Below are 279604 nucleotides of genomic sequence, written 5' to 3' on the forward strand. Positions count from 1 at the left end.
TCATAGTTAATCCCAACTCGACGCCACGCTACAATTGGTGATCCCAAAGTTTGGGACACGCGACAGATGTATGGAATAGTAAGGTTATTAACACAATCCAAGGTTGACAAACACCCCTTACGGCTGACTGTGAATGTTAATATACGTGTGTTTACCAAAACAGATGATTTGATATATAAGAACTTTCGTCTAAATTTGAACGATTAGTTTCACAGTATTTGGGCGCCGAGTTAATATGAGTCATTAAAGAGGAAGAATGTATTTGTAAAATCTCAGCGAAAGAATTTGAAGTCAATCCAACGTTTTGCCTAGTAATCTGGTCCAAGCTTTTTCAAGGAAAATATAATCAAACAACAAAATTATCGATTTGATATAACAGAAAAGGAAGCCTATCGTAGATTCTATGAGGATGTTTCTAAGATCCTCACTTGAGGAAAAATGAGGTCATTCAGTTGCGAGATTTCGCAGCATCTCACTGACGTAACACATCAAGTAGAGATCCTCAAGTTTCTCAAAGTGGTTAGGGAACAACCAAACCCAATTCTTCTTAAACTCATTAAAACTAAAGCTAACAATCGTCTAAAGTCTAATTTTGCGTTCTAAAGAAAGCAATTACCAGAATTTATTCTGGATGGTATAAATTTTCATTTGATTATCTTTCTTTAACTTTTTTTACCATTTGTTTACATAATCCTCTTACTCTTTTTACACAAATGACTTTTGAAACTAAGTGAAATTAACTCCTTTTATTCTTATTTTCAGCTGTGTTATTATGTAAAATCTTAAACTAATAAATTTTGTTGTTGTCCTGATTTGTGAATCCAAGATGTTATTCATGCATTGTGTTTTTTTATTTGATTTAACTTACTTGGTTTATTTTCGCAGTTCAAATCAAGAGTAGATCAAAGTTAGATCAGCAATGAAAACTTTGAAGGACTGTACAAACCTTTTGTTCTAATACAGGACTCCTGAACAGTGGGCGTGCCACGACCTCACATGCGGGACTCTGAGTGGGGACCCGGTCACACTCGTGAACGTTAGACTTTAGACCACTGAGCAGGCATCCAATGTTATCCACCTTGGTGTTTGGGAATTCATGCTACTTTAGGTGTGATTCTTAGACTGTGTTTTATTCATTAGTCTAACGGAGGAAAATAACTAAATTATACAACTAAACTTAAAGAGTCATGATTCAATAAACTGTTAGCATAATACAAAACCTGTTTTGATTTAATTCTTAGATGTTCTCATTGTTTAGGAAAAGTCTAATACCACTGACAACTATGTTTTTCCATAGTTTTTTGACAACTTCGTCTCCACTAACGACTTTCTTCAGTCATAAATATTTGAATCATTCGGTGGGTCATACGATTGACAGTAAATTGAAGTTGGAAAATTAACATGTTCGTAGTAGTGTGCGACTTATCAGGATTGCTAAATTCATACACCATTAGTCACAAACGGATCAGTATTTAATTCAGAGAGAAAGCAATGGGTATACTTAAAAGTGTAATGTTTCGTATCTAGCCACAAGATACTTTGTGTACCAGGACAACGTGGAAAGAAGAGTGAGAGAGGAGAGCCGTGAAAGAGAAAAACTAAAGAAAAGATGAGCCAACAACCCAGCAAGCACACAAAATTCATTTATATTTAATAAAAGAAGCAACAGACAGCAATAAACGATAAAACAAACCTTAGATTAAGAAAATCTATGAATCGAAACTGGATGCAGATAGCTTGAAGCTTTTAACCCGCTACTAAGGCATTGTACCAATCGAAAATTTAGCTATAATAGTAGATAAAACAATATATTTGTGTTGATTACTCGGATAGACTTCAATACCTAAGCTAGAATTCTGTTTTCCGTTATATGGGACGTGGATCATGAATGTGTCAATCACCCAGAGCAAGATATAGACGAAACAATTTTTATTTTTTGCGAGCACTATCGATTTTGTCGTAGCTTAATCGTCTTAATTACCAAATAGTTGGTTATTTTTGTGGTATAGCGAAGACAACATATGTCTGACTCTATAAAGTAACCCGTAATAAAAGGACCTCAACATCATGACAAAATGTGTTTTAATAAAATCATTGGTTGTGAATGACTCAAGAAAGCCGAATTCCCATATGGACAAGAGCTAAATGAATCGATTAAATCGGATTTGCCTTGACTTGTTGCACCAAATATTTGGGTCTTTGTCATTATGAACAGTACGAAATCGGTAGCAGGATAATATCTTATTAGTCACAAGTCAAATTTTTTAGTCACGTTAGATTGCACGCAGACTGCAAGGTTTTCCATCTACGATGTGTAATATAAAGGTCAGAGTGGTACTTATATGTTAAAGTATGATCCAAAGGAAATGCTTCAAAGCCCCAGCTATTTCGATAAACTCAGTGTTTAAAGGCTGAAAGCCACCCCAGTCGAAACGAGCTGAGATGGAACGAAACTATCAAGTAATAAAAAAATCGAAAAGTACAATTTTAGAGCTCACACTGAACAGTTGGAATACATATATATACAATTAAAGTAGACTCATTGGTAACGAAGGTCGTAATTTGATGTTAACAGAATAGGTTATTAATCACTTGTAGAAAACTTCATTAGCACGTTTCATCTCACATGATGATTTTAGTCTCATTACTTCTTAAGACGACAAAAGTAGAAAAGGAAGGAGTATATTCTATTTCGCAGGTGTATTGGGAAAAATCGCTGACCAAACTGGTTGAACGTTAGCAAACAACTGATAAGATTATCTAAGGGCTTGAAACCCATACCTCGAGCAATTCCAGGATATCTATATCTCTCAGTGTTTTAGTGACTCCTCGAATTTCAGTATACCGAAAAGACGATTACGATCAATAATTTCCCGGTAATAACGTGATAAAAGTTGCATAAGCGTATGAGATGGGTACTTCCAGAAAAAACATGTGTGAGAACTTGACTAAATGTAGATAATCAACAGGCACAAATATCATTTGCTATCCAAATCCGTAAGTTCCACAACTACAATAAAAATTATTCATAAAGATAAAAGTAGGTCAATTCAGTGTCCTCAGAAGGTAAACAACACCCATGAAATAAGAATTGCAAAATAAAAGTAAGAACTATATAACTATTGGCCTGTTATCAACAGCAAATGTCCGTAAACACAGAGGACTTCTTCCAGTCTAACTGGCATAGAAAAAACAACCGAAGTGCAGTAGTCCAATATTCTCATAATGGATTGCCTTACAAAGGAAATATTAAATGGAATGGCGATAGAACGATCACTACGAAACTCAGCGACATCAATGTTTGTTGACTTGGTAGTCTGTAGAGACTGTAATAACTTGATAATTTCAGATGTTTGAAAACATATGAACATAATGTACAGATATACGAAGGGCAATATAAAAGCCTTACATATGAACGAGAACTTAGAAATCGCGGTATATGAGACATAAGTATGGGCGTTTTCACAACTTATGAACACATACATACGACAAAACTCTTACAATGAGTTTTTTGTGGTGAACTTCTAATAACTCTCACAGGAGCTCAGTCTGAGTTCTAAACAGGCGACTTGATATTGTTTTTTGATGTTGTACACTTTACCCAGTTATTTATTCGCTTATAGCTATGAGCACTCCTTAACATGAGTGCACGATGATGTGTATGTGTCTACCTACCTGCTTAAATCTTCACACGGCTTAAAGAAATTAAGTCTCTTTGACTTAACGTATTATCATACTCCTACGCTTTAAACACGTCCTGCAGCTCATACAATCTGTCTGCCAGTTATTATTTGCATGCATTAAGTATACGTATTTGAAATCCTCTTATTTGACTCGTATATATGAGTTATGTTACCGTGATCATTCAGCAACAAATAAATAAGGCTAGATAGGATCCATATTTTACTAACATAATTCCTTACAGTCGTCCATCATATTACGACAAAATATTAACATTCAAACCTCATGTATATTAATTGTCGATTCCTTGTCGTCCCACTTTTACCATCATAAAACATTTATCTAAAGTTCGTTTGAAGTTCATTATCGAAAACATTGATTTTGTGGTTACAATTTAAGTGTCTCACAGATAATGCTCTGTGAAATTTGCTTTTTATGATGCAGGAATTGTCAATTGACGACGACAGCCCATTGAGTCTGACACTGGATAGTGTGGAAACTTCAAGCTCAATCTCTGGTGCTGTCAACTCAAGCCTTACTGCTGACCAAAAGTTTCAGACGTCGACTGTCAACACGCTCGAGGAGGAGAGACCCATTTTTCAGACTACTGTCACATGTAATCGTCATACGTCTTGCACGGGGTAGTTAAAGGAACTATTACCCACCAGAATCCCGTCTAATTTAATTACTAATTGCTACAGCAGAACCGAAAATATTTGACCGACCAAGAAATGTTGTAATATTATGAGGTTCACTGTATTATAGATGAGTTTGTTTCACTCAACTGTTGAACTTGTTTGTTTGCATTTTTGGCGTCGGTCATCTGGGTTTCACTTTGTTCTTTGGTATTTCAAAGGGTTTGCTACGAAAACATTGAAATTAAAAGTTTATTTCATAATTTTTATTATTATTAGAACGAAATTAGGGTTATTACTTGTAATTTGCGAATAAACATCGTCACCTGAATTGGAATTTGCTTCTGTTGTTATTTGGGTCCGTATTATGCAAGCAGATCAGTTAACTGTGCTTAAATGACGGACGTCACTGAAATTCGGATACAACACTAATGATGAGACGAATGCAACAGTTCGACATGCGGGGAGTAAAACCCTCATACAAGAAAAACCGGATCGTACAAATCAATGGATTAGTCCAAAAGTACTGACAGTTAAATAGAAGCTCCCTGCAGTTAATAGGAAGGGAACGATAATAGCGTACTTAAAAGTCATGAATACGACGTTGAAAGAGGTAAAATTCGTCCCAAATATATCTGTTTGGAATGTAGATTAGCTGAAATACAGTGACCCCGTTAAACAGCATGGACCGGGTCAGTAGCTGGTGGAATTTGTCATCAAAAACGTACTGAAATATGTGGCTTACCGGATACAAATTACCAGGTCAATAAGAGTCGGTTGGTTGCTTGGGGGCTGGATCCAACTGAATCTTGAAGTAAGTGCCTGAAAGTAATGGGAGGTGAAGCGTGATACTAAATAACGCATACCAAATCGTTAGTTCAACTTTTCGTGTCCGCCTAGATTGGTCCTCCGAGGATCAAGCTAAGTGAAAGAACATTCCTACTAAGCCAGAGACTGGAAAATAGAATAGCGAAACAAATATTAGGGTTTTGAGACGATGATGAACATTGAGGGCTCAAATGAAGACTCAAGTATGGCAATAGCCGACCCACACAGATGAAATTATCACAGTAACAACAAATTAAGAGCTCGTCAAGCCAACTGCATAAAAGTTTTTTTCTGGTGGCGAGAACACTTACGACGTGGAAAAATGAAAAAGCCTAGTGACTGTCCTTCAAGAGAGCGACCACATACTCATATTAATCAAGACATATTAACACAACAGATTGTAGCGGTAAATAAATCCCCAAAATAAATAGCACTAAGTTTTCGACATTGGATGCTGACCATATGTTTTAGTGGACTCATCTAGCTGAAGGCGCTCGGTCAGGCATCTGCACCAGATCACGTGTGGTAACGCCGTGCTCAACATCAACCGCAATCGCTAGCCAGATTAGATCAGAGAATTCCGATATATTGGTCATCGCCAAATATACTCTTCCGATCTCCTCGACTCTGTCTTTTGATTTCTCTTGGTGGGAACGAAATATATTAGAAGGTGTTACTGGTAGAAGCGTTGTCAAACACTGAATACCTGTGACATCAACATTGGTGAACCCAACGTGATCTGGTACACCTAATTGTAACTGTGAGTCTGTTCCTTTTTGGGATTTTTTATATATCATTGCCTTATTTTTTATTTTTTTTTTGAACATTGTGATTTTTTTTCGTGTTTTTTCTTGGATATATATATATTTTCCCCTCGTTCATTATCGTACTTCATACTTCATCATGACTGAACAGACACCTAAAGTACTCAAGTTTAAGACTTTGTCCCCACCTTCGTTTCAACTGATGCCTTTCTGGCCCGACAACATCGAAGCCTGGTTTTGCTACGCAGAAGCCGACTTCTCCGAGCACGGCGTGATCGACACACGTGCACAATTCCTCGCAGTAGTCAAGGCACTACCGCGCGAATTCAACAGGTACGTAACACCTAGTATGTTTACTAGTGATGTTTCCGATGCTTACGAAATCTTAAAACGCTCGATTCTTAAACGAGGAGATCTAACCGATCGACAAAGGTTAGATCAACTCTTCAATAACATCGACCTGCAACACGGTTCTGCGACGGACATGTTGCAACGGATGAGAGAGGTAATAGGCCTAAGAACTTTCGACGAAGGTCTATTCAAACAACTCTTCTTGTCAAAACTTCCCCAACAGGTGCAAGCAGTTCTGGTCTCGTTCCAGAACAACGGCTTAGACGAGCTAGCTGCATCTGCCGACCGCATTCTAGAAATTACGAAGTCTTCTACTACCGAGGTATTTTCAGTCAAAGAAAAGCCTCACACGACTCAGAATGATATAACCGACTTATGTCACACACTCACGCGTTATCTTAGTCTTCGTACCGACCGTAAGAGATCACGCACACCACGTAGAAGCATTTCTCGTAAGCGATCTGTCTCTAGACCACGAGAGACAGATAACCCCGACTGGTGCTGGTATCATAACCAGTATGGAAAGCTTTCCAGAAATTGCAGAAAACCCTGCAATTTTCCCAACACGAAACCGACTGATTCGAAAAACAATTCGGGAAACTTCCAAGCCGGCACGCGTTAACGGCAACCGTAGCCGGCGAACAAAGCCGTCTGTTATTCGTCACAGATGTGACAACGAGAGTTCGCTACCTCGTCGACACTGGCGCAGAAGTTAGCGTTCTCCCAGCAAATCCTAACGACCGACTACACGAATCGACCCTAAACTTACAGGCGGCAAACGGAAAACCGATCGCTACATATGGCAAAAGGTACGTTTACCTTAACGTGGGTTTACGCAAACCCATACACTGGATTTTCGTTGTTGCAGATGTTTCTATACCAATCATTGGTATGGACCTTCTACAACACCACAATCTGATCATCGATACGCGCAAACGGAGGCTAGTAGACGGGAACACTAATTTGTCCGTTTGCGTAACTTCTTTTACTGGTTGTAGAGTATCCCCAGTCACAGTTAAACATATGATAGACCCACTCTATCAACCACTACTCGATAAGTACCCTGGGATACAACAAACTCAACCGAAACTACCGTGTGTAACCAGCAACGTTACACATCACATCACGACTACAGGACCACCTGTATTCTCTAAAGCACGACGACTAGCTCCTGAAAAGCTAAGGTTAGCGAAAAACGAATTCGATCACATGATGGACTTAGGAATCATACGACCGTCAAGTAGCCCATATGCATCTCCGTTGCACATGGTCCCTAAAAAGGACAGCAACGATTGGCGTCCAACTGGTGACTATCGGCGATTGAACGCGAAAACCATTCCCGATCGTTACCCGTTGCCTCACATTCACGATTTGACAGCTACCTTGAAAGGTACAACTGTCTTTTCGAAAATCGACTTGGTTAAAGCGTATAACCAAATCCCTATGGCTACTGACGACATACCGAAAACAGCTATCATAACTCCTTTCGGACTCTATGAATTTTTGCGAATGCCTTTCGGTCTAAGGAATGCTGCTCAAACATTCCAAAGATTCATAGACGACGTTTTTCGAGGTCTCAACTTCGTACACGCGTATGTTGATGACTGTCTAATCGCAAGTCCGGACAGAGAAACACATCTCAAGCATCTGGATCTTGTTTTCGAACGACTTCAAAAACATGGCATTACTGTAAACGTTCAGAAATGCCAATTCGGAACCGACTCGTTAGACTTTCTGGGACACACTATCGATGCTCAAGGTATCCGACCCCTTAGAACCAAAGTGGCGGCCATTCTGGATTACCCAGAACCGACCACCGTCAAGCAATTACGCACGTTCAACGGCCTGGTAAGTTTCTATAGACGTTTCATACCCAAATGCGCATTACTTATGAAACCTCTGACCGACCAACTTCGTGGAAATGCGAAATCCATTAATTTGGACGACACCGCACGAAAAGCATTCTCCACAGTTAAGGAACTGATTGCTAAAGCAACAATGCTCGCACATCAGGACACCCGAGCACCCATTAGCATCGCAGTAGACGCATCCGACTCAGCAATCGGAGGAGTCTTACAACAATGGGTTAACAACTCCTGGCAACCCTTGGCATTTTTCTCTAGAAGGTTGCTAGACACCGAATCGAGGTACAGCACATTCGGTAGGGAACTCCTAGCTATGTATTGTGCTGTACGGCATTTCCAACACTACATCGAAGGTCGTGAATTCACTCTTTTCACGGACCATAAACCGCTCACTTTCTCGTTAAGCTCTCCTTCTGACAAGTACTCTCCCCGTGAGTCTCGACAACTGGACTACATTTCGCAGTTTACTTCAGATATTCAACACATCTCTGGAGCAAACAATGTAGTTGCAGACGCTTTATCTCGTATAACTTCCTTGAACAGTTTCCAAGGAATCGACCTTCTTAAACTCGCCGATCTTCAAAAAGAAGACAGTGATCTTCAGCACGAGTTATCGTCCACAACCCTTAAACTACGCATCAAACAGATGGGAACAGGTAAAGAAACCTTACTTTGTGACACATCTACAGGTAGGGATCGCCCAATCGTGCCGAAACATTATCGACGCAATGTCTTCAACACATTGCACAAACTTTCGCATCCAGGTGTTCGTGCAACCATCAAGCTTATAGCAGAAAGGTTTTGCTGGCCTGGAATGAATAAAGACGTGAGGGAGTGGGCACGCTCCTGTGTAAGCTGCCAAAAATCTAAGGTTATCAGACACAATAAATGTCCCTTAGGCTCGTTTAAAACTCCCGATGCCCGTTTCGACCATGTTCATCTGGATTTGGTAGGACCTTTACCAGATTCAAATGGATACTCTTATCTCTTAACCTGCGTTGACCGTTTCACTCGATGGCCAGAAGCAGTACCTATCAAGGACATCACTGCTGAAACAGTGGCCCGCACATTCGTCGAACGATGGGTAGCAAACTTCGGTTGCCCTTCAACCATCACTACAGACCGCGGACGTCAGTTTGAATCTGATCTTTTCCGTCGTCTGACCACACTTTTAGGAATCACTCGCTTCCGAACGACCGCCTACCATCCACAAGCAAACGGGTTGGTAGAACGTTTTCACCGACAACTGAAAGCTTCGCTATCAGCAGCAAACGTTTCACAGTGGACCGACGCTCTTCCACTCGTCTTACTAGGTATTCGCAATGCAGTGAAAGCTGACATTGGATACACTGCGGCTCAACTCGTTTATGGAACGACACTTCGACTTCCAGGAGAATTCGTGGATCCTTCATCCTCTTCAATGAACATGGATCTAACCTCCTACACGAACAGGCTTACAAACGCAATGCGTTCAGTTAAACCTGCTTTCACTCGACCTCAATCAACTGATGTTTTCGTTCAACCTGACTTACGATATAGTACACACGTTTTCATTCGTCGAGACTCGCATCGACGACCATTCGAATCAGCATACGAAGGACCCTTCAAAGTTCTTCAACGTGAATCTAAGTACTATATAGTCGATAAGAACGGAACAAACGATAGCATCAGCATCGATCGCTTAAAAGCAGCGTATTTAGAAGGAAATCCTATCCACGTCGATTTTCCTTCGGTACAATCGAACGACACGACTCCGACACTTACAATACCTCATCCGACAACCAACACACACGATGATACTTCGACAGTATCCGAAAATAAACTTAAAACGACGCGTTCTGGAAGAAGGGTGAGATTTCCAGAACATTTAAACGACTATTGCACGTAAGGCACTTCTCGACATTTTATATTATTTTTAAAAAAAAACAATTTTAATATGCTTATATATTTTTATTTCTATTTAAAAAAAACAAAACAAAAAAAAACAATTTTTTAATGCTATTACGTGTTCATGAGTTTATTTTCCATTTTTTCCGCCGACATTGTGTTTTTACGCACATACGAGTGTATTTCGACATGCACTTACATTTTCTTTTTCTTTTCCAGGACGGCTGGAAAAGAACGATGACGTTTATGAGGATCCGAAATTTTCATTGTACATTTTCTTTTTTTACTATGTTGTACCTCCGTCCCATATAGTAAGGAAAGACGACCAGACGCTGCTAAATTTAGTAAGCTATCAGAAGAGTGTTTACCAACGACAAACTCGTTGGGTTTAAACTTCTGGCTGGCCACGTCTTAGGGTCGTCACTGCCCCACTAGGGGGAGTGATCTGTAGCGGTAAATAAATCCCCAAAATAAATAGCACTAAGTTTTCGACATTGGATGCTGACCATATGTTTTAGTGGACTCATCTAGCTGAAGGCGCTCGGTCAGGCATCCGCACCAGATCACGTGTGGTAACGCCGTGCTCAACATCAACCGCAATCGCTAGCCAGATTAGATCAGAGAATTCCGATATATTGGTCATCGCCAAATATACTCTTCCGATCTCCTCGACTCTGTCTTTTGATTTCTCTTGGTGGGAACGAAATATATTAGAAGGTGTTACTGGTAGAAGCGTTGTCAAACACTGAATACCTGTGACATCAACAAGATCAACAGAAACTAAACCGAACATAGAAACCAAAAAGCAGACCGTCTCACCATTAATATAATGTATATCAGAAATTACAAGGAGATTAGTGAAGATGTGTTACGCACAAACCAGAAAAACCACCGTTACTAATACCAGGCAAACCAAAGAACGAAATGAAGAAAGTAGTAAATCTGAACTTTGACAACCTAAGTTCCAGTATTTGGTCTGAACGTAGGATAAGTGAACTGCGTTCTTTTCTACGGCATAGAAAGCGTTTTTGACTGATTCGTATCTAATTATGTCTAAACAAAAGTTCTTTGCTCACTATAGATGAGCTTAATTTAAAAAATAAACAGAATATTTCAAAAGTAGAAAAGATCTCAAACGGTATGGCCTGTATTGTACACTTTAGCACAAAATAATGTGATAAACAGCAAGCGGAATGCTTAATTTGCAGATGTTTTGTATATGAGAATCAATAAGAGCAGTCCCAACAAGGTGGGATTATAGTGGCATTGGGCCATAACTACACAATCCTCAAAGCTGAACACGAGACATTTGGGGAAATAGATATTCAACATTTAACGTGGAGAAAAACCTAACGATGAAGAAGGCGGGAACAATGAACTGAATTAATTGGATTTGATCTGATGGCATGGCTTGGCCTCGCAGGCATGGTCCCTGTTGAATGTTACCTTATACCTTGTGGAGATAGGTCTGACAAGCTTATTTTGTAAATAGTTTTTAATATTATTTGTATTTATTTTGTCAATTTCTCACTGCATGTACATTTGTCATTAAATGATTGTACCTGTTGTTTAAGTAAATGACCTTGAAGACTTTTTCCGTTGTGATACTAACATAGCGTGACACACTTTTGGTTGTTCGCAAATACACTATTACACACACACGCTCCTTGTTCTATTCACACGCGTTATCGAGCTAATCGCATTCTAAATCGAGTATTATCCACATTTTAGACTGCTGTGCCATTTCTATTACACCCTACGTCAAAGAAACTTACTGGAGTCATATTTACCTCATTGGAATTATTACTCATTTATAATTGTGGATTTTTTGGGACCAAAACTCAACGGAATACGCAACAACTAGCCGATTTAAGTAACGTCCCTGAACTTTTAATTTGTGTTACTAATTTATAAATTGTTATTGTTACATTAACTTTTGGACGTAATAACTTTATCGCTAATTTTTGGTTATTATACTTTTTGGTCCACCACAATCTTTTACTCATAATAAATACACTATTCTATCTCCAGCCTGAATGTGTTCTCCATCATATGTTGAGTCAGTGTAGACAATGATGTGACTTCCACGTAAGATCTCATAGATGAAGCAGTTACATCATGACAAATATGCAATTTTAGGATTAAACCTACTGTTAAAGCAGTACTAATATCATGTAGGCCATAATTATACAGGATCATATATTTATCTGCGATTATTCGAGCATCCGTTCTCAGAAGAAAGTTGAAGGTCAATAATCAGCAACTGAACCACGCCGTAACCTTGATTTTAGTCAAACACTACCTTATTGTCGATGGTAAAACAACACACAACATTATAATTAGGTAATAAAGGTAAATCTTTAGACAAAATCAAAATATTAATGTCCAGATAGAAATCCAAAAAAATAAAACACGGTGATGATAGACCTGAGTAACAGTTGGAGTTTGAAACAGGGAAAAAACAACGAAATAACAATACTGTTCAGTAGAACACTATGGAAAACTTTTCGGTGTAATATTTCCGTAAATGAACATCATCTAAAAAATAAAACACCCCAAATGAGAAAAATTGCAAATAGGGCAGAGTGGATGCCTCTTTCATCTTCACCTGCATAAACATCGTTTAGTCGCCCAAAGCCGAGATATATCTTCCCTATTATCAATGCATGTGGAAAACTGTAGACACACATCCGGCCGAGAACGTTTTGAAATGTTCGATAAGGGGAATAGTGAAAATACCAGAGCAGCCCTAAGAGTTTGTGACCCAGGTCAATTAAAAATAAAAAAGCGCACCAAAATCGATCAGATCTATAAACCAGTTGAAAATGTCATGACAAAATATGGAACCAAGAGTCGGGTCAAAGGGTGGTAAGAACAAGTGTAGGGCCAGTGCATGTGACTAAGGCCACTGTTCTACATTTCTTTATCAGCCTTCAGTCTAGTAAGTCACCGGTTCCTGATGTTGTTAGATTGATAACGACACCGACATAAATGCACTTATCCTTGCTACTAGAATAACAGACCCAACCTCAAACCGTAGGTTGTTAAGACTCTCATGAAGTGAGCACCCAATCTATAAAATTTAACGTGGAAGTCACACTATTGTATACACTGACTGGTCCTATCGTGAAATCAAACAATAGTCTGTTTCGAACTTTCGGGGATCATAATTGGCTGGGGATAGAGTAGCATATTTAATATAAAAAGCAGGAGATTATATAAGAGTGACCGCAGCTGCACGGCCGAGTCATGACATATTGATTAGGTTTTCCTGAGTTAACCATCTCTGACTTTTTATAAGTGTTAGATGCTGAGTGCAGATCTCACTTATCGTACGTCTAGCTTCAATAAGCGTGTGGTTGAGAACCTACACCACTATATCTACGATTTCTATTATGCTATGAGGCAATCATTTCAGAACAACTCGATATACTACTCAACACTTCCCTTTTCCGAGACTCAAATCCCTAGAAATTGAAAGGATGCTCTTGTTAGAGCTATATTTAATGCGGGAAACGACAAACCGTGTCTCACTATCGAACCATCAATCTAAACAGCACAGTAGTTTGGGTACCAGAGAAAATAATTCGAGCTAACTTACGCACATAGAATAATGAAATCTATCAGCTCATGAGTCGAGCAGGTTTCCGATCCATCATTCGTGCATAATTTATTTGTTGAAAGAGGGGGTTGAACAGCAGTCCATGGTAGCGGTTTGTCTGTCGATATGGTCTTCATAGGTTTCATCAAAGCACTTCATAAGGTATCTCACTTCGTGCTTATGCAGAAGTTCACACGCTTCAACACAGCAGCCTCTGAAGGATTTCGAGTGTTATGACTACTTCATCGAACATTAGAATGCTGAAGGGAAGGTATGCCTTGGGTTTTATGCTCCAATTATATGAGAGCTAACTTAGATTACTGGGTTCAGGTAGCCAGTTCATACCTTCTTATTAAGTTATTGCTCTCGAGCGTGTTCAGCATGTGGAAACTAAGTTATTAGTGAGTCATTTGAGACTTTGCCCTTGAAACGCCTGTACCTTTTCCTCTTTTCCTTTTTAGGAGTGAGGTAATCTCATGTTGGGTTCCTGTATATTAGATATTAATTTGTTTGCTGAGGTGTCTTATCTTTTTGCTCTCTTCAGCACTAAATATCTTCGAGACAACAGCAAGAAGGTTCGAATATCGCGATCAAATAAACTTAGGGTGGAACTTTGATTTGTTGTTGATTGCTAACGTAGATGATATGTGTTGAATGATTGGAGGTTCACTGGAGTTGAACGGGAATGGTATGACTAACCAGCTGATATCGGAGTTACATCTCACGGTTAATACCTTACGTGTATTCTCCTTTCTTCGCATTCAGGTACTATAGGTACTTTGGTGACCATACAACCCATACAGCGTTATTGCACAAATATATTAGTATGAGTAGGTAAAAGGGACAAAATAAGACCACTGTTGTTCGGGTCAGTCCATAGCGTTCATTGCTCATTGACTTGACTGATGAATGGTTTGGTAAGGACCGTGTCATTTCTCTGACCCCGAGGTACTCCCGTATCAGTTTAGCGGGCGTTTGAATCGGTACCAAACGGATTAGAGGTAGCTGCGTGTCGGAGAAGCGTGTAGTAAAAAAACCCAGGGATGCTGGATTTGATGATGTGCTTAAAAGTAACTTACAGGGTGGGTCAGTGTCAATCAATTAACAATGACAATAATAAAAAACAATATAACTTTTCAAAGTCCTATCAAGTGTTGCAACGGATTGCGTCGACAAGTGATTGAGTTCATCAAATAAGCAACATTCAGTTTGCTGCATGGGTAATGACACTATAGTGGTGGTAGAGTAGTTTTAACGGAAAGGAAACGTTGAAAATCCCTCTGCAGTTTTCTTGTTGGACAATACTGTCATTTATTTGTTTCTTCTCCCTGTCGTGTATGTTAACCTTTGTTCAGATCTCGTTCAACCACACCTTTTGTTCTTCAGTCGTCCTTGTCTGAGCTTTTATTGTGTTTTGTTACCTAATTTCCTATTGCATGTCGCCGGACTATTACAGTAAGGTCGTGTTTGACTAAGCTCAAGGTCACGGCGTGATTCAGTGTGTGACTGTTGCCCTTTTGACTGTCTGCTTGGGAGGATTGCTGAAATCCCTGCAGATAGATATTTAATTCCATCTTGTTGGGAACATTTTCATTGGTTCTGAGGTATCGAACCCTTTGGTATTACCTGTTTCTTTTATTGTTTAGCGCGCAACTATGCGTTAGAGAAACTTCCAACTGTATGGTACAAGCTGTATCGTCTGAGGTATTTTGTATTTTTGATATAATTTGTTCTATTTTCTAAATTAGAACCGTTCAAATTGAGCAGAGAGTTTGTGTTTTGGTATCTCAAAAACGCTTGGTAAGGTATACAGAAGAGCGTAGTCTGGCCTATTCGAATACATTTTGGATTGCCAGTCCTGCCTTCAAATCGAATACTGGCATTTCGGTCGTTACAGTAGCAGCGTGTTACCAATCAGTATCGATAGTCGTACTGTGATTGACCTAAAGTAGAGAGTCAATCAGTGTCACTGACAGGTTTCTGTTCGTAAGTGCTGAAATCTAGTTAGACATGTATACTGCAGATTAACTTAAAGTACGGAAGTACAACCGTGGATAAACGAAACCATGATATCGTTGTATGAAGTTACAAACCACCTTGTAGTCAAAGTTTGGAAAACTTACGAATACTGTTACAGTCTGCAAGAGTCGTAGATCACAGACCGAGAGTGGCAGTGGCACAGGGAGGTTGTCTCTACAGGATGATACGCGGCCATTGCTTTGTATAAGTTCAATAACGGAACCAAAGAATATTGAGAAAAGCATAAGAATCCAACAGCGTCACTATGAACTCACGTTAATGATATTGGTGCGAAACTGTCAGTAATAAGGTAGAGGGGACAATGTCTTTTTCAGTTTGCGGGAGTTTCTCTTGGTTGCGTAAACTGATGATTTGGGCAAATGATTGTCTCCAGGTCACCAATTAAATTGATCAGGATGTAAGTTGTCAAGCATTTGAACGGCCGGTATATGTATTAGAATAATCTGTTAGATAACAGCCACAAACTTCATATAATTAATAATTGTATGGGCCGGTTAGTCGGTGAAGTTTGTTTGAAAGTTATATCGATTGTATCAATAAAATTCCGCGATTGTTAGGTATCAACAATAACATATGATAGTGCCGAATAATCGTTATGTATTAGGTTATATAATATTGATGAGTACATAGTGACCTACTTTTATGAAAAGATCGCGATTGGTATGATGCCAAAAATTACTATAATCAATTGTAACAGTGATTGTTTTACTGTACCTGTTTGTTTAACCGTTCTAAAACGATACATTCTTTCGTTAAATGTGACCTCGCACGCTTTCGTTTACGCTACGTAGTCCCGCTCGTACTATTTGGCACGATCTCAGTATTATTTAGATACCACGAGATCGCCAACTAATATATTCTATTACGACAGTCAATTACCTTTTGTTTTTTGGTCTACGAAGGGATCAAACCTAATAACTGGTACGTAATCTTCTTGTAGTGGTGATCGTGGTCAATCGCGACTCGACACCTACTACAAGCAGTAGCGCGTTGAAAACAATCAGTGTTGCCTCATATTTCTGAAACGATTTGCATCTTTGCATTTATCCACGTCATGCGGTTTAAAAGTTCAGAATTTCTTCAGATTTAATACTGTCTCGTGAAATGATGCTCTAGTTGAGCAAACCACAACACTAGGTCACTAAGATCAAATTCTAGGGGTCGGAATTTCGTAGTCACAATTGAGTTTTTTTTACTGTCGTCAAATTACAGTTATCCTCCAGCCTTTCGGTTTGGATTGAGTCTGACATGTGATGTATGACCAATATATCATTACAAAAGGAAGGGGCGGAATAATGACAGCATCACGAATACTTTGCAACAACGAATGCCAATATGTATAAATATATACATACGAAGTTCTCTTTAACATGATCAGAGGGTTTGCTTTTGCGACTAAGCAGAAAAATAATATCAGAAGGGGTTTGTGGAGATTTTTTAGAAATTTTCACAGATTGAAATCATGAGTCAATTGAAGCTAGACCACCATTGAAAACTTGGAAGCACTGGACGGCCGTTTCGTCCTAGTACGGGACTCCTCAGCAGTGCACATCCACGATCCCGCATCCCGCAACATTCGAATCCAGGACCTATCAGTCTCGCGCCAAGCGCTTAACCAACTAGACCACTGAGCCGGCATCCAACGGTGGCAATGTCTATTATAATGTCCAATCCACGAAGTTTCGCTACCGTACACCATTGTCTTCAGTGAGCTGATATCTCACAACAGACCTGGGCGCGGGATCGTGGATGCGCACTGCTGAGGAGTCCCATACTAGGACGAAACGGCCGTCCAGTACTTCCAGGTTTTCAATGGTGGTCAAGCTTCAACTGACTCGTGATTTCAATCTGAGAAAAATAATAAGCGAGACAGAAATTAAATAGAGCCCACCATTCTCGTGCCGTGAGTACCCCTCACGTACCTATAGAAGAAACCGGACTTGTAGTGGACAGGTCCTTATTTTGAAATGTTGAAGGATGCAATGGAGCATAAAGTTATTTTTCTTAAAACACACAAAGCTTTTAACAATCAGTATAAAATAATAGTAAATATAATCCCAAAACAAAACAAGGAAGTAAATGAATACTTGAGCCTTGAGGTCAACTCTTAACCAGTCAACCCAAGTTGTTACAGTATCCAGTTAAGAACTAGATTGAGTTTGTTTGTGTGCGTGAAATACGATGTTTCATAGTGGCGACGTACAAGGCATATTTATGTGCCATCCTGACCACAACTTAGAGGGATTGATGGAATATATGACTGATGTATGCAGAAGTAACTACCAAATGTTATTAAACATATTAACCACGAAACTCTCCTGGGTTACTTTCGTCTTTGCGTGCTGAATATGTTAAGCGGATATTGGTTCGATACAATATAAATATAAGGGATTGTAGATCAGATACCAGGTATTATTGATTTAATTCTTGAATTAGCACAGCATTGTAGATCGAATTAGTATTGGTCCAAAGATGATTCAAGCCAGATACGTGCCATTGAATGAACGAGCAATCCAAGCGAAATATGTGATTTCATGGAATTCATAGTCCAAACACACCTTAAATTTCTGGCATTCATATTTTCTGTTTGACTCTACCTTCCAGTAGTCGATGACTGAAACACCCTGACTGAACAAGTGACATTAATATACACTGTCAGGGATTAGCCGAATCTTCACTGGAAATTAAGCTCCAAGGATTTATTCAGGTCGAATGACGGGCTGTAGTAACAACTGAGGACTGAATAAGACCAAGTGCGGTAATTTCAAGTGTCTGTGTTACATGAGTAAGATAATAGGTTTTAAGAAATTACAGGGATTTGTAGGTAATAGGTCACTCTTTATGTGTAAAAAGCGGTCGAAATTGTTGTGCTCAATACTCTTAATTGTAAATTCTGATAGACAGTGAAATAAACATATGACTGTACAGATGGTTTCATCGGGTAATATTCATATTTCGACAAAAAACGCACTCGAATAACTGCAGTTGCATTATTCGTTTTTTGAATCGATTTTTAGTTGCAAAAGGTTCACTCATAATGTGAAACCATGGGAGGCTATTGAAAATTTCAATAATTTTCATTCAAGTCGAATTAGTTTGTGTTTGTAATATTGAATCTAAAAGCACCAAGATAACGAATTAAAAAAATATTACATTGACATTAGTTATTGTTTTCGAGAGGGGCGCAACTGGCGGTGCGCTTCGGGAAACTTGGGTTGATGAATGATTTTTTTTTAGTTCTCTAGAGAATTTAAGGTTTGTTAAACGCTGATATTTCACTGCTATAAGTTTTGTAGAGGTTTAATTTCACCTAAAAAACGATGTCAACAAGGATTACTTGTATGTGCCGTGTTAGATATCTTTCTTAACTGTATAAATCAGTTTTCGCTGGCTTGGAATTTGAATGTACTTACTTACGCCTGTTACTCCCAATGGAGCATAAGCCGCCGACCAGCATTCTCCAACCCACTCTGTCCTGGGCCTTCTTTTCTAGTTCCATCCAATTCTTGTTCATTTTTCTCATGTCTATTTCCATCTCTCGGCGTAATGTGTTCTTTGGTCTTCCTCTTTTCCTTTGGCCTTGAGGATTCCATGTGAGGGCTTGCCTTGTGACGCAGTTGGGTGCTTTCCTCAATGTGTGTCCTATCCACTTCCAGCGCTTCTTCCTGATTTCTTCCTCCGCTGGGATCTGGTTTGTTCTCCCACAGTTGATTGTTGCTAATAGTGTCCGGCCAATGGATCTGAAGTATTTTGTGTAGACAACTGTTAATAAACACTTGTATCTTCTGGATGATGGCTTTCGTAGTTCTCCAGGTTTCCGATCCATACAGTAGAACTGCCTTGACAATTGTATTGAAAATCCTGACCTTGGTGTTGGTTGATAGTTGTTTTGAGTTCCAGATGTTCCTCAGTTGTAGATATGCTGCTCTTGCTTTGCCGATCCGCGTCTTCACATCTGTATCGGATCCACCCTGTTCATCAATGATACTGCCAAGATATCTAAAGGTTTTTACATCTTCCAAATGTTCTCCGTCAATTGTGATTGGATTGGTGCATTCTGTGTTGTATCGGAGAATCCTGCTTTTCCCTTTGTGTATATTGAGACCTACTGCTGCTGAGGCTGCTGCCACTGTTCGTCTTCTCCTGCATTTGTTGTTGCGTTTGGGATAGAAGGGCCAGATCGTCTGCGAAGTCTAGATCATCCAACTGCATCTTAGATGTCCATTGTATCCCGTGCTTCCCTTCAGATGTTGACGTTTTTATGATCCAGTCGATCACCAGGAGAAAGAGAAAGGGTGAGAGTAAGCAACCTTGCCTAACACCGGTCTTCACTTCGAACGACTTTGTCAACTGTCCTCCATGCACGATTTTGCAGTGTAATCCATCATATGAATTCTGTATTATATTGACTATCTTCTGAGGCACGCCGTAGTGTCGAAGAAGCTTCCTTAGTGTTGTTCTGTCCACGCTATCAAATGCCTTTTCGTAGTAAATGAATGTACCTAATGGATATTTACACTGGTAACTTGCTGCTAGAGCTTTTTTATGAACATGTCTATCTTATTAGCTAAAACATCAGTGCTGTAGAAAATCTTTGGTAGAGATCAGGTTGCTGCTTCAGAGTTCCTCGCGCTTCCTTAGACTAAGTGACTATGTAGAAATATCCTACTAATGGGTCATGATATACCTCGCTATATCGCGTTAGTATAACAATGAATTCTAAAAGCATCGAGTAAAATGTATTAAACTACCGACGTAGTTGATCTACGTATGCTTGCAACCCGGACTTATCACGAATATAAAGTTTTTAATGCTCTCGCAGTCCACAAACTCGAGAGCTTACTTACGCCTGTTACCCCTCGTGGGGGAGCATAGGCCTCCCACTAGCACTCCCCATCCAACCCTGTACTGGGAAATCCTTTCAAGCTGCTATCCATCCTTTTCATGTCTGCTTCCGACTCCCGATGTAGTGTGTTCTTCGGCCTTCCGCTTTTCCGCTTCCCTTCAGGATTCCAAGTTAGGGCTTACTTCATGATGCAGTTTGATGATATCCTTAATGTGTATCCTATCCACTTCCATCTTCTTTTCCTAATTTCCTCTATAGCTGGAGCCCGGTTTGTTCTCTCCCACAATCAGCTGTTGCTAGTGGTTTCTGGCCAACGGATATTCAGTATCTTGCGTAGACAACTGTTTATAAATACTTGTACCTTTTTGAAACTCGAAAGCTGGTGTAATCTATTGATACTAAGGTATTTGTTAGAAAGATAGTATATATGTTCAGTTTGTTCAGGTGGTATTCTAATCTTGACTATTTCAGTGTTGGTAGTACTAACATTATTTGAGTTTGAATTCCAATTAGACAATTTCGTGGCATGTGGACGTGACTTTGAAAGTTTCTAAATTAGTAACTTGGGCCTTTATCAGATATCGCTGGTAATGCTCAAAAATATTCATACAGGCAAAGCAGTAAGTCAAGGGTAGTTAAACACTCCGTATTTGGAAATGTGCAAGTAAAATGTAGACCCTAATATGACGTTATCTAGGTAGTCAAGTTTCAGTAAGAACGTGTTAATTTTCAACGACAAATGGCTGACTTATCTAAAATTTTCATCTCTGAAATGACAAACTGTCATTATTTGATATAAGGCTTTTTTTCAACCACTTAAACATTCTATCTATAAAACGTCGAGAAAACTTGTGTAAATTTCAAGTATTTGGTTCTTAGATTTTGCTTACGTTTCTGAATTCATAGGATATCTTTTGTCAAAATTGATAATTTTTACGTATTTTCTTTAATCTATACCTAGGGTCACTTCTAAATCGACTCAATGGAAGCTGACCCAGCAATAGTTCTGGAATGGTTGGACTCCGTAAACGACGAACTTAGGGAGTTACAACTTACTGCATTGGAACAACTGTGCAATGAAGTTCTTTTCTCGGACAATGTTGATGTTTTCTTTGAGCGCTATCCACCTCGCCTCTTCATACCTGCCTTATGTAAAATATTTTTGGATGAATTAGCTCCAGACTCTGTTTTGGAGGCAAATGCTCGGGCCCTCACTTACTATTTGGATGTTAGTTTGGACTGTGCCCCACGGATTGCACGGTCGCCAAATGTGTTGACAGCCATGACTTCTAGATTAGATGCAGTTGATATGACATCTGCGAAGAGTAATGAGCTTGGGCAGCAGATTATTAAAGTAAATATTTCTTTTGAATCTTTCGCGAGTTAATGTTACTTAAAATGTACAACATGATTTAGTCATAATGACATTGTTATCCACTTCCAGGATCTAGTGTACATAGAAGTCTGAATAAAATTGTTAGACTGTGCTTATCCTGTTGGTTTTTACCTATTTGGATTGAACCTGTAATCAGGCTGCTTCGCGTTGTGTATCATGTTAATCTGAGAATATTTTCGTCACATCGTGCATTTCTTTCGCGTAGTCGTTGTTTACGTAACGAGGACCTACAACACTAAGGATTATTGTTGTGCAGACAATCAATCATAATAGAGACTCATTCAAACAAAGTTGTTTCAGATCGCTTATTTTCCTCTTAGCTAATCGGTCGAATTTTGATCGCTTTTGTTGAAAACTGATTGTTGATGTTTTATTTAGCAACGAGGTTAGATTAAATTTCCAACTACTATGTCAATCTACTCAAATATCGATCAAAGTTTCTTTATTTTAAATATATTGTGATCAACAGTTTCATTCATTGGAACTTTTTGATAGCAGTTTATTCAGTATTCTAAGTGAGTAAATAAGATATAAACCAAGATTTAAAACATTTGAAACTGTGTAAATGTCTTTTAGATTGCTTTCTCTATTTGAACTTAAAGTTAGATTATTTTTTCATTTGAAATGTGACTATTAGTATTTTTTATCAAATTATCTTCATTTTGTTAATCATCGTGTATAAACTTTCAAGATGTTGCAGCTTATTTGTACACGAGAGCCTGGTGCCGTGTATATGGCCGGGGGACTGACTCCCGTTTTACGTTATATACGTCTTTATCCACATCTGCTTCATGCTGATGTTCTGCAGGCTGGGATGGATATTATAAGACGTTTGTTTAGCAGAGCAGACCCAACAGACAAGAATGTAACCAGTTGGATTGATGCGTTGAGTTCACTCTTAGACCGTCGAGAAACAGGTGTTGCTGATCAAGCATTACGTGCATTTGCTAATTTGGTGGCTCGATTTACTCGAACGGGTACTGATCCAAGTCCACTTGCTGATTCTCATATTATTGATTGTCTTCTTCAACGTCTTCGTGTTGCTGGTGGTGTGGAAACTGATAATGAATTGACAGATTCATCTGGCCCCAGTAAATAAACTTGTTTTGATTTATGCTTACATGTTTTCTAGTTATTTAATAATTTTAGTTTTAACCATTTAAATATAAAAAAATGAATGGAAAGAGTTAGCGGCGTCCAAATCAAAACGTGACATCAGTCCTTAAAGTCACTAACTTCTGGTCTGACCTGTGTTGGTAGATGCAGACTACTTGGTTGGGGTCTGCGCGACTATCGTAACCAACGGTTGGAGACTCAGAATGAATGACTCAGAATCAATCCCAATGGTGTGGTTGTATACACTCTTTGTATTCCCTTGAACTGTAAGATTAAAATTGCTTTATATTTCTTTCTACAAACTAATTCTTCCTTCCTGTACCACATCCTTATACACAATCTTTCTTTTATATATTACTACCATTGAAGTGACTACTATGAATTCAATGTTCATGTTGTGTTGAGGTGTGGTAACTTGAACCGATGCATGTATGTGCCTGGTCTTACGTTGTAGCTGAATAACTGATCAAAAGTAAATGAAGTGGTGCACTGTGAAACAAGTTGCACAAAATCATTATTCTGTAGGACATCAATTTAGTAGCTCTTGACCAAGAAGTTGTTGATTGAAGTTAGACATTAACACCGTTGGATGCCGGCTCAGTGGCTTAGAGGTTAATCGTTCGCGCGTGAGGCCAAAGGTTTTGGGTTCGATTCTCGCGTACGGGGTCGTTGATGCGCACTGAGTCCTATACTAGAACGAAATAGCCATCTAATGCTTCTATTTATTCATTGTTGGTGTAACATTGATCGATTCAGTAAAACTGAATAATCTCCACAACTGTACATTGAAAGTAGTAAGTTGTTACAAACTCGCCTGATCTAATTTGATTTAAGCAGCCGGGTAATAACACTAGTTTTCACATAAAAGTATGTCTGAAATCTGAAATCTTAGATACGTACTAAGTGAATGAACCACATTAATTAATTCATAATTGTGTGTCCATTAATCACTCTTTGGGATGAATCTTCCAATTTATTTATTATTTATTTGAACGCATAAATACTGGTGCAAGGGGGCACCAGATAAATATGCGCCACACAAATCTCATTTGATTTGTGTGAGGGCTGTGATACTGCCTGGGTGCCCAAACTGAAGCAGGTGGTTTTCTTGGGGAACCACACCCGGAGCCTTCGACCTATAGGTCTGACCCACAAGGCAATGGAGCATCGTAAGGAGATGCAGTCCCATGGTAGCCGGTGACCAACGAATGGTTCATACACCATTTGTTCCCTCGGAGTACTGGAGCCCATGTGCACCATTGGTTTGGAATCAGGGTTTTTCAACTCCTGTAGGTGAACTCTCCGTGTCCATCAACCCGGTTAAAGCGCCGGACGTTCACTTTTCGTCCTCTCAATTCTGTAAACAACATCCCCGCCACTAGAAGACAGTGAGTAGGACTTCCCTGGCAGAGGCTATATACACGTGGCCGTGTGAGAGCATTTCGAGAGAGAGAGAGAGTGAACTCTTCCCACTCTCGGCCGTAATAGGGCATTCGGGGGCATGAATCTTCTAAGGTTCTGAACCATAGGAACTGTTTAATTTGAAGACATTATCCACTATGAAGTGAAATGTTAACACTATCATTTGAAACCACTTATGAGCGTGGACTGTTGAATTATTTATTTTTCAAATACAAAACATTCTTTCCAGCATAAACGTTGCACTTTGCTTTTTGATATGTGACTTTTGCATTGCAGATTTGCCAACAGACACATCAGGGAGTGGTCGTGATGGCTTTTCTTCAGTCACATCGGAAAGTAATCCAGTCGCAGTTCATGCAGTCACTAATATTCTAACTTCACTTTGCTGTAATTCTGTGAGTATAACACATAAACTTCTAACTAGTGATGGCCAGTTTGCTATGACATTGGCAATGGTTGTTCAACGTAGCACGGATGAATTAGTTGTTCTTAGTGTACTGCGACTAATTGAAATTCTCTTGGTACTACTATATCAAACTCAAAATGTTCAATTGAAATCACGTGAATCATCGCAAATAAAAGAACAAGTTTGTAAAGCTACTTTACCAGACGCTGTGAAAGATGATACTTCAAAACAAAGTCAAATGCAAAGCCAGTTGTTTAAATCAAATCAATTTCAAACTTCTATATCAATTATCGAACATGCGGAAAATTCACAGAATACTTCACAATCTGAACATACTATTGAACCTCCTCTAGAGTCCCAGCATTCTTGGGAAGGCGATGCTATACACCGTCATTTTATTGAGGCTATAAAACGACAGGATTTGGGTATAGTATTTCAATTTTTATCGAAATTCATGAGGGTTTTTTTATATTTTACTTCATATGTTTTAATGTTTCATAAAATGAATGTTTTCTAATTTATTATGATGGTTGTCGCTGCAGTTGGAGAAACATTTACTCAGTAGAATATACTTTTAGCGACTTGATTGACTTTATCCAAATAATGTATAGCATACCATAAGTTGTTCGCTCGAAAGTTAATCAGTCTTGTTTCACCGACTGTAGTTTGAAAACAGTATCAAGATTTCACGAGTAAATTACTAACGACTGTAGTCTTCATAACGAACTGTGCTTAGTTGGATAACAGTGAAGTTGGGAAGCACCTGAGGACTTTTCTCCAAGTATTTAGGTTTTTTCGGCAATGAGCATCCTCGGCTCAACTGGGGATCGAACTCTGGGTCTCCACTTCTCTCTTGGAGTGCTTAACCTTTAAACCAGTGGTTCGCATTTCTATTTTCTATCAATTCATTGTGTTGGACAACTATCTTCCAGTGTCATCGATGGATAACCGCCTCACATCCAATATATTGGAACACCTCTGATCACAGTGGGACTGTCTACTGCTTTCTGATTTTCATCAGTTGTCTAACTAAGGTCATTCTTGATGTGAAATTCAACGATCTTTACAAGCCTCTAATACTAATAACTAACAGTATGACCGGTACTTGGGAATTTCAAGGTATGCGGTTATATTGCAAGGTGGTCTTCATTATACTGTTGTCAACTGGGCGACCATTGAAAGTCAGGGACTACTTAACAAGTCTTTTTTCGATAGTGTAATAAGAAGACGAAGATTGTCAAACTGTGTAATATAATAATAAGCTAATATTGCCAGGGTAATATTAGTTTATTATCCAGAGTGATAGGGTTTCAAACTGTTTTCACATTATTTTTTAATTATCCTTGTTTCCTCTTACCCTCCATTTTTAGTCTAGTTAACCTTTTATTTTTATATATAAATGTTCTTAACAAGTATATGTGCGATCAGATTGTTCGAAATGTATTGCACTAATATATCACATAGTTCTGATAATCTTCGTCTTCTTATTACACTATCGAAATTTATCAAAGTGACTAACTGCTTTAAATTCTTTTTTTGCTTATCGACTCTTCATCCACAGCTTAGTAGTATAAGATTGAAATTAGAACCCTAGTATCTCACAGCAAACACCATTACAATGCAGACAACTTCAGTCGTCGTGTAATATGAGACAGTTTTCTTGTAATGTCATCAATGAATTACTAGCTCACTCCACTGGTTATGTATTTTCTATGGAACTTTGCGAAACCCATCTTTGTAGTTAATTCAGTCGTGAGTACAATTAGTTTTAAAAGTTTCGGAAGAAATATTTTCAATTACCTCACTAAAGATAAAAAATATTAACTCAATATTTTCGTCAATCTAATCACGCTGAAATTCTGTCAAATTCTTTTAGATTTTATGAAACGCAGTTTAAAGTCGGGCAAAATTGATGTCAATTACATGGATCATTTAGGACAAACTTTGCTAAATTGGGCTGCATCATTCGGTTCTCCGGTTATGGTTGAACTTTTATGTACACATGGTGCGAATGTGAACTTAGGTGTTCGTACACCTTTAGATTATGCAGCTTCATTTGGGCGTGTTGAAATATGCAAAACTTTACTTAATTGGGGCGCTGATATTAACAAACAAGATGTACAAGGTAGAAAACCCATAGATATGGCTCGAGAACATCCTGATTTTCCTGGTTCACAACAAGTAATCGATTTATTGGAATCCGAGTCAAAAAGTGAGTGAATTTTTCAGTGATACTGATTTTATTTGCTCTGTTTCCATGTAAACATTTTCATAGTTGAATGTGTGATCAATCTTTTTTTTATTAATGATGTTTGTGAATAAGAGTATATTTTCTAAAAGAGGATCACAATATACTTTGGTTCTGTACAAAATATAGTTAGTTTGTTTGATATTGTCACTTTTGAACACATATAGCTATACAAATTTGAAAAAACAAAGTAATTAGTGACACAATTAAGGGTTTTGGATCAACTTTGTCTTATTCACTCAACATAGAAGCCAGTCGTTTACTTATGATCGTAAAAGATTTCAGACATATACGGATATTTCGATTGCACTAACTGGAGAAAATAATTTCAACCGAAGATTGTTTCATTTATATTAAAACTTGGCACGTATTTGCCGTAATCCAAGTTACTAGATCACGACAACACAAAGATATGAAGTTATCAAGCTGAATACTAGTGTGGTAGATCTATTAGCAGTATCAGTGATAGTGAAGAAATATTTCTCATAGACAATATAATTCAAGGAGAATAAGTGAATTTCCAGAGTAAAAGGTGTGAAATAATTTTGAAACTCAGGATTCAAGAGTAGAAGGTAAAAAAATATGTGCATCTGGGTCATTACAACTGATTCTGAACCATGTCAACCCAACTACCGGTCACAATATTCACGTGGACACCAACCAGGTCATCTAAACTTACCCCCATGTCTCAGTATAGCGGTTGATTGATTGATGTCACATTTGATTTTACTCCAAACTAACTTTCTTGTAAACTATTCCCACTCCAACCAACTTTGCAAACCAGGGCAGGCAGTGGTTAGACATGAGTAATACATCTCACTACTCCGTCGACCGACTTGCTATCCTTACTTGATACCTGACCTGCTACACTGTATTTCATGTCCCGGATAACAATACCACCTTAGGTCATACTCAATTCCTCAAAAGGTGTATATTTGTTTAGATATATTGGGGAAAATTATTGAGTTAGTAAGCACACAATTCCTATTTATTTATTTAAGTGATTTTGTGTAGCATGAAGTTGATTGTCTTCATAAACTAGGTATATTCTTTATTAGAAGTTATATTCTTAATACACCGTTATTTATAATGTACTGCAAATATATATATATATATATATATATATATATATATATATATCGCTTTTTAGGAGCTGGTTTCAAGGGTTTATCATCCAAGTTAAATAAATCTGATAAACAACTAACACCTGGTTCATCATCTACTCAACATAAGCCTGATGAGATTCAATCTAATGATTCTGCCGAAGCTCAACGTTTATTTATTGATCAACTTCTTCCATTGCTAGTTGGATTGTTTAAGGAAAGCACATCTTCTGTAAGGTAGTTTATACAAAATTTTTCTTGTAAAGTAAGAATGCTCCATTTCACTTAGTGAACCTGTTGAATCGATTTATTGATAAAATTGTATTATTCAATTATCATTACGAATATTATTCGCTGTTTTTTACATTTCAACTCATGTTAATTTAGATCCTTTATTACTGTCAAGTAGAGATTTGTGTTCACGATTTCAAGCCATATTTTTGTATAAAATTAACGATACTATCCTTTCGCCTAAACCAAACGGATCTGATGAAGTCAGGATTTAAAATTTACAGTATAATAATTGCAACTTGAAAAATTCAGTCATTAAGCCATCTTTCTTTTATGTTTTCAGTGTACAGGTTCTATGTTATTTTCTTCTAAAGTTTACAAAATTGTGTCATTTAGCGATCAGTGAAAAGAAGATAGTGATATTTACTGTTGCATACAATCGGATAGATAAAGGAGTGAGCGGTTTAATATTTGACGTGTTTGACTTTCAGTCATTTAGTTACAGGTTCGCGTCTCGCTCCACTTTATCTTAGGAAACCGGGTAGTGTCAGTTGCCCTCACACTTAAGGTGTGGCTCGAAGTTATGTGTGCTTGGTATTGATTTAATAATAAAAATAATAAATGACTTAAAACAGTTCAAATAAATATGTAATACCAGTATATTGAAGAGTGTTATACTAGTTGATCATATAAATAACCGCTGTTGCCTATTGGTTAGGGTAGGCAATTGTATGAATGTCTGCTTGTCGGCGAAAAATTTATCTTATGCTATAATTGTACTTTATATATGTTTGTTTCACAATTTATCTTATTACGTACTAGTTGATTCAAGCCCCGATATATTAGGATTGAAATATATATTGTATATTACTATGATACAATCTTATAAACGGTGTTTGAGACTATGCTTCCACTAGACCGGATACTCGATCGATCGGCTATGTATAAACTGGTTCACGTTTTACCAGACGAAATTCATGACCAATAATGGAGATACAGAGTACATGTTAGACAAATGTTTATCCGAATCAATTACAAGCAGACACACTCAGTGATCTGGAGTAGAAATCAAAAATACGAAAGGAAGTTACGAATCTAATAGTTAATAAACTGAGTGTCTATTTTGTACACATATATTAGCCAATCACACCTTCAGTGGCCACATATCAAAACCATATAACTTTTATTACGGAGTTATACAGTTTGTTGTAAGGTTCCAAGTGGTGTGGAGATGGTTTGAACAAATTTATAGTCGCATAAGTTGCGTACTGTCGAGTTTCAAATTTCTGTTGCTAATCGGACTAGCTGGTGACTTATGACCAGTAAACTGAGGAATATAATATATTTCCTCTACTACATATGATCATTTTGTATGTAAATTCAAACTGTGTTTCATAAGAAGTAGCGATCTTACTTATGACTACGTAGGATTTAATATTGGTTAGACTGTTTAAGTGTGATCATTTGAGTTATATTTAATTTTAGGTGGTAGTTCTAGTCATATCTAAAGTGCTATGTTAATATTCGACTAAGTATTACATTTCAAACGAGTTTGAATTTTACATTTTCCCTTTATTAAATAAATTACATATGTAAAGTAAACTTTATACTCCAATATTTTCATTCTTTTTATTATCATTTGTTCACAGGCACCAGTGTACACTTTTAGTTTGGCGTATGATTCAGTATATGCGACCTGATCACTTAGAAAAAATTAGTTTGATGGATAATCAATCAGTTCCATTCGCATTTTCATTAACACAAATGATTTATACGATATTAATCGAAGTAGGTTGTTTGATTTGTCTTTTTACCCACTTTTTTTTCGACTTTTGTCAGTACAAACGTTGCAGTTGGTCGTTTTTTGTTGTTATTTTACTAATAGCACTATAAACTGATATGATCCACTGTTATTTCTCTTTATATACTGGGATTTTGACCATTTAGGTCACACGTTCGAATCCACTTCTATCGGGCTAACTCAGATCAAATTACGTAGTATCACCGAACCTTCATACAAACAGCTTAGCGGAGAACCGAGTATATAAATCTGTACTAGAACCATAGAATTCAATTGTTATGTAATTTGGACTTTAATAGGTATAGAAGGTCAGATTCTTTAAGAACTATGAAATGTAGTGGGTTGGTAGAAAGTCTAGAGTAACCAAATGAGGACAAGATATCAGTCCATAAAGTCATTAATTGTTGATTAAACTTGTGTTTCCATAGTTGCAGACTTTCGGGTTATGATCTGCGCAATTCTCGTAATCTATGGTTTGATGATGTTAACTGACATGGTTCCAAATCGAAGTGGAGCAAGTGTATTCAGCTTTTATTTTTTTTCTTGCAAATTTTCAGCTGTGTCACCGATACATAATTTTTGCCAAGTTTTATGTTATTTAGACATAACTGAGTTTAGTATCTCTTTACTCAGTGAATAATCATATAACTGTTTACATAAAATAACTATTTCTTCTTTTGTTTTATTCATTTTCGCCATATTTTTCCAGGAACGAGAAGAATTAATTTCACGTGCATTAGAATTAAGTCTCCGTTTATTGAATAAAACACCACATATTTACATTTTGGTATTCTATCGCTTGGGCTTAATTCCATTGATACAAATTATCATTGATATATTACAGCATTTGTTAATAACGGAAAATAAATCTGGCGTCACCGTGACCACCGTCGCTACGCCCACTACTAATACTGGACAGCAGTTATCCGTGCCATCATCATCAGACGAAAATGAGGGAAAAGATGTGTGCACAGCTTCTGTGACAAAGATAACCATTGATACAACAAGTACTACTACCGTAATGACTTCCACAATTCCTACTACTGTCCCAGCATCAATAAAACTAACTATTTCTCCCTCGATTACTACTACTACTACTACTACAAGTACAAAAACAAAGGAAGTAATAGAAGAATTGTCATTAAAGAATACGTTAGTAACTGACAAAGAAAACAAATCGAAATCAGTTAAAAATATTGAGAAACAAAGAGTTCATGATGAGTTGAATGTCAATTTGAATGAAAGCAAAAATTACATGCCTGAAATTTTGTCTACACCAGCAAATGAAGATGAAGAACAACAGCACCAACCAGTTTTACCGTCTACTTCTGTAAGTTTTATTCACTTGAAGTTTGTTAAATTCAAAATAAACAGGTTAAATAAGTATAACTTAAGAAATCAATTTGATATTTATCTTTCTGCTGCTTTCTCACTTTCTTTCATAGTTCTGTAATATACAATAACATGATGCTCATTAGGTAGTGGTGAATAAATATGAATTATTGTTTAACTTAGTATTCTGTTAAAGAATTGTGAAATTATTAAGTTAGTTAGTCGTTATCACGGTACAAACAAGAATGAGTTTCTATTGTTTATTACTATAATAAAAGAAATATCTATATAATTAAAATAATCCATAGAATTCAGCTGAATTCTCCTTTTCTTATTAAATACCTATATGTATAAAAGCGTTTAATATCGGGAATATTACATCGTGTCAATTTGTTTAGTTTCAGTATGCAACTATTTAAATATTGTCTACTAAAAAAATTTATCACGACTGATCAGAAATGCGTGATGGATGCATAAACATCATGTTATTTTCCAATGTAACAGTCAAGCCTGTCACATGACCACGGAAACGTTTTTCATATTGTATTTAACTATAGGAAAATTCATTGGAAAATATTCAAGTATTGATTAGTTAATAATCAACCTGTATTCATTATAAAAAATAAAAATGTATGGGTGTACTTTTTTCTGTTTCCTTTTGGTAGTATTTTCATCGTTTTATGGTCAGTATTTTTGTGTCGTGTGGTTGTTGTGTAGCTGCACCCTTAATGATTATGCTTAGTTTTCACATTTACAAGTAATCGCATCAATAAGCTAGAGCATAGTGTTTTTTGCTCTGCCCTATGTGTGTGTGACCTTTTGAATAGTATGATCAGCACTGAATTATTCGATTGTTGTCACACTGGATACATATATACTAACAAAGACTGATCAAAACTCAGCCCTAGATATCAACAACGGGGTAATTCAAAACTTATTAATAAGAATTTAAATATCATAGGTATTAAACAAGTTAGTGGTTATCTACACTCAGTTGTTTAGTGAATAGCGCATCGGCTGTTGAAACACAAGTTGCGACCAGTCTTTTTGAAGTGTTTTCCACTTCTGTGTTAGGGAAAGCTGATCGACTACTTACGAACGCTACTTACTGTCTGATTAATTACGATTTGGTCAAGCTGTATATGTCATTTCACTTTATTCAATGTGTAGAAGCTCTTTCTCAGTTAAGACATTTGAACAATCTTCTGGGGAATCCTATGTACATCATTAATTTAGGATATGGGTTATCCGTTTCAAGTAGATAGAGGCTATTTGTTCATTGATGTGTTTATTTTATGCACCAAAAGTCTTATTTTATTCTTTGTCAATTTTTATCTCGGTTAAAATCTTGTTTAGCTTTTATTATGCAGGTGTTATCTAAACAGTAATTGTTCTTAAAAATCATAAATAACCTGCTAGTTGACGATTTAGTGTTAGAAATCATTTTTGTCAGGTATCAGTCAAAGAACAGTGAAATATGTTTCATTTTTATGTACTATTAACAGATTATTTCCACTTCAATATAAAATCATATGATCTGAACGCTGTCTAATTATGCATAGTTATTTGTTTGATAAAACTGTTTAACTCTTCCTTCATTGAACTAAAAAAAGAAAATTTAAGCGGAGAAATCAAAACAAACTTAGTTGGTTAAAGCAAACAAACAACTATTGATCTTTCAAATAGAAATTGTTTATACACTGCAATGAAATACATCATGTTCTATATCACCATTATATGTTATTTAGTAGTTTACATGTAATGTTAAATCCTATTAAGGTCAAAACCCAATGGTAATATATATATATATATCACATGTTAGGGCATTTCCAGTTCCTCATTGTACCCAGATGTTTATGTGTTATAGATAAAAGAACATGTGCTAAGTGTTTTATCTGGAGTAATAATGAGCATTTTTTAAAATAATTAATGTAATTAATACATATTTGCACACTTGGATTTATGTGATAGTTTTTATGTCCCAGTTCTGGTTGATGTTACTGTTCAATTGTTGAGACCTCAACTTAATCTAAACAGGGCATGAATCTGCAACCTAAAAGTTGATAGCTATTTACTTTATTTATCCAGCCTGTTGAATTGAATTATTTTGGCATTTGGCTATTCTTACTAGCTGTTATGCATACTATAGATCTCTTCTGAGTCAAATAGACAGACCTGTACTCAGTTGTCGAGTTTTATTAATTCTCAGTGTTGTGGATTGTTGACAATCCCCATAATACTGATATACCTAATGAGTATGACATCGAATGACTGAAAAAATTGAATTGGTGATACATTTATGGACTAAACCAGTTATTTAGAAATTGAACTTCAATATAATGAGAAGATTGGTTCTATCTTCGTCTTCTCTACCAGATAACTGGAGTGAGAAGCTCAAGTTTATCTAGGAACGTTTCTTGATGGACACCAAAATAATTAAATCACTGTCAAGTTAATTCATTTATATATAAGAACTAATTCAATGGTTATTAAGTGCAAAATTTTATCAAACTGAGTGATTCCCTATACAAAACCAAAATGAATTTATGGATACTATGAAGATACCTCAAAATCGATTAACTAACTTCATGCTGAATGACTTGATACAGTTGGAAATCCACTGAAAGCCGATTAACGAAATTCACTCTGAACAATTTTATACGATGAAAATTCTTTGATAGTTAACTGAACTAAAATCTCTTGATATCGGTGCACGAATTTTAACATTTATTTTCTCCCTCATACGCCGTATTTGAGGATTTCACACTCCCAACAACTAAATGGGAAGTAAATCCATTACACTATCACTATATGATTTCATTTCAAGGTTTTAGAGCAAAAATGTTTTAAGTAGCATGTCGTTTGCCGATAGTAAAAAGATAATCTCACGGAGTTATTGTTACCCATTGATTGTATTGCGAATAATTAGACTCACTATCATAAGATACTTGAGTTTAGAGTCAGGACTAAAATCTGAACTTTAGGGTTAGGATGTAGGGTTAAAAATCATGGGTTAGAGTTGTAATTGGGACTAAGGTGTTGAGTTAAAGATTAGGGTTTAGCATTAGGACGTAGTTTTTAATTAGGGTTAGATTAATATATTAAGGTTGGGATTTAAGGTGGATACAGACTAATCTTAATATCTGATGTGAATTCGTAAATGCTAACTATTATTCACAAGCTCTCCATCCTACTCCTAAACCTAAATTCTAGTCATAAATCATTCATCTATATTTACTGTATTTTGATTGGTTGAATATGTTAAGAGTTTGTCAAGTTCCCTTAAAAGTCCGCTTCAACCGGTTCGGTTTGTTATTATTATTATTTTTTTTTTTCTCAGATATCTGAACGTGTCCATTTAGATGCACAACTTTACAATTGGAATGGATGGTATTTTTTCTGTATGGGTCAATTATTATCAATTTTCAATGGATTCGCTTTTATTACAATACAATTACAACCAGAAGATGGTGGTTTACGTGTACTATGTATTCATAATTCTACACATAGAAACAGTCCAGTACCAATTCAGTTACATCCCGGTGAAAATCCATTTTCACGTCCTAGTAAGTCTAATTAGTGCACTAAACAATACTTTCAACGAATGTGATGTAAATTAAGCACTGACTACTTAAAGAGCGCTTTCGAAATATGTATGAGGATGTGTCTTATGATAATGCATAATTAATACCTTCTACTAACCATGTTCAATGGTGATATAACCGAATGATAGCTAAAATGGAAGTTTTTCATCTCTTAATTGAATTAGCATTTCACTACTAAAAATAACAATAAGATATTCGATTTTTTTCCTTTGACCCTTTAACTTCTGTTACTGTTTATTATTATTATTATTATTATTATTATTATTATTCATGGTTTTACTCATTATTATTTACTTCCCAATTTAGGGGAAAGATTTCGGAAGTATTTTCCAGTATATTCGTTCGTGTAACACTTGACGAATATATATCACCTTTAATCATCCCGATTATGAATGTAGAAATTCACCGTGAAAATTGAGATTTTTGGAAACATTAAAAAATTGTCTACTAAAGTAGTTTTGTTAAGAGTTCGTATAGTTTTTGTTGAAAATTGTCCATAATTTTTCTAAAAGATCTTTAGAAATGTTCAGGGAAATCTTAAAAGAATACTTCGACCATTCAACCTTTTTTTGGAAGCTTCCGAGAAAGTCCCAGAAGGCAACTCACTTTACTTTTCCTAAATTTGATTGAATAATTCTCAAAGTTATTACCGATTTCAGCATCTTTTCTCGATTGCCGTAGAACTACAAGACCGCCTGTAATTCTGTAAATATCTTTATTTTCTTTACATCAACTAACCTCCGAGTTACAATTCTTTCATATTTGACACATATTATTATCACAAGTGAAGATTATTTTAAAAAAAGAAAATTTTTGTTGCCTAAATGTTTAGAAAATAAATCTAAATATTTATTAAGCATCCGATATATCTAATGTCCTCAGTATACGTTATCTGTTCTAATTTACAAGGAGTAGGATAGTTAATTCATATTATAATGCTAAGCTACATTTTATCCAGTAAATATTGATGTAGATTTTTCACCCTGATTACTACTGCGTTGCAGTATAGGGAATCATATTTATTTGTAAAATATTTAGATCTACTGTACGACTTCTTGATTCTCAAAAACGTGTCCAGTTGGTATTTAGCTAAATTTATGTTGGTCTTCGATTCATTTATTCTTTATGAATGACACTAATGTATAAGTTTAGTTACTGGATTTTCCAACCATTTCATCTTGGATTTCAACAGTTTTTTCCTATTTGAGTTTTTGTAACTAGTCAGTGTATTTAATAAGTCTTTATTCTATTAGTTTGATCTGAAGATTTTAATTTTAAGAGTTTGTATTTTCCGGTTGCTGATGTTATAGACCACAATTAATCAGTCTCGGTTGGTATATATTTATCCTCATCGGAGTGCTTTGATAATTCTGTCCGGTCACAAGTTGTTATTAAATTATGATAGTGGCTAACGGCGAAGTCCGAGACGTGCGTTTCACCCTGTTCTGGACTCATCTCTGTGTTGATGTTCTCTTAGAGACTCGAGATCCGCTACATTTCATCCTAAACGCTGAGTTATCAAATGAACAACTGAGTTTAGATGGCCGGTGGCTTGTGCATCATGTACAAATGTGATTTGTGATGGCAAGCACAATCATTTGACGAGTTGTAAGTAGAACAAAACTCACATCCTTGATTCCACTACCAGTCATTATCCCAATTTAATAAAAGCTTCTAGGTTTGTTCGATACATATTTAATACTAATTCTTTTTATTCCAAAAACAACCAATATGTTAATAGTTTAGCCTATTCAGTGTGGTAGAAATTCATATTGTATAGATAAAATTCATACAAGATTTCCTTGAATTCATTTTAACGTGTCTCTTTTTGAATACCGTAATTGTTTCTAAAATTTCTAGGTTTGAAATCACGAATGCTTCGCATGCATCAACATTTAATGGAGCTTATTGATAGTAACATCACTATTACACCATTGTTTAAAGATGTTGATACTGAAACTGCACAAACTACAGAGAATGATGAAGGTAGAGAACAAATAAATCAACTGGATTCTGTGAAAAAACAAACACAATTAAATATACTAACTCATTCTAGTTTATCTAATTTAGAAGCTTCACATAATAATGCACGACGTTTTCGTAGACGCCTAGGTCTGCGTCATGATCCTATTTCTATCAATTTAGCAGCTACAACAATGGGAGGTCATACATCTAAGCTTCAACGCCAAGCTTCATCACCAGCTCGTGTTTGCCTTACTTCGAGATTTTCAACAAGAATTCCAATTCAGTCTAATCCCACTGGGAGTATTGGTCTTTTAACTTCAACTACTTCGGTGTCTTTTGGTTCAATAATTTGTAGCTTGTTGAAACGAAAAGATGGAACATATGTTTCTGTAAAACCACGCGCACCTACAGTCTGTAATTCAAAATCCTTTTTCAATGAAGCGTTGTTGTTTTCTGAGAATTCTTGTAGTGGTTTCAAACGTGTACGTATTGCTTCGATTAGTCAAGAAAAACCAGTTTCATCTGTCAATACAAATACAGAGTCTAACAATGCAGAATCAAAAACACAAACTAATCCAAATGTATTGTTAAATTCAACCAAACGACATTCACGAAGTTTCATAAGTATGTTTTCACAACTTGACCTACCACCGACTATGTCTTATACACCTTTTATTACTAGTGCTACTACTTCTTCCACTGCTACTATTAATCGTAGTAATAGTAGTAGTGTCAATGCCAATATTACCACTCCTACTGTATGTAGCACTTCTATTTATTCTCAGAGTATACCGGAAATCTTCGATTTTGACTCTTTGATCAATTCAGATACACTGAATATAGGTATGGATTATTTAAATTTATGTGATACAACATCATTTGAAACACCTACTGAAAATAATAATACAACTGATTTTATCGATGATGAAAACGATAATGATGGCGATCATAAATTTAGTAAAACTGATCAATTGCTTACAACTGCTACTAATATGGAATTGTCAAGAATTGATAAATTATTTTTTCCTAATGAAATTATCCATGAAACATATAATAGTGGGCAATTGGTTGTTTTGTTGCGTACAGAAGAGTAAGTGGATTTTACAACTGCGTTCTAATTTCATTATGTATGAGGATAACAATCCTTTTTCAATGTTTTATATAAGTGCAATATCTACCATTTTGAACGTTTTTCCCTTTAGTAAGTGGATGAGTGTTTCATTGAGAAAATATCGTTTTCACTAGAGATTGCATTTTAACCATTTGAAGTTATCTACATATGTTTGCTATCAATAAGCGATTGTAGCTCATCCAAACTTGTTGAATGAGAAAACCAAATGAAATAAACAGAACACTTGAAGACTAGACGAGAAGACAGTTCAGATCTCAGAACACACCGAAAGATGGAAATGAATGATTGAAGGCTATGTTTATGCATTATGTTAATTCTTTGTAACTTCTCTCAAAAATATAGATTCCCTTCTACTTATTGCCTTCTTTTACAGTAGGAGGGCAGAGAGCGTGTGATTTGGACTTTGTCACATCAGCCAACTTAATGAGTTAGGTGTGAATCAGGTTATATGTGAAAACAAACCATATGTAAAATAACAGACGTTTACAGACGAAGCATGTACATACGTCTATATAGTAAACTTACACCCCACTAGTTATATGAGAAATAGTACAACCTAGTATTATAGGTTTGTAAATGACCTACTAATCAGGTTTGAACAAACGAAATGAGTTGTACGTAAATTTGGTAGTATCAGGTACAATTTTTTTCGGTTCAAGTTTATCTTACTCTATTAAAGTGTTTGGTTGTTTTTTTTATTGCTCAGGATGTTCAAATCACTGCCATTTATTTTAATGTTATGCTTTTTAAAACAAATGATTAGTTTTAGGCTCTAAGACCTCTGTGGGTTTGGTGAATATCTGAAGTTTTTGTGGACTATCGAGATGTGTTAGATCATAGAACGTAGTTATTACTAATGATTTTTTGGTGTTTAACTGTCATCTTTGCTTGTTTTAAAAGTTGCTGATATGTCCTGCAACTTAACAAAGCCGTGAACATAAAGTTTACAAGCTGTATTGAAGGTATATCTTGGTTACATGTGCCAATCCGCAAAAAATCTAGGTCCACAGTTTCCTATGGACTAACCTCAGCTACCTAACATCAAAACATTGTAAATATTATGTCGAGTCACTTAGACTATTTGTCACATTATAACTTTATTGATAGAGTCTGATCAGCACTAAATGACAGCAAATATGATATTAGTCGTTACTTCGTGACCAATCAATGTATATTTGTCAGCTAAGAATAACTGCTAGGTTGGAGATATTATTTATCTCTCATTAATCATTTGTTTATGTTAAATATGTCAATTTATAGCTTCAAAACTATGAAAGTTAATCAGCATTAATATTATTGTGCACCAACAAACTTGTTTGTATTATCATAAATTTCAGTAGGGATTTAATTGTTAAGGGATTTGGTTTTTCACAATATGAGGTCTCAGCTTCAGACGATACTCCACCTATTTCGATTTGAGAATGTTAAATAATGTTATTAACCGTCATCCAAAAAGTGTGTATTTGAGGCATGTACTTAGAAACATGTATTATATTAATGTTGTAATACAGATGATGTCTAACCATCTGAACAGTTCAGTTATGAAGTCTGTATTAGTAATAATGGTCGAAATTGATTAGAGTCGTTAAAAATTCTCTTTTATTCTTTCTGTAATTTTATAGTCTATAGTTTATAAAAACTATAAAAAGTTTCAAAAATTTATTCCTTGTCTTCTTCATTTTACATCCTTTTTCTCTTTCTATTTTACTTATGTAATAGTGATGATTCACGATCTGAATTAACCACTGAACGTCTTATTCTCATAAGAAAACATATGTTAACTTTAGCTAATCAATTATTAGAGAGATTACAAATTGATTCATATTTATCTTCAACTAATTATACATCATTATCAATAACATCGTCATCATCATCATTACCATCACCATCATCATTGTCAGGGATTATTGATAAAATTGGACCAATTAATGCATTAAATAGAATTAAACTAATAGTTATGCAAATATGGGATATATTTAAAACAGATAAAGATTATTCATTCAATGAAACATTGAATAAATTATTTATTGTTTTTAAAAATTTATCCAATCTATTAAATGAAGGTGAACAAACAATTACAGCTTATGAATTAACTACAAGTGGTTTAATACAAGTTTTATTATTATGCTTGTCTGTTGCACATGCCGGTCGTTGGTATTGTCATGTAAGTTTATCATTGTTTATCTTTTTGTTTGTATGCACATTATTAAGAACTCAAATGAGTTAATATGTACAAATATATGTATTTAGCTTCAAATTGTACTTTAAGTATAAGAGCTAATGATACTACGTGGCTATCTAAACTGAAATAGGTAAAAGAAGGGTTTGAACATGCAACTTAGTGGTTGGAAGTAGAATGCCTTAGTCATGAGACGGTCAATCCATCTATTTATATATATGGAATTACATCTTTTTTGAATGATTTGATTTTCGAGATCAACTTAATTATTGTTCGAAGAAAATATTTTAAGTTTTTAAGAGAATTCTTTTTTATGTTTTGTGGAAAATCGCATAGTTTAAGAGTTATTATTTATCACATAAAGTAATATAATCTGGAAAGCTATTGAAAACTATGGAGACTTGAACAACTATTTTGTTATAATCAAAGTTTACTCAGTAATACACATCCAAAACATTACGTAATATCCAACTTGAAGATTTGTAAATATTGCAAGGAGTAAAATAATTTTAGGCTATTGGGTCAGAATATTTTTCTCGATCGTATTGTATTTCTCTTGTTCATTAATGTATTTTGGTTTTCATCCATATATTATCTGGTGTATTTCGTTATTTTATCTACATATAGATATTTTCTATGGAATTGGATAATACAACAGCTTTATTGTGGTATCTTCAAGAGAGGAGAAGAGTATTTATACTAAATATGTTATCATATTCCAAGTCAAAAAGTATATCACTTCTTGTTAGACGTTTAGTACAAGCTTTTGAATTAACAGAACATCTTCCATTACGATTATTTTCTGCAGCTCATCTCTTACGATCATCATTTACAAATACTCCATCAGATCATCATGACACATCAAATCACAAACTAGACAGGAATAATATAAATGATGATAATAAAACAGTTAAAAACACAAACAAAAATTATATTCGTCCCACCAATTTAATAAATAAAATCGGTTATTCTGCATCTTTGCCAATTAATTTTATTAATTTCTCATTTAATCGTTGGCATTCAGGCATTTATACAGATCATGGTGATCCAGTTTCTATCACTGTTAAACAACCATTTCAAGATAGTATGGATGCTAAAGAATTAGCTGCTCTGCTACGTTTTTGTCCTATTCTCTTGGATTATCCAGAATTTGATTCATGTTTTATGCCTAGTCTGCATCAAATTGCTAAACGTCTACCTTTATATTTGGATAAATTATCAAACCTACCATCGGCTGCCAAGTTGAAGAGTAATAATAGCGATAGTACTACTACAGAGAATAAACTACATCATAATAAATCGAAACGATTATATAATTGGCGTGGTAAATTGCTTTTTGTAAGCCCTTTAGCGACTGTTGGCCAATTAGAACGTTTCCTTAATCGTATGTCAACAAAACAATGGTAAGCTAATTGATTTATGTATTTACATATATTTTTGGTAGAATTATGTAGTTGTGATGTAGATTTTATTTAAATGATGGTGACAAACTATACACACAGTTACTTACTAGATTAGAACTTGTGTGTGTATATTATGAAGGATAACGATACTCAATATCTTGCTACTGAGAATTTACTGGGTGGTGTGTAACCGTCCTGATTTAAACTTCGCTACATTTTGTTGACCGTAGCCGTTATCGTGATGACCAAACCGAGCTATATTGTCTGGAACAGTCGTTCCTGTAAGTCTTACCATACCATACAAGTCAGTTGAAGAGCCGTAAGATTAAAAGTATTAAACGTTTTGTTCGAGGTCAATGTTGTACTGTTAACTGTACAGGAATATGGAGGCAGTTTGGTGTTTTCTTCAAACTAACAGTACTTGCCACAATCCTGCCTTTGCGGTTGCTACAGTACCTGACTGCTAGAACTAAAGTAGTAGGTTGAATGGCTTTGTAATCTGTTTTGTGAATGTTCAAAAGTTGGGTGCTTTATCTACATTCAGTTCTCCTACTGTTTACTTTATTCTCTATGCTCTAAATTTATAATCTGTCAGATCGCACTTTTAAAGTGAAGTTTCGTTTTTGAAGTATTATTTACTATTTTATTGCTCATTATTATTATTATTATTATTATTATTATTATTATTACCAGGACTGCAAATCACACTGTGTATTGGGTTAAGAATATTGTGTAGTAATGATAATAACAATTTCATATTCTTTTGTTCTCTATCTTTAGTACGATAAACAATAGTTAATAGCCATTGATAACACTGTGGCCTATACATCAATAGAGCTCTTTGATATTTTATCCAAAATACTCTACTGTTTACGAATGATATTGATTAGTAAAGTACACTGGGTATAATCTGTTATTGACTTTCATATTGTTTAGTATAATGTTTCAGATCAGTAGTAGTGATATTGTAACAAATATATTAGGCATTTTCGTTTATTTGCCATTGCAGAATGGTAACAAGAGAATACTGGAATATATTAATTTAAGCAATTCTTTTTACGAATAGTTTTTTTTCACGAAAATACTTTGTAGTTTATTGCTGTTCAATATTAATGTCGTGTGATAGCGATCATTTGATTTGTTGTAAAAAACGTTCGTGACACATCGATTTCCGAGTAATTTTCTAAACTGATTTTAAAAAAATCTGTATTGGATATTTAAATCTTTCTATTGATGTTTAAGACTGCGATTGATCAGCCACTTTTTTTACTGTTTGAGTTGCAAGGTCAACATCAACTCTGGAATGCAGGTACAACCAGCTGACGAGTCCCAAATAAGATAAAACGCGCATCCTGGATTCCACTGCTAGTCACCATCCATCTATATTTTCTTTTAATATATATTTTTCGTATTTCAGAAGTCTAATATAGGTTTTTTAATTATTTACCTGTTTGTTAGGTATGAATGTTCTCGCCTTGATCTTAGTTTATGGAGTCAAATTCATTTAGCAAACAGTTTTAATTCTACCGCCGGGTTGTACTTTCCTGCACCTCCACCTGGAAATAGTTCAGCTGATTATCTTGGTGGTATAATCGACTGGCTTGCAACTAATGGTAATCGTCGTCCTTTAGAAGATTGGATTAATCCAGCTATTGTTGGATTGGTTAGTATAGCTGCATCAACAAGTAGTCCTGTTAAAGGTAGAGCAGTTTCAATATTAGGACCTCAAGCAGGAGCTCTAGTTGGTGGTTATACAATCAGAGGTAGTGGAATAGGAGTGGTAGTTAAACCGAAACGTATGAATTGTTCTAATGGATCTAGTCAAAATGAAAGTCGAGGCAAAAAATCGATGTCAGATCAGAAATCAAGTTATACTTCATTTTCTACGGTTAATATCATGGAGAATGAAACGCATGCTTGGATAGCAATTGATTTAGGTTTACAATTAATACCGACTGCATATACTTTAGCTTATTTAAGACGAGCTGATGCTTCAGAACACTCACTAGCACCTAGGAATTGGAAATTAGAGGTTAGTTGTGTTTCTGTTAATCGAGTAAAGTAATCTGGTCCCAACTTAAAACCGAGTATACCAATTTTTTTTAAAAATTCGATTAAAGTATTTATGTTGGTAGACTTTAATTAGTGAATAAATTTGATGAGCTCATGATCGTTTTACTCACAGTGAATTAACATAGGCCTCATCTTTTTGATCTTTCTTTAGGGGTAATGACTTACTAGTTAAATACTTCAACAACTATTTACTTTGCCATTGATTGTAAAACGATAGTTAAAGTATTTAATTATGGAGGTGTTGAGTCGGCTTTCCGAGAACTGCAACGAAGAGTCCTAGCCAATCAGAGCATGATGGAGCTCCCTAGAATATCAACGTGGCGTGCTACTATTTGTCAGTAGCATAATATGTCTTTTAGCGGATTGGTCGAAATATGATGTTGGTTTAATAAATGTTAACATCTATAAATTCCCGTGTTTTTCTGTACAAAAATGAACCTTTGGAGTAAAGTGTTTTTCGCTTATTTTGCGCTTTTCTCTTGAGTTCAGGTCGCTGCGTAGTTTTAGCTTTCGGGTTATCAGAATAGCTTAGGAACCGAATAAAGCGTTCAAATTAACAAGACTTATCAGGAGGTACATAATAAATAAACAAACGAATACCCTATTGAAATCACAAACTGATTTAAGTTAGATAGCCATTAAAGCGTAGAAGCGTTGGACGGTCGTTATCCTAATATGGGACTTCTCTGACCCAGTTCTAGCGAGAAGCTGTGATCAGTCAAGTTCAAACGTGTCGGGTGTGTGAAAGTTACTCGCTGAAGACAATGGAAGATGACTCTGGAGTATCGTGGACCGATTGAAGTTGGACTTGTGCACCACTAGATCATAGCTCATTCGTTCGAAGGTTAAGCGTTCGCGCGGCACCGGAGGTCATAAGTTCAATTCCTATTTCCGGGGTCGTGGATGGGCACTGCTTAGGAGTGCCATACTTCGACAAAACATCTGTCTGATTTAACAGATGTCTAGTGGTCTATTAAAGAAAAATGACTACATTATAAAGTGTTCAGCGACTCAATTTTCACAAGGAGGTTTTGTAATGATCTAAACATTGAATACAAATTGTAAGATCAGAATAATTTATTGATAAGAAATCCGAAAGATAATTGTCTACTTGATATATTTATAAAAAAAATAAAAACAGTGAAGTAATATTAACTGAACCGTAAACATAAAAATTTCAAGGAAGCTAATAATAACTGATCATCAAATAAAAATTGTCCAAAAGGGATGGTGCTATAATGAGAGATTTCGCATACACTAGTTTTGCACATACAATGTTCAGGCTTGAACCGCTGAATTACTAAAGCCTGTGGGATGCATGGGGTTCTTTATTTAAATTTGTTTTTAAAGTGGTAATTTACCATCTAATTTTCTTTGCATTAAACTACTAGGCTTCCAATGACGCTATAACTTGGATTGTTTTACGTGAACATAACAATGATTCAAGTATTCAATCAGTTTCAGGTAGTCGTGCCACATGGAGTATAAATTCTTATCATAATAATTATAATTGTGATAAAACTGAAACAATTTCTTCAACACTGAACACAGCATGTACTAAAAAATCTATAAAAGGTTGGCGCTTTTTTAAAATTCAAACAACTGGAACAAATGCAGATGGTGGCAAACAATTAGCTCTTGGTGGTTTAGAATTTTATGGTAATGTTTATTCTGTATATCATTCGGTAAGTTTGATCTCAATACTTTTTAACTGTTAGAACTTAATAAGTAAACTACTTCTAGGACTTTCCGGACTTCACTCGAGATATATTATTCTTGATAAGGAAAATATTCCTCCTGTGTATTAAAGTTTTTACGTTGCTTACTGCCACTGAGTAATTAGAGTTATGTGTGAATTGTGTTTATGCAAAAGAATTTCCTTCATCATTCTGATCTACAGTTTAAAAAGTGCTTAAAAAGCCCCATGTTTGTCATATGAAAGCTTTGGAAAAGGTTACTACTTAAAATTTTATGCTTTCGTTTCATGATTCTTTCCATCCAAGTTAAACTCTTCTTTATGAGATGCTATACAGAATCAACTTTTTTACTTAAAGAAAACTGAAGAGCCCGTGAATCTGACTCCTATTTTAGAGCGTACGAATGTTTGTTGTCTCCTATTCTCGTATATCCTCGTCGACTTAATCGCGTTAGCCAATAACGGAATTAAATAAGTCGAATAACGAGAATTGATTTGTGAATACATATATTTTGTACATGAAGCGAATGAAGCACAGCAAAGCAAAAATCACACGTATGGAAGATGGCTGGGAAGCCAACTCCATTTTAATCAAGCGTTACTCAGTATTTATAGGTAGACAAAATAAACTACAGACATGTGATGAATCATGGGATATGGAGTGTACACACATATACGCTCATATGAAAACAGTCAAGGCTAATAAGCGAATAATTGACAAGGTCAAAATATGCTCAAGTAAAATGAATAAAATAGGATGTCCGGAAGTTAGAATAAGGTATATGGTCTTGCCATAATAACTGACACTACAAAACTATTTCATCAACGCACACTCTGTTTTCATTAATTGAGAATTCTTCTTTGCATTGATTACATTACTCATTGATCTTGGCTAGACAGCTATTGAACAAACAGTTGGGTCGTGAATTGACACTACTAAAGACTTCCTTACTAGAGCGAATTACTTGTCTGGTTCTTCTTGGTTTTCCGTCGCCATTTATCCGAGATCGATGAGTGTTGTAATTCATGAAAATCTCCACAAATCACTTATAGTAATTCTAATTTGGTTACTTTTGAGTGAATATTTTGTGGGAATAATTTACTCCAGCATATCATTGACTTGTATCGCTCCGACGTTTCAATGGTTTATCTTCACTAACTGCTTTCTTGTTAATTATGTATTACTAAAATTATGTACGTTTCACAATCAATAATAAATATATACTCCTTTTTCACCGGTCGTTTAACTATTAAAACAGTCAGCTTGTGAGTAGTAGGTGTTTGGTAGGTTATGACAAACTCCACCGTCTTCTATGTAGCCGATTGTGTAGTATTAGTATCTCACGCTGATAATTGGGTTCAGCTGATTACATAGACGTTTACTTGGTAAATAAGTTCTAACATTTTTTTGATTTTTTATTCGTGAAAGATTAATGTTTAACACTTATCAATGATCCCCATATTTGTTCTTTTGTATTAACAATAAATGTATATAGTATTCTGTCGTATTAAATAAAGACAATCTCTTATGAGATAAATATATTATTCTGTGCCTTCTTCTCTCTGTACGCTTTTCAGATTACATTTTCATTAGGATGACGTTGTGGTTAACGTTCTTAAATTTCAACTATTAGGTTAGATGTTTGATTCTCCTCCGTAACAACCATGGCTTTAAAAGACGATTAAAGCCATCAACTTTCATGGGATGTTTTTGTTAGAACCCAACTTGATTTAACTGATCCCTCGAAGTTGGTAACAAATAACCCTATTCCTATCATTTTTCATTCACATACTACTACAGTTTATGGAGCAGTGGTTCATGAATTGTGGGCTTCAACTTTAACTACTAAGTCACAGGTTGAAACCATACTTCACATATTTCAGTGTAGCCCGAAATCAAGTGCATGAATCTGTGTCTGGTAAATGAGTTGATCTCTGTTGAGGTTCAATAAATGTGATTATTATTGAAAATAGTGATTTTGCCAAGTAAACTACAATAATGATACATAAATATTTTCTATTTCGTCTAGGTATTGACTCCTAGTATTTTAGCACAGAGGATCTATTCAATTTCATCTGAAAGAAAAGATATTTCTCCTCCTCCTCAAACGATAACAACATCAATCTCATCATCATCATGGTTAACAGTAAATGTGAACCTGTCAACAAATAATCAAAACGGTCAGATTAATCAAAATGAAGTGAATGATGATGCTAATGATATTAACAATCGTACGGTTATCAAAAGTGATCCTGAAGAAATAACTGATGAAAACTCTTCATCAAAATCATCTAATTTAAATATCACGCTTAAACAAATAGACAATAATAGGCGAGATCCAAAGTCGTCCAGTGATGAAATAGTTCATTGTCATCATATTACTTCAATAATACCATCGTCATCATCATCACAAAAAAAGAATCCCATAGATGATAATTATGAAGGAGAGGAAGGAAAAGTGGAAGCAGAAGAAAAAGAACATGATAATCATGTAAATGTTGATGATAATGATGATGACGATGATGATGACAATGAAGATGATGATGATGATGATGACGACGACGACGATGATGGTGACGATGATGATGGTAATGGTATTGGTAAAAATATTACCGAAAACCTTCTTAATCATAAATCAAGTGATACTTTAATGAATATCTTATTCGATGAAGAAGCTGGTTCTGATGACAATATGATGACAAGTACAAGTAAATCGGATGTTGATATGATTTTAGAATTATCTGCTAAAAAATTGGATAATTTAAATATTTTATCTAGTGGAACAGTAAGTCCCCTTATTTTTATTCTTTCACTCTTTATCTCGGTTCATATTCATACATTCTAATTGACTTAATTTTTCTTGTATACAATTTATGTTAAATTTGTTCATTTATAAGTCTATACTGTTAAATCACTACAGTTTTGTAATGATAAGCAGAATACAAATCATCTTGATTACTGTATAAATTTTGTTTTCCATTTTTACTGTCATTCATTAATCAGATCAGTAAGTCATGATGATACGTTAGTCAATCATTCATTGTGTAACAGTTAATATCATGTTTGTTTAGTCCCTAATTCTGATCAAATCCTGTCGATCAAATTGGTTGCGGACAGTAGTTTAAGTAATTCGACAGCAGTTACATTATATTTTTTAGGTGGTTGTAGCATATATTAGCTAGATTATTAAAAATCATATCCCTGTAAGATTACATTTATGTAATTCTACAATTTTCAAATCCTTTTTAGTAATATCTGTTTGTCTAAAATACACATGATATCAGACCAATAGGAATTTTCGAACTATTTTCATCCCTTAAATAATGTAATTCTTCATTATAAACACTTGATTATCAATCCGGTTTGATTATTCCTTTGTAAATCAATGAGATTCTATGTCCTACCCCTCCTCGTACAGCAATCTAAAGTTGATTCTTTAACGAATATAACAAGAATTAATTTTCTTATACACATGTACATGTAGTCATGGTCTTCTTTTTAGCTTAATGATATTTTATATTTTGCTTCAGAATATTATCAATCTTCAAACTCTTTTCACACTGAATGGGATTGTTTTTTTGTGTGTTTAGATTGATGACAAATTATTACAATGTTTCGGTAATCTTCTTGCCAATGATAATTCATCACCAGAATTATATCAACTTCTACGTCGTATTGCATCACAAGATAGTAAGTTGTTGAGTAATGTTATGCTAAAAAAAAGAAATGAATTTCAAACATATTTTCTTTATTTATTATCAATCAGTCAGTACCCTGCATCTCCCCTCAACACACACTCTGTGTTTCTGTGTAATGATTTTTAATACATTTCATTGAATAGTGGAAGTTTCACCTGATAAAAATAAGTGATAATTCATGCTATTTTTCTACTAATTAAAATTCATATGTATACATTCGTTGCAAATTTATTTTACCATATTTTTGTTTTAATTCAGTGGATTATGATCTATCGAATAAATGTACATCACATAGCATGGATAGTATACATTCTAGAGAAGAAGAAGAAGAAGAAGAAGAAGATCATCATTCAAAACTAATGATCAATCATCAATCAGAGGATACAAAAAGAATTGATTCTATTATTCTGGATACTGGAGAAATCGATATCACAGAACCTCATATTTCTTATATTGATCAGAGTAATACAGAAGCATCTGGTGAATCTGATGTAAGAATTAATTTTGTAGCTTATTTTGTTCATTTTAGTGTCGTTTTATTTTTTAGTGTTTTACTAGTTTGGGCAGCATTATCAGTGCCTAATTCTAATAGTAGTGTGTTTTTCTTCAGAGTTATTCCACAAGTATCAGGAAAGTCCATTCTGTTTAACTTTTTTTCTTTCTTTTTACAGTTGGTTGTATTGGAAGTCTTTATGCTATATTTTGTATTATTATTTGAATACAGCTTTGACTGTTTTATTCATCAAATTGCCACTAAAAACTGATCATCATCCGTATGTTTTTTTTTCTAGTATTAAAATCTTCAGCAGTATGTACAGAGCCACAATACTACTAGAGACCGCCCCCAAATGCCCTGGTACGGTCGAGAGTGGAGAGAGTCCGCTCTCCCTCTCGAAATGCTCTCACATGGCCACGCGTATATAGCCTCTACCAGGGAAGTCCTACTCACTGCCTCATGGCGGGGGTGTTGTTTACGGAAATGAGAGGAAGAAAAGCGAATGTCCGGCGCTTTAACAGGATTCCAAACCAATGGTGCACATGGGCTCCAGTACTTCGAGGGAACAAATGGCGTATGAACCAATTGTTGGCCACCGGCTTCCATGGGACTGCATCTCCTTACGATGCTCCACTGCCTTGTGGATCAGACCTTCAGGTCGAAGGCTCGGGGAGTGGCCCACTAAGAAAACCACCTGCAGTATCACAGCCCTCACACAAATCAAATGAGATTTGTGTGGCGCATATGTATTTGGTGCCTCCTCGTACCAATATCTATGTGTTAAAATAAAAATAATAAAAAAAACTACTGGAGACCATATCCCGTGATCCCGTGGGTTTCAAAGAGTGTGTGTCATCTTCACTATTGGGTTGGTATTCAACGATTAATATTTTTAATTTTGGTCAATTTGTGGTACTGTGCGATAATCATCATTATCCATTTTATATCAGTCTATGATCATAATCAACTTCGAACCGAATTATCTTCACAAACATTCACATTGTAATTATTATATTTTAGCTAGGAATAGATGAATTGAGACTGTTAATGACTGGCTTTAAGAGGTATTTCCTGGACTTCTAGTGAGAAGCAGTGACCAGTGGAGTTCAACCGGATTTTTTGTGAGATAGTCACTCACTGAAGACAGTGGTGGATATATCGCTTGACTTCGTGGATTAGTTGAAGTTAGACATTAAAACCTTTGGATGCCGGCTCTGTGGTCTAGAGGTCCTGGGTTGAAATCTCACAAGGCGGAATCGTGGATGCGCACTGTTGAGGAGTCCCACAATAAGATGAAATGGCCGTCCAGTGCTTTCAGGTTTTCTATGGTGATTTAGCTTCAATTGACTAATGATCTCGACTATTAATATTACTTTATGTTTCAAACACTCAAAGCGTTATCCACTGGTCTATTAAGTCTGGACATTCAACAACCCGTTCAGTTGGTATGATGCTTAAATCATTATTAGCGAGCGTTCGGATTATCCCATTGTTGTTAGTCACATATGTTTGTATGCGTATCAAACTAGACTGATCGAAATTCAGTCCTCGATATCAACAACGTGATAATTCAAACACTTACTAATAATAATGTATTTAAGTCTAGTTTCATTGAAATCTATATAACAACCACTACTACTGGTTAGTATCATTACTGTTTTGTTGTTGTCTGATTTCCTTCTTGTTGTTCATTTATTATCGTACCGTTAATATGTGAAGGTGTAGCGATTTTCATACTAGTTATCACTTTTCAATACATGCTGTGTTGTATTATAAATAGACATATTTTCGAATTAAATTCGTTAACTGTTTATTATCTGTAGTTGTTTTCTTTCCATCCCTCTTCCCTACCAGGTACCTGGTTTAGGTTATCTACTTAATTCTATCGAACCAGAAGCTATAGAGTTTGCAGACACTGTAGAAGCCATAATTCGTAGTAATACTGTTAAAAATAGACGAAACAACAATAATGGTGATGATAATGAAAACCCGATTGATTTAACTATTGACAAAATATCACAAGCTCCATCTCATTCATGGGAACATTTTCAATCGATTCAAAATGCTAATCATAAAAATAATCCCATATTAGTTGATCAATTAATACACAGTGAGGAAGAGAAGGAGCCAGAAAAGATTTGTGATTCAATTGGATTACTTACTCATTCTACGTCATATACTAATTCATCAGTGATTAAAACTGTGAATACTGTAAGTTGTGTGGATGGTGGGCACGTTTTTCTAATAATCAATATTGTTTCTGTTCGACTTCGTATAATCACATCATGATTTATTTTATTATTTGAACACATAAATATTGGTACAAGAATGCGCCACACAAAACAATGGGAATTTAAGGGGAAGGAAAAAAAGAGAATAATAACGAAGAGATTGATGTAAGGTGGTGTAATAATAATAATAGTAAAAATGGGAGGACGGAAAGGTACAATCAGAAGAAATCTTTCAGTTAAGGAAGACACAACCACTTTTTATGAAGAAAGTAAAAGAAGGTTACAGCAGGATCGCCACTGGCTTCTATTCTGAGCCATATCTGATAACGTCTCTAGCCACTGTGTCGTACTATCTCTGGGACCCCAACCAGGGAGTCGTGAAGGACCGACAGAAGCCAGCCCTTTGCAGCTTTCTCTCATACCACGACACCATGTCATACACTGACCACCTCTCCGCTTCTTCCAACCAGTCCCAGAGTCGGCAAATAATGCACGACGTGGAATTCTCTGGGACGACATTTGTAGAACATGTCCAAGCCACCGAAGTCGGTGTTTCAAGATGGTGACACCAATTGAATTATCGTCTCTGCACCCGAACACACGATGCCGAACCTCTGCATTACTAACATGGTGTTCCCACTGAATGTCAGCAATCCTTCGGAGACAGTTATGATGGAACACAGAGAGTAGTCTAACGTCCTCAACTCGGAGAGGCCAGGTTTCACAAGCATAGAGCTGAACTGCTCTCACCGACACGTTGTAGATCCGACCTCTTACAGCCAGACTAACATCACGAAGGCGCCAAAGGTGGTCTAGATTGGCATAAGCCGCTCTGGCTTTCACTATTCGTGCATTGTTCTCATCACTCATACCACCACCAGCACTTATGCAGCTACCCAGATACACGAACTTCTCGACTACTTCTACCTGCTCACCATCCAGGGTGAGTACAGGATTAGAACCCTGCCAGTCTTGTAGAAGTACCCTGCACTTCGATGGTGCAAAGCACATACCCATACCTACGGACACTGATTGCCAACTGATTAAGTGCGGATTGCATGCCTTGGGCATTATCGCACAGTAAGACAATATCATCCGCATACTCAAGGTCGAGAAGTCTTTCTCCAGGCAACAGATCCACACCGCCATTACTGACATCTATCAGAGCTGTTTCCAGAATGTCATCGATGGCAAAGTTGAAGAGGAATGGTGAGATTGGGCAACCCTGCCTAACCCCACTGCTCGAATGGAACAATGGAGAGAGGTGGTTGTATGCCCTCACTCTGCCTGAGGTGTTTTTATATAGGGCTTTCAGGATGTTAATAAACTTCTCAGGCACACCCTTCTTCAATAGACAATCTCAGAGAACAGTCCTGTCCAACGAATCGAAGGCAGCGCTGATGTCAAGAAACACTACGATTGTTGGCCTTTGAAAAGTATGGCGGTGTTCTAAGATTTGGCGGAGGGTGAAGATATGATCAATACATCCTCGATTGGAACGAAACCCAGCCTGCTGCTCGCGAGTCAATCTTTCTCGTGTTTTGAACAACCTATGAAGTATGATGGAAGCCAATAGCTTGGACGCAATCGGAAGTAAACTTATCCCCCGATAATTGTTACAGGAACGACGTGAACCGTTTTTAAAGATAGGGACAACTATCAACTCATTCCATGACGTTGGTAGACTCTTTAGTCCCCAGACCTTTGTGAACAACGTCGTCAATTCCTTTGTCAGAAAGTCACCATCATCTTTAAAAAGAGCCGGAGGTAAGTCATCTGGGCCAGGTGATTTGTAACGCTTCAAGAGTTGGAGTTCCTTGCGGACTTCCTCCTCGTTTGGTGGATCAGTCGTCACCGGCCATGGAGGGCAGGACAGTCTGACTGATGTTGCCGGAGCAGCAGGCCAGTTGAACTGCCCTTCGAAGAATTCTGCCCATCGTCCAAGACGTCGATGGATGTTAGTGATTGGGATCCTGTCATCTTCGCAGATTGTTTCGCTCACACCAGACTTCTTGCTGCCAGTGGCTCGGATGAGTTGGAAGAGCTTCCGGTAGTTACCAGATGCAGCTGCTGCTTCCAACTCATTGGCACGCTCCGACCACCAGGCTTCTCGGTCCTTACGCAAGCTTTGCCCAATTTCCTTACATAACATCCTTCGTTTGTGGTCAAACTGACGGTCACCCGGAGTAGACCGACGGGCTTCAATAAGTTGTAAGGAACCAGAAGAAACCCAGTGCTTATAAGCGGGACGTTTCGCGAACCCACAACTGACTGTACCCGCCATTTTCATGGCGTCGTGCAATTGCAACCAATGCTCATCTATACTTTTCGGTGGAATGGTAGCTAGCCTAGAAGCTAGCTCGGTTCGATACTTACTTGCAACAGAAGTTGCAACCAGCTTGCTAACATCAATCTGTTGGTGGTGGTCACTTCGTTGGCCACTGAAAAGTAAGGCAAGATTGGCGCAGACCGAGGCATGGTCAGAGTCCAGATAGGTACTCCAAAAGAAGCGGCAGTCTTGTACACAACCACGCCAGCGGTAGCTGATCGCGATGTGATCAATCTGAGTCCAGGCTTGAGGTGCAGAGGGAGGACGCCAGGTGGTACATCGGCGATGACTGTGCCGAACGTTAGTGCTAGCCAGAAACAGGTTGTGGTCTGTGCACAGTTGCAGTAGACGGTCCACGTTATCTGACCTGCGACCAACGAGTCCCCATCGGCCACCTGAACGACTCTCTACTGTGCCTAGACGCTCAACCTGAGCATTCAAGTCTCTGGTTAGTACCACAATATCTGTCGAACGCACTTTCTGGAGAAGAACAGATAACTGGTGGTAAAACTCATCCTTGATTGCATCTGGGCTGCAATCTGTCGGAGCATAGGCGGAGATGACGAAAAGACATCGTTTCTCACGCCGATTTCTTCTCACTTTGATGGAGCTTTCTAATCTAACAGCGCATAATCGACTGTTAATGGGCATCCAACCGATTAGTGCTGCCTTAACTCTAGCGTTTAGTGCGACACCAAGGCGACCAAGACCAGACGAAGATGCCACAGGGTCCTCGGATAAGCGCATGTAAAACAAGCTTTTTGAAGCGACAAATGGAGAGCGAATTTGTAGTACTTCGCCAGAGTCTTGAATACGGGTCTCGGATAGACAGCAGACATCGATATTAAGACTTTCCAAAGACATAGCCAGCCCTATTCGTTGTCCAACCTGCATTAGTGTGCGAACGTTGAAGGCAGCCAGTTTGAATGGTGCACGTTGTTTCAGAAAAACTACTTCAGTACTCATATTTTGTGGTAACATACAATTTTCAACCGGACAGTGACTCGAGAACGTTTAGATACAGTCAAATTTCCACCAAAGACGAGCTGCTGTATAAGTCGAAAAAGTAAGTATAGACAGAGTATGAATAAAAGAGGGTGAATAATGTCGTATTAAGTAATACTAATAACAGTAATAATAATAATAATAATAATAATAATAATAATAATAATAATAATAATAATAATAATAGTTTGAATCATTTGGTTGTTATTCGAAGCGGAAAAGTAGTTTCCATAGATATAGAGAGTTCATCATTTGCGTGTGGGCTGTGATACTGCCCGAGTGCCCAGACCGAAGCAGGTGGTTATCTTAGGGGCCACCGCCCGAGCCTTTGACCTAAAGGTCTAACCCACAAGGCAGTGGAGCATCGTAAGGAGATGCAGTCCCATGGTAGCCGGTGACCAAGGAATTGGTTCATACGCCATTTGTTCTCGCAGGATACTGGAGCCCATGTGCACCATTGGTTTGGAATCCGGTTAAAACGCCGGAACTTGCCGATCATGTACATGTTTTTTTACTTAACTTTGAATCATATAGTGTCTGTGTAGAAAGATATCCAGAAATCACGTTGATAGTGGATTCGGAGTTCTAAGATGGTGGTGTATAAAAGTGTTTGACTAAGTAATTGTTGATGTTTAAATTCGAAACAATACAAAGGCCAGGTTAGTTTTAGAAGTGAATGAATTAAGTTGCTCTATAAACTATCTTGTTATTCACTAAGTTTATCAACTGGATGTACGGTCAGAGAGAAACGTGAAATTCTAGTATAGATTAATTATTTTTATACTGTATACTGACGATGTTTGCAAGGCGAGTGATGAAAGCTTCACGGTTGAGCTATTCAACTTCTAAAACTTTCTTTCATCCACAAAGGAATAGAATTCAAACGTGATATCCAATGGTTGACAATTAGATATTTCAACAATTAAACTATCCTATTTACAAGAAAATTAGTATACAATGAGTCAATATTTTGAATACAGAAATCTCCTTTTACAAATTGAACATGGAATCTAAACGCCTTTGTATTGAAAGAATGAACATATTCGTATACAACACAAAAAGCTTTATTTATAATTTTTCGCTTGAAAGTCTTTTTGTTCTCAAGGTCAATACACTTGTTGCTAATAATTATTCTTACATCTTTGTGATTTGGCTCTTTAATATATTTAGAAAACATTTTGTTTATCAAATTAATCTTCTCTACTTATACGTAACTAATTTGTCTATCAGTAGAATTTATTGATTAATTGTATCGAAGTAAATTAGAATTAATTTACATGATATTATTGATATACCTGGTGTTTTCTTGACATTCGTTCCATTATTGTAAAATTTCATACCTTAATAAATAACAAATAATTAATCACATTTGCGAAGTTTTATAATGTAAATCAACTTTACTGAATTGTTTTTTTACATTTCTTCTTAGGAACCTTGTAATAACACAAGTAAACTATCCAAAAATTCTGATGATCATAATCAACAGTTAAATGAAACTTCTCAATATTCTGAACAATTAAATGAAACTGCTTCATTTAATGCTAACTTATCATCAGACAGTTCAGGATTTCAAGTTCTACCATCGTCATGGAAACCAATACATCAACAGTTTCGCCGCCGGATTCGTAGAAATCGACCACGTCAAATGATTTCTTCTGAATCTAAAGAGACTCCTGCCAGTCACTCGAACTCACCTCATTCTGGTACTCCTCCTGTTCCTTTGTCGTGGAATGAAGCAACTGATGCACTTCGTTTGCCATTGGGTTTAATTCCTACTTTTATTCCGAATCCTGGTTCAACAAATGCCCCAGGGACTACAGCGTATATGCTTTGTCGACCTCCTTATAGTGAACCTGAATGTTCAGCAAATGACGAAGGTAAGTATTTTAAGTTATGTTTCTTATTCATTCGAGTAATATCAATACTTTCGATAATTGTAATTGTATTTATTGTGATCGATTGTGTTTTCGACTAATATCTTATATAGTCATTCCCGTTTATATTAGTTTCTCAAACAAAACATCATCTACGATTATCAATGATTTAAAAGTGTCTGTGGATTGTTGAAGAGTTATCGTAGATAAATGTTTCTTTCTTAACCCCTTAACTCTGTTAGATAATCAGAGTATCCAGCTTTGAAGTTATCTTACAGAATCAGTTTAAATGAACTCATTCACTAGATGTCTGGTTAGAGCCACATTTTAAGTGTGAGAGATTGTGACACCACCAGGTTTCTCAAACCAGAGTAGAGATGGAATGGGTTTTGAACTTGGGGTTTAATGGCTGAACGCCTTCACTACTGAGCCACTGCGGGTTGTTAGTTATGGGCATAACTAAACAAATAATCCGACGGAAAAATGAATCAAATATGTCACCACAACTTGGAAGTGTTTTTACTGAAGATTAAAATTGATTTACAATTAATGTTACAAAATAAAAGTTTTTCAACCTCGATTTCTGACTAGTTTACATAGATAAAATATTTTTTCTGTTCTAAATCTTCTGTCCTTTATAAGAAATCAATTAATTTTCTAAATTAAATTTACACAATGTTTATTGAAATTTCTGTATTTCTTAAAATACTTTAATTGTACTTGCTTTGATTCAACAGATTCTTATTCACGTTTATCATTGTTTCTTGGAGTTTATATGAATTCTGAATATCTAATACAAATACCATTACGTGATAAGAATGCTACTTTATTCAAATATATTCAAGTAAGTAACATTACTGTTTCTATTTTAATAAAATGTAAATATGAATTGATCAGTCATAATCAACGTAGAGCTTGGGATTAACGAAGTCTGGGTCAAGCTCTTATATAGAGTAGAGGGTGTGTGTGAATTTTTAATCTTTTCTCTTGTTGTGTGTCTTTAGAACATTATCGACATACTACGAAATTATTGCTCGATGTAGCTAGTTGATTCCATAAATGATATAGGTTGACACATGTCAGAGTGTGACGGTTCACGTCTAGTTAGATGGTACTTTGTGTACTAGAGGAGCATGGAGACTAAAGTGAACGAAAATAGCTGGATAAGAGAAAAATAAAGTAAAGATAAGGGTTCAAAATACACTGACATTTAATGCGGAAAACAATAGACAACAATCAGCAGTAAAAAAACCTCAGATTGAGTCAGTCTTGAAGTCGAAACTAAAAGCATATAGTTTAACCTGCTAAAAAGATTCCTTTTGAATATTTTTCATTTTTTAAACCACCTTAAATCAAAACAATCAAGAGCGAAATTGATTGATATACTAACTAAATAAATATCACATTGAATGGAATTATGATCTCCTGTTGCTATTTCGTGTTTAACACTTCTTATATGTAGTAACAGTAGTTTTAATTACTTTTTTATTATTTACGATGAGTACACTTACTCGTCATTCTAGGTAATTAGAATAAATGTTGAAAAGTGCAAAAGTCGATATCTTGTTTTATAACGACACGATAATATTATATGATATTTTATTCTATGTAACAGTTTGTTATGAGTTTCATCCGTTTCATCTTCACTGAATAAATCTTATCTATATTTAGAATATTTGTACATAGTGAGTACATCACATGCATATGTAACCTTTTGTGCACTGTCTTATGTTGGATTGATTGCTCTGATCCCACCCGGATAATCTCCATTTACTAACACGATTCAGTCCAAAAGTTAGTGACTTGATGGACTGATGCCGTATTTCCGTTTACACGGCCCTATATTTCAGTTACCTCTCGAGGTAGATGGTGGTTCGATAAACATACTACACTTCCCGAACACTCACTAGCTCACCAATTGATTTTTTATCTTTGCCTAGTATCCTAGCATCCGTCAGCAAGACCTACCTATGATCATGTGGTCTGATGTTGCTTGTGAGTTCTGAACTTGCGTCAGCTAATTTTACAGTCTGAGATGAAACCAGTTGACTGTTAGGGCCGTGGTCAACCTACTATAAGACTGAAATACTGCCAACTTGCTTCGAACACTTAATAATACTCTTTATTCTTTTAAACTAGTGGTTACATGACAACGTGATCGATAGAATTCGGTCAACTCTATGGATCAGATAAATATGACAGTTACTACCCCCTAATAATCTATTAATGTACATGTTCAGTGTCCAATATTCTTTCAAACTACAATTATCAGCATAGAAATCTCCAAATTTTCAATTGATCTTAAAACAACAGCAACTTAGTAACCTATTATTCTTCTTATTGAACTATATATTTTAATAAGCAAAGATGGATAATGGCTAGCAGTGAAATCCAGGACGCACGTTTCGTTCTATTTAGGGGTCGTCAGCTAGGTGTACCTGCATCTCAGAGTTGATGTTCACTCCGGGACTCGAATTCAGTATTGTTCGCGATGGCGTTCCACTGCTAGCCACTATTCATCTTTGCTTATAATACTTATAAATTAAGGCAATATCGAGGCATACGCACAGTATGCACATATGCCAATAAGAGACTGATCAATTTCAGTCGTAAAACATCAATGGGAAGATTCAAGTAAAACAATATCAAGTGAATTATATATTTTAATGTTGAGGTTGCCTAAATCAAGTTTAAATTGTCAATGTATAATACAACATACATATTTCAATAATTATTTGGTCTTTTAAACGATTCTAACTCATTATTTAAATTTTTATCTTTACTGTTAAATTTATTAAAAAAAACAAACAATTTTAGGAATTGTCAGAGAAATTTGAACTACTTGAAAATTCTAGTGAATATCGTTTGTCCAAATCAATTGATGGAAATGATAAAACAAAAAATAATTATTTAATTAAATTAGGTTATCGATTTTGGGATGCGAATGATGATTGTGTCAAATCATCTACATTATCAACTATTCCTACACCTATTACTGATGTTAGTAATAATGATCATGATCATGATGTGAATGAGGTATGTGTCTTTTTATTACAGAAATTTTTTTTCAATATTTGTTACTTCTGTTGTGATTAGGTTAGTAAGTAGTGTTCTTTATTATGTGATATTGATAAGTCTTGCTACCAGTCCGTCTAAACTATCTTCCCAATTTACTTCTACATGTCTACTGAAACAGGAGAAAGAACAGGCGAATGGCGAGAAAAATTCTTTCTTGAAGGTTAGTTCGTGTACGATAACGAGGTTAAGTACAGTGTTACATACTATCCTAGGCTTCAAGAGATTTCTGAAACCGTAAAAAGCATAGTAGTAGTATAGGCATATATATATATATATATATATCAGTGAATTATGTAGTTTTGTGAGATTTTGTATTTATTCAACCGAAATTTTGGTGGAGAACGGACGTAAGTTAGTTGTAATCTGCTATTACGTCATTCTACTATAGAAGCTGTTAGCACTGGATACCATGGAGTCTTTATGGAAGTTTAAGCATATCAATGTGAAAATTAAATTTCTTGCTGTTTTTTTTTTTTTTTTTACATCAGTCAACAATTCGAACAATCTATGGGAAGGCATTATTAAATAAACGTGATTTAAGATTTACACCATCTTTGGATAGACCAATAATTTATACATCATCAGGCATTAAAATACCTATAATTGATGATAATAACATTAACAGTAATAATAACGATGATGTTGATGGCGTTGTTGTGGATAATTTAACTAACAAATCAGAATACTCAATAATAAATGATTACAACGTTCATAAATCTTATCCACCAAGTGATCCTGAAGATATTTTACAACTTATCAAGTTGTTATATCAGTTATCTGGTTTAAAGGAATTCAATTTGGAGAATAATAATAACAATAATGATAATTCATTGGTTGATAAAAGCGAATCACTTGAAATGAAAGTGGAGGATTTTACATCTACACGATTAACTAATAAGTTATTGCGTCAAATACATGATCCTCTAGCGTTAGCTTCTGGTGCTTTACCTAATTGGTGTTTAAGTTTAAGTCAACGATTTAATATTCTCTTCTCATTCAATGTACGTTCTCAGTTGTTTTCGGCTTGTGCATTTGGTCCAGCCAGGTTAGTGCTAGCTTAAGCGGTGTTGCTTTTCTTCTTTCAATAAATTCTTGCATATGTTTTTCACTGTACAGCATACACTAAATCTGATTTCTTTCTTTGTTTTTATATACTACTCGATTACTGAAATGAGTAGGTAAAGTTTTCTGAACTCATTTCACTTAATGTATGCATTTGCGCATATAAATGAGTAAACAATAGTTTTCAATCAGTGAAACTTACTACTACCTAGTACAGTTTAATAAAGTTTCATTCTAAAGAGATTTTTGCGTGCGTTTACTTGTTTGAGTAGTGATTGATAATATAAACTAGATAGAGTCACTTGAGGTCGTAATAACCAAAAAAGACCGGTAATCAATAACACCACTGTGGTTTTTTCAGTGGTTCGGAACGCTGATGGTATATGTCTTTGATCAATCAGTTCAGTAAGACGAATTATTTGGTGGTAATGTGTGTCATTACACTTTTGTAACGTTTGACAATTATAGGTAATTCAGGACTCCATTAACTTCAAGTTTATTTTTGATCTGGTCACTCCCATCCTCTTAATTAAGTTTCAAAGTAAACTGTATAAATATTCGTTGAATGACTTTTTGTTGGTTTTGTTCACCGTAATTTCAGAGCTGCTATTTGGCTTCAGAATCGTCCATTACAAAAACGTACATATTTAACGCATTCGGATGGATATAGTCGTGCTGGGAGTGCAGGTAGTGCAAGTGGTCGTTCATCTTATCGAATTCTCCTACCATCCGTTAACGCTTCCTTAATTTCTGCTCTCTTAAACAATACCAATGCTAGTAATAATACTACTGCTACTACTGCTACTAATACTAATACTACTACTACCATCACAGCCACGGCCGCTGCCAGTAACATCACTAATAATGCACTAGACGATGGAAATAGATCAATAAATTCTGATGAAGATATTGTATTACTACGTCCATCAATATTGAATCATTTACTGAATATAACCGGTGTTAATGGAACAACTAATAACAATACTAGTAGCCTACAAAATACCGACAATAATGATTTCGACATAAATTCTGACAATATTTCATCAGTTGAATCTATATTAACAGGTTTAGGAATTCCTTTACTAACATCTACTACTTCTACTGCTGCATCATTAAACTGTGATACTAACTTTTTATCTGATAGTACTGTGATCAGTAATAATAACAATGATTTAATCAATTGTTTATTAGTTCATGGTAATCAGAATAATCAATATGTGACCACATCGATGGGAGGTACAGCTACTACTCCAAATGGTGGTGGTAGTAGTAGTGTTGGCATCGGACTCATTTCGGATGATAGGTCGACTTCACAGATTGGCCGCTTACATAAAGAATTTGTACGTATTCCACGTTTACCACATGAATTATTAACTCAGTTGACAAGTAAATATATGAAATCATCTCCTAATTACTGCCATTATCATCAATCAGACAATTTGACATTTTGGCATTGGGCGTCAAGACTTATGGAAGAGCATGCATCTCGCAAATCTGAACTGGAAATACAATTCATCGGTAAATCATATTATCGCTACTATTTTTATTATAATCACCTATTATGTTTCTACGTCATTGTATATCTCTTCTGTCTTTGAGTTTAAATTCTAATCTGCATGTGCGACAAGATAGAAAGTCTATGCCTTTCAAGAACTGCCTAAATATCTCATCCATTATCGTAACATGGTACTAGTTTTTTTTGTATGAGCTTTGTAACGATTGTAGAATGGTTTTTAACATACTCGTTATTCCTAATTCATAACCAGTTCATTACAATCTTTTATTATCCTCGATATTTTAGCTATGAAACGTTATTATCGAGTAGCCAACTTATTCTATATTCATTAGAAAATCGAATGAGTGACGAAATTACATCTACTACTTTACTTACTTACTTACGCCTGTTACCCTTCGTGAAGGACTATAGGCCACCAATCACGGTTCTCCGACGAACTCTATCCTGGGCAATCCTTCCCAGTTGCTGTTTATTATTTTCATGTCTCCCTCCAATTCCTGATGCAATATGTTTCTTGGTCTTCCTCCTTTCCGTTCCCCCTCAGGATTCCAAGCTAGAGCTTGCCTCGCGATGTCGGTTGGCGATTTCAACAATGTATATCCTATGCACTAACGACGTATTTTCCTAATTCCCTCTTCTGTTGGAATCTGGTTTGTTCTCTCGAACAGTAGGCTGTTGCTAATGGTATCTGGTGAACTGACGTATAGTATCGTGCGTAGACAATTGTTTATGAATACTTGTACATTTTTGATGATGTTTGTAGTAGTTATTCACGTTTCAGCTGCGTACAGTAGAACTGTCTTGATGTTCGTATTGAAGATTCTGACTTTAATGTTGGTTGACAGACAGTTGTTTTGTATTCCATATGTTCTTCAATTGTACGAATGCTGTATTAACTTTACCAATACTTACCTTCACATGTGCATCAGATCCTCGTATTTCATCAATGATACTCACCAAGTATGTTAAGTTTTCCACCTGTTGCAGTGTTTCTCCATCAAGTATGATTTTGTTGGTGCTCTCATGTTGCATTCGAGGATCTTAGTTTTCTCCCTGTGTTTACTGTTGCTACACTAACTGTCTCATGTACTACACATGTGCCATTTAATGTCTAACGTCTGATTGACGCTTATCAACAACTCAAATGTTTCTTCATCAAATAACTGAGAAGTTTTAATTCTCATTATATTAAAACACAATTGTATGAACGAAGAATATTCTTTTCAATAATTTCTCATCAGGTTCTACAATTATCTCATATCCAAATTAATAATCCATAAAATTGGCCAGATTTAAAGCAGAGTATATCATTTGGAAATTGTAATATGTGAATTGAGAATTGTTGTTTGTTATATAAAAGCAATTCAGATCGTTAATGTTGGGGCCGTTTAATATAAAGTGTTAACTTGAATCAGTTTATAAGCGAAATGAAATTGTGCGATAAATAATGATCAGAATAAATATAGTTAACATGTGGTGAGAGAGAAAATGATGGAATAAAAATCGGAAATTACGTAATACGTAGAATAATATGAATTAGGTCAGATATAGTAGATTTAGGGGTGGATATTGAATAAATTCCTCAAAAGGTTAAGTGTAAAGATAATAATAATAAGTTTGGGGCATAAAATGGACATTAATCAGAATACGTCAGCATATTATAAAATTATTTAGTAACTAGTTGTCCCCATCCCGACCGTTGTTGCTACCTTGACGTGGTGGTCGGGCTTGTCTATCGTGATGAAGCAACCGAGCTATACTGGCTGGAACAACCGTTCGTCAAGGTCCTACCATGTCAGACAGGTCGGTTGAAGAGCGGTAAGACTAAAAGCAACAAACCCAGGGCCAAAAGGCGAAGTCGTACTGCTGACTGTACAGAGGTGTGACAGCAGTAAGGTGTTTCCTTCGGACAACCAGCATGACACCGATGCTGCCTTCCCACAAGAAGGGGTGGGGTTAGAAAAGGTCGACCCTAAAAATGCACACCTCGCCTTACCTCATGGGTGTCCGTCTCCGGCGGTAAGGTCTCAATAAGTACGGAGCTAACACAAAAATTACCCATAAAAAGGTCGTGTGTGACCGACCTCAAGCAGTTGTCCCTTGGGCACTGCGGTCACGCTCCCAGGTCGTATCGATCTCATGTGTTAGTGGGCCGTTTACTAATTGTGAACAATGATACTACGTCAAAGGACATCATCGTTTGATCTTTCGTGTTTATGTTTTTAATCTTGTCATCGAATTGGAATACATCCTTAATACTATATTTCACTAGGCGTTTATGGAGTGGTTTCAAAACGATTACTAACCAATTTGCCCTGGATTCCATATTGGCAGACATTTTCCTTTCTAAATTAGTAAACGGCCCACTAACACAAGAGATCGATACGTTTTCATTTTACTGCCGATATATTCAATATCCACCCCTAAATCTACTATATCTGACCTAATTCATATTATTCTACGTATTACGTAATTTCCGATTTTTATTCCATCATTTTCTCTCTCACCACATGTTAACTATATTTATTCTGATCATTATTTATCGCACAATTTCATTTCGCTTATAAACTGATTCAAGTTAACACTTTATATTAAACGGCCCCAACATTAACGATCTGAATTGCTTTTATATAACAAACAACAATTCTCAATTCACATATTACAATTTCCAAATGATATACTCTGCTTTAAATCTGGCCAATTTTATGGATTATTAATTTGGATATGAGATAATTGTAGAACCTGATGAGAAATTATTGAAAAGAATATTCTTCGTTCATACAATTGTGTTTTAATATAATGGGAATTTTTCAGTGATCACATTTATTTATCAAGAGGGCAGATAAGTTTGAGTTCCATACGATATCTTGGCAGTATTTTTTCTAAGGTTGTAAATTATTGATTTCTTTTTATATCCAGACGAAGAAAAAATGAATTATGACTGCTAGGATTTATATATGGACTATTATTACATATATTCTTTTTGGATAACTATTAAATAACTGGATTATAGATATAAACGTTGTGCCAAAAGCTTTTATTTGAATTACTGGCCCCTTTTATACGATTCACCATTCCCAACTTGTTCGCAATTTATCAGTAACCGTATCCCACACTCAAAACCACTTTTGGTTTGATTTTGTATAATTTTTATTTTTCTTGCTGTGAGGCTGTTTTGCTTATACATAAACCAAGTATTTCTGAAATATGCGAATTATACCGTAGAGGTTGAGTTTACTCACTGAATTCAACGGGTAGTGTTAGGCAAGAAGAATCAATAAGGATTCAGTGTTGACGAAAAGCTGCTAGTGCTGTTTTGATATGTTTTTTGTTCGGCACAAGAGCAAGGTCATACAAGTCGGTACTCGAATTGGCGATTTTGTCATCTGATAATTGATAGGGGGCATATTTACTAATTATTTACTCAGTTTTTCGACGGGGAAAAAACCTTGCTTCAGTCATCTTTAGAATGCTATAATTTTTATGGAAGATATATCGTTTGTAGTATTTAATTTAATGTTTAAGTGACTTTCTGCTGGAAATAAAAAATAGTGAGAGTAGTATTAACAATTGGTTAACATTGGATAACCTTTTTGATTCTGGTTAAGGGTACTTATTATTAGAACAATTTGCATTAAAATATCTACAAACAACTTTTTACTCGATTTACTTGTAAACCTGATAATTTCATTTCATTATAGGAGTTGTGAAGATTATTAAGTTTTTGATTGAGATCATGAACCGATCCCACGAGCGGGATCGTGGATGCGCACTGCTGAGGAGTCCCACAATAGGGCGAAACATCTGTCCATTGCTTATAGGTTTCTGACGGTGGTCTAACATTAATCGTTTCATGATCTCAATCAAAAAATTTCATTTGTGTAAATCTGTTACAAACCTTACATTTTATACAACATTAGGTACAAATATGAATATTAACACTACTATAAACCAAATTGACAGTTGGTTAGTTTATTTAATAAAGGAGGTAATGTATTTGTTTTTCGTTGCTTAGAAAAACTGATTTCTAACTTTTCAGTTTTTCACGTAACTTGTTCTGCAGAGCTTAGAGAACAAGATTAATACATCAGAATGAATCAGTTGAATTAAACTGTCTCTACATATATATCTAAGCATTGTTACTGTCATGTCTAACACCAATTAATAACTTGATAGTCATTTTATTGATCTATCTAAATGTTGAGCACCAGTAACTCACCTGATGGGTACATTTTTTGATATCCCATATGGAATCAGATTATATGTTCCTAGTGGCCTGAACGGGTAGATAGTGTGACATATTAAAGTTGTAAGTGAAATGCTTCAACCACCAATAAGTCGTTTTATTGGTCACATATTTAATAGAATATTATTTTGTATGTAGTTGAGAGATTTCAGATATAATTCTTACGCCATAATTATGTTATTGTCTTGAGATGATTTGAAGCTTTCTCCAGATTGTTTTTAATCGTCATTTAGGCTCAGTGGTCTAGAGGTTATGCGTTTGCACGCGATACTAAAGGTCCTTTGTTCCAGTCGCACATGTGGGACTATGGATGCGCACTTATGGGTCCCATACTAGGACAAAACGGCCGTACAGTGCTTCCACGTTTTCAGTAACGGTCTAGCTTTGATTGACTCGTGAATTTAATTTTGGAAATTAAATACCTATCGAATCTATTGAAATGTTATGTTTATTTCAGGTTGAATAAATTTCCTCTACCACTGTTTTTGTTTAGCAATTTCTCACTTTGTAATGGTTTGAATTTTGTTATCTTAGTACTATTTGAGAGTATGCAAAATATCCTTGTGATTTAATGATATATTTTAAAGTAATTCACTTGGAAGTTAAGTTTCTGCTTCTTTTTTTTGTTCAGATTGGCTTATATTTATAATTAATGACAGTATTTAATCTATGACTTTTAGAGAACAGTAGTTATTCAGTTGCCGTTCTCGTTTTTGTTATGTTTCATATTTAAAAAATAGGCGAAGAAGGTACAGGCTTAGGTCCGACTTTAGAATTTTATTCACTTTTGGCCGCCGAACTTCGTCGACATGATGGTTTAATGTGGGTCACAAACGATTTTACAATTACTAGTGAGCAGTTAACTCAAAGTCATTCAGTTCTACCCACCGTTTCTAGCTCGGCAACTATAGAGCAACATAACTCTTCTGGTAACGAAATAGATGACATTGATGAAGCAAATATATATGTGAACACACCTTACGGATTGTTTCCAGCTCCATGGCCAGGAGATCAAGTTCCAGAATCAGTTCTTTATCGCTTCTTCATTTTAGGAATAACAGTGGCAAAATGCCTTCAGGTGAATGATCTTATTGTTTGAATTTGTTGTTATCTTATTGTTGAGTGGATTTTTTCTTACTAATTTTAATATTTTACCAATTTTAGTAAGATTTTTAAACATTTAGTAGATGTATGCTGTAAATGATCAACAAAAGAGTCAGTCAATAATAAGTTTTTGTATGAATATTCTTCGAATATATAATTACGTACCTTTTTCTGTGGTTACTATATTCTTCTATGTTCTCTGTTGTTTATTTCTTGTAATCACCATATTTTTCATTAACATAACTTCCAATATTATTGTAAAGGGATACGAATATGTATTCTTATAAATAATATATCCATGATTTTTGTTGTGTAATAAGAAGGCGAAGCTAATCATAAAATAAATGTTTATGTATTTGCACAATAATACATTTCAAACAGTCAGATAATACATTTACTTGTGAATGCACTTATATGTAAAAACTAATAACAATTAATTAAATACATTATCAAATAATTATAAAGGGATAACTGGAAGTATAAGCATTGGAAATGAATAACAAAATATGAGATGAATAAAAAGTTATCACTTCATGTTCGGTTTAAAAATGAATGAAAGATTTCCAGGGTTGATTCAAAGTAATAGAACAAATTGTTTTTTTTTTGTGGATACAAAGAAAGCTTTCATTGTCCAATGATGTCGACTCCAAAATGTCTAGGAGTGCGTTTTCGCACCACACCATTTCAATAATTATTTTAAAATTCTGAAAAGAAGACCTTGATTCTGCACTAAACTGTTAGATTAATCTGTCGACTTAAAGTGCAAATTCGAATTGGAAAAGTTAAAGCTCAAGTTTAACGCATACATACATTTTCTAAACAGTTTTCTCAATATTAGGAGTGAGATAAACTAGAAGGAAATGTATCTAACCTTCTTCGATTTACGAAATCTTAAATGGAAAATGTAGTGGATTGATAAACAAACTAATTAAACTTTATATCCACTTATTATTTGTGTGATTAAACCTTTCTAGAATGTTTCACAATAAATTTTTAAATGCGTAAAGCTTCTTAAGTATTGTTCAGTTTTTCTTTTCTGAGTAAACGGTAAATCAAGGTTTAGGATGTGTTCATTTTACACTGAATCGAACGAAAGGGCATAACACATTACTTTACTTAATAACAGTTTATGATCAGTTTCATATTTCTATTAATAAATTGACTAAATATTTCAGATATTGTACTCAGCATTAGATTTCAATAATAAGTAATTGACCTTAAACATGGTAAATTACACCAATAAACCCATCACTCCCTTTGTTTTGCTGGCTGGTCGTATAATTTCAATTTTTCTTTGAAACAAACTATTCTATCCCAGTTCACCTTCTGGAAATTTTAGTAATGATAGTTCTCTGGTTGATTGATGTATAATTGCTAAGATATTCACAACAGCACTATCCATTACCCTCAAGGTCTGTAATGATTCATTGATATGACATCAGTTCGTGATATGCTTTAACCCTCCTCTCCAAGAAAATAATGATAAAATCCATTTATTTATTTTCATAATATTTAGAATCTTATTAAAATTTTATTTTCATTATTTATACACTCATCAGGATAATCGTCGTATTGATTTGCCTTTGTCCGCACCATTATTGAAACTTCTTTCTACTTACGGTAGTGTTGTCAACACTCACAATTGTGATCATCATGATTTGGAAAAATGTCATTCTGCAACTTGTTCATTGGACAATTTTAAAACAACCAATAATGTGGATTTCTCTGTTCTTTCAGATGTTGAAAGTGCTTTTCAAAATGTTTTATATGGTTATTCTTATTTAAGAAATCAACTAACTTCTATTACTACTAATACTACTAATAGTCAATTTATTAAAAATAAGTTCAATCCAAATGATGATGAAGAGTTTAATTTAGCGTCATTTCTTATCAGTCCACAATATAAACGATTGTATCAATGTTGTGGATCCATTGTTCAAAACAGTAATAATAATAACTTACAATCCTCAACACATTGGATTTCAGGTCTGTTAAATTTAAATGATTTTTGTATCATTTATCCGGAACGTGCACAATTTTTGAAACAAATAGCAGAATTTCATCGTCGTAAATCTACGATATCAACTGGAAATACAAATGATAAGTGTATTAATGATTTAGCTGTTGAAATATTTGGCTGTGATCTTACCGATCTTTGTTTATCTATGGAATTTCTTCCATCTTCTAAGGTAAATTGCTGAAAGTAATGTATTCATTTTTCTTCTCATTTTGTTTCTTTTCATCTATCATATTGCTTTAATCTTAGCGAGATTAAGTTATCTTGGTATCTATTACCAAACAGATAGAAAAATGATTGATTACAGAAATGAATATATTAACAAGGTACTAGTTAAAATGCTAGTTGCAGTGTGTTATATCCAGGAATTGACACTGTTATAACTGGGAAATTCGGGTCTGTCGGCACTGTTGGAACTGGGTAGCTAGCTGTTATATCTTTTGAGTCGTCGCTGTTATGTACATATCGAGTTTATTCGGTTTGTCGTCTTACTGCTTTTACTTGACATTCGGGGATCACTACAATTCCTCAATCCTACTGCTTATATATTGGTTAAAGGGAACCACTACAGTTCTCACAACTCCAATTAGGAACACTTAAGACTGGTGCAACGAAGCTTTATTGACTGCCCTAATACACTTCCCAAAAAAGTGTCAAAATCACATCATGCTTGACCACAATACTGATTTTCACACTTGGGGAGATACGTACAGTTATTGTAAAAAACAATAAATATTGGTCACATATAGATTAAAATTTATACTAAATTGATACAAGAGAATATTGGTTTCAAAATCCCACTTTAAGCAAAGTTTACACCAATTGCTCTGGCCAAAATTCATAAAGAGTTTTTACAAAAAGATTTTACTTGAATAATGTCACCTTATCATATTACAATGAATGTTTATCAGAATGATTACTTCATCAGTCAGTAATTGTTAGCGGGACATAGGCTGGATTAAAACATGCTCAATGCATGATTGCTTTGGTGCACTCTGATTGGCTAATTCTTATCCAATCAGCACTAGTCGATAGTTGGAGAATACTCTAGAATCTTCTCATGTAAAAACTATAAATATACTGACGTTTTCTCTATTGTGCTTCCTACTGGCTTCTGACTTGCTATTTGGAATATAATCTCTTTCCTGTTCAACCGTGTTCTGATTTGGGTACTTGTCGAGTGAATCGGTGTCCGAGAATACTAAGCAATAGGAATAGCTGGGTCATAACCGTAAGAAAAGAGAGAGATTATAACAGTGGCGACGGGGAAAAACTAAAGAAAAATGGCGATTTCTTTAGAACAGTTGCGGTTAATATCACAGCACCAGCAGAAGTTGTTAGCCTTGCAACAACAACTATTGAGCACACTTTTCACTCGACCAGAAAATAAGAAATCTGTTTATGATGCAGTAACAGACATTTCAGAAGCATATCTAGTGGAGGGTTCAAATCCCTTTATACCTGAATCAGAACGTAATATTTGTAACGTTTCCGGCTCACAGCAAGAAAATCCTGTGCTGAATGCTCATAAAGTTGTGGCAATACGAGATTATCAAGAGCCAGACCCTGTAGATGAAGCCCGGAGTCCAGAATTGAATGAAGCACTACTGGTCCTGTCTAGCTCTGAAAATAACTTTCAGCTAGAACAAATTTATGGTCCACGTGATATTAACCAAGAAAGCTATGGGGACTCGTATTCAGAAAATAACTGCAGTGACACAACGAACCCAATTATACCGAATGTTACTCAAAATCATTGTGAGACAGAAACTTATATTGAATCAGCTTATCCGATTTCTAATGACAATGTATCAGACATGGGTTCTCAGAACAATGCATGTTATTTTGATGAAATTTCTTATAAAATTCAGCAAAATATATCAGCTGAGTCAAATTATGGTCAAAAGTCTAATTTAATTTTGTTACATGATGATTTCCGTAATGATCCATTATCCACTGATGAAATTCCTAATGGATTTGAAAGTAATGCTTCAGAAGAATTAAACTTTGACCTCAAATCAAAGGTCGTTCATTATCATCTAGTCGTTTCTAGTGGATCCGACATTCAATGCGAGAAACGTCGTCTAAATAAAATCCTATTATTTGTAACTTGGAGATATAAGGATCCGACATTGTTTCGCGGAGGAGGAGAATGTTGGAGAATTAAAAGTTATGCATACTTTTTTAAGAAAAATAAAAACGCCGGGAACAGACATGTCAGTCTCTGTGCAAGGAAAAAGTGATAATTCTTCATTGCCTAGACAATGGACTGATCGAAAGCACAAGCCAGTCACTCAGTTGCAGTTGGACCTAGCACCAGATCCTACGAATCTGCTCAAAGGGGAGGTGTTAGCGGGACATAGGCTGGATTAAAACATGCTCAATGCATGATTGCTTTGGTGCACTCTGATTGGCTAATTCTTATCCAATCAGCACTAGTCGATAGTTGGAGAATACTCTAGAATCTTCTCATGTAAAAACTATAAATATACTGACGTTTTCTCTATTGTGCTTCCTACTGGCTTCTGACTTGCTATTTGGAATATAATCTCTTTCCTGTTCAACCGTGTTCTGATTTGGGTACTTGTCGAGTGAATCGGTGTCCGAGAATACTAAGCAATAGGAATAGCTGGGTCATAACCGTAAGAAAAAGAGAGATTATAACAGTGGCGACGGGGAAAAACTAAAGAAAAATGGCGGTTTCTTTAGAACAGTTGCGGTTAATATCACAGCACCAGCAGAAGTTGTTAGCCTTGCAACAACAACTATTGAGCACACTTTTCACTCGACCAGAAAATAAGAAATCTGTTTATGATGCAGTAACAGACATTTCAGAAGCATATCTAGTGGAGGGTTCAAATCCCTTTATACCTGAATCAGAACGTAATATTTGTAACGTTTCCGGCTCACAGCAAGAAAATCCTGTGCTGAATGCTCATAAAGTTGTGGCAATACGAGATTATCAAGAGCCAGACCCTGTAGATGAAGCCCGGAGTCCAGAATTGAATGAAGCACTACTGGTCCTGTCTAGCTCTGAAAATAACTTTCAGCTAGAACAAATTTATGGTCCACGTGATATTAACCAAGAAAGCTATGGGGACTCGTATTCAGAAAATAACTGCAGTGACACAACGAACCCAATTATACCGAATGTTACTCAAAATCATTGTGAGACAGAAACTTATATTGAATCAGCTTATCCGATTTCTAATGACAATGTATCAGACATGGGTTCTCAGAACAATGCATGTTATTTTGATGAAATTTCTTATAAAATTCAGCAAAATATATCAGCTGAGTCAAATTATGGTCAAAAGTCTAATTTAATTTTGTTAGATGATGATTTCCGTAATGATCCATTATCCACTGATGAAATTCCTAATGGATTTGAAAGTAATGCTTCAGAAGAATTAAACTTTGACCTCAAATCAAAGGTCGTTCATTATCATCTAGTCGTTTCTAGTGGATCCAACATTCAATGCGAGAAACGTCGTTTAAATAAAATCCTATTATTTGTAACTTGGAGATATAAGGATCCGACATTGTTTCGCGGAGGAGGAGAATGTTGGAGAATTAAAAGTTATGCATACTTTTTTAAGAAAAATAAAAACGCCGGGAACAGACATGTCAGTCTCTGTGCAAGGAAAAAGTGATAATTCTTCATTGCCTAGACAATGGACTGATCGAAAGCACAAGCCAGTCACTCAGTTGCAGTTGGACCCTAGCACCAGATCCTACGAATCTGCTCAAAGGGGAGGTGTTAGCGGGACATAGGCTGGATTAAAACATGCTCAATGCATGATTGCTTTGGTGCACTCTGATTGGCTAATTCTTATCCAATCAGCACTAGTCGATAGTTGGAGAATACTCTAGAATCTTCTCATGTAAAAACTATAAATATACTGACGTTTTCTCTATTGTGCTTCCTACTGGCTTCTGACTTGCTATTTGGAATATAATCTCTTTCCTGTTCAACCGTGTTCTGATTTGGGTACTTGTCGAGTGAATCGGTGTCCGAGAATACTAAGCAATAGGAATAGCTGGGTCATAACCGTAAGAAAAGAGAGATTATAACAGTGGCGACGGGGAAAAACTAAAGAAAAATGGCGATTTCTTTAGAACAGTTGCGGTTAATATTACAGCACCAGCAGAAGTTGTTAGCCTTGCAACAACAACTATTGAGCACACTTTTCACTCGACCAGAAAATAAGAGATCTGTTTATGATGCAGTAACAGACATTTCAGAAGCGTATCTAGTGGAGGGTTCAAATCCCTTTATACCTGAATCAGAACGTAATATTTGTAACGTTTCCGGCTCACAGCAAGAAAATCCTGTGCTGAATGCTCATAAAGTTGTGGCAATACGAGATTATCAAGAGCCAGACCCTGTAGATGAAGCCCGGAGTCCAGAATTGAATGAAGCACTACTGGTCCTGTCTAGCTCTGAAAATAACTTTCAGCTAGAACAAATTTATGGTCCACGTGATATTAGCCAAGAAAGCTATGGGGACTCGTATTCAGAAAATAACTGTAGTGACACAACGAACCCAATTATACCGAATGTTACTCAAAATCATTGTGAGACAGAAACTTATATTGAATCAGCTTATCCGATTTCTAATGACAATGTATCAGACATGGGTTCTCAGAACAATGCATGTTATTTTGATGAAATTTCTCATAAAATTCAGGAAAATATATCAGCTGAGTCAAATTATGGTCAAAAGTCTAATTTAATTTTGTTACATGATGATTTCCGTAATGATCCATTATCCACTGATGAAATTTCTAATGGATTTGAAAGTAATGCTTCAGAAGAATTAAACTTTGACCTCAAATCAAAGGTCGTTCATTATCATCTAGTCGTTTCTAGTGGATCCAACATTCAATGCGAGAAACGTCGTTTAAATAAAGTCCTATTATTTGTAACTTGGAGATATAAGGATCCGACATTGTTTCGCGGAGGAGGAGAATGTTGGAGAATTAAAATTTATGCATACTTTTTTTTAAGAAAAATAAAAACGCCGGGAACAGACATGTCAGTCTCTGTGCAAGGAAAAAGTGATAATTCTTCATTGCCTAGACAATGGACTAATCGAAAGCACAAGCCAGTCACTCAGTTGCAGTTGGACCTTGCACCAGATCCTACGAATCTGCTCAAAGGGGAGGTGTTAGCGGGACATAGTCTGGATTAAAGCATGCTCAATGCATGATTGCTTTGCTGCACTGTGATTGGCTAATTCTTATCCAATCAGCACTAGTCGATAGTTGGAGAATACTCTAGAATCTTCTCATGTAAAAACTATAAATATACTGACGTTTTCTCTATTGTGCTTCCTACTGGCTTCTGACTTGCTATTTGGAATATAATCTCTTTCCTGTTCAACCGTGTTCTGATTTGGGGACTTGTCGAGTGAATCGGTGTCCGAGAATACTAAGCAATAGGAATAGCTGGGTCTTAACCGTAAGAAAGAGATTATAACAGTGGCGACGGGGAAAAACTAAAGAGAAATGGCGATTTCTTTAGAACAGTTGTGGTTAATATTACAGCACCAGCAGAAGTTGTTAGCCTTGCAACAACAACTATTGAGCACACTTTTCACTCGACCAGAAAATAAGAGATCTGTTTATGATGCAGTAACAGACATTTCAGAAGCATATCTAGTGGAGGGTTCAAATCCCTTTATACCTGAATCAGAACGTAATATTTGTAACGTTTCCGGCTCACAGCAAGAAAATCCTGTGCTGAATGCTCATAAAGTTGTGGCAATACGAGATTATCAAGAGCCAGACCCTGTAGATGAAGCCCGGAGTGCAGAATTGAATGAAGCACTACTGGTCCTGTCTAGCTCTGAAAATAACTTTCAGCTAGAACAAATTTATGGTCCACGTGATATTAGCCAAGAAAGCTATGGGGACTCGTATTCAGAAAATAACTGTAGTGACACAACGAACCCAATTATACCGAATGTTACTCAAAATCATTGTGAGACAGAAACTTATATTGAATCAGCTTATCCGATTTCTAATGACAATGTATCAGACATGGGTTCTCAGAACAATGCATGTTATTTTGATGAAATTTCTCATAAAAATCAGGAAAATATATCAGCTGAGTCAAATTATGGTCAAAAGTCTAATTTAATTTTGTTACATGATGATTTCCGTAATGATCCATTATCCACTGATGAAATTTCTAATGGATTTGAAAGTAATGCTTCAGAAGAATTAAACTTTGACCTCAAATCAAAGGTCGTTCATTATCATCTAGTCGTTTCTAGTGGATCCGACATTCAATGCGAGAAACGTCGTCTAAATAAAATCCTATTATTTGTAACTTGGAGATATAAGGATCCGACATTGTTTCGCGGAGGAGGAGAATGTTGGAGAATTAAAAGTTATGCATACTTTTTTAAGAAAAATAAAAACGCCGGGAACAGACATGTCAGTCTCTGTGCAAGGAAAAAGTGATAATTCTTCATTGCCTAGACAATGGACTGATCGAAAGCACAAGCCAGTCACTCAGTTGCAGTTGGACCCTAGCACCAGATCCTACGAATCTGCTCAAAGGGGAGGTGTTAGCGGGACATAGGCTGGATTAAAACATGCTCAATGCATGATTGCTTTGGTGCACTCTGATTGGCTAATTCTTATCCAATCAGCACTAGTCGATAGTTGGAGAATACTCTAGAATCTTCTCATGTAAAAACTATAAATATACTGACGTTTTCTCTATTGTGCTTCCTACTGGCTTCTGACTTGCTATTTGGAATATAATCTCTTTCCTGTTCAACCGTGTTCTGATTTGGGTACTTGTCGAGTGAATCGGTGTCCGAGAATACTAAGCAATAGGAATAGCTGGGTCATAACCGTAAGAAAGAGATTATAACAGTGGCGACGGGGAAAAACTAAAGAAAATGGCGATTTCTTTAGAACAGTTGCGGTTAATATCACAGCACCAGCAGAAGTTGTTAGCCTTGCAACAACAACTATTGAGCACACTTTTCACTCGACCAGAAAATAAGAGATCTGTTTATGATGCAGTAACAGACATTTCAGAAGCGTATCTAGTGGATGGTTCAAATCCCTTTATACCTGAATCAGAACGTAATATTTGTAACGTTTCCGGCTCACAGCAAGAAAATCCTGTGCTGAATGCTCATAAAGTTGTGGCAATACGAGATTATCAAGAGCCAGACCCTGTAGATGAAGCCCGGAGTGCAGAATTGAATGAAGCACTACTGGTCCTGTCTAGCTCTGAAAATAACTTTCAGCTAGAACAAATTTATGGTCCACGTGATATTAACCAAGAAAGCTATGGGGACTCGTATTCAGAAAATAACTGCAGTGACACAACGAACCCAATTATACCGAATGTTACTCAAAATCATTGTGAGACAGAAACTTATATTGAATCAGCTTATCCGATTTCTAATGACAATGTATCAGACATGGGTTCTCAGAACAATGCATGTTATTTTGATGAAATTTCTTATAAAATTCAGGAAAATATATCAGCTGAGTCAAATTATGGTCAAAAGTCTAATTTAATTTTGTTACATGATGATTTCCGTAATGATCCATTATCCACTGATGAAATTCCTAATGGATTTGAAAGTAATGCTTCAGAAGAATTAAACTTTGACCTCAAATCAAAGGTCGTTCATTATCATCTAGTCGTTTCTAGTGGATCCGACATTCAATGCGAGAAACATCGTTTAAATAAAGTCCTATTATTTGTAACTTGGAGATATAAGGATCCGACATTGTTTCGCGGAGGAGGAGAATGTTGGAGAATTAAAAGTTATGCATACTTTTTTAAGAAAAATAAAAACGCCGGGAACAGACATGTCAGTCTCTGTGCAAGGAAAAAGTGATAATTCTTCATTGCCTAGACAATGGACTGATCGAAAGCACAAGCCAGTCACTCAGTTGCAGTTGGACCTAGCACCAGATACTACGAATCTGCTCAAAGGGGAGGTGTTAGCGGGACATAGGCTGGATTAAAACATGCTCAATGCATGATTGCTTTGGTGCACCCTGATTGGCTAATTCTTATCCAATCAGCACTAGTCGATAGTTGGAGAATACTCTAGAATCTTCTCATGTAAAAAAACTATAAATATACTGACGTTTTCTCTATTGTGCTTCCTACTGGCTTCTGACTTGCTATTTGGAATATAATCTCTTTCCTGTTCAACCGTGTTCTGATTTGGGTACTTGTCGAGTGAATCGGTGTCCGAGAATACTAAGCAATAGGAATAGCTGGGTCATAACCGTAAGAAAAGAGAGATTATAACAGTGGCGACGGGGAAAAACTAAAGAAAAATGGCGATTTCTTTAGAACAGTTGCGGTTAATATCACAGCACCAGCAGAAGTTGTTAGCCTTGCAACAACAACTATTGAGCACACTTTTCACTCGACCAGAAAATAAGAAATCTGTTTATGATGCAGTAACAGACATTTCAGAAGCATATCTAGTGGATGGTTCAAATCCCTTTATACCTGAATCAGAACGTAATATTTGTAACGTTTCCGGCTCACAGCAAGAAAATCCTGTGCTGAATGCTCATAAAGTTGTGGCAATACGAGATTATCAAGAGCCAGACCCTGTAGATGAAGCCCGGAGTGCAGAATTGAATGAAGCACTACTGGTCCTGTCTAGCTCTGAAAATAACTTTCAGCTAGAACAAATTTATGGTCCACGTGATATTAGCCAAGAAAGCTATGGGGACTCGTATTCAGAAAATAACTGTAGTGACACAACGAACCCAATTATACCGAATGTTACTCAAAATCATTGTGAGACAGAAACTTATATTGAATCAGCTTATCCGATTTCTAATGACAATGTATCAGACATGGGTTCTCAGAACAATGCATGTTATTTTGATGAAATTTCTCATAAAATTCAGGAAAATATATCAGCTGAGTCAAATTATGGTCAAAAGTCTAATTTAATTTTGTTACATGATGATTTCCGTAATGATCCATTATCCACTGATGAAATTCCTAATGGATTTGAAAGTAATGCTTCAGAAGAATTAAACTTTGACCTCAAATCAAAGGTCGTTCATTATCATCTAGTCGTTTCTAGTGGATCCGACATTCAATGCAAGAAACGTCGTTTAAATAAAGTCCTATTATTTGTAACTTGGAGATATAAGGATCCGACATTGTTTCGCGGAGGAGGAGAATGTTGGAGAATTAAAAGTTATGCATACTTTTTTAAGAAAAATAAAAACGCCGGGAACAGACATGTCAGTCTCTGTGCAAGGAAAAAGTGATAATTCTTCATTGCCTAGACAATGGACTGATCGAAGCACAAGCCAGTCACTCAGTTGCAGTTGGACCTAGCACCAGATCCTACGAATCTGCTCAAAGGGGAGGTGTTAGCGGGACATAGGCTGGATTAAAGCATGCTCAATGCATGATTGCTTTGTGCACTCTGATTGGCTAATTCTTATCCAATCAGCACTAGTCGATAGTTGGAGAATACTCTAGAATCTTCTCATGTAAAAACTATAAATATACTGACGTTTTCTCTATTGTGCTTCCTACTGGCTTCTGACTTGCTATTTGGAATATAATCTCTTTCCTGTTCAACCGTGTTCTGATTTGGGTACTTGTCGAGTGAATCGGTGTCCGAGAATACTAAGCAATAGGAATAGCTGGGTCATAACCGTAAGAAAAGAGAGAGATTATAACAGTGGCGACGGGGAAAAACTAAAGAAAAATGGCGATTTCTTTAGAACAGTTGCGGTTAATATCACAGCACCAGCAGAAGTTGTTAGCCTTGCAACAACAACTATTGAGCACACTTTTCACTCGACCAGAAAATAAGAAATCTGTTTATGATGCAGTAACAGACATTTCAGAAGCGTATCTAGTGGATGGTTCAAATCCCTTTATACCTGAATCACAACGTAATATTTGTAACGTTTCCGGCTCACAGCAAGAAAATCCTGTGCTGAATGCTCATAAAGTTGTGGCAATACGAGATTATCAAGAGCCAGACCCTGTAGATGAAGCCCGGAGTGCAGAATTGAATGAAGCACTACTGGTCCTGTCTAGCTCTGAAAATAACTTTCAGCTAGAACAAATTTATGGTCCACGTGATATTAGCCAAGAAAGCTATGGGGACTCGTATTCAGAAAATAACTGTAGTGACACAACGAACCCAATTATACCGAATGTTACTCAAAATCATTGTGAGACAGAAACTTATATTGAATCAGCTTATCCGATTTCTAATGACAATGTATCAGACATGGGTTCTCAGAACAATGCATGTTATTTTGATGAAATTTCTTATAAAATTCAGCAAAATATATCAGCTGAGTCAAATTATGGTCAAAAGTCTAATTTAATTTTGTTACATGATGATTTCCGTAATGATCCATTATCCACTGATGAAATTTCTAATGGATTTGAAAGTAATGCTTCAGAAGAATTAAACTTTGACCTCAAATCAAAGGTCGTTCATTATCATCTAGTCGTTTCTAGTGGATCCGACATTCAATGCGAGAAACGTCGTTTAAATAAAGTCCTATTATTTGTAACTTGGAGATATAAGGATCCGACATTGTTTCGCGGAGTAGGAGAATGTTGGAGAATTAAAAGTTATGCATACTATTTTTAAGAAAAATCAAAACGCCGGGAACAGACATGTCAGTCTCAGTGCAAGGAAAAACTGATAATTCTTCATTGCCTAGACGATGGACTAATCGATAGCACAAGCCAGTCACTCAGTTGCAGTTGGACCTTGCACCAGATCCTACGAATCTGCTCAAAGGGGAGGTGTTAGCGGGACATAGGCTGGATTAAAGCATGCTCAATGCATGATTGCTTTGGTGCACTGTGATTGGCTAATTCTTATCCAATCAGCACTAGTCGATAGTTGGAGAATACTCTAGAATCTTCTCATGTAAAAACTATAAATATACTGACGTTTTCTCTATTGTGCTTCCTACTGGCTTCTTACTTGTTATTTGGAATATAATCTCTTTCCTGTTCAACCGTGTTCTGATTTGGGGACTTGTCGAGTGAATCGGTGTCCGAGAATACTAAGCAATAGGAATAGCTGGGTCTTAACCGTAAGAAAGAGATTATAACAGTGGCGACGGGGAAAAACTAAAGAGAAATGGCGATTTCTTTAGAACAGTTGTGGTTAATATTACAGCACCAGCAGAAGTTGTTAGCCTTGCAACAACAACTATTGAGCACACTTTTCACTCGACCAGAAAATAAGAGATCTGTTTATGATGCAGTAACAGACATTTCAGAAGCGTATCTAGTGGATGGTTCAAATCCCTTTATACCTGAATCACAACGTAATATTTGTAACGTTTCCGGCTCACAGCAAGAAAATCCTGTGCTGAATGCTCATAAAGTTGTGGCAATACGAGATTATCAAGAGCCAGACCCTGTAGATGAAGCCCGGAGTGCAGAATTGAATGAAGCACTACTGGTCCTGTCTAGCTCTGAAAATAACTTTCAGCTAGAACAAATTTATGGTCCACGTGATATTAGCCAAGAAAGCTATGGGGACTCGTATTCAGAAAATAACTGTAGTGACACAACGAACCCAATTATACCGAATGTTACTCAAAATCATTGTGAGACAGAAACTTATATTGAATCAGCTTATCCGATTTCTAATGACAATGTATCAGACATGGGTTCTCAGAACAATGCATGTTATTTTGATGAAATTTCTTATAAAATTCAGGAAAATATATCAGCTGAGTCAAATTATGGTCAAAAGTCTAATTTAATTTTGTTACATGATGATTTCCGTAATGATCCATTATCCACTGATGAAATTTCTAATGGATTTGAAAGTAATGCTTCAGAAGAATTAAACTTTGACCTCAAATCAAAGGTCGTTCATTATCATCTAGTCGTTTCTAGTGGATCCAACATTCAATGCGAGAAACGTCGTTTAAATAAAGTCCTATTATTTGTAACTTGGAGATATAAGGATCCGACATTGTTTCGCGGAGTAGGAGAATGTTGGAGAATTAAAAGTTATGCATACTATTTTTAAGAAAAATCAAAACGCCGGGAACAGACATGTCAGTCTCTGTGCAAGGAAAAAGTGATAATTCTTCATTGCCTAGACAATGGACTGATCGAAAGCACAAGCCAGTCACTCAGTTGCAGTTGGACCCTAGCACCAGATCCTACGAATCTGCTCAAAGGGGAGGTGTTAGCGGGACATAGGCTGGATTAAAGCATGCTCAATGCATGATTGCTTTGGTGCACTGTGATTGGCTAATTCTTATCCAATCAGCACTAGTCGATAGTTGGAGAATACTCTAGAATCTTCTCATGTAAAAACTATAAATATACTGACGTTTTCTCTATTGTGCTTCCTACTGGCTTCTGACTTGCATCTAACCTTGTTATTTGGAATATAATCTCTTTCCTGTTCAACCGTGTTCTGATTTGGGGACTTGTCGAGTGAATCGGTGTCCGAGAATACTAAGCAATAGGAATAGCTGGGTCTTAACCGTAAGAAAGAGATTATAACAGTGGCGACGGGGAAAAACTAAAGAAAATGGCGATTTCTTTAGAACAGTTGCGGTTAATATCACAGCACCAGCAGAAGTTGTTAGCCTTGCAACAACAACTATTGAGCACACTTTTCACTCGACCAGAAAATAAGAAATCTGTTTATGATGCAGTAACAGACATTTCAGAAGCGTATCTAGTGGATGGTTCAAATCCCTTTATACCTGAATCACAACGTAATATTTGTAACGTTTCCGGCTCACAGCAAGAAAATCCTGTGCTGAATGCTCATAAAGTTGTGGCAATACGAGATTATCAAGAGCCAGACCCTGTAGATGAAGCCCGGAGTGCAGAATTGAATGAAGCACTACTGGTCCTGTCTAGCTCTGAAAATAACTTTCAGCTAGAACAAATTTATGGTCCACGTGATATTAACCAAGAAAGCTATGGGGACTCGTATTCAGAAAATAACTGTAGTGACACAACGAACCCAATTATACCGAATGTTACTCAAAATCATTGTGAGACAGAAACTTATATTGAATCAGCTTATCCGATTTCTAATGACAATGTATCAGACATGGGTTCTCAGAACAATGCATGTTATTTTGATGAAATTTCTTATAAAATTCAGCAAAATATATCAGCTGAGTCAAATTATGGTCAAAAGTCTAATTTAATTTTGTTAGATGATGATTTCCGTAATGATCCATTATCCACTGATGAAATTCCTAATGGATTTGAAAGTAATGCTTCAGAAGAATTAAACTTTGACCTCAAATCAAAGGTCGTTCATTATCATCTAGTCGTTTCTAGTGGATCCGACATTCAATGCGAGAAACGTCGTCTAAATAAAGTCCTATTATTTGTAACTTGGAGATATAAGGATCCGACATTGTTTCGCGGAGTAGGAGAATGTTGGAGAATTAAAAGTTATGCATACTATTTTTAAGAAAAATCAAAACGCCGGGAACAGACATGTCAGTCTCAGTGCAAGGAAAAACTGATAATTCTTCATTGCCTAGACGATGGACTGATCGAAAGCACAAGCCAGTCACTCAGTTGCAGTTGGACCTAGCACCAGATCCTACGAATCTGCTCAAAGGGGAGGTGTTAGCGGGACATAGGCTGGATTAAAGCATGCTCAATGCATGATTGCTTTGTGCACTCTGATTGGCTAATTCTTATCCAATCAGCACTAGTCGATAGTTGGAGAATACTCTAGAATCTTCTCATGTAAAAACTATAAATATACTGACGTTTTCTCTATTGTGCTTCCTACTGGCTTCTGACTTGCTATTTGGAATATAATCTCTTTCCTGTTCAACCGTGTTCTGATTTGGGTACTTGTCGAGTGAATCGGTGTCCGAGAATACTAAGCAATAGGAATAGCTGGGTCATAACCGTAAGAAAAGAGAGAGATTATAACAGTGGCGACGGGGAAAAACTAAAGAAAATGGCGATTTCTTTAGAACAGTTGTGGTTAATATTACAGCACCAGCAGAAGTTGTTAGCCTTGCAACAACAACTATTGAGCACACTTTTCACTCGACCAGAAAATAAGAGATCTGTTTATGATGCAGTAACAGACATTTCAGAAGCGTATCTAGTGGATGGTTCAAATCCCTTTATACCTGAATCACAACGTAATATTTGTAACGTTTCCGGCTCACAGCAAGAAAATCCTGTGCTGAATGCTCATAAAGTTGTGGCAATACGAGATTATCAAGAGCCAGACCCTGTAGATGAAGCCCGGAGTGCAGAATTGAATGAAGCACTACTGGTCCTGTCTAGCTCTGAAAATAACTTTCAGCTAGAACAAATTTATGGTCCACGTGATATTAGCCAAGAAAGCTATGGGGACTCGTATTCAGAAAATAACTGCAGTGACACAACGAACCCAATTATACCGAATGTTACTCAAAATCATTGTGAGACAGAAACTTATATTGAATCAGCTTATCCGATTTCTAATGACAATGTATCAGACATGGGTTCTCAGAACAATGCATGTTATTTTGATGAAATTTCTCATAAAAATCAGGAAAATATATCAGCTGAGTCAAATTATGGTCAAAAGTCTAATTTAATTTTGTTACATGATGATTTCCGTAATGATCCATTATCCACTGATGAAATTCCTAATGGATTTGAAAGTAATGCTTCAGAAGAATTAAACTTTGACCTCAAATCAAAGGTCGTTCATTATCATCTAGTCGTTTCTAGTGGATCCGACATTCAATGCGAGAAACGTCGTCTAAATAAAATCCTATTATTTGTAACTTGGAGATATAAGGATCCGACATTGTTTCGCGGAGGAGGAGAATGTTGGAGAATTAAAAGTTATGCATACTTTTTTAAGAAAAATAAAAACGCCGGGAACAGACATGTCAGTCTCTGTGCAAGGAAAAAGTGATAATTCTTCATTGCCTAGACAATGGACTGATCGAAGCACAAGCCAGTCACTCAGTTGCAGTTGGACCTAGCACCAGATCCTACGAATCTGCTCAAAGGGGAGGTGTTAGCGGGACATAGGCTGGATTAAAACATGCTCAATGCATGATTGCTTTGGTGCACTCTGATTGGCTAATTCTTATCCAATCAGCACTAGTCGATAGTTGGAGAATACTCTAGAATCTTCTCATGTAAAAACTATAAATATACTGACGTTTTCTCTATTGTGCTTCCTACTGGCTTCTGACTTGCTATTTGGAATATAATCTCTTTCCTGTTCAACCGTGTTCTGATTTGGGTACTTGTCGAGTGAATCGGTGTCCGAGAATACTAAGCAATAGGAATAGCTGGGTCATAACCGTAAGAAAAGAGAGAGATTATAACAGTAATGTAGTCACATAGAGTTGAAGTTTTTCAGTATATGCATAGAAAATCAATGAACTAATGTTGGAAGCCTGTATTTCCAACAACCTCAGTCTTGTATTTGTGCATTTAAGGATTCCTAGCTTTCACTGTTCAGTTGAACAACACCATCAACACTCATATTTTAAATAAAAGTGAGCTTTTCGGTCATTTTGCATGTTCTAAGTCTATTCGCCTGACCGTCATTAGTTTCGTCTGTTGATTTCATTATCTTCGTATATCTTTCTGTATACCTATTGATTATCTCGTGTGCGTTTGCTACAGTTGCCACTACCGTATAAGCACAACTATGTGAAATTATTACGATGAATTACAAGGTAGTAATGTGATTTAATGACAATTATAATGAGAAGTGAACATTTAGAACATGTTTTGACAGAATACACAGCGTAAAAGTACGTGTGATGAAATCCCGCAATTCACGATCCACTGGAAAATAAAAAGTGAATGCATCTGGACCATTGTAAACAGTTTTGAACCATGTAGCTGAAAGTCTGCGACCACTGATCGCGGTTATCTAACTGACCCCAACCGGATAATTCAAACTTACTAACATGGCTCAGACCAACAGCAAATTATTTTATGAAGTGACCTCTGACCACACGAATGAATATACATCAGTATGTCTTTTAATTTCTAATGGCACTCTGAAGTTCTTCAAATTTGATCGATTCATTTTGTTTGTGGTTGTACAAGTTAGTCAGCATACATAAATATAGAATTTTCATTTCACTGTGGTGTATCCAATCCTTTACTAAACATAGATTCAGGGTTTTTTATCGCTTATCTGTAACTATCTAGTGTTTAAGCACACTAAATGTCTCTTTTAAATATACATCACTTAATTTTTTTCTTAATTTTACTCGTTTCTCTGTTTAGCTTTTCGGATTTTCGTCTTATCCATTGAAAGATGTTTATCATTGGGAAGCAACAACGACAATACCAAGAACTACTAATAATTCTACAGAAGAATCATTGTATAAAAATGTGGCAGAGAATCCACAATCTGTTGTCCCTGTTTCAATTCATAATATTGAAAAATATTTACAATTAACATTGGGCTTTTGTCTGGATAAAGGTATTCGTAAACAATTGGATGCATTCAAAGGTATAATTTTGCATTATTTTTCAGTAATTTTTCACTATTATTATTATTATTACTATTATTATTGTTATTATTATTATTATTATTAATTATTAATTATTAATTATTAATTATTTATTTATTTATTAAGTACTGATTAATATTATCGACTTTGAGCCATGCTTTGGTTTTGAGGCTTAGTGATGCAATGATGTTGGTTCTCAAACTGAAATGAGAGGCACTGGATTCTAACGGGTGGTTTAGTCGTTAGAAATAGAAAGTTTTAATCACTGAGTCACTTCTTCATAACGGTTGTGTACTTGTACTTTGATTTCTATGAGAGCTTAAAAAATGAAGTGTTTACCATTGATAACCATTCTATTAGGTTATATGAGGAAAAATACACATAAAACGTTGTTTATTGTTAAGTAGAGAATTGTTTGAGAAGATACACTGGAACTCAAGAAGCACGAAATAACTCTTTTCCATCCTACTCAAGAAAGTGCTGAAGAGTGTGGTTGAATTCAATTCATGATGGATACTATATAATTCAAATTCATTTGGTGTTGTTTGCTTGTATCTCCCCATTGTTGTTCAGGGCTGCAATTGATCATTCTGTTATTGGCATATGTGTATCCTATGCTGATTGCCTCGATATTACCTTAAGTCACAAGCTTCATAAGCAACGATGGATGGTGGTTAGCAGTGAAATCAGGGACGCGCGTTTTGTCCTGTCGGGGACTCGTCAGCTGGATGTACCGGCATTCCAGAGTTGCTTATAAAGCTTGTGATTTAAACAATATCGAGGCAATCAGCACAGGATGCACATATACCAACAAGAGACTGATCAATTACAGTCTTAAACAACAATGGGAAGATACAAGCAAACAACAAATGAATTTAATCTATATATTATCCATCATGAATTGGATCCAACCACTCTCTTTAACACTCCGTTATGTTTATGGCAGTACACTCTATTTTCAATAATCACCAAATTGATATGAAAAGATCAAAATAATCCAGACATGCCTTCCGAATTACAAAGAGAGGCGACTAGCTGAAGCGTTCCACATTATGCTAAATCCCTCTGCCCTCAAACGGGAAGAAGTCAGTCAGTCAGCTACAACGTAGGACCAGGCACATATATGCATCGGTCCAAGTTGCCATACCTCATTAACACAACAAGATGGACATCGCATTCATAAAAGTAGTTAATTCAGAGGTGGTAATATATAAAAGAATGATTGCAATAAGGATATAGTACAGGAAGAAAGAATTAGTTCGTAGAAAGAAAGATATGAAGCGATTTTGATCTCTTAGTTTAAGGGAAGACAGAGAGTGTATACACCGACGCCATTGTGATCGATTCTGAGCCATGTCACCAAGAGTCTCCAACCATTGGTTACGATAGTCACGCGGACCCTAACCAAGTAGTCTGCATCTATCAGCATGGCTCAGACCACAAGTTAGTGACTTCAAGCACTTATGCCACGTTTTGGTTTGGTCGCCCCTAACTTTCTTCCAACCATCTCGAACACCGGTTAGCATTGCACGTCGTGTTATTCGGTGTTCGGGCATACGTAACACGTGGCCCAACCATCTCAGTCGATGAAGATTCATAACCTTATCAACTGATTTACCATCATTCCCTAATACCCTGCGTCTAACTTCACTATTACTTACCCGGTGATCCCAGCAGACGCCAGCAATATTTCTGAGGCATCTGTGGTCAAATACTAGTAGCTCACGAGTGTCTTCTACTCTTAATGGCCATGTTTCGCTGCCGTAAATTAAAACAGAACGAACTGCCGCGCAGTATACGCGTCCTTTTATTGGTAGACGGATATCTCGCCTTCGCCAAAGTTGACGTAAGTTGGTAAAAGCCAAAAGAGCTTTTCGAATCCGTGCTGAGATTTCGTCAGACACCAACCCATTAGGACTGATCAGACTTCCAAGATAAGTGAAGTTGCCAACGCGTTCGACTACTTCACTCCCAATCCTTAGTTCAGGTGTTGACGCAGACCAGTCCTGAAGCAACAACTTGCATTTAGAGGGAAAGAAGCGCATCCCAAACATTCTGGCATTGTTGCTTAGTGCTACCAAAAGACTCTGCATTTTGTCAGCGTCTTCAGTAAACAGGACTATATCATCCGCGTATTCTAAGTCGATAAGTGGACCTCCTGGAAAGGGATCAATACCCGAGAATTCAGTAGACGAGAATGCTATTTCCATCAATAGGTCTATGATGAAGTTAAACAAAAATGGAGAAAGTGGACAGCCTTGACGGACACCACTTGAGGTTGCAAAAGCAGATGAAAGTTCGCCATAAGCTCTGGCTCGACTGGTAGTGTTCGAGTAGAGAGCCTTCACAAGGTTTATGTACTTCTGAGGTACGCCTTTCAATGTTCGACGGAAAGAAGTCATGAATATTCATCCAATCTGGACTGTTTATCCAGACAATTACTCTTGACCTTATTTATTATTTTTACGCACAGTCGGACTCACCTTCAACCCACTACTTTATATTACTAATACGTACATTTTTCATTCTGACAAAAAAATTAATACATACATACATACAAATTCACTTTGACCAAGAATAGATCAACATATTCAAACCTATTATGATTTTAATGATACTAAAAATACTCTGCATTGTTTCCTTTGTACTATTTAAACTTGTGTTAATTTAATTCGGCTATTTATGTACTCTGAAGAAGTGGCTTCATTAAGTCATGAAACATGAAAAATACGATATATCTGCGCATTAAGATATAACAAATATATATTCCGATAATGATATTAGAAGACGAAGATTATCATTATCGAAATTTATCAAAGGGACTAATTGTTTTAAATATATATTCATTACAATCTCTTTTTATTTAAAATGATATATTATTCTCTTTTTTTTATTATTTTTGCTTTGTAGATGGTTTTGAGCGTGTATTACCACTTCATTGGTTAGCGTTATTTACTGGCACAGAATTAGGTGAATTAATTGCTGGGGATTCAGTAGTTCATTGGACACGTGAAGATCTACTTGCGTATACAGTACCAAGTTTAGGTTTTACTAAACAATCACCAACATATCAAATGTTAATTAATGTATTATGTAATTTTAATTCATCTGAACGTCGTGCTTTCTTACAATTTACTACTGGTTGTTCTAGTCTACCACCAGGTGGTTTAAAAAATTTACATCCACGTTTAAGAATTGTACGCAAAGAAATAACAAATAGTGGACCATATCCTAGTGTGAATACATGTGTACATTATTTAAAATTACCAGAATATCAATCAGAGAAAGAATTACGTACACGTTTATTACAAGCAACAAAAGAAATTGGTTTTTATTTAAATTAATTATCTTTATTCATTCTTTTTAAGTTTTTTCTTTGTGATGAAAACTAATAAACCAACAAATATTTAATTATTCTAAATTGTCTCGTTGTCATTTTTATATTCTACTCGTTTATTTTTACATAAACGTAAAAAAATTTACAAATAGTGGACAGTTAATAATAATGATGACGGTGACAACAACTAATATAGTTTCTCTTTAATAATTTTTTTCTTTCTTTCACAAGATTACAAGTGATAAAATAGATTCTTATCAGATCCAAGTGTTCCATCATATTTCAATATGTTCTAATGATGATAATCTATCCGTCAGTAAGCAATGTCGGATCATTGCCTGTTTAAGTGGATTGAACTGAATTATGACCTGAAAGTATATATTTATATATAACCAAAGAAATTGATTTTCGAAAGCAGTGTATCATACTACAGTCATTCTAATAATAATGGCATGAATAAATAGAATAGTTTGACAAGGAAGAAAATTTATAATCTATTGTTTTTATAATGCCGACAAAACGAAATGAATAATTATGATGAAGTAGATCATTAGCATGATGCATGATTTCGGTTTCCTTTCACAGTACTATTTCACTTCCCATTTACTGACTCTAACTTTATTCATTTATCATCCGTATCACCAAAAAAAGACTTTGATTTTGTTTATTTTGTTAGTATGTTTTTATTTATGTTTATGCAGTGGTTATTTATTTATTAATTTGTTTACTGGTAATACTTTATTTTGTAATGTAGACACTCCTTGAAGAATTGTGTATTATTTGGGACATTCACGTATATTACTGTTATAAAATAAATGTGTTTATTTAATAAACAGTATTAAAACAGTCACTAGATGATAGTATTTTCACATTTTTACTCTGGGGGGGGGGCTATCCGTTAGTAAGAAATAATTTTTTTAAAGATCATTTAACTTTATGTAGTTAGTGATAAGTCTTGAAAATTGAACGCTATATTCGTTTCCTAAGCTATTCTGTAACCCCCAAGCTAGAACTATACAGTGACCTGAACAACGAGAGAGAAGACGCAAAGTATGCGAGAAGTAGTTTACTCCAAGGTTCATTTTAACACAGAAAATATAGGGTTTTTATAATATTTTTAAATGTCCTTGGGCTGCTCGAAGATTCTGGAATGCTACTTAACATAGTAGCAGTATAGCAATCAGCCAATCAGAACCTCTACATGTGACGTTACACTTCCTTGATATTTTTGGCTAAAACTTCAAGTGAATGCTGATTGGATGAAACGCTTCTTTCTTTATTTATTTGTACACATAAATATTGGTACAAGAGGGCACCAAATATATATGCGCCACACAAAACAATAAGAATTTGAAGAGAAGGAAGAAAAAAAAGATAAGGGGCGTGAAAAAAAGGAACAATATCGAAGAGGTTGGTGTAAGGTAGTGTAGTAATAATCATAGTAATAATGAGGGGACGGAAAGGTACAATCAGAAGAAGTCTTTCAGTTAAGGGAGACACAACCACTTTTTATGAAGAAAGTAAAAGAAGGTTACAGCAGGATCGCCACTGGCTTCTATTCTGAGCCATATCTGATAACGTCTCTAGCCACTGTGTCGTACTATCTCTGGGACCCCAACCAGGGAGTCGTGAAGGACCGACAGAAGCCAGCCCTTTGCAGCTTTCTCTCATACCACGACACCATGTCATACACTGACCACCTCTCCGCTTCTTCCAACCAGTCCCAGAGTCGGCAAATAATGCACGACGTGGAATTCTCTGGGACGACATTTGTAGAACATGTCCAAGCCACCGAAGTCGGTGTTTCAAGATGGTGACACCAATTGAATTATCGTCTCTGCACCCGAACACACGATGCCGAACCTCTGCATTACTAACATGGTGTTGCCACTGAATGTTAGCAATCCTTCGGAGACAGCGATGATCGAACACAGAGTCGTCTAACATCCTCAACTCGGAGAGGCCAGGTTTCACAAGCATAGAGCTGAACCGCTCTCACCGACACGTTGTAGATCCGACCTCTTACAGCCAGACTAACATCACGAAGGCGCCAAAGGTGGTCTAGATTGGCATAAGCCGCTCTGGCTTTCACTATACGTGCATTGATCTCATCACTCATACCACCACCAGCACTTATGCAGCTACCCAGATACACGAACTTCTCGACTACTTCTACCTGCTCACCATCCAGGGTGAGTACAGGATTAGAACCCTGCCAGTCTTGTAGAAGTACCCTGCACTTCGATGGTGCAAAGCACATACCCATACCTACGGACACTGATTGCCAACTGATTAAGTGCGGATTGCATGCCTTGGGCCTTATCGCACAGTAAGACAATATCATCCGCATACTCAAGGTCGAGAAGTCTTTCTCCAGGCAACAGATCCACACCACCATTACTGACATCCATCAGAGCTGTTTCCAGAATGTCATCCTTGGCAAAGTTTCCTGATCCTTGCTTGTCTTTTGCAAGAAACTTTCTGGATCACTCCAACAGTTAGTTGATTGGTAATTGGTGATAGGAATTGTACCGACATATCAATACACTTGTTATCATAAATCCTGTGTATCGTACGGTTTGATACAAAGAAATACCGCATACAAATTCGATTAATTTTCGCACAGATCCGTCAAGCTCATTATTATTGTTTGAAAGTTTATTTAGGTAAGAAAACATAAATTCTTATCTCAGGCTTCATATTTCTTGATGCAATTAAAAATACTCAATCAATTAGACCCTTATAGGTCCTGGGTTCGAATGTCGCGAGGCGGGATCGTGGATGGGTATTGCCGAGGAATCCCACAATAGGACAAAACGGCCGTCTAGTGCTTCCAGGTTTTCCATAGTGGTCTAGCTTTAATTGACTCATGATCTCAACTATTAAAAATTACTATAATATCCAAGGAAAACTCTTCTGATATTAATTAGGCAATCCTAAAGAAAATAGAATGTTCATGATACACTTTATTAATTATTGATTCCGTTATAAATGTAACTAACTGATAAATATGTCTATTAAATGTATATGAATAAAATAATTCATTGGGAATAATGATGTTTTTACATTATATCGTACAATAATTCTGCTTGTCAATTATGTTTTTACTAGTATAGATGGTTTACAGAGATTTTCAAATGGTACTAAGATCGCTCACCAAGATCATCACCAATCTGAGCTATACAGCTATTCATTGTCCAACATTGACTGTTATTATTATTATTCTCTATCTTATGACTTGAATAATTTAGGTCAAATCTGTTATTCAATTAATGTTGAGTAATATATAAGACTTTTAAACTTTAATGAAATAATACTTCACTTATCTCTGGCTTTTAATTGATCCTTCAGCTAGATATCAGTTCATGATAAGAACTATTTTCATTCAAATATTAATGAATTATTGTTTTATTTTTCCTTTCGAAATTTATAGATCATTTATACTACTCTAATATTTATCTACAATTCTACAATATTCATGAACTTATGTTTAGAATATAAATGAAATAGTATATTATCTTAAATTGTTTAAACACACTAATAATATTTTTTTTAAAAATGAATAACTGGCGCTAATTCTTAAACTTATACTGCAATTACCCATAGAAAGAGAATAATAATAATAATAATAATAATAATAATAATAATAATAATAATAATAGTGAATTATGAATAAATGTTGAGACCATATATTCTGTGTATTTTATTATTACTATATACTTTATAAGAAAGTATTCTCTTTTAATATTTCATATATGATAATGTTTAATACAATGATATTACGTACATGTATTTTCTAATATTCTATTCTACTTATTTCGAAAATGACCATTGAAACAGAGAGAGAGAGAGAGAGAATATGATAAATGATAATTAACTTGATCCAATGACAGTGAATCAATCATTTTTCATTTATTACATTCCATATGAATTGTAACTATAAGAAAGCAATTGTTTATAGGTTTATTCAACTTTGAGTAATATGTGTGCCAAATAATTGTGAATTTTTTTAAAAAGAAGAAAAATTGTTACTTAATCATAGAAATGATTATTCACTTCAAAGAGAAAATTTTCTATAAAATTTTATTATAGCAATGAAAATTAATAATGATTCGAAATGAAGCATATGATTATGATCTATTAAATTAATTATGTCTTTTGTATTCTTATTAAATGAAAATGGTGTGTAAAGTATTTTTCATAATAATTAAAAATGAAAAAGTAAATGAATCGATGCAATGTATAAATGATTCATTTGTAGATTTTATAACATTAACAATGGAACAGATGGAAAACTTAACATACTTGATGAGTACCATTGATGAAATACGAGGATCTGATGCACATGTGAAGGTAAGCATTAATAAATTTAGTATAGCATTCGTACAACTGAACTCCGCCTGTAGCTCTTCTAGAGTTACTGCCGGTCGCAAGCCCGGGTAAAGGAGGAGGGTTGGGCATGGGGTTAGCGTCCCCATCCCGTAGAAAACTAACTCGCTAAAAAAACGCTTACCAGAAAAAATAATTCAAACCATTTTAACTCTGCCCTGAGAGTTAGAAGGTCTTCATTTAGAAGAATTATGACGCTTCATGGTGAAAGCCGAATTCCTTCGGAAGCCACGAGGCCGATGCCCCTTCTAACAACCAGAGCAAAAATTTTTATAGGTACATGGAACGTTAGAACAATGTGGGAAACCGGGAAGACCAGCCAAATAGCAACGGAAATGAGGAGATACAACTTGGCAGTACTGGGAATCAGCGAAACCCACTGGACCCAAGCTGGACAGAAAAGGCTAGCTACGGGAGAGATGCTGCTATACTCCGGTCACGAAGAGGAAAATGCTCCACACACACAGGGAGTTGCTCTAATGCTGTCCAAAGTAGCACGAAATGCACTTGTAGGATGGGAATCCCACGGATCCAGAATCATCAAAGCATCATTCAAAACAAAGAAGGAGGGGATCTTAATGAATATTATCCAATGTTATGCACCCACCAATGATAGCAACGACGACATTAAAGATCAATTCTACGAGCGGCTGCAGTCAATCATAGAGAAATGCTCAAGAAAGGACCTCACCATTCTGATGGGAGATCTAAATGCCAAGGTCGGAATAGACAACACTGAATATGAAGATATTATGGGACGACATGGACTGGGAGAGAGGAACGAAAATGGAGAAAGATTTGCAAATTTGTGTGCATTCAACAAATTAGTCATAGGAGGCACAATATTTCTACACAAACGTATACACAAGGCTACATGGATCTCACCGGACCACACTACAGAGAACCAAATAGATCATATTTGCATCAACAAAAAATTCCGAAGGACAATGGAAGATGTGAGAACCAGGAGAGGAGCTGACATAGCTTCAGATCACCACCTAGTTGTAGCCAATTTAAAACTGAAGCTAAAGAAGAACTGGACAAGTGGACAAACAGCACTACAAAGGTTCAATACAGCCTTCATTAGAGATACTGACAAACTCAATGAATTCAAGATAGCCCTCAACAACAGGGTCCAAGCCTTACAGGATCTACTGAAGGAAGAAGAAACTACTATGGAGGACAACTGGAAAGGCATCAAGGAAGCATTAACTTCAACGTGTCAAGAGGTTCTGGGCCTCAAGAAGCATCATCATAAGGAATGAACCTCCATAGAAACACTGGACAGGACCAAAGAAAGGAAGAACAAGAAGACAGCAATTAACAACAGCCGAACACGAGCAGAGAAAGTCCAAGCACAAGCTGAATACATAGAAGCAAACAAACAAGTGAAGAGGAGCATTAGAGCCGACAGGAAGAAATACGTGGAAGAATTAGCAACGACGGCAGAAAAAGCTGCTAGAGAAGGAAATATGAAACAGCTCTACGATACAACGAAGAAACTATCAGGGAAATACAGTAAACCAGAGAGGCCGGTCAAAGACAAAGAAGGCAAGCCAATCTCTGAAATTCAACAACAGCGAAACAGATGGGTAGAATACTTCGAGGAACTCCTGAATAGACCGGCTCCAATGAATCCACCGAACATCGAAGCAGCACACACAGATCTTCCTATAGATGTCAACCCACCAACGACGGAAGAAATTAGAATGGCCGTCAGACAAATCAAGAACGGGAAAGCAGCAGGACCCGACAACATACCAGCTGAAGCACTGAAATCAGACGTCGAAGTAACCACAAGCATGCTTTACCTTCTATTCAAAAAGATTTGGGAGGAGGAACAAGTGCCAATGGACTGGAAAGAAGGACACCTCATCAAGATTCCAAAGAAAGGAGATCTGAGCAAATGTGAAAACTACAGAGGCATTACACTACTGTCAATACCAGGGAAAGTCTTCAACAGAGTGTTGCTGAACCGGATGAAGGATGCAGTAGACGCCCAACTTCGAGATCAACAAGCTGAATTCCGAAAGGATCGGTCGTGCACAGATCAAATTGCAACACTACGGATCATCGTCGAACAATCAGTTGAGTGGAACTCGTCACTATACATCAACTTCATTGATTATGAAAAGGCATTCGACAGTGTAGATAGGAGGACATTATGGAAACTTCTTCGACACTACGGAGTTCCTGAGAAGATTGTCAATATTATCCGGAACTCATACGACGGACTACAGTGCAAAGTAGTGCATGGAGGACAGCTGACAGATGCATTCCAAGTAAGGACCGGAGTCAGACAAGGCTGTTTACTCTCTCCCTTCCTCTTTCTTCTGGTGGTCGACTGGATTATGAAGACCTCGACATCTGAAGGAAAACACGGAATACAATGGACAGCTCAGAACCAATTAGACGATCTGGACTTCGCAGATGACCTAGCCCTCCTATCACTTACACGTGAACGGATTCAGATAAAGACAGCCAATGTAGCAGCAGTCTCTGCATCAGTAGGCCTCAGCATACACAAAGGGAAAACCAAGGTCCTCAAATTCAAAGCGGAGAACAGCAATCCAATCACCCTTGATGGCGAAACTCTGGAAGATGTAGAATCCTTCACATATCTGGGAAGCATCGTCGATAGACATGGAGGTTCAGATGCAGACGTAAAGGCGAGGATTGGCAAAGCTAGGGCTGCATTCCTACATTTGAAGAACATATGGAACTCAAAACAACTTTCAACCAATATCAAAGTGAGAATCTTCAATACGAACGTCAAGGCAATTCTACTGTATGGAGCTGAAACTTGGAGAACTACAACAACCACAATCAAGAAAGTACAAGTATTTATAAATAGCTGTCTACGCAAGATACTCAACATCCATTGGCCGGATACCATCAGCAATAGCCTTCTGTGGGAGAGAACAAACCAACTTCCAGCTGAAGAGGAAATTAGGAAAAGACGATGGAAATGGATAGGACATACATTACGCAAATCGTCAAACTGCATCATGAGGCAAGCTCTAACTTGGAATCCTGAAGGGAAGCGGAAAAGAGGAAGGCCAAAGAACACATTACGTCGGATAATAGAAGCAGATATGAAAAGGATGAATTACAACTGGAAGGAGCTGGAAAGGATTGCCCAGGACAGGGTTGGATGGAGAATGCTGGTGAGCGACCTATGCTCCTTCACGAGGAGTAACAGGTGTAAGTAAAGTAAGTAAATTCGTACAACTGAAGAACATACGGAATACAAAACAACTGTCTGTCAACCAACATTAAAGTCAGAATCTTCAATACGAACATCAAGACAGTTCTACTGTACGCAGCTGAAACGTGAATAACTACTACAAACATCATCAAAAATTTACAAGTATTTATCAACAATTTGTTAGGATATTCTGGAAAATATCCCAAAAATTATTCTGTTAAGTCTGACGCTATCATTGGACTTGATATGGTATCATTTTTCCTACTTCTCAATACTTATTTCACGTGTCATTTTCCTGTTGGCCAAATATTGTACAAATGTTATTTTCTATTTTATGGTACGATATGGTCTGCTTGACTGGTATATAAACAGAGTATGTTTGAAATATAACGATTCATATCTCAGAGGCTGGGACTTGCGTTCTGGACTAAACTGGCTGAGCTAGACAAGGAAGCACGGCTAATCAGACTCTAGGTCGCTCGCACGTGTTTACGCGTCCTTGGTCCGATCGATAATTCGTTGCCGTCTAATCTTCAGTCGCAAGTTATAACACAATTGTCTACGCAAGATACTATACGTCAGTTCACCAGATACCATTAGTAACAGCCTACTGTTCGAGAGAACAAACCAAATTCCAACAGAAGAGGGAATTAGGAAAATACGTTGTCAGTGCATAGGATATACATTGTTGAAATCACCAATCGACATCACGAGGCAAGCTCTAGCTTGGAATCCTGAAGGGGAACGGAAAAGAGGAAGATCAAGAAAGACATTGCATCAGGAATTAGAAGGAAACATGAAAAGAATAAACAGCAACTGGGAAGGATTGCCCAGGATAGAATTCGTCGGAGAATCGTGGTTGGTGGTCTATAGTCCTTCACGAAGGGTAACAGGCGTAAGTTAAGTGTATAAGACGAAAATTGTTCAACTAAATAGGTAGGGACCTAAAAACACTAGATTGCTCAATCGTTTACGTTGAAATTAAGTATAGTTCGCTAGGTAAGTGTGTTAAGTCGGTTGATAAGTATATCAATCTTCGTCGGTAATTGAAGTTCCTGGTGGACCTCCATCCCACCAGATAGTTCAGTCGTCATAGGCCACGTAGAGTAGGACAGTGTGATCGATGTCGTAGGGGCAGCGGACCAGTTAAACTGTAAGAATAACTCACGCGAAACAGGCTTTTAAAAGCAACTGATGAAGAGTGATTTTCTAGTACATCACCAGAGTCCTTAGTATGGATATAAAAAAATAAAAACATGTGATTGTAAATGCGGTTCATTTGAATGCGAAAATCATTTCTGCCAGTTGTAATCATCATTCGTTTTGTGTGTGATCTAGGATACTACCTGGGTGCTGAAACGTAAGCGGGTAGTTTTCTTAGGTTGCCACCCCTCGAGGCTTTGACCTAGAGGTCTAATCCGCAAAGTATTGTAGCAACGTTAGAAGATGCAGTTCAGTGGTTGTCAGTGACCAACAGTAGGTTCATACGCTTTTTGTTTCCTCAGGATCCTAAAGTCTTTGTACACCAGGGTTTTCCGAATCTCCTAAGTGAATCCTTCGTACCCATTAACCCGGTTTAAGCCCTGAATATTCGGTTTTGGTCTTCTTAATTTCATGAACAATAATCTAGCCGCGAGAAAGTAGTGAGCAGGACTTCCCTGACAGTGGCTGTATACGCGTGTCCATGTGAGAACATTTTGAGAGGGAGAGTGGACTCTCTCGACCGTGCCGGAGCATTTGAGGGCGATGTTTCATAGACCTATCAAGTATCGAACACATTCAGCGATTTCAGCAACTACCTAAACTTTAGATCACTAGGTTTGATTACAATGATTAATTTTTTTAACTTTGATTAGATGTTGGCACTGTTGACCGCCATTTATCGCCACTAGTGGTACCTATCTTTCACCTATATAAGGTCAAAACAGTTGTCCAGTACAGTGAGGTTTTCAGGTGTTATCGGGCTAGATTTAGTCTATAAGGTAATTTACGTATTAAACAATCTCTAAATACATCGTTTGCTAATAACCGTGTGCTTATAGTGAATAAATTCAAGAGGAAACTCTCAATTTTTGTGAAAAGCAGTGACCAGTGAATGTAAACAATGTCTGTCTTAAAAAATAACAGGAATTCCAATGGATTATGGTAGAGAAATCTCGATTTTTTAGCTGAATTCTTAGCAAAATGTCATACGAAGTATATTAAGTCAAATCCAAGTTTGGCTTAGTTATATCATTCACGTGGAATAATAATCTAACCAAGGTAAGTGTTCACCAATCCCTAACAATGTCAGTCTATCTATATACAAATGCTCATGAGAAGAAACTTATCATTCAGCCTTCGATAGTAAAACCTTCTTCATAGTCTAGTCTTATGATTTTCGCTATTCAGGTTGATCGAACATTAGTATGACGAGTAATTGCTGGGCCCGAATTCAGGCTGTATTGCATACTGTCGCATCCTGTAACGCCAATTTATGTTTTGTTTGGATGTAAGGCTGTTTTTCGATAAAACAAAACCAAAATCTGTAATACTTTGTGTTGTTTAAATCCAATATTATCATTGTCAATCCCTTAAGAATAGGTTCATATGCATTTTGTTTCCACAGGATCCTGATGCCTTTGTACATCATCTATATTCTAGCCTGCGCCTTCAAAGATACGGTGCAATTGTTTTTATGTCGCGACTGAATAAAGAAATTTAGTGAAGTAAGTGAATTTTGTTTTCACTTCTTGGAATTTCTGTATAAAGGACGATGGTATGAAAGTCCTAAAACTGAACTGATTGAAGGTTGAAGTAACCATTTCATGAGCAAATTATCAATCCAATTACTCATTCCAATAATTTTCTCAAACAGTCAGGGTTACTCATTTCACAGATGGGGGTGAATTTGATGTAATTAAATAGTACCCATTTCTCAAGATAAACGATAAACATTTTGAGACTATAATATCTGGATATCACAAAGTATTAGCTGTTATTTACTAACTTGAAATCCAAGTTAATTTATTTTTTAGAAAATGTAAAATGTTACTCTTTAATGATGTTCTTAATCTAGTACTATTAATGAAACAAATTATTGAATCATTCTATCCTTTTTCAGTTGAAACATTGATCACCATATAGAGATGACGATGATACTTCAAAAGAATTATATAACAATTATTTTACATTTTTACAACAAGATGACATCTTCATTAGTATAAGAATTGTTATTATTCTTACTCATAATAATGATTACATTTATTACAATTTTGATTAAGTTTGAAAATATCATAATTGAGGTAACTAAGATTGTAATCTTTTTTCTAGATCACTTACTTAGTTGATAAGTGATGTGCTGTGTATAGAAGAACAGGTATATTTGTGTATTTTTATGGTGAATGTATATGTGTGTAGTTACTATACACAAAAAAAATAAAGAAAATTATAGTATAGTGAAATCATGATAAATTAATTTGATTGGTTGATTAGTCTCTATGGCCTCTTCTCAATAAATTCTTCGATTTTCATTTTCTTATCATTAATAATTTATTATTTTCCAGTAAATAGATATGCTTTTATAGTTGGGATCCCTTTAACTAACTGTACTAATATACATGATATATGCATACCATCCATATAATTATAGAAATTTAGATACGTATGTTTGTGTGCGTGTGTGCGCGTATTGTTTGTTGATTGGTTTTATAAAATGTATTTCATTTATTCCTATAGTACACTTTCATTTACATTTTACTATTAAAAGCATTGAAATTCATGTCAATATAAGACATTAAATTATCAGTGTACTCATCATTATTATTCATTAAAGGTAATACTTAACACTTTTGTAACAAACTTGATTTTCTCATTGTTTTTGAGATGGTCGAAAAGATTTGTAGCTCAGGTGGATGAATTTGATGCAGTTTTGTTCTCTGAGCTGAATGGTTTAGTCGTGAACCTTTCGTCGTTCTTCTGAACGACATCATCAGCGCAAACTTCAGGCAGATGTGACGTGTTAGGATTTCTCCACATATGGTTCACAGCTTGTCGTGTACACATCGATGTTGATTAGTTCTAGTTGATATCGAGGTGTACAGGACAAGCTGTGAACCACATATGGAGAAATTCGAAAACTTCACTTCTACCTGAAGTTTGTGCTGATGATATCGTTCAGAAGAACGATGAAACCTCCACAACTAAACCATCCAGCTCAGAGAACAAAACTCCATGAAAATCTCATTTTTCATTAACATATATATAAATATTAAATGTCTTATATTTAAATTATTGTTTTATTTTTAACTGTTTAGTTAATAAAGATAAAAATATTTCGTTCTTTGCTCAATTTTTACTTTCAAAGAGTTTAAATAGGCATAAAATGGAACCATTTGTACAAGTATTCTTTGCTATTGACAAAGATGGAACTGAAACTATCACAATAGATGAATTGAAAAAGTATGTTGCTGATAATAATCTTGATGAAATGATGGTTACAGTAAGTTTATCAATAATTTATTACATATTTATGCAAAAGTTTTTGAAACACTATAAAAGTTTTATATTATTCAATTATTGTTTAAGGCTAAAAGGAAAGAAAAGAAAAATAAAACCTCTATGGATACTGAACATTCTGGGATACTTGCTAAATTCATTCTATTTAGTAACAAACAAAAGAGAAATAATTTAATATAGATTGATTTAATTTAATATAAGGAAGTATTGAAATTGTATATTAAGTTCCTATTAAGAAAAATACGTGTTCATTTCAATTTAGATTATATAAAAGAAATATTAGTAGAACTTTGGACATTATGTCAACTCTCAAGTTATAATTTGACTAAATTTTGTTAGATCTTATAGGTACATAGACTTATATGACATATTCTATTGTCTTATATATATATAATCTTTATAGTCTTATTCACAATAAAAGTAGGTTTTCATCCATCATTTGTCAAAACCATGTGATCAGTATTGAGAGTACGTTTTTTGTTTATATTAGTTTTTCATTATATGAATGATTGATAGATTGACTACGTCTACTTATGTATTTTAACAATACAACAATTTTCATCTTTATGTGATAAAAAACACTAGGATTTAGAATAATTACAGACATATATGTATATGCTACACATATAATGGATAGTAAACATTATTCGAAATTAGATTCACTTGGTATTGTTTACTTAAATCTCCCCATTGATATTTAAGACTTCAATTGATCAGTCTGTTATTAGCATATGTGCATACTGTGAGTAATGCCTCAATATTGCCATGATTCACAAGCATTATAAGCAAAGATAGATAGTAGCTAGCAGTGGAATCCAGGATGCATGTTTCATCCTATTTGAGACTCGTCATTTCGATGTACCTGCATCCCAGAGTTGATGTTCACTCTGGGACTCTAATCAGTACTGTTCGCTTCAAATGCCATCGCGTTGTCCACTTATCTATTGATTCCTGATAGCCACTTGCTTGTGCAATTGATTATCGATCTATTAATGAAACTCGGTTTCATTTGAACCATTCTCTTATGAAATTAAGCTAAATATGTAATATGTTTTTATTCAACACTGAAACGAAATGACCTCGTTAATCATTTGAATAATTAAATCTATAAAACGTAACAATAAATATTAACAGTGGAACAAACTAGATGTAAATGTAATTAATACTACAGTTTCTTCAGGATACAATTATGGTATGAAATTTATTTTTAGTAGAAACATAGTGATTCATATTTTTCACAACAGAATTATTTCAGCATGTTTGGCCAATATTTCAATATTTATTACAGTAATAATTACAATGTCATAGAAAGTTACTATTTACATTACTTAATAGCTTAGCAACAACAATGTTATGTTTTCTGGTTCCAATCGGTAACCATTATGCAGTCCTACAAATTGTCAGTCTTAAAATGATCAAGTCACTAATAATATTACTCAATGTGATACTGTATAACAGGGTTTCAGTAATGTAATGCATATCACATTGTTAAATATTACCAATATACATTAATGATGAATTTTAACTGGATTAAAATGTATGTCACGATTTTTATCCCGATTACTTGCAACTCCGTTACTGAACTTTACTATAGTTTCTAGTGCGTTGTTGAATTACTCTTCAAAAAATTACAAAAATATATTTAATACAATTGAGTATTTTATACATACTTTATGTATTAATACGTATTTTATTGAACAATCATTCTTTCTTATACGAGACTTTTAATAACAATTGTGAATTGGTATTCTAATCATGATTAACTAATCCATTTGCATTCTCTTTAGTCTTTTTCTATTAAAATTGAAAGTAACAATATAAAAAACGTAGATAGAAAAAGATAATTTATTCCAATTATTAGTATTATTTACATTTTTTTCGGGGGGGGGAGGGGTAGAGTAGGGTTAAGGTTGGATTCATACTTATTTACTTTTTAGTTTGTGCTTGTCATATGTAAAATTATGACATTGAAAATTCAACTCAACTCTTAATATTTGTTTTTCTAGATAAAAGATGTTTCTAATACAGTATGTTGGTAAATGTCTTTGTCAAAAATGAAGTCGTTGATTTTATTTAGATAAAATAGATGTCAGATCGAAAGAATGGGCAAAACAAATGTTTCGTGTTAAGTAATTATTTGCTATATGAATACCATTGTGGTATTTTCAAGACTAGTTAAAATCGTATAGTTTTTATTATATTGTATATATATATATGTTTGGACCTTGGTATACAGATATGATCAGTTTGCTATAAAGTGTAAGTAACACTCAATAAGGTTTGGGTATATTATTTGAAAAAAATGTAATCTATTAGTTACTGTAAGTGTTTATTGATCACAGAGTAAAAGATTCAAGCGAAATGCATGTGATATAATACGTTCGTAATACAAACCGTAGTCATAAATTTTGTGAGAAAATAATTATCTTTAATCACTATTACCATACACCAAGAATATGTCATAACTAGGAAATGATTAACACTTTTTAACTAAAGATGATTATTTCATTTATCACAGTATAAAACGGTTGAATTAGTGGATCTACTTTAATTTAGTTGATGACATACTGTGATCTTCATCTAATTTCGTCATTAGCATAATTATCACACAACGAATTTGATGGGTACCATCATTTTGTACTTTTGGATTAGGACGCAACTACTGATGTAGTACTTGGTACTTCTGTTTTACTAAATCTTCAATTAAAATCAGTTTACAAAAGAAATTATTTTCAAATTGTACTAAAAGACTTGATGAAGTCAGTTTGATAAAATAGAAGATTAACTACTATTCAAAAATTTAATGATATAATAAACATTCATTGTGTTTAGTTGATAATTTGTATATGCATATTATAATGCATTAGTTAATTGTTTTCATTTATAGTAAACTGTTTCTCAGGTCTAAACTCAAATATTTTTCAAATGTATTTCATGTTCCCTTTATATTCGATGCTTTACTATCTTTTAGAAATGGAAATCATTATTTGATGCCAAAAATACTGGGAAGATAACGTTTAGTACTTTTTGTGAAGTATTGGGTTTAAGTCCTGCACAAGCGTAAGTTATATAATTAATCCGTAGAGACAATCAATTTATTTTTCTTGTTTAGTACTCATTAACGGTGAAACTCAGTGTTAATTGTTTTAGATGTTTCGAAATTTTTTTTATATTTTCCATCATTAACAGGATGTATCTTCAATCTTTTAGGAGCTCGCAGTACGGGTAATAAATACATCTATTGATCAATGACTAGGAACTAAATTCATGTCTAAATTGCAATGTGGTTGAGATTCATCAAGATTGTGTGAAAATATTTGAAGTAAAAAAACTTCGTATGTGCGAAGTTGAGCCATGTAAATTAATAAAATTATCACAACTTGATCGATAGAATTCCAGATGTATTGAGAATTAGACGAGTACAACATTAATGATTGAGTAATAGCAAATCAGCGTATAATCCTTGATTACGTTTATCTGGGTTTTTGAAATAGGTTCATTTAAAACAATGCTTATAATCTAAATACACATGATTACTAGGATAGAAATAAGATATTATAAATTAAATAAGTAAAATCAACAATGAAAGTTGTCAATATTCGGACACTAACCATATAAATCTAAATAGTATGTTAACATAATAATTCTTCGATATGTAAAGTACTGTCCTTTATTCTGTATACCAAAATTAATAATGCAACATCTAGTGAATTGTGATATAATGTAGACTAATCTTTCGAGCTATTGAGGATCGTTTGACTTTTTTCAATTGTAGACATGTTGTACTACAGCAAATGCTTAATATCTGATGACCACTTATTTCGATATTTTCTCATAATAAGGTAGGTAAGCCAAATTTAGGTAAATCACTATAGAAATTTGGGCTAAATTGAAAACATTTATTACGACATAAAACAAAAATATATTAGTTAAACGATAAGAATTCTTCTTGGCAAATTCATTCTGAATTTTGTACATTTCATAATGCATTCTGATACCATAACGATAATCCATATCTTTTCTTTTATTAACTATAATTTACTGAAAATAATAACCGAAGAGCAAAAAATGTTATTGCTATTTTTTTTTAGAAAAACTTGAAAGTATTGTTATTAAGACATTTGAATGTTATAAAATCTAACTAAAATTTATTACTACTTCCCACCAGAACTCCAGGATATACTTCGTGAAGCCAGTCACTAGTGAGCATATGTTGATTAATATCAGATGGGTTCGAATCTCGCAGGGGGCGAGGTCGTGGATGCGCACTGCTGAGAAGTCCCACAATAGGACGAAACGGCCGTCCAGTGTTTCCAGGCTTTCTACGGTGATCTAGTTTCAACTGACTCGTGATCTTAATCATTGAAATTACTATAATATCCAAAAAACCCATCTGATATTAAAATTTATTAATTATAAGGATAGGTTGCGTAACATGATAAGATAAAATATTGTAATTGAAATTAAATCCCAGGATAGAGTGAGTTGGAGAATGCTAGTCGGTGGCCTATGCTCGATTAGGGGTAACGGGTGTAAGTAAGTAATCGAAGTTAAATGTAATCAGTAGTTTCATTGATTACAACGTCAGACTTGAAATAGTTTCTCTTTTAAATGGCATCAATTCTTAAGATGTAAAGTTACATTTAAATAATATGTATGTGGTTACGTGACATTATAGTTTTAAAAAGTAGTCAGATAATAACGATTTATCAAGCATACACATTAAGTGCTTTAATATGTGAGAATTGTTAAAATAATTTTAAATCAGATGTAAAAATTAACGATTTAAGAATTGATGGTGTTAATTTTCAACTATTTTCTTTCTTATTGAATATAATGACTAGAAACCTAGTTGTTCTTCGTCTACAATCTTGGGAATGTGTTCGGTCATGAGTTTATGGAATATGAACAGTCATAGACTAATGAATACACATTTCATTTTTGCACTGCCAACACTGAATAGGGAATTCAATATTCAACGACGATGTCACCCAACCAATATAATAGGAATTAATAGTGTATATTTTATCATCAGTTCAGTTTATGATATCTCATTATTCTTATTATCAATTGCCATCCATGTACTATCAAATTAGTAAACCTAGGTTTAAGCTAATCTCAGTTTAAAAAACATATTTTTTTGAAGTCATCTCGTGACATCATGTTTTTACAAATGATAAATCTTGTATTGTTCTCTTTCTCTTCTTTTCGGTCTACAGAGTAGCCATGAAAACACAACATCAACAATCAGCTTCTGCGAAACTTCATCCAGATGTTGTTGTAATCTATGAACAGCTTCCATTGGATAAACAAATTGCTATCAGTAATAAAGCAATTGAAATCTTAACATCTCCAAAGAAATTAGATGAGAAAGATCAAGCTGTTCAATTGAAACAATGGTTAGATAACACTTACGGTAAAGCATGGCATGTTGTCATAGTTAAAGGATCATTTTGGAGTAGTTATTCACATAGTGCTAATAAGTGTTTTATATTTCGTGTACGTGATGTATCTTATCTTATATGGAGAACACCAGATGAAGAAATAACCAGTACATAGTTAAGTAACTAGATAACTTGAAGAAAAACAAATAATTTAAAATGATAGATAACAGATGTTTTTTTCGTAACATAAAATAACAAATACTATTATGATGAAGATGATATCCGGGGATAATTACTTTTTCTTAAATTTTACCTTTAAAAGAATATGATTCTTCAAATTATTTGTTTTAATGCTTATTTAATTGAAAACACTAATAGATAACTTGTATCTAGCCCAAATAAATTCATTATTCATCAAGTGATCTGATATTTTGTTCAATGGATTTGGTGTTTAACTTGAAGATGACATTCATTGTGAATGAATATTGAGTGGGGTACTATTGAAAACAGGGAAGTTTTGGATACTTGCTCTCTCCTAGTTTAGAATTATACAGGATTGGCAACTCTTGATCAAACCACTGCCTTTCTAGTCTCTCATCCAGTTTTTTAGGCTTAATCCCTTGATTCAAAGTGAATTAGTCTGTATTGTCATCTTTAGTCGACACCACTGTAGCATTAAGATTATTCAGTGCCATTAGTAACGGTTGAATGAATTAAAATTAAAGATGAAGACTTCCATGCAAAACCAGTAATCTGTGTATAATGCATTCACCACAATAACTAAATATTCTTGGAGTTTCTGCCGGAAGAGTTGTTTGTATAAAACTATGAAATAACTGTCCATTGTTGTATGCTTCCGCCTGGTACACTATGTATTCTAAGTTTGAGGCGAAAACTGCCTTTCTGTCTTTTGGTTTAGAGATACATGTTTTACCTTTAAAATGGTGATGTTTTTCAGAGTAGATTTTTTGAGCTTAAATTGCACCTGACAATGTTTCTGAAAATTATATGCACAGAACTGTCAGTTTTCTTCGAAACATCCAAGTTTTGTTCCTTTTTATGATTGACAGTTAAACATTTCTATATTTAAAAGTCACAAAAGTGTCTTAGTCATATTGCAAATGATTTTCTGAGAGTGATTGTATGCGGTTTAGGTATCTTCAATGAAACAATTCTCGTATCATATATTCCATCGGTAGTAGTGTAGTGAACAAGAACACTAGTGGGGACAATCGCTTGTATTTAACACAAAATTACAGGACTTGTTAATAAAATCTAACAATCATAAAGTAAATACGTAGTTTGAAAAATGTCCATCAGTTGTCTCATAATGACTCAGACTTCATTGTTCTTGCATTTTCAACAAATTGCATCCTGTTTCCATTTTTTACTGTTCGATCCTCTTGTCTCTCTGCTGCCAGACATTCTGTTCACGACTAACACCATTTATTACTTATGTCAATATAAGTAGCACACACCACAGTAGTTGCTGTTGCAAAAGATCACTGGAATACTATATATGTTAGACAGTAGAGCTTGGTGGCCAGGGTTTGAAGCCCTTAGAGAGGATCAGGTCCTCAAAGTTGTAGATACGCCCTACCGGTGAGTCTGAACTTGCTGGATGGGCGTCTGCTGTCTACATCTTCTAGTCACCCAACATTATGCAAAATGTATATGAGGTTACAAATAATATAATATGTATCGTTTTATTTCGATCTGTTTGAAGCAATGACTAAGGAATTCAAATACTTTTCCAACTTCCCAAATACATCATTGTAAAGAAATGAAATTGTTGTGTTTCGTTATAAAATGGTCAAAATGAAAAATGAATTGTGTTCGTGAACTTTGGCCTCTTTCTATTGACTTCTCTACATTTATTCAACTAATACCAATTTATTTGTGAAATTATAGCTGAAATAATCTCAGAGGTTGGGATTTAAGCAATTCCAACGTTTCGTCCAGCAAACTTGTCTGGACTTCGGGGTAATAGTCAAAATCAAAATTTTTAGTAGTTGAATTCATGAGTCGAATAAAGCTAGACCACCACGGAAAACCTGGAAGCACTGAACAGCCGTTTCGTCCTAGTATGGGACTACTCTAAAGTGTGCATCCACGATTCCGCACGTGGAACTTGGACCCATGGCCTTCAGTCTCACGCGCTAACGTTTAACATCTAGACGGTGTTAATGCCTAACTTCAGCCAATCTACAATATTGCGTGGCCGTCCACCATTGTTTTCAGTGAGTAACTGCCTCTACAACAGACACGATTGAACTCCACTGGTTACGGCTTCTCACTATAACCTCAAAAAATAACCTCATCAAGCCAGTCACTAGTGAGCACATGATGATTATTATCAGAATGGGGTTTTGTGGATATTGTGGTAACTTTTAATAGTCGAATTCATGAGCCGATTAAATCTAGACAATCATGGGTCGACCCAGCGTGCGGAATCGTGGATGCGCCCTTCTGAGGAGTCCCGTACTAGGACGAAACAGCTGTTCAGTGCTTCCGGGTTTTCCATGGTGGTCTAGCTTCAATTGACTCATGAATTCAACTATTAAAAATTACTCCAATATCCACGAAAACCCATTCCGATAAAAATCAAAATTATCAAAGAATTATAGTTTAACAACCGAATCAAATTGGTACTAAATGTTTATCCAATCGTATTCACATTTTGACTTTAATAAGTAGGATAATATGAATCATTTATACGTGAATCATGTGAAAAGTTCACAATGTGTGAATAAACGGATGAGTGGATGTGTGTGTATAAATTTAAGTTACCAATCTTTCTTTGCATGTGCCAAACACTTTCTGAATTATTTTGGTCCTTTTGAAGTCCCTTTTATACCGTACACAACGGTACTGCTGATTTATTCTAAAGCTTCTTTAGACTAACTGGAGATTCGGTAACATGTATCAAACATCGTTTGTGTTCTTTCAACCTCAAATTCAGCTGCTTAAATGTTTCTTAAACATTCCCTGCATTACAATTCTGACAGCTGGTCTCATAGACAGCATCCTATTGCTGTTCCTTTAGAACCCTATCATTATCTTTCAATAACACCGATCTTATTGTATCACTGGTCCAAAAGTACGGTATTCTATTGTTTGGTCACAATCCCCTTAATTACTTCCGACATTTCTTTTCAGTATTGGATCACCGTTTTTTTCTATTCTTCCGGGATACACTCTAATTTAGTTTTTCTTCTATGTCTAACAGCCTTCTTTAAATCTATTTAGGTTAATTGTTTGCCCGAAGTATAGACAATACTAAGTTCATTTCAGTCTTTTGTTCTTTCCTCTCTGTAGTCAAATTACTACTGCTTTTACTTAAATTTTTCACGGCTGTTATCTTTGTACAACACGAATGAGCTAAACCGTAATCTCAGAATATGTTGATTTGAGGAATAGGATAATTTGTAACTTAATATTATGCATTCGTCTGACTAAACTATCGAGGAACTCTACTTTGTAGTTAGTGGACTGTATCTCTTTCTTTAACTTAATGCTATCCGTTATGTTGTTTGCACTTTCAAATATTTCTTCTAAACCACTTCGTTTATTGATAACAAAATGTTCTCAACATAACGCAGCCAAACTTTGGGTGAATTTACACATTTTGTAATCTCACTGATTTCTAAGGAATGCATGAATAAATTCATTGCACTCAGATAAACTGGTAAACCGATTGTCACACCTTTTCGTCTGTAATTACCTCAAATAAGAATACGATGGATCATAAACACAATTCTAAACACTTAATAATCTCGGAAGAATCTAACGGGGATCGTAAATTCAAATGTGTCATTCTAAACAAACATTAATGACATCCATTGCTTAGGCACATTAGTAAGTAAGGAAGATACATAAAAACTTGCCATCAATTCATTCTCTTGCATGTGAATGATATCGATATCATTCTTGATTGCAGTACAGTTTTGAATTCCATAATTAACCAATTTGTCATAATGTTTGAGTATCTTCAATCTGATTAATTTCCAAATGCTTGTTCTAACCAATACATTGAAATTTTAGGTGAAATAAGTCAAAATCTGTCCCAGTTGTACAGATGCATTCATTTACTGACTTCCCTTTAATCCTGAACTTTAAAATTATCATATTCTTTTTTATTAAATAAGCTGATTCTTTCTTATCTCGTCATTTTGTCTTCATATAGTTTGTTTAATACCATTAATGACACTTCTACTACTTCCGTTACTCTGAAATTCGTTTTGTTAATGTCATTTCATTGTGCTTATGTAATGTGCCAGATTCTAGTTTGTTTATGATCAACTAGACATAGAGATAAAGTATAGTAAAACAAATGTTTAACAATTGCTACCTAGAAATATATAGAATCCTAGACATGACAACACGCGTTTATATCTCATATTTCTCGTTTCACACTTTGTCGATCAGCGTATAATTTATTGACAACGTTTAGATGCTTTCAATGTTACTACGAAAACTTAAGCTATTTCATTGGTAAAAAATAGGGTTATAAATAGTGTGAGGAATCAGGACACGAAACCGAGGTTACGAATTAAAGATAAGGTTTTCATCACAAACTAACATCAGTTGTTATTGACAGAATGCCATAAACCCATATAGATGAATAAATTTCCCGTAAAGATAAATCAAAAAATCATTATCATATATCTGATAAGTTTTTCCGTTGATTATAGTCATGCTAAATTCTTCACATTTCGATTACAGCATTCACTGTGAAGTGCAAACTTTAAAAAAAAATAAAATAGCTATCTTATCATAAACTCCGTCTATAGCTCTTCTAAAGTTAATGACGGTTCCAAGCCAGGGTAAAGAAGGAGGGTTGGGCATGAGGTTGATAACCACATCCCGTAAAAACACTCTTGCTGAAAAAACACCAACCCGTAAGTATCTTATGAAACGAATGTTGTAAGCAATTAGACCAACTGCAAAATGATGTATGCTTGATGAAGCCTTTTTTAAATACATTCCTTTATTAATGTTTTCAGAAAAGTCTACAAATTTACATGTACACAACCATATAATTTGTTTCTTTAATACGATTATCGCTAACTAAGTAACTAACTACCTAACATGACTTTTTAATACTAATAAATGGAATTAAGAAATGAAAACCAACTGACAGGACAATTTTCAATTTTAATTTACATTATGAAATTTTTAATGTCAATTATATTATAAAGAAACAAGTTATTCTCTTAAATTGTATGCCATAAATTGACATGAGATACGAGTTGCACTATATTCTGGTTCTTTCATATGATTTAATAGTCTTAAGCAAACTGATAGTTTTTTTAAGAAAAGTAATATCGGTTCTATAAAATCTAATCCTGTAATATAATTAATAGAGCACATTTCCAACCATATTTTTGTTGTTATTATTGATTAGTAACCAATAGTTGGAGACTTTAGGGGACATGGCTCAGAATCGACCACAATGGAGTAGGTGTATACACTTTCTGTCTTCCTTTAAACTGTGAGACTAAAATTGCTTTATATCTTTCTTTCTACCAACTAATTCTTTCTTCCTGTATTATATCCTTATACACAATCTTTCTTTTATATATTACTATCATTGAATTAACTACTTCTATGAATTTGGTGTTCATTTTGTGGTGCTAATGAGGAGTGGCAACTTGGATCGATGAATATATGTGCCTGGTCCTACGTTGTAGCTGACTGACGGTGATTGATTATTATATTTTATACCACTGTTTTTTTTAAGGAATGTTAAATTACTTTCTCGTCACAACTGACAGCAGTAAATCATTCATCATAAATAATTTTTTATTGCCATGATTTTTATGATCATATTGCTAAATAGTTGTAGGAGAGGAAAAATTATAATTGTAAATTATATCATATTTCTACCGCTTTAAAGCTACGACTCCATGGATTTCCAATCATACATTAGTATTAATATCCTCAACCAAACTAAAAGATTATTAATCATGAATAAGGGTAATTTCAAGAGTTTGTGACTTTATAAATTGGTTTTACACCTTACTTTGGTCAAAGGCTGATCTATTATCACTCTTAATGTATACGAGCCATTAATCACTATCGAGATAAACAATTAGGCTAATAAACATGATCTTATGGTAGGTAGTTTTATTTTAATTACGTTTCAGCCATATTATGACTGCAGTGTTGTCATTTATGGTTGCACTGACCACCTCTAGGAAAGTTTAAGATAATCAAAAGTCTCTGTTCATCCACCAGGACAACAAAGTTTTATTGGGTTATATTTGTCTAATAGTCGAATAAATCTCTTTGTCAATAAAAACTAGTCATGGGTGGAATAAATCTAGTGACAAACGATTCAAGTTCTACAATCCATAATTATTATATTAAAAATCTACGAGTGTTACAAAGAAATAATTGATAAGGTGAAACATTATTTATATGAAAGCGCTAACTGAAATTTTTTATTTCACTGTTCTAAAACACAATAGTTTACCTTTCTCGTTTTATAGATGATCGCTGTACTTCTGGGCTTAAATATGTTAGGCAATAAATCTGAGCTTTTTAGGTTCAGTTTAATAAATTATTAACCATTCAGGAAAGGTTTATAAATTAACTATTCGTTAAATAAAGGGATCCAGGTAATAATTTAAATTGCACTCCAGAATCTGTTCAAATAGAACCGAATGTATCAGGTAACTATGTTTCTTTTGTGTATGGTTCAAGCAGTTAAACTCAAGTAAAATAGATGGTAACCTCTTGACATCGTCGTATAGCACTTATTAAGATAAGGGTAAATAACATCATGGCAAAATCAAAGCTCTGTAGATATATTACGGTGTCGATTTATATTGTCATACTTTAAATGTACCATTCTTGTCTCATCAGTGTTCTAACATTCTAGTGAACTTAGTTTCTTAACATCTCGGTGGCAAGATAATCTCAGCTCTACTCATGCTAAACCAAATGTCTATAATTCAAATGAAACGACGTCCCATATATTCATCCTAATTATTCGAACTTAGAGGGTTGTGGGACACTAGGTCACCCATGTTTTGTTCTTATCTCTGCCAAATTCTGTAAATTAAATACTGGTCTGATATACTTGACAAAATGGTTATAATCTCATAGGTGAGTTTGGATGGTGACATTCAAAGTGCAGGAGAACTATATTTATTTAATAAAAAAATTAAGTTGCACATAATTAAACTAAAAACATGCTAGAACTAGGCTGCCTACTTAAAATTTTGCAGGATTTTATGAAATCGGATAGAAGGAGAACGATCTCATGATGTTTTGAGTAAGGTCTCAAATAACTGGGTGAGAGAGGTAGTTGATTAATTGAATTGACTATCTTAGAGAAGTCTGTTGTATGTTTCTGACTTATGAAGAGTAAGTACATATTCAAAACAGGCTTAGCTCAACAGTTAAATAAATGATTTTTGAATATTTTAAATTCAGTTATTTTAGAAACGAGATTATAACGTGCTTATGAGTTTTAAGAGTTTTGTCCATTGATTCCAATGAGCTACATCTAATTTCTTTTGCCGCTGGCTTTAAGACACAAGTCGGATAATCTAAATGTTTGTCATATACTGCAATTAAAATCATTTTAAAAATATATAATTGAATTATTTCGTTCAAATTCAAATGATCAGAGAATGTATTTAGATAAGCGTATGACTTTCTGTACTTCCTAATACTATTATTATCAAATAATTGTTGAATTTCTCTTGCACTGTTAATGAAATCACGTTCAATTTTATGCGTTACGTATTACATAACATGAAATATTCAATTAAGTCATACAAAAAAAAATAATGGTGGCAATTTGAAGACAATTTCAAAAAACAAGTTTGGCATTTTAGTGATAAAAACTTACTTTATCAATACTTATACTACACTTGAAAGTGTTTCAAAGTACTTTGATAGAGGAACTAAAGTAGCTGCATAATAATGTTCATTTCTAAGCGTTATTTTTTTTTTGTATGTCTAAACTCAAGTCTATTTTTAATCGAATAGTATGGATTAGTTAGAGTGGATGACGTTTTGATTTTTTTTTAAAAATATCTCAAAAAATACTTTTAAGTAGTACTATTATAAAATGTCAAAATTACTAGGGTTTATGATATGTCTTGGTGTTTGAATGCTACTTATTATATCTGGTCATCTCTGATTGTTGTGTCGGAAACGCTTATCATTTGTACTCGAAACGAGGAACCTCTTCAATTTCCAAGACGCGAAAGTAAGAACACAAAGACTTGTATAAGTGAAGATTTATTAACCCCGAAACATGACCACGACGACGACCTAGTCGAAAATATCTTCATTTATATATTGATTGTACACCCATTTTGATTAACAATTAGGATGAAATCACATATGAAAAATACTTACAGTCGTAACAAATCACATAGTGGGCATAGTTCATGTCAATCTTGAATACAAGATTATCGTATGTATATAGAATAAAATGTCATACGGAAAACAAAACAAATACTACAATGAATAATCATCAGATTGGATCAGAACGGAAGTAATGTTGAACAAAACTTATAATGAGTAAATCAACCGAAACTTCCCGTCATATCAGTTTATAAATAGATGTCATTTATAGTCTGTTAGTTGATAGATTAATGTAGATGCTAAATTATCTTTAAATTGTAGTGTTTACAGATAATGAATATGTTATCTCTGATTAGAATGCTAGTTTACTTTGTGATTTCATGGGTTCAGTTGTAGCAACGCAACCTTAAGATTTACGCTAAAATTCAATCAGTATAGGGTTGTGGAAATTATGAAGTTTTTTATTGAAATCATAAACCGATTGATGTTAGAGCACCATTAGAAACCTAGAAGTACTGGACTGCCATTTCGTACTATAGTGAAACTACTCAGCAGCGCGCATTCACGAACCCGCTTGCGAGATTCCTGGAGTTCTACTGAGAAGCCGTGATCAGTGGAGCTAATCTGTGTAGGGTAGAGACAGGTTTCTACCTCAGTACAATTTCGGGGATTGGTCGAGGTTAAACATTAGCACCGTTCGATGCCAACTCAGTGGTCCAGAGGTTAAGTGTTCGCGCGCGAGACTGAAGACCCTGGGTTTGAATCCCGCGAGTGGGATCGTGGATGCGGACTGCTGAGGCGTCCCGCAATAGGTCTGAAGGAAAATTTAAATAATTTTTCTGTCAACCTATCACTGAATGCACTTTTGGAGGCAATGTACGTTGATCATGCATATATAATATCACTTTCGGTAATGAAATTATTGCCCTAAATGAAAAAAAGTTAATTAAAAATTTCATTTTTCATTGTCCAGATTTGATTAACCGTTCTATAATAAATTGAAGGTTATTTGTTTCACCGATTTAAATTTCCTTTATTTTTACTTAACAGATCATCAAAATAGATGAAAACCAATCAGCGTTAGACAGATTTCATGTCAAAATTTGGGACCACTCAGCTGAGAAGACATAATTCGCTCTAAGGATCTAGCCAAGTCTCTTCATTTTTATCAACGAGCACATAACATTTGACCAATAAATTAAGATTTATTGGTCTTTATTTTTATGTTCTGTCAGTTTACCATGTAGTGCAACTATCATTTGACTTACTCGATGAGTAACTAAAATGTATTCTAAAGAACTTAACTCCATCAGTTACAACATGATCAAACGTTTATTCTAATGTAATTAAAGTCAAAATTATTTCATTGTCTAGAATAAAGCTAATTCTTGATACTGTGTATCGTTCTTTCTACTTTATAACAATCCAATATAGTGAGAATTTTTATAATTTATTCTATTCACTTAAAACAAGTCGCTTAGTTTTGAAAGATTGAAGCATAAATGACATTTTTATGAGATCGCTGACGCCAAGGAAAAAGACATGGCGACTACATATATACAAATAGTTACTAATATAGGGGACAAATATATCACAGGAGATTCAAAACTATGCACGCATACACTGTATCGTCTACCTTTGCTTGAAAATACACTTGATTTGGAATAGGTTTTAAAATCAAACTGTAATCAGTACTACGCATAATTAATCGTGCTGACCAGTTATGTTAAAACTTTTGATATCACAATTAGCTACATATGTCATATATTTATTACATTTTCTTGGTCAAACGTTTTTATGTTTAGTGTTGTATCATTCGATAATTACCAACAAATTGTTTTGTTAGAGATCATCGTGAAGGTTTATTTTAACAATTCACCGATGGTAAAGCAGTTACTGAGGTTCTATACAACAAATTAGTCCCTTGATCATTAAACTGTGATAAATACACTATCTCTTCTGAGTTCACTCAATCATAAATCAAATTTGTTATCAGGTTTCTGATGAAAACAATATATACATCTAAGGTGACTAATGCAAACATAATTTAGATGCGTGAAACGTCTATATGAGCTGTGCAGCTAGAAGATACTTAACAAACTGTATATTAAATTATACTAAGAACAAATGAAAAAAACTAATATTTTTCGATAAAAATTTGTTTCCCTATGTTAAAGTTGTTTCAATACATTAATTAAGACCTATGTTTCTAGACTAAAACGATCGATTATCAATTGTTTAATCAGTTTTGTGGTTAGCAAAATTGGAGTAGTGTGAGTGGGTTCGAAACTCCCATGTTGGTTAGTAAGTTAATATGACACTGATAAAATATACACATAAAAGTTGAGTATAAGCTGAAACTCCCTGTGTAAAATGCTATTCAAATCACTTGTAAACTATTTGAATAACTGCTCCATGTACGATTTTTAAAAGAGTCATCTCGTTTGTGGAGGCCCGTTATTTAGTCGTCATTTAGATCGAACGATGTTGTCGAAAGGGCTCTCCACTTTATTGGCCCGAGATCTGACTCCAAGGAGATTGCAATGATGATTGTTGTTGAAATATATGTCGCCTATCGTCGTATTCAATCATCGACTTTATTCGCGTTAGTCAATGACAGAAATTAGATAAGTCAAATAACGAGAATGGACTTTTGAATACATATATTTTGTATACGAACCGAATGGAATGGAGAAAATAGAAACGACGTGCAGTGGAGATGGCGGGTAAGCGAACTCCCATTTAATCAGGCATTAATCAATATTTATAGTTACACAAAAGTAAGTTACAGACATGTGATGAATGGGATAAGAAATGAACACACACCTACGCGCTCATATAAAATAAGCCAAGATTGATAAGCGAATAATTAGCTAGGTCAAAATGTGACTCAAGTAGGATGAATAGAATAGGCTTTCCGAAAGCTAGCATAAGGTTGATGGGCTTAACATAATAACCGACACTATACCTTGTTCAATAACCAGATATGAAAGTTTCTTCATGTCTAACATTATTGAAAAAAGAGAATAAGAGGTACATTACTTTATCCTCATAAGGTGCAGGGTTTTGCATCAATTAATTAAGTCGTGAAAAACAGATTCCAAATAAACAACTCTTACATCTTCAGATTATTCCTTTAAAAGAATAACTCAATACACAGAGAAACCTGTTAGATGAAGACTATCATATATCTTCAGAGTTTTATTCTCATTTATAGAGATCTAAAATTCACACCCACTTAATTCTATTAAATCTATATAACTTAAAATAAATGTCTTTGAAATCACTAAATAACGAACGATTCATCCAACTTTTCACTAATCATTATCTACCTTAAAATAAACGATAGTATTTTGACGATTCTATATTGTGTAACATTTCATTTTGTTCATATAACTATACTAGATATTTAAATAACATGGATACTGACAAAGGTTATCGATTTTATCAATTATGTTTAGTGAAGCATATACTACTGAATACAATTAAGTTTTATGTGAAATTTTCAATGCATTTATAAATAGAATCTTTGAAGTGTTATAAAGAAAGTAATGACATTTGAGTAAACTTCATTCTGAATTAGTGTAATACTAAATGAAATTTGAATAAATTTATAATGTTAGTGATAAAAGCATAGAAATGTAAATAGAATAAATAATAAGCTTTACTAAAATTGAAAATTTGATCTAAGATAATCATTTAAAGATCTGAACACATTGAATAGATGTTTGGTGCTCTTTTTCTAAAAAAAATCAAGCATTTTCTTGTATTGTCTCATTTCATTTTACAAAAGGATAATGTAAGCGAATGAGGAGTTTCTTCAATAACGAATCAATTTTTTTCTCCTTATGTAGGCGTTTTAGAAAAGTTTTCCAAAAGTATTTATATATCTGAATGAATCAATTCAAAAAGAAGTGTAGATCGAAATTTTCAAACAAGCGGTAATATTAAAGATGGATTAAATGACATTTGAACTCTTTGTTCAAATATAATTTGATTGATCATTTATTTTATCCTATTAATTTGAAATCTTAGTATCTTATAGTTAGCTATCATCAGTATGTTTTGACTTCAGATTGTTTATGTTAGTTAAGTGGACAATTAATTAACCTAACGTATGTTTTAGACGCAATATTTGAATTAATCATTGAAACAATGTAGTCAGAGTTTCTTTTAAAGGAAATACCGATTCTGTAATAAGAAGATGAAGATTATCAGAACTATGTGATGTATCAGTGCAATACATTTCGAACAATCGGACCACACATAAACTTTTTAAGAACATTTATATATAAAAATAGAAAATCAACTAGACTAAAAATGGAGGGTAAGAGGAGACAAGGATAATAAAGAAAATAATGTGAAGACGATTTTAAACCTCATCACTCTAGATAATAAGCTAAGCTTAAGGTGAGAACAAATTGTTTTTGAATACACAAAATGGGGGTCGCCTTCTCGTATGGCTTAGTCTTCAATAACCCTTAGCATATGCCCTTTTACACTTTTGTACAAGACCGAGTTAAGATCAGTCTTATGACTTGTTCCCACTGGACATGGCGATAGAGGATGATGGATGTTTATCCTCTACTCTTATTGGCTTATTTGATTTTATTTGTTTCTGCAACCATTTAGGTACATGTTCAGACATCCTAATTTGTAGATCACAATTACTCCTCCCTATGTATATATTGGCCATACACACAGTGGGATGTGACGCAATCGTTTTCATGTCTTTTGTGTTTGTGATGAAACAGCATTGTTAAAGAAAAACGAATTCATGATAAAGATTTATCTAAACATGTTCATATAATATAAATTATTTAATATGACACAAGATTAATCATGTTAGAATGTATTAACAAAATATGGTTTGAAAAGTATGTCTAAAAGTGTACTATAGGCACTTGATGATCATTCCAAAATAGTAATGGAGACAATAACTAAATTTCTGTTTGTGTGATAATTGATGATATCCATGTTATTATTGATACAGCAATATACATTTTTTGTTACCTAACAGTTGTCTTGGTATAGCTTACTGTACTTTATTGCTTCTGTTCAAATTGTTATGATTACCTGAAATATTTAGGAGTTAGACCGTTAATCTTTCTTTATAAAAAAGAAAAGTCGTTTGATAATTCTGATTTGGATGATTTCCGTGTAAAATATCAGACTAGATTATTAGGTACAACTTTGAAATGATTTTAATTTGCATCGCTTTGTTTATTGCAAATAGAATTTTATATTGAGCATTTTTTACACATTCACAGTTGAATTTCTATCAAATTTTAGAACTACATGCTTTTATATATTACTGAGGTGTTTGCTACTTATATTGACATAAGTAGTAGATGATGTTAGTCGTGAACAGAATGTCTGGCAGCAGAGAGACAAGAGGATCGAACAGTAAAGAATGGAAACAAAATGCAAATTGTATGAAAATGCAAGAACAATGAAGTCTGAGTCATTATGAGACAACTGATGGACATTTTTCAAACTACGTATTTACTTTATGATTGTTAGATTTTATTAACAAGTCCTGTAATTTTGTGTTAAATACAAGCGATTGTCCCCACTAGTGTTCTTGTTCACTACATTACGTCATTAAATATCAGTAGTTAATGCAATATGCTATCAATATATGTATTATAACTATAGATTTAGTAAATGATTTCATTACAACAAAGATTTTTCTTAACTAAATTATCTTCAGGTTTTTCAAGATCATCTACTTTAACACTAATTTTAAATGAACATTGTAATAAAAATATAGTACCAATCTTATTGACTGATCAAGAGATTATGTTGTTATCATAGACTGTATCTAAGACATGACGAAATAAGAGTAACTTTGATTTTACCATTAAGAATCATGTCGAATAGTCATATGAATTGTTTACCATAAAGCTCGTTTTCTGAATAACCTCTAATCGTATTTCATTTTCTGGAGTTAGAAGTTTGGTTATAAATATGATATTCTATCAGAAACTGTAAATTTTACATCAAGTTGTTCTCTTGTTTGATATTCATATATAAGGAGGGTTTTTGTGCTTAGTTTTTATCATAAACGGATATTATCTGAATAAACCAGTAAATATTTAATAGCTATTTCTTGATGTTTTGGGACTTCTTAAGATTAAACACTTGGTACTACATCAGTAACCTAATCTAGAAAAGTTTGCGCTAAAATTTACATTTAAAGTGGATCTAAAAATAGTTATAAAGTGAAATTTGAAATCAGTGAATAATGTATGCTTCATCCTTTTTAAATCTATCTCTTTCATCATTTTTAAAGTAACATTGTATCTAGCATAAAAATAATCAGTAAATTATGCAATATATCTTCCTAGTCACTTGTAACAAAACAGTAATCATAAAACCGTCAAACGTATTCTAAAAATTGAATGACTATGATTGTTGAAAGTGGCTTTTAACACAAAAACTTGGACTAAAAACAATCAGTACGATTTAATGCAAAAGACAGAATGCGTAGTACTTATCTTATTGCAACAAGAGATTTTAATGTATTTCTTATCAGTTTTTCATGGTCAATACACATTTGTTTATCAGAAGGGGTTTTGTGGATATAGTAATTTTAATAGTTGAGATCATGCATCAATTGAAGCTAGGCCGCCATGGAAAACCTGAAAGCATTGGATGGCCGTTTCGTCCTGTTGTGGGACCCCTTAGCATTGCGTATCTACTAAACCGCCTTGCGAGATTCCTGGAGTTCTAGTGAGAAGTAGTGACCAGTGGAGTTCAAACAGGTCTGTTGTGAGATAGTAACTCACTGAAGACAATGGTGGATATAACACTCAATTTCGTAGATTGGTCGAGGTTAGACATTAGCACCGTTGGATGCCGACAGGCTCAATGGTCTACATGTTGAGCGTTCGCGAGCAGGGATAAACGCCCTGGGTTTGAATCCCACGAGTGGGATCGTAGATGCGCACTATTGAGGAGTCCCACAATGGGACGAAATCGCCGCCCAGTTCTTCCAAGTTTTCAATGTTGGTCTAACATCAATCGGTTCATGATCTCAATCAACAACTTAATAATCTCCACAACCCTATACTGATAATTCTTTTAGTGAAATATTCTTAATCTCAACTTTCTTTTCTGTTCATTAATCGTATGCATTCATTCTATCTAACATAGAACACTTTAATGATGATAAGTATTAACCAAAAACGTGTCTTACTCTCTATGGTATCTCCTAGTATGTTAGCTAGATTTTTGATGTTTACTACATGATATCCATTATAATTATATATAAATAATTCATTTATTTATTAAACCTAAATGAAAATAGTTAACTCACTTTCAGTAGTGTTGGATAAAATGGCTAAGAATCGGTCCCAATGGCACAGATGCATCCGCTCATTGTCTTCCTTCTAGATTCTACTTTTTAAATCTATTTTGTAATTTTTGTTAAGCTAGCTAGCATACTGAAGATTGGTTTTGATATCGCTAATAATCTATTGGTCGGTGGGCCATTATTTTTGGTGATTTCCCAACTGTAGTGATGCAGAGTGTGGAGTAATAAGTAAAGAAGTAAAAAAACATCTTCCCTATGGCTAGTTCTTCTTACCACCACTGGTGCAACTACCATTTTTTAATACTTTGGTATTCATTTCGATAATGTCATGTCATTAGACTGAAGTGTTATGGCGATTTGGGCGAATGGGAGGTCGTAATTTTGTTTTAACTACCTTGATACTTGTTCATAGTTTCATCCATTTGCTATACAAAGAAATGCTGATTCAACACAATTATAAAAAGTACTATTTAATTAACGAATAACATGTTTCTATTTGCTAAGTGGTCCTAAAAGATCAAATGGTAACCTAATTCAAATAAGCCAAAAACTAGCAAAAAAATAAAATAAAATCTATTTAAACTACATAAGTAACTACATAATTTATTAATTTTCTTATGGTATATAATGAGCTCAAAGCAACTAAACGGAAATAAATTTATTTTTACAGTACACAGTAAGCATGATTATGTTACTGAGTTAGTCGAATCTAATCACTTCATAGTTAATATAACAATAAGTTTTCATTTCGTATAACATTGGCATACAGTTCACACCTTTTACGTATATTATCATCACTAATAATACTCTCTTAATGATCAATTAAATTTAGAATGAGAATACACGATGTAATCTCAATGTCAGTTTTGTTACTTTAAATAAATATCATTCACTTAAGTGATTACCATGATGATTACACTAAAACGTAATTTTATCACTACTAAACTTAAATAATAATAATAATTCAAAAGAAGTGTAATTTACTTTAGATATTCATTAGTGGTAATTAAGGTGTATAGCATCTTAGATCTGATAAATAATTGATAAACAATCATATTTACATAACTCTGGTTACTAGAAGTTTGAAGTTTTAAAATGATTCAAGTTTAAAAATCAATTGTAAATTACTTACTTACACCTGTTACCCCCGATTGAGTATAGGCCGCCGAATAGCATTCTCCAACCCACTCTCTCCTAAGCCTTTCTTTTTAGTTCTATTCAATTGTTGTTCATTCTTCTCATGTCTGTCTCCATTCGCCGGTGTAATATGTTCTTTAGTCTTCCTCTTCGCCTTGAGGATCTCAAGTGAGGACTTGCCTTGTGACGCAGTTGGGTTCTTACCTCAATGTGTAATGTAAATAATTAACAAAATTTACACAGAATGGGGATTTATGGAGATTGTTCAAATTTTAACAATTGAATTTATGAGTTGATCCCGAGTGGGTGGGTTGTGGGTGCGCACTGCTAGAATGAAATAGGCGTTCAGGACTCTCAGGTTTTCAATGGTGGTCTAACTTAGATAGAATAAATTTATACAATTTTTTTACAATAACCATGCTCTACTATTGTCGGTATTATCAAATTATTCTGAGTGCATTAATTTTTAAAAGTCTTGAATAACTCAAAACATGTATATTCAGTAATGTAGTTCATTGTCTTTCAATCAAATGATAACATTTTATTCTTCAGTCAGTATAACTAGATGACTCCACAGATCTACTAGTCAATTTTTAATTCGATTTGTATAGACAGTCTTATTCAGCAGTGATCATACACTGTAAAATGAATCATCTTAAGAAGGACTTTACACACATGACATTGATCACCACCCAGTGATCAATCAATTGTGATTACATCTCAGTCCTACAGGAGGTCGGTCGCGGCCATGATAGCCCAGTAGTAACGTCTCTGACTATGAAGCTGGGTGACACGGGATCTAATCCGTTAGGGAGCACCAGTTCCCCCAAGGCCACAGGCACACGTTACTGACGAATGCCAAGTAGCACGAAACCCGGGTCCAGGGTTTCCTGTTGACTACCTTCAACCACCATCTAATCTCAACATAGTGCACGCAAAGTCGAGTCACCTAGACTAGTAGCCACATTGCAACTTGGTCGATCGCATTCGATTTGCACTAAGAAGGACTTGACACATATGACATTGATCACTACCCAGTGACCAATCAATTGTGAATAATCTTAATTTCTACTTAAATGATAAAATAAATGTAATTTCAATATTGTTTGTATATTTTGCAAATTATTGCTGCTCATCAGAAATACAAACTTTAAAGTATACAAACTGTTAAATAAAACATGTCACAAAGACACGTAATTCTATCATATGTACAAGCAAAATTAAAAATATCAGATAAACTGATTACATCTATCACTTTGTCTAATTACTAATTATCAAGTAATATAGGTATAATATTATAGCAACTATCCTACAGTCAACTTCACAATTATGGTTAATTTTGGTTAAGCTCTTTTAATAACTTACTTAATAGACAATGTTATTCGAACAGTAACATTTTGCATGTTTCTTTGTACTATTATGACCACTATCATATCTAAATAAACGTGTACACTTGATCACATGACAGACTCTAGCTAAAATGTTGACAGCTTAAATGTCGCTCGGTGAATAATCCTCTTCCCCATGTATATATGTACTCAAACCCTATTATTAACCTTTACCTTGCCCAGCTGCGCCCTATTCGATTTGACTATAAATTTGCCTCTGTATTTGTTCATACACATATTGGTCTCTTTGATTCAAATTCGCTTGATGTGCTTATAGCTTTGTTATCCGTGCTATCTGCTAATAAATTGTAGTTTCTGATTCTTATTGACCTCTAATTTCAAACACCATTGAGGATTATGTAATAACGATTATAAAGTTGATTGATTAATAAACCTATGCCACTACAATATTATATCAACAGAATTAACGTGAATGGGAATTATTATTTCTTAAGTTGAAACATCCCATTTCACTTCAAATTTTAATAGTTTCAATTATGAAATCTCAAAAACATAATCTCAACAATACACTGATATTTTATTCACAATTTTCACATAAGTCAAATTTATTGATAACTAATGTGACTATGTTGTTTTAGTCATTCTAAGTCAATATTCTTCCTGGATTAATTAAATAATAATAATAGTAATGATAATAACAATAATAATACTTATACAACTATAGAATTTACATTGTCATGTGTTAATTAATGTTTTATAAGGTAAAACGTTATACATTGTTTTACAGGAAGATATTTCCAGTAAAAAGTTATTCATGGAAAAATGATGGTCAGCATAATAAAAGATCTACAATCAAATGATTCTGTCACAGGTTATAAGAAGAACAGTCAGTTTCTTTACATGACCTATTAATTAATTAATTACTCAAAACTACTTTTCAATTATAGAATATATAAATATAAACCAATCTGTGTAACAAATATTCTTTGCATTGAAAAACAAAAGAGAAGAAGAAAAGAAAATTTGAACAGCAAAAACAACAACCATGGAACCATTCATTACTACATTTAGTGCTATAGATAAACGAGGAGTCAATGTTATTACAATTAATGAATTACGTAATTATGTTGCAGAAAATCATTTAGATAAAGAAATGATACCGGTTAGTACATTAATTTGTTTGTTTGTTTGATAAAAAGAATTTTCAATAAGAACTATTTATCTTTACTTATCACTAAATTGGTATCAATCATTGTAGTATGTTGTTCTTCACTCAATATATGAAATAGAATAACATACTATTGATTTGCTTCTTTAAAGTTTTAAGTAGTATATATATAGTGTTGAGTATCAAAACTTTTTCATTTCTATGAGAAGTATGCTTTTTAGTACATGTTATGTAATTGAATGAACATTTAAACCAGAAAAAAGAAATCTGTTATAGCGAACTATACCTAGTTCATTAAAAAAATATATAACATGTCATATCTTAAAGGATTTTCTACTTAGTTCTGTATTATTTCAATTACATTTCCGTTAACTATAGACTTAATGAACACCGGAAAATTCACTACTGAAGCCAATAAAATATATTTTACAACAATGAAGATTATATCATATTAGTCATTATATGTTAAAATTATATTTGAAATAATCTCAGCGATTGAAATTTAAATAATTCCAACGTTTCGTCCAGCTAACTTGTCTGAACTTCTTCAGGGTAATAATCAAAATCTAATGACTTCTCTATACTCGGCGCCCAATTTCTGTCAAACTATTCGTTCAAATCTTGGCGAATATTCGTACAGAACAAAAATGTTTATTGTGACTACTACCATGATTAGAATAAGTTGTATGAGTTAAGATAAATTTATTATGGTACATTTATCATGCTTTACGTTGAAAACAGTATTAATATTTTAATAAATAGCAATAATTACTAAAACATTGATACGAAACTACTGAATAATTATTAAGTAATATATATATTCGATTTTATTTAAATTTATTTAAATGTTTCAACGTTTGTCAATATAAGAAATGGCAATCACTTTTCGATCCCGAAGGAACGGGGAAGATAACTTTTCGAAGATTTTGTGAAGTTCTTGGAGTTCATCCAGAAAGACCGTACGTTTGTGTGATATTTTCAGATATAGTTCGCTGAAGTTTTATATTTGTTTAAATAATGAAAAGTTTTTATATTTAAATTGTATGCCAAATTTATTTATCGTACAATGGCCTGTAAATCCAGTTATATTAAACATTTTAAGATGTAACCATTATTTGGAATTTAGTCTTTCGTGCTTCTTTTTGACTACAATTATTAAAAGTGATAAACTAGATTGAAATAAATTCCCACTACTAATTGATTGTCAGTGGTTCAATAGATGAAATCAGTTTGTAATATAGTACTAACCTCAGAATTCTGTCTGTTGCTTTATCAATATCACTGTTATTATTCACTATAATAATTTTGATAATTTCATAACTTTCCTACAACGAAATTAATTTTCACTTCATAGATAATATTTTCATCTGAAGGTAAATTATGTAATACTTGTGATGAGTGAGACCTATTTTCTATGTTGATTAAGTTTCAGAACTCACTCCATTAAAAATAATGTAATCCCTTAACAACAGATTACTCCATAACACTTACAAGTTTCCAAATCAGGTATAAAACAATGGTACTTGATGAATAACAACCTTACTCTTATATTATCTAGGATAAATGAAAAAAGATAATTTTAATTTGGTAACGTCAAACAAGATGAAGTGGACAATCGTTTTCTCCTAACCTGGTACACCTCATGTGGGCACACACAAACCTGCATGAACTAAAACGTTTAAACATGTGGATTTTGATACGGTCATCTAAAATCGGTTATTGGAATGTTCTCTATTTGGGTCATTGGTTCAAACTGATTAACATATTTGAGTTAAGACGAGACTAGTGCTATTCGGTGTTTTAAAGGTCCCCTACCTCCTGCCGGTTAGTAAATAAAATCATTTTTATATTTCATAAGAAAAACTTAAATAAAAATTAATTCCATAATCATTACGTCGAAGTACTTCATTTCTTTATATGGAGCTTTCAATCATTTTGTTTTTTTGAAATCTAACGTTATAATCTCGATACCTATATATTTTTTAGTCAAGCTGTAATCAGCAAACCATTGTACGGAATACCTACAACAGGCCTACGACCTGAAATCTTTGTAATTATGCAAGAACTACCATTACAAGATCAAATCAAAATATCAGAAGAAGCTTATAGACTTACTCAACCACAAGATAAATTTATAGAAAAAGAAGCTTCAGAAAAACTTAAAAGATGGCTTGACACAACATATGGTCGTCATTGGCATGTGACTATTGTCAGAGGTTCATATTGGACAACTTATACTCATATTCCAAATTGGTCATTTCATTTTAAAATCAATCAGCATTCATTCATCATTTATCGTACAAATGAATGAATACTATGGCAGTATATTTTATTTCGATTTCGAATCAAAACAAAACTATATTATTTTGTTACTTTATCTTTTTCTATAAAATTTTAATGAACTTCGCCCATTAACTTTGGATGTTTCGATTTTCTTGGCAGTATACATCTAGAATGTAAAACAATTTACTTGTATTTTTCAAGTAATTATATGTTGTGTACTTCTTTGAAAGAAAACGCATTTCGCATTTATTGTTACATTATCTAATAACAATTTCAATATTGAATCATGTAGGCTAGTATACACAGTACAAATTGAATGAAAGATTACAATCATTATTAAAGACTAAATAATATAAGACATTCGTTAATGCCTAGTAACCAATTAGTTTAGACAAAATTGTTTTATAAGAAATTATTTACTATCGGAATAACTGAATGCTAGATTTTCGAATTCAGTAATCTAAGTTTCAACGTTTCGAGGAACATTTGCTCCACATAGATTGGTAATAATCAGCCTTGATAATCGTCAACCGTAAGGAAATCTAAGTCTTCTGAGTTTCCTGACAATTGCTTCTGGGGTTCAGAAAGTTTCAGTAAGACTGTTTGTAGTTAAGTCAATTTGTAGAGTTATCAGTGCTCTGTTTTTTGATTTTCACAATAGAATACTATCACTCAAAAGATCAAGTATCAGGTTGGTAATATAAAAGCGAAGTGATGATTTCAAGCGATTTGAAGAAACGAACGCTTTAATTTTGATAAAATAAATAAAAAATAAACATTGGAAGCTGAAATTTATTAAAATATATTAATGTGTGAAATTATTAGTACCACAGCCTACAATAGAAATAGCTGTATAAAGTATTCAATTTCCATCCAGTATTAATATTGAATTGAATTTTCCAGTTTGATAAGGAATACTTAAAACCTTAGTATTTATTGATTTTGCTTCGCCAAGCTAAATAATATTAGGATTCTATTTATTGAAATGCTAAATGCAGATTAGGGACTCGCGTGTGAGACTGATAGGTCCCGGATTTGAATCGCGCAAGGCAGGGTCGTGGATGCGCACTGCTGAGGAGTCCCATAATGGGAAGGAAAGGCCGTTCAGTACTTTCAAGTTTTCCATGGTGGTCTAGCTTCAGTTAACTCATTATCTCAACTATTGAAATTACTACAATCTCCACAAAACCTCGTCTGGTATAATTCTTAGTATGAAATAAAATAGTAAATCTCGTTTAACGGTTAAATAGTAAGGTTACAAATTATTTTGTTTTGTTTTACTTCAAAGCAGTTAACAAAAACAGATCAAGAAATTAAACTACTTTCATAAAATTTACCTTAATTCTTATGATTACTTAAAATGCAAATAACTAAAATTTACAAATCATTTAGAGTAATTGTTTACTTCAAGTTATATGAGTTACTAGTTAAGATTTGTAGCTCACGTGGATGACTTAGGTAGAATTTTGTTTATGGGTTTAATTAAATGACTAATTGTGTGACTTCTACCCGAAGTTTGTGCTGATGATGCTGTTGAGAAAAACAATGAAAGCCTCGCGACCAAACTATTCAGCTCAGAGAACAAAACTCCAACTTAATCAAGTTATATAGCTTCACTTGAATAATTATTTTTTTGATGAGTCATTGTTTTTCCCTAGTTAATCTGTTGATTAACTTGTTTTGATGATTTCGTTAAAAAACATAGCGTAAAGTGTAATAAACTTCATCATGCGTATGCAACATCAGTATATTTGTGTGCATTTTTTAGCTTCACTTAATATTTGTATAATTTTCAGTAATGCAAATATTTTCGTAACAAGTATTCGATCATCCAAATGAAATCTATGGTTTATTAGTTTCAAGATTTAAACTCTTTGTTTTGCCAAGATTAGATTAAGTAAGTAGTATTGTTAGGTTTCAAGTAAGACAGTAAATCTAATTATAAAATCTTTAACTCAGCAGATAATTACAGTGATTCAATGACGTTTATGTAGAAACGTTTGTAAGCTACGTTCATATAGATTTATATTCAGAAGAAATATTACGTTGAAGAAGAACTGTTTCAAACCACGTGATATTAAATTAATCTGTGGTCTGTTTGGTTGGTATATAAACAGAGTATGTTTGAAATATAACGATTCATATCTCAGAGGCTGTGACTTGCGTTCTGGACTCTACTGGCTGGGCTAGACAGGGAAGTGGGGCCAATCGAGACTCTAGGTCGTCCTTACGTGTTTTCCGTGTCACTGAATCGATCGAAAAAACGCTGCGCATCTAACCTGCAGTTCACCCGTTACAACATAATCCATACTTCTCGTAGTACGACAATAAACTATGAAGATAATGTTGAATAGATAGTGGAATAAGTGGTTTGTCGATACGTGTATATGCACTTAAACTGTGCCTGGCCAGTTAGATTAATTTAAATAATATCTAAATACACTCAAATTACTTCAAACGGTGGAAGCATTAACCATGTGTACAAAAGAAATACCTTCAACCGCTTTTGCCAACCTGGTCAACTTCAGGGCTAATAAATCAATGGTAATCTTAGCTACTGAATGATCTAATTTAACTAAAGTAATTGTAGCCTTTCTTAGTCAAATACAGATGTCTCCGTTCTCTTTATCTAGGTATTTTTGTATTGTTAGTAGTATCGTTATTATTACTGGTTCAACATCATTATGAATTTCCCCAATACATGATTCATTTACTTCACATTCACCCCACCTTATTATGTCATACTCATAATTTTTTACATAATACAATCCTCCACTAAACATTTGATCGAATTGTAATTGCACTCTTATTTCTCTCACCCTATCTGACACTTATTTATTCTGATCATGAATTTTACAAAATGACGTATAAGCTGATTCAAGTTAACTTTGCATTCGAGTCATCGAGACATTAACAATTTTATTCTATTTTGTTTAACGATTCTAAATTCACATTCTATAACTAAACGATTCACTTTGCCCTAAAACCTGACCACTTTTCGGATTATCACTTTGTGTATATATTTGTAGAACCGAAAGAGAATCTGCTAAAAAGAATATCCATCGTTCATATATCTGTTGTAATATCTAAACAAGTCAATGGGTTATAAAACAACCTAAAAATTGTATAACTGCAGACCTATCACGGCAACGATTGTTCACACTGTGTCCAGTTCCTCTCTAGTTATGGATGATCATAACTACTTTATTATCTTAACGGAATCACCCTCCGATAAATTATTCATACTTCAACAGAGTGTCCTGTTTCTTCTACTAAGAATTACAGTTTCTCAACTGCCGCTTCACATTATTATAATTCTTGAGAATAATGTCCGTTCGAAATAACTTACGAACCACATTTTTAAAACTACGTATTTATTACTTGATTCATCTCTTTCTGTGTCAACCACAGTATGTACGTAGATTGTCACGTATTGTGCAATTATTATGTAATTATCATGCAATTATATATATATATATAATTCATGTTTCTGGTCACTGATGTTCATGCAGTATTGCTAATTTGGAAACTGAACTTCATCATCAAGTTAATAGACTGCTTATACTCCATTAACTCAAAATGGAATTTATCTACTTAGCTAAGTCATTACATTTGAACTTAATAAGTTGAGAAAAATATTTATAACAAAAAATCAATGCATTTCAGCTCGAGCATGATCATTAGTTGCAAATAATAACCAGAAACAATGATCTGATATACCTTTAAATGATATACTGATGATATTCTCTAGAAAGACAATTAAAGATTCACGGTTAAGTGATTCAACTCAAAGAATACGGTACCTCACATGTCATCATTTTGATCGATAAATATTCTGCATCATGTGGGAAAAAGTAATTATTCAAGACTGACTGATTTTAAACGATTCACTAACCTATGCCTAGACTGTGCTAAACATTCATTTTTATTTGGTGATGTCCTAATCATGTGTGTTCCGAATACGTTTAAAGAGTATTTTTCTAGGCATAATCGGTTAATTTGTTTTCTTTATTAAGTCAGAATTTTTCATACTCTTTATTTACTATCTATACGTGTGCATATATGGATGTATGTGTAAATATTTGCATCATTTCATGATACATGTGCATGCCTATACTAGAATAATCATATATCATATTTTCATATTCTAATAGGCGTTGAGCAAAACCAACAACATTAAGTGTTGTCATTCCGACATCTTCAATTTATAAAATCAATCATAATGTGATATGAACTGATATATATCAGTCAACATTATTGCAGTATAAATACGAATAAGCAACATATAAATTGATTCAATCATTTAAAACACATTTACCTAATTCACAGTGAATTTTTGTTCATTTTGATGGATCCATTTTTACATGCATTTTTTGCAGTTGATCTTGATCATGATGAAAAAATCAGTATGAAGGATTTAAAGAATTATGTTGAAACATACAATCTAGACGAGAAAATGATTGAAGTAAGTTGAGACATTTTTTTCTGCCAAAAAAAGATGCTGCTGTATTATGGGAACTTGTAGTTGAATACAGACTATTCATTGTTAGATTGAATAATGTTTTTCAAAGAATACATTGTTTAGTTATTATTCATAATACAGATGTTTCGTTAATAACCGCAACTGAATGAAACATTATCGAAGGTTGATTTGGAAGTAATTCAGTTGACGACTAAGTATGCTGAATCGAACCAATTCATCAATTATTTGTCAACAGAAACCATCATGATTCCTTGGTCATGGATTAATCGTAACCAGTATTTAGTATTTGCTTATTGCCTGACGCTCGTAAATCAAGACGTAGTAAAGCCACCATTTTTAGTGACTTGAAGTCTGTAGAATAACACAAATTGATGGGAAACTAAGAACAAAGTCATATTAATTAGTCAGTGGTGTCACAGATAACTTTCGACAGTTACACTAAAAATAATATTATGAAAACAGAAATGATATTTCTGAAAATCTCAGTGAGTGAAATAAGAAATAATTACGTTTTTTGAGATTGATTTGAGCTACTTGAGTTGGGCTGTTTCCCACGTCAGTTTGTAAAATCCTTACGTTCATGTAAACTTCCACCATCGCTTAAAAACCTAAAACGCATTACCAAATCTCATATTGAATCGACAAAATTACTCATTACACGACTAAGGACTGAAGCCGGTGCTTTTGTCAAAGCTGTTAATGATCTAAACATCGTATGTCGAATAAAATTCAGGACCTTTATCCGTAATCTTCAAATCAAGGTTTGCAATGATTTCCATAAATCTCTATCGAAAACTCTGATAAAAGAACAACTATGTTTACGGTTTCCGGAAAACCCTTCGAAGTTTATCTATAACTTATCAAATACGAAGCTTAACAGTATAGAAACAGAAGCCTTATCACTGAGACTCAAATTTCATGTACCAAAAACAAATATTGACAGGATTGATACAGAAGCTCAATTCGGAAATCTGTTTGACCAGTTGAAAGATTTGCAGCCAATGAATGAAGAAAAGAAAGGATGGTTCAAATCAAAGTTAGTTGATATTGCCAACCAATACTTTGTGTCATCGACACCAAAGTCGAATATTTTATCCAAAGAACGTCTAATAGCCGTAAGAAACATCAAGCAAAATAATGAGGTGATGATTTTACAACCGGATAAGGGTTCAGGTGTCGTCCTAATGAATACAGCTAATTATGTCGCTAAGATTAAGTCAGTCCTAGACGATCAACTTTGGTTCAAGGTAGATAAATCCAAAAAAGATTTGACTGGTTCAACAGAAAAACGAGTCACAGGCATGCTTAGAGAACTCCTAAAAAAGAAAATGATTGATAATTCTACTTACAACGACCTAAGACCACGTGGTTCACGTCTACCTCATATGTATGGTTTACCAAAAGTCCACAAACATGACGTTCCCCTTAGACCCATCTTATCAATGACCAACTCACCGTATCATAAAGTTGCACGCTGGTTAGCAGTAAAACTACAACCGGTTCGTCGTAGATTAACAACATATACGCTAAGAGATTCAATCCAGTTTGCTGATAGACTAAATCATACGAATGTTACCGACAAGTTCATGGTCTGTTTTGATGTAATATCCTTGTTCATCAATATACCACTTTTTGAAACTATTGATATAATTTGTCAGAATGATGATCACCTACCTTTATCAGCCCCAGAATAAAAAAAACTACTACTGATGTGTACAACAAATGTTCAGTTCCAGTTCAGTAACATCACATATCGCCAAATCGATGGCGTAGCAATGGGAAGCCCCCTAGGTCCAATTATGGCAGAAATTTTTATGGGGTATCTTGAAAACACGGTACTTAAGCAGGCAATTAGTGAAACAACTGAATACTCCAGATATGTGGACGACACATTTATTATCTGTAACAATAAACAGCATTCGATTCGCCTGCTCAAACTCTTCAATAACGCTCACACTAACACACATTTCACTATGGAGCACGAACACAACGACATGTTCCATTTTCTTGATGTTGCCATAAAACGCAGGGGAGACGGGACAGTCCAACGTTCAGTTTATAGAAAAAGTAATTGGAATGGCCTCTACCTGAATTTCAATAGTTTTCGTCTAATTAGTTACAAGAAGGCATTGGTTAAAACACTATTTTACAGGGTTGAAAAGATATGTACCAACGACAAACTGGAAGAAGAATTATTGGACGTAGAAAAATGTCTAAAAGACAACTTTTATCCACAAAAGTTTATTAACAAATATAAAAAGATCAAGGAAAACAAGACGGAAATAACTACGGTCAATAAAAAGCCAGTATATATAAATCTTAACTTTAAAGGTGATAACGTCTCACAACCAATCAACAGGAGACTGAACACTGCTCTAGCCAGAACTTATCCGGCTGCTAAACTTTTAAATCTCTATAAAACGATATGTTCAGTAACCCAATCAAAGATCGACAAGCAACCCTTTCATGTTACCGCCAACTGTATTTATAAATTTACGTGTACCTGCCAAAGCAGCTACATCGGCCGAACTGAAAGGAGAGCATATCTTAGATTTTTTTAACATGTTCCAAAAAATCTTAGAATAAGGGAAAGAAGACTCTGAACAGTGCAATCACCAAACATCTCCTTGATACAGGACATCAGGTAGATACCTTACAATCCTTTAGAGTGATTAGTAGGCAGCCAAACTCCAGTCTTCTGAAGTTTGCTGAAGCCATTGCCATCAGGCGTCAAAAATCTGATCTATGTATTCAAAAGGAGACGGTGGTTAATCTTTCCTTGCCCTGGTGACAAATATTCCTTCATTGCACCTCAAACTTTTTTTCCCTTCTTTTCTTTCTTTTGCATTTATTACATAATTGATGTTATTTTATTTTTTCAACTATCTTTCAAATGAATAATCTTTCAACTGAACTCTACTCACTATATTCCTATCAATGTTTATTCATTATGTAATCAATTGTCTCTAACCCACTTTTGAACTGTTGTCACAATTAATGTTGTAGAATATTCTTTCACACTAGGTATATATTTACAATATTCAGTAAGCAATTTAAACCCATTATGTAATTATGATTTTTAAATATCACAGGTTGTAAGCAGCTGATGAGAACCTACGAAATAAAATAAATTCATGCTATTCTGCTAGAATCTTTGTTCTTGCTCTTTTCAGAATACAAATGGAGTTGATAAGCAACTATGAACTAAACGATTTTCAAACATCTCTCTGAACATCATATCTATTTCACTATTCAAAATAAACATGGGAGATAATAATGTTGGCTAGAATTGATATTGACCGACCAAATTCTCTACTATTATGAATCCGATAATAAGCATTTCATAGGCCGGTCAAAATGACGCTTTTGATTGGTGTAAGAAGTTTACAGGTCAATGGTAGGAGGGCAGACGTTACTTACTTACTTACTTACGCCTGTTACTCCCAATGGAGCATAGGCCGCTGACCAGCATTCTCCAACCCACTCTGTCCTGCGCCTTCTTTTCTAGTTCCCTCCAATTCTTGTTCATTTTTCTCATGTCTATTTCCATTTCTCGGCGTAATGTGTTCTTTGATCTTCCTATTCTCCTTTGACCTTCAGGATTCCATGTGAGGGCTTGTCTTGTGACGCAGTTGGGTGCTTTCCTCAATGTGTGTCCTATCCACTTCCAGCGCTTCTTCCTGATTTCTTCCTCCTCTGGGATCTGGTTTGTTCTCTCCCACAGTACGTTGTTGCTAATGGTGTCCGGCCAATGGATCTGAAGTATTTTGCGTAGACAATTGTTAATAAACACCTGTATTTTCTGGATGATGGCTTTTGTAGTTCTCCAGGTTTCTGCCCCATACAGTAGAACTGTCTTGACATTTGTATTGAAAATCCTGACCTTGGTGTTGGTTGACAGTTGCTTTGAGTTCCAGATGTTCCTCAGTTGTAAATATGCTGCTCTTGCTTTGCCGATCCGCGCCTTCACATCTGCATCAGATCCACCCTGTTCATCAATGATGCTGCCCAAATATGTAAAGAAGTTTACATCTTCCAAATCTTCTCCGTCAATTGTGATTGGATTGTTGCATTCTGTGTTGTATCGGAGAATCCTGCTTTTCCCTTTGTGTATATTGAGACCTATTGCTGCTGAGGCTGCTGCCACACTGTTCGTCTTCTCCTGCATCTGTTGTTGCGTTTGGAATAGAAGGGCCAGATCGTCTGCGAAGTCTAGATCATCCAACTGCATCTTAGATGTCCATTGTATCCCGCGCTTCCATTCAGACGTTGACGTCTTCATGATCCAGTCGATCACCAGGAGAAAGAGAAAGGGTGAGAGTAAGCAACCTTGCCTAACACCGGTCTTCACTTCGAACGACTTTGTCAACTGTCCTCCATGCACGATTTTGCAGTTTAATCCATCATATGAGTTCTGTATGATATTGACTATCTTCTGAGGGCAGACGTGTTGGAACAGATTGTCAGAGACATATCCAAACAAGGTATTCGAAAAAATTATTTAAATATATATAGCTGTCGTCTAAATTACATAGGCTGAAGAGGGATACAGGAATGAAAGATAAATTCTAGTGTTGCAATTACTTGCATTCGAATTTATTTGTTTGAGTTTTTTGGATTCACTCAGTTATATTGTAATTCGTCTGTCAGATATTCAGTAAAAGAATCAGAATACGTTATGAAGGATTCTGATTCTATCCAAGTTGATTGCGTTCGGTTGCTACCATACCTAGTACTATCGTCAATGTGTTTCCAAACTTTTAGAGTATTCAAAATATATAGCAATGTGCTTTAAACAGAGTTGGTTTCGTCACTCTTTCATTTAAGATTTCTAATATCTCGCCCAGATATATGACACTAAGGCCATTAAATTAAATTTCCCGACCAGAATTCTTGTATTTCTCTTTTGACATTGTATTTTTGACTATTAGTAATAAGTAACTAGGAATATTATTCATTCGAAAAAATGTCTTTATTTCATGTTTATTTAGGATTGCTCGTACTTCATTTCATGTAGTGGGGGAATAACGATAGAGTTAACTTAATCCTTGAATGAACCTCCATTTTCCCTTATTTTCTTAATAGTCTTTTAAATACAGTATTCAGGGTAATCATACATACTCAGTAAAGTCAGGTTTAAATTGAGTAAAATCTCTATGCCATCCGTGCCAAGTTATAAAATTCTGTCTATCAGATCCTTACCGCCTATTATATATATGCTGAGTTCTAAACTAGATATCTCTAGGATTGTCTTCGATTTCGGAATTTACTGATTTTATGTAATGATCGTTATTTCAACAGTTGAGATCATGAGTCAATTGAAGCTAGACCACCATGGGAAACCTGGAAGCACTGGACAGCCGTTTCGTCCTCTTGTTAAACATTAGCTAGACATTAGTTAGGCATTAACACCGTTGGGTGAGGCTCAGTGGCCTAGTTGGTTAAGCGCCTGGCGCGAGACTGTTAGGTCTTGGGTTCGAATCCCGCAAGGCGGGGCCGTGGATGCTCGCTGCTGAGGAGTCCCACAATAGGACGAAACGGCCGCTCAGTGCTTTCTAGTTCTCCATGGTGGTCTAGCTTCAACTGACTCATGATCTCAACTATTGAAATTACTACAATCTCCATAAAACTCCTTCTGATTCTGTTTTCTTTAAAACAAACAGTCGTGAAGTAGTAGATTATGGTCGACAGAATTAATCTTCTTGATAAACCTGATGCTATGTGATATGCTGTTGACATTGTTCTGAACGCTTCTTTTAATCAATTTCATTCCGTATTAATAAAGGCATTATCCGGACACTATAACTAGACATCTTTGTGGAAAAAAATATATTTTCAGATTAATCATCGGTACATCAAATGCATAAACAAGTTTGCATCAATCGAGGAAGCTGAAAACTACACTGATAATTCTTTTGTTTACCAGTATAGACTTTCTTTAAAATGAACAAAGTGGAATGTAAGCATGATTTCAACGTTTTAATAATTTGAATGAGTTACAACAGACAATACATTTCCAAGTTCACGTCAGATTCTAAACACTCTAATGTAATATCTAGGCATTTCTCAATAGGTATATTACACAAAATTCAAAACTTGTCATTGTTTAATCTTCTTACAGATAGATAACAGTAATAGCGTTTTTAAATTCAGTCGAATATTTGATTCCGTACATTAATTGATATTGAAGACATTATCCGCCTGCGAATCTACATAGTTAGTTTGGTAGCACATTCATGTTGTGGTTAATTAGTAATACGAAAAATCTACACAAACTTCAACATTATAGACTAAAAATGGCAACTATAATTTTCTAATCTCGTCTCTAGAAACTTTAGCATTAACTTTGTTCAGTGTGATTAGACATTTATTTTCTCTGGTATTTTCATAAGGTCCGTCCTAAAAAAAGTTCTCCTTTTCTTTAGTAATTTGATATTGTCATAGAATTAAAATAGTACAGTTATGTCTTAGACGACCTCGAGTTTCATTACTAAATATATATTCATACTTGATAGCACAAAAAGTAGCTGTCTTACTAGATTTATTGTTGTTTCAACATGGTATGAACTGTTTATATGTCATGGAGTTAAAACATTGAAAACATAGCTGCATTACGATCCGATTTATCAATATTTACTTCTTTTTTCAAACTTTAGAGTAGTTTAACTATAACACAAATAAATATACGAATCACTGACATTATCTTCAAATTGTAAGGGGTTAAAAATTCATCAGGTTCGACGTACGTTTGCATTAAACTAATTACTTTCAAATTCAAGCAACTAACCAGAAAATAGTTTCTTAAGTTTTTGTTTTCACTCCTCATGTTGACTTATCTACAGAAGATGTTCAAATAGGTAGGTAGATTTCGATAGTATGATATTCTCTGGGTTAAATAATATAATCTTGAATCTCTCATTATATTTCTAGACAAACGTATCAATACAAACTATATCCTATTCTTGGAACTTTATGCTGACAATGATGTGTAAATCCTGATGTTTAAATAAAAATCTTGCTTCGGTAACACTTTAAAAACTTATCCTAATTTAGTTGCTCATTACTTTAAACAGTTTTAAAACATAGACAGTATGACAATATAAAATGTTGTATGAATGTATTATGAAAGATTTAAAGTTGGGGTGTTATTTTATAATATGCTCAGAAATGAACATATCTAACCAAATTTCTGTTATCCTAATACATATACTTTGGAATATACAAGTTTGTTACTTCATAAATACTTACAATATTCAGTCTATTAAATTTATTTATACCCTTGCTATATTATACTAATATATCTTCAACATAACTTCCAACTAGACCCTCTCATGTAAGTAGTTTAAACCCATTATGTAACTATGATTTTTAAAAATCTCAGGTTGTAAGCAGCTGACGAGAACCAACGACATAAAATGAATTCATACTATTCTGTAGGTATCATTACCAAGGTTTGATTTGATAATTTCGAATAATATCAGAAAGGGGTTTGTGGAGATTTTAGAAATTTCACAGATTGAAATCATGAGTCAGTTGAAGCTAGACCACCATGGAAAACCTGGAAGCACTGGACGGCCGTTTCGTCCTAGTATGGGACTCCTCAGCAGTGCGCATCCACGATCCTGCATCCCTCAACATTCGAATCCAGGACCTATCAGTCTCGCGCCAAGCGCTTAACCAACTAGACCACTGAGCCGGAATCCAACGGTGGCAATGTCTATTTTCAGCCAATCCACGAAGTTTCGCTACCGTACACCATTGTCTTCAGTGAGCTGATATCTCACAACAGACCTTGTTGAACTCCACTGGTAACGGCTTCCCACTAGAACTCCAGGAGTATCTCTTGGAGTCAGTCATTAGTGGGCAGATTGTTATTATCAGAAGGAGTTTGTGGATGCTCACTGCTGAGGGGTCCCATACTGGGACGAAACGGCCGTCCAGTACTTCCAGGTTTTCCATGGTAGTCTAGCTTCAATTAACTCATGATTTCAATCTGGGAAATTTCGAATAAATTGAGCATTGGGTAGGTTGTTATAAATAAATATATTTATTTATTCATACTATTCTGCTAGAATCTTTGTTCTTACTCTATTCAGAATTAGAACTTAAATACTTAAATTTCATTTCGGATGAAAATTAACAGTTTTTTTTCAGGGAGGCGGTAAAATAAAAATTGAAAATTAAAAAATATACATATCGGTTGTCAACTTGGTCTCTATGGCTTAATCAATTAACAGATACCGATTATTAATCATTTCTGATAAATTACATTTCATTATTACTTTTTTTTAGTTGAATGAAAATGTCACTATCTGTTGATAAAAAGTGAAAATCTGACAACAAAAAAATTTGGTTTTATGAGATTTTTGTTTTTTTCAAAGAAAAAAAATTGTATTTGGAGCCATTTGATGTTAACTTTAGAAAAAATCAAATGAAATTAGAGCTATAGTGTTGTTTGAGTGAGTTAGTACATTCTTACTTTTATAGGGCAATATTTTCTACTTATCTCTTACATACTAAAGTTGGACTGAATTGTTGGATATTAGAAATCCGCTATGATTCGAGAATATAGCTGTGTGTATTTTTAAAAAAATTAACTATCATATATGATAGGTATGTTGAATGATAAATTTGGGTATTTAATCTTGAAATGTATGATTAGAAATATTTCAAGAATATGTCAATTAACCGCATCAATATTAAATTTTCAATGTGATGATTTATATACATACCGAAATAATTTTGTTCAATCATTAAATGTCAAACTATGACAGTTTTCATCATCTAGTTTGTTAAGCTTTATTGTCTAACATTTGATTAAATTTCTGAGTTTAGAGCTAATTGATGAAACAGTTTTTAACACAGCTGGTGAATGATAAATTACAAATACAAAACTCTCAAGATGCAGAGAACAGGTAGTTTAGTAATGAGAAAGTTTTACTTTTAACAAAACTGGTTTGAAGTTTCAAAGCTTGTTTCTTAACTACTGTTTAAATATGTGAATAATATCTCTAGCTCAGCTTAAAACGCAATATATAATCTAGTATTTTGAAAACAAGTTGAGTTGTAAGCACCTATTTGTTGAATAAAACACTTGGTCTATGCTGTTGACACAACCTTTTCGTTGTTATATGATCAATTTTCATTATATTTGACCTAACAATATCCAATATCATCAAAGTCGTCAGTAAGAAAGTATAATTTTCTATTAAGAAATTAGCTTTAATGAGAATACATACATGTAATTAGTACATTAACTGCTTTTTTAGGAAGTGAGCATTGAATTCGTTTGCCTAATACTATGATAATATATTGATAGTACTAATACGTATACTAGATAGATAATTTTTCTGACAATATTTTTCATTTTTCTTATTACCTATAGAGCTGGAGAAAATTATTTGATCCAAATCGTACTGGCTATATAACACTAGCAAAGTTTTGTGATGTACTAGGAGTAAAAATGGAAGAAGCGTAAGTGTTCTGAATCGGAAATAGGAAATAACGTTTAAAAATATCACATCTTTCAATTAAGTGAAGGATTTGTTATTAGGAGGCTTGTCTGAAAGTAAATTTCATTTTGAGATGATATCGGCTAAAAGTCACCAATCACCGGAGACAATTATCTAGATAGTTTTTCACTGACATTTGACCTGTTTATGGGTTACAAAAATTATAATCTTCATGGTTAACGATTTTTCAACGATATCATTTGACTACTGAGTAAGTAACCAATTATGCTTGTTTTCTAAATTGAATTAATCTACAAGCAATATCGTCATTTATTGATTATCTGACATTGCGTTTTATTGATTATAAATACCAAAGTTGAAATTGCACAATTTGACGATAGTCAACATTTGGAAATGAATATACATAATAAGTGGAAGTTTTCATCATTAAGTGATAATAATTTCTGGAAAACGTACAATCTTTCATTAATTGACATTTATGAAACAATGGGATTGGGTAAAACACTAAATTGCACAAATGATAATTAACATTTTAAACATTAAGTTAACTATCTTTTTGATCGAGATCATGAACCGATTGATGCTAGACCACCGTTGGAAACCTAGAAGGATTGGACGGCCGTTTGGTCCTTTTATGGGACTCCTCAGTAGTGCGCACTCACGATCCCGCTCGTGGAATCCGAACCAAGGGCTTTCAGTATCGCGCGCGAACGCTTAACCTATTGAACCACTGAGCCGGCATCTAATGGTGTTAGTGTCTAACATCAACCATTCACGAAACTGCGCGATATCTGTTTCTACCCGACATGGATTAGCTCCACTGATCACGGCTTCTCACATCAATCGGTTCATGATCTCAATCAAAAACTTAATAATCTCCATAACTCTTATACTAATAATTAACTATCTGTTAAATATTCCATAATATGAATAGATGGTTGATTTTTAAAAAATATCATGTATTCAAACCTCATAAAATTTGAGTACAATAATCAATAATTGAAAGTAAGTTAGGTAGCTACTAATTTATTTCCCTTTAAAGATCATTTGTTAAGGTCTACTGAACAATATTTTATTATAAGTCATTATCTTTGATTTAATTCTCATTCTAACATAAAAAATCTAATCTATTAACTATAAAAATGTTATCTAATTTAGTCAACGAATATATTCATGTTTTTCAAGATGTAGTTGAACATTGACTACTTTCATATTCAGAATTTTTTCATCACTGTTTATTTGAATATAGTCGAAAGGTTAGGGAAGAAATTAAAAGACGTTCAACCAATATACTTCCATCTGATGTCTATGTTATTGCACAACAAATGAGTATCACCGATCAGATACAAATAAGTGATCAAGCTAGACGTTTATTATTTCCACCTAATGAACTTGATAATAAAGAAATTGCTCATAGTTTGAAATTATGGCTACATAAAGTGTATGGTCCAATATGGCATGTTGTGGTAATACGTGGAGATTATGGTGCATCATATACGCATTCAGAGAATCGATCATTTCAATTTCGACTACGAAACAAATGCTTTTTAATATGGAATACACCTGATCAATAGCAACTGAGTTAAACAGTCTTTTCGATTATATTTTTAATAATATAGAATTAATTGACGAAAAATTTCTTTGTACTTGTTTTTTTCCTTAAATTGAGATTTTATTTGTATCGGTTTGCTGTTCTTCTTATATTAACAAATTCATTGTCTTTCATAAAGACAGTAACAGTTTTTTTGGCATAACTTTGATTAGTTCACAACTTGGCTCTTGACAGTTTAAAGCATTGACAGATAAAATCAATCTTTAAAATAAATTTACATATACAGATTAAGTTTTCCATGGTTACGTGGGTTGGATTTAATGAAACTCCACATAGATATTAACGTTTAATAATAGCTACAAATTGGGAATTTATTCAAGCTGATTTAATAATAATTTTTAAAAATTCATTCATTTTTTTATGTAATAAACGTAACGGTACAATAATAGTCAAAATATCTATTTGACATGGTAATTGGTAGTTCTTAACTTTTATTGAAACTTTACTTATATGTGTAAGTTTGATATAATTGAATGCTATTACGAGTTCACCTTACTTGGTAAGCGGAACGAAGGTCAAAATACAGTGACACGATAGGCTATTGTAATCCGCTGTCCCCGGCCTTGCTAATTAGATCAAAAAGTCTTGATGAGGCGTAGAGAATGTATTCTACAAGCACCCAGAAAATACGAGGTCGCTAAGCACACAAATCAGACTTATTTATACAATGATAGAAACAACCTTGGGAGAGCCACAAAATAGCTTACTAAAAAAATCCGTCAACCAATGACAGTCAAGGATTTCCGAGTGGAAAGTGTAAGCTGTAGGTCAACTAAGCGTCTCTTGGCGCGGAAACATAAAATTCAAATTTTCAGGATTAAATTACAAAATCAAGACGTTTTCCAAGTGTGTTCTGGGGATCTAACAACCTCAACAAAGGTACTTTGTAAGATTTCCACAAATTTCTACAGAATTTCCAAACTTGAAATTAGTAGAGATAACTGGTCTTTCACATCCATGTTATTCGCATTAGCATGAGTAAAATATTCCATGGTCATGATGCTTAGTCTGCATTAGATTATAATGGATATGATAAATTTTTATGACCCACTGATATGACAGAAATTTGATCGTATGATGATGATAATGAAATATGCATCCTGACTATCCACGTGTATAATTATCGACTTAAATTGCTTTAGTGAATAGGGGAGTAAAATAAACCAAATGTAAGAATGAATTCTCAATAGGCATATTTCATGTACTCGTTTCCCCTGACAGACAATTAGAGAAATGGAGCGAAGAAGCAGATCGTAGAAGGAAAGTCTGTCATCTCGATTTGACCTAGTGTGACCGGATAAAAATAAGTTACAGAAATACAATGAACAGGGTAAGCAAAACATACATATAAAAACAGTCATGGTAAAAACAATATGACTCAAGAAGAATGGATAAACTGGTCTGTTCGGAATAACCCATGTGGACATGACTTAGGTTTAAGCACTCAAAGCTTCATTGGTTATTTTTAAATGTTTATTGGTGTAAATAACTGTATTGTAAAAGACTCGTACCTGGAAATTCTTTTCTTGAATATATACTACATTTTGGACATTTAATGTCTGAACGTTAGTAAAAAAGCATGTATTTGCATGAAATACATAATAAAGTTAAGGACAGTTTACTTATTTTTTGGATGTACATTACGTTAGATAATAGCAAATGCATCATCAAAACCATTTCGAAGACTATGTAGAAAATAAAAACTGAAAATCAAAGACGCAATAACAGTATAAGATAATGTTGTCGTTATTTATGCCAATAATCAATTATTATTACGAAATAGAACATTGTTTGATTAAATGTGATAAGTGTTTTCTTAATGGTTAGAAATTACATGATCGTTAAGTTTATAAGCAATCATCCTCTGATTGTGAATAATAACATACCTTCGAACCAACCAAAATTATATATGAAACCATTTTACAGTAACCTGTATCATAATAACTAGGAAAGCAGTAAATTAACAGTCATTAAAGTGATAAAAAAATCTGAGAAGAAACGGTTGGAATCAAACAAATTAAGACGTGGAGTGAAACTTTCTGAGAAGACAAAAATGTTCAAGGAATGGATTTTCATTCGTCCCTGTTTATGACTTCGTACTTTCAGGACTGAAATGGAATTTTGGGTCATAGCTAAGAAGTTTGTAACTCCTATTATGGCAGAACCCTTCAACCACTGATTTGTGTAGTAATATCATGTCTTAATGCAACATCTCTTGACTTATGTTTAACTTTCTATTACAAAAGCCTGTATTGCATGTTCGCTAGATGGACTAACCATATATCATGTTCAGTTTAGTCTATGACTGTTAGAGGCCTCATTAAGTGACCAATCGAATATGCTCGGATCTGTCCTCTTAACTTCAACATCGATCATTCAGTGCTTCTACTGTGTTGTGTGCTACTTATGTTGACATAAGTAGTAGATGATGGTAGTTATAAACAGAAGGTCTGGAAGCAGAGAGACAAGAGGATCGAACAGTGAATAATGGAAACAAAATGCAATTTGTATGAAAATGCAAGAACAATGAAGTCTGAGTCAATTGATGGACATTTTGCAAATTAGGCATTTACTTTTATGATTGTTAGATTTTATTAACAAGTCCGGTAATTTCGTGTTGAATACATTCGATTGTCTTCACCTGTGTTCTGTTCACTACACTACCACTGTTAAGCGATGGTCTAAAGTTTTCTGTTCTTAGTTAATATCAACTTACATAAATTATATTTTCCCGAAAACCCTGTTTCCAAAGCGTTATCCAGTACAAAGGAACTGTGAAGTGGTATATACACTCGCTGAAAACAGGACAGACATCATGACCATTTTATATCTTGCGCGAGTTAACAGAAGCCAAGCAAGCGTTTGTATTCATGATGTCGTCAGTGAACTATTCTATTCACTTGACTATGTGACGTTTTGTTGGACTAAAAATTCATACAAATCACTTTCGAAGAAAACGTTTGTCATTATGTGTAATGTCATACACATGTTTTCATTATATTTCAAGTCGATCAAAATCAGTTCATTTCTTCGGACTCTGTCACAGAAAATAGAGCTTTCGTCTGATAATTTGAACTCCATAGGTCTATTTGAAGATGTGCGATTAGTCCATAGAAAGTGAGATTGGACATAGCCCATAAAGTTATTTTATCATGAATGAAATAGGCACAGAAAGGAAGGGCATCCATCACTGAATGTTACTAATATATCAGTCAGTCTAATTGATATCAGTGGACTAACGTACTAAGACGAATTTGCAGATAACCCACTGTGGTTTTTAGTTGACCTTCTTTGTAGGTTATTGGTAACCTTTATGACTTTGATAAATATTTTACCTCTATTATCTATCTACTGTTCTGCTCGCTGAGAAAAAATTATCAACTGGTGAGTAGTTGAACGTCTAAAGGGATTCTTAAAATCATTTTTCAAATTAAGATCCGTTATCTGTCAGAAAACACTGACAAAAGCGAGTATCAGCCATTTCGTGGTTATCAGTAGTAGAAACACATCATATATAAATAAAGTAAGGTGGGATTAAGCAAATCAAAGATGACTGCTGTCGTCATATATGAATATTGTAAACTTCGATTCCAAGAAACGTGTTGAAAACACTTCTTAGAAATATGTGCGTCGGGACGTTTGTCACTGAAACTACTTATCTAGAAACAAGTCATTTCCATGGATAAGTGCATGTCTTCTCAAGGAATACTTATGTTATGTTTGAACACTACTGAGTAGTAGTTTAAAGCTGACAAAGTAAAAATATTGCTCCTTCAAATTTTACGATTAGTTTAGATTTGCGCTGCCATGCAATTTCTTGAAAATTACTGTGACTACTTAATATAAATAAGTAGAGTAGGGTAACATTAATGAAATGTGAGTAAAGAAAAAATGTAAAGAAAAGAGTAAATTTAATACGTATCCTGAAGGAATTTTAGCGATCTCGCTTCGCGAACAATCAAGAATTATCAAGTTTGCAATCTATTATTTCTATGTTCATGTTACAATCATTAAAAAAAAATGTTAGTAACAATGATCTACCACTGTATGCTAGATAAGTAGACTGTTGGTTAAGTGAACTTATCGAAACCTGAGAGGTCATGGTTCAATACATGGAAAGGGCATGAATCTCGACTGAGGAAGCGTTACATATTTGAAAATAATAGATATCCAGTTCTTCCTGGTCGTCAGTGATTTTCTAATGAAGATTATTCAAATATGTAAACTACAAAATTCAACAATCTTCATAAGCTTTTGTTACAAATAATTAAACGTTTTGTTAAGATCATGAGCCATTGGAAACCTGAGGAAACTGAAATACAGCTTTGCAAGACCAAACACCCTAGGTTTGACTTCCAGGAGCGAGGTTACAAGTACGCTCTGTCGAAGAGTCCCATATTGTACGATAAAACACTAGTACAGTACCTCTAGGTTTTCAATTGTCGTACAGCTTAGATCGGTTTGTAATCTCAATAAAATTCAATAGACTATATAAATTTAAACCGGTAAAAAACGTTTATTTTTCTTCTATTGATGAAAAGTTATCTCATATAATTAAAATTTAAGAATATACCATTTTGCATCATATAATAAAGTATTCGCTTAGCAGGAGTCTCACTGACATCGTAGGCCAGCATCATCTTGTTGAGGAGGAACATGACCAACAACGCTCCATAAACCAAGAACTACTAATTAATTGCTTAAATTATCCGGACAGATATTTTCTCTAGATGTGTTTTTAAAACTCTAAGGAGCATTTTTCTAAACAGTCTAAAGAATATCAGCTAATGTATTATTAACAAAGAACAACATTCATTTAAGTCAATTAACCCCATGAATCGATTCCAGCCAGGCTCTCAAGGTTCTTTCATCTTCAAAAACCAAACTTATCTGTGGGTTTAGGGATACCGTTAAACTCAAGTAACTTCTGGAAACTTAGCAAATTAAGTGACAGAGAAAGTAATCAACACTGATAACCTGTCATTTCCCTAGAAATCGCTGTAAAACATTCTAACAGGATGAGATGTTATCAGCTTTTGTAGGATAAGCTGAATGAGCAGAAAATCATGTACATTTTCTAGCTTATGAACATCTTTTTGAATTGTCGAGAGATCTCAACAGATTCTCCTTTTTTAAAACCTTCAGCATTTGATGACAATTACTTTTGGTTAAATATCTTAGGTTACTAAATAAAAGTTTAGGATTTACATTGATTGTGTCATTTGATATATCAATGATTTTTACAAACACTTGCTAAAGTATAGGTGAACAGTTTCGATATCGTGATCTTATTATAACTATGAAAACCCGCTTTGTAAATAGAGGTGATATGATGAGCCTATCAAAATTAGCCTAATGAGATCAGTTGATAACAATCACAAGTGACCTGATGTTCAAGTGCATTTGATTGTCTAAAAATGGATTAATTTCCAAAGGGGTGGAGTTGTACAGATATAAATGAGTATTTGTGCATTTATTTGATAGCCCAATATTTCTTCTCGCTCACTACTGTGTTCTCACTCAAGTAGTGAGTTGAGCACGTAGTATATCAGTATCGGCTTCCGAACATCGTCTGTCATAACTAACTAAAGGAGAAATGTGATTTGAACAACCCAAGGAAGAGGGCAGATGAAGATTATGTTCACTCTCTAATTATCATTCCAAATTAAAACATAAGTAATGCTGATTAATTGACACTTTGAGTAGAAATGTAATCTTGCTTATTTATCTCATCCAAACAGATATGGCATACAATTTGCTTTATTTGACAAATAATAAAACAAATACATATATTTGTTTTCCAAGCATATAATTAATTTTATAGGAAGTTTGTTGAAAGCTCCCATACAGGATTTTTTGTCACTACAATGTTACTATAGCCAGTCTTAGGATCAACTTTAAATGACTCCAGAACGGATTATTGAGGACTTGATAAGTAATGTAAAATCTTCGTCCGGGTTTTCTAAGCTGATATTAGCGTATCGTTATTTTAAACTTCAATAAGTCACACGGAAGGTTATGGCAATTTATAATAGATAATGATGAGTACTTTACTTGCTTTTCCGGCGTATAATGTCAGAAATACTAGCGATTTGATCATACTGACTTGTAGACTGGAAGTTTGTAGGTTTGGTGAATTAGTAGATAAGCACATATTACTCAAAATTTGTCCATTACTCCCTGATTTACAATGGCTCTTTAAGTGATATCATTCTGTAGTGTGAAAAATTTGACTTTTATTATTAAAAGCGGATTAGAAGCAATTTATATAATGCTACAGTTTTTGTGATGAGACAAGTAGGTTTAAAAAGTTACACAAGTTTGTGCAATGTAAACAGAATAATTGGAATATCATAAAGTTATCTGTCTTTTGTATGTTTCAACGGATGACAACGTCAATTAATTGTGCAACCTATTCAGGTGTGTTTGTGAAAAGTTCACGGCCTTTCGCTGTACAAATTAGGAAAGAACACAATCAGAGACATTGTGGTTACTGACAATATACCTCATAAAGAATGTACATTATTCAAATGTCAATTCTTGAACTGCTAACATCAATCAATATTTATCGTCAGGATCGATCAAGAAATACCAAACGGAAACTTGTTGAAATACTGTGCGCTGATAATTCTATATTGAACCAACAATATAATGTTGAATAAAGCTAATAATAATGATAAACGTATATGGAATGGATTTTCTTCTTGAAAGGTAAAAAAACAAACCCAACAGTCAAATTAATTTATTTCATAATAAAATCCTTCGAAAGTCATTTATAAAATTTCTCCCAATTTACACACATGTACACATCAAAATAAATCTCCCTTTTGAATACTCATTCTTATCAACTCATTCTTGTGATTAATGATTAGGTACAATGATTAAACAAAAGTATTCGGTAATGTGCACATGTATGTTTCACAATTGGTTACTTTTTAATTTTCTATTAAATATAACATTCATATGTAAATGCTACTTACATGTTGAATATGTTTCAAGTTAATCGATAATCGAGAGAATGTAAGTTGCGAATCAGTGAAAGCGTTAGTTTTGACATATATATATATATATATATATATATATATATATATATATATATAGCTATTATATACAATTGATGCACATTTCGAACTTCAATGGAACCATTTGTTAATATATTTTTTGCGATAGATGAGCAACAAAATGAGACAATTACAAGAGATGAATTGAGACGTTATGTAAAGCACAATCATTTAGATGAAGGGATGATAACGGTAGATAATTTGTTTTCTGAAAAAAATTGTTTTATTTATAATTAATGTTTTGAAATTACTTACTTTTTAAATTGTCAAGAAACTAGTTCAAGCTATATCTGTAGAATAGTGGAATATTTCACAGTCAATAGTATTATATAACTTTGCAGAATAGATTCATGAAGTGATAAGGTTATAAAGATATTCTCAAACTATCATTACTTACGTATATAATATATGATTGGATATTTCTAAACCACAACTTGGACGTTTTTACCAAGAATAGAATTTAGTTAAGCGTAAAATGTAAATATTCTAGTAGTATTAAATTCAGTGAGCATGGTAGCTCAGTTGTATAGGTCTTTTTCGACAACATGGAATATTGAAAAACAAGTCTTACAGCACAATGTAAATTGTTATTGTTGTTTGCAATTATATATATACTGATGTTGATGAAGTTTCTTAAGTTTTATAAGTTCAGAACATCAGAATTATATCCTCATTCAGAATAAGGTTTCATGTATAAGTAGCGGAATAATTGAAAGTATATAGCACTGTCATAAACAAGGGTGTCCCTAAACGAGGAAGACAAGTAGAAAAAACTTTGATAACGTTATCAAAGAATCACTAGAGATTTGCTAGGTAAAAAAGTGTTTGAAGAAGTACTGTTTTACTCAATTAAAGTGGTTAGCTTATTCATTATGGTTTATTAAGTTTTAGATGATTTATCATAATATGTAAGTGTTGATCTTGTTTTGAAATTAAATATTTACCTTAGATTTCATTACGTAAGATTTATCCTCTTACAAAATAATGAATAATAATTATATCATAAGCATTCTCTTAACACTGACAGTAATCCCTAGAATAAACCTACTTGTTGCATTATGGCTATCCAATATATGGCTAAAATATACACCTTCAGGTATATTGTTTTTTATGCATATAACAAAAGGCAAAACTGTTGGCGAAGACACTCATGGAGAAAATATAGTTGTTCGCCAAAAGGCAAAACTGTCTTGAAATTAATACTGTCTTATTTATTTACTTAAATATTGAGGAATAACACAATTAACCTCAAAAGCTGGTATTAACAAATGATTGAAATGGTTTAGAGATAATAATAAATTAAATAGTTACTGTGATGTCATATTCATTTTTATGTGAATCTGATATCGAACATTTCTGTTACTAAAAATTTGAAGCAATTTCATTTATAATAATAATAATAATATGTATTAGAATAAATAAAATTCAGGAAGGTATCCATTATCATTGTATAAATGAATAGATTTGATGCAATGTTTACATAGTAACAAATTCCTACAAAGAAAAATGACAGTTAAATTGTTCATAGGAAAGTGTAAATAAGAAAAACTTTAACACAAAAAAATTCAATCATTTTAAAAGGGATGTTTTATTTTTAAACCTTTCTAATCATAATACATAATATGTTAAGTTCTCAGGTGTTTTAAACCCAATTGTGTTAACTTTAGATAAAATAAACCCTTAACACATTATCGCATGTACAGTACTCTTACGTCTCAAACGAAAATTCATGCATGTACAAAATGTGATGGTTTAATTATCTTATGTAATTATTTGTACTTTTCTTTCCCCCTTTGTAAATTTTAATCAAACAGAGATGGCAAGCATTATTTGATCCAACAAATACTGGTATTATAACATTTCAAAAATTTTGTGATGTCCTCGGTGTAAAACCGGAACAAGCGTGAGTTTAGTCATTTTGGATTTTCTTACGTCTAGTTTTAACAAGAACTTACTTGAAGGGATACAGTTCAAAGTATATTAAACTAGTTATTTGAAATGTTTGATTCTGTGTGTAGTACATTTAGTGATGAGAATATTTCTCTTCTTTTTATTAAGTCCAGATGAAGTTTGTGAACAATACATGTAACATGACATAAAATGCAAGTTCATAAACATGTTCAACAAATTACAAAATTAACTAGAGCTAATCACCGCCACTTGACTGATTAGAAGTGAAAGCAGCCTAAACTTAAAGCCGGGAAACTGTGAGCCACCTCAATAAAATCTGAGAAATTGGTGTTATAGAGCAAATAATATTAAAGTATAAACCACGATGTGTCTTTTTCATCGTGAAAACTTCTTCGCTCCTAGCATTGTGTCAACTTATCCCTCTTGTTTATTCAGCTGCTTTCCCGACTAATATTGAGTTGTATTAAGAGTCACCTAAACATGAAAACAAAGCTTCAATTTACCATATGCATTCATCGACAGGATTTCCATGTGAGGGATAATCTAAAGTGAACTACGAATATATTACTGAGCTAAGTATCAAATGGGAACCTGCTGCCCAATAACTCTTAAACCCACATCATATTCGACCTTGGAAAGTGGATCTTCATATACGAGTAGAGTTGGCTCAGGATTCGTTCTCTCAAACAACAAAATACTGTCTGTCAAACAAGTATAAATTGTAATTCATCATTTTATCATTTTTTTCAGACGTACTCTTCGGAAGAGTGTTGTCAATAACCGACCACTGCCGAAAGATTTACAAATAATCTCCCAAAATATGTCACCAGAAGATCAATTCCAAATATTTGAATTTGTTCGATCACTGTTAGATAAAAATTTATCAGGTCAAGATATGACACAAATGATAAAACAATGGCTTGATAAGACATTCGACCCTTCATGGCATGTTGTTATAATCGATGGTTCATATTGGATATCGTATTCACATTTACCTGAACAATCTCTACAATTTCGATTGAAAGAAAAGTGTTATTTAGTTTGGCGCACACCTAAATATTGACATTGAATCAACAAATTTATGATATTTGCAGTTACGTAACGAGTATTTATTCGTAATTGAATTCTGTTTACCCATATTGTTGTTTAACCAACTGCATATATATACATATATATATCGACCCAAATGTCAAACTATCGTTTACTTTATCCAGTGTTCACCAAACTATTTTATTTTAAATCCTTCACAGTTTAATCACATCACAACACACACATCACCGTATACAATTTATTTATTTTGTTGAACTGTCATATTGATGTGTATGTGAGATTGAAACTTTAGCATATGACTTCGTGTCATGCATAGAAATATAACTTACAAAATTTACTTCAACATACTTCTTTTACTGTTAGTTATTTCATTTTAAGCTGAACTAACGACCATGTAATGTTTATAGTTTTTACTTGATTGGAAGTATTCTCAATGGAACTTCATTCATTCAACATAACATTGATCGGTACATATTCATACCATATAAATAATTTTCCATGATATATATCTATGTATATGATTGTAACGGGAACAAAATAGTAGAATAGTGATATTGATTAACTAGTATGGATCTGCTATCGATTAAACGTTCTTTGGAAGTCGTGTCAGCTATGCAATTAGAACTTCAATACTGTCAACCATATAGAGATTTATTGTTTCGGACATATAGGTGGTGGTATAACTTGGTTGTATAATCTAATATCAAAAGTGATGCATTTTAAAACTACTTGGTGCTTTATCATGATGGATTAAACTGCGAAATCGTGCATAGAGGACAATTGACAGACTCGTTCGAGGTAAAGACTTGTGTCAGGCAAGGTTGCTTACTCTCACCCTTCCTCTTTCTTCTGGTGATCGACTGGATCATGAAGACATCAACATCTGAAGGGAAACACGGGATACAGTGGACAGTTAGGATGCAGTTGGACGATCTAGACTTCGCAGATGATCTGGCCCTCCTATCGCACACGCAACAACACATGTAGGAAAAGACGACCAGTGTAGCAGCAGCCTCAGCAGCAGTAGGTCTCAACATACACAAAAAGAAAAGCTAGATTCTCCGATACAACACAGAATGCAACAATCGAATCACACTTGACGGAGAAGATTTGGAAGATGTAAGATCCTTTACGTAGCTGGGCAGCATCATTGATGAATATGGTGGATCTGATGCAGATGTGAACGCGTGGATCGGCGAAGCAAGAGCAGCATATTTACAACTGAAGAACGTCTGAAACTCAAAACAATTGTCAACCAACACCAAGGTAAGAATTATCAGTACAAATGTCAAAACAGTTCAACTGTATGGGGCGGAAACCTGGAGAACTACGAAAGCCATCATCCAGAAGAGACAAGTGCTTATTAACAGTTGTCTACGCAAAATACTTCGGATCCATTGGCCAGACACCATCTGCAACAACCTACTGTAAGAGAGAAGAAACTAGATCCCAGAGGAGGAAGAAATCAGGAAGAAACGCTGGAAGTGGATAGGTCACACATTGAGGAAAGCACCCAACTGCGTCACAAGACAAGCCCTCACATGGAATCCTCAAGGCCAAAGGAGAAGAGGAAGATCAAAGAACACATTAGGCCGAGAAATGGAGACAGACATGTTGGAAATTAACAAAAATTGAACAGAATTCTAAAGGAAGGTACATGACAGAGTGGGTTGGAGAATGCTGGTCTGCGGCCTATGCTCGATTGCGAGTAACAGGCGTAAGCAAGTAAGTAAGTAAGTAAGTAAGTACGTAAGTGGTGCTCTATCGATTCTTCAATGCACGAACCTTGTGAAGACGATTTGTTACACAAACTCCACCGACCACTCAATTACGTGCGAGTTCATCCTGTCATTTACAAAGTGCATTCTGTCATAATTAGTCCCAATAATTACCAGACTGAACAATTCTTATAGAACACAAGAACGTCGGGAATTTGTATATCATAAGTAACTGAGATAGTAAGAATCCTGATATAGAATGGCACTGCAACAACACAAGACGAGGTTTGGTCGGTTACACTGAATGAATATCATACTGATGTTTTGTTGGGGTGCCCAAAAAGCAATGAGTACATCATTGTCAGCTAGTAATTAACAAACTCAAACACAGACGTATTTATTCGGACTATCAATAATGGAAGAAATAAACAGACAGCAAATCTTGCTTTCTCTATGTTAAACACTATAGTAATGATTCTGTCACATCAAGACACGTCCAACCGATATGTATATCCAGTACACAATTGGCAAATTTCTACGTAGGTTAGTATTTTAAAGAATAAATTAAGACCACGTAATCGGAAAACGGTGTTTGCATAATGTCCCCTGTAGATAACATATCATGCACTTAGCATTTGCTAGGAATAAAACATCAGTTAATAGACAATCTAAATATAGAAAGGTGTGCATGTAAATTAAAAACGGTCATCCTAATAAATTTATTTGTGAAACATATCCATACTACCGAATATCATGAACAGCATCGAAATGCTAAAAAGTATACAAAAGTCACGCAAGCACTTGGTCATTGTGTACCTTCACTGCTTTTGAGAACATTATGATTCCTTTCTTCGCTCGTCATTGTTATCTGACCAGACATTTTCGCGAAAGTTTATTCCCGATAAAGTACACATTTTCCTACCTTTAACAATTGGGTGCAAATAAAATTCAAATATATCAACACTACGTTCAAAAACATTGTCATGTTGTTAGGGATTTCTACAATCTAGATGATATAGTTTAACAGACATAATTGTAATCCGGATCGGGCGTTGATGGAGATTCCTTTCACTCTCCAAAAATTCAGCAATCACTTCACACAAATACACTCATCTGTATCTAGATTTTATCTACATCGGATGATTAGTCAGGAAGTATCTTAAGTAACTGAGATAGTATGAAACCTGAAATAGAATGGCACTGCAACAACACAAGACGAGGTTTGGTCGGTTACACTGAATGAATATCATACTGAATTAATGCGAACGAATGTTTCACTGACTAAACATCACACTGGATACAATTATGATCTCACGTTAAAACGTGAGTTTTAACAGTTTTGTAATGTTTAAAGTAAAATCAACCAACAACAATGAGTGAGAAAATTATGTATTGGAGGAAACGCAAACACATTGCATTATTTTACACAGGTATAATTCGATTCCATGCTAAAATAATAGTCTTTGATCACTGATTGAAAGTATTCATATAGGATTCAGTCAGTCATCTTCACTGATTACAAGAACAATACGGACTAGTTAAGAAAGCGTATTTGTCAAGAGAATATAGCCTATCGAAATTGTGTAATTATGGCTAATCAGAATGACCCAAACTTAATAGATATTGGTGCATACGTTATTCGTGTGAGCTATTCACTCATTGATTATACTTTAAACATTCTTGCATCTTTACCTACTATAAACCTTTGAGTTGCCAAATTTCGTTTGAATTATTTGGTGTTTTGAGAATGATATGTTACTGGCTAGTTCATTCGTTGTCTCTTCTTTGAACTATTGTCGATGTTACCAACACAACCCAATGATCGTTGAAATCGCCTCCACCATTTTTAATCTAGTTACAGTTTTAATGGTCGTAATCTTGACAGTGAACAACGGTTCAGTCTAGATTGAGCGTTCTATTCAGAGTGAAACTCATCAAATGCTTCAATATTAATATGTTAATCTGTGAAATCCGAAACACGATTTCAGCACATATCACTCAGAATGTCAGAATGTTATGCAATGAAATTTCCAAATTCGACAGACATTACTGCTTTAACGAGCACTGGTTACTATAAATATTTGAATTTGACAGTTACAAGCAGGAAGTGGACTGCATTAAAATCAATCGTTTTCACATTTTTGACATGATATGATGAATCGGTGTGAACATCTCACCACTACACGAGATCTTCGTAAACGTATGAGCAAATCAGTTCGCAGTTATAACATTTATCTGTACAAATGGCTTGTGGAGATAACTGAGTGTTTTTAAGACAGCGAGTCGACATGAGTTAGATAACCATTGCTGAGTTATATTATCGCTATCCATGAAGGATGGGATTTCAAGACAATAATGTGAACAATAATCAATGGATTGGTCAGTGAGTGGCTTATATATAGACGGTGAATTGATGTATTGAGCGTGTTAACATCCATGGTTTTGATACCAGTGTAAAATGTTCGATACAACAAGAATAATGTAGTGATGCGCATTCGAATATCATATGGAGAACCCATCCACTCAAGAGTTCACGTGTGATTTGTCGATAAGTGTGAACTGATATCGGAACTAGATCAATCGTTTCTTGCCGACTAACTTAAACCACCTGACAACTCAACATGGTAAACGTGATCTTCAGTCAACTAAACCAGTAACCACATTACAACTTGAGTGACGGAACTGTACCTGTACTAAATGGTGAGACGAATATGACATTGTTCACTAATTTGTGACCAATCATTTGTACAAGTCGAAATACCGTAGGACTTTGATGACTCTTACAACGTATCTCGTTTATCATTCTAGATACATTTCTACCATAACGACAAACACTTTCTAAAAGATATATTGATGGTTGGATTACGGTGATTAAACTAAGAACACAACCATGTTAAATGGTAGAAAAAGCACTTGGTATGAAAAGGGATTATTTGGATAATCACTCAATGAACAATGAGTGCAGTGAATGTGCATTAATATGGATAGGTGAGAAGGCGTTCAGGAAAATTAACTACATGATATACAATATTTTCGATGGAATAATTGTATTGTCTGAATGGATTACCGAATGGTTACACCCGAATATAATTGGAACGACTACTAAACTAATTGTTTATTACTTTGATGTTAAATAGGTCATTCACAAGAATGTAGTGAAAGGTATTTAATCAATTTGAGTGATATATTTTCAAATACCAAGCTGTCAAAATTAACTGATTATTTCTAGTGTGACAATTATTGTTTAATGTTAAATTACATTCTACAATTCTAGTCATGATGTGTTTAGAGATTAAACTACTGATAATTTCGTGTATATATCTGTTTATGTATATATACATTAAATCAAGTAAGTAACTATCAAATATAATCTGTGTGTATAATCCACACTATCACAGTCACTATTCTTCAACATGGTTGTAAAATTTGATGATCAAGAGAGCACAAAACCAACATCGAAAGCATTTCTAGAAATATTCTTCGCAATCGACAAAGACCGTGATGAAGAAATTACAAAGAGTCAACTAAAGAGATATTTTGAAACTAATCGTCGAGATGATGATCTAATTGAGGTTAGTTGAAATAAATCAATAATAATGTATGAATGTTTGCAACTACTCATAAATCATGTATTGTTTTAAAAAGTGTTGAATACTTGAACAGCTAGTTGAATAATACAGGAATTAATCCTTCGAATAAAATTAACTATGATATTGAAGAGAGTGATCACCACTAAGTTAATTCACATAGGTCTATGCCTAGAACTGACTTCTAGTAAACTGAACTTTGTTCAATGATTTTTGAAGAAAGGTATCAATAAGCACAAATCTTGGTTTGTAGAATACAGAAAATCATTGAGGAAATGTTATTGAGAAATTGTAATTTGAAAGGATGTTGGAGAGAACAAATGTGTCTGAGTTATGAGTCCACAACCTAATGCGAGAGAAACACTCATCACATGTAGATCACTCAGCGAATACACTATTATCGAGTTATTGAATCAAAAAACACTTCATAACGTAAACTAGGATCTAGACTATCCAGTTATATCAATTACTTCACTTGTTCATTGAAATTATTGTGCATTATGCAGTTTGAGTACATTTCAAAGTCAAAGCAATTTATAATCACTACGATCCTATTGACTTTTAGTTCATAAATATGAATGTGAAAGTGAACAAACATTGAATGTTTTCATAGACTACTAATGTTTACTAAATTCTATTATTTACCATTAGAATTGGATGAAGTTATTTCAATTAAGAAAGACTAATCGTCTCAGTCTAGAAGATATTTGTGAACATCTACAATTAAATATTGGAGATGTGTAAGTCATTAACCAGTTTTTTATTATTTTTGTATCTCACATTGAAAAATATTCACATATTATCTATTTACACAAATCGTGTTGGAAGGATTATGGTGAATATGCGAAATTCACGTGAATGTTTTCAGTTAATGTTGCATTAGTCAAGATATTACTTCTATCGGGAAATGACAATGATGTTCTCTACGACGATAATCAAAGCTTCATAATCTCAAAATATCTAGCTCACTAGATAGAACACATCTCAAATTAATAATTTCTTCAATTTAAAATTTAAAATATCATAATCTCATTTTAAAATAGATTATTTGCTTTGTGCTCAGATTAATGCTGTCTATTCTTCTGACTTAGTTAAATCTATGCCTAATATTGTGTACATGTAATAATCTCTTTCCAAATTCAGTCATCTGAGCAAGGGAGTGAACAAGTCAATTATGTGTATAAGACGTTTATCATTCTTCAGTTAGGATTTAGGTATTTTCACAGTTTCACGAATCTCAAACCGACCATTCAACATTTACCTCGACAAATTATTCACCTACGTCGTTCACTTAGAATAAGATAGTTTCAAATATGAATTGGGTTAATAAACAAATTAGAAGTGCAACAAACCCATATGTTGTTGGATCATAACGAACATCTATTCAGATTCACAATCATGTTACCGACTGACAATGATATATAGATTCAAGACCTTGTGTTGACTAACACTGAGTTGAATACATATGTGACTTAAGCATAGATCGTTGTAATATCACTTGTTGTATTGCTTGTATTCATAAATAATTCATCGTGTTCTTTCACTCATTTACATTTGTAAAATATGTGTATTCGTTTGTGTTAGCTTGTCTATATCGACCTTGTCTGTCTGAACTATATAAGCTGTGATACAAAATTCAATAAGCAATAAGGTACGAACCATTTTCATACGCCTGCATGGTTATCTTCCGTTACATGAATGCATGAAATAGAATCTTCTAGATAAATTTCATAATCGACTTCTACATACCACCGTTGTACAATTGGGGTTAGCCAAAGTGTTTCGTAGGAAACGGAATTTATTTCATTTTCATCAATTATAGTTTGCATAGTGCCTACCATCGCACGTTCTGTGTTCGGAACAAATCATTCGCAACATTCGTCCATTGTTTGATTAGTTGTGTTGTACCACTTGTTGAACTACTTCATTTCTAGGAAAATTGTTTTCCTCTCGTTTGTTTTAGTCGTCAACAAAGAAGTACACAACTAAAATCAGCCGAAAATTCATTATCATCCTACACTGATAATCAACGGGTACTTGGAAATGATGTACAGGTGATCGTTGATCAGATGCCAATGGATATGAAATTAAAAATTACAAATGAATTTAGAAAACTAATCACAGATAATGTTGATTTCAATGGACTAAAATTAACAGAATATATGAAACAGTTTATGGATAAAAATTTCTCTTCATCTTGGGTTGTGCTAATTGTCAAAGGTTCATATTCAACTACATTTTTGCATCTTGAGGATTGTGCATTTCAATTTCGTTTGAATAATTACAGTTTTGTTGTTTGGAGAACATTTTTTGGATTTAATTAGGTTTTAATTTTATTTCCCACAGTTATAACATTAGTAAGTAATGAGACACTGTTGTCATAATTCCTGAAAGTAAAGTGTATATTCAGTTTGCTTACTATTAACAATAAATTATCTTTGGTTCTGGTATAATCTCAGTTCGTCAGATTCTGCTACTCATATATGCTGTTTTTGTATGCGCGCTCAAACTAGCTAACATGGGTGAGAAAAACAGAAGTGAGTAGGAAGCTTCCATTGTGTAACCGGGTGGAAAACATATTCACAGCTCATTCATAGATGCAGATATCTGTTTCGCTAAATGGGATCGTGACACAAATCTTATCTCTGTCATTACCATTGTGTTTGGACCGATTAGCCAACCGTATGGAGTTCACTGGACTAAATTTCCACTTGAACGTGAATACTTTATCTAGTGATATAATAATTATTAGAATTTCTATACGTTCGTCTACATTGATAATTCATATTTCGCGATTTACAAAAACATTTCCCAATGAAGTGCTTATAAATGTGAATTCGCAATGAACGAACTCGGAGATATTCAAATAAATAGTGAAAAATCAGCCTTCCGATGTGGATTTTACCATATACTGATTTCCTTTGGAGTGATAGTGAAAGATTCGCACTATAAAAACAAATCATTGGTTTCTAATGAATTGGTAACAGTGAGCATCATCAGTTCAGGATCATGCTAATGTCCATCAACACAAAAATATTACTAAATACAACTAGTCCCCGTTTGCATCCACTTCTTCAAGAACAACATAAGAAATGGAATCAGATCAGTTGTATTATGCATCAGTGGATCTTGACAGATCGTCCAACAGTCGCTTTCGAATAAAGCATTCAAATACAAATAGGGAATAATGAGAACTGTGCTCTTAGAAATAATACTGAACATTTAACCTTGACCAAGTAGAACTTCGAGTCAATTCTCATTGACTATCACTTATAAAACACTGTTTAAGAAAAATCTTCAGATCCGTTAGGGAATGTTTACATCAGAAACCGTATCAAAACCTTTCCCATTAGAACATGTGTTATTTGAGCATATATGCATTGATTCGCATAAATGTCACGAGGTATTCGTGATCACTCTTAATTAGGAAAGTGATTCTCAGAGAATTTCAGTTGTTCACTAGTTTGCCCTAAATCAAAACACCTGTATATGTTATTGTAAGCTGAAAAAGTAGGTTTTTTGAGTGCATGTTGAAAACAGTAATTTAAGCTACAATTCACATATTTGTGATCATTTATCATGATCAAATGACGTTATAATTTAGAAGAGGGTAACTACTCGTGCTTCTTTGAAGTCTGTGTGTTGATCGGTACCGAATCATTGAGAAGATAACATGTGGATATTGATCAACATATATCTGAGTGTAGTGATGTTTACACACATGATATAGATTCCAGATGTTGCTGATTTCAATTTATTTAGCCAATATTGAAACTTCGGTTTCTTTGTTCCAATGAAACTGAAGTGTTGATAAAAATATCAGGTGAGTTTTGGTAGCTTTTATGTTTAGTTATTCACTCTATATAATTAGGGATTGTAAATTATTCTGGTTTTTAAAGATTTATGATCCATCGATTGAATGCAGTAATTACTGAGTTTGTTCAATCTCAATTAATTTACTGTCGATTACTAGCACACATGACATAGACATCACTCACACCACTAAATTGGAGTTCTATGAAAACTTGGAAGTGACCGGATGTGTATCTTCTCGACTCTACACTTCACCATAAATCCATAACACACTAAATACTATTTAGTTATCTTTTGGGTAATACGGGTTCTCTTTATCAGTAGGAGTTGAGTTTCTCGTGATTAGAGTCAATTTGATGGACGAGCACTACACACTATTGTTTATGAGGAGAAAAATGAAACTATTCACGGATTGTTCAAAATTTACGAATAAACATACTAGGACATTACATTGGGTGATGTAGTGAACGGTGTTTTAGAGCATTGTTGTACATCATCGAAATACCACAGAATCCACTTCGACCTATCACTTTGAGACGCACATATCGGCTCATCTGCTATTGTGAAGCAGGATGGATAAGCTGGTTATTGAGAACATTTCCTGACTCACCAATAATTGAATAACAAGGCACAGTTGGCAAATCTATCTATTCCGTAATATGTAGTTGACCATTACCACGTACTATAAAACATATAACTTTAAATGTATGTATTTATATATATATCAGTATCAAAGAGATGTGTTTTACTCATGTCCTCTCTTCTCATCTTCACTTTACATGCAATCTCACTCATCTCTGCTCATTACGTCGGAATATATTCTATTGAAATTCATTGGTCTCATCGAATTCACCACTTCTAACGCGATTAAATGATCAAACTCAATTGATTTCCATTATCATTGTCAATGACCTTCATTGAACTAATTAAATGTACCAACTGATGTGACACAAATAGGATGAAGGTACGTCGCGCATTCCTCTGTTATCCAGTCACAAAACATACTATTATCCTGATAGCTTAAACAAAGTTGAAATGATGGATGTGTAAAATATAATGCTGCTACTTAGTTCAGATGCATCAATAATGTTTTCGATTATTTTAGAATGCTTCTAGTGCTCGATGTTCAAGTCACTCGGCGATAAGTATGCCACGAATTAACAATTCGGATTTGTTGAAGAATGAGATGTAGGAACTGGCACAACGACAAAACAGATAAGACGAGAAGTCAGTCCTGAGAGCATTAAAAATCCCTCGGACAGATCGTTAATCCGAATTGAAATAGGTATCGAAAGTGCTTATTAGGGTGAGACTACACATTAATGTTCCACACAAATCCACAGTTATCAAACAATTGGGATTCTAGGTTACTAGTCATTAAGAATTCAACTATGTGTGAATTTGTTGTCCCTCAATATATTGATCAATTTGATGTTTTAATTTTTATAACATCCTGATAGACTTTGAATAGTCATCTACCCTGTTTTACGCGGTGATCATCAATGCATATGTTCACTCTGATTTCATTTTCTCGACTAAGGCTGCCTAAGTGAACAGCGACCAGTGTTGATAAATAAGTATTTTTCTCTCAATCCATACAAACCATATTTTTAATATGTATTTTTATAGTGAAAAATGCGAAGAAATACAATTCAACAACATTCAGCATTGTTTAAACTTGGCTCAGACATTGAATACATTTCTGGCGATATGATGTTACCACAACAAATCAATGTCAGCAATGAAGCCAGAAAATTATATCAAGAATATGAATGCGACAATAAAATATCGATTGCTACAAAGCTTAAAGAATTTCTAGATAGAGCATTTGGTAGGTCATGGCATGTTACGGTAGTGGATGGTTCCTTTGCCAGTTCATATACACAAGAAGTTAATACTTCATTTCACTTTAAAATGAAAAATCTTTGTTATCTTATATGGAAAACACCAGAGTACATAGATGAATAATTGATAAAATGATTTCAGTAATAAATGTATTCAAGCAGTAAAAACGTGTTTTAAATATTCAAAGCGAATCTCGGAAGTTCTTCGTTGAAAACATTCATTATTACACGAGTAACTAAGTGAGAAGAATAGTTCATATTCAGAGTTACACACGAAGAAACCGTTAAGAACGGTGAACACGACGTAGATATCAGTAAAACAATGAGTCACTAACACTCGTCTCAGTAGTGGATTACAAAAAGTATTTCATTAAGTGAAATGAATGGGAATCGACGTAAATATTCAACCAGTGAAAGTTCCGAAATAAAGGCTGGAGAAATAAGAGTCAATGACACGACATTACTATAGAAGGAAACATCATGGTACATTTAATTAGTTGAATGAAGGACATTGACAATGATAATGGAAATCAATTGAGTTTGATCATTTAATCGCGTTAGAAGTGGTGAATTCGATGAGACCAATGAATTTCAATAGAATATATTCCGACGTAATGAGCAGAGATGAGTGAGATTGCATGTAAAGTGAAGATGAGAAGAGAGGACATGAGTAAAACACATCTCTTTGATACTGATATATATATAAATACATACATTTAAAGTTATATGTTTTATAGTACGTGGTAATGGTCAACTACATATTACGGAATAGATAGATTTGCCAACTGTGCCTTGTTATTCAATTATTGGTGAGTCAGGAAATGTTCTCAATAACCAGCTTATCCATCCTGCTTCACAATAGCAGATGAGCCGATATGTGCGTCTCAAAGTGATAGGTCGAAGTGGATTCTGTGGTATTTCGATGATGTACAACAATGCTCTAAAACACCGTTCACTACATCACCCAATGTAATGTCCTAGTATGTTTATTCGTAAATTTTGAACAATCCGTGAATAGTTTCATTTTTCTCCTCATAAACAATAGTGTGTAGTGCTCGTCCATCAAATTGACTCTAATCACGAGAAACTCAACTCCTACTGATAAAGAGAACCCGTATTACCCAAAAGATAACTAAATAGTATTTAGTGTGTTATGGATTTATGGTGAAGTGTAGAGTCGAGAAGATACACATCCGGTCACTTCCAAGTTTTCATAGAACTCCAATTTAGTGGTGTGAGTGATGTCTATGTCATGTGTGCTAGTAATCGACAGTAAATTAATTGAGATTGAACAAACTCAGTAATTACTGCATTCAATCGATGGATCATAAATCTTTAAAAACCAGAATAATTTACAATCCCTAATTATATAGAGTGAATAACTAAACATAAAAGCTACCAAAACTCACCTGATATTTTTATCAACACTTCAGTTTCATTGGAACAAAGAAACCGAAGTTTCAATATTGGCTAAATAAATTGAAATCAGCAACATCTGGAATCTATATCATGTGTGTAAACATCACTACACTCAGATATATGTTGATCAATATCCACATGTTATCTTCTCAATGATTCGGTACCGATCAACACACAGACTTCAAAGAAGCACGAGTAGTTACCCTCTTCTAAATTATAACGTCATTTGATCATGATAAATGATCACAAATATGTGAATTGTAGCTTAAATTACTGTTTTCAACATGCACTCAAAAACCTACTTTTTCAGCTTACAATAACATATACAGGTGTTTTGATTTAGGGCAAACTAGTGAACAACTGAAATTCTCTGAGAATCACTTTCCTAATTAAGAGTGATCACGAATACCTCGTGACATTTATGCGAATCAATGCATATATGCTCAAATAACACATGTTCTAATGGGAAAGGTTTTGATACGGTTTCTGATGTAAACATTCCCTAACGGATCTGAAGATTTTTCTTAAACAGTGTTTTATAAGTGATAGTCAATGAGAATTGACTCGAAGTTCTACTTGGTCAAGGTTAAATGTTCAGTATTATTTCTAAGAGCACAGTTCTCATTATTCCCTATTTGTATTTGAATGCTTTATTCGAAAGCGACTGTTGGACGATCTGTCAAGATCCACTGATGCATAATACAACTGATCTGATTCCATTTCTTATGTTGTTCTTGAAGAAGTGGATGCAAACGGGGACTAGTTGTATTTAGTAATATTTTTGTGTTGATGGACATTAGCATGATCCTGAACTGATGATGCTCACTGTTACCAATTCATTAGAAACCAATGATTTGTTTTTATAGTGCGAATCTTTCACTATCACTCCAAAGGAAATCAGTATATGGTAAAATCCACATCGGAAGGCTGATTTTTCACTATTTATTTGAATATCTCCGAGTTCGTTCATTGCGAATTCACATTTATAAGCACTTCATTGGGAAATGTTTTTGTAAATCGCAAAATATGAATTATCAATGTAGACGAACGTATAGAAATTCTAATAATTATTATATCACTAGATAAAGTATTCACGTTCAAGTGGAAATTTAGTCCAGTGAACTCCATACGGTTGGCTAATCGGTCCAAACACAATGGTAATGACAGAGATAAGATTTGTGTCACGATCCCATTTAGCGAAACAGATATCTGCATCTATGAATGAGCTGTGAATATGTTTTCCACCCGGTTACACAATGGAAGCTTCCTACTCACTTCTGTTTTTCTCACCCATGTTAGCTAGTTTGAGCGCGCATACAAAAACAGCATATATGAGTAGCAGAATCTGACGAACTGAGATTATACCAGAACCAAAGATAATTTATTGTTAATAGTAAGCAAACTGAATATACACTTTACTTTCAGGAATTATGACAACAGTGTCTCATTACTTACTAATGTTATAACTGTGGGAAATAAAATTAAAACCTAATTAAATCCAAAAAATGTTCTCCAAACAACAAAACTGTAATTATTCAAACGAAATTGAAGTGCACAATCCTCAAGATGCAAAAATGTAGTTGAATATGAACCTTTGACAATTAGCACAACCCAAGATGAAGAGAAATTTTTATCCATAAACTGTTTCATATATTCTGTTAATTTTAGTCCATTGAAATCAACATTATCTGTGATTAGTTTTCTAAATTCATTTGTAATTTTTAATTTCATATCCATTGGCATCTGATCAACGATCACCTGTACATCATTTCCAAGTACCCGTTGATTATCAGTGTAGGATGATAATGAATTTTCGGCTGATTTTAGTTGTGTACTTCTTTGTTGACGACTAAAACAAACGAGAGGAAAACAATTTTCCTAGAAATGAAGTAGTTCAACAAGTGGTACAACACAACTAATCAAACAATGGACGAATGTTGCGAATGATTTGTTCCGAACACAGAACGTGCGATGGTAGGCACTATGCAAACTATAATTGATGAAAATGAAATAAATTCCGTTTCCTACGAAACACTTTGGCTAACCCCAATTGTACAACGGTGGTATGTAGAAGTCGATTATGAAATTTATCTAGAAGATTCTATTTCATGCATTCATGTAACGGAAGATAACCATGCAGGCGTATGAAAATGGTTCGTACCTTATTGCTTATTGAATTTTGTATCACAGCTTATATAGTTCAGACAGACAAGGTCGATATAGACAAGCTAACACAAACGAATACACATATTTTACAAATGTAAATGAGTGAAAGAACACGATGAATTATTTATGAATACAAGCAATACAACAAGTGATATTACAACGATCTATGCTTAAGTCACATATGTATTCAACTCAGTGTTAGTCAACACAAGGTCTTGAATCTATATATCATTGTCAGTCGGTAACATGATTGTGAATCTGAATAGATGTTCGTTATGATCCAACAACATATGGGTTTGTTGCACTTCTAATTTGTTTATTAACCCAATTCATATTTGAAACTATCTTATTCTAAGTGAACGACGTAGGTGAATAATTTGTCGAGGTAAATGTTGAATGGTCGGTTTGAGATTCGTGAAACTGTGAAAATACCTAAATCCTAACTGAAGAATGATAAACGTCTTATACACATAATTGACTTGTTCACTCCCTTGCTCAGATGACTGAATTTGGAAAGAGATTATTACATGTACACAATATTAGGCATAGATTTAACTAAGTCAGAAGAATAGACAGCATTAATCTGAGCACAAAGCAAATAATCTATTTTAAAATGAGATTATGATATTTTAAATTTTAAATTGAAGAAATTATTAATTTGAGATGTGTTCTATCTAGTGAGCTAGATATTTTGAGATTATGAAGCTTTGATTATCGTCGTAGAGAACATCATTGTCATTTCCCGATAGAAGTAATATCTTGACTAATGCAACATTAACTGAAAACATTCACGTGAATTTCGCATATTCACCATAATCCTTCCAACACGATTTGTGTAAATAGATAATATGTGAATATTTTTCAATGTGAGATACAAAAATAATAAAAAACTGGTTAATGACTTACACATCTCCAATATTTAATTGTAGATGTTCACAAATATCTTCTAGACTGAGACGATTAGTCTTTCTTAATTGAAATAACTTCATCCAATTCTAATGGTAAATAATAGAATTTAGTAAACATTAGTAGTCTATGAAAACATTCAATGTTTGTTCACTTTCACATTCATATTTATGAACTAAAAGTCAATAGGATCGTAGTGATTATAAATTGCTTTGACTTTGAAATGTACTCAAACTGCATAATGCACAATAATTTCAATGAACAAGTGAAGTAATTGATATAACTGGATAGTCTAGATCCTAGTTTACGTTATGAAGTGTTTTTTGATTCAATAACTCGATAATAGTGTATTCGCTGAGTGATCTACATGTGATGAGTGTTTCTCTCGCATTAGGTTGTGGACTCATAACTCAGACACATTTGTTCTCTCCAACATCCTTTCAAATTACAATTTCTCAATAACATTTCCTCAATGATTTTCTGTATTCTACAAACCAAGATTTGTGCTTATTGATACCTTTCTTCAAAAATCATTGAACAAAGTTCAGTTTACTAGAAGTCAGTTCTAGGCATAGACCTATGTGAATTAACTTAGTGGTGATCACTCTCTTCAATATCATAGTTAATTTTATTCGAAGGATTAATTCCTGTATTATTCAACTAGCTGTTCAAGTATTCAACACTTTTTAAAACAATACATGATTTATGAGTAGTTGCAAACATTCATACATTATTATTGATTTATTTCAACTAACCTCAATTAGATCATCATCTCGACGATTAGTTTCAAAATATCTCTTTAGTTGACTCTTTGTAATTTCTTCATCACGGTCTTTGTCGATTGCGAAGAATATTTCTAGAAATGCTTTCGATGTTGGTTTTGTGCTCTCTTGATCATCAAATTTTACAACCATGTTGAAGAATAGTGACTGTGATAGTGTGGATTATACACACAGATTATATTTGATAGTTACTTACTTGATTTAATGTATATATACATAAACAGATATATACACGAAATTATCAGTAGTTTAATCTCTAAACACATCATGACTAGAATTGTAGAATGTAATTTAACATTAAACAATAATTGTCACACTAGAAATAATCAGTTAATTTTGACAGCTTGGTATTTGAAAATATATCACTCAAATTGATTAAATACCTTTCACTACATTCTTGTGAATGACCTATTTAACATCAAAGTAATAAACAATTAGTTTAGTAGTCGTTCCAATTATATTCGGGTGTAACCATTCGGTAATCCATTCAGACAATACAATTATTCCATCGAAAATATTGTATATCATGTAGTTAATTTTCCTGAACGCCTTCTCACCTATCCATATTAATGCACATTCACTGCACTCATTGTTCATTGAGTGATTATCCAAATAATCCCTTTTCATACCAAGTGCTTTTTCTACCATTTAACATGGTTGTGTTCTTAGTTTAATCACCGTAATCCAACCATCAATATATCTTTTAGAAAGTGTTTGTCGTTATGGTAGAAATGTATCTAGAATGATAAACGAGATACGTTGTAAGAGTCATCAAAGTCCTACGGTATTTCGACTTGTACAAATGATTGGTCACAAATTAGTGAACAATGTCATATTCGTCTCACCATTTAGTACAGGTACAGTTCCGTCACTCAAGTTGTAATGTGGTTACTGGTTTAGTTGACTGAAGATCACGTTTACCATGTTGAGTTGTCAGGTGGTTTAAGTTAGTCGGCAAGAAACGATTGATCTAGTTCCGATATCAGTTCACACTTATCGACAAATCACACGTGAACTCTTGAGTGGATGGGTTCTCCATATGATATTCGAATGCGCATCACTACATTATTCTTGTTGTATCGAACATTTTACACTGGTATCAAAACCATGGATGTTAACACGCTCAATACATCAATTCACCGTCTATATATAAGCCACTCACTGACCAATCCATTGATTATTGTTCACATTATTGTCTTGAAATCCCATCCTTCATGGATAGCGATAATATAACTCAGCAATGGTTATCTAACTCATGTCGACTCGCTGTCTTAAAAACACTCAGTTATCTCCACAAGCCATTTGTACAGATAAATGTTATAACTGCGAACTGATTTGCTCATACGTTTACGAAGATCTCGTGTAGTGGTGAGATGTTCACACCGATTCATCATATCATGTCAAAAATGTGAAAACGATTGATTTTAATGCAGTCCACTTCCTGCTTGTAACTGTCAAATTCAAATATTTATAGTAACCAGTGCTCGTTAAAGCAGTAATGTCTGTCGAATTTGGAAATTTCATTGCATAACATTCTGACATTCTGAGTGATATGTGCTGAAATCGTGTTTCGGATTTCACAGATTAACATATTAATATTGAAGCATTTGATGAGTTTCACTCTGAATAGAACGCTCAATCTAGACTGAACCGTTGTTCACTGTCAAGATTACGACCATTAAAACTGTAACTAGATTAAAAATGGTGGAGGCGATTTCAACGATCATTGGGTTGTGTTGGTAACATCGACAATAGTTCAAAGAAGAGACAACGAATGAACTAGCCAGTAACATATCATTCTCAAAACACCAAATAATTCAAACGAAATTTGGCAACTCAAAGGTTTATAGTAGGTAAAGATGCAAGAATGTTTAAAGTATAATCAATGAGTGAATAGCTCACACGAATAACGTATGCACCAATATCTATTAAGTTTGGGTCATTCTGATTAGCCATAATTACACAATTTCGATAGGCTATATTCTCTTGACAAATACGCTTTCTTAACTAGTCCGTATTGTTCTTGTAATCAGTGAAGATGACTGACTGAATCCTATATGAATACTTTCAATCAGTGATCAAAGACTATTATTTTAGCATGGAATCGAATTATACCTGTGTAAAATAATGCAATGTGTTTGCGTTTCCTCCAATACATAATTTTCTCACTCATTGTTGTTGGTTGATTTTACTTTAAACATTACAAAACTGTTAAAACTCACGTTTTAACGTGAGATCATAATTGTATCCAGTGTGATGTTTAGTCAGTGAAACATTCGTTCGCATTAATTCAGTATGATATTCATTCAGTGTAACCGACCAAACCTCGTCTTGTGTTGTTGCAGTGCCATTCTATTTCAGGTTTCATACTATCTCAGTTACTTAAGATACTTCCTGACTAATCATCCGATGTAGATAAAATCTAGATACAGATGAGTGTATTTGTGTGAAGTGATTGCTGAATTTTTGGAGAGTGAAAGGAATCTCCATCAACGCCCGATCCGGATTACAATTATGTCTGTTAAACTATATCATCTAGATTGTAGAAATCCCTAACAACATGACAATGTTTTTGAACGTAGTGTTGATATATTTGAATTTTATTTGCACCCAATTGTTAAAGGTAGGAAAATGTGTACTTTATCGGGAATAAACTTTCGCGAAAATGTCTGGTCAGATAACAATGACGAGCGAAGAAAGGAATCATAATGTTCTCAAAAGCAGTGAAGGTACACAATGACCAAGTGCTTGCGTGACTTTTGTATACTTTTTAGCATTTCGATGCTGTTCATGATATTCGGTAGTATGGATATGTTTCACAAATAAATTTATTAGGATGACCGTTTTTAATTTACATGCACACCTTTCTATATTTAGATTGTCTATTAACTGATGTTTTATTCCTAGCAAATGCTAAGTGCATGATATGTTATCTACAGGGGACATTATGCAAACACCGTTTTCCGATTACGTGGTCTTAATTTATTCTTTAAAATACTAACCTACGTAGAAATTTGCCAATTGTGTACTGGATATACATATCGGTTGGACGTGTCTTGATGTGACAGAATCATTACTATAGTGTTTAACATAGAGAAAGCAAGATTTGCTGTCTGTTTATTTCTTCCATTATTGATAGTCCGAATAAATACGTCTGTGTTTGAGTTTGTTAATTACTAGCTGACAATGATGTACTCATTGCTTTTTGGGCACCCCAACAAAACATCAGTATGATATTCATTCAGTGTAACCGACCAAACCTCGTCTTGTGTTGTTGCAGTGCCATTCTATATCAGGATTCTTACTATCTCAGTTACTTATGATATACAAATTCCCGACGTTCTTGTGTTCTATAAGAATTGTTCAGTCTGGTAATTATTGGGACTAATTATGACAGAATGCACTTTGTAAATGACAGGATGAACTCGCACGTAATTGAGTGGTCGGTGGAGTTTGTGTAACAAATCGTCTTCACAAGGTTCGTGCATTGAAGAATCGATAGAGCACCACTTACGTACTTACTTACTTACTTACTTACTTGCTTACGCCTGTTACTCGCAATCGAGCATAGGCCGCAGACCAGCATTCTCCAACCCACTCTGTCATGTACCTTCCTTTAGAATTCTGTTCAATTTTTGTTAATTTCCAACATGTCTGTCTCCATTTCTCGGCCTAATGTGTTCTTTGATCTTCCTCTTCTCCTTTGGCCTTGAGGATTCCATGTGAGGGCTTGTCTTGTGGCGCAGTTGGGTGCTTTCCTCAATGTGTGACCTATCCACTTCCAGCGTTTCTTCCTGATTTCTTCCTCCTCTGGGATCTAGTTTCTTCTCTCTTACAGTAGGTTGTTGCAGATGGTGTCTGGCCAATGGATCCGAAGTATTTTGCGTAGACAACTGTTAATAAGCACTTGTCTCTTCTGGATGATGGCTTTCGTAGTTCTCCAGGTTTCCGCCCCATACAGTTGAACTGTTTTGACATTTGTACTGATAATTCTTACCTTGGTGTTGGTTGACAATTGTTTTGAGTTTCAGACGTTCTTCAGTTGTAAATATGCTGCTCTTGCTTCGCCGATCCACGCGTTCACATCTGCATCAGATCCACCATATTCATCAATGATGCTGCCCAGCTACGTAAAGGATCTTACATCTTCCAAATCTTCTCCGTCAAGTGTGATTCGATTGTTGCATTCTGTGTTGTATCGGAGAATCTAGCTTTTCTTTTTGTGTATGTTGAGACCTACTGCTGCTGAGGCTGCTGCTACACTGGTCGTCTTTTCCTACATGTGTTGTTGCGTGTGCGATAGGAGGGCCAGATCATCTGCGAAGTCTAGATCGTCCAACTGCATCCTAACTGTCCACTGTATCCCGTGTTTCCCTTCAGATGTTGATGTCTTCATGATCCAGTCGATCACCAGAAGAAAGAGGAAGGGTGAGAGTAAGCAACCTTGCCTGACACAAGTCTTTACCTCGAACGAGTCTGTCAATTGTCCTCTATGCACGATTTCGCAGTTTAATCCATCATGATAAAGCACCAAGTAGTTTTAAAATGCATCACTTTTGATATTAGATTATACAACCAAGTTATACCACCACCTATATGTCCGAAACAATAAATCTCTATATGGTTGACAGTATTGAAGTTCTAATTGCATAGCTGACACGACTTCCAAAGAACGTTTAATCGATAGCAGATCCATACTAGTTAATCAATATCACTATTCTACTATTTTGTTCCCGTTACAATCATATACATAGATATATATCATGGAAAATTATTTATATGGTATGAATATGTACCGATCAATGTTATGTTGAATGAATGAAGTTCCATTGAGAATACTTCCAATCAAGTAAAAACTATAAACATTACATGGTCGTTAGTTCAGCTCAGTAATATATTCGTAGTTCACTTTAGATTATCCCTCACATGGAAATCCTGTCGATGAATGCATATGGTAAATTGAAGCTTTGTTTTCATGTTTAGGTGACTCTTAATACAACTCAATATTAGTCGGGAAAGCAGCTGAATAAACAAGAGGGATAAGTTGACACAATGCTAGGAGCGAAGAAGTTTTCACGATGAAAAAGACACATCGTGGTTTATACTTTAATATTATTTGCTCTATAACACCAATTTCTCAGATTTTATTGAGGTGGCTCACAGTTTCCCGGCTTTAAGTTTAGGCTGCTTTCACTTTTAATCAGTCAAGTGGCGGTGATTAGCTCTAGTTAATTTTGTAATTTGTTGAACATGTTTATGAACTTGCATTTTATGTCATGTTACATGTATTGTTCACAAACTTCATCTGGACTTAATAAAAAGAAGAGAAATATTCTCATCACTAAATGTACTACACACAGAATCAAACATTTCAAATAACTAGTTTAATATACTTTGAACTGTATCCCTTCAAGTAAGTTCTTGTTAAAACTAGACGTAAGAAAATCCAAAATGACTAAACTCACGCTTGTTCCGGTTTTACACCGACGACATCACAAAATTTTTGAAATGTTATAATACCAGTATTTGTTGGATCAAATAATGCTTGCCATCTCTGTTTGATTAAAATTTACAAAGGGGGAAAGAAAAGTACAAATAATTACATAAGATAATTAAACCATCACATTTTGTACATGCATGAATTTTCGTTTGAGACGTAAGAGTACTGTACATGCGATAATGTGTTAAGGGTTTATTTTATCTAAAGTTAACACAATTGGGTTTAAAACACCTGAGAACTTAACATATTATGTATTATGAATTGTAAGTTTCATCAAAATGTTCCTAGTTTATTTGACCGAAGATCAACTATTTTCTTTTTCGCAATCTTGACTTTACTGCTGGCAAACGATGAAAATGAAGTGGTAATTATTAGCTACGCTTTCGTAGTCCATCTTGGAGAACATGTTTCGTTCTCTGTTGTTTTTTCTGGTCTACATGAAATTTGTTGTTTTCTACGACGGAAATAGCACTCTATGTTTATTGGAGGTGTCAAATGTAGCGCAGTCAGTCATGATGGAAAAAAAACTACGATATATAACAGTCATATGTCCAATTAAATTTTTAATTGAAATTATTCGGAAATATATACAAGGGAGTGACTGACTGCACGTAAACATAACTGTAATCACAACTTCTTGAAGTGTTCTCAGTCTTTCTATACTACTTTAAAGAGACAAACATAATATTAATAATTTCCATTATGGATTGGCTTTAGTTAGGTAATCATTGAAAACCAGGATGTTTCATTTGCAGTAGAAAACTTCCGTGATTTCTGGTCATTAGTGACTAGTATGTAGTATAAACCTCTGGTCCGGAAATAACCGTGAACCATCCTAAATTAAAACAACATAAATAAAATTAGATAATTAGTACTAATATAATACTTCTGACTGGTCTTATGATTGTACTGTAAATACAGTAACCTTAAATGACCCTACATATATATATATATATATATATATATATATATATATGCTCACATAGACATAAGATAATTTACCTAAATTTTCTCTTATTTTCTACAATAATTTCCAGGCATTACTGTTGGTTCTAATCAGATCACTATCGTTTATTCACTTTATGTAAATTGTCTTGTAAAAGATAGCACAGAAAGAAAGTGAATAATTTAAAAAAACAGTGGTGACAAATGGAAACTTTTACTAGTGTATTTTCAAAAATCGATACAAACTATGATGAGATTATCACTAAGGAAGAATTAGAGAAATTCGCCAAAGAGAATCATCTGGGTAATCGAATGGTTCAAGTAAGTTTTGATTATCAACATGTACTGATCTAAATAGATGTGCATGTGTGATAATGTTGTTTATTAGGATGTCTAGTGTTTGTAATTTTTCGATTGATGCCATATGTATCAGTATCCTGACGGTTAACACAATCAACCTTAAAATCACTGCGTAACAGATTAGGAATCGATTTCATTTACTTCAGTCTAGACCCCAACAAATTATCTGAACTACGACAGGCCGACAGTTCAATTATATGTTCTTATCAAAGAATGTATATCGTCATGTTTGAAGCTTCGAAGGGTATTTCAACGATCGTTTGAAGATAGTGAACTACTGCATATTAGCTGCACGCGTCCGACAGTGATACTGAGAATGAGAGTTGAATTACACTGAACACTTACTTGTATTAATAGTTTCAGTTCTACATCTCCGAGGAACTACACATTCAGCGGTAATCTCAGTATGGCTAAGCGAACGCATGCGTGAAACTGTTAACAATCTTAAGTCAATTCAATTGATACAAACGAATCAAAGAGCTAGCCTCGAAAAGTCGTTCTCAAAAATATATCACGTTCAGAGTGAATTAATGAAACAGCACTCAGGTTCTGAACAACTATGATCGAAGGAAGATTAACATGAATTAAAAGTCGGAATCGCGCATCCGACTAACCAGGTTTCTCATGTTTTCATATTCTAAACAATCGAAGATTCAATTCACTCTTAAATAAATATCTGTTTCACTCAGCCACATTTTCACAATTTAAACATGTCTATTTTAATTAATTTATCTTCATGTAGTTGAATAGGTTATTTGGAAATAAATTTACATTCTCTTTCTTTTATCCACTTAGAGATGGTTTGAGCTATTTTCGGAAGAGACAACAAACCAAATTACACTTAATAAGTTTTTAAGTGTTCTAGGTGTTGCAAAAGAGGAATAGTAAGTTTTGTTAAATGTATGCACTTTCACTTTTAACAGTTTCATAGTTAATGTGTATTGATTGAATCCGTTAGAGTGAAAAAACAGTATGGTGATATCGTCAGTGTACCAGATACTTTTCATCGATATTTGTTTTCAAGAGTACATTTCAGATTGTAATCACATGACTGTTCTTTCATTAGTGTTATGCCAGGACACTGAGAAATATAACACTTATGAACACAATATGAAGCACAACTAGTTCACATTGATTGCGGAAAATATGGAAGAGTAGGAATGAGACGAAGAAATGGTCGTCTACATAAGAACAGTTTCGTCTACTTTCTTGCATACAGGTTAACTTAACTGTGAACAATCTAACTGACCATTATCATCACACTTTCTCTCGTCGCCTCTTATGCTCGGTCGAAAGCATAACAGTGATTCGGTTTCATGTGTCTGTCTGATGTGATTCATCCTATAAATACTGGTGAATGTTTGTAATTCAGCGTCGTTGATATTCTGAACCTTCATGAATGGGATGTTGTGTATTACAAAAATCAATTACAGACCTAATCGACATATCCATACCTATTGAATAAATTGGTGGCCATATGTCCTCAGCAGCTCAATGGATAATGTGTTCGATACTTGAAGGGAAGGGCTTTGTATTGGAGTCTCAGTGAGAGTATAGAAACTAGCATCGTGTTGCATTCAATTGATGAGGCACGAATAGGATGAAGGCACGTCGCGCATTCCTCTGTTATCCAGTCACAAAACATACTATTATCCTGATAGCTTAAACAAAGTTGAAATGATGGATGTGTAAAATATAATGCTGCTACTTAGTTCAGATGCATCAATAATGTTTTCGATTATTTTAGAATGCTTCTAGTGCTCGATGTTCAAGTCACTCGGCGATAAGTATGCCACGAATTAACAATTCGGATTTGTTGAAGAATGAGATGTAGGAACTGGCACAACGACAAAACAGATAAGACGAGAAGTCAGTCCTGAGAGCATTAAAAATCCCTCGGACAGATCGTTAATCCGAATTGAAATAGGTATCGAAAGTGCTTATTAGGGTGAGACTACACATTAATGTTCCACACAAATCCACAGTTATCAAACAATTGGGATTCTAGGTTACTAGTCATTAAGAATTCAACTATGTGTGAATTTGTTGTCCCTCAATATATTGATCAATTTGATGTTTTAATTTTTATAACATCCTGATAGACTTTGAATAGTCATCTACCCTGTTTTACGCGGTGATCATCAATGCATATGTTCACTCTGATTTCATTTTCTCGACTAAGGCTGCCTAAGTGAACAGCGACCAGTGTTGATAAATAAGTATTTTTCTCTCAATCCATACAAACCATATTTTTAATATGTATTTTTATAGTGAAAAAATGCGAAGAAATACAATTCAACAACATTCAGCATTGTTTAAACTTGGCTCAGACATTGAATACATTTCTGGCGATATGATGTTACCACAACAAATCAATGTCAGCAATGAAGCCAGAAAATTATATCAAGAATATGAATGCGACAATAAAATATCGATTGCTACAAAGCTTAAAGAATTTCTAGATAGAGCATTTGGTAGGTCATGGCATGTTACGGTAGTGGATGGTTCCTTTGCCAGTTCATATACACAAGAAGTTAATACTTCATTTCACTTTAAAATGAAAAATCTTTGTTATCTTATATGGAAAACACCAGAGTACATAGATGAATAATTGATAAAATGATTTCAGTAATAAATGTATTCAAGCAGTAAAAACGTGTTTTTAAATATTCAAAGCGAATCTCGGAAGTTCTTCGTTGAAAACATTCATTATTACACGAGTAACTAAGTGAGAAGAATAGTTCATATTCAGAGTTACACACGAAGAAACCGTTAAGAACGGTGAACACGACGTAGATATCAGTAAAACAATGAGTCACTAACACTCGTCTCAGTAGTGGATTACAAAAAGTATTTCATTAAGTGAAATGAATGGGAATCGACGTAAATATTCAACCAGTGAAAGTTCCGAAATAAAGGCTGGAGAAATAAGAGTCAATGACACGACATTACTATAGAAGGAAACATCATGGTACATTTAATTAGTTGAATGAAGGACATTGACAATGATAATGGAAATCAATTGAGTTTGATCATTTAATCGCGTTAGAAGTGGTGAATTCGATGAGACCAATGAATTTCAATAGAATATATTCCGACGTAATGAGCAGAGATGAGTGAGATTGCATGTAAAGTGAAGATGAGAAGAGAGGACATGAGTAAAACACATCTCTTTGATACTGATATATATATAAATACATACATTTAAAGTTATATGTTTTATAGTACGTGGTAATGGTCAACTACATATTACGGAATAGATAGATTTGCCAACTGTGCCTTGTTATTCAATTATTGGTGAGTCAGGAAATGTTCTCAATAACCAGCTTATCCATCCTGCTTCACAATAGCAGATGAGCCGATATGTGCGTCTCAAAGTGATAGGTCGAAGTGGATTCTGTGGTATTTCGATGATGTACAACAATGCTCTAAAACACCGTTCACTACATCACCCAATGTAATGTCCTAGTATGTTTATTCGTAAATTTTGAACAATCCGTGAATAGTTTCATTTTTCTCCTCATAAACAATAGTGTGTAGTGCTCGTCCATCAAATTGACTCTAATCACGAGAAACTCAACTCCTACTGATAAAGAGAACCCGTATTACCCAAAAGATAACTAAATAGTATTTAGTGTGTTATGGATTTATGGTGAAGTGTAGAGTCGAGAAGATACACATCCGGTCACTTCCAAGTTTTCATAGAACTCCAATTTAGTGGTGTGAGTGATGTCTATGTCATGTGTGCTAGTAATCGACAGTAAATTAATTGAGATTGAACAAACTCAGTAATTACTGCATTCAATCGATGGATCATAAATCTTTAAAAAACCAGAATAATTTACAATCCCTAATTATATAGAGTGAATAACTAAACATAAAAGCTACCAAAACTCACCTGATATTTTTATCAACACTTCAGTTTCATTGGAACAAAGAAACCGAAGTTTCAATATTGGCTAAATAAATTGAAATCAGCAACATCTGGAATCTATATCATGTGTGTAAACATCACTACACTCAGATATATGTTGATCAATATCCACATGTTATCCTCTCAATGATTCGGTACCGATCAACACACAGACTTCAAAGAAGCACGAGTAGTTACCCTCTTCTAAATTATAACGTCATTTGATCATGATAAATGATCACAAATATGTGAATTGTAGCTTAAATTACTGTTTTCAACATGCACTCAAAAAACCTACTTTTTCAGCTTACAATAACATATACAGGTGTTTTGATTTAGGGCAAACTAGTGAACAACTGAAATTCTCTGAGAATCACTTTCCTAATTAAGAGTGATCACGAATACCTCGTGACATTTATGCGAATCAATGCATATATGCTCAAATAACACATGTTCTAATGGGAAAGGTTTTGATACGGTCTCTGATGTAAACATTCCCCTAACGGATCTGAAGATTTTTCTTAAACAGTGTTTTATAAGTGATAGTCAATGAGAATTGACTCGAAGTTCTACTTGGTCAAGGTTAAATGTTCAGTATTATTTCTAAGAGCACAGTTCTCATTATTCCCTATTTGTATTTGAATGCTTTATTCGAAAGCGACTGTTGGACGATCTGTCAAGATCCACTGATGCATAATACAACTGATCTGATTCCATTTCTTATGTTGTTCTTGAAGAAGTGGATGCAAACGATGACCAGTTGTTTTTAATATGTCCGAATGTCGACAAATCTATTTTTATGTAGACGACCATTTCTTCGTCTCATTCCTACTCTTCCATATTTTCCGCAATCAATGTGAACTAGTTGTGCTTCATATTGTGTTCATAAGTGTTATATTTCTCAGTGTCCTGGCATAACACTAATGAAAGAACAGTCATGTGATTACAATCTGAAATGTACTCTTGAAAACAAATATCGATGAAAAGTATCTGGTACACTGACGATATCACCATACTGTTTTTTCACTCTAACGGATTCAATCAATACACATTAACTATGAAACTGTTAAAAGTGAAAGTGCATACATTTAACAAAACTTACTATTCCTCTTTTGCAACACCTAGAACACTTAAAAACTTATTAAGTGTAATTTGGTTTGTTGTCTCTTCCGAAAATAGCTCAAACCATCTCTAAGTGGATAAAAGAAAGAGAATGTAAATTTATTTCCAAATAACCTATTCAACTACATGAAGATAAATTAATTAAAATAGACATGTTTAAATTGTGAAAATGTGGCTGAGTGAAACAGATATTTATTTAAGAGTGAATTGAATCTTCGATTGTTTAGAATATGAAAACGTGAGAAACCTGATCAAACGGATTCGCAACCTCACTTCTAATGGTAAATAATAGAATTTAGTAAACATTAGTAGTCTATGAAAACATTCAATGTTTGTTGACTTTCACATTCATATTTATGAACTAAAAGTCAATAGGATCGTAGTGATTATAAATTGCTTTGACTTTGAAATGTACTCAAACTGCATAATGCACAATAATTTCAATGAACAAGTGAAGTAATTGATATAACTGGATAGTCTAGATCCTAGTTTACGTTATGAAGTGTTTTTTGATTCAATAACTCGATAATAGTGTATTCGCTGAGTGATCTACATGTGATGAGTGTTTCTCTCGCATTAGGTTGTGGACTCATAACTCAGACACATTTGTTCTCTCCAACATCCTTTCAAATTACAATTTCTCAATAACATTTCCTCAATGATTTTCTGTATTCTACAAACCAAGATTTGTGCTTATTGATACCTTTCTTCAAAAATCATTGAACAAAGTTCAGTTTACTAGAAGTCAGTTCTAGGCATAGACCTATGTGAATTAACTTAGTGGTGATCACTCTCTTCAATATCATAGTTAATTTTATTCGAAGGATTAATTCCTGTATTATTCAACTAGCTGTTCAAGTATTCAACACTTTTTAAAACAATACATGATTTATGAGTAGTTGCAAACATTCATACATTATTATTGATTTATTTCAACTAACCTCAATTAGATCATCATCTCGACGATTAGTTTCAAAATATCTCTTTAGTTGACTCTTTGTAATTTCTTCATCACGGTCTTTGTCGATTGCGAAGAATATTTCTAGAAATGCTTTCGATGTTGGTTTTGTGCTCTCTTGATCATCAAATTTTACAACCATGTTGAAGAATAGTGACTGTGATAGTGTGGATTATACACACAGATTATATTTGATAGTTACTTACTTGATTTAATGTATATATACATAAACAGATATATACACGAAATTATCAGTAGTTTAATCTCTAAACACATCATGACTAGAATTGTAGAATGTAATTTAACATTAAACAATAATTGTCACACTAGAAATAATCAGTTAATTTTGACAGCTTGGTATTTGAAAATATATCACTCAAATTGATTAAATACCTTTCACTACATTCTTGTGAATGACCTATTTAACATCAAAGTAATAAACAATTAGTTTAGTAGTCGTTCCAATTATATTCGGGTGTAACCATTCGGTAATCCATTCAGACAATACAATTATTCCATCGAAAATATTGTATATCATGTAGTTAATTTTCCTGAACGCCTTCTCACCTATCCATATTAATGCACATTCACTGCACTCATTGTTCATTGAGTGATTATCCAAATAATCCCTTTTCATACCAAGTGCTTTTTCTACCATTTAACATGGTTGTGTTCTTAGTTTAATCAGCGTAATCCAACCACTTTGTAATTTGTTTATCCTTCTCTTCGTGGTTTACCATAAGAATTATGTTTTCAATTTGAATGTTGTTAAAATATTTTTCGAACAATTTTTTTCATCATGTTGGCATATCTGGTTTTCAGGTTTCTTTTGAACTTGGACAAGTTACAGTGAAATATGTTAATGTTCTGGTACTCTGAAGATATATCTAATTAGATCGAAAGGATTCCTGAAATTCATGACATGAAATTTTGTTTTCGTTGGCTTGAGCGAAAGAGATGTGCTGGAGGAACAGGAAAACTTGTTGTGTGAAATTAAATGTAGCGAATGTGTTTCTGTATTTAAGGGCGAAACACCTTGACAGCTATACAAAACTCTATTGGGTAGAGATTCATATTGATTTAGTTTTGATATTTTTATGATTTTAGTTACTGGCTTGAATAAATTCGGACCGGTTTCCCAGCTTGATCGTTAGGATTATGATAATTTCAATTCTTCAGATTATTTTAAATAAAATTCATACGTCTAAGGTCTTCTTCATACATGGCACTGAATTTCTATTGAACTATTCGATGAAATTTTGACAAATTTTCAAATATCTTTTTGATCATGTGATAAAATAATCTATATTTTACTACTGTATACTTACTTACTTACGCCTGTTACTCCTCGTGGAGGAATATAGGCCGCCCAACAGCATTCTACATCCAACCCTGTCCTGGGCAATTATTTCCAGCTCTTTCCAGTTGTTATTCATCTTTTTCATATCTGCTTCTATTTCCCAACGTAATGTGTTCCTTGGTGTATCTCTTTTCCTTTTCTCTTCAGGATTCTAAGTTAGCGAATGCCTTGTGATACAGTCTGATGATTTTCTCAATTTATGTCCTATCCACTTCCGACATCTTTCTCTAATTTCCTCTTCATCAGGAAGCTGGTTTGTCCTCTCCCATAGTAGACTGTTGCTGATGGCGTCCGTCCAAAGGACGTTGAGTATCTTGTGTAAATAATTGTTTATAAATACCTATACTTTTTTTATGATGGTTGTGGTAGTTGTCCAAATTTCAGCTGCGTACAATAGAAATGTCTTGAGGTTCGTATTGAATATTCTGATTTTTATATTGTTTGACAGACAGTTGTTTTCAGTTCCAGATGTTCTTCATCTATAGTAATATTGTCCTTGATTTGCCAATCCTGACCTTTAAGTCTGCATCCGATTCGTCTTGTTCGTCGATAATGCTTCCCAGGTACGTGAAGAATTCCACATCTTCCCAACATGTTATCAAATATACGTTTATTAATTTTTCCCAATTACACTCAAATAGTAAACATCTACTGAATGAATGTGAATCACATTCACTTTGTGCACAACCTTAATGTGAACAAATTGCAATATATTACGATTTAAAACATATGTTACTGAGTGGTAGTTTTTGTAACCGTGGTAAAGCTGAAAGCGTTCAAGAATTTATTTGTTGAATAAATGAAATATGATGTAGTCACAAATTTATAATTACTTATCTTCTAATTTAGAGTGATACAAGAAAATTGAGCGAATGGATTGTATTTTGATGTACTGTCACAAATACTATTAATCATGGATAAAGACAAGCAAAATTAACTGAAACACTTACATACAGTTGTTACACCTCGCGGAAAAGCAAAGGCCGCTAACCACCATTACCCATACAACTCTGTCCTGAAGAGTCCCACTCAACTGACTGCTCAACTATGTCCTTTGGTTCTTCTCTCAAATACTTACAATAACTTTAGGATTTATATTTTCGTAAAGTAAACGATTTTGTAATCATTCCCTGTAGGGAAATCGTTACTCATAATGTTCAAATTTTTTGTATAAACATTGAAACTTTTCTCTTGAGAAAATATTCCCTTAGAAATATGTCTAGAACTTTGACGTCACAATATTTTAATACGAAAAGGGTGTAAGGTATGAATATTGAGTGCATCAGTTTTCATTAAATAGCATTCTGGTCTCGTTTGTGGCACGATCAACCGTATTCTAATTTGCATTGACTTACATGATTTAGTGGCAGGATTAGACATCAATAATGTTAACCATCATTTGGTGTGACAGTAGCAAGTAAAAATACACACACAAACTCACAATGTCATCCAGAAAGACAGTGAAAGCTTCATTAATTGCACTATGAAGCTCAGAAAAAACACAACACATGCAACCTCCTCCTGAGCTACACATTGTCATTAATTTCGGTGTGCTCAAGAAAAAAGCATAGGGATAGTCGAGAAAGACCTTCAATTATACGAATACTTAATGATATTCTGGTTGACGTAATTAAACAAGACCAAAAAAATTCACTGTTTTGGCAACTTAAATATTTAAAATGTAGCAATTTACTACTCGTTAGTAGTTCGTTTAAAATAGTGGAAGAAGTATGGATTGGAATGAGGTGAAACTTCGTAAACTGTATAATCCATGTTAACTTTCCTGATATACTTTACCATAACTATATTACCTTGAGATGAAATGAATACTTCCCACATCACGACTAAACAATGACATCGTGCTGATAAATCAGTAACCGGACGATGTTTGAAAGTAACATAATACATTTAGGATTTCAACCGGAGTATTGAGATTGATTGATCAACTACGTTCAAGCTCGTAATTTATGAAGAACGGACTTGTAGCTTCCCTGCTAGCCAGAGTGCAACTTTGTGATACGGTGAAGTGATCATTGATTGGATAAGTCTAAGAGGGTTGTAACGTTTGTGAACCTTTAGTAAACCATACATATGAGGCAAACGTGAGCCGCGAGATCTTAGATCATGCTTACAATAATAACTGGGAGAAAAACTGATGGACGATGAAAATCTTTTAAGACCAGACTGCTACACACAGAAATTTACTGACAGATGTAAAAAATCTAAAGAAAACAAGACGGGTAGGACTATAGTCAATAAAAAACCAATCTCTATAAATCTCAACTTCAAAGTTGATGACGTAGCTACCACAATCAGCAAGAAGCTTTACACTGTATTAGCCGAAATTTACCTGGCAGCCGAGCTATGCATTTTGTATAAAACAACAGGCTCAATAATCCAACCAAGGGTCGATAAGCATCCCTTTCATGTTATCGCCAACTGTGTTTATAAATTTAGGTGTACCTGTCAAAGCAGATATGTTGGCAGAACAGGAAGTAGGACTTTAAAGTGTAATTAATAAACATGTCTTGGATACAGGACATCAAGTCGACATCTTGTAACCCTTCAGAGTGATAAGTACACACCCAAGCTCCAGTCCTCTGAAGCCGTTGCTAATAGGCGTCAAGAACTCGATGTTCAAAAGATGGCTATTAATCTTTCCTTGACTTCGTGATAAATATTCCTTCATTGCATCTTAGAAAACTTATTTTCAACTATTCCATCTAATTACATCATTTTATTTCGACAGTCTTTTAGCTTAATAATCTTAGTTTATTAACTGAATTTAACTAATTGTATTTTCTCTTCTTTATCGGCGTTTACTCATTACGTAACCAAATGATTCTAGCCCTTTGGACTCTTGTTACAACCAATGTTGTAGAATATTATTTTGGATGTATATATATATATATATATATATATATATATATATATATATATATATATACAATATCTTATTCAGTCCATTAAGTTTATTTACATCCTTGCTATAATAAACTGATGTCTTCAAAATAACTTACAACTAAGATCTTTCATGTACTTTGAACCCATTTTGTAATTATGACTTTTAAATATCTCAGGTTCCAAGTAGCTGGCGAGAACCAAACAAACTAAGATGAATTCATGTTATTCTGTTAAAATACGTGTTCTTGCGCTCTCCAAGATCATAAATGGAAATATGTGCATAAAATTTCTCGCAAAACGCCATCCTGCACAATTTTTTAGGTCACTGAATCACTTTGTGACTACGCGGCAGATATTTTTTGACTGATATGCCTAAAGTGATTAAACGGCTTGAATGCACGAACAATTTTGAAGTCAGGCACAGAGTGCTAAACAGAAGTGTTAAGTCACTTGTTAAAATCTTATGTATTACTTGGAACTGTTTACCGCCTACTCGTACGTACAATAGAAACTGACACGGAAGTAAACTGGGAAGAAATTATGAGTAGTTAAACAGAGATATAGCACCTATACTCTCTATTCTTCGTTCTCATCTGTCAAAAATATAGAGAAGAAAAGTTGATATCCTGGATTATGTATTTTATTTAAAAAACAAAAGATGTAAAACTGAATATTCTTTTAAAATGCAAAAATGGGCAGAATTACTTAACTAATCTACAAACTAATGTGATTTTATTGAAATAAGTTTTTGCACACACATACACCAAAACTATGAAATTTAATCTACGTACATTTATATATGTAAATATGCATTAAGACAAAACAGTAATAATACAAGTGTAATGTGTACAAAACTTCTTTTTTCAGTCAACGTATACAAAAGACATTAATATGTAACTAAGAATGTTCATCTAAACTATGATACATAAATTATAAACACAATGTATATGTATATAGGAAAAAAAGAAAATAGGAAGACTAATAGTTAGTATACAACAAGAGTTTAATTATATTGTAGTAATTTTGGTATTTATTGAACTAAAATTATATATGTATGCAAAACGAAAAACAAGCAACGTTTTGAATTGAATTCTTATTTGTATCCATTCATCCTAAAACAATTATAGAAATATAATTGAGATGATTAAAGGGATATTGTATGCGGCTAATTTCCATAACAATTGGAGATATTCTGTTCTTAATTTGTTTTTATATTTCATTCTTAAAATAATAATAATTAATTGATAATCATTATTAGTGAGTTAAATCAATTCAAAACATCAACGCTACTCTACAATACTGGAATTACAGGTTTGTTCACATCACTATTATTTAATGAGGTGGGAAAAGATTTCGACGATTTATTATCATTAGATGATGGTGTCAACAGATGGATATCATTTTTGGACTGCCGAATTTTATCACATATAACAACATGGGATTCTGTAAGATCAGATTTATTACTTGACAGATTTTTATCTTCTTTGTGACCATGTTGATTGTCATCTTTTCCTCTGAAGCGTATGGGGAAGAGAAAAACACAGATTTAATACAATGAAATATTTAAAAAACAAGAGTTAAAATCAATCACGTCTAAGACAAATATGCATTACTCCTATGAATGCTGGAATTCGATATCTGAAGAGAGAAGAAAAAACAATGCATCTGAGCCACTGCGACAAATTTTGAGCCACATCAACCCTTAGGTAGTGTTTCAATTTGACTGTCCCTAAATTTCTTCAAACTTATTCTTATACCAGCTAATGTCGCTGACCAATGAGAATAGCAGTGGTTAGGCAGACATCACACAAACAGTAAAGTGATCGTGACTGAAGTTAAATACAAAGTGGAACAATGACAAAATTATAGCAGTGAAATATGAACCATGGATCAAATTAATGAGTTGTGAAACTAATTCGAGGCTGATAAGAAAAATAATTAAATATAGTTTGAAATAATGAGTACCTGTAAATCTTAACGAGCCATTGGTATCTATTACTTTTGGACTGTAAACCACTACACTTTAGAGTGAAACAATAATCAGCAGTACGTCAAAAGTATTAAACAAAATACAAAAGGATAATATTAAGTATGTTAATGCAGAATAGACGACATGTGGCTAGTAGTGGAAGCCAGGACGCAAATTTCGTCCTATTTGGGACTTGTCAAATGGATATCCCTGCATCCTTGAGTTGACGTTCACTCCACGACTCAAACACAGTACGCTCCCTTTCAATGACGTCTTATCCATTCAGCTACTGAGTCTATTTATTCCATATTAACTTGTCATAATAGCTATATGAAGTTAGACTGTACAAGACGCACATATCGAAAACCAAAACAGATCAAATTTCAGTCGAAATATTAACAATGGGATAATTCAAACAAATTCAAATTGAATTAATATTAACTGCGTGTGATAGTTATTTTTCAAAAGAAACAATCACTCTATTATATGATGATAAAATCAAGGCGTCATGCATATTAACAACTATTAATGAATGAAATAAAATTTATAATACAAATTAATATGAATTCAGCGCATTTTCTGACCAAAAACATATTGTTGGGAATGCTAGATTCGAATTTCTTAATTTCACACCGAAACAGCCTATTTTTACATTCAATTTTGTTTCTCACCTGGGAGGACTTTAAATGCAATTAGTTCGTTTCCTTTTATAGTACGCTATTTTGTGACGCTTTCTACGGACATTTTTTGTACTGTATATATACACATGAGCTGTGTGCCTGCTGTTCTTTCTTCCGCGTTGCTTGTGGAATTACATATTTTCCCGGTTGAATATGGTCTTCCTTTAATTAGCAAGGCTGAGGTGCAGTCGAATAGCTTAGCTTGTCCTGTTGTTATGTTGCTGACCTTCATTCTGTTGGCCAGTCCTAGGTAATATCTTAATACCTCGAACATAGTACCTATACAAACCTACACTAATTCCAATTGTAACGATAACTAAAATAATTTTCGTAGGCTTACCTTATTTGTATAACTAATATTCCATTTACACGATTGAGAGTTTCTAAAATTGAAGAAACAGTTGGCATAGGCAAAGTTAATGAACCACTACTACTCCCAGTAGCGTTGACATTCCCATTAACACCACCACAGAATGCATTTGATAAAACTGCCTTAGCAACAAGTGATTCACTGATAGAAAGATGATTGTTAGTTGAATGTGAATTCAAATGACTAGTGGACGAAGAAGAATCACCACTTCCAATTGACTTTGTTGTGGAGGCAGTTGCTGTGAGTTCAGCTACTTTACGTGCAATTGTCACAGCTTGTTGGGTAAGTTGTCGCAAACATTCATCACTATCTTTAGTATAATCGCTATCTGGACCTAAACGTTCCTTGTATATTAGAAAACGACGTTTTTCATAATCAAGAGCAGTACGAAAATCGCCGCGATAGGTATACGTAAGACTGATTAAATGACAAGTGAAAGCTTCTTTCAAATTTCGTTCACCATAAAATCTAAAACATGAAAAATCATACTTAGTGAATGTTATATGCGCATTGAATACTTTAAATTTATTAGATAATAAGAAACTTTCAACAGTAGTGAATTTTTCTTCTATTTAGCTAGAAAACTGACTTTACTCAACGAATCAAATCATATTTGTCTGCAGTATGTGACTTTATTTTTTGTCGAATAATTTCAACAGTTAACAAAATCAACTATTTTGAGAAATTATTTTACTGCAATCAGTAAAGAAATGAGTTACGCAGTCAACAGTTAGGTTTAACTGACTGTTTTCAATTACTTAGTTCGAAGGGAAAATTCCTAGAGTAATGACACCATCAAAGTGAAATTTTGCAATTTTTTTTCTTCAAGTAATTAAGATAGCCGTATGATCATGAACCATGAGTTCAAGACAAATGAACCTACAAAGATTGACATACACAAGTGGAACAACTTTACGAATAAGAAAATGATCTGTGTCAGTAAACCTTCATTGATAAGCAAACAAGAAAATTGATCGAAGAGAAAAAATCTTTTTGGTTTATTAAAATCACTAAATGCCAAACAAATTAATTATCAATTTACTCTTAAGTTATATTTCAAGTTAAGATAATAAATAAGGTTTTAAAGATGTGAACTAAATCAACTTACAATTTAATTAAAGATAATGCATTCTCGAAAAAGATTAAAGCCAAATCTAATTCACCAACCAACTGTAACATTAAACCGATATTAGTCTAAAATAATAAAGAATAACGAACCATAAGAGTTCAATTCAAATCAAATAACAGAAGTTATAATACAAAATAAGTTGATTAAAAAGAAAAACAACCTTTAAAATTAACTAGTATTGTAAATAAATGGTAGTTGGAATGTTGTTATGATCTGTCTTATTATGACTCAGCAACTACTTTTATTGTTGGGACAATTTACTTCATTCAACAATTCCTCAAATCAGAACAGGAACGCAATTATATTCTAAATAAAAAAATGCCGAATGAAAGTAGGAATCACTATGAGAAAAAGTTAGTATGTTTATAATTTTTACACGAAACAATTCTAGAGTATCCGTTAGACCTAATTAGCTAAGTAGTTAATTAACGTGATCCAGCTCTATAACAGTCTATAATAAATAAGAGTGAATTTTAATCGCTATTACTAAACCATGATATTATTTTTAAAAAAGGGGACAGGTAAAAAACAACTGTGAGGATAACAATTATGATGAACATTCTGAAACACGGAAAATAAATAAAATAAATAGGGCTTACGTCTATTTGTGTTATTTCAGGATGACATTCACCATGGCATAAGAGTGCTATGTAACGAGCTCGATAAAGTAATTGTAAAGCAGTAGATATATGTCCACAAGCGAATACATAAAGCGAGAAATGTATCTATATGATGGGAAGAAATAAAGTAATTGGAACAAATCAATAAAAATCTATAAATTACAGTATGCAGTATACTTGTTGATTAATCGGTTAGTAAGTGGATTACAGAATTAAGTTACAGTTCATCAAGCCAATTAAGTTGATTTGAAAAAATTATTGAGAACGATGAGTTGATTGAACTGATAAAACCCCTGGGTCGAAATACACAACGGGGCATATACGAAATACGTTTTCATTTACCACACTTTGATCAGATGACATTGGTTATTAAATGTATATTGAAAGTGCTTAAGAGTAAAAATAGAGGAAATGAGTTTTCTAATGGCCGTTAGCGTAAAAAGAAATCGGTCAGTAAACTAGTATCTGTGGTAAACGGATATTAAAGAATCATGAATGTGAAGCTAGAGTTTTTATACTATAACAATTAGGTAATTCTCACAATTTTGTAATAACATTTAACATAAATACCATTGCTAGTCTATAGTTAAAACATTTAGAAGTAGTTGATTGAACAACTTACCAATTGATATCTTCAAATTAACTCATCAACAACACGAAACTAAACTAAGCAAGACGTATTCATACAAGCTGGTCCATTATTATTTCAGATAAGAGATTTTTTACAATTAAGCCGTGACCAGTGGAGTCCAATCAGTGTCGGGTATGAGACAGTTATCCATTTCAGATAATGAATGAAGGGTTGCGCAAGATCATGGATCGATTGGAGTTAGACATTAACACTGTTGGATACCTGATCAGTGGTCTACAGGTTAAGCGTCCATGCGTTAGACCTAAGGTCCCAGGTCTGAGTCCAGTGTGTGTGTGGCCGTGGATGCTCACTGTTGATGAGTCCCATACTAGGACGAAATGGTCGTCCAATGCTTCCAGGTTTTCAATACTCGTAAATTAAACTGTTAAAATACTAAAACCTCCACAGGTCCCCCTTACTGATAGTTAGTCATTAGTGCTTTTGTTGTTGTGTTGGCGATGCTAGATCCACAGAACTTACTTCGTAAATGTCTTATTTATGTAATTTTATTTTCGGAAATTGAATTTTTTTTCTTTAGCGCCAAAAGCGACCGTTTTCACCTCCATATCATATTTGCCACTTGAGAGGACCGTAAATGTCATTGGTTCGTTGTCTCTTTTAATATGCTATTTTGTAGCGTTTCCCAAGGACGTTTTTATGCTATATATTTATATACACTTCAGTTGTGTTTATTGTTGTTCGTGCTTCTTCTGAACGTGAACTTCTTGCCCTAGTTAGCGGGCTGGGACGCGACGCATCAGAACAGTCAACTTATCTGGTCATTATGTCGCTAAGTCTTCGTTTCGTCCGCAGATTTAAGTGAACTCGTAACCTCTTCAAACATAGCATGTTGTACATCTATTATACTTATCATTAGGTTTTACATATTAAATTTTTCGGAAAAAAAGTCGATTCGCAACAATATAAAGAACCTACATATTCAGTAGCTGTATTCGGATTATCAATTCCGTGTACACGTTCACTAATCATTGTAGCACGATGCTGAAATAATAATGCAGCTTCATGTTCACCCATGACATAAGATAAACGAGCTAAAAGACGATTACAAGCACCAATATCAGGATGAAGAGGACCATATACACCATTCAGAAGACTTAAAGCTTCATTAATTAACTCGAATCCTTCTTGAAGATGACCAGCAGAAATTCGAGCTTGACCAGTTGTAAAATAATGATAAGCATCAGTTGCATGAGGATGTAAATGTTTCACTATTGGATAAAGAGATATTATATCTTCAGTATTAAATACCGGTTTTTGATGATGTTTAGCACCATTCGGTAGATTGAGATTATACTCGCGTAAAAGTAGCTGAATACCAACAGATGTACAAAATGTTCTAAGAAGCTGAATACGTTGAACTTCATAAATCTTACAGAATTCATCAATATCTAACCTAAAAATGGATAGATTGGAAGAAAAAAATCGATTATTAAGAACGATAATAATTATAAAATATGTACTATATATATATATATATATATATATATATATATATATATATATATATATATATATATATATATATATAACGTTGTCCGATATGTGTGCGAAAAATGTAAACATTTACAAAGGTTAATTGAATTACAACTTTAATGAAAGGATTGATGGTCAAAAATGTTAAAAATGACTGTTGGTTTTTTATTTAAAAAAAAAGCTGAATGCATTATCTGGCCTAATTAGAATGTGAAGAACAAGCAATGAGGGATTAACAGAAATCGGAGAAAATTTAAACCGTACAAAACTGATGCATAATGTGAAAGATTTCATTAGATAAATTAGTTAACGTGATAGATTTAATTTGCTTCGACAACAACTGTTGCTTGTTTTTAATCTTCATTGTTAAATTTTCATAATAATAACCCAAACTAAGGAGTATTTGTTACTTAATTATTAAGTAATGGTAGATAGTATCTTTTGAAGTTTTGAAATCAGTGTTCGTTAAATGTATCTGAAACTAAATGAAAATTTATAGTTGTGTAGTTGTAAACATATGATTAAAATTACTGTTTAGTGCCATAAGATTTTACACAACATTTCATTACAGAATTATTTAAGGCGATAAATAATCTTTTATATTAAAATCATGAATCGATAAGTGGTAGACCACTATTGAAAACTTGGAAGCACTGGATGGTCGTCTTGTTCTAGTATGAGACATCGCAGTAGTGCGCATCCACGATCCTACACGCGGGATTCGAACTCAACATCTTAGGTCTTACGCATAAACACGACCTCTGGACCACTGAGCTGGCAAACTAAGGTGTTAGTGTCCAATCTACGATGGTGATCTGACATTCATCGGTTCATGATAAAAATGAAATTCAATGATTCACACAACACCAAACTGAAAATCTTTTACATGAAAAATTACATATAAAAATTGTAGCGTGACCATAAGGAAGAAAACCATTCAACAAGTACCAAAATCACTATGAAACTTTAAATAGTTCATAGTCGTAATTAATTATATAGTTCGAATTTTCGGTATTTATGCTTGCATTCAAGGACAATAAGATGATAATGATAATAAATAATAATAGTAATAATAAACTAAATTACAAAGGCCTATTCAAGGTATTATACAATGTTGACGTTCATTAAGGGACTAGCTGTTATCAGTTTAAAAACATGTTGAAAAACAACAATCGATATGGGTATTCAGAACAGTTAATATTCGTAAATTACCAGTATTTGATCAAAAATGTCTTAGAAACATCTCCCGTGTATTATGGGACCACCGAGTGAGCAGTGCTGAGATTATATATAGGAGTATTCGGTAAAGATGCCAAATTAGTTGATGTGTTGACTCATTATCAACTCACGTGGATGAAATATGGTGCTACGTAGACCCAATCACCGCCTACTTCGACGTATGATGTCATCTGGTGTACTAGATTGGCCCCCTGAATGCCCTGGTACGGCCGAGAGTGGGGAGAGTCCGCTCTCCCTCTCGAAATACTCTCACACGGCCACGCGTATACAGCCTCTGCCAGGGAAGTCCTACTCATTGCCTTCTCGTGGCGGGGGTGTTGTTTACGAAAATGAGAGGACGAAAAGCGAATGTTCGGCGCTTTAACCGGATTCCAAATCAATGGTGCACATGGGCTCCAGTATCCTGCGGGAACAAATGGCGTATGAACCAATCGTTGGTCACCGGCTACCATGGGACTGCATCTCCTTACGATGCTCCACTGCCTTGTGGGTTAGACCTTTAGGTCAAAGGCTCGGGGTGTGGCCCCCTAAGATAACCACCTGCTTCGGTTTGGGCACCCGGGCAGTATCACAGCCCACACACAAATTGATGAACTCTTTATGCCTATGGAAATTACCTTTCTCGCTTTGAAAAACAAACAATTGATTCAGATTATTATCATTACAATTATTGTCATTATTAATACTATTATTATTATTATTATTATTATTATTATTATTATTATTATTATTATTATTATTATTATTTTCCACATTATTCACCCTCTTTTATACTTATACAGCGGCTCGTCTTTGGTGGAAATTCGACTGTATCTAAACGTTCTCGAGTCACTGTCCGGTTGAAAATTGTATGTTACCACCGAATACGAGGACTGAAGCAGTTTTTCTGAAACCACGTGCACCATTCAAACTGGCTGCCTTCAACGTTCGTACATTTATGCAGGTTGGACAACAGATAGGGCTGGCTATGTCTTTGGAAAGTCTTAATATTGATGTTTGTTGTCTATCCGAGACCCGTATTCAAGACTCTGGCGAAGTACTACAAATTCGATCTCCATCTGTCGCTTCGAAAAGCTTGTTTTACGTGCGCTTATCCGGGGACCCTGTGGCATCTTCGTCTGGTCTCGCTGGCGTTGGTGTCGCATTAAGCGCCAGAGCTGAGGCAGCACTAATCGATTGGATCCCCATTAACAGTTGGTTATGTGCTGTTAGATTAGAAAGTTCCATCAATGTGAGAAGAAATCGGCGTGAGAAACGATGTCTTTTCGTCATCTCCGCCTATGCCCCGACAGATTGCAGCCCGGATGCAATCAAGGATGAGTTTTACCACCAGTTATCAGTTCTTCTCCAGAAAGTGCGTTCGACAGATATTGTAGTACTAGCCGGAGACTTGAATGCTCAGGTCGGGCGTCTAGGCACAGAAGAGAGTCGTTTAGGTGGCCGATGGGGACTCGTTGGTCGCAGGTCAGATAACGGGGACCGTCTACTGCAACTTTGCACAGACCACAACCTGTTTCTGGCTAGCACTAACTTTCGGCACAGTCATCGCCGATGTGCCACCTGGCGTCCTCCCTCTGCATCTCGAGCCTGGACTCAGATTGATCACATCGCGATCAGCTACCGCTGGCGTGGTTGTGTACAAGACTACCGCTCCTTTTGGAGTACCTATCTGGACTCTGACCATGCCTTGGTCTGCGCCAATCTTGCCTTACTTTTCAGTGGCCAACGAAGTGACCACCACCAAAAGATTGATGTTAGCAAGCTGGTTGCAACTTCTCTTGCAAGTAAGTATCGAACCGAGCTAGCCTCTAGGCTAGCTACCACTCCACCGAAAAGTATAGTTGAGCATTGGTTGCAACTTCATGACGCCATGAAAATGGCGAGTAAGGCCGCTTGCGGCTTCGCGAAACGTACCGCTTATAAGCACTGAGTTTCTTCAGGCTCCTTACAACTCATCGAAGCCCAGGTGACCGTGAGTTTGACCATAAACGAAGGATGTTATGTAAGGAAATTGGGCAAAGCTTGCGTAAGGACCGAAAAGCCTGGTGGTCGATGCGTGCTAATGAGCTGGAGGCAGCAGTTGCATCTGGTAACTACCGGAAGCTCTTCCAGCTCATCCGAGCCACTGGCAGCAAGAAGTCTGGTGTGAGTGAAACAATCTGCGAGGATGATGGGATGCCAATCACTAACATCAATCGACGTCTTGGACGATGGGCAGAATTTTTCGAAGGGCAGTTCAACTGGCCTGCTGCTCCGGCAACATCGGTCAGACTGTCCTGCCCTCCATGGCCGGTGACGACTGATCCACCAAATGAGGCGGAAGTCCGCAAGGAACTCCAACTCTTGAAGCGTTACAAATCACCTGGCCCAGATGACTTACCTCCGGCTCTTTTTAAAGATTGTGGTGACTTTTTGACTAAGGAATTGACGACGTTGTTTACAAAGGTTTGGGAACTAGAGTGTGTACCAACGTCATGGAATGAGTCGATAGTTGTCCCTATCTTTAAAAAGGGTTCACGTCGTTCCTGTAACAACTATCGGGGGATAAGTTTACTTCCGATTGCGTTCAAGCTATTGGCTTCCGTCATTCTTCGTAGGCTGTTCAAAACCCGAGAAAGATTGACTCGCGAGCAGCAGGCTGGGTCTCGTTCTGGTCGAGGATGTATTGATCATATCTTCACCCTCCGCCAAATCTTAGAACACCGCCATACTTTTCAAAGGCCAACAATCGTAGTGTTTCTTGACATCAGGGCTGCCTTCGATTCGTTGGACAGGACTGTTCTCTGGGATTGTCTATTGAAGAAGGGTGTGCCTGAGAAGTTTATTAACATCCTGAAAGCCCTATATAAAAACACCTCAGGCAGAGTGAGGGCATACAACCACCTCTCTCCATTGTTCCATTCGAGCAGTGGGGTTAGGCAGGGTTGCCCAATCTCACCATTCCTCTTCAACTTTGCCATCGATGACATTCTGGAAACAGCTCTGATGGATGTAAGTAATGGTGGTGTGGATCTGTTGCCTGGAGAAAGACTTCTCGACCTTGAGTATGCGGACGATATTGTCTTACTGTGCGATAATGCCCAAGGCATGCAATCCGCACTTAATCAGTTGGCAATCAGTGTCCGTAGGTATGGTATGTGCTTTGCACCTTCGAAGTGCAAAGTACTTCTACAAGACTGGCAGGATTCTAATCCTGTACTCACCCTGGATGGTGAGCAGATAGACGTAGTTGAGAAGTTCGTGTATCTGGGTAGCTGCATAAGTGCTGGTGGGGATGTGAGTGATGAGATCAATGAACGAATAGTGAAAGCCAGAGCGGCTTATGCCAATCTGGGCCACCTTTGGCGCCCTCGTGATGTTAGTCTGGCTGTAAAAGGTCGGATCTACAACGCGTCGGTGAGAGCAGTTTTGCTCTATGCTTGTGAAACCTGGCCTCTCCGAGTTGAGGACGTTAGACGACTCTCTGTGTTCGATCATCGCTGTCTCCGAAGGATTGCTGACATTCAGTGGCAACACCATGTCAGTAATGCAGAGGTTCGGCATCGTGTGTTCGGGCACAGAGATGATAATTCAATTGGTGTCACCATCTTGAAACACCGACTTCGGTGGCTTGGACATGTTCTCCGAATGTCGTCCCAGAGAATTCCACGTCGTGCATTATTTGCCGACTCTGGGACTGGTTGGAAGAAGCGGAGAGGTGGTCAGTGCATGACATGGTGTCGTGGTATGAAAGAAAGCTGTACAGGACTGGCTTCTGTTGGTCCTTCACGACTCCCTGGTTGGGGTCTGAGAGATGGTGCTACACAGTGGCTAGAGACGTTATCAGATATGGCTCAGAATAGAAGCCAGTGGCGATCCTGCTGTAACCTTCTTTTACTTTCTTCATACAAAGTGGTTGTGTCTCCTTTACCTGAAAGATTTCTTCTGATTGTACCTTTTCGTTCCGTCGTTACTACCACACTACCTTACTCCAATCTCTTCGTCATTGTTCTCTTTTTCTTTTGCGCTCCTTAGTTTTTTTTTCTGCTTCTCTTCGAATTCTCATTGTTTTGTGTGGCGCATATATATTGGCGCTCTCTTGTACCAATATTCATGTGTTCAAATAAATAAATAAAATACTAGATTGGAAGAACGTTAGGGGAAAAGAAACGAGACGCAGCAACAGCTCAAAGTAGACAGTGACTACTGGACAGTCATGTAGGTAGGTGCAGACAACCTAGTAGGCAGTTTATTGTAATCAATGGTCGGAGATCACAGGTGACATAGTTTGCAACGACAAAGATGAATTTGCTTTTCTTTTTCCTTAGATTGTACGTCGCCTTAAGAAATTTTACTTCAAGAATCCATGGCTGGCTAACTGACTAAGTCGAAATTGTAGTCGTTTCTGACTAGAACGATTAACTTACGCAGTTATTTGATAATGATAATATTCCTTAGCTTCTTTAATTATTTCAGACCATAAACTGGAATGTGTTTCATTAAGCCATGCCATTTCTTCTGTTAAGTGAAAGAAATAAAACAATAAAAAATTGCTAGAAACACCATGTTAAACAAACTCAATTATTTATTTTCTGTATAAAGTATACATAGAATGAATAATTTTCTATTAAATCACAGATTAAATATAAGTACAATGTTAAATATACATTCCAACAATTTAAACGTATAGAAGTTGGATATACTCAAACTGAAAAACAATTTGTGGATTTTCGTAAGCTAGCTCACATTTAAGTGTAGAACTACAAAGTTAAGGAGAGCATTAATTGTCGAAATTCCAGCAACACAATACATTATGATGTAATACAACTGCTTTAGGGTATTTATACACAAATCCATCGATTAGACTGTGGAGACACAAATAACCATACAGTTTATAATGTTACTGATAGCACGTAAAGGTGGCAATATAGAAGTATATGTATACGTAATGAAAAGTCACTGTTCACTAATACTGAATTTTGTTACGTGATAATTGTAATACCAATTGTCTATAATTTGAGATTACCATATAGTGTATATGAAATACAACTTTATGAAACTCAATACAAACAAACCTGGTGATTCACGAAGATTTTTCAATTTCTTCTTATTCTTTTTATTACGATTCAGTTTGAGGACTTGCTACCATTGAAGTAAAAAAAGAACGAAATAAAATCATTTGTGTCAAATTACCGATTTAGAAGATACAATATCATAGAGTGTAGCATAGCATTAGATTAACGAAAATAATTGACCGTTGAACGCATATATTCGAAAATAATATTAAAAATAGTAATGATAATTCAAAATTGCTTATTAAGATGCAGAATTTTTTATATAAAATAGATTGGATGTGGCGAAAAGTGGAATCCAAGACGCACGTTTCGTCCTATTTGGAACTCGTTAGCTGTATGAAACGCGCGCGCTGGATTACACTGCTAACCACATACAACCTATTTCACATAAACTTGTGCCATAATGGCTATATTGAGGCAATCCACACAGGATGTAGATACTCCAACTAAGAGGGATCAAATTTCAGTCAAACTATTAACAATTAGATAATCAAAACGATTACAAATTAATTATGGAACTATTAAATCTCATCATATTAACAAGTAATTAATAAAGCACTATTTAATACATTTGCTAAGCAGAACAGGATTACATGTAATAGCACACACACACACACACAGTTAACTGAATGCAAGTACGCGCACAATTATCTTAATTCAATTAAACAAATATACTCACCTCATCAATCCCAAGTAACGGTGTAAGATTAGGACATGCTGTTAGAAAACAGTTGAGAAAATGAGCAACCCCAACAGAAAGAAGCATAGGATCAACATCTTGAAGATATGTTTTAAATAAATGTTTTGCAGACCGTAACAAAACTTCGCAAATAGCCATTTTCTAGATAAAACAAGGGAACATAAACATACAATAAAACGGTTAATGTAACCTGTTGCACAACATTAAGTTAAGAAAAATGAGAATGAACAACAGTGACATAACAAGTGAACAATACTGAACATCTTGACAATAAACATAAAACAGTAACTACCCTAGGAAATTGTGATGCCAACCCACTCCCATTGAAATCTAATCTGGTAAGGAAAAGTACGTCTGGATCATAAGTTCATGAACTTATTTATTGTAGTGAATTTACAAGCAAACTTATCTTCACTACAACAAAAACTACTGAAGATTTTACATTTTTCGATAACACTTCAAATAAACACATTTATGACAAGTAAAATCATAATTAATTATATGTTAGTCTAGCGAAGTATTTTGTAAATTCCCAAAACTCGATCTACATAAAAATTATAGTTTGTCAGAGCATTATGATGTACAGACTCGTCCGTATGAATATCATTGACAGTCAAAGAACAGGTGTGAAATTTAATTACCAATTGGTAACTTAGCCAACTCAATTTTTCCACCTGAACAAAGAATTCCAGTTTACAAGGGAATAATTAACATCTAACAAACGAACATGGATGATTGTAAGCACAAAAAAGCATAGCAAAAGAGATGAGTATCAAAATTCGCAATATGCAACTACGTGAATAATAATAATAAGAAAAGAACCGAATTAAAAACATGATAATATGATATTCTTGTTCTGTACACTAATATTTAAGATATGGACGGGTGTATATGCTCACTTTGAGATAACCTAACGACTGGTGAATACTGACTGATTCGATTACACGATTCAAATAACGCACATTAATGCCACTACAAAAGAAAAAGAAACAAGGAGAATTATTCTAGAATAGAACAGCTTATTCAAGCATTTTGGAAATTTATTTCAGTTAACATAATGCAATCTGTAGTGTAATTTAAACGGTTTCTGGATAAGACAACATAAAAGTAAAAATCATATGGCTGCAGTCAACATCAATCATCTGAATAGCCTGTTAATCATATTGCACTGTTAACAAAAATAATGATGTCATATACCGCAACGTTTGTTAAACCTAAAGATTCACTGCAAATGCATTAAATAAGTTAATTATATTGTAAAATTAAGTAGTCATTAAAATGTTCTTTAATTGATTACAATAAATGCTGCACAAGACCTTTTAAAGTATGTTCTGTTATGAAAATAAAATAAGGCTATCAAAGTCTACAGCTAAATAGTCATGTCATTTTTCAACAAAACTCTCAGATAACGAGACTAGTAACTTATCATAAACGAGACTATTTCTTTACTGTGAAGGCAAATCTACCAATATCCTTTTTTTCAATTTAAGACGACCATTAGGACATAGAATATTTTATGCAAACAAACTAGAATTCCTAATCATGATCCAAAACTCTCATATAGTAATAAAAACTAGGTGGTCAAATATTAACACCACTTAACTTACCGCTGATGCATTAACTCTATCAGAGCTCTACCATCTTGAGGAGTGATGCACAAATTTAATGCGTCTCTAACAAATGCTGGAATTTGTTTTAAAACCAGAAATTCGCAAGCACTGCATACTAGTTCTTGATCAACTGTTAGTGATTGTTCCTAAAATGCAGAAGAGTACATTTCTGTCTGAGACATGTATAGAAATTTAATCAAAAAAAGTGAATTCCGAAAAACAAACACTGACCAACTGGCGGCTGATATGAATACACGAAGGATTAAAGGCCATTCAGTGAAGTAAGTGACATGAATGAGTTAATTATTACATGATATATTAACAGCTGGGAATATAAATGAAAACTCAGCCTGTAGCTCTTCTAGAGTTACTGCCGGTCCCAAGCCCGGGTAAAGGAGGAGGGTTGTGTACGGGGTTAGCGACCCCATGCCGTAGAAAACTAACTCGCTAAAAAAACGTTAACCAGAAAAAATAATTCAAACCATTTTAACTCTGCCCTAGGAGTTAGAAGGTCTTCATTTAGAAGAACTATGACGCCTCATGGTGAAAGCCGAGTTCCTTCAAAAGCCACTAAGCCGATGCCACTCCTAACAACCAGAGCAACAATTTTTATAAGTACATGGAACGTCCGAACAATGTGGGAGACCGGGAAGACCAATCAAATAGCAACGGAAATGAGGAGATACAACTTGGCAGTACTGGGAATCAGCGAAACCCATTCAACCCCAGCTGAACAACAAAGGCTAAATAAGGGAGAGATGCTGCTATACTCCGGTCACGAAGAGGAAAATGCTCTACACACTCAGGGAGTCGCTCTAATGCTGTCCAAGTATCACGAAATGCACTTGTAGGATGGGAATCTCACTGATCCAGAATCATCAAAGCCTCATTCAAAACAAAGGGGGAGATCACAGTATTATCCAGTGTTATGCACCCACCAATGATAGCAACGGCGACGATAAACATCAGTTCTACGATAGGCTGTAATCAGTCATACGGAAGTGCCCAAGAAAGGCCCTCACCACTCTGATGGGATATCTAAACGCCAAAGTCAGAATAGACAACACCGGATATGAAAATATCATAGGACGACATGGATTGACTGGGAGAGAGAAACGAAAATGAAGAAATATTTGTAAATCTGTGTGCATTCAACAAATTGGTCATAAGAGGCACAATATTTCCACACAAACGTATACACAAAGCTACATGGATCTCACCGGACCACACCACAGAGAACCAGATAGATCATATTTGCATCAATAAAAAATTCCGAAGGACAATGGAAGATGTAAGAACCAGGAGAGGAGCTGACATAGCTGAAGCTAAAAAAAGAACTGGACAAACAGCCCTACAAAGGTTCAATATTGCCTTCATTAGAGATACTGACAAACTCAATGAATTCAAGAGAACTCTCAACAACAGGTTCCAAGCCTTACGGGATCTACTGAAAGAAGAAGAAACTACTATGGAGAACAACTGGTAAGGTATCAAAGAAGCAGTAACTTCAACGTGTCAGGAGATTCTGGGTCTCAAGAAGCATCATCATAAGGAATGGACCTCTATAGAAACACTGGACAGGACCAAAGGAAGGAAAAACAAGAAGGCAGCAATTAACAACAGCCGAACACGAGCAGAAAAAGTCTAAGCACTAGCTAAGTACATAGAAGCAAACAAGCAAGTGAAGGGGAATATTAGTGCCAACAAGCAGAAATACATGGAAGAACTAGCAACGACGGCGGAAAACGCCGCAAGAGAAGGAAATATAAAACAGCTTCACGATACAACGAAGAAACTAGCAGGAAAATACAGTAAACCAGAGAGACCAGTCAAAAAAAAAGAAGGCAAGCCAATCACTGAAATTCAACAACAGCGGAACAGATGGGTAGAGTACTTCGAGGAACTCCTGAATAGACCGGCTCCAACCAATCCACCGGACATCGAAGCAGCACACACAGGTCTTCCCATAGACGTCAACCCACCAACAAAGGAAGAAACCAGAATGGCCGTCAGACAAATCAAGAACGGGGAAGCAGCAGGACCCGACAACATACCAGCTGAAGCACTGAAGTCAGACATCGAAGTAACTACAAACATGATTTACATTCTATTCAAAAAGATTTGGGAGGAGGAACAAGTGCTGATGGACTGGAAAGAAGGACACCTCATCAAGATTCCAAAGAAAGGAGATCTGAGCAAATGTGAAAACTACAGAAGCATTACACCACTGTCAATACCAGGGAAGGTCTTCAACAGAGTGTTGCTGAATCGGATGAAAGATGCAGTAAACGCCCAACTTCGAGATCAACAAGCTGGATTCCGTAAGGGTCGAACGTGCACAGACCAAACTGCAACACTACGGATCATCGTCGAACAATCAGTTGAGTGGAATTCGTCACTATACATCAACTTCATTGATTATGAAAAGGCATTTGACAGTGTAGATAGGAGAACGTTATGGAAACTTCTTCCACATTATGGAGTTCTTGAGAAGATTTTCAACATTATCCGAAGTTCATACGACGGACTACAGTGCAATGTCGTGCATGGAGGACAGCTGACAGATGCATTCCAAGTAAGGACAAGGTTTTCTACTCTCACCTTTCCTCTTTCTTCTGGTGGTCGACTGGATTATGAAGACCTCGACATCTGAGGGAAAACACGGCATACAATGGACAGCTCAGAACCAGTTAGACTATTTGGACTTCGCAGATGACCTAGCCCTCCTATCGCATACACACGAACAGATGCAGATAAAGACAGCCAGTGTAGCAGCAGTCTGCATCAGTAGGCCTCAACATACACGAGGGGAAAACCAAGGTCCTCAAATTCAAAACAGAGAACAGCAATCCAATCACTCTTGACGGCGAAACTTTGGAAGATGTAGAATCCTTCACATACCTGGAAAGCATCATCGATTAACAAGGAGGTTCAGGTGCAGACGTAAAGGTGAGGATTTGCACAGCAATGGCCGCATTCCTACAATTGAAGAACATATGGAACTCAAAACAACTTTCAACCAATATCAAAGTCACAATCTTCAGTACCAATAACACCAAGGCAGTTCTACTGTACGGAGCTGGAACTTGGAGAACTACAACAACCACAATCAAGAAGGTACAAGTATTTATAAATGGTTGTCTATACAAGATACTCAACGTCCATTGGACGGATACCATCAACAACAGTCTACTGTAGGAGAGGACAAACCAGCTTCCTGCTGAAGAGGAAATTAGGAAACGATGATTGAGTTGAGTAGGACATACATTGAGAAAATCACCAAACTGCATCACGAGGCAAGCCCTAACTTGTAATCCTGAAGGGAAACGTTAAAGTGGAAGGCTACGTCGAGAAATAGAAGCAGATATGGAAAGGATGAAGAACAACTGGAAAGAGCTGGAAAGGATTGACCAGGACAGGGTTGGATGGAGAATACTGGTGAGCGGCCTATGCTCCTTCACGAGGAGTAACAGGCGAAAGGAAACTTTCACTAGGCATATAGTTCATTCGAAACATTTTACAGGATTAGTAGTAAAAAAATTGTACAAGTGAGAAATATTGTACAAATTACTATGCAAATTTATAAATTTCAAATAATTAGTTACAAAACTACCAGTTGAAATTTAGCTGTTTAAATCCCCGATAGCACCACCCATTTATTGATGACGAATAAACAACATATTTCCATTTACAACTAACGTAAAGTTCAACAGATTGATTAATTAATACATGCTTCAACATAATCTACACACAGGAAATGTAACTTGAGTGTCACAAAAATGCTTACTTCTGAATCACAAAATTTGACAAATTTCTGATAAATATCAGGATTGAATGTAAGCTCAAAACGATCTGTACTCAGAGAACCGACAGCTGCTGCTGCCTTGCGGATAGCTTCTCGAATTACGTCATCTGAACAAAAATAAGAGTTAAAATATCAAAGAAAAATTACAGGCGTTTAAATAACAAGTTAAAATGAAGAAACAATACTGAAAACCGGTGAATAACAACTGCAATGCTTTATTTAAACAGAACTGATAGAAAAGCTTAACGTTGAGATAAAAAATGTTACTGTCAATGCATTTTTTTGTCTTTGAACCTTAATTTAGCTGGCTGTTCTGAACATGTGAAAATTTGAAAAACAAGTTCCAGATTATATGGATGAACTTATTAGACACGATAGGCTAAACCGATTACCAATTCATCAAAGTAGCGGTTATGGATAGTTTCAGTACATTTTCATATCTTTGTAATGGGAAGCATTTTCTAGTTAGAAATAAGAAAATCTCCACTGAACTATTGAGAATAATTTATTAGCAATGTTATTATCCGGCTGCTCAAACCGATTTAGATGTGTCATAATTCATATTTGAAACCTACTGACTGAAAGCCGCTTGTTTTATTTACTACATACTACTGAAATTGAACTTAATTTTGTTCAGGGACTAAGAACTATTGAAGTCGGGAGTATACTGATAGGTTATTAAATCCTAGGTTAGGCTCCGTGTCGAGGGTTTTGAATGAGGGCTGTTGAAACGTTAGTCTCAAATACAAAAAACACGCATCCAATCCTCCGTGATGACTAGTGAACTTTGGATATAATAAACCCCGTAAGTCCTCCCCCTCCCTCCACTGTTTCAAACGTAGTTACACAATTTCATCAAAACAAAAAAGTATACCCAAGCTTAAGAAATATACACCCTTTTGCCTGCGAAAATTTGTATTCAAGATAAAAGAGTTAAAACAGAGATAATAAAAATCAATGAAAGTCAAATCACTTTTTTGTGTGTCTTGATCATCTTCTAGTAATCTTTTCATCAGGCTTAAATCATCTGATTGATTCTTGCTTGGAGACTTTATTGTCCCAATCCCTGAGTTCAAAGCATTACTGGAGTGTCCAGTAACATCATGGTGGTCTATTTGGTGTTTGGTTGTAATTAGACTATCTTTGGGAGATAAGGGATCATCATTAGTGTTTGAACAGTTAGCTTGTCCATTTTGCACACTAGCAGCATCCTATAATACATACAAAAAAATATAATTCATGTAAACATGAGTAATATGAATTGCATTTAAAAGAAAATCATAAATGAGACAACAAAACTGATCTGACTAAACAAAAATAACAAGATGCATCGAATCTAATTGTTTTAAAATTTCCTGTCAGCTGCAAGAAGTTTAAAGTGATATACAGAGTAAAGAGATCAGAAAAGAAGAGTTTGAAATAGCTTAGTTCATTAAAAACTGAGATGGGTATTCGAAGCAAAACGAGGAATCATACGAGGAGAAAAATGACCAAACATTGTTGTTAAGATAGTTAGATACGACGGAGAAGCTCGATAGAAGACTGTCGATTGTTCTGGAGCGCATGTTTAGATTCTGATCATGCTCTAATACGAGCACATATTTGCTTGTGCCTCACTGGACGCAGAAAAACTACATTAAGACCCACTAGAGTTGAACTCAGTGACAAGACAGTCAAAAGTAGATTAGATTACAGGAACAACCGAGATAATCACTAATTGTCCCAATATATAATAAAGGGTCAAAATCATTCTGTGATAACCATACAGGGACTAGTTTAACATAGCATCTAAAATAATAGCCTCAATAACTATCAGGCGCCTAACAAAGATTCGTGAAATGCAAACACAGTAAATCAGGCTAGCTTCAGACCCGATTGTCACCGCATCAACCAAGTATTCACCATTCGTTAGGTTCTATAACATAGGCATGCTGATCGGCATCTGACAACGGTGCTCTTTCTTGACTCTGCAGACCAAGAGGTTCTCTGGCAGTGTCTGTCATTGGAAGGCGTACCTCAGAAGTACATAAACCTTGTGAAGGATTTTTACTTCGACACCACCAGTCGAGTCAGAGCTTATGGAGAGCTGTCATCTGATTCCGCAAACTCAAGTAGTGACCTGCAAGACTGTCCACTATCTCTATATTTGTTCAACTTCATCATAGACTTACTGCTGGAAACAACGTTCTCGTCCACTGAATTTCTGGGCATTGATTTCCTACCAGGAAGTCCACTTATCGACTTAGAATACGCAGATGACGTTGTCCTGTTTGGTGAAGACGCTGATAAAATACAGAGCTTTTTGGTATCACTGAGCAACAATACCAGGATGTTTGGGGTGCTCTTCTCCCTCTCCAAATGCAAGTTGTTGCTCCAAGACTGACCTGCGTCAACAACTGAACTAAGGATAGGGAGTGAAGTAGTCGAACGCGTCGACAACACTTATCTTGGAAGTCTGATTAGCCCAAATGCATTGGTGTCTGACGAAATCTCAACACGGATTCAAAAGGCTCATTTGGTTTTTGCCAACTTACGTGACCTATGGAGAAGGCGAGATATGCGTCTACCAATTAAGGGATGAGTATACTACGCGGCAGTTCGTTTTGTTTTACTTTATGGATGTGAAACGTGGCCATTAAGTGTAGAAGATACTTGTAAGCTACTAGTATTTGGCCACAGGCGCCTTAGAAATATTGCTCACATCTGCTAAGAAGTGAGGTTTGACACGAATTATTAGGGAATGATGGTAAATCAGTCGATGAGGCTGTAAATTTTCATCGACTAAGATGGTTCGACCACGTGTCACGACGTATGCCTGAACACCGATTACCACGACGCGCAATGGTGACTAGTGTTGGAAACGGATGGAAGAAATTTAGGGGCGGCCAAACCAAAACGTGGCATCAGTGCTTGAAGACACTAACCTCTAGTCTGAGCCATGTTGGTAGATGTAGACTACTTGCTTGGGGTCCGCGTGACGATCGTAACCAATGGTTGGAGACTCTTGGTGACATGGCTCAGAATCGATCACAATGGCGTCGGTGTATACACTCTCTGCCTTCCCTTAAACTAGGAGATGAAAATCGTTTTATACCTTTCTTTCTACGAACTAATTCTTTCTCCCTGTATTATATCCTCATACATAATCTTTTATATATTACTGTCATTGAAGTAACTAGTTATGTGAATTTGGTAACCATCTTGCTGTGCTAATGAGGTGTAGCAGCTTGGATCGATGCATATATGCCCGGTCCTATGTTGCAAATGGCTAACTATTTTCCTTGCCTTATAAAAGAATGCAACAACGTAATCTTGTATAAACTAATACTAAACTCTAATAACAAAACTGATTTGATTTCATTGCGTATGGTTGATAAATTCAGTGACGAATGAGGACTTTCTCGTTGGTTTAATTTGGTACAAATTAAATATTGGTACAAAGGGGCACCGAATAAATATGCGCCACACAAGTCACTTGATTTGTGTATGGGCTGTGATACTGCCTGGGTGCCCAGACCGAAGCGGGTGGTTTACTTAGGGGGCCACTTCTGGAACCTTCGACCTGAAGGTCTGATCCACAGGGCAGTGGAGCGACGTGAAGAGATGCAGTTCCATGGTGAATGCTCCGTATCCGCCAATCCAGTTAAGACGCGGACATTCGCTTTTCTTCCTCTCAATTTCGTAAACACCCCTGCCGCGAGAAGGCATTGAGTATGACTTCCCTGACAGTGGCTGTATACTCGTGGTCATGTGAGAGCATTTCGAGAGGGTGAGCGGACTCTCCCCACCCTCGGTCGTACAAAGGCATTTGGGGTGGTCATCAAAACGACCGATTAATGGATGATAAATAATGTAAGACTTGAAATAAATGTCAATCAACGTAAAATAGCAAAAGGAAAAATGAAACATGTATAACTGAAAAAATGTGAAAATGTAGATGCTTCTTACCTGATCATCACATTCACCTTTTAAGGAAGATTTACCCTTTTGAATCTCTAGAGCAGCCAGACGTAGAAACTTTTCATAACGATGGCTATGTACAGCGAGAAATCGAAAAAAAAAGCAGTTAAAACCTGATGAAAGGAATATGGTAGTCAATGTACTTTTCACGGGAAAACCACTAAGTGACATTCAGCTAACGATTCCGAAATAGGACGAAACGCGTTCTGCATTCCACTGCTAGGCACCATCTATATTTGCTTACAATACTTGTGTGTTAAGGCAATATCGAGGCGATCCGCATAAGATGCACATATGCCAATAAGAGATAGATGAATTGCAATCCTAAACATCAATGAGAGGACTCAAATAACCAATACAAAAGTGAATTTACCAATAAGGTATGGTTAGTTCGTTAGCAAGATACTAACTAATCTGTAATCACTTCATGTCTGAGTTTTACGAGATGCAAAAAACTACAAGTTGGAAACCTAATCCTATTTATTTATTACTTAAGCAAATAAACATTGGTACAAGGAGGCACCAAATATATATACGCCCAACAAATCATTTGACTTGTGTGAGGACTGAGGTACTGTTCGACTGCCCAAACGGAAGCAAATGGTCTCATTAGGGGACCACACTCCAGTGATCTAGTTAATAGAGCATCAAGGATAGAAACTACATTGCAAGTAGCTTGGTTCAACCACCTAGCTGTTACAAAGCAATAGATTCCTGTATTAATTATCTTCAATAGCAGGTCAAGACAAGAAAGGAAAACCAGTATTCTACTCTTAACAAACAGATGTTAAGAAACATCATGGCGAGTACATGACGGCAACACGATATTTACGCGTCAATCAGCTTAGCACCAAAACCCATAATAAATAATGATTTTTAAAGGAGTGTTATGTGTGTAGTTACCAGACATAAATAGATAAATATAGTCTTACTCAAAAAATGCCTCGATCAACTCTTGTCTTAAAGTCGCCAACATATGTCGGTGTTGATAAGGATAACCTAATTTCACCAATTCAGGAGACAATTGAGGTCGTATATCACTACCATTATCTAAATAGTTTAGATCTGGTGGGAAAGTACGTAGTAAATCCAGAATATAAGTTCGATTATCATTTCCAACAATTCCTTTACAATCCACAGATGAATATAACTGTATTGCATCACCTGACTGATTGACAACCCTGTTAATTTAATTAATGAATTTTAAAAAGCACTTAAAATAAACTAAACAAAACAAATAACATAATTATGCCAGTATTATTGTTATTATCCGTTATTAACACTACTTTAAACAGACCAAACTAAAGACTACAGAGGAGGACTATAAGTAATCTGTAAGATTGACTAAGTGGGATTATCTAAACTAGACATAAAATAAAGTTTGAGAAAGATTTCTTTATCGAAAAATAAATACTGAAATGTGCATTGCATAGCTCCAAAACCAATAAAATAAGAACCCTTCATGCTCCAACTATGATTTTAAGTAATATATTGTTTTAGGTTTTTGTAAATAGGTGGTTAGTGAAGATCCCTTTGAAACTGGAATTAGTTTCAACATGAAATATCAGAAACCTTAACGTTTAGTGATTAAAGTAATGCGACGTTGTGGATGTATAACATGAGGCCATCTATATTTCATTTTCATTTACAACGGTCTATTAGTTATTATTTATATGCAATGTAAACTATCTGATTACAGAGTTCGGCCGTAGTTTAGATATATTTTTTCTAAAACACCTGTCGAAACGCTAGAAATTGAAACAATAAATGAAGCAATAAGACATGTTTGTAGACTTCATGCTAGTTCCTATCCCAAATATATATTGGTAGAACATAAATCTGTATACCAAGGTAGATCACATGAGTAGCTGTTCTGGATCTTGAAATTTGGGTCGGTCGAGTCTGCGCTAATATGCCAACCAAAAGCGACCGAGATTACTCTAGTGCGAATGGAATTTACCGTGCACTCAATTTTAAGGCAACTGCCACACACAACGCTTCGACGATAATCGTTGAATGATAAAATCTAAGATTAAGGGGAGTACAAAAAAGGTATGCTTTTCTATGAAAAATGACTGGAATGGGGAGTCTCCGTAGACACAGTAAAACATAACCTTGAAACAGAAAATTTGCAAATTAGAAGTGGTGACAGTCAACCAGAATACGAATTAGAAAAAAAAAGTTCACTCGTTGTTATCAATAAAGGACAGGAAATTAGTATTTATTAATAAAAACTGAGTAATCTGTGGTCACCTCAGCGGGCTGTTGTCAAGGTTCATAGGAATGCATGTCTTGAGTCAAAATCAATTGATATACACATTCTTTAGCCTACAAGTAGTTTCAATTTTTAGTATTCTTTAAAACTTTACATTCGTCAGTCGACCTTGTTTCTTAACTGCATTCGCTGTTTCAGTGTTAAGATCATTGCTCTTTGATAAACTCTAGCTTTAAATAGTATCCGGTTGGCAATTTATCCGCAAGCTAACCACAATTTTATTAATGCAGAATAAACACACTCATTTTTTATGAGATGAAACTATACAGTTAGATGAACAAAGTACAAAACTTACTTGTGTGGCTTGATTTTCAATTGTTTAGCCGTTTTAGACAATAACTCTTCATAACGTTTATCGGTGAGCACTGTCTTACCAAAATCAATTGAACCATAAACAACTAACTGTTCTTGTTCTTTCTCCAAAATACCTACAGAAAAAAAAGGATGACCTTCATACACGACGCGATAATTGAAAGAGAGAATAATCATACAGTATTAGATATCGAGCACTGTTTAATTTTACTTTGTGTTTGCAAGAACTCTGAAGATGAAGTTATCAAATACGTACAAACAGATAACGTGAGTTTATATGATGTACATGTTTCAGATGCAGCGATAAGAAAGGTTAAGGATTTGTGAAAAATGTAAATTCTGGATTATGAGGATATTATTGGAGCCTTTCAAATTGTCTTACCAAATTATTCTAAGTGGTGGCTGAAACCCATTTTCTCAGCCTAACAATCGAAAGTTATACAGAAAACTGTTAGTCTCACCTGGTATGATTGTTTGAGCGGTAACGCGAAAACCACGGTAATCAATAATAGCTGTCCCAAGAGTATACAGTCCAGGTTGATCTAGCATCGAATATGCACGTACTCCACACAAATCACTAGACTAAAATGATAAAAAAAGAATTAGGACTTATACATACTTTTGGAGGAAAAAAGAGATAATCGATATGTAAGACAACTATTGATGACCAATTTTATAAATCCGAATGCAATTAGATACTGATTTTTGTAACTAGCTAAGTTATATTTTCTGGACCACTGACTTGTCATTTAGGATTAAGAGAAGTATTATGCTCTGAAGTTACAGCGTATAGCTAAACAAAGGTCCAAATACTTTTTGGTTCGTATAGAAATGAGACGGTATTGAATTGAACGAGAACACAAGTGGGGACAATCGAATGTATTTGAATTATATAATCACAGAATCTCTTAGTAAAATCTGAGGACCATACAGTAAATACTTCATTTGCAAACTATCAGTCAATCGTCTCAGACTTTATTGTTCCTTCGTTTCCACACCAATCATCCTGTTCTCGTCCTCTTTTCTTCGATCTTCTTAACCTTCCGACATTTCACTTCCGATTGACGATACATACTATTTATATCTGTTGACGTTAGTAGCACACACTGCAGTATTAAATTGGGACCAAATTCTCAACAAATTACATGAATTTTCAAGTTACAGTTACCTCGAAACTGGATCAAAGTATTTCCATACTTAAAACTCGCCTTATATTGATGTCCTGTCATAACATAATTAAATTCTAAGTTCTGATCAAGCGGGTGTGGATATCGGCGAATTTCGCAAAGTAAGGTCAATCATAATCAATGAACAACCTCAAACGAATTTGCGTTGATTTAAGTTACTATACTATATTAGCATGAGATAGCATTGGCATTATGGATAGCAAAGGAATCGGAAAAAATAGTAGCAATCAAAGTGAGGAAGACAAAACACTGAGAATTAATCGTTGGTGAAACTTTCATTTATTTTATTGTGTTTACTGTATAGCTCAATCAAACTGCAAAGCAGTTAAGAATGTAACAGTACTTTCTCATTAGATGATTACCGATTAAAATTTAATTTCAGTATATTCATAGGAATGCATAAAACGAAGAGAAGTCAAACGTAATAAAATCACATTCAGTGTAAAATAAAGGAGTTCAATGACCAAGATGAACTTACTGTGGCAGCATATGCGGCATATTCACCGCCGAAATGTTTGTAATGATCTTTAACATCAAATCCAAGTGAGAAAAACATATTATTCCATATAAACATTTGTTGTTTACGTGTTTCTCCTGGGTTAATAGCCATAATATCTCCATTTACTACGCTAACAGCAGCACGAGTTGCTGCAGCAACAAAATCACTGTTTGATTTGAAAATAGCACGATCTCTAAGTAGCCGCTCTGTAAGACGTGTCTGTGGAAGTTCACGCGTAACTTGTAGCTCTTCGTTCCAGTCCCTAGTTTGACCGGGCAAATTTTCTTCGCACGCCATGCGAGAAGAAAACGCTATTTATCCAGCAAATTTTAAAACAAATGTATAAAAATATTTCTAAATACAATTAAGGATACAAGGATATTCGATTATTAAAACACCGAGAGAGCTGCTTACTATTGAACATTGTGAAAGGACGAAGGTACGTCAAATATAGTCTCTTGTGGTGCTAAATTACTAATGATTTATTTTAGTGAGCAACTTCGAACTGTTTCCATTGTTTGTAGTTCCAGTTTCACTAAATATCCTTCGCTTTCACATGTGAAAGGCTGAAAAATTACCCAAACCAGGAACAGTAAGAAGTGAGTAGTTAGGACATATCTTAACTTTCACTTATCAAACAAGGTTGTTTCAAAGGAGATGGAATTGTGTTGACAAGAAAAGTTGCCATTACTATATGATCAACAAGTAACGTAACTGGAGTTTGCCCTTTGACTCAAGCTAATGCAAAAAGAAATACCATCATAGCTGTCAAATATATATATGATTCATAAGAGGAAGATGAACCTTCTTAACTGAAGAAGATATACCTTGGTAATTTTAATTTAGTTTTTTGCTAAACACTATCCTCGTTTATTCACTTGTTGAATACAATACTTTCTCCTCTATTTCTCCAAAATATTGTTTGAAGTTCGTGTAGCCGATCGCCTTATGGTTTATTTGTAGCGAAATTACTGTTATAAATAAATAAATCTAGTGTAGTGAAATAGTAATATAGTTCATTGTCTTTTAGGTAGTCACAAAACTGGATCATTTGCATTGGTTTATGATAGATATACTAGAACATTCCTCGGTGAGACGACCTGACTAACAAGTGTATTAATTGTATGATCTATTATTAAAACGTCTTTTCATATTCAAGTCAGAGAGGATAGGGAGACAAAAAAACTAAGCTTTGAAAATGAGAATTTAGACAAATTCACTTGAACATACCTTCTTCTTTTCTTACAGAATCTGGGGAATGTTCAACTAGTGGCGCTAACCAGGAATGAACTTGATACGGAGTCGGAACACGTTCAAATGGATGTTTAGCAGCTCGATTTTTTAAAAGGGACTCAAAATTGCGCTTGAATCCTGGGCTAAGTTGACGCAGGAGATCGATCAGAGAATGTGCCACATAAGCATGTTGTATGGGGTGGGGATTAAACTGATCATCCGTGGACCTAAAATAGGAAATCAAATTACATTTCACACGAAGTATTTAACCAAGTAAAATAGTTGCAAAATTAATATCATTCAAAAAGTTCAGAAAAAGACTCAACAAAAAACATTTTGTTGGATTTTAGCCATTGAATTTGCGCAAATCCGTCAAAACCTATTCGATTACTGGGATCTTCCTACATCAAACGTTTTGATCACAGAAGTAAAATTATATTTTGTTTAAGCATGTTTAAAGCACGGATTATATCCTTAATGGTTTAGAACAGATTCCACACTTAATTAGACCAAAACTTAAATGACAATGCTTTCAGTCAGCTACAATGTAGGACCGGGCATATATGCATCGATCCAAGCTGCTACACCTCATTAGCACAGCAAGATGGTTACCAAATTCACATAACTAGTTACTTCAATGACAGTAATATATAAAAGATTGTATGAGGATATAATACAGGGAGAAAGAATTAGTTCGTAGAAAGAAAGGTATAAAGCGATTTTCATCTCCTAGTTTAAGGAAAGACGAAGAGTGTATACACCAATGCCGCTGTGATCGGTTCTGAGCCATGTCACCAAGAGTCTCCAACCACTGGTTACAATAGTCGCACGGACCCCGACTAAGTAGTCTTCAACGAAAGCAAAAGAGATGGAAAAGGCGGCGGCTACAGGGAACACAAGACAGCTCTACAGACTAATAAAAGAAACTGGAATTAATAAGTCAAGTGTAAGTCAGACTATTTCGGAAAAAGACGACACCCTCATCCGCTCTCAGTCCAGACGTTTAGAACAATGGGCGGAACACTTTAGGGAACAGTTCAACTGGCCTTCAGCTACTCTACAACTACCCTCCATTCTCAGTGTGAATGGAACATTGAAGTAGGTCCCCCAACTCTAGCAGAAGTTCAAAAGGCTATAGTTAATCTGAAACAAGGAAGGGCAGCTGGTTCAGATGGATTGGCTCCAGAAGTCTTTAAGGATGGTGGTTCAATTTTAGCGATTAGGTTGACTAATATTTTAGCTAAGATCTGGGAGTTAGACGTTATTCTATCTGACTGGTCGCAATCATTTATCGTCCCAATATATAAGAAAGGGCCGAAATCATCCTGTGACAACCATAGAGGGATTAGTTTAACTAATATAATATCTAAAATACTAACCTCGATAATTATCAGACGCCTAACTAAGACTCGTAAACTGCAAACACGAGAGAATCAAGCTGCCTTCAGACCTGGTCGTGGCTGCATCGACCACATATTCACCATTCGTCAGGTTCTAGAACATAGGCATACTTATCGGCGTCCGACAATGGTGGTCTTTCTTGACTTAAAAGCAGCATTTGACTCGGTAGACCGCGAGATTCTGTGGTAGTGTCTGTCATTGAAAGGTGTACCCCAGAAGTACATAAACCTTGTGAAGGCTCTTTACTCGAATACTACTAGTCGAGTCAGAGCTTATGGCGAACTGTCATCTACTTTTGCAACCTCAAGTGGTGTCCGTCAAGGCTGTCCACTTTCTCAATTTCTGTTTAACTTCATCATAGACTTACTGATGGAAACAACGTTCTCGTCCACTGAATTTTCGGGTATTGATCTCCTACCAGGAGGTTCACTTATCGACTTAGAATACGCAGATGATATAGTCCTGTTTGGTGAAGACGCTGACAAAATGCAGAGTCTTCTGGTAGCACTGAGCAACAATGCCAGAATGTTTAGAATGCGCTTCTCTCCCTCTAAATGCAAGTTGTTGCTTCAGGACTGGTCTGCGTTAACACCTGAACTAAGGATAGGGAGTGAAGTAGTCGAAAGCGTTGACAACTTCATTTATCTTGGAAGTCTGATCAGCCCTAATGGGTTGGTATCGGACGAAATCTCAGCACGGATTCGAAAAGCTCGTTTGGCCTTTGCCAATTTACGTGACCTTTGGCGAAGGCGAGATATACGTCTATCAATAAAAGGACGAGTATACTGCGCGGCAGTCCATTCTGTTTTACTTTACGGCAGCGAAACATGGCCTTTAAGAGTAGAAGACACCCGTAAGCTACTAGTATTTGACCACAGATGCCTTAGAAATATTGCTGGCGTCTGTTGGGATCACCGGGTAAGTAATAGTGAGGTTAGACGCAGGGTATTAGGTAATTATGGTAAATCAGTTGATGAGGTTGTTAATCTTCATCGACTAAGATGGTTGGGCGTGTTACGTATGCCTGAACACCGATTACCACGACGTGCAATGCTAAAGGGTGTTAGAGATGGTTGGAAGAGAATTAGGGGCGGCCAAACCAAAACGTGGCGTCAGTGCTTGAAGACACTAACCTCTAGTCTGAGCCATGTTGGTAGATGCAGACTACTTGCTTGGGGTCCGCGTGACGATCGTAACCAATGGTTGGAGACTCTTGGTGACATGGCTCAGAATCGATCACAATGGCGTCGGTGTATACACTCTCTGCCTTCCCTTAAACTAGGAGATTAAAATCACTTCATATCTTTCTTTGTACGAACTAATTCTTTCTTCCTGTACTGTATCCTTATATGCAATCTTTCTCCTATATATTACCACCTTTGACCTAACCACTCCTATGAATCCGGTGTTCATCTTGCTGTGCTAATGCGGTATGGCAACTTGGACCGATGCATATATGTGCCTGGTCCTACGTTGTAGCTGACTGACTGAAGTAGTCTTCATCTACCAACATGGCTCAGACTACAAGTTAGTAACTTCAAGCATTGATGCCACGTTTTGGTTTGACCGCCCCTACATTTCTTCCATCCGTTACCAACACTAGTCAGCACCGCGTACTGCACTGACTATGCAACAAAATGTATTGCCTAGTTGTCGTCAGCATCAGACACAAAAACACACAGGTACCAGAATAAATATACATCGATTAGTGTTACCACTTTTCAACATCAGGATAAACATACGAAATAGACAAAAAGTCGATAATGCATTAACAACAATCTTTAGGATTGAAAACGACAAAAACCAAACTGATCAAGTGGAATAGTAAGTACGTAATAAATTAAGGTCAGGATTTCGATAAAAAATGAACCTGTCACTAGGTTATTATATTAAACCTATATAACTCATTCTGGCTTTCGGATAGGCCAACCTACTCATTCTACTTGAGTCACATCCTGACCTTGTTAATTATTTGCTTATCAATCTTGACTGTTTTTATATGAGCGCGTAGGTGTGTGCTAACTTCCTATCCCATTACTCATCACATGTCTGTAACTTATTTTTGTGTAACTATAAATATTGATTAACGCTTGATTAAAAGGGAGTTGGCTTACTCGCCATCTCCACTGCGCATCGTTTCGCTTCGCTCTATTCCATTCGCTTCATATACAAAATATATGTATTCATAAGTCTATTCTCGTTATTTGACTTATTTAATTCCGTTATTGACTAACGCGATTTAAGTCGATGATTATATACGAGGATAGGCGACATATACATTTCGATAGCAATCATTCGTATGGTCTAATTGGAGTCAGATCTCGGACCACTAAAGTGGAATGCCCGTCGACAACATCGATCTAAATGATGACAAAATAAAGGGCCCCACTAAAGCCTAAAGAATGCAACTGAGATTAGGACTCTTACCACATCTATACCTAATAGTACGACCGATAATAGTCAATGACATCACAGACTGATAGATCGTTTGACTGAATCTAATATTTTTGGGTTATTTATAAACTATTTAACATATGTATAGAGGCTGATCACGTGTAGATAGTATTACAACAAATTACGCATATGATTTTGAACCTGACCAATCGACTTCTCATCCCTCATCTGACGTTTCCCTAGTGACTAATGCATTAACGTAATTTACGTGTACTTCTCATCTTTAAAATCCATGTTTTATACGCATACAGGACAGAGATGGAACTTGTCAGTATCTGGAGAGAAAAGCGACTTGCAAGTAAGAATCCTAGTTATATTTCCGACCCCGATATACAATATTTTCATATTAGCTTAGTTGTAATACCAACTTTGTTAAGAACAGTTGGGATGTTCAATAATACAAATTAATAATGAAAGCACCAAGTAAAGACATAAAACATATACACACTGGATATGAAAATGTGCAAAAATTAACGATATTTTGGCTTACATATTTACATAAAATCCTCTGGGACAAGCAGTTATATGGTACTTTTTGTCCTCTAACGTATGAAAAAATAAATAAATCAGATCTCCTAAGAGTCGTCTTGCAGGTGGTGGAGGGTTCCAATTACTATAATTAAGTTGGCGAACGCACTTAACTGGCTTTCCATCACGATCCAAAGGATGTAAAGGCAATAATGGGAGGTTGGTGTTTGCACCAAAACCGGGCATAACATATTCAGGTGGTATGAAATCAATGCGCATATCTAACCGAGTAGGGAAATGTTTGCGTTCTGAAGAGAAAATAAAGAATTAAATGAGTTAATCCTAAGACTTTCATGATAAATGCATCTCCAGTTTAGACTTATCATTCAAAGTTTCACCCCATTTTACATATACATTGTTCAAATTGCTAAGACGGTATGATGATCTAATAAATACAGTGTGAATAATGTAAATATGAGGATGAGTTACTGATCAAAGTAGCCAGTAATTATGTACCGTTTTGTGTAGAACCTTCTAATACCAAATGCAGTGCTAGTATTCGAAACCTACCACTTGGCAGCTTCAAACCTGCATAAGTTAACACTACCACAAAAGCGTATAAACCTTAACACGGGTTAATACAAATGATTCGACCTCTACCAAAGTTTGTAGCGATTGATATGGCATGTTTATTATTTCTCAACTAAGTCTAAAGTACAAAAACTGGAAGTTGCTGTGAGATGATGCCCCATTTGCACGTAAACTTGGTAAAGTACTGATTATTTTAACCGCCCAGTGCGTACTCTTTATAAAATCCACACAGCACAAAAGCAATATGTAGACCGATCGCAAAGACAAACATCTGATAAAGGAAACATATCGGTCCTCGGTGTAGAAATCGCAGTGTGTAGTCAGTCGATAAAGAAGCTGACAAATGACTTACACTCGTTGATTCTCACCATGATATCGACTTATAAGTCAACTTTAGGAACCAGTGAATCTTCATGAGCAGTTAATCGACTTTTATTACAGAGTCATTTAGTAGACCCGTTGGTGAGTAAAGACAAAATGAGGCAGCATTGATATAGCGAATATCACAGTCAAAAGTGAAATTTGACCAAATTTACCTAGCTCTCCCGCTACTGAATTGACAAATGATAGGGACATCTGTTCTCTACCTGCGTATGCATCGTTAGGCTCGACTGAATGAAGGAGATCATGGATATGTCGAACATGATTTTTGGCTTCACGAACACTATAGCGCTCTAAAATAGGAGCTTAGTAAACACAATCATTGACTACCTTCCACAACTTTCAGTTCGACGCCATCAGCCAAACCATCGACTGACTTTAACTCTGCAAACATATCTAGTGTCTGACCGTTTAGAACCAAAGAAAAGCAAGTGCAACTGCATGTTTCTTCTCGATCCATTAACACACGATGAATTTCTTGAACGAGCTCAAAAGAGCTCACCTTAACAATAGTGAAATTTTATTAGCACTTATTACTTGTAACTCGAAAGGATCTGAATGGGTTGGAATTATCTTAACTGTGTAAGGCGTTTCATCTTGAACATCTTCCGACTTGCTCAAAGAATCTCCTTTTGACAAGTCGCCATTGGTAACTGCAGTCACCTTATTGTAACTGGTTTCATTTAACTCAATATCGACCATTTTTAGGGATTTTAAGTTTGTATATGGCTGTAACTCGAACACTACCACGCAGGTGTAGCGTTCACAACGGAAAACACAACCCGACGACCGACGTCCAACATTAACTTCAATATTCTTAAATGAGAATAGTGAACCATTCTCTCTCAGATGATCCTCATAAGACCATGGGCATCCATATTCAAACCAAATAAGTTCTCAACCACTCTTTCATGGTTTGACTTTCAGTTATCGACCTATTGACTTATAGGGCATGAAGTGATGTGAAGCGCCACAATGTAAACAGCTTTCAGTTTCAGTTCTGAAAGGATAGGAAGCCGAGTAGTTTATGTGAGTCTTGACAGTGATGATCCTTAAGTTGACGAAATTCTCTTTTGAAAGTGTCAACTGATGGAATTTCAATCATGTGTTGAGATTATAAGTCACATTCGTCCACGATTCGATGAGAAAACTAATAGTCAGCTGACATGTGATGTTTTTCTTGACTTTTGAGATTTCCCATAGTTTATTCGTGCATTCCCTGTTTTTGGAGACAGTAAAAATGAGGACATATCAGGTTTAGACCCTTGACACTGTAGCGGTAAATAAATCCCCAAAATAAATAGCTCTGTAAGTTTTCGACATCGGATGCTGACCATATGTTTTAGTGGACTCATCTAGCTGAAGGCACTCGGTCATGCATCCGCACCATATCACGTGTGGTAACGCTGTGCTCAAGATCTACCGCAATCGCTAGCCAGATTAGATCAGAGAATTCCGATATATTGGTTATCGCCAAATACACTCTTCCGATCTCCTCGACTCTGTCTTTTAATTTCTCTTGGTGGGTACGAATTATATTAGGTGTTGCTGGTAAAAGCGTTGTCAAACACTGAATACCTGTGCCATCTTCAACACGCATACTCATATTATTCAACGGGGACTGATATCTGCAAGCACTTAGCCAAACATCGTGGCGATATTTCTGTATGGGACATATGAAACTTTTCTACATTCAGTTACCGCTGTAACCTCTGTTTCCAACCAAAGGCATTGTTTATTCCAAACTTCATCACTTTTTCCTTGTTTATCATCTAGGTAACATAAGTAAACGGTCTTTACACCTGTATAACTCAGTTCTTTCCTGCAAGACATATGTATGTAGAATCCGTAGGAATAGTCCAACACCCGTGTATTTCGGGAATCGCTGTGACGAATAAACATACAGATGCTCTCAGATTAAGGGATTTGGTAAGACTTATTAACTCACGATACCTTAAGTGTAATTTACGATGAATGAGACATACGCACTAATAACATAGAATTACACACACCGAAATCCTCCTTGCTTTCTCAGACACTTGGGTATGTAATATTGTACATTTAGTGATGTAACACTGGACTAAGGGAGAATAAGTCTCTTATTCTCCTAAAAGCAGTCGCCAAGCATCCAAATATTTAACTGGGGGTCAGAGTTACTAAACCTGATTAATCAATTAACTGAATAGAACCAACAGCAAAGGCAGCCTGGTTATGTCACTTTTCCTTCACATTCTTTACTTTTAACCATGACTTTTACGCTAGGATTTTTCTGTTCTCTTCATAAACTAATAAATCTAGAAAGCGTGGCTCCCAGAGTAGAATAGACCGGATTGAGTTATATAAGTAAGCTAGTCATGTGGTTAATGGTTTTATCATACAGTCAAGTTTCCATACACGTTATCCAGCTGCAATACCACAGATGAGATTTCACTAAGGTGACAAGTGTCTTCATCAAAGCATCCAAATTATGTACAGTAAGATCAAAGCTCTCAAAACACACCGGATCCGGGCATTCTATTGCTTTAGAAAAATCCCTGGCCCAACGGTTACTGAGGTGTTATGAAAATCGGTAGACAACAACTAGAAATCCTCAGTATCCTTTTCGAGACGGTTGGAAGGGTGTGTAGAATTTTTGCCAGGTGCTGCTAACCATGTGATGTACCATACGGCACTTCAGACACTCGATAAAAGGCCGAGATCCAAGAACTACTGCTGACTGAAAACTACTAGCGCTTTCTCTCAATAAGCTGTTTGATGAAATCTTCCCTCTTGAGTTCCGCTTACCGCACTACATTTCTCAACGCCAAAAATATGGCGTTGGACGAATATAAATTTCTTGAACCATTTTCAAGCAGTCAACCCTGTCAAACTGTACTGACTTCAAAGGGAATATAAAAATCTACATCAGCCGTTACAATCAATAACTCCAAAGTTCCAGTTAAACGTACTGGAACATCGTAAGGAAGCTTGCTATTTGACTCTTCCGCAGAAAAGATCATTCATTCATAGTGAAGAGGTTCCCTTCTATGTAAGCAGCTTTTAGACAGTCGATGCTGATGTTGTCATCAGTTCCGTTCCTACTGACGGTATAGTACTTGGGTTCGAGGTGAACAACTTAATGGGTCCATTTAGGGGGTGCATATAGAAATTGACATTCCGAACACATTTTACTGGATGAAGTCATCACGTGATTGATGTCGTGTGGAAGCAGGTTTAACTGAGTGCACTGAATTTGTAAGCCGCCTCAAGTGAGAGTTTAGATCCACATTCATGATAGAAGACGAAGGACCTAAGAACTTCTCTGTAAGTCGAAGTATTGTGTTGTAAGTTTGCCACCCATTGTTTGATAAAGGCATGGGCCACTTTTTCAGCAGTAGCATCCTTTCTAAGCACTGGCCATACTCATCGTGTGAAACAATTCACACTCGTCATGAGATAAGAGTATCGATGGGGATCTCTTAAGGATCCTGCCAATCGATATGGATGTGTCCGAAGCGAGCTTGTGAGAGAGCACTGGTGACGCACCCATCACCTGAGGCTTTTATTCATATCTAGATAGTAAAATCGTTCCTCTATGAGAATGACGGCTGCTTGAACACCTAGGTGAGAAAGCTTGTAGAACTTATTCATGACACTGAGTCGATCATGTCCCGGGATGATTAGACGATCCATACTACGGATGTGTCACAAAGTTTATTCATTTATTTTAACACTTAGATACTGGTACAAGGAGGCACCAAATACAAATGAGCCACACAAATCTTATTTGATATGTGTGAGGGCTGTGATACTACTCGGGTGCACAAACCGAAGCAGGTGGTTCACTTAGGGGGCCACTCTCGGATCCTTTGACCTGATGCACAAGGCAGTGGAGCATCGTAAGGATATGCAGTCCCATGGTAGCCGGTGACCAACGATTGGTTCATACGCCATTTGTTCACTCAGTGTGCTGAAGCCCATGTACCCAGTTGATTTGGAATTAGGGTTTTCAAACTCCCCTAGGTGGACTCTCCGTGTGCACCAACCCGGTTGAAGCGCCGGACACTCGCTTTTCATCCTCTCAATTTCGTAAACTACAGTAACGCCACAAGAAAGTAGTGAGTAGGACTTCCCTGACAGAGGCTATATACGCGTGGTCATGTGAGATCACTTCGAGAGGGAGAGCGAACTCTCACCAATCTCGGCCGTACCCCAAAACTGTAGATTTGTTATGACGTGAGTGTAAGATCCAAACTACGGTTTGGAGTGAAGGACAGCTGTCTGGATGAGTTAGATACGCGCCCTCGCCCGACTGAAACCAAAACAAAGTAATTAGGTAAGATGACGGTTCTATAATTTATCATAAATTTAAGTGTACATTATTACCTAAACAAATATAACCACTCAGCTATCCAACCAATAATTGTTCAATTGATCAAATCTAAACTACAATAAATAAGAAAGTTGATAAAGGATGCAAGAAAATTACTAATCACCACAAATAAATGTTATTCTATCCTGTCTGGATAGATCACGTACAGATTCGTTCAAAAGGTAATAATTGGTCGCTCTATAACACAGAGTGTTTTCAATTCTGAAACAGTGCTTCAATTCACAACCAAAATGCACAATTCCAGTCAACACAGGTCAAGCAATCAAAGGCAAGGATAAACCAAAATGGCTGCCGCCCAGACTTAGTATAAAGTAAAACAACATAAGTGCAGTTCGGGAAGAAACATGGGGAATTAGTGAAGGTGTAGTAAAAACGAAAACTATAATAAAATACAAATATTAACAATTCAAATGTAGCCAAAAGGTTAACAATGTACAACTAAAAGAATCAATAGGAACAAAGTGCAAGTATATACATGGAGGGATTTTCACAAACACACAAAGCATTCAAAATGGATCTTACAGTGAGTATCGAATTTATGAGATCTGATGTGGAAGTCACATCATTGTCTGCACTGACTTATCATATCGTAACAACCACCAATATATGATGGAGAACACATTTAGATAGAACAATAGGTTTATTATGAATAAAAGTGATATGTTGCACAAGAATGACCACGCCTGGAAGGTTGAGCCATCACGTCCGATTGATTCGATTTTCAAATGAATATTCCCACGTTCACCATTATTGATCTTCTCTTAATTTTACATGTTTAAAGTCTATTTTCTCAGTTATCTTATGTCCAGCTTTGAGGATCGTGGTTAGAATCCAATGTCACTACAAAATTATGGATCGATTATATGCTTTACTGTGGTTAGGCATAACCTACAACCAGAAAATGACATTTTGTAAAAAAAATAAATTGGTTTGCGTAAACCCACGTCAGGATAAACATAAGTCTTAACATATGCGGTAATCGGTTTACTACTTGTAAACTTCAGATCGGTTCCTGTAGAGGACCACCAGGATTTTTAGGGAGAACACTAACATCTGCTCCAATGTTGATGAGATTGTGATTTTTCGTCATCATATCAATGATGTAAAACAGTTGACCATGTCTACCGTCTACAGTTGCCATTATTGCGTTCCAGCGGGGAGGTTTTCCAAAAGATGCTTTAGATCTGGAGAACTGGCACGATTTTCTGAAGTCTCGAGAAGAATTACTACACATTTTCTGGTACCAACACCAGTCAGGATTATCTGTTTATAATAATAATAATAATTTTATTCCCAAATAACGGTTTGTTACATGAGGCATGCCAGTTTACAGGCAAGATCAAATTGATACAAATGATACAATACCCACTAAAGTAAATTACATAGCTGGGTTGATAATTTATAAGATATGAATGTAGATGGTTTTAATCAGTACTACACTTGACGCGCTTCACGAAAGTTGCGTTGCGAATGTGCAACTGATGGTCAAGGATAGGTCCATTGAAGGTGGGAGCTTCTAAACGTCGCAACCTTATGTCCCTTTGGAATGTCTAAGGCTTTGAGGATGGTGCAGGATGAAATCTTTCGTTCCATATCACAAGGGGGCTGAAAGAGGGAGCAAGCAAACGAAAGGACGAGAGGCAGAATAGCCAATATTCATGAAGAAATGTTTAAGGTAAGATTACTCAGTCTAATTTTCTTTTATTAAGGTATTTTTTAAGAAAGAGCATTTTAATAGGTTAAAGAAAATAAGCGTTACCAAGGTGTGAGTGGACATACAACTGACAAATGGAGCCGATTCGGGAAGGAGCTGAGAGTATGCGATTACGTGTGATTATAAAATAGATGGAGATGGAGATTCTTCGTGACAAGCTTTTTAGGGAAACTTGGAGCGTCCCTGACTGTGACGAAAATAAAGATAGCGCGTGACAGTATAACGTATGTCCGCAACGTACATAATGATACAACAAGGAACAAATAGCTTAGAGTTTAGTCTATCGGATCAAACTCCGTCTGTAGCCTTTCTAGAGTTACTGCTGGTTCCAAGTCACACAAAGCAGGAGGGTTGGGCATGGAGTCGGCAACCCCATCCCGTAGAAAAATATCTTGCCAGAAAACGCCAACCAGATCACACAAATTGGACCGGTTAAACTCTGACTTAGGAGTTGGAGGAAGAATTATGACGCCTCAGGATGAAAGCCGAGATTCTTCGGAAGACACGAGGCCCACCTATTCGGCCCAAGCTAGGCAGCAAGGGTTAGATTCTGGAACGATGCAGCTGTACTCCGGCCACGAGGGAGGAGATGCTCCATACGCTCAGGGAGTTGCTCTAATGCTATCCAAAATAGTACAAAATGCACTTGTAGGATGGGAATCTCACCGATCTACAATCACCGAATCATCCTTCAAAACCAAGAGGGAGGGAATGAAAATGATTGTTATCCGGCGTCATGCACCCACCAATGATAGCAACAACGACAATAATGGTCTGTCTTATGAGAGGCTGCAATTACTCAAATAAAAGTGCCAAGGAAAAGACCTGGTCATCTTGATAGGAGATCTAAACGACAAAGTAGGAATAGATAACACCGGATATGAAGATATCATGGGACGACATGGACTGGGAGAGAGAAACGAAAATGGGAAGGGATTTGTAAATCTGTGTGCATTCAACAAAAATTGGTCATAGGTGGCACAATTTTCCACACAAACGTATACACAAGGCTACATGGATCTCACCGGACCACACCACAGAGAACCAGATAGATCATATTTGCATCAATAAAAAATTCCGAAGGACAATGGAAGATGTGAGAACCAGGAGAGGAGCTGACATAGCTTCAGATCACCACCCAGTTGTGGCCAACTTAAAACTGAAGCTAAAGAAGAACTGGACAACTGGACAAACAGCCCTACAAAGGTTCAATATTGCCTTCATTAGAGATACTGACAAACTCAATGAATTCAAGATAGCTCTCAACAACAGGTTCCAAGCCTTACGGGATCTACTGAAAGAAGAAGAAACTACTATGGAGAACAACTGGTAAGGTATCAAAGAAGCATTAACTTCAACGTGTCAGGAGATTCTGGGTCTCAAGAAGCATCATCATAAGGAATGGACCTCTATAGAAACACTGGACAGGACCAAAGGAAGGAAAAACAAGAAGGCAGCAATTAACAACAGCCGAACACGAGCAGAAAAGGTCTAAGCACTAGCTAAGTACATAGAAGCAAACAAGCAAGTGAAGGGGAATATTAGTGCCAACAAGCAGAAATACATGGAAGAACTAGCAACGACGGCGGAAAACGCCGCAAGAGAAGGAAATATGAAACAGCTTCACGACACAACGAAGAAACTAGCAGGAAAATACAGTAAACCAGAGAGACCAGTCAAAAAAAAGAAGGCAAGCCAATCACTGAAATTCAACAACAGCGGAACAGATGGGTAGAGTACTTCGAGGAACTCCTGAATAGACCGGCTCCAACCAATCCACCGGACATCGAAGCAGCACACACAGGTCTTCCCATAGACGTCAACCCACCAACAAAGGAAGAAACCAGAATGGCCGTCAGACAAATCAAGAACGGGGAAGCAGCAGGACCCGACAACATACCAGCTGAAGCACTGAAGTCAGACATCGAAGTAACTACAAACATGATTTACATTCTATTCAAAAAGATTTGGGAGGAGGAACAAGTGCTGATGGACTGGAAAGAAGGACACCTCATCAAGATTCCAAAGAAAGGAGATCTGAGCAAATGTGAAAACTACAGAAGCATTACACCACTGTCAATACCAGGGAAGGTCTTCAACAGAGTGTTGCTGAATCGGATGAAAGATGCAGTAAACGCCCAACTTCGAGATCAACAAGCTGGATTCCGTAAGGGTCGAACGTGCACAGACCAAACTGCAACACTACGGATCATCGTCGAACAATCAGTTGAGTGGAATTCGTCACTATACATCAACTTCATTGATTATGAAAAGGCATTTGACAGTGTAGATAGGAGAACGTTATGGAAACTTCTTCCACATTATGGAGTTCTTGAGAAGATTTTCAACATTATCCGAAGTTCATACGACGGACTACAGTGCAATGTCGTGCATGGAGGACAGCTGACAGATGCATTCCAAGTAAGGACAAGGTTTTCTACTCTCACCTTTCCTCTTTCTTCTGGTGGTCGACTGGATTATGAAGACCTCGACATCTGAGGGAAAACACGGCATACAATGGACAGCTCAGAACCAGTTAGACGATTTGGACTTCGCAGATGACCTAGCCCTCCTATCGCATACACACGAACAGATGCAGATAAAGACAGCCAGTGTAGCAGCAGTCTGCATCAGTAGGCCTCAACATACACGAGGGGAAAACCAAGGTCCTCAAATTCAAAACAGAGAACAGCAATCCAATCACTCTTGACGGCGAAACTTTGGAAGATGTAGAATCCTTCACATACCTGGAAAGCATCATCGATTAACAAGGAGGTTCAGGTGCAGACGTAAAGGTGAGGATTTGCACAGCAATGGCCGCATTCCTACAATTGAAGAACATATGGAACTCAAAACAACTTTCAACCAATATCAAAGTCACAATCTTCAGTACCAATAACACCAAGGCAGTTCTACTGTACGGAGCTGGAACTTGGAGAACTACAACAACCACAATCAAGAAGGTACAAGTATTTATAAATTATTGTCTATACAAGATACTCAACGTCCATTGGACGGATACCATCAACAACAGTCTACTGTAGGAGAGGACAAACCAGCTTCCTGCTGAAGAGGAAATTAGGAAACGATGATTGAGTTGAGTAGGACATACATTGAGAAAATCACCAAACTGCATCACGAGGCAAGCCCTAACTTGTAATACTGGAGGGAAACGTTAAAGTGGAAGGCTAAATAGCACATTACATCGTGAAATGGAAGCAGACATGAAAGGGATTGCCGAGGAAATGGTTGGATGGGGAGTGCTGGTGAGCGGCCCATGTTCCCCACAAGAGATAACATGCGTAAGTATGTTATCAGGTCACGTCGTGCTTACCACTCAAGGCTTTATAACGCATGTGTTCGTAAAATCTTCTTAATCGAAAGATAACAAGCCAGTCAAATTAGGAGTCAGGGATGAATGAATTTTAAGATATACTTGGATGGTCATTGACATGTTGGGGAACGTTTGATCTAAGCCGGGTATTGATTGCAAGGGATACCTAGGAAGTATATCCTACTCTAGCTGACCATTTAGAAGTCACACGTAGTGCAAATTCAGAATACGAATCAACTATGATCAACTATACTTACAATCACGGGCTATTTTATTTACCTTGCAGTCAGTTCATCGGGAGAGACTGGTATACCAGTGTTGCCCAGTCCTGAAGTATCAGCGAAATAACCATAATTAACTGTCATCAGTGCTTTTACAGGTTAACCATCATTAACACTTTTAATGTATAAGCTTGTGGCGGTAAATAAATCCTCAAAATAAATAGTTATGTAAGTCTTCAACATCTGATGCTGACATCACTAGTTTTACTGGACATACATTGCTGAGTGCACTCGGTCATACATTCGCACCAGATCGCCATTTGGTAAGCCGAAAATGATCTTGTGTGAATACTTGACTGATAGTTGTTTTCTACTTAACCTATTGTGGTCCACATCAATGTCGAATGCTCACTGAGCAATTTATTTTTGGAAATGGTCGAACTTTACAACCACAACCTTTAAATAAATAAAAGTTAAACGATGTTGTTTCAACACGATGTAGATTATCCTGACCTTAATATATTTTACTTCATTTGATGTAGTATGAACTATTATTCAAATGTTATTGAACTGTCAAAATTATCCCTATTACCAGGTATTATTGCAGTTTGAATAAGCTGATGATTTATCTTTCCGGAAGGGTGCAAGTTTAAAATTTGATAACCTGAAGAAAAGACACCAATTTTTAAGCATATATATATATATATATATATATATTACACTGGTTTTCGTTAGCTGATGAAATTGGTCAGATGTAATCATTAGGAGTATTTGAATTATAGTATGAACTAAGAATCCCAGAAATAACGTAGTCGGATCAAGAAGTACTAGATAAACACAAACGAATGTACTATATTTAGAATTCGGAATCAAGCATTCAACAAGTACAAAGGAATCATCAGTTCATTCAAACAACACATCCGCCACAGCTTAAATTAGAGTCCAAGTGTCTGTAATCGATTGTACGTCTTCTTAAGTTCATCCTATGTTTGTACGACATTGTATTGGATAAAAACTCTGGATTATTTGGAATGTGTTCATTGATATTGGAATTAACAACCGAAATCAAAACAGACTCATCTGCTTCCTGGGATTGTATACAATCGCCGTGTTGGTTGTGTACCGAAACCACTATCTAGAATTTAAAGCACAGATTTCCCAACGCTATCCTCCCCCACGAAATAATGTTGGATCATTATATTCCCAAGTTACGAATGATGTGGCTTCATTTAAAACATATTTCTCACATTGACTAGAGTAAACATTAGAAGTGACTTCAAGATATGAAATAATCCAAATTGTGATCAAACCCGAGCTCATTCAGTACTTGTGTTTCACACTGAACAAGTTTCCCACAAGAAACAAAAGTATTATGAGGACAAATAATATTTGATATGACATCAAGCTTTGACTCTTCTGTAATAATTTCCTCGAATTCATTAGGAATGTCATTGCAGAGCGAAGGATCATTAGAAAAATCAGCATCTATCAAAACTACATCAGGTTTTCCATCATGACTAGGTTTGTAGCGTGGCGTCGAGTTGAGATTAACTATGAACACCGCTACCAAGAAACACGTGCCAAGTTAATCAGAAGGCGAAGGTTGAACGTAACCAAAGAAACCCATAAAATCTCCGAGAAGCCAAATATTAGAAGGCAGTTAATGGACCAAGTCGAGTTATATTTGCTGGCGATCTCGTGGCATCGAAAGGATACCGAGATCGTGCCAGGATACAAGCTTGGTTACAGAACGTAACCGAATTCGCGCGAAGTCACAATCAAAAGTGCAAGTATAAGAATGGAAGCACAAAATAGCTGTCATTAGCACAGTCAAACAAAAGCACGTTAAAACAAACACTGGTACAGTTGGTTATAATAATAATTGTTTTTATTAAACCAGTCGTGTTCTCGTGATAAATGTGAGTCACTACAGGTTCGTTCAACATATTTTCCTCAGATTTGCAAGGAATTTCGTCAGAAATAAGTGAATCATTAGGAAAAACCATATTTGGTACAATAACATGAGAAATCTGATAAGTCGATTGATTCGAATCTCTTGTCTCGCAAGAATTCTGAGTTTCATTTAACTCTGAACTGTTATATGACTCTACACTGTCTTTTCAAATCGTTGATAAACATAAATGATCATTACAAATACTCAACTTAATAGAATCAGAATTACAAGACTTAATATTCGTTGCAGCAAGATGAATAGTAGTATTACAAACTGACTGAATATGTCCAATATCACCACATTTAAAGCACTTAGAATTACGAAATTTACATGAATTAAAAGAGTGGAACCTGCCACAGAACAAACATTGACCAAACTTGTGCCCATCTTCGTGAACTGCATCGCAACTCCTCAATGAATTATCTGCCTAACCTTGAATATGCACTGGATTGGGATGACATAATGTAGTGGAATTTTTGATGTCCTGATGAATCATTTCACGAAATTTTCCCACTTTACCGCAATAGAAATTTGCATACTTAACATGGTCTAGCAGTAGATCCTTGAGAGTTGAATAAGGAAGCGAAATGGACTTTTCTGGTAAAGCCAGAGTTTTTAATAAGCTATATGCTCCTTTTCGACGAATGTGAGGAAATGTGCCACAATATTACCATCCTCACCATCTTCCTTGGTCATAGCCCAGATTTCGAACCTTTCAAAGTAATCCTCAAAAGCATAAAAATATGAATGTATATCCAACAGTTACATCACAGGCTCCATCATGACGCCAATGTGATAATTAAGTGTATTTGCATTATAGAACAAACTAGGAATCCCAGAAGTAACGCAATTAGAACAAGAAGTAATAGATAAGCACTAACGAATGTACTGTGTTTGGACTTCGAAATCAAGCATTCAACAAGTACAAAGGAATCATCAGTTCATTTAAACACCACATGAGATCATCGAAATAAGAGATTTTTATAATCAAAAGTTTTTAGAATAGAAACTAAGGCTGACCACTGAGAAACAAAAATTTGAGAAAGGCAATTCTCACAATAAAATGAAATATTCTATTCATTCTAAAGTAAAAAATCATCATCATCATCATTAATGTATTCTAAATAGTATATTCTGAATTCACTGCAAAATTGTGTATAACAAGTTCTTTTTCAAATCTAAATAAGATTTAACTAGTATAACTATAGAAATAATATAAACAAATATTCTTCAAAACATTTTTTATTAGTCAGTAAACACTTATTCAGAAATGTATAAACAAAAGACAGTAAATAACTGAAAACAAATAATGTATATGTTGCAAACTATGTATACACATTATGAATTCAAACTTTCAACTACTTAAATTTACTCCTTTCATGAAAGTTCCAATTTTGTTTATTTTACTGAAAAAAAACACTATTTCTAAAGTATATTGTAATGTGTGCTACTAATGTCCATAGATATAAGTAGTATGCATCATTAATCGAAGATGAAATGTTTTGGTGGTAGAAAGTTAAGAAGTTCAATGGAAAGAGAATAAAAAAATTTTGAAAAAAAGATGATTGGTATGGAAACAAAAGAACAATGAATTCTGAGACAATTAATTGACATTTTGCTAAAGGTATAATCAAGTTTGAGATAATTGATTGACATATTTTATAAATAAACAATTTACTGTATGATTCTCAGATTTTTATTAACATGTTCTATAAGTTTGTATTCAAGCATATCCAATTGTTATCACTTATATTCTCGTTCACTAAAGTATCTGTTATAAGTATGATCATCTGAATTAAAATATATAGTTAAATATTCATCACTGTTATTTATAAACAGATTATTTATTTTAACACTTAGATACTGGTACAAGGAGGCACCAAATACAAATGAGCCACACAAATCTTATTTGATATGTGTGAGGGCTGTGATACTACTCGGGTGCACAAACCGAAGCAGGTGGTTCACTTAGGGGGCCACTCTCGGATCCTTTGACCTGATGCACAAGGCAGTGGAGCATCGTAAGGATATGCAGTCCCATGGTAGCCGGTGACCAACGATTGGTTCATACGCCATTTGTTCACTCAGTGTGCTGAAGCCCATGTACCCAGTTGGTTTGGAATTAGGGTTTTCCAACTCCCCTAGATGGACTCTCGATGTCTACCAACCCGATTAAAGCGCCGGACATTCGCTTTTCATCCTCTCAATTTCGTAAACTACAGTAACGCCACAAGAAAGTAGTGAGTAGGACTTCCCTGACAGAGGCTATATACGCGTGGTCATGTGAGATCACTTCGAGAGGGTGAACGAACTCTCCCCACTCTCGACCGTACCAGGGCATTTGGGGGCTAAAAGATTTCAACAATCATAAATGAAAACGATATACATATCATTATTAAACTGAAATCGATTAATTATCTACCTTAAATAAACAGAAATATTTATGTATATTTATGATAAACAATTAAAATAATAATAAATAGATAAAACAATATTTTGAATAAAATAAATTTTAATATTATATAACAATGAGACATAATAAATAATGGCCAATTATTATTATTCTATATTATTAGTTTATATGATTGGTTTGTTTTTGGCAACAACAATAACAACAACAACAACAAAAACGACGAAAACAAAAACAACAACTAAAATCAAATTAAAAAAAAAGAAAATAGAAGTGAATTATAAAAACAATCATCCTTATTGAATAGTTTATTATTTGATATACACATTTGATTTAGTTGAAAATTTAAAAGTAGTTATTATTATAAATGTACGGACTAATAGTGATCGGTATACAAAATTATGTTGAATCAATTTATGGTGAAGATGTATGGTTTAGAATTGTTGAAAAATCTAATATAGGTTTATTAACATTTCAAACGCATAATACCTACTCTGATACAGTACCAGAACGTTTATTTTTAGCATTTAGTCATGAAACTGGTGAAAGTATTGAAAATGTAACTTATCAAACTGGTTTATCATTTGCTGCATTTATATCTGATTATGGTTATGAAAATTTATTACGTGTACAAGGAAGAGATTTTATAAGTTTTTTACATAATTTAGATAATTTACATGAATATTTACGTTTATCTTATCCAGATATTCAACCACCATCATTTTCTATTATAAATGCTACAAATGATTGTATACGTTTAAAATATTCATCAAAACGTAATGGATATATACATTATGTTCGTGGACAATTAATTACATTAGCTAAACGTTTATATGATCTTGATATTAAGGTGATATTAATTAGTACGAAAATTATTAATAATATTTATCAAACAATTTATGATATATATGCATTAAATGGTAAACGATGGATTGATCCACAAAATTATTATATACAAAAACCATTAGATAGTTGGGGTGATACAATATCTAGTAATGTATTTTTTGATATATTCGCTTTTTCATTATTAATAACAAATCAAATGAAAATTAAACGAGCTAGTACATCATTTCGTAAATTAGATTCATCTCTGGAAGGTTCAGATTTTAATGAAAAATTTTTATTATTTAGACCATTTATTAAATCAAATATAGAAGAGGTAAGTTGAAAAAAGTTTTTAATATATATATGAAATCCTATTCTATAATATATTGTTATATTATTATTGATGTTTATATGTCTTTGTACTAATGTAATTCATTGATACCTATTAAACTATCTATTAGATTTATAAATCAAAGTATATCTGTTCATCAGTTACTTTGTTGTATTCCTATATGATATTTCTAAATCCTAGATTAAATATTTGTTGAGGGGGATAATTGTTAAATAATGTTAATTCCCTGCTTAAAATAGAAATAGGTTAATAAACATTAAAAATGAACTGATATGTCATTTGTACAATGAAATTCATCGGTAAACATAAAACTATGCAGGTTGACAAAATAGTAAGAAAGTTTCAGTTGATAAATATACACTTGTATTTCTTATATCAAAAATGTTTACTATTTTTGCAGAACTTAATTAGTTAATTAAACCGAAATAAAACTTCATTGTACACGTTCTTCATAATGAATATCTTCGTTACACATGAAATTACCAGTAAAGAGGTTGTGCAGATTAATAATTTTTTGATTGGGATCATGAAACGATTGATGTTAGACCACCGTTGGAAACCTGGAAGCACTGGATGGCCGTTTCGTCCTATTGTGGGAAGCCTCAGCAGTGCGCATCCACGATCCTGCTCGCAGGATTCAAACCCAGGGCCTCCAATGTCGTGCGCGTACGCCTAATCTATTGAACCAATGAGCCGGCATCCAATGGTATATATATATATCTTTTCAAGCAAACACACTGTGACTACGGGTGCATACAAAATTTCAAAGATGTACTACATACACACAAATAGTTATGAACTTCTGAACTCGGATTAATATATCCATGTAATTATGAGCATTTTTTTTATTATGACCACTGGAAGTTGAACCATTTTTTCTTTTTAAATCTTTCAAGTTTTATTTAGTAACCATATACATTTACTAGTGTCAAATGGTTAATTTTAGTTATTTTTCTTAAATGTCATTTAATCGGGTTAATGATTAATCTATTCAATGAAGATATCTTCATAGCTCTTTCCAATTTAATAGTGATTGACTATACAGAAAAAAAACATTAAACGTTCATTATGACGCCCATCATTCAATTATTTCAGTTATAATTAATTACGATATAAAACTAAAAGAAAAGGTTTTTTTTAAAAAAAAAAACAAATTACTTATTTTACAAACATCCTTCATTACCAAGTAGCCTAATATATTGATGAGGACCGAAAGCAGAAACAACAACAACAAAACAAACAAACAAAAGAAATCACTAACTTTAAATACCGCCCTTCTTTTATATGAATAGCCATAATCATCTGATACATCAGTTAATTAAAGGAGAAATTAAAGCAATGAATTAAAGAAAATTTTCTTTACGATGATTTTATTGTAATTAAAATGATTTAAAATAAGTAGAATATATTTCATTGAAAAAAAGAGAATATGAATACGTCATAAAGTATCCGAAGATTTAAAATCTTATAACCCGGTTATGTAACAGTCTCAAGTTTAAAGAAAAATAGTAAGGTATGAATAATTTATAGATCTGAAATATAAAAGATGATTGTCCATTTGCCAAATTTGAAGTTAAAAATCTAGAGATCATGAAAAAATCATTAAACAAAGTCAGGAGAGTTTAATAACAATTGACTAGTAAATAAAAAAAACTACATGGAGTAGCAAGGATATGGAAGAATGAGAGAGTTTACATTCTGGTTTAGAACTCCAAGTTCATGTTTGAACTGGTGATTTGATAAAACCACTCCAAAGAACAAGTTTTCAATTTGTGATACATTTGAGTTTACTGGTTCAATGCCACAGATGATTTCAAAAAAAAAGAAGATAAAATGTTGGCGAATATATAACACTGTTAAAGTTTAATTTTTGAATACGATTATATAACTAAATAACAGTAGTAACATTTTATTCTCCATGAAACTAACGGATTTATAAGTAAGAAAATTCGTATGAAATGCTTCACTTTATACCCACCATAATTCCACTAATACTGCTTCTTGTATTCACTGAAACGGCTAACTGCTCATACAAAATTTATCAGCTAATTCTGATCCACACATCAAAAATCCAGAAAGACTAAACAGATATGACTCTCTATTCCGTACTATTCAGACTAAAAAAATCATATAATTACACGCAAAAGATACAGAACAGTGAATTACTGCAAACAATGAATCAATGATAACTATGAAAACGATTACATAATAGGTGAAAAGTGAAAAGTACAAATTGGTAGTGTGATATCAGTTGCATTAGTTTTTGATAAGAATAATAAAGGCAAATAGAGCTATTAAGATATGCTCAGTTGACACAATTGGTAAGGAATTAGAGCACATTCATAATATGTTGACTGAATCGCGGTATCCACAAGGTTTCCTGAAGATACACTTGCGGGTACAAAACAAGAAAATAGTGACTCTGACGGCTAATAAGAAACCGCTTTTCTTGAAGCTGCAGTTCAATGGTGATTTAGGTAGCGATGTATTACGGGATAGATTGACTAGAGCAGTAAAGAGAACGTTTAATGCTGACAACCTCTGCCTATCGTATTCGACCCGATCGATGGTGATTTCGCAATTGAAGGATAAGTAACCTGGTTATGCCACTTCTATGTGTATCTATGAATTCAGCTGCTTCTGTGGAGAAAGCTATATTGGGCGCACTATCAGGCAACTGAACTAAAGAGTTAGTGAACACCTCCCTTCGTGGTTAGGAAAAGGTAACGTCAAGACAATAAGCAGCTCGGTTCTATCACACTTGATCGATAGCGGTCATGTAGTGGACATAAACAAGTCATTTAAAGTTATCGTATTCCCACTAGTTTCCTTTATGGTGTTCGATCTCGTCTCTTACACATAGCAGAAGCTATAGGAATCCGAGCCAACAATCCAAGTCTTTGTGTTCATAAGAAATTTGTAACACCCTTATCTCTCCCTTGGCCTTAATAAATGAATTTATTTATTATTTTTCAAACTTTCACATCGTTTGTTATATTTTTCACCCCCTCCTAGCATTTTATTTTATTTTCTCCCAAATATACGTTTCACAGTCCAACAATGAATCTCAAAGTGTTTGAAAACTGAGTAATAGGGGTATATGATTAATTTTTTTGTGATTTATACACGACTGGAAATCAGGGAATCCGATAGAAGACTAAAATAAAAACAATATCAAGATACTATAAACCAATCAATAAACTTTAGGTCTCGTAACAATCACTTTAGACCACTGAGTGGGTATTTAAAGTTTTACGTTTTCAACTACAATCAGTTAACGAAGGAGTCCCATAGTAGGATGGACTGGCTATCCATCGTTTTATAGTTTGCATTGGTTGTATAGCTGTTGTCAAATGATTAATCAATTAAGATGAGACCACTCCTCTGACTCGTTGGTCTAAAGGTTTTGACTTGTGATTCAAAAGTATACTTAAACTGCATTTCTCAAAATATGATAAAATGATAAGGCTTCAACCCTAGGATTGATGTACTCCACTTCCACTGAAATCTAAAACGGAAATCTTCTAGGAAAAGAGGGTTATAGTGTGAAAATTTGTAGACTCATTACGTGATATCTCAAGAAGCAGATAATCACGTGTCGTCTCAGGACCAAATGGTAGGCTGGAAGTTACGTAAATAGCATACTAATGGATGAATTAGATTATGCCATGATCATGGTTTCAGTTTACGTATCGTTGTTTGGGTTCGATAGACATTCGTATATATATACCTTTACTTTGTGTACATTATAGTTTGATCTATCAACTAAACTGTCTTATTTATTTCAGTATCCTTATTTCTACAGTAGGTTTGTTTAACCATTAGAAGTTTATGTCGTCACTGAATAGGACTGCAAAATTAAATAAAAATTAGACTCGAATTCTATAAATTTCGAAACTTTTTGTAATTCATGACCAATATGGGTTATGTACGTACAATATGAATAAAAATCACATTATTTCATGAATAAAAACAATAAGAAGTGGATACCACCCAGAATCACTTATTGAAATAATAATGTTTACGTTTTTTTTTTCTTTTAAAAAAAAGAATGATTACCAACCGAAACAAAAATAGAGAGAAAGAAACTGTAGGGAAGTATGACGATGATGTTTATATTATCTTATACATATTGTTTTCAATTTTGAGTATTATATGTTAGAATCATAATGAATGAAAGACATTTTTATAGAAAACCATAATAGAACTAACTATTTTAGACTTTGCAAAAAAAAACAAGCAAATTAACTAATGACTGAAATTTATTTTATCAGATATATTTGAATTGTAAAGCAATTAATCCCTATGTCTAATGTATATGAAAGAAAGAAAGAAAAAAAAGACAAAATAACTATCCCACTGTCTCCAAACTAAATGAATAATATTTCAAGTAGTTAATGCTACTATTAAATCTATTAAAGTAGTATAGTATTATTCTATATTATTCATAAAATAAAATGAAATTTATTAAATTAACAATAATTTTCATTGAAGTAATCCATCAGTTTACTTTCTAGTACAAAAAATGTATATCTACTATCAATCATTTTGATGGAGTTTTATTCTTTGAATTCAAAGAATAAAACTCCATCGAAATCATTCACCTAAACTTCAAATCTTCATCATCATCTCATTATCAATCATATTATGTAATTATTTAATTTATTTTATAAAATAAGAATAAACATTTGGATTGATATATATATATATTCAACTGATTAATCTTGATCATATAAATAGTAGAACATGCCTTGTATTGTATTCATTTCACTTGAGATTAGATAGTCGATAGTATACGATCTGCATTAATAAGGACTAGACACGCATGACATTGATCACCACCCAGTGATCAATCAATTCATTTCACTTATATTTATATAATGTATGGTTTATTATTTGAAAGTTTACGTAAATATATTGAAACCACTTATAATCATGATATATGGTTACAAATGTTATATCATGTAATAAATAAAGAGAAAATATTTCAAACTAATCAAACATATCAAGAAGAATTATATGAAAAATTAATCAATTATTTATCAATATTAATTAATAAATCAATAAATGATTTATATTTTGAAAATGGTCAATATTTTATACAATTTTTAATTGATTCTGGTTATATGACATTATTAAAAGTAATGGGTAAAGATTTTATTGATTTTTTAAATAATTTAAATGAAATACATAAACAAATTAAGTATATTTATCCATATATTAAATCACCATTATTTACTATTATTAAAATTGAAAATGATCATTTATTATATTTATTATATTGTACTAAACGTAAATATTTTACAAATTTTGTAAAAGGACAATTAATTCATGTAGCAAAATTAATTTATAATTTAAATATACAAGTTGAATTAATTCATCAAAAGAATTGTAACTTAGTTACATCATCATCATCGCCACCATCATCACCACCACTACTACCATCATCATCCACACCACCATTATCACCATCATCATCAATGTTTATTGAAAGTTATTTTAAAATTTATTGTTTTAATGGTAGATTACAAATGAAAGAATTTTTACCAAATATTAAATCATTATGTATATGTAATGATATTCTACAATCAAATATAAATAGTAATGAATTACATTCATTATTACCATTTTATATAATAATTAATCAAAATTTAATTATAATGAAAGTTGGTGAAGCTATTCAACGAATATGTGATAATTTAATTGGATGTAGTTTTAAAGAATTATTTATAATTAGATATCCAGTGATAAATTGTACATTTGAACAGGTAATGCATATATATATATATATATAGTTTCACAACTGGCTGCCTGCTTGAATATCTGGGCTGCCTATTTCTGTTTTTTGTGTGTAAGAAACTTGTTGAAATACCCTGTGCTGAGAATTCTATATTGTACCAAAATATAATATTGAATAAAGCCATTAATAATAATAGTAATAATAATATAGACTTTTGAATAGAGACTTCATATATAATATAATTATATTGAATATATAGTTCATATGAAAGGTATTATATAAAACTTTATATAAAACTGGATTAAATACAAGCAACAGTTGATTTTAGTGTATGTTAATACGGAATTAAAAAGAGAGATTTGATTTATTGATGTAAAACTATACTTTAACTATACACATATCATCTAAAATATTGTGACTACTATCATGATCGGTGAAGTTGACTAAAGAAAATGAAGTTATGAACGAGTTTATAACATTAAAGACATTAGCCATTTGTAATTCCCTGTTTCTTTTTACAGTCAATTTTCCTTTAATAACAAACATTTTAAAACAGATCACAGATGAATATTTATGCTTATATATGTTTTAATAATATGGACCATCAATGTTAGTGAGTCTTTCTAGTGTACAGAAAAATTTAACTTGTAAAACTATTCTAATTTTTAAGTAACCATTAGTACTTACATTGATATAAAACAACAGGAAACGGTAAATAAAACTCATTTAAGGTAAAAATAAAACCCGTTAGTTGGGAGCATGTTTGAAGCTACTGCATACGAATAATTCTTTTTTTGGTATCACTTCGAAATAAACATTTCTACATTCATTCATAACTTGATATCAAATTATTATGTTTCTGTAACAAATATGATTATTGCGTACTAATTTTTTCGAATAGGTATAGTACTGTTTCTTCACCAAGCTATTTAAAAGGAATTTGTTTCCATTATAATGTGTATTTAGCTAACAAAATTCTGACAATTTATAATAATGAGAAATCGTGACCTATGGAGCTAATCCATGCTGAGTAGAGACAGTTATCTACCTCAGTACAATGGAAGATATTCGTAAAAATTTCGTGGATTGGTTGAAGTTAGACACTAACATCGTTGAATACTGGCTCGGCGATCTAGAGGTTAGGTCTTCTCGTGCGAGACCGAAGGCCACGAGTCCAAATCTCGCGAGCGGGATCGTGGGTGCGCACTGTTCAGAAGTCTCATACTAGGACAAAAAGTCCGTCCAGTCCTTTCTGGTGTTCAGTGGTGGTCCAACATCGATCGGTTCATGATCTCAATCAAAAACTTAATAATCTCCACAACCCCAAACCGATAATTTTTAGTAAATCTAAGTAATTATTGATAATTATACAAAGAGTAGATTATGAGGTCAAAAATTACATATTGTTTCCAAAATCTTTTATCATCGTAATTCTTCATAAGTAAAATTAAATAACTTTTAGTCTGAAGCACTCCATCAGAACACATTTACAGTAATTAACCCAGAGTATTATGATGTGTCGATGAATGTTGTACAAAAAATGTTAACAAATGCACTAAATACTGTTTATATAGTTACAATTTTAGCAAAAGTGAAGTCAATCGATAAGCGCACCTGTTCCAGTTAGACTAGAATCCTAAAAACCGTACCAACACTGTGAAACTATATTTCAACAGTAGATTTAGCATAATAAATTGTCTATAATTATATTTCCTATATGTGTACATATGAGCTACTGATTTTTCATTTTGTGAACCTATTTTAGTTAAGTTGAAATTAGTTGATATCATGGGCTCAATGTACCATATGACTTACTGAGGACCCTGTAAAACTTGGCAGCTAGTTCATTTTAGAGTGAGATAAACTTTCTGTACACAGCGAAGATATTCATGACTTTCGTTTAGTCCGAAACTATTTAAACAACTAAACTACTGTCCTATCATTCACATTTCCAACTTCAGCCTATTAATAATTTTGCTCAAACGTTATTCACTGCCACTCATGGTACAATTTACATACTTGATATGTCTGAGCACCTTTCATAGGTTCCTAAGTTGATGTCGCCCTGCATAACAAATAAAAAGTACGTTATCAGTAAAAACATGAATTAAATTCTAGATCTTTCTGATGGTACCGATTATTGATCAAATATACGCAGCAACTAAATTCGTTTAGATACTGAAATAATCTGAAATGTGATATTATTAACCAGCAAAGTTATATGCCGTAATTATTTTATTTCCCTATTTCTTAAATAATTATAGTCTGGAATAGTATTCAATGAATAAAACTGCATCAGTCATAAAAGAGATTTTCATTAAATACTAATATTAACTATAAAATCATTATAAGTCAGATACCATTAAGAAGTTGTTTCATTCAAGTTTAAGAGTTCTGATTAGCAATTAGCTACCGTCAAACATTAGACTGAACCGAGGAATTTTATGAATTATCTTTCTTCAAGTCGTCAATAAACTATATCATTATATATTTTATCTTTCCAGATAAAACTACATATGCATAATACATTTGAATTGGTTCTGATAAAAAATCTATGCTTGAACAGTAAGTGTATCAGTCTATTGTAGATATGATTTGATTATTACACTGGGCAAGAAAATTTCCTAATCTTATTGTTTAACTTCTTTCTTGACATTATATTGGTTCTAATCTGCGATAAACCTAATACTGATCACTTTATAATGATAACTGATTTATGTGGTTTAGCTTACAGCTCTAATTTATTTTCCAAGTTTTATGTCTGAAGTCGATTTTGTACTCTTTTCAGAAAAACAGTAAATATGTTTTAGTGGCCCTAAATCTGGCTCCGTTTGGATCCTTTAAATGATTGCTACATGTCGCTAATTCTCGCGTATAATTATCCACTTAAATCGTGTAAGTGAATAACGGAATTAAACAAGTCAAATATGAGAATGGATTTTTGGATACGTATATTTCGTACGATCGTTGATCGGGGAGCAAAGCAAAACAAAGTGACAAGCAATAGAGGAAGCGAGGGAGCCAACTCAGTTTAACCAAGCGTGAATCGATATTTATAGTCGGACGGAAATAAGTTACAGATATGTGATGAGTAAGATAAGAAATGTACACATACGTCTCCATAAAAACAGTCAAGGGTAATAAGCAAATAGTTAACAAGATCAAAATGTGACTCATGAAGAATGAATAAATTGACCTGTGCGGAGGCTAGAATTAGCTATGTGGATTTGACATAGCAACCGACACTAAAATGTTATTGAATTTCGCAACAGTAAAATTTATTCATCTCGTTTAAAAGTATTGACTGATCAGTGAACAAGGTTATATTAAATGTTTAACTGATTTGATAGATTCAAGAATAGAGACACTTAAAAAACAGGCTAACATTTATTTCAGAATAGATGTATACTTTGAATTTTAGTTTTTAATCACTACACGTGTTGTTATTCCGTTACGTAAGTAAATACAAACTACAGAAGACCATTAATGTTTATTTTACTGACGGTAGATCAAATCTCACGTGGATATATATATTCACAGTTTCGAATAGCTGAAAACCGGAATAAAAACGTTTTTTCAAGTAGGGCTTAGTTTTTAACGACAATCTGATTTATGTCAGTCAATTGCGAAATCTGTTGCTAAATTTACAAAACAAAACTAAACATGATACATTTATCACTCGGTCCATTTGCCTATCGGTATTTTAATAAGGGTTCGATTCTTCCTCATCGTAGTGATGTAGAAAGCGTAGACTAAACAAAACTAAGTGACTTAGGTTCATCATAAGCCTAAATGTCGAACGACTGATAATGGCTGCCCTCACATTCATAATCCCTATAATGAACCTACCTTTTAGTTTCAAACGGCAGAAAACGCGCAAGAAGTAATAGAAAACGTTTTACGTTGAGACTGATTGATTTACAGAAAGTAAGAGTATTATTCGGTTCGCTGGTATGACATGACCTTTAGAAACCTTTGGAAGCATACTGAACTTCATATCAAAGTCAGTAATCAGTTAACGAAAATGTGACATAATTTGTATATTTCCCAGAAGTTTCTTAAGCGTTTGTATTAGCTGTTTCCAGCCTCCGCTTATTTTCTGAAGAAATTATCGAAAAGTTATCAGGGAATTCCAACACATCTCGTAATTCTTGTTTATCGTTGTTTTACTAGTTACCTTTTAACATAAATTCTGATAGTAACTAGAATTTAGTCGAACAAATAATACAATAGGATTTTCGTTGATATACAATAATATCATAATATTCTAAAACTGATGCTTAAAGTAATGTCTGAATAAACAATTATTGGAACGATTTGTAAAGAAATAACCATTCATCAATTTTAATCAATTTTAATGTACCTTATTGAACCAGAAAACAATGATCGCTCAATGTTGGGTAAGGCAGAATGTAAATTTAGAGGTGAAATGCGTTTTGTTGAACAATGGGATATGTTGTTATTTCTGGGGGCACCATCGTAAGTTTTATATATATAATTTTCTGCATATATACATTTATATACAAAATTATATTGTTTACGGAAGTGTCCTAAAGCATGAAAGTTCTGGATTATATTTTCTACAGTTATGGAATATTATTCTAAAAAGGTTCAATGAAACATGACGCACGGATGCTTCAGGGCTTTCAGTGGTTTTCAGCTTACTTTAATTTGCCACAAAAGCAACCGGCAACGTGACCTGCCTCAAAACGTATGATCTAATATAAGAATGAATACTAGATTTTGAAATCTCATATCAAATATGCTGTACGCCACTGGATTCAAATCCATTTGTCGACATTGTTAACTTCGATTAATTTACGATAATTCAATTTTATTGTGGATAATTGTTGCACTTGAAATAGTTCAAGCACACAGTTGAATACAAATAATTGTATATAGTTAACTGAGTACAGATACTATAGTTACACTCACATCGAAAACCTATGACATTATTTAGAATTATTTGGTAATGTGAATAAATTACAACACTAGTAGGAAAATTTTTACATATCAAATTAAACAGATCTTATGTAGCGTACTATATATAATTCTTAAGTATGATGTTCCCTTCCTTGTAAACGATGTATCTGTAGAATTATGGTCTATACTTCGTTATTAGCACTGCTCTAATAATAAACCTAATCCTAAAATTTTAGAGTTGTTATGGAGCGAGTATCTAATTTATAAGATCTGACGTGGAAGTCACATCATTGTCTGCACTGACTTATCGTAACAATCACCAATATATGATGGAGAACACTAGATTCAATATGAATAAAAGTGATAAGTTACACAAGAATAATCACGCCTGCAAGGCTGAGCCATGCCATCCTAATTAATTCAATTCATATTTCCGCTTTTCATGGTTAACCTTATCTTCATGTCAATTGTTGAATATGTTTTTCCAGTAATTATATGCTCGGCTTCAAAGGTTGTGTGGCTAGGGTCCGCTGCCACTACATATCACAAATATATATTCTTATTTATTATCATTAATAAGTGGTAATGCAAAGTATTCTGTATAATATTAACGAATAGAAATACTAACTTGTGATACATACTTTTTTTCAAAATAAAAATGATTCTTAATAAAGGAGACTAAGAACAACAATTAAAGAAGACAAGATAACATGAATTTATCTTATTACATTACGTTCCATCAGCTGCTTACAACCCTAACTATTCGAACTCAAAATTTTAGGTAAAGGCTAACATGTTCATAGAAGTAAGATTAATCGGAATTTACGTAGCACTATAGTGCAGTAAATATTCGAATAAATTTCAAACGGTTTAATAAAAGTTCGATAGAGCAATAAGAAGATGGAATTGATCTGAAAAATGTGATGTATTAACGCTATATATTTCAAACAATCAGATCCCACATAAATAAAATGCTGTAGATATAAATATACGAGGAATAAAGATATATTCTAGAGTATCATGTGCGGTAGTAACAAGAAGATAAGACCGTCACTAGATAGTTACGTAACGAGTTAATCAAGTAAAGATAAATGACAACTTAGAATGATATAAGATAAACTTAGACACTTAAAAATAAGATTATAAACTCGAAAATGATACAGTGACGTAATAAAATAAAATAAATTGGAAGAAAAACAATTTATTGGAATAAAATTTACCAGGGTAAAGAAAGATTGACCGCTATTCCATTTCGCAAGCATAAGTCAGATTTTAATTGAATTTTAGAATATTAAAGTTTATTTCTAGTTAAACACTGAAAGATGTCACTGTGATTCCTAAAAAAAACAGCACGGTTGAAAGTTCTGTTTCGTTTTGATTAAAATGGAAGTCTATCTGAAGTTTATGCTGATGATGTCGTTCAGAAGAACGATGAAAGCTCCACGACCAAACCATTTAGCTCATAGAACAAAACTCCATCAAAATCATCCACCTGAGCTACAAATCTTCTCCACCATTTCAATGAAAACTCCTATTATCTTACTGACAAAATTGATAGGTTTGTTGAAAAGTATCTCTTATTTTGATAGTATAATACATTGTACAAAACTAATGTTCCTTATAATTTATTTACAAATTTAGTATACGTGATATCAGGCACTTAAATGAACACGGTTTATACATTTGTGATTTGAATATGTTTGATCGAAGTAGAGATGTAATAATTTGTGGTGATCAAATTTCGAATGAACTAGTGAAATTATTTCAGATGGTTAGTTTTACTAAATTGTTTTTCTTTTCTTCCTTTGTGTGATACAATTCATCAGATTATTGTTAATATAAAGTTACTAATTTAAATGGTTCTATGTGATTAAATAGAAAAGTGTTCTTGTTTGTTTAGTATTTACTATGATTCAATGAAACAGTTCTTTTTAATAGTTTATTTAATTGATTTGATTAATTTGAAAATATCAGTATAGGGCTGTGGATATTATTAAGTTTTTGACTGAGATCATGAACCGATTGATTTTAGACCACCATTGCAAACCTGGAAGCACTGGTCGTCTGTTTCGTCCTATCGTGGAACTCCTTAGCAGTGAGCATCCACGATCCCACTCGCAGGACTCGAACCCAGGGCCTTCAATCTCGCGCATGAAATCCCGATCGTGTGGTCTTGGATGCGTACTCCTGTGTCTCACGATAGAACGAAACGGCTGTACATTGCTTCCAGGTTTTCAATGGTGATCTAACATCAATCGGTTTATGATCTTAATCAAAAATTTGAAAATAGTTTGCACAATCTATTGGTATGTGCATCTTAAAACCCTCGTCAACAAAATTGTATGTTATATTTTATAATTGATCAATAATTTGCTTCCAAATGTGTCTCATACCTTTTTACTGGAAATCGCTACTTTAAAGCATGAATTTATCGATTTTATTAAGTGATTATTCCAATATTTGGCTAAGTCAGACTTCTTGAATTATTCTTATTTATATACATTTACTATTTTAGATATTCTTTTGGAGTTAATTAAATAGGGGGAACGATTATACAAGTTCCCTAAAGTGTTTCCGAGCATCACTCTGCCTAGTTGAATAAAGTAAAATAAAAAATTAATTAAAAGCTCTATAATGGCTAAATCAATTTGCATAGGACATCAGTTAGATAAAATCAGTGCATTTCAACTTATCCACCTGGTCCCAACAAATATACTACACGGTTTACATATATTTCTTTGAATATAGTAAAATCCATCGATATTCATTCCAACAAATCTAGCATTTGTTTTCACAAGAAATGTATACAATCTGTCTTTAACTTGGTCATCAAAATAGCCAACAATTGAGTGAGCTACAAATGACTTATTAAACAATCACTTTTCACTGTTTCTGTCATCCTTTTGTTAATTCATTCCATTTTAATAATTTTAAGTAAGTCAGTCCCATAAATGTAAAGATTTCAAATCTATTAATTACACCACATACAACGTTATTACTCACAAAGAAAATATATGGTAATGATATTTAATTATAATGATTTTCAACAATTATCAATCGCAATCCATCTACACACTGGGTTATATTTCATTTTGGCGTAATTTGCTCTCAATTTGAGTTTATGCCTTCAAAATTATAAAAATACAAAACAATATTATTAGCTACCACTTCATACAAGATAACTTATTACCCATGATGAAGATCAATGACCAGTTTATAAAGCAATATAACATTAGTCAGTCTTATGTAATAATACATTTACAACTAAATAAAAATGTAGTAAAATAATTGAATCATCTTAGACCACTTTGGTGCGTGTGTTATCGTAGAAATCTCATTCAACTATGAATGATACAGAATTGTTTAACAATTATATTAGAGTTACATTTAACAAAATAACTTTATATACATAATAATTCATTGTAGACATATGATATCATTATGTATAAATCAATATTTATTATAGCAACGTAAAAAAAGTGAAGAATTAGAGAAAAGTATGAAACATTTGGATAAAATGCGAAAATTAACTGATCGTCTCTTATATCAATGTATTCCAAGAGCAGTGGCTCGTAAACTACGTGATGGCACTCCAGCAAATGAAACTATAGAGGTAATTTAAATATATTTTATTTACTAATTCAATTAATTATCATATAAACAGTATGAATTTCAATATGAACTTAAAGAAATTAATTGAAAAAGAGATTAGATAGAGTGTGATAATTATTTCTTTTTATAGTTTACTTTATACTCTATTAGATTTGTGGATTAAAATTTTATTTTTAGGCACATCAAACAAAGATCTAGAAATATTGAATGTATATTTTCAGCTTGTGGGACGCATTATTTTGTCGTCATCTAGATCGGATGATGTTGGTTGACAGGCTCTCCACTTTAGTGGCCGTGGATCTGACTCCAATTAGATCATATGAATGTTTGTTATCGCCTATCCTCGTATATAATCATCGACTAAAATCGCGTTAGTCAATAACAGAATTTATTAAGTCAAATAACGATAACGGAATTGTGAATACAATTATTTTGTATATAAAGCGAATGGGATAGAGAGAAGAGAAACGACGCACAGTGGAGATGGCGGGTAAGCCAACTCCCCATTTGGCCGACCGTTAATCAATATTTATAGTTACACGAAAGTAAGTTACAGACATGTGATGAGTAATGGGATAAGAAATGTACACACACCTTACTTACTTACGCCTGTTACTCCTAATGGAGCATAGGCCGCCGACCAGCACTCTCCAACCCACTCTGTCCTGCGCCTTCTTTTCGAATTACATCCAATTCTTGTTCATTCTTCTCATGTCTATCTCCATTTCCCGGCGTAATGTGTTCTTTGATCTTCCTCTCCTCCTTCGGCCTTGAGGATTCCATGTGAGGGCTTGTCTTGTGACTCAGTTGGGTGCTTTCCTCAATGTGTGTCCTATCCACTTCCAGCGTTTCTTCCTGATTTCTTACTCCGCTGGGATCTGGTTTGTTCTCTCCCACAGTACGTTGTTGCTAATAGTGTCCGGCCAACGGATTTGAAGTATTTTGCGTAGACAACTGTTAATAAACACCTGTATTTTCTGGATGATGGCTTTTGTAGTTCTCCAGGTTTCTGCCCCATACAGTAGAACTGTCTTGACATTTGTATTGAAAATCCTGACCTTGGTGTTGGTTGACAGTTTCTTTGAGTTCCAGATGTTCCTCAGCTGTAAATATGCTGCTCTTGCTTTGCCGATCCGCGCCTTCACATCTGCATCAGATCCACCATGTTCATCAATGATGCTGCCCAAATACGTACAGGACCTTACATCTTCCAAATCCTCTCCGTCAATTGTGATTCGATTGTTGCATTCTGTGTTGTATCGGAGAATCTAGCTTTTCTTTTTGTGTATGTTGAGACCTACTGCTGCTGAGGCTGCTGCTACACTGGTCGTCTTTTCCTACATGTGTTGTTGCGTGTGCGGTAGGAGGGCCAGATCATCTAAGACGTCTAGATCGTCCAGCTGCATACTAGATGTCCACTGCATCCTGTGCTTCCCTTCAGATTTTGACGTCTTCATGATCCAGTCGATCACCAGGAGAAAGAGGAAGGGTGAGAGTAAGCAATCTAGCCTAACACCGGTCTTTACCTCGAACGAGTCTGTCAATTGTCCTCCATGCACGATTTTGCAGTGTAATCCATCATAGGAATTCCGTATGATATTGACTATCTTTTGAGGCACGCCGTAGTGTCAAAGAAGTTTCCATAGTGTTGTTCTGTCTACGCTATCAAATATTTTTCGTAGTCAATGAAGTTGATGTAGAGTGATGAATTCCATTGAATTGATTGTTCCACAATGATCCGTAGAGTTGCGATTTGGTCTGTACACGATCTATCCTTACGGAATCCTGCCTGTTGGTCACGAAGTTGGGCGTCTACGCAGTCCTTCATTCCGTTTAACAATACCCTGTTGAAGACTTTTCCCGGTATTGAGAGAAGAGTGATGCCCCTGTAGTTATCATACTTGCTGAGATCGCCTTTCTTCGGTATTTTGATCAGAAGTTCTTCTTTCCAGTCTGTTGGTACTTGTTCCTCATCCCAAATCTTATTGAAGAGAATGTGGAGTATCCTTGCAGTTGCCGCTACGTCTGCTTTTAGTGCCTCTGCTGGAATGTTGTCTGGTCCTGCTGCTTTGCCACTCTTGATTTGTCTGATGGCCATGCTGATTTCTTCAATTGTTGGTGGGCCAACATTGATTGAGAGGTCCGTGGGTGCTACTTCGATGTTGGGTGGGTTCAGTGGAGCTGGTCGATTCAAGAGTTCTTTGAAGTGTTCTACCCACCTGTTTTGTTGCTCTTCAATGTTGGTGATTACCTTGCCTTCCTTGCTTTTCACTGGTCGTTCTGGTTTGCGGCGATTTCCAGAGTTTCTTTGTCGTGTCATACAATTGTCTCATGTTTCCTTCTCTTGCAACCCTTTCCGCCGTCATTGCTAAATCTTCCACATATTTACGTTTGTCGGTTCTGATGCTCTTTTTCACTTGTTTGTTTACTTCTGCGTATTCAGCTTGTGCCTTGGCTTTTTCTGCTCTTGTTCGGCTGGTATTGATTGCCGGTTTCTTGTTCCTCCTTTCTTGAATCTTATCCAGTGTATCAACAGTGATCCATTCCTTGTGATGGTGCTTCTTGTGGCCCAGAACCTCCACAGTAGTTCCTTCTCCATTGAGTAGATCATGAAAGGCTTGGAACTTGTTGCTGAGGTCTATCTTGAATTTGTTGAGTTTTTCAGTATCCTGAAGAAAGGCCGTATTGAACTTTTGTGATATTGTCCGCCCCATTGTCCAGTGCTTCTTGAGTTTCGATTCCATCTTGACGATCAGCAATGGATGGTCTGATGCTATATCAGCTCCTCTTTTGTTTCCCACGTCTTCCATCGTCATCCTGAACGTTTTGTTGATGCAGATGTGGTCGATTTGGTTATGCGTGGTGTGATCCAGTTAAGTCCATGTGGTTTTATGAATGCGTTTGTGTGGGAATATGGTGCCGCCTATGATCAATTTATTGAAGACACATAGGTTTGCAAATCTCTCACTATTTTCGTTCCTTTCTCCCAGTCAGTCCATGCCGTCCCATGATGTCTTCATATCCGGTGTTGTCCGTTCCAACCTTGGCATTGAAATCTCCCATCAGAATGGTCAGGCCCTTTGTTGGACACTTCGCAATGATTGACTGCAGCCGCTCGTAGAATTGATCTTTCGCGTCTTCATTGTAGTCGTTGGTAGGCGCATAGCATTGGATGATGTTCATTGAAATCCCCTCTTTCTTTGTTTTGAAGGAGGCTTTGATGATCCTTGATCCATGAGATTCCCATCCTATAAGTGCATCTTGTGTTTGTTTGGACAGCATCAATGCAACTCCTTGTGTATGTGAGGCATTTTCTTCTTCATAGCCGGAGTATAACAGAAGCTCTCCTGAAGTTAGTCGTTGTTGTCCAACTTGCGTCCAATGTGTTTCACTAATCCCAAATAACTCTAGGTTGTATCTTCTCATTTCTGCACCAATTTGGAGGGCTCTCCCGGTGTCCCACATTGTACGAACATTCCATGTACCTAAATAAATGGTCGCTCTAGTTGTCAGAAGGAGCATCGGCCTCGTAACTTACGAAGGAATTCGGCTTTCATGATGAGGCGTCATAGTTCTTCTAAATGAAGACCTTCTGACTCCCAGGGCAGAGTTTAAAAGGTTTGAATAATTTTTTCTGGTTAGCGTTTTTTAGCGAGTTAGTTTTCTACGGGATGGGGACGCTAACCCCATGCCCAACCCTCCTCCTTAATCCGGGCTTGGGATCGGCAGTAGCCCCCGTAGGGAATCCAGGCGGAGTTTACACACACCTACGCTCATATAAAAACAGTCAAGGTTAATAAGCGGATGATTAACAAGGTCAAAATGTTACTCAAGTAGAATGAATAAAATGGGCTGTCCGAAAGCTAGAATAAGGTATAAGGGCTTAACGTAATAACCGACACTACAAGCTATTTCGTAACTTTTAAGTGATATATGTATTCTTAACATTTTATAAGATCATTGATATACATAACATTGTTTTAATTTGATATTTTACTAGACATATGATTCTGTAAGTATATGTTTCACAAAAGTTTTTAACTTTTGTGCAAAATGTATGAATACAAGTGTAGATCAAATTGTGGAGCTTTTAAATAAAATGTACACACTTTTTGATGATCTTACAGAGGCTTCTAATGTTTATAAGGTAAGTTAAATGTTACATTTAAAAACTTGTCATACATTATTAACAATTACTGTTACGTATCATTTAAAATGTATTGAATAAAAGTATAATTAATGTATGTTACAAAATGTTAAAGAATTTATTTATAAGTGAAAATTTAAACATTAATTATAAGCAAAGATGGATAGTGGTTAGCAGTGGAATCCAGGACGCGCATCTCATCCTATTTGTGACTCATCGGCCGGATGTACCTGTATCTCAGAGTTGATGTTCACTCCGGTACTCGAACCCAGTACCATTCGCTTCAGACGCCATCACGTTATCCACTTAGCTACTATCTCCTGATGACCACTTACTTGTGCAATGGCGTGAATTTGAAATTCACTTGGTATTGTTTACTTGAATCTTCCTATTGATGTTTAGGACTGCAATTGATCAGTATCTTATTGGCATATATGTATACTGCTAGCCAATGTTCATCTTTGCCTATATTGATTGTGAGTTAAGGCAATATTGAGGCAAGACTCAGAGTATGCACATATGCCAATTAGAGACTGATCTATTGCAGTCCTAAACATCAATAGGAAGATTCAAGCAAACAATACCAAGTGAATGAATAATAATTTATTACAAAAACTGTTTTCTAAGAGAATGAATATAAATTTCTAGACGTTTTTTTATGAGAAACAGTGGCTCGCAAAATCCATCAAATCAAAAACGGGTAATTATCAATCAATTAATTCAATTTAAAATAGATCATTGAAACAAACATACTTAATTCAAATATATATAATCTTCTAGTTTTACTCCTAAATGGCTTTATTATATCGTAGTTATCTAGAGGTATAAAGTTTCTGCTTGCGTATTGTTAAGGTCTTCCAATCCAAGATCAAATAGATACTTAGTACTTCTCTGATTTTATTGGTTTTCTAGTTGATGTTACTTTGTGATAGTTGTTATCTTTAATAAAATATGGATCATTTGTGAACACTTTTACAGTGTCTACCACATAATACGAATTATTAAATCTAAAATCTAAAGACTGTTAAGTATGTTTATTTTGGAAAAGCAATTGAAAATATGAGTAGAGATTGTAAAATAAACTGCTTTCCTAATCTATGAATTGTTGTTGAGGTGTAAAGTCCTTCATCAGTTTGCTATAATGAGGCCCTTCGTTTTGACGTCAATTAAATCGGACGATATTATCAACGGGCTCACCAATTTGGTGGCCCGTCATCTGACTCCAGTTATATTGTATGAATGTTGTCAAAATATACATCCTGGCTATCCTCGTATATAATTATCGACTTAGCTTGCGTTAGTAAATAACGGAATTAAAATAAGTGAAATACGAGGATGAATTTCAAATACGTGTATTTCATACAGTCGCTGATCTGAACAGGTAATCAGGGAAACGTAGCGAAGGAAGCGAAGAAGTGAGGAAGGAACAAAACGGCGCGCAGTGGAGGCGTGTGGGTCAACTCAATTTAATCAAGTATTGATCAATATTCATAATCACCCTAAATTAAGCTACAGACATATGATGAATAGGATAAAAAGTGTACACATATACGCTCGTATGAAAACAGTCAACAATAATAAGTGAATAATTAACAAGGTCAAAAGTTAACTCAAGAAGAATGGATAAATTGGCATATCCAGAAGCTAGAATAGGTTATATGGCCTTAACATAGTAACTGACACTACAGCCACGCTTACTAATGACGCATGAGAAGTTTATTATAAAAATATTTTAATAAATATGTTTTATCTAATATGCCATAATGACTAGACATCTCTCTGTATCTTAACAAATTTTGTTATATAAAAATGTATCAACTATTGGACTTCTATGTGGTACCAATCGTACAGTTAAAACTATACATTTTCATAAAACTAGCAATTCAAACAAGTATTTGTTTTTTTTCATGTTCCTTTAATTTCCTAACTGATTACAGTTTTAAAAGAAACATCATGATGAATTTCTCAAATCATGCAGTTTTCATACTTTACATGTTATTCTGTAAAATAATTCCACGACATTTTGAAGCAAAGAAATCTAATGTACTTTTCAAGTACAATACAACATATCAAGATTGTAAGTCTTTTGGAAACAACGTATATTTAATCAAGTAAATAAAGTCAGATCATTGGTAAATGACTAAATGTCCGAATCACTTTCATTTACTTAACGTATATCTTCATTTTAATCGATTAGTGAAAAGATCAAATACTTGGAAGACTTAAAAAATAGTTAAGAGTAAAATATTTTAAAGTTTATTTTATTTTCTATAATTAATCTTAGGTTGAAACAGTTGGTGACAGTTATATGCTTGTCTCTGGAGCACCGAATAAAACACGTTTTCATTCTGCACATATAACAGAGATGGCATTAAATATTTTGAAAGTTACTCATGCATCTTTAGCATGGCCAAAATCAAATGATTCTAAGGACAACACTGGTAATGAAGATGAAAAAGAGGTTTTAAAGCTTTTTATTGGATGTCACACTGGACCTATTGTAGCTGGTATAGTTGGCCATAAAACTCCAAGATATTGTTTATTTGGAGATACAGTGAATACAGCTAGCAGAATGATGTCTAGTGGTGTGGTAAGTTCAAATACTTCATAAATATATACCATATGAAAAGACTTGGCACAATAATTCCCATATACAACTCTGAATAATGCAATTTACCGATTCCGTAAACTTTCGTTTAGATAGATTTATGTCAAGGTTAGTGGCCCGTGGTATGCTTAAAGGACTGTGTAGAGGTGCATGTCTGAAAATCTGAAAGATAGACGAGCAAGAGAAAAAGTTCCCCGACCACTCAGTAAGCACATAAAAACTACTTACATTTGATAATTAAAGTAGTGGATAACAACTGGCAATTATAAAAGTACGAGATTAAGATAATCTAACAATCAGTGACTAGATGTTGATAAGGTTAATTTTCAGATGTGTTACACATCTTTCTGTTTTTGATTATCAAAAGTTTTTACATTAAACCATAAAAAGCACATCATTCACACATTCTTAACTTCAGTTTGTTTATAATATTGTTTATTTAAAAAATTCATCTTTTTAAAAATGTATGACTTTATTTTAGCCTGATCGAATACACGTCAGTCAAATGTTTGCTGCTCACCTTTCGGAATTCCCATACATTTTAGAATACCGTGGCGAAATTGATGTTAAGGTAAAATCTTGAAATATTTTAGTCTTATGTAGTGATTTTTCATTTTCCTCATATCTGATAGACCAATCTTATTTTTTGTAAATCAAACGAATAGTAATTAATTATTGATATTATCGTATTGTTATGTTAACGCCCAACATTCTGTTAACCCTGAATTAATTGACGTAGATTAGTACTAAGTATTGTTGGTAGTATGTTCATATTGAGTTGGACTGTTTAATTGTGGAGGGTTTAAATTCCAAAGTGATAATGAACTGTTTCGCTACCCTTATTTAACATTCAGTTACCTATATACAAGTAGGATTGGACTTCGTTGAAATCACAAACCCATTTAAGTTAGACAACCATTGAAAACCTGGAGGTATTGAATGGCCGTTTCGTCCCAGTATGGGGCTCCAAAACAGTAACCACGAATCACCTTGCAACCATAAATCAAATTTAAAACCTTCGGTCTAGCAAGAAGACATTTAACCTCTAGACCACTGGATCGGGATTTAATGATCTACAGGTCTAGCTCCAATCAATCCATAATATTGAGTGACCATCTTCTATTGAGTCTAGTGACCATAAAGAATTAAAATAACGTTTACTAAGATAACTAGGAAATAAAAAAATTCAAACAAGTCAAACATCAAAATGTCATCAAATTATTGACATTAATCTTTCAGTAAATAAAAGTTCTTTGTATGTAAACCATATTTCCAATTAAGTCGAGTATGAACCATTTTCATCCTTACAAACGCATATGTAATGAGGCAAATAAATACTCTGTATATTGTGTAGAATATTTTTTCATGAACCACTCATTGGTTTACAAGATATAAGCAATAACAACTCTATGATTTTGAATGTGGGAAAGCTCAACACTATTGATAAAGTGTCATGAGAAACATCCTTCAGATTTACGTAGATAGGTATTGATGTATATCAAGAATGGATCGCTAATTATGTTAATCTTAAAAAAATAAACAGAAGAACTCGAGATCCTTGAACGACATCTTTTTTCATTCTTACCATATGATTCATAATCCAGTTAGTAGGAAAGGATTAATTGCAAATGTAACATTCGGAAATTTGTTTTTGACTGTTAGTTTGTTGACCATACAATTTATCAGGATGATTTTATCTATAATCATAAAAGAATTTGAATAATAACAATAATAGTTTAGTGAGAAATTCTACGCAAAAACTAAGCAACAATGTCATCAAAATTATCAACAACAATCAATGATATATTTCATTATAGTGTATAGATTTTACTTTGTAAAATAATTGAGTTGTGAAATAACTTGGTTATATTAAAATAAAATATTATCAGAAGTGGGTTTTGTGGAGATTTTAGTAATTTAATGGTTGACCGTGGCTCAATTTCGTGGATTGGCCCAAATTAAATATCAACACCGTTGGATGTCGGCGTCCGCGTGCTAGACCTATAGGTCCCGGGTTCGAGTGCCGCGAGCTTTTTACAGTATTAACGTGGACTGCTACGATTGGAGGATATCATAACTTACCTCCTTGCGGACTGGCTCAATTATAATGATGTCGTAGCCAATGATAATAGCTATAAATACCCATGTTTTTCGGTATATTTTTTATTCTTATCCAATAATCACTTCTGCTGCTCCCGTCTTCTCTTGGGTTCAGTGGAGAGAAGAAATCACTCTGACGTTCATGTTCAATCGTGACACGTTTTCTCAGGAGTATTCTGACCATAGCGGCGTCATTAAGTTAACTGAAGCCGACCTTTAACAAATCTTTATGAGATAGTGGAGACGATTTGTAGCTCAGGTGGATGAGTTTGATGGAGATTTGTTCTCTGAGCTAAATGGTTTGGTCGTGGAGCTTTCGTCGTTCTTCTGAACGACATCATCAGAACAAACTTCAGATAGAAGTGAAGCGTTTGAATTTCTCCATATTTGGTTCACAGCTTATCCTGTAGCCCCCAACGTTGATTGGCTCTTGTGGAATTCCGAAAACGCGTGAGAATTTTTAGAAGCAATCAACAAGCACATTGAAATCGATCCAATTTATCAACCAATCAGGGAAATTCTGCACAAACACGGGAACAAAAAACAAACCAATGGGAGATACAACCGAAACAAAAAAGTAAATAATGACAGGTTTAAGGTCAACAAGAACCAATAAACATCGAGGTCTACAGGACAAGCTGTGAACCACATGAGGAATTCGAACGCTTCACTTCTATCTGAAATTTGTGCTGATAATGTCGTTCAGAAGAACGACGAAAGCTCCACGACCAAACCATCTAGCTCAGAGAACAAAACCCCACAAATCTTCATATTTCCTGAACCATGAAAATGAAATTCTTGAATAGAATTAATGATAGAATCGGTATGTGAGTTACATAGATCATCAGTATGTCCTCTATGATTAAGATCCATTTGTTACGTTAGGATTTCCACGATACGAACTTGGAACTCTTTATACCGTTTTTTTTTCTAACGTTCAAGCAAAGTTTCTAATTGTTCAAAAGTAATCAGCATTGTTATTAGTACACCTCATTGCCAGTATTATATCCTCTAATTCATTAAGATAGAATACAATACACAACTAACTGTACTCGAACATATAAAACCCTATGGTAAACATAGAAAAATAAACTGTTATGTTCATTTTTTACATTAAACGAATTAGTTTATATAATTATGAAGAAAATGAATTTTATTTTCAAGAAAATAAATGTTTGACCTTTTTTTCTTCTATGTATTTCTATTATTAAATCTGTTAAACGTTTATTGTTATTTATTATAATTAATTGGATACTAACTAATTACATCTCATTGAAATCTTGAAAATCTTGAAATGAAATTTAATTAGATTTAATATACATAATCATTAGTATTCGTATTTCTTAACAATAAAGAAAAAGAATATGGTTATTACATTAATCATGTATTTGATTTTATAGGGCAAAGGTAAAATGAGAACATATTTTGTGAATGGTCGATGTAATGAATTTACATTGTCAAATAATGTATATGGAAATCAATTAGATTTTAATGAAATCTTAGAAAAAGATGTTGAAAATGTTGAATTAGATGATTCTACTATATCACATAATACTTCAATTGATGCTATTGATGAATTTATTGAAAAAGATCATGAAATTTCATCTGAAAGTTCAACAGGAATTGATATAGAAGAAATATTAGGTCATAAAAATAAACAAAATGCAAAATATAATATAAATTTAAATAAACATGATAAAATGATGATAAGTAAATTGACAGATTCAGTAGACATAGTCAGTTGTAACAATAATAATAATAATAGTAATCAAGTGATCATTCCAATCGACCATAAAGAAAAAGAATTACTAAGCAGTAATGCGCCATTGTTATCAGCAACAGATCAAAATGATACAATTCATCATCATCATCATCATCATCATACTACTACTACCACTGCTACTACCACTACTACTAATACTACTATTAATCATGATATTAATAATAGTAATAATAATTCTGTTATTTCCTTCGGTGATATTTGTCCAAACTTTAAACTATCAAACGTCACACAAAATAATGAAAAATCATATGAGAAATTACAAAATGACAATAGATTAAATGAAAGTAATTGCAATCTAATTCATTATCAACATCAAACACAAAAACTAAATGAATTACCATGTTGTTCATTACAATTTTCATCATTATATAAAAAAGATGTGAAATTTGCATTAAATAATAAAGAAATAATTTCATATGATTATGAAAGTAGTGATGATAATTATAATGGTAATGATAAAGTAAAAGAAAAATGTCAAACAATGGTATTCGAAGGAACTAATCATAAGATAGAATATTCAACTAAACAACAACAACACACACAAAAACAGTTACCAGTAAATTTTAATAATATCACTTCAGTAGAACAAAAACATAGTGAGTTTATTTTTAAAAAATCTTTAGCTAAAATCTTAATCAACATAAAATCGTTCGCCAATAATTAACGATATTAACATAACAGTTGTGCGTGATTAATTTCCACTGACTAGATCAGTGAATGATAACCAATGTTATATTTGTTTAGTTCTTATAGTTGATTAGATTATGTTGGTAAAGTTGAAGTATGGACATAAGCAAAAAGTGCCTTGACATCCCGTATATAATGCACCTTATGTTACGTGGTTTTAGGCAGTCTATAAAGAGTACTGAACCCAGTTTTTCTACTAATTGTAGCACTTTTATTCTTAACGAGAAAGATTTATTGAAGTTTAGAGTTGATTTTATTGAGTAACTATAGCTAAATAACGGTTGAAAAATATGGAGCGTCAGAAAATTGTTTCATCCTCCTTCTCCTTAAATCCAGTGTATGTAGAAATATATACCACTGAATTCCAAATCAGTAGGGTAAAGGTAACTGCCTCACTACGAAACCTGACGATTTTGGTTTTGATCCTTGATTGATCCGTAATCGTGCACTGTCAATAGATCCCATGCTAATAAAAAATAGATGTTAAGTGTTAACTGATTTCTGTCGATTGTTTAAATAAAGTTAGTCTGTAATACAAACTCATCTATTTATTTATTTTTTAAATACTAGTGATTTTGTTACATATAAGTTAAGCACTGATTCTCCACTTATCCTACCAAAGATTTCGTGTCATAGTATGAAAGTAGTGTTTATTTGAAATTTAGAAAGATTGTTTTATTCTAGTTTCAGAAATGGTCTTTGATTTTAAGTTTCAATAAAACATTCACACACAATAGGATCTAAGGGAATTTTGATGAGGGAACTATCAGAGGCTGATAAGTTTAGGGATGCAAAATATCATGACTGGAAGTTATAACTGATTATTATTTTATCTGTTCGTCTAAATTAACATCAAGAAAATTCTATGAGATGTCATGTCTTTTATAGGACATAAATATTTTAAAATAAATTTGATTATTTGCTTGAAATTTAAACTAGCCACGTTCACTATAACACTAACTTTCTAGACGATATTTTGATACATCACCCATCGTTTAAATGAAGACAGCTGTCAAAGATAAAGTTTGCAAGTTTATATGTTCACGACAGTTATGAACTATTCCTTAAATATATTTTGACGGAGTTTTGTTCTCTGAGCAGCATAGCTGATGATGTTCAGAAGAACGATAAAAGCTCCACGACCAAACCATCTAGCTCAGAGAACAAATCTCCATCAAAACCATCCACTTCAGCAACAAGTCTTCTCCACTACCTTAAATACATCTCGGAGAGATTTGAAAAGATATTCTGGAAAACATTTTCACTCGTCTTTGTTATTACTGCATTGACTATCGTCCATTCAAACGACCCACACTAATTATAATTTATAGTTAATTATTTACAAGTATTCATGAAGGTTCATTCTACAAATTATTTTTATAGCTTTACATTATTTTATTGTATCTTTTTCTTTTAAATTACTGTTTCAGAAATTGAGAAATTCAGAAAAATGATTAAAAATAATTCATTCGGTCAAATGAATCCAATTTCACTTTGTTCTTCTGGATCTGATTTATTCAATTCATTATGTAAGGGTTCAAAATTATCTTATGAATTTACTTATTCACATAGATATTGTAATCAAAATAGATTATAGTTATCATACTCAATATTACCATTTATTATACAGTTTCTGATATTAACTTTTTGATTAATTAGAGAATAGTGAAACAATAAAATTGCTTCACTTGGTGTTGTTTTACATATATCTTCTCAGTGTTATTTAGGACTGAAATTGATCGATCTCTTATTAGCTTATGTGCATCCTTTGCGGATTGCCGCGACACAGCCTTAAGTCACAAGCTTTTTAAGCAAAGATGGATGATGGCTAGCAGTGCAACCCCATTGCACAAGCAAGTGGATATCATGACTTAGTAGCTAAGTGGAGAACTCGATGGCGTTTGGAGCGAACGGTACTGGGTTTGAGTCCCAGAATAGACATCAACTCTGAGATGCAGGTACATCCAGCTGACGAGTCTCAAATAGGATGAAACGCGCGTCCTAGATTCCACTGCTAGTCACTATCCATCTTTGCTTAAAATAAAATTGATTACTCAAAAAGAAATACGATTAGTTTTATTTTACAACTAATCCTAATAAATGAATAAGCATCATTAGGAATGGAAAAATAAGAAAAATCGTAATTGTGTAAAAATATTACAATTGTACTAATAATGATCAGCATCAAACGAGTTCAGTGGGCAAAACTGTTTATACAACTAATTGGTAGTGAATAAATGACATATAGCCTTCTTTCCAGATACTGACAAATTCAACGAATTCATGATAGCTCTCAACAACAGAACTCCGCCCGTAGGCCATTCAGTGAAGTAAGTGACATGAATGAGTTAATTATTACATGATATATTAACAGCTGGGAATATAAATGAAAACTCAGCCTGTAGCTCTTCTAGAGTTACTGCCGGTCCCAAGCCCGGATTTAGGAGGAGGGTTGGGCATGGGGTTAGCGTCCCCATCACGTAGAAAACTAACTCGCTAAAAAACGCTAACCAGAAAAAATTATTCAAACCATTTTAACTCTGCCCTGGGAGTTAGAAGGTCTTCATTTAGAAGAATTATGACACTTCATGGTGAAAGCCGAGTCCCTTCGGAAGCCACGAAGCCGATGCCTCCTCTAACAACCAGAGCAACAATTTTTATAGGTACATGAAATGTCCGAACAATGTGGGAGACGGGGAAGACCAGTCAAATAGCGACGGAAATGAGGAGATACAACTTGGCAGTACTGGGAATCAGCGAAACCCATTCAACCCCAGCTGAACAACAAAGGCTAAATAAGGGAGAGATGCTGCTATACTCCGGTCACGAAGAGGAAAATGCTCCACACACTCAGCGAGTCGCTCTAATGCTGTCCAAAGTAGCACGAAATGCACTTGTAGGATGGGAATCTCACGGATCCAGAATCATCAAAGCATCATTCAAAACAAAGAAGGAGGGGATCACAATGAATAATATCCAATGTTATGCACCCACCAATGATAGCAACGACGAAATTAAAGATCAATTCTACGAGCGGCTGCAGTCAATCATAGAGAAATGCCCAAGAAAGGACCCCACCATTCTAATGGGAGATCTAAATGCCAAAGTCGGAATAGACAACACCGGATATGAAGATATTATGGGACGACATGGACTGGGAGAGAGAAACGAAAATGGGGAAAGATTTGTAAATCTGTGTGCATTCAACAAATTGGTCATAGGTGGCACAATATTTCCACACAAACGTATACACAAGGCTACATGGATCTCACCGGACCACACCACAGAGAACCAGATAGATCATATTTGCATCAATAAAAAATTCCGAAGGACAATGGAAGATGTGAGAACCAGGAGAGGAGCTGACATAGCTTCAGATCACCACCCAGTTGTGGCCAACTTAAAACTGAAGCTAAAGAAGAACTGGACAACTGGACAAACAGTACTACAAAGGTTCAATACTACCTTCATTAGAGATACTGACAAACTCAATGAATTCAAGATAGCTCTCAACAACAGGTTCCAAGCCTTACAGGATCTACTGAAGGAAGAAGAAACTACTATGGAGAACAACTGGTAAGGTATCAAAGAAGCAGTAACTTCAACGTGTCAGGAGATTCTGGGTCTCAAGAAGCATCATCATAAGGAATGGACCTCTATAGAAACACTGGACAGGACCAAAGGAAGGAAAAACAAGAAGGCAGCAATTAACAACAGCCGAACACGAGCAGAAAAGGTCTAAGCACTAGCTAAGTACATAGAAGCAAACAAGCAAGTGAAGGGGAATATTAGTGCCAACAAGCAGAAATACATGGAAGAACTAGCAACGACGGCGGAAAACGCCGCAAGAGAAGGAAATATGAAACAGCTTCACGATACAACGAAGAAACTAGCAGGAAAATACAGTAAACCAGAGAGACCAGTCAAAAAAAAGAAGGCAAGCCAATCACTGAAATTCAACAACAGCGGAACAGATGGGTAGAGTACTTCGAGGAACTCCTGAATAGACCGGCTCCAACCAATCCACCGGACATCGAAGCAGCACACACAGGTCTTCCCATAGACGTCAACCCACCAACAAAGGAAGAAACCAGAATGGCCGTCAGACAAATCAGGAGAGAGAAAGCAGCAGGACCCGACAATATACCAGCTGAAGCACTGAAGTCAGACATCGAAGTAACTACAAACATGATTTACATTCTATTCAAAAAGATTTGGGAGGAGGAACAAGTGCTGATGGACTGGAAAGAAGGACACCTCATCAAGATTCCAAAGAAAGGAGATCTGAGCAAATGTGAAAACTACAGAAGCATTACACCACTGTCAATACCAGGGAAGGTCTTCAACAGAGTGTTGCTGAATCGGATGAAAGATGCAGTAAACGCCCAACTTCGAGATCAACAAGCTGGATTCCGTAAGGGTCGAACGTGCACAGACCAAACTGCAACACTACGGATCATCGTTGAACAACCAGTTGAGTGGAACTCGTCACTATACATCAACTTCATTGATTATGAAAAGGCATTTGACAATGTAGATAGGACGTTATGGAAACTTCTTCCACATTATGGAGTTCTTGAGAAGATTTTCAACATTATCCGAAGTTCATACGACGGACTACAGTGCAATGTCGTGCATGGAGGACAGCTGACAGATGCATTCCATGTAAGGACCGGAGTCAGACAAGGTTGTCTACTCTCACCTTTCCTCTTTCTTCTGGTGGTCGACTGGATTATGAAGACCTCGACATCTGAGGGAAAACACGGTATACAATGGACAGCTCAGAACCAGTTAGACGATTTGGACTTCGCAGATGACCTAGCCCTCCTATCGCATACACACGAACAGATGCAGATAAAGACAGCCAGTGTAGCAGCAGTCTGCATCAGTAGGCCTCAACATACACGAGGGGAAAACCAAGGTCCTCAAATTCAAAACAGAGAACAGCAATCCAATCACTCTTGACGGCGAAACTTTGGAAGATGTAGAATCCTTCACATACCTGGAAAGCATCATCGATTAACAAGGAGGTTCAGGTGCAGACGTAAAGGTGAGGATTTGCACAGCAATGGCCGCATTCCTACAATTGAAGAACATATGGAACTCAAAACAACTTTCAACCAATATCAAAGTCACAATCTTCAGTACCAATAACACCAAGGCAGTTCTACTGTACGGAGCTGGAACTTGGAGAACTACAACAACCACAATCAAGAAGGTACAAGTATTTATAAATTATTGTCTATACAAGATACTCAACATCCATTGGACGGATACCATCAACAACAGTCTACTGTAGGAGAGGACAAACCAGCTTCCTGCTGAAGATGAATTTATGAAAAGATGATAGAGATGAATGGGACATACATAGGGAAAATCATCAAACTACATCACGAGGCAAACGCTAACTTAGAATCCTGAAAAGAAAAGGAGAAGAGGAACACCAGGAGACAGATTGAGTTGGAAATTGAAAGCAGACATCAAAAGAATGAATAGCAACTGGAGAGAATCGCCCAGGACAGAGTTGCATATGTAATACTGGTGGGTGGCCTATGCTCCTCCACGAGGTACAACAGGCCTACGTAAGTAAGTTTCAGTACATCTTCTTCATTATAATAGAAACTCAAATACATATTTCAAAGCATGAATTAGATTATAATTTCATGAATAAACTTATTAAAGTGACAATTATGAAAATTATGTAAAAAGCCGCGTGTGAGCAATTGGTTAAAGTGTGTAAATAATGAAGTATTGGTACTGAAATGGTGAAGGAAAACAAACGAAGTTTGTGAAGAATGAATAAAATCGTCTTATAGACCTTACAAGACCTCGTAAAAAATTCTCCCTTGCTCTATTGGTTACTGTTAACGAGTGTTGCCTTCAAGTTTCCTTAGTTTAGACTAGAGGACTCCAGGCTTATTTTTATCACATATAAAATAGTAACTATGATACCCTTAGTACAAAATTATCACACTGTAATATCACTTGTCTACATAAGTATAATCTCATGAACTATTCAACGCACTGTTATTAACCATAGCAACGTTAATTTATTTTATATGGATGAAATTTTCCACTTTCATTTCATTCGTTATTATTGTGAGACACTGGATAGTCATGAAGACATATGAAGTCCTATTACATTCTATGCCACAAATTAAAGAAGACAACATTCAAGATATGACTACTTCTTATATAGGTCTCATTAAATATTAATAGCTAAAATCTGATATTTTTTAAGAAATTGGTCAGTAGATACTTGAAATAGTCTCTTACAGAAAATAATAAATCTAGTAATAAGATGTATCAGAATTTCTTATCATAGAGTGTAGCCAGATTAAAGAGAAAGCTTTAGTGTAATATTATCAAATGTATATTTTATACTATTCTGACACAATGTAAAACATGTGGTTAATCTGTAAAATGGTATTAAAATGTTATATCTACAGAAGTAAAGAAAAAAAGACAAAAACATGGTAATCTTGGCTTATAGAGCCTATAAAATCTACAGTAATTCATTAGTAAGAATTGCTTTTTGTTTGTTGTTCTTTTCTAATATGTTACAGATGAACCTTTGACATTAGGACTGACTGAACTGGCTATTGTCAAACCAAATGAACCAATCGAATATCTTGGATCATGGTTAAAACGTTATACGTCAATGGAACAAGAGGAAGACTTTTAAGACATTTACTGAATCAGGAGATGCGTGGTTACGAAATATGTGGCTTTAACAATATAATTTCATTTTCAATCGTTGAAAAAATTAATCTTAACCATAAATTTTTGCATGGACACTAACTTGTGCTCATAGTATTCTTCAAAAAGCTAATTAACACAACAACTAAACTAGAGTTCACATGCTCATAGCTAGGCTAATTGTGACATGTGTAATCAGCAGTCACTGACAGGCGGGAAAGACCTGAAACCACAACACACAACGTTAACCGAGCACTTCACACCAAGAGAAAGGACACGGAATGAAGCCACCAGTCGTTTATTTTGAAAATTAAAATTCGCGGGTTATGTACAGAAGGGAGACGTAGTTCACAAAACAGTCTTATGAGTCATCATGTAAGTTCAGTGCATGCAGAGCTTGCTCTTCTTCTTCTGAAGCATTTATTCTTGGTTGCCCTGCAACAGAAGGAAAAACAGAATCTATTGACAACACCATAAATGATGATTTAACCCCGTTACATCGCCCCCTCTCCTAATGAGGCACTATCCTCACTGCCTGGTCTTGAGCATTGGTATTCTCCTCCTCCTTCTGATGGTGATTCATAAAATCTAGTGGCCGGTGGTTGATCGGCGAACTGAGTATCGAAGGGGACTGTCATCCGATCCGGACTTATTTGGTTGTAGTGTACCGTTATCACGTCGTCCTTAGATCGTTGTATGTTACGCAATACAAACGTAGTGGAGGATCAGATGAGGACAATTTCGAAAGGACCTTGCCAGAGCTGGTGGAATTTACCGCAACTACCTGACGATGTCATGGGGAGGCGTAGCCAGACGCGATCTCCGACTGTATACACCGGTCTTTGCACCTGGTAATCGTACATATCTTTTTGGTATCTGCTAGCCTTGCGCAAGTTGATGTTGACCAGGCGGTATGCATCAGATAGGCGGTTGCGGAGAGTATGTATGCACGGTACATGCTGTTGTTATCACAATTGATTGATCACTGGGTGGTGATCAATCTCATGCTTGTCTAGTCCCTATTAGTGCAGATCGAATGCTATCGATCCGGGTCCAGGGTTTCCTGTTGACTACCTCCAACCACCATCTAGTCTCAATACATAGTGCCCGCAGTGTCGAGTCACCTAGACTGGTGGCCACATTGCAACATGATCGATAGCATTCGATCTGCACTAATAAGGACTAGACAAGCATGAGATTGATCACCACCCAGTGATCAATCAATTGTGATTACATCTCAGTCCTACAGGAGGTTAGTCACGGCTCGGATAGCTCAGTGGTAACGTCTCTGACTGTGAAGCTGGGTGACACGAGATCGAATCCGCCAGGGAGCACCAGTTCCCTCAAGATTACAGGTACACCTTGCTGACGAGTGCCAAATAGCACGAAACCCGGGTCCAGGGTTTCCTGTTGACTACCTCCAACCACCATCTAATCTCAACATGCTGTTGTTCTTCGCAGGGCAGCAGGGCGACTGTATCTCTACCCGTAAGCGTAATTCGTGCCTGGACTGTAAATAAGCAGGTGAGAATCCCGTGTACCGACGTACTATATGCTAAAAGGCATTGAGGGAGCATATCATCCCATAACTCAGGCGACGATATGCTGACGAACGACTGTGAGATGGCTTGAATAGTTCTGTTTGTTCTTTCCACGAGGCCGTTACTTTCTGCGTGATAAGCAGTAGTGTGTGTCTTCCTGATTCCTAATAGCTGGCATGTCTCAGCGATGAGATGACTTTCAAAGGCTTGATCTCGGTCTGAACGAAGTGAGACTGGGGCACCATAAGAGGAGACACAATAATCGATGAGAACTTGAGCCACAGTAAGGGCGTATTGCTGTGGAATGGGTACTGCTTCGCACCATTTAGTGAAGTAACCCACCATAACCAGTACGTAGCAATTCCCGCTTTTTGTCGTTGTCAATGGTCCCATGGTGTTTATGCCAACTCGCTGGTTCGGTCCCGTTGTCACCATCGGCGTCATTGGTGCACGAGGTGTCTGCTGAGGCGATTTAAAACGGCAACACGTGTTACAATTCTTGCAAAAGTGCGCTACATCTTCATGTATGGATGGCCACCAAAAACGTTGACGGACAGCATGTTCGGTCCCTCGTCCTCCAGCATGACCAACTCCACGATGCCCTCGACTTTCATTCGCGGTACTATCGGTAGGGGTCGTTTCGATCCATTAATTAGGAATAACCTGTCACTATATAGTTTTAGGTTGCTCCATTTAGTGCAAATACTATGAGTTGTTAAAGGTTGATCTTTTAACTCCTTCATGGATGGCTTATTGTTTCCGTGTAACTGTCTGCAGTAAATAATCTGCAGGTCCGGATCTTCTGCATGCAGGGAGGGCCAATCATTCTCCAGAGCTATGCTAAGAATTGCGTTAACAGTATCTGTGGTCTGAGGTATTCTGGAAAGGGCATCCGCGTTTGTATGTCGGTTTCCCGGTCGATACTTGCAGGTGAAATCAAACCCTTGTAGCCGTTCCTGACAGCGTGCCACTTGCCCCTCTCGTTCGCGGAAAGAGCGGAGCCACTGTAATGCACGGTGATCCGTTTGCCCAGTAGACAATGACGAAGGTGTAGTAGGAATTCTACTAATGCTAACATCTCTCGACGTGTTGTGGAATACCGTGCTTCACTCTTATCTAGTCGTCGACTAGCATACACAACGACCCTTTCGTACTCATCTCGAGCTTATTGTGATAGAACTGCTCCAATAGCCGCGGAACTGGCATCTTTATCAAGTATCAACTCGCCTCCGTCTGCTGAAGTATTCGGGAAGGCTAATATAGGTGGGGAGAGTAACCGTACTTTCAGAGCATCGAACGCCTGTTGACACTCGCTGGTCCGTAAAAATTTTCGTCCTCTGTGTGTTAATCAATGGAAAGGTGCTGCTAGTGATGCGAATTTGAGAACAAAGCGTCTGTAATAAGAAGCTAGCCCAAGAAAGCTATGAACGTCTTCGGGTGATTTTGGTTGCGGCCAATTAATGACCGCATGTTTATTTTCTTTATCTGTGCCCACCCCATCTGCGGTGATACGATGTCTCAAGAAGATTACTTCTTTCTGTAGCAGGTGACATTTGGACGGTTTTACTTTCGAATTGTGTTGTATAAGGCACTGAAGAACTGTTTTCAGATTAATATTGTGTTGTCCGGGTGTGCTACCATACACAGTAATGTCGTCAAGATGTATCTAGCATTTGTGGGATATTATGTCCTGTAAAACTGTTTGCGTTAGTCTTTGAAAAGTAGACGGAGCATTCATTAAACCAAAAGGCATCACTTTAAATTCATATAAACCGTTTGGCGCTATAAATGCAGTTTTCTTCCTATCTTGCGGTTGGACTTCTACTTGCCAATACCCAGATGCTAGGTCCAAAGTCGAAAATTAAAATGGGCCTTTCAAGGCGTCTAATGTAGCATCGATCCGCAGAAGTGGAAAAGAGTCACGTTTAGTTATGGCATTAAAGCGTCGATAATCTACGCAGAGTCGTAGAGAGGAGTGTTTCTTGTTCCCTAGGACAATAGGTGATGCCTAGGGAGATGACGAACGAACTATGATCATTTTGTCTAGCATATCTTTTATCATTGCATCCATTTGCGGTTGGTAGTGCACTGGTACCTTGCGTTGTGGCTGTAGAAGTGGCATATGGTCACTTTTGAAGATAGAGTTTTGCGCTGCAGTTGTCCAATTTTCGGAAGTACCTTCAAACACAGAACTAAACTGCTGGAGCACAGCAATCGTCACGTGACGATCATTCTCCGTGATTATTTGATTGCTGCGTATCTGACATACATGTTCTGAAATCCCCACATGGACTATAGGTTTAGTTAGCATCTCATAGTGGTGCAGTGTACTATAGCATCACCAATTTTTGCTTCCGATCTATCCATGAATATAGAGACTTGGTGTTTTAATATGAAATCAACGATGAGAATCATGTCCCAAGTTGTTGCGGACGTTAGATCCCCAGAACTCACTTGGCAAAGGACCTAATTTTGTAATTTTATTTCGAAATTTCGAACTTCTTTGTTTTCGCGCCAAGGCGCTCTTGTCATCTTCATGTCGTATTTCCCTTAGGGAAGTATCTTAGATGCTATTGGTCCATTGCGTCCTTTAGTATGCTATTTGGTGACTCTCCCCAAGGACGGTTTAGTACTGTATATATACGTTTTGAATTGTGTTTGTTGTTATCGCCCGTTTCTGGCTGTTTTGCAGAATATACTTCCTATTCCAAGCTTGAACTTCTCCCTCTAGTTAGCGGGACTGGGACGCATGAATAGCTAGCTTACTAGTCTTTGGTCACCGAATCTTGTTCTCGTTCGCAGATTAGGTAAACTCGTGATAGCTTCAAACTTAGCATACGTTAATTTTGGACAATTTAAGAATTCATCCCGAAACTGATGTTCTTCTATCGTAAGGTCTAACCACGCCTTTCAGCGGATCAGCGTTTGTTGTAACATAGAAAGACATCGATTTTGTTAGTTGTATGGTTTAGCTTACTCAAGAGCTCTTCCTTGATAAGAGACACCGAAGCTCCTGTGTCTAGTAGTATTTCGCACCCTACCCCTAGACGTAATTGGGTCGAAGTGGCTAACATAAGAAGACAATTAGCAAAGACCCTGCTTATCTGGTTTACGGGAACGGTTGTGACCGCACCTCCTGGCACTCCTGCCAAACCTCTTGCAATATATACATTCAGCTTGACGCCCGTGGTAGTTGCTCCATGATGGTCGTCTGTTCCATATTGAACCTGGCTGCCTGCGACTGGTAATCCGGCTAGAAAAGTTTGTAACGGACATTGTCTTCTGGAAACTGTCCAGGCTACAAGATTCTGTGGCTCGTTCCATAGTCATCACTGACGGTTGATGTGCATCTGATAAATTCGTTAGTCTGCAGCCAGGAAGCGGAGTGTTGTTCTTTTTAAATCAGGTGTATCACTTGGTGGGCTTCGAAGAAAATGTTCTCTTAGTGGACACGGCACCAGCCCCTTGAACGTACTAATTCCTCTCGTCCAATGACATCTAAACGAGGAAATGCCTGCATCACAATTCGCCGCAAGGAATTAAGTTGGTCGATTGGGTTCTCGCTTGCTTTTTGGTGACGTGATAAGAACTAAACCATCACCTGTTGGGTGTCCACGGGCACGGAAAAATGGTCATCTAAGATTCTCCAACCTTGCGTAAGTGTGTCACTTGACACGCGAAACCATTAGCTGTAGCCCTTTGTACTGCTTCGTCACTCAAATAGGATACGAGGTAGTTGAAATGTCCGGCCAATGGAACTCTCTGTAGATACGCTGTGACTTTAAATTTCTGATGGAGTAACCTGACGAAGATTCGAGCAGTGGTGGTCGGCGAGGGGTTGAGCCAGGTGCACCCTTGATTGGAATCACAGGGGGTTCGTCTAAATTTTCGTCTCGTTTTTCCGTAGACACCTCCATCACCAGTTGTTACGCATGTAGTCAGCAGTCACTGACAGGCGGGAAAGACCTGAAACCACAACACACAACGTTAACCGAGCACTTCACACCAAGAGAAAGGACACGGAATGAAGCCACCAGTCGTTTATTTTGAAAATTAAAATTCGCGGGTTATGTACAGAAGGGAGACGTAGTTCACAAAACAGTCTTATGAGTCATCATGTAAGTTCAGTGCATGCAGAGCTTGCTCTTCTTCTTCTGAAGCATTTATTCTTGGTTGCCCTGCAACAGAAGGAAAAACAGAATCTATTGACAACACCATAAATGATGATTTAACCCCGTTACTTAAGTGTCGTTTGAATATTGTCACACTATTCACTTGTACTTATGTTCAGTGTATGATACTTTGTTCGTTCTGTTTATTTTAGTTCTAATGAATATTTTTATTGTCCGTTTTTCTTAACATTTTGATTTCCTTATTTTGTTACTTTTTTCACTGAGTTTTACCGACTGTTTTAGTCTTATTTTACTTGACAACTTAAGGTGGCGGCTGCCATTTCAGATTTTTGTATTCTTTATTTAAACTTCAATTGGTTGGCTTGAGCGGAATAGATTGCTGTGATGTTAGAGCAGTCCTATGATACTATGGTGTGTGCTACTTATGGGGGCAGACATAAGTAGTACGTATTAGGAATCAAATGTAAAATTCCTACGAAGAGAAAAGGAAAATCAAGGGGACAAACGGGGAAACAGAAAGCAATCAAAATAACAACCGATCATTAATATACAAGCGTCTTAAAGTAGGGTTCAAGCCCAATAGAGTTGGTAAAAGACAACTTTAATAAATCAAGAGTTTTACAGAGGAGCGTTTGTTTATATTTATTAGTAGAGCAATTTTGTAGTGGGACTGTTTATTAAGTTTGTAGTTACTATGGATTAACGATGCAGAGGCGCTTGGCATGGGGTGACTTCGACAATGGCGCACGTTAGGTTTGTGTTCTGGACATTAGAAGAAACTCCATGGCTGTGTACTGTAAACGTAGTACTGAAAAAATAAAGTATGAAGAACAAGCGGCAAGGAAGCTGGATACGAACTCCCGAGAATACTTAAGCGTATACACTGGAACAGAAAAAGATATGCTTGGTCAGAAGATAAACATCATACTAGCTGATATCATCAGGATAAATTTTGATCGGCTGTAGAAAATAAATCAATCGAGAATAACTAAGTGTGACAAGTATAGTTATATAATATGCCCTTGTGGGCCAGAGTAATTCCACATTGGTTTTCAGGAGAACCAGACACTATCCAGACTTTCACGTGACGACCCAAACAGTACTGCTCAATCCCGCTTAACAGGAGAGCCAGACACCGCCCGGGCTTAAATTTTGTAACCCGAGTAGTGTATGACAAGTAACAAGACGAAATATGTCGAATAACGAATAGAAAGCTGGCCTTTAGTGGCTCGATGTTTAATTCTAATTGGATCGTATGAATGATTGCTGTCGAAATATGTATATCTTCAATCTTCGCATATAACTATCGACTTAGATCGCGTTACTGAATAATGGAATTCAATAAGTAGAATACGATAATTAATTTCCGAATACACATATTTCATAGACTCGTTGATCTGGGCAGGTAATCACGTCGTGTTTACAAGAGTCCTAAAATATTAGAATAGTTTATCTATTGGATTTAGAATGCCAAGCAGACTACCAGAAAGCTTTCAGCAGTTCTTTTAGCACCATATGAATATATCTCATTCTGAGTCTGTGTAGAGCTGATCAGACCATATGAGAAATGAATCATACTAAACTTGTTGATTGTTTTGTGTAATTTCTTTAAACGAGTTCGGAAATTTGGAACCACTGACGTTTGTCAGTTTATGCTGAAGCAAGATTTCGTGATGCTTATTCATACGTTTTGCCTGAATCCTTTGCTTTGCTCTCAGGTTGATCGGTGTATATGTTCACTATGGTCAGGACAAGGTTGATAGGAGTGTAACGGTAAATAAATCCCCCGGACAAAGTTATGTAGGTCTTCGATATTGATGCTGACATAGCTCGTTTTGCTGGATAAACCCTGTGTGAAGGAGTGTGGTCACCCATTCGTGGCAGATTGCCATTGGGTATGTAGTAGTATTGGGCCCAGTAACGTTCATCCGAAATTGAATTTATCGAATGGCATGGCTCGGCCATGCATGTGTGGCCATAACTTATGTAACATCACTTTTATTCGTACTAAATATATTGTTCTATCTCCAGCTTAAATGTGTTCTCCGTCATATATTGGTGATTGTTACAATGCTGTTACAATGATGTGACTTTCACGTAAGATCTTATAGATTAGGCAGTTACATCATGACGAATCTACAATTTTGGGATTAGGTCTGTTATTAGAGCAGTACCAACAACGAAATAGATCATAATAGTAAAGGTGCACCACGCTATGCATTTCTCGCAATAACCTAGATCAAACGCTCCTTACTATATCAAAACGTTCCAGAAATATCTTCGAACACATTCATAATGGACTTCTAGTTTAACTGAATTTGGAATTCCTGATTAAAAGGATATCACGGACAACAAAGTTGTCATGATTTGAATATCCGTAATATCTTTAAGAGCACACCAATAAGTAGTAACAAATTTGCTGATTACTATTACTAGCTATAGGACTTTTCAAGAACTTACTGGCTAAATACAGCTATTATCCGGTTCAAGAAGTTGTATCACGCTACTTTTGATAATAACTTGGTTTTACGTGCAGTCGTTTACCTTCGGTCCTAGAAAGTGGAGGATAGGTTTACAAAACAGTATTTTAAAGCTTAGTATTGGTCATTTGCTTATAAATTTTGCGTTATATCTTGTTTTTTGAATGTTTATTAGAGGCCCACGATATTCAATTTGATAGCTTCTGTTTGTAAGCAATGACAGCAACTTACACGCAACACATCAACACTTAAGTGTTAACATAGAGAGATGATCTGTTAAAAACATTATATTCGAAGTTCGAAAAGCAATACAGCATGAGTCGACACAACTTCATATATATATAATACTTTCAAGGACATAGAAATCTAGCGAGCTAAAAGCAAGGAAAATCAATCAAGGACAACCAGATATTGTGCGTAAAATTGGGTTGGTAAAAAAGGTACTTCTGAGTATCTTTTTTCCCAAAACTTCAGCACTGCTAACACAATATGAGTACTCTTGTGGTCCCCTAACCACACGAAACGTTCTTATAGACAACTTTGTAACTGTATTATCTGCTTTCAGCTTATTTCATTTCATGTTTTTTATATGTCCGTTTCATCAATGCTTATGTTCGGATGCCTATTTATTGTACTCTATTTGAAGTTAAATAAGTCAGTTCACTGACTAATACATTAAGTGGTTCATCCGAATAATCCTTATATGGACGACCAAGCAACGTTATTTCACGGTTTCTTAATTCACCAGAATGGAACAAAGTCGGCCTAAAACACTTCTCGGTTCAACTCGATCAGCCTAAATACAATATTTTAGGTTGACCGAGATGCACATTTCATTAGAGTCGATTTCCTAGAAATAAGTTAGATGTTTAGACTACTCACTACATTAAATACTAATGACTCACCTTTCGCTCTTAGTTTCTTAACTCTGCTACCCGTGTATGATCTTAAGATGTGTATGGGGAATACTAAGTCCTTCTGATACCCTGCCCTTTTCAACTATAGAAACTCAGTCACACCAGAAGTCAGAAACGAGGGGATTCAATGATGTGTCTGGAAAGTTACTGATATGTCGAGAAGCATTTGGTTTATGCTGGTTATTAATTGCAATAAATTCGTATCAAGGCTTAACCACTGGTGATCTGATGCAGATGCGCAATCGAACGCTCTTAGCTAAGTGTATCCAGCGAAACTAGTGAGGTCAGTATCAAACTCAAAGACTATTTATCTTATGGATTTATTTACGGTCTACAAGTTTAAAGAAGGGCAACCAAAAAATTACACTTAATGAAAGACAAGGCAGTATCATATCGCATATGGGCTATACATTTGCGTCCTATTGAGTACAGACGGATCAAAGGATGTGGCCATGGTCACCTTCACCCCAAATAGACTTCTTACAACTTTCAATACTAAATTAGATTGAAGAAAACACTCGTTGAGGACAGGAGATGAAGGATTAGTATGAAATTTCACGTAAACTTTTCACTGACAGCATCAACAAGTTCCGAAGCCTTCCATCCGAAGTTATAGGGATGGCATACTCTGTAAAATTATTCAAAAGAAGGCTCGACTCTTACCCAGGTCCTGTGGACACTGAGGGGCGTTATTCTAAGTGTTTCTTGTTCAAATGGTCCAAATGGTTGTGGACGGAATAGAAGAAGCTTTCGTTTAACAGGCTTCCGTGTCTAGTAGCAAAAGATCACCACAAACTCCAGGCAGGAATCTAGGTATGCTGGCAATAAAAGAGGAAAAAGAAATTGGTAAATCATAGTGTCATACTATCCTTAGTCCTTAAGAATAATTCAAGTTGCCTCTTAAAGGACTCCTGGAGAGTCTCTTGAGTTAGCTCAGTC

The 279604-nt window shown here is 35.0% G+C and overlaps 8 protein-coding genes across 13 annotated transcripts in view; 7 read left to right on the top strand and 1 right to left on the bottom strand.

The window, feature by feature from the left end:
* MS3_00000920 (uncharacterized protein) overlaps nucleotides 1-577 on the top strand; it is an 11000-nt gene extending 10423 nt beyond the window's left edge. The window contains exon 3 of the mRNA XM_051208490.1: nucleotides 1-577. This exon is cut by the window's left edge and continues 2277 nt beyond it. The gene's annotated coding sequence lies outside the window, so the exon portion shown is untranslated.
* Nucleotides 578-18406: 17829 nt separating this feature from the next.
* On the top strand, nucleotides 18407-91305 carry MS3_00000921 (uncharacterized protein). The gene is made up of 27 exons (XM_051208491.1): nucleotides 18407-18437; nucleotides 21460-21852; nucleotides 22586-22985; nucleotides 24709-25263; nucleotides 26715-27050; nucleotides 28237-28426; nucleotides 30070-30208; nucleotides 30931-31551; nucleotides 34894-35119; nucleotides 37019-38213; nucleotides 39975-40419; nucleotides 41062-41837; nucleotides 43296-43869; nucleotides 45302-45595; nucleotides 47637-48392; nucleotides 49198-49297; nucleotides 49564-49796; nucleotides 51656-52012; nucleotides 56796-57243; nucleotides 57978-58084; nucleotides 60058-60276; nucleotides 60807-61363; nucleotides 61982-62898; nucleotides 67883-68220; nucleotides 69806-70435; nucleotides 86537-86765; nucleotides 89677-91305. Exons 2-27 carry the CDS (start codon nucleotides 21481-21483, stop codon nucleotides 90108-90110), a joined length of 11448 nt encoding a protein of 3815 aa, XP_051075114.1. The 5' UTR covers nucleotides 18407-18437; nucleotides 21460-21480; the 3' UTR covers nucleotides 90111-91305.
* Nucleotides 91306-96843: 5538 nt separating this feature from the next.
* A12_6 (Tegument antigen) lies at nucleotides 96844-117302 on the top strand (the record flags this gene model as incomplete). 4 transcript variants are annotated; one of them, XM_051209653.1, is made up of 5 exons in its annotated part: nucleotides 101417-101514; nucleotides 102046-102180; nucleotides 105169-105257; nucleotides 107417-107613; nucleotides 116960-117302. In XM_051209653.1, the coding sequence occupies 4 exons, from the start codon at nucleotides 102064-102066 to the stop codon at nucleotides 116974-116976; spliced, it is 420 nt and encodes a 139-aa protein (XP_051075117.1). In that variant the 3' UTR covers nucleotides 116977-117302. The 4 variants fall into 4 exon arrangements, with proteins under 4 accessions (XP_012797371.3, XP_051075115.1, XP_051075116.1 ...); XM_012941917.3 differs by lacking the exons at nucleotides 101417-101514; nucleotides 116960-117302 and adding an exon at nucleotides 96844-97696 and having other exon boundaries at nucleotides 101996-102180; nucleotides 107417-108020; XM_051209655.1 differs by lacking the exons at nucleotides 101417-101514; nucleotides 116960-117302 and adding an exon at nucleotides 101258-101343 and having other exon boundaries at nucleotides 107417-108020.
* Nucleotides 117303-126758: 9456 nt separating this feature from the next.
* On the top strand, nucleotides 126759-129192 carry A12_9 (Tegument antigen; the record flags this gene model as incomplete). The annotated part of the gene is made up of 3 exons (XM_012941916.1): nucleotides 126759-126875; nucleotides 127752-127840; nucleotides 128868-129192. The coding sequence occupies 3 exons, from the start codon at nucleotides 126759-126761 to the stop codon at nucleotides 129190-129192; spliced, it is 531 nt and encodes a 176-aa protein (XP_012797370.1).
* Nucleotides 129193-133456: 4264 nt separating this feature from the next.
* A12_10 (Tegument antigen) lies at nucleotides 133457-145081 on the top strand. The gene is made up of 3 exons (XM_012941915.2): nucleotides 133457-133629; nucleotides 143033-143121; nucleotides 144370-145081. Exons 1-3 carry the CDS (start codon nucleotides 133513-133515, stop codon nucleotides 144692-144694), a joined length of 531 nt encoding a protein of 176 aa, XP_012797369.1. The 5' UTR covers nucleotides 133457-133512; the 3' UTR covers nucleotides 144695-145081.
* A 6560-nt stretch (nucleotides 145082-151641) lies between these two features.
* Nucleotides 151642-180670, top strand: MS3_00002091 (uncharacterized protein; the record flags this gene model as incomplete). Of its 2 annotated transcripts, XM_035731150.2 has the most annotated exon segments (11): nucleotides 151642-151647; nucleotides 151908-151985; nucleotides 153608-153696; nucleotides 154455-154743; nucleotides 156125-156367; nucleotides 160711-160799; nucleotides 162023-162330; nucleotides 162347-162383; nucleotides 177656-177755; nucleotides 178590-178642; nucleotides 180066-180670. In XM_035731150.2, the coding sequence occupies 11 exon segments, from the start codon at nucleotides 151642-151644 to the stop codon at nucleotides 180403-180405; spliced, it is 1632 nt and encodes a 543-aa protein (XP_035588243.2). In that variant the 3' UTR covers nucleotides 180406-180670.
* An 8672-nt stretch (nucleotides 180671-189342) lies between these two features.
* MS3_00002092 (uncharacterized protein) lies at nucleotides 189343-223946 on the bottom strand (the record flags this gene model as incomplete). The annotated part of the gene is made up of 23 exons (XM_035731151.2): nucleotides 189343-189565; nucleotides 191041-191538; nucleotides 192179-192264; nucleotides 192799-192924; nucleotides 194387-194864; nucleotides 200590-200680; nucleotides 201238-201304; nucleotides 201917-202078; nucleotides 202837-202909; nucleotides 203545-203693; nucleotides 207335-207459; nucleotides 208326-208563; nucleotides 211301-211385; nucleotides 212245-212493; nucleotides 213883-214015; nucleotides 214361-214481; nucleotides 215565-215896; nucleotides 216816-217045; nucleotides 221164-221449; nucleotides 222269-222406; nucleotides 222444-222615; nucleotides 222651-222929; nucleotides 223815-223946. 23 exons carry the CDS (start codon nucleotides 223944-223946, stop codon nucleotides 189343-189345), a joined length of 4473 nt encoding a protein of 1490 aa, XP_035588244.2.
* A 13084-nt stretch (nucleotides 223947-237030) lies between these two features.
* Nucleotides 237031-269881, top strand: GCY-31_1 (Soluble guanylate cyclase gcy-31). 2 transcript variants are annotated; one of them, XM_051209657.1, is made up of 11 exons: nucleotides 237031-237277; nucleotides 245540-245600; nucleotides 247412-247514; nucleotides 249600-249729; nucleotides 251425-251571; nucleotides 255571-255717; nucleotides 258002-258307; nucleotides 258807-258896; nucleotides 261826-262804; nucleotides 264326-264424; nucleotides 269462-269881. In XM_051209657.1, exons 3-11 carry the CDS (start codon nucleotides 247465-247467, stop codon nucleotides 269578-269580), a joined length of 2067 nt encoding a protein of 688 aa, XP_051075119.1. In that variant the 5' UTR covers nucleotides 237031-237277; nucleotides 245540-245600; nucleotides 247412-247464; the 3' UTR covers nucleotides 269581-269881. The 2 variants fall into 2 exon arrangements, with proteins under 2 accessions (XP_051075119.1, XP_051075120.1); XM_051209658.1 differs by lacking the exon at nucleotides 237031-237277 and adding an exon at nucleotides 242540-243063.
* Nucleotides 269882-279604: the final 9723 nt, after the last annotated feature.

This window comes from Schistosoma haematobium, chromosome 1 (assembly GCF_000699445.3).
Source record: "Schistosoma haematobium chromosome 1, whole genome shotgun sequence".
NCBI lineage: Eukaryota > Metazoa > Platyhelminthes > Trematoda > Strigeidida > Schistosomatidae > Schistosoma > Schistosoma haematobium.

Bases quoted from the DNA above. Each gene is read 5' to 3' on its own strand.
- A12_10 (XM_012941915.2), top strand. From the start codon at position 133,513: ATGGATCCATTTTTACATGCATTTTTTGCAGTTGATCTTGATCATGAT. The intron at 133,630-143,032 runs GTAAGTTGAGAC...TATTACCTATAG, and splicing joins TAGACGAGAAAATGATTGAA to AGCTGGAGAAAATTATTTGA. The intron at 143,122-144,369 runs GTAAGTGTTCTG...ATTTGAATATAG, and splicing joins GGAGTAAAAATGGAAGAAGC to TCGAAAGGTTAGGGAAGAAA.
- MS3_00000921 (XM_051208491.1), top strand. From the start codon at position 21,481: ATGGAAGCTGACCCAGCAATAGTTCTGGAATGGTTGGACTCCGTAAAC. The intron at 27,051-28,236 runs GTGAGTGAATTT...ATCGCTTTTTAG, and splicing joins ATTGGAATCCGAGTCAAAAA to GAGCTGGTTTCAAGGGTTTA. The intron at 45,596-47,636 runs GTAAGTTTGATC...TATTTCGTCTAG, and splicing joins TTTATTCTGTATATCATTCG to GTATTGACTCCTAGTATTTT.
- GCY-31_1 (XM_051209658.1), top strand. From the start codon at position 242,827: ATGAAAGAATTTTTACCAAATATTAAATCATTATGTATATGTAATGAT. The intron at 243,064-245,539 runs GTAATGCATATA...TTATCTTTCCAG, and splicing joins TAAATTGTACATTTGAACAG to ATAAAACTACATATGCATAA. The intron at 262,805-264,325 runs GTGAGTTTATTT...TTACTGTTTCAG, and splicing joins TTCAGTAGAACAAAAACATA to AAATTGAGAAATTCAGAAAA.